Here is a 288,358-nt window from a genome sequence, read left to right on the forward strand (position 1 = left end):
GGGCTTACGAGTGCTTCCCTTATACCTGAGTGGACTAAAAGCGATTTCTAACGAATTATCGGACCAAATTGACGACCTCTTAATTAACGCAGACAAAACAAATCAAATCGTTAATAAAGGTCTCTTTGATGTGGACTCAACAACGATCGCTGGTTATGATAGACAACTACTAGATTTCAATACATTGATCACAAGAGTTCTCATTGTCCAATGCACTCCAATTAAAAAAAGGCATGAACGGTCTATGGTATTAACAGATACAAACAGTGTTCGCCTCAAAACGCGTGCAGCAGAAAGGAAATGGAGAAAGTTCTTCGATTTTTCAAAATACATGCCAAGAATCAAAAAGAAGTGGAAAGAAACAGACGCAATAATGCCCAAAAAGTTTTAGAAAAAAAAGACGTTCGACCAATGGACACTTCTTTGGCCTGTGGAAAAAAGCTGCTTCCCTGAAACATCATAAAACCATTAGAGACGATATTCAAAATATTATGTACCGGGCCAAAGCTTCACGTTTCTAAAAAGTTTGGCCATGCAGCAAAATTTTGGCATCTGACCGCCTATCACAATTTATAAAAGCAACTGTTCAAGATCTCAACCAGTTACATCCGAAAGAATAAGCTGAATAGCACGAAAACACTATCGGAGTCTTATCACTTTCTAGCAAAAAAAAATCGAAGACTTTAATTATTTGACCTAACATACGGCAGGAGTCCCCTTAAAAAAGTTCCATTCTTCTTTTGGATGTAACTGGTTTTCCGAGCATTTTTTAAAGGCAGTGTAATACACTGCAACCTATTAATTACGAACGAAAAAGATTCCGTATGAAACAAGATTAAAATAATGGGGTAGATCATGGATTCTGTAGATTGACTGTCAAAATACTTTCAACTTCGTGAATCAAAGTCACCATCTGAAAGCCATTAATGAACGTTGCGTTAACAGAATTTTCCTACTTACATCACAAACAACTGTTTTGACAAATTTTTGTGTCTAGCGAGTCAGGAGTTCAGTGAGAACGATTCACTTGTGAGAGCTTCATCCGCATGAGCATACACGTTATCCTGTTGATGGGCTGAGCGCAGGTTCATAAGAACAAGATTTTGAAAGTTGGAAAAAATGCGCACAAGGAAGTGGACTTTTTCTCCTAGCTAGAAAATGCGAAATCTGGTCACTAGTCGAGTTAAAGAGCGTTGATGAAAAACTAAAAGCAAACGCAGTCGCGTGATTAGAGGTTTAGAAAACGCTCTAAGTTGAGACTCCTGACTTCAAGCGAACATTCCAATAAAATTATCAAGTTTAGGCGTTCTACAGTGTCTAGACCAGCTCAAACCTGTTGTTGTTTGCTCCGTAATTCGGTTTGACGGGCTTTTGCCATGAATCACTAATCAGAGTTCAAAGGATGACATTTTTTAAAGGAAAAACATAACAACCTGAACCCTCTAATACTTGCATGCCGGCTTTCTGTCAGGAAAATTTGAGACATTTTTTGATAAAAACGGTTTGAAACACTAAATGAAAAACAGACCACGATTATCAACACCACCAAAAGCCTTTTTTGATCTTCATTTAAGTGCAGAAGAACACCGAGTAAGCTCAAAGAACAGATTAGCTGTAACTGTCTATAACGCGCGATAGAACCATAGATTTTGTTTTAAAAAACTGGAAACTCTTTGTAAGCTGGAATTCCATGCAAATGGTCTTACCGTTGAAAAATAATCATACAGAATGAAGGTTAAAAGGAAATCTTTGATAATAAAATGATGAATCGATATTAAAAACATAACCGACTAACGTCGGGCGAATTGTTCTCAAACGACCGGCGAGAGGTTGACTTCGTCAACAGCTAGCCACGGTTTAGTGTCCTCGGGGCGCTACCTCTTTATCCCGTTTCTGAATACGAAAGTCAAATGAGTCAGACGAAAAATCAGCCAAGCAAAAAAATCCATAAAAAACAAACAGGATTAATACATTTGCCACCCTTTGCTTTTGAGAGCAATTAACAATGGTTTCCTAAAAAGTGCCTGTTAGATCAATTATGATAAAAAAAACATTTCAACTATACCTCATTGATAATGAGGATCAGAGATGGTGACAAAACGCAACATATCAGCAGCTGAAATGCGGAATCAACAGAGAGAGAGAGAGAGAAAGTGATAAAACGTGAACGAGAAGGAGAAGGAAAGGAACCCCAACCGAAACAGAGAGAAGGAGACAGGAATATCTTCCATGATTGGATTCGACACTGCAACTTCAAGTTTTCTAGCTGTGTTAATAAATAAATTAAATAAAAGTTTTGAACTCCGCAATAAAAAAATCAAAATCATTTTTTGTCTTGAAAGTTCTGTCAAAAAACCCATTTCCAAGACGTTTCTTTGGCCAGTAATGGTGGTTAAACTCAGAAAAGGACAGACAAAAAACATTTAAAAAAACTGGAAAAAAATTTTCACGAAATCTTGCTAAAACTCAATATAATTAAGAACCATTTCATTGCCTCAAGGGACTATCCAGTATCACTGTTTCAAGCCTGAAATAGTTTCACTGGCTCATAAAGATCCGTAGGCTTGGAACATGAAAATTTTCTAAAAATAGAAGTAAAAAAAAACTGGAGTCATAAAAAATATTGATCACAATCCCATTAACTCTAGAAACTATGCAGCAGCTTATTATCATACCTTGCAGGAGGTCCCAGGGCCTCTGTTGCCGGAAAAAAACTCAAACATGAAGAAATTGCTAATATTTTTAAAGATTACTTAAATTCGTGATATCAAAATCTTGAAGAACATTCCATTACTTCTAAAAATTATGCAGTAACATATTATCAAACCCTAGAGGTAGTTCTGTTGCCCTTGAAGATGGAGAAACCTAAAAAATGACAAAAAAATATAAAAAAAACTTTAAAAAATTTAAAAAATTTTTTTTAAAAAATGCTAAACCTTGATATTAAAAAGTTGAAAATTAATCCAAGACCAAAAAAACTCCAATAACTTATTATCAAACACTAACGAAGGCTTTTTGACCCTTGAGGCTCACAATATCTGAATAATGACTATAAATGTTTAAAAACTGGACAAATTTGGCAAAAAATATGAAAAATATGCTAAAATTCGTGATGTTAAAATATTGCAAGACATTCCATTTAATCTTAAAAATATTCAGAAACCTATTTCCAAACCCTAGGGGAAGTTCTTTGGCTCTTAAGGCTGAAAAAAACGACCAAAAAAATTTCAAAATCTTGAAAAAAAGCAAGTTTTTAAGAAAAAAATTGCTAAAATTTTTGACATTAAAAATTTGAAAAACTATTCCATTACCATTAAAAAATTGTCAGTAACTTATTATCAAACCCCATAGGATGTTTTCTGACCCAGGATCTAGAAAGACCTGAATAAGGAAAAAAATGTCAAAAAATTTGAAAATGCACTTTTTGCCAAAAAATTGCTAAAATTCGTGATGTTAAAATGTTGAAACCGTTCCATTACCACTAGACTCAATGAAGTAACCTAACATCAAACTCTAGAGGAGGTTTCTTGGCACCTAGGGTTGATAAAAAACTAAAATGTAGAAAATTTTCAAAAAGCTTGAAAAAAATTGCAAAATAGTATAAATTTGCGATTTGAGCAAGCGGTTGTTCGTCAGTAGCTAGCCACGAGAGGGGGAGGGAGATGGAACCGGGGCTGACTGGGGGGTCAACACTGGGGTGGGGGCAACAGCGCGGTGGGGGAGGGGGGTGGGGGCAATAGGGGGTCAACAGTGGTGGTGGCTTCAACCTCTAAGAACCGCCCTTCACACGATTAGTATAAGTATGAGTCTCCAAAACAGTCTGAGCTGAAACAGAGCTGAAAGGCTCTAAGAGTACTATATGCCCGCTGGGCGCTTCCTGTTTATCCCGTTTTTGAGGACGAAAATTCAAAAGCGTCAGACGAAAAAGCGGTCAAGCGAAAAATTGCATTAAAAAAGACCGACAGGACTAACATAATTGCTACAAACTTCGTTTGAGAGAAATTATTCAAAGTTTTTGTCTCTTAACATTTACAAGGTAGCTGGTAGATTGCCAAAAATAGCCGCATTAGCTTTGCATATCTGCAATCCGAAAGAGACTTATAAACTTATAATTGAAACAAATTGTAGATCGCTGTAAACAGTTCTTGCTACTATGTTACTCTCAAATACATTTCAATCAGATTGACACAAACTCAGTTGATCCTATCTCCTTGAAATAAGATAAAATAATTTTGATAGCGCGGAAGTCATTTTCTGAGAGTAAGTAAGTCACGCGTAACCAAAATCTTCAAAAAAAGCAACAAACATTCTTCTCCACTAGGACTGAAAAATGACATCACAAACGCAATTCAGCTGAAATTGCATGAAAAGACGAAAGAAGACTTAGATTTCAGGTGATTGTGAAGTCATATGGTTGTAGCAAAAACCTTAAATAAGGAACAATAGAAAAGAAATAGCAGGACAAGCTTTGACACAATTCAATTAATGTTCATTGACTAAACAAAAAAATCAAGACCTAGTGTCGTGCAACAATCAAGTCAGAAGTAAAACTTGAAAAAACATTGACTTTTGTCCTTATCGCAACCAAAACGAGTTGGTTGTTCCCGCAACTTAAAACTGATATAAAAACTTACCAAACTAAACTGTCTAGAACAATGTAATTGAACCTTATCTACATTCTCTTACATTTTATGGTTTACCCCTCGTTCAAAGAACAAAACCTTCTTTCCCCAAAACAATTTTGAGGACAAAAGTCTCCCCTGTTACTGGCAAAAGTCTCTTAGGACACAAAAGAGACACAGTAAAGACACAGAAGAGACACAGTAAAGACACCGAAAAGACACAGAAAAGACACCGAAAAGACACAGAAAAGTCACAGAAAAGAAAAGACAAGCAATTTTTTCAGCGACGAAGCCAAGATTGGGTTACAGACGTTACCCAGCAGACGATTTTTTTTTGGAAATTGGGTTTCAGACGTCACCCCGACGAGAGGATCTAGTTTTTTTTACTGGTTTCAGACGTCACCAGCAGAAGTCCGCCCGAGGTCTCAGACGTTACCTCTGATGTCCTGTTCCCCGGTTAGAGCCATCCAAAATCTCTACTTTTTTCGACAAAAAGCCTTCAAAAAATTGATTTTGTCCCAAAACAAAAAAAACTTTTTGTTACTATAACACCTCGATTGATAAACCTTGACTAGTAATATTATTTTCAAAGCGAGTAAAGGCAATTTTCTAACTTTGAAAGAAAATTATGCGAAAAAACGCACAAAATTTAGAGAAATGTTCCTTAAATCAGAAAAATCGAAAAACATAAGTTAGCTTTCTGACTATATATCCATTTGAATTGCGGAAAAAACTATTAAACCACCCTTCGGAATTGGCTTTCGATCAAACAAAAAGCCACTTTTATCGATATATCATAACAGCATTATATAAAGTAGAAATGTCAGAAAAAAATTTTTGAATTCAGAAAATTCAAAAAACACAATTTAGTTTTCTGACTACATATCCGTTTGAATTGCGGAAAAAACTATTAAACCACTCTTTTGAATTGGTTTGTAATCAAGCAGAGAGCTATTTGCATCGATATATCCAATCAGTATTATATAAAGTAGAAATGTCAGAAAAAATTTTTTGAATTCAGAAAATTCAAAAAACACAATTTAGTTTTCTGACTACATATCCGTTTGAATTGCGGAAAAAACTATTAAACCACTCTTTTGAATTGGTTTGTAATCAAGCAGAAGGCTATTTGCATCGATATATCCAATCAGTATTATACAAATGAGAAATGTCAGAAAAAATTTTTTGAATTCAGAAAATTCAAAAAACACAATTTAGTTTTCTGACTACATATCCATTTGAATTGCGGAAAAAACTATTAAACCACCCTTCGGAATTGGCTTTCGATCAAACAAAAAGCCACTTTTATTGATATATCATATCAGCATTATATAAAGTGGAAATGTCAGAAAAAATTTTTTGAATTCAGAAAAATCAAAAAGCACAATTTAGCTTTCTGACTACATATCCGTTTCAATTGCGGAATAAACCCTTAAACTACTCTCCTGAATTAGTTTGTAATCAAACAGAAAGCCATTTTCATCGATTTATCCAATCAGTATCATATAAATGAGAAATGTCAGAAAAAATTTTTTGAAATCAGAAAATTCAAAAAACACAAGCTAATTTTCTGACTACATATTCATTTGAATTGCCGAATAAACCACTAAACAAACCCCTACAACAAGTCATTGTCATTCGGTTTGATGGTTTCACCTGTATATGGAAGTAAATAGAAAGTCATTAGGCGCCACAGCAAATATCAAAACTTTCATTTGACGAAAATAACTAGCTTTTTAATTTTTTTTGGAAAAAACTTCCAAAACTTGATTTTTTGCAGAAGTCCTCGGTCTCAGACGTTGCCGTCTGCGAAGTCCCTTTATCCCTATTGGTTTCAGACGTTACCATCAGCAGAAGAGGAGTTTTCGAAGAAAATTGGTTCCAGTAGTCACCAGAAAATTTGATGTCTCTTTTTTTTTTTCTACTTTCAATATTTTTGAAAAGCAGATCTCAGACGTTATCTGTGGGAGAAAGTTTTGAGAGTTTATTAGAGTCAATGCAATCTATAAATAACGAAAACAGAGTGAAAAACAGCAGACAAAGTCACACAGTTTTAAAGATAACGAAAAAGCTTTTGCAAAACCCGAAAAAAGACAATACACCAAAGAGTTCTAAAGATTTCCACAATATGATTCGTCTCTGCAAATTTCTAGCATTCAGTAGCCCTCCTGTAGCCCTTGTTGCCTAAACGCATCGCATTTTTACTAATTTCTTATCTTTAGCCGTCACAACAACAATAAACTCCTAGAAAAAGAACAGGTTTCAAAGTTATAAATTCGCAAAAACTGTGAGAGGTATTTATTAATCATAGTGTTTGGTTAGGGTTAGGGAGTTAAGACAAATTTTCTTGGGTAGTTTCATAAGCTTTCTGGTTGGTAATCTATTCCTATTTGAGGGAAACAGACGAGTGTTTTGAAGTTTTCAAGAAAAAGGAGTTTAATGTAACAATTATTTGAGTTCTGGTCTAATATTGGTTCAACTGCATAATTGTAGCAAAGCACAAGTTTCCTGTCAACTACAGTAGCCAGACACACTAGTTAAAACAGTTAAAGCCAGCTATTTAACCAAAACTTGTGTTAATTCAACAAAAAACAAGCAATTATTTAAGTCTGTTGAACGAAAGTCGATTAAAGCGCGCGAACGTTCGGAAAAGCTTTTAAGTTTTTTTTTAGCGCAAAAGGCAAGATTTAGCACACAAAACACATTCTAGGACATCACTTTTTGAGAAAATTTGCGTCGCCGGTCTTTTGAACAAGAAAAAACTAGGATCATTAGCATTCAAACCTTAGACAACTTTTTTTTTTTACATCAAAAATTTGCGTCGCTCCGGTTCTAAGCCGTTTTTCACCTTCAGTAACGAGCTTCTTCACCTACATCATCAACAATCAGCTACAACAAAGCAGCAGCCACCAATATGTCAAAGCAGAACAGCGCTGAATGTCAGTTTGCCATCAATATGTTCAAAGCGACAGAAATGTCAATGAAGAAACTGCTCGATCTCCTTGAGAAAACTGTGGAGCAGAAAAAGAGTTTCCGGTCATTGTCTTTGATGATCAACAAAATCAAAGGCCAGGAAACAGAGCTCAAGAAACTCTCAGAGGAAGTGATGAGACAGCAGCCACATCAGAGCACTGCATCATCAATATTGAATAGGCAAACGACACTAATAACTCGCCTCAATGAACTGGAACTGCAAGTTGATCTGTTGGACGACGATGGCCAGCTCAGTCAGTCTTCTAGTCGCATTAGAGATGATGTCAGCATGATCTCCAGCAGAAGAAACCTGTCTCGGCAATCAACACCTGCGCCCAGTGACGACAAGGAACGAATCCAGCATCAGCGCGACATAGAAGGAAAGCAGACCAGCAGTAACATCTTCAATCAGCCGCCTCCATTACCACCACGGCCAAGACAACCATCACTGTTTCTGCAAACATCTAATGAACCAGGACTTCAAATTCAACATGTGCTTGAAGCCCATCAAAGAAATCCTAAAAAGGAAGTTCATGAAAGTCTTCTAAAATCCAAAACTAAACTTGGAAACGAATTAAACGTTCCGAATCCTTTTCCCTGCTTTGACAAAGATATCAGCCAAAAATTCACATCTCCAACAAGATCAGGGAAACTTGAAATTGCCTCCAACCTGGTAAATAGAGATGTCTGCGATATTGAAACAGCTCAAATCAACTTGAGTGACAACTTTGACACGTCACAGAACCTTTTGCCTCCAATCCAAAATTTGAACCTTTCAGGTAATCACTCACTTTCAAACCCCTTCATTTTGGCAGATCCAACTATTCAATTACAAGCAGATGGTCTTTTTGCCCAAAACTCGGCATTGGAGAAAACCCTTAATTTAAAGTTGCCAAAGCGAAGAAACAATCAGGATTCATATGCCAACAGAAATCCTCAATATCATAATTTTCCCAATCTACAACAGAATGTTGGACCTTCTGAGGTTCAAATAGGAACAAATGGATACCTCGATAGTCAAGTGTTGAACTGTGATCTGCAAAAACTCTGCTTACCCACAGTGGCAAACAGAACCTCACATCTTCCAAGTACAACTGATAAAATAGTGGCAGAAAACAATTGCCTACAATCCAATCAATATATTAATCCTATAACTGGGGTACATTCCGCAAGTGTTCCTCCAATTACCGTACAACTGATGGAACAACAGCATCAAAATACCGTCTTAAATCCTGCAGCTCCTAATTTTCTGCCAAACCAGGTAGCTCCACAATCAAACGGAATTGCGGCTCCTCTGCAATTTCCACAACCTGTTAACAGTCAACACGGTTTTACCAGCACTTTCCCAGTTAACCAAAATGTGACACAACCCAGTCAGTTGTGTAACAACCAGCTTGTTCCTGACTCTCAAGTTCCATCGAACTGTCAAGCTCCATTAACTTCCACGATCCATGCCCCAATGTGCATTAATCAACACTCAAATCCTGCTGGACAAAATCAGTTGAGCCAGCCTTTAATTAACCAGAGTTTACTGCCCACTGTCAATCAACACATAAGCTCAGCATACTCGAACCCTAATGTAACACAGGAAAAAGGAAATGTTGATTTCAAGCATTCAATCAAATTGCCACCTTTGAAACTTCAGAATTTCAATGGTGATCCTATCCACTTTCACGAGTGGATCAATAATTTCAACACGATGATTCACAACAACCCTTCCATTACAGACACTCATCGTATAACTTACTTACAGAATTCTGTGAGTGGGAAAGCAAAAGACTTGATTCATGCTGCGATCCATCCTATTATCAGACAGCACTGAATGAACTAATCCGACATTTCGGTGATTGTACTATAGTTGTTAATGCGTTCATTAACCAGCTTGAAAACTGGCAAATGAACTTCCAAAACAAGCAAAGCTTCATTGCCTTTTCCTCATTTTTGAAAAGACTTGTGCAAGCCTTCCAATACCTTGGCTTTACAGCAGACCTCCAGTCTACAACACTCATTAAGAAAGCCAAAGAGAAAACGCCACATCATTTGGTTCTGAAATGGACAGAACATTGTCTCACCGAGCTCAACTCAGACCCAACTCTTGTGGATTTTCAACAGTGGTTGGGGCTCCAAGCTCAAATCTACGACAAAGTGAGTCGAGAAAGCAATCAAAGAACCATCAGTTCTCAAGCCTCAAAGTTTGTCAACTCGAACAACCCGCAAACCAAGCAATACAATGGCAATCTCTCAGTGTCAGTCAACAACGCATCAGCGGAAAACAGTAGAAAACAATGGAACTTTGGGCCTCAGCAAAAGCAACCGTCAATTTCACAAAACGTTCCGAACAAAACCTTTAACACAAAACGATCTTGTGAGAAGTGCAAACAAGAACACAGCATTGCCACATGCCCTGAGTATCAATTGTGCTCACCAAGTGATCGATACAACCTTGTCAGCCAAAATAATTTGTGTACAAACTGCTTGAGCAACAAACACCACAAACAATCGTGCCCATCGCAAAAACGATGTCAGGTTTGCAGTGGATTCCACCACACAACCCTTCATGATCCCGCCAAGCAAATCAAACGCCCTACAGCAGCTTTTTCTACTGAAGTTTTTTCTGGTAACAATCCAACAGCTTCGTCTAGTAGCAAAGCTTCAAGTCAAACTCCAAATACATCTTCTCAACAGAAAAGTCAAACAAACAAAGCCCCCAACAGCCGTTATGGCCAAACTTTCAACAACCAAAGCCAGCAAAACGTGCAACGACGTAATTTAAACGGCAATGCAATTAACCAATCGTTCAGCATTAACCAATGCTCAGAAACACCGAAGAATTGGTATGAGCAATTGCAGCTTATTCCAGTTTCATTCCTCAAGGGGAATAAAGCCTCCGATACCTACGCCCTCATAGACCCCGGTAGCCAATTCAGTTTTGTATTGGACGCCATAGCTGAATTTCTTGAGCTTCCCCGTGAAACACAACAGTCAGTACCACTACAATTTCTCAATACAGAGAACAGCATGTCCCTCTCAAAAATTGTTGAGCCAGTCACAATAACTCCATATAAGTCAACTGAAATATCGTTTGAACTCTCTCGAACGTTCAGCACCCCGTCTCTGAAGGTCGCAGCTGCAAAAACTTTTGAACTTAATCAAATTTGTGATGCCTTCAACAGTTTGCGCCACATACATTTCCCAAATATTGCCGATGGCAAAATCGGCGCCCTCCTCGGTGTTAACGCATTCGCATTCACCTACCCTACACATGTTATACCTGGCAATCAAAATCAACCGTTTGGTGTGAAAACTAAACTTGGTTGGACCCTCGCTGGTGAATATGAGAATTGTATCTCAGCCACCACTCAACAGCCCGCAACTCAGCAGAAGAAATTTATTTTCCATGTGTCAAGAAACAGATCAGATGAACCCGGACTTGACGAACTTGTTCAACAGTTCTGGAGTATTGAAGCTGATGGCATTCAGAAGGACCGTGAACAAGTTTACACAAAGCAAGAAGAACAGTTTCTTGATATTTTGAAGAACTCCATCAATCACAATGGTGAGAGATATGAAATCAAACTGCCTTGGAAATCAGAAATAAATTTGGAAAACAACTTCTATTCTGCACTGAACCAAGTCAAAAGCCTTAATACACGCCTTCAACGTAAACCTTTGTTGCAGGACAAATACAATGAGACTCTCTTGACAGACCTCGAGAAAAACTATGTCAAACCGGTGGAAATGCAAGATCCTCAACCAGACAGAATTTGGTACCTGCCACATCATCCTGTGGAAAATATCAATAAGCCCGGAAAAGTCCGCCGAGTTGCAAATGCCGCTTCAAAATTCCGCGGCCAATCGCTTAATTCAAACCTTCTTACAGGACCAGATCTCCTTAATAACCTTTTAGGTGTCCTGATGAGATTTCGAGAACATCCCGTTGCAGTTCTTGCGGACATCGAAGGCATGTTTATGCAAATCGCCATCCATCAGATTGATCAATCTGCTCTTCGATTTCTTTGGTTAGCAGACAATCAGATACAACAGTACCAATTTACCAGACTCATCTTTGGAGCAAATTGCTCACCTTCGTGCGCAATATACGTTCTTAACCATTGTGCCAAAGAAAACAGTCAACAATTCCCAGAAGCCCTCAAAGCCGTCAGAAAGCACTTTTACATGGATGACTACATCCAATCACATGCAACAGAACAAGACGCTTGTAAGGCAGTTTTTCAAACAAAAAATTGTCTGCAAACAGGTGGGTTTCGACCCACAAAATTTGTTTCAAACAGCTCTCTAATTCTAAACCAAATCCCTCCAGAAGACAAAGAGAACAAGACAGATATTGTTAGAGTTCTTGGTGTTAAATGGAATCTTGAGAAAGACTGCTTTTTTATGAAACCTCTCACTGATTTCCCAAAAGATGCCTCAGCATACACTCAACGTAAGATCTTTAGTCTTGTCTCCTCGATCTTCGACCCAATAGGAATAATGTCGCCATCAACGATCCGTTTCAAAATAGTTCTTCAAGAACTGTGGAAACTTGGGAAAAAATGGGACGATCAAATTGCCCCTCAAGTAGTTAAACCACTTCAAAAGAATTTGGATTTATACTTTTCTTCCCCAGAAGTGACATTGAACAGAACTCTGAATAAGAGTTGCCATTCACCAGAAAGTGAAAATGAAATCCATATATTTGTCGACGCCTCAGCTGTAGCAGTTGCAGCCGTTGCATACTTGAAAACAGTTCCTAACTCAGCCACTGATGTTGAAACTTGTTACCTAATAGGCAAATGCAAAGTTGCCCCAATTAAACAAATCAGCATACCCAAATTAGAGTTGGAAGCCGCAGTCATCGGAGTGCGCCTTCTTTCAACCATCATGAAAGAGTCATCATTTCACATTACTCGCTCTACACTCTGGACAGATAGTCAAGTAGTACTTGACTGGTTATCGACAACCAAGAAGCAACCTGTTTTTGTTGCGAATCGCCTCAAAGAAATCCTTGCATCAACTGATGCTTACCAATGGAAACACGTTGCCACCAAAGAAAATCCAGCTGACCACGGGACCCGTGGTCTCAACCCAGACGAAATTACAGCCAAGTGGCTAACAGCGCCAGCATTTCTTTCCACAAGACAGCTCAGCGCTGCTGAAAACTCTTCAAAGCATGTGTTAGCAACGCATGAAATTTCACGCAATTTGTCGGAGCAAATAATCGACCCGACACGGTTCTCAACTTGGAACAAGTTGCTCCTGACTTTAGCAACAGTCTTCAATTTGCTCTTTCGGATCAAAAAGCAAAGGCCTAAAGATCACCAGTATATAACAGAAGACGTCATTCTTGCAAGAAATCAGCTGATCAAAATTTCGCAGCAAAATTTCTTCTTCTCAACAATCCAAGCCCTGAAACGTGGTTCCAGGATAGATTCAAAGTGCAAAATCCGTTCGCTCAACCCAATGTTGGACAACAATGGAATCCTTCGGTCATGCGGAAGACTGCAATTTGCGCCAGATAACCTCGAAGTTGAGAAATTTCCGATTATACTGCACGCAAAGGACAAGATAGCGAGACTCTATATAGAGCATGCACATAACATTTGCGTTCACCAAGGAACAGAGCCAGTGAAAGCTTTTGTGCAGCAAAGATACCACATCATTGGACTCAGAAAAACACTTTTGAGTATAAAGTACAGATGTTTTCTCTGCAGACGATTTGCCGCTCAAAACATTCAACCCGTCATGGCTCCCCTCCCTGCCTGCCGTTTCCCGACAGACTCTACCCAGTATCCTTTCGCGAACAGCGGAGTCGACTTTTTTGGACCCTTTTATATAGAGGATGCCAAAGGACAGATTGAAAAACACTACGGCCTCATCTTCACTTGCCTGGTTACTAGGTGTGTCCATCTAGAAGCTTGTCCCGATCTCAACACTGACACTTTTTTAAACGCCTATCGACGTTTTGTAAGCCGCAGATGCCAGCCAACAACAATGCTCAGCGACAATGGCAAGACATTTATTGGTGCATCTGAGGAACTAAAAAGATCTGTGAAACGTCTCGACAACGACAAAATCTACAAAGCAATGGCAGCAACGAACACAACCTGGAAGTTCAATCCTCCCTATGGACCTCATTTTGGCGGTATTTGGGAGCGCTTGATCCAGACCGCGAAACGCACTCTATTGATCATTCTAGGCTCCAGAAGGCTGTCGCTTGATGTGTTCAGGACAATTTTGGTCGAGACCGAAGCTATATTGAACTCCAGACCACTAACGATCGTCGCTGACCTTCCAGAAAATGAAATGCCTCTCACGCCAAACCATTTTCTGATCAACAGACCGTTCAACTCTCTCCCACCAGGAAAGTTCGACAGCCAAGAACCCGCCAGTTTCAAGTCTTGGAAGAATGTGCAGCAAATGGTCAACCATTTCTGGAAACGACTCGTCAAGGAGTATCTTCCGACACTGTTAAAGAGGTCCAAATGGAGCGATAGTGACCAAACACCACTCAGAGTCAACGACATCGTTTGGATTCTGAAAGATATGACTCCACGTGGAATTTGGCCCCTTGGACGTATTCTTGAAGTCTATCCTGGACGAGATGGACAACACCGTGTGGTGAAGGTGAAAACGGCTTACGGCACGTACGTTCGTCCGGTCTCCGCCCTCGCACGTGTTTTGGCTGATTAGCCTATTTTTTCTTGACCTTTTTTCGAAACGGTTTTCTAGGCAACTTGGGTTACACGCTCTTCGACGATCTGGTCAAACGTCTGTGATGTGTTAGTTGGCCTCCTCTTTCCCCTGGAGCATGTCGTGCAACAATCAAGTCAGAAGTAAAACTTGAAAAAACATTGACTTTTGTCCTTATCGCAACCAAAACGAGTTGGTTGTTCCCGCAACTTAAAACTGATATAAAAACTTACCAAACTAAACTGTCTAGAACAATGTAATTGAACCTTATCTACATTCTCTTACACCTAGAATGGACTATGAATGGATTCGGAAAACCATTTGGAAAATAATCAAATCAAAAATTTAAAAAATATTAAAAAATCAATGTCAAAAGCCGCATCTGAAACAAAACCAGCAGCGGGAAAACAAATTTTTGTTTTTAAAAATCACGATTTCTTTTACTCTACTTAAATTAAAGCAAAAAAATTTCACTTTGCGAAATCACTGACTCCATTTTTTGTTTCGGCGTGGCCAAAATTATCACTTCAAATTTACTTCAAAAATCTTCAAAATGTGTAAACTGATCTCAACAAAGAACACAGCGCCCCAATACAATTCAAATTCTTTGAATTGTAAAAAACCAAGAGAAGGGCAATATCCTCAGCTATCGTTTTGCAGCTATAAAAAGAACTCTGAAGTTTGACGTATATTTGTATCACTGCGCCATTCCCAGTGCAATTTTCTGTCGTTTTGCCTGTCTTGTCGTTGTCATGTCAGCTTGATTTATCTACATATACAAAATGTACAGTTTTTTTTTTAATTTGAGAAGGTATGTTCCAAGATTTTTAGCCTATTTTTTTTCAGGAAGTATCGAAAATTGTACAAATGTCAACGCACAAAGCATAAATAAAATCCAAATTCATTCTCGAGCAATCAGAAATCATCCATTTGATGAAAAACTATAACGTAATTCAAAGTCTGCAAAGGCGAGGGGAAAAAGTGACACTTCATGCTGCGATCAGCGAGACCAATAGCATGGCTATCGCTTCGTTGCTATTAAACATCTGTAGTTTTCCAGTGGAATTATACTTCTCTCTCAGAGATCCAGTCAAAATAGGGGCAAATTGATTTTCTAATTGAAAAATGACCACGGAGAATTGGTTGAAATTGGGTGAAACTGGAGAAAGCGCCGACCGTCTATGTCTCACTTTCTCAAAATAAAGAATTACTGAAATTCTAGAAGAAAGCTTTGAAAAAATGCATGAGCTATTGTGAGGCGCCCTCAAAAAATTCAAAACTGTATAAACAAAAAATGAGAACACTTAAAATTTACTTGACTTTGAATGTAAATGAAAAACTTGAAACATAACCGACTAACGCCGCATGAATTGCTCTCGAACGACTAGTAGGAGCTCTAATCAATTGCACCGTGCTTGAGTCGGAGGGCGGGGGGGGGGGGGGCGGGGGCGGGGGTAGCCTGAATGGGACAAAATCACTAGGGGTCTTCAAACAGCGTCTCTAGAGGTTATTATAATAATAATAATAATAATAATAATAATAATAATAATAATAATAATAATAATGAATTTAACTAAACTTGGTTGCACCAAGCTTAGTACGTCCCTAACGGGGCTTGAATTTGGTTTCCCTCAAATACTGTCCATCCATATGGGTACAATTTGTAATTAAAATTCTTCTTAGCTAAATCAAATATATCACTATTAAGAATTAAAATGAAAAAATGACACCAATTTTGGCGCACTTATCATTTGGTTTAGTAAAAAAAATTGCCGCCAATTGAGTTCAGCTGCTTGAAATTGTGAATGAGAATGAATGAAAATTTTGCATAAAAAAGACAGACACATTTAAAGACAGACTTAATTCTTTCCGGTCTATCCGTTTCTGAGGAGGAAACTTCAAATCAATTGGACAAAAATTCAATCAAGCGCAAAATTGTATCAAAAGACCAACAAGATCCAGATAATTGCTAAAAGCTTTGTTTGAGAACAATTGAACAACTGAAGCAATCAAACTAAATTAAAGTTTTGGATCACATTGGTCCAACTTTATAGAACAATTGTACAATATCTACAAAATCAGTCAAACGAAAGGAACACAATTCACAACCCCACGCTCTTAAAAAATTTACATCTCAGATACAATACAAGTTACGCTTCTCTTTTGTCCTTAATCGGCTTCAACAATAGTATCATTTGTCCCGTTCAATTTCTCAAAATCTGTTGTCTCCCTATCAGATGAAGATTGATGCTGATCACCTTTACGCTGACCCAGCATGTCTTCAATGGTTTTGATTGCCTGTTGCGTTTTGAATAGAGCGTCTGTCACCGAAGCAAAGTCAAACTTCACATCCAGACCAGCCGAGTTCTCTTGAATAAATCTATCTACATCTTGCAACGCGTCATTGCTTTGTATAGAGCCTTCAGATTTGACTGTTTTCGACTCGTCACGTTTCAGAGACTTATCAGACTGCGTAAAACTCGTTGCAATTTCGGATTTATGATTTTGAACCTTTGTTATAGATCCCTTCTCAATGTCATTTGAAGGTCTTATTAAGTCTCGTTTTTGTTGAGCAACTGAGTCGAATTCTATCTGTAGCAGCGAGATGTCTGGTAACACTGTCTTCTCCTTTGCCACGGACTTAGTTATGTTAATAGATTCGTTTTCAGTTGCAAAAGCAGTTTTCAAACTGCCTTCCTCTCCCGACTCTTGGTTGGTTGAAGACAAATTCAGCTTTGGAACACCATTAAGGGAGGCAGTGAATGTTTCACTACAATCTTGAGTGACATTTTTCCCATCAGTATGGCTGCTCCCACCCGAGTTGCCTGTCATAATCGTATTTCTGGCACCCGGTGGCGACCTTGGGGGACTGCTGGTGCCATTTGGGCAGTCTGAAACAAAGAAATCTAAGAAACAAAATAAGTGAAACTCATTCAAATAATAATAATAATTCTGTCGTTTCTTAGACAATTAGCATCTAAAGGTTAGATGTAAATTGTGAATTTACTCACTTTTTTCTTCAATCGAGGCTGAGGGCGGTGGACTTTTTGGCCTTGAGATAAGTGACTCGTTTATTTGCGATTTATCTTTAAAACTGTGATCTGCAGAATCCTTATCTGCAAAATCTGAAGGAGGTGGAACCACGCATAGCTCACGCTCACACGTAGCAACTGCTTTCTCAGCTTTGATCTCGGCTCGCTGCAAATTGGAGGTCTTCTGGGCATCTGTCACTCTTTTCTCTGATTTCGCTGACAGATCAAGCATTCTGAGATTTTGTGGCGACTGGAATAGTTCCAAATCTTGGCGCGTCTTCTGGATAATTTTCTGTATCTCACTCTGTAATTCAGACTGTTTATAATTAGTCTCAGATTGCAGACTGTTCTTTTTCCTCCTGGCTACTCTACTGCTGTTTTCACTCAGTACAGGCTGAGCTTCACTGTCAGTTTCAGTTTTCTCGTTCAGGGATTCTTTCGGAGAAGCAAAAGTGTCAGATTGACCGGATGAGTTTTCGACTGTCTTTAACGACACTGAAGAGGCGTCATCTGATGATTGCATATTGTTTATTGCAGTATTCGCTGGTGTATTCGCATCACTAGCAACACCTGCATTCTCCGAAAGATAACCAGGTGTTTTGGTATTTGCTTCCCCATTGACACTAGGTGAACCCAATTTTCTAATTGGCGTGTCTGGCTGAGATTCCTTTGAATAGGACAAGCGCGAATCAAATTTTGATGATTTTTTGTTATAGATAGGAGTGAAAATTCGGGTATGTTTCGAATCAACTTGCGCTTCTTCGGATGAACAATCTGCCTTATGAGCATGAACGTCAGGATTTGTATGCATCTCGACTCTTTCAGAATCGAAGCGGGCTCTGAAAGAATCAATTTTCACATGACGCCCACTCGTAACGGGTGTCTCCAAACTGATTATTTTCTGCTCACCCGCATTTACTACGATTGGGGTACTTTTGGCACTTATTTGTTCAGCAAAATCTTCGATAGACTCAACATTCGGCAGTGACTTTTTATCGAGGATAGATGATGGAACATTTTCAGCTTCTGTGATGACAGTACACGATTCCTCGTCGTCCTTCAATGCAGGTCCGCCAATAGGCTCTGGTCTGCTTAAGGACAACTTCACTGTGTTGTCTTTAATGTCTGAAACATATTAAAATCTCACATTGTTTCACAAGGACACAAGTTGAAAAATAATCACTAGTGCTAATAGCGGTATTGCGAGCAAATAAACTTCAATTAACGAAAATACTCAAAGGCCAGCAAAACGAGTAAGATAAATTCCTTAAGATATCTTGGAATTGAGTCAAAAATGTACTTTTAGATGCAACTCCAAAAAATCTATAGGCAAATAGTATTGCAATGCAGGTAGTTTGATAGTTAACTTCATAAAATGGGTTCATAAAGAGAACTGGGGAAAGGAGATGACGATGGACAAAACCAAAAATAGTACCTACAAAAAATTCTCTGCATAATACTCAAATGCAACGTCTCAACCTTTCAAGCAGAGCCGGCAGATTGCCTGAAAATAGCCGCTGTTGACGTGCTCTACGGATATTGGGATTGAAACAGATAAAGAAAAAGAAATTGACAGAATTTTTTCCTAAGTTTCAAAAATGTTCTAATACGGCGTGCAGTTACAGTTAGGTTCTAAAACTATACTTAGTTCAGCTCCTAAACTGAAAGCTATTACGCTTAATACTAATGACAGCTAGCAATTGGTGTAATGAACTTTGATGACCTAATGCAATTTGACTTAAAGACCGGTCTTTATCGGTTTATCCAATTTATTTTGGTTTTGCTGTTTTGACAATGACCGTATTCATTACATTGAGTAATTCAATGCGTGAAACAATTTAAAATCCACTCAGTAGAAAAAGTGAGTGAGAATGGCCACGAGTCAAACGCGAAAAACATGACTTATGTAAAACGAAAAACGTGATCAAAAGGTAAAGCGAATTTAAAACATAGTCGGCAGATTGCCGGAATAGCTGCAAAAGAATAGAATATTGCGTGCCATATAATAGATATAGAAACAGATACAGATATAAATTTAAAAAGGTATCGTCGCGCTCAGAAAGCTATGTAAAAGGCGATAATTTAATGAAGCTTGTTAAAATTCATTGCGCAGAAGCCCTTTTTTTAAAGTGCAAAAAACTTTTATTGAGCGAGGTAAGTCACGTATGATCAAAATCTAATCAGGCAAATGATCTTAAAAACTTTGCCAGAGAGAGAGAGAGAGAGAGACAGAGAGAGAGAGAGGAGAGAGAGAGAGAGAGAGAGAGAATGAGAAATGACGCCACACGCGCAAAAGTCGTTAGTGAGGGGAAAAAGTCATTCAGAAAATTTGACTCTTTCAGCTTTGCTGTGCGAACAACGGAAAAATTAAAACGAAAAAGAGCGTCAGACGACGAAAAAAAACCAAGGACACCGCAATATAGCTCCGCTCAGCTGACAGCTGAAAAAACATAGCAGGACAAGTCCTGACATACAATTCAAATAATTTTCATTAACTAAATAAAAACTAGACCTAAAATGGCCAATGAGTGTATTAGAAAAATTTTTAAAAAAATCAGATCCAAAAAAATATGAAAAAACAGTAAAAAAAATAGATGACAAAATGCCGCATCTGAACAAAAAACCACCAGCGAGGAAGCGATTTATTGTTCAAACAAAATTTTCTCTCTACTTTAAAATTAGAACAAACAAAAATCACGCAGCAAAACCACTAGCTTTTTCACACCAATTCCGGTTTCGGCATGACCAAAATCATCACTCCAAATTGACTTTAACAATCATGAACAAATGTGAAAAGATCTTAAAAAGACAGCGACCCAATACAATTAAAATTTTTTGAGTTGTAAAAAAGAAAGCTCCAAAATAATACCCGTTGAGACGCTGACGGCTGTAATTAAATATATCTTCTAGTATACCGCTCAACCACCCAAAATTTGGCGGAGAACTATTGAACATCAATTTAAAAACGTAAAGAACAAAACCAGAAATTAAAATTCATATATATCAGTTACGTTAAAATTGGCATGTCTAGCTTTCCAGTTTTTTCTAAAATATTATTCGGAGAAAAAGATTATCACCTCTCCTGCTAGATCGGTCACTGAACCAAAACGCGGCGAGAATTTTTAGAAAACAATTAAAACTCCATGAGAAAAAATTACAGTTTATCTAATTTGTCTCAGTGAAAACGACTTTGAAGTGTCATCTTATAGTAGCAAAACAACAGAATAAATCGTAACTGAGAATAGACACCGAAAAAGTACAGCAAGAATCGTAAGGTCACACAACTCACGAAAAGCTATTAAAAACTGAGGAATACAAAAACTGCTAGAAAACTTATCGAGGATAGATGATGGAACATTTTCAGATTGTGTGATGACAGTACACGATTCCTCGTCGTCCTTCAATGCAGGTCCGCCAATAGGCTCTGGTCTGCTTAAGGACAACTTCACTGTGTTGTCTTTAATGTCTGAAACATATTAAAATCTCACATTGTTTCACAAGGACACAAGTTGAAAAATAATCACTAGTGCTAATAGCGGAATTGCGAGCAAATAAACTTCAATTAACGAAAATACTCAAAGGCCAGCAAAACGAGTAACGCCGATAAATTCCATAAGACATCTTGGAATTGAGTCAAAAATGTACTTTTAGATGCAACTCCAAAAAACTATAGGCAAATAGTATTGCAATGCGGGTAGTTTGACAGTTAACTTTATAAAATGGGTTCATAAAGAGAACTGGGGAAAGGAGATGACAAGGGACAAAACCAAAAACAGTACCTACAAAAAATTCTCTGCATAATACTCAAATGCAACGTCTCAAACTTTAAAGCATAGCCGGCAGATTGCCTGAAAATAGCCGCTGTTGACGTGCTCTACGGATATTGGGATTGAAACAGATAAAAAAGAAATTGACAGAATTTTTTCCGAAGTTCCAAAAATGTTCTAATACGGCGTGCAGTTTCAGTTAGGTTCTAAAACTATACTTAGTTCAGCTCCTAAACTGAAACCTATTAAGCTTAATACTAATGCCAGCTAGCAATTGGTGTAATGAACTTTGATGACCTAATGCAATTTGACTTAAAGACCGGTCTTTATCGGTTTATCCAATTTCTTTTGGTTTTGCTGTTTTGACAATGACCGTATTCATTACATTGAGTAATTCAATGCGTGAAACAATTTAAAATCCACTCAGTTGAAAAAGTGAGTGAGAATGGCCACGAGTCAAACGCGAAAAACATGACTTATGTAAAACGAAAAACGTGATCAAAAGGTAAAGCGAATTTAAAACATAGTCGGCAGATTGCCGGAATAGCTGCAAAAGAATGGAAAATTGCGTGCCATATAATAGAGATAGAAACAGATACACATATAATATGAAAAGGTATCGTCAAACTCAGAAAGCTATGTAAAAAGCGATAATTTATAGAAGCTTGTTAAAATTCATTGCGCAGAAGCCCTGTCTTTAGGGACCTTTATTACTCATATGAGTTCCTTTGACCTTAATTCAATTCAAATTAAACTCAAATTTTTAAAGTGCAAAAAACATTTTATTGAGCAAGGTAAGTCACGTATGATCAAAATCTAATCAGGCAAATGATCTTAAAAACTTTGCTAGAGAGAGAGAGAGAGGAGAGAGAGAGCGAGAGAGAAAATGAGAAATGACGCCACACGCGCAAAAATTGTTAGTGAGAGGAAGAAGTTATTCAGAAAATTTGACTCTTTCAGCTTTGCTGTGCGAACAACGGAAAAATTAAAACGAAAAAGAGCGTCAGACGACGAAACAAAAAAACCAAGGACACCGCAATATAGCTCCGCTCAGCTGACAGCTAAAAAACATAGCAGGACAAGTCCTGACATACAACTCAAATAATTTTCATTAACTAAATAAAAAACTAGACCTAGAATGGCCAATGAGTGGATTAGAAAAATTTTTAAAAAAAAATAAAATCAGATCCAAAAAAAATATAAAATAGTAAAAAAAAAATGATGACAAAATGCCGCATCTGAACGAAAAACCACCAGCGAGAAAGCGATTTTTTGTTCAAACAATATTTTCTCACTCTACTTAAAAATTAGAGCAAAGAAAAATTACGCAGCAAAACCACTAGCTTTTTCACTCCAATTCCGGTTTCGGCATGACCAAAATCATCACTCCAAATTGACTTCAACAATCATGAAAAAATGTGAAAAGATCTTAAAAAGACAGCGCCCCAATACAATTAAAATTTTTTGAGTTGCAAAAAAGAAAGCTCCTAGATAATATCCATTGAGACGCTGACGGCGATAATTAAATATATCTTCTAGAATACCACTCAACCACCCAATATTTGGCGGAGAACTATTGAACATCAATTAAAAAACGTAAAGAACAAAACCAGAAACTAAAATTTATACAATTCAGTTACGTGAAAATTGGCATGTCTAGCTTTCAAGTTTTCTCCAAACTATTATTCGGAGAAAAAGATTATCACCTCTCCTGCTAGATCGGTCACTGAACCAAAACGCGGCGAGAATTTTTAGAAAACAATTAAAACTCCATGAGAAAAAATTACAGTTTGTCTAAATTGTCTCAGTGAAAAGGGCTTTGAAAAGTCATCTTATAGTAGCAAAACAACAGAATAGCTCTTAACTGAGAATAGACACCGAAAAAGTACAGCAAGAATCGTAAGGTCACAAGAAATAGGCGAAAATCGGCAAAATTTTGTTCAAATTTAACCAATTTTCTGACCACCAAGAGTGCTAATGAAACTATTTGCAACCACACAGCTCCCTAAAAGCTATTAAAAACTGAGGAATACAAAAACTGCTAGAAAAACTGAATATAAATAAAAATGGTTTAAAAAAATCGCTGAAAATTGAAACAAAAAAAATAATGATGCACGTAATTAAATTTCTTTCTGGAAACTTTTTCACACCTACTATTCTCACTCTCTCAGAAAACGGTAGAAAATCTTTCTTTAATTTTTTCAGCCGTTTGACCTAACCACTTAGTTTTCACGTGCGGCGTTGACATTTACATCCTGTTTCAAATACACTCCAAAAAATTATCGATCAAAAAAGACACTCCACCAATACTACTAATCGAGTCGCAAAAAAAACCAGGCGCACTTCAAATATAGCTACGCTCAGCTTACAGTTGCGCAGCTATAATGAAAGCTACTCAACTTTAGACGGACACAAATAACTGTAAATACTGGGTAAAAACTGATTTGAAGAATGGCGTTAAAATCACTATAGGAGTTCAAAACGTTATAAATGATCAGAAACGACTCAACAAAAACGAGAAATAGACATAAGCTCTAAGATTAACTCTAGAAATCTATATTATATCCTGCTCGAACCATTTCAGTAGGAAAAAACTGGTCTCAAAATTTTGCTTGCTTAGGAAAGTTCTTGCGAACAGATAAGAAATTATCTATTCGCTCAATCTCAAAGCAACATGACCAGAAAAATCACTCTCTACTCTCTGCTATTCAGCTTTTTCAACAACTTAACTTTAAACTTGACCTAATTTCTTCCGTTTTTCACCAACTTGACAAATAATCGATAAACATAGCCGGCAGATTGTCGGAATAGCTGCGAAATAGACTTGCGTGCCGTAAAATACAGATGGAAAAAGGGATCTTTTCCGTTTGTGCCCCCCCAGTACGTTATGCTCCCCCAGTGACAGAGCACGTGTCATTACATAGTAAATCATTATGTAAAAATATTGCACGTGCGTCTGGGGGTTGCAAATAATATGCACCCACTAAGCTGGGGGGGCACAAACGGAAAAGATCCGGAAAAAGATACAGAAGTGAGTTGATAATAGTTATCGCCGCCGCCTACAAAACTTACAAGTTTATTTCAAAGGAGGTTGTTTTTGGGTGCAAAAAAATTTTCCCTGTCGCGCCTCGAACCGGCGATCTCCGGATTAACAGCCAGTCGGCTTAACCACTCGGCTGTCGGACCATACAATCTGTTTTCTTACAATCAACTTTGTTTTAGGAACAGATTCTGTTTCTGAATTACCGCAATTTAGGTCACGCAGAAAGCGTGAAATCAAGCGCGAAAAAGCCATTTAAGCAGTGACGAGACAGAATGTTCTAGAACAAATGTAAAACGAGAATGAAGCGTCAGACGACGAAACAAAAAACATAGCCGGAAGATTTCCGGAAGCGACTCGAAGCACCAAAACTTCACAAAAAGCTGAAGCCATTACCTTTTGTATTAAACCATTAACTCATTACCTCCCCGTGTCTGATCTAAATATCGGTGAAATTTAAACCACTGTCACCAAGAGAAAGAAAATGCAGCAAAATTTTATTATTGGAAACGTTTGGTAACGTTAAAAAAAGAAATTTTTAGTATGATCAAAAAACTGATAGCCTGACAAAGCTGACAGGGCTATCAATTGCCCTCAGATAATTAATGATTCTAATCTCAAGAAGATCGCGAAGGCAAACGGCAGATAAAAACTTTTCAAAAAAGAGAGGAATGTCAAAATATTCAAAAAGAGTGCTCAAACTTAAAAATCAGAGAACGACTACAATTAGATTTCCAATCACGTCAATTACGACAAAAATAATACATGATTTTTGCTTTTTGTATATATGTTAGACAACATGATTTCATACTAATTCAAAAATTAAATTAATCATAGAAAAACAAAAGCAACAGAATAATATTCAAACGCAAAAAATCGTCTAAAAACAATACCAAGCCCGGAAGAAAAATGCAATGAATAGTAATAACCAGAAATGTTGGAAAAGACATTCTAGCAAACTCCCAGTACTGCCTTATTTTGAATTAAATCAATTGCAAACCGAAGAAACCAAGATCTAAGAAAAAGCTGAATTCATTCAATTTTTTAACAACTGAAAAAATTAATATAACGAATATAAAAGTAGGTGCCAGGACAAAACTAGAACAATACAAACGATAATGTGAAGAATATGAACACAATGTTAGGAACACCGTAACAAAAAGACCAACTCTTGATTTTTGAAATTTAAAAATCAAATTTAAAAAAATCCAAGAAAAACGAGTACATTTCATTGATCAGCATTCGAGACATAGAAAAGACAACGAGTCATTCGAGACAAATATCCAACTTGCTGAACAGAATAAAACCAGAAAGAGCAGAATTCAGACATACGAAACAATGAAACATTTTGCAAAAAAGTGGTCAAAAAATATTTAAGACTGCATTTATGAAAAAAATTTATCTGTTTTTTCAAAAACTTAACTCCAAAAAATGATTGAATTTTTATTGAAAGAAAATAAAAGTCCCTCATGTTTCCCAAAATACTATTTCTAGTAATTGAAAGCAAAATACAAACAAAAAACTGAAAAAAATTGGCAAAAAACTACGAAAATCGGATTAGCAAATGTACAATTTTATGAAACAAAATTATATCGAGGTAGAAAGAGGCATTGAGTATATGAATTATCAAAGGGAAGTTGCCATATTAACTGATTTTTGACAAAAAAAACAGCTAAAAGATCCAAAAATGAAGAAATTAATAGAAAAGAAGCAAAAAATTAACTAAAAAATCAAGAAATATGTGCCAATTTCGCATTTGAAACGCAATTTCAGGCTATGCAAAATACTTTGCTATCAATTTTCGGGGTTTACATTTCAACATAGCATCGATTAAAAATTATTTCTACAAAAAAACCAAATTACAAGCAAAAAAACTAGGCCACTTAGACGAAAAAACGGCTAAAAACGGTTATCTATATGTGCCATTCAGTCAAAAACTACTTTTCAATGTCAAAAAGTCATTCACTAAACGCAGCGCATGATCAAAAAACTTCTCTCGCTCAGAAAAAATTAGTTCACACTGCAATTTTACTCGCTTTCGCTTTTAGGTCAAAACATCGTCTGAACGACTAGTACTTCCGGTAAAAAAAAAACCTTAAGAAAACCAATACTCCTCTTCGAGTCGTAATAAAAAAGACAGCTCCCAAAAACAATTCAAACTCTTTGAGTTGTAAAAAAAACCAACAGCACCGCAATATAGCTACGCTCAGCTTACAGCTTCGCAGCTATAACAAACACACATCTCAAATGCACTTCTTTGTACAAAATGGCGCGGCTGTTAATAACAGGGATCCAATTCTTTTTCAAAGATAAAGGATGCCGTAAAAAATAAAGTCTTGCTCCTCGTAAATTTAAACAAATTTAAACTAAGCTACCTTGAAACCAGCCATTATATTTCAAAAAACATGCATGAAAATTTCCTATAGATGATTTGAGTCAATTTTTCTCACTATCAAAGCAAAATTGATTACAACTTACAATTAAACCGTTTAATTTTATCAAGTTCCCACTGAACGAGGGTCTGTATCTGATTGGCACTAGTGAAGGAAGTTTCCCGGTCTTCCTCTGGACATTCGATCCACTGAATCCACTCCCCAGCTGCCAACAAGTACCTAAACAAAGTTAAACAAAACTCAATGCTAAAAATGGAAGAGTCACAATGAAAGATCACGTAACGGAGAATAAGAAACATAAACCGACTAATGTCGGAAGAATTGCTCTCAAACGACAGGCGAGGCAATTTAATTCATGGGCTGTAGCCTAGATAAGTTTTTCTTTATGGTGCAAAAATAGTTTCCCACGATGGGATTCGCACGACGGGCCTCCACATTCCCTCACCAGAAGCACTGCCCACTGGGCTATCAGTCCCTTCATTTTGCTATGCTGCAATCAATTTTTTTTAGCAACAAGCTTTACTTCGGAGTGATAGCAATAAAGATCACTCAAAATGAAGAACGAAAGCGTGAAAAAGTCACTTCAGAAGTCAAAGAATGTTCTAGAAGAAAAGCACAAAATGGTAAAATGGTCAAGCAAAAAATTTGCATTAAAAAACCAACACGTTTAAAATAATCGATATGAACTTCGTTCAAGAGCAATTAAACACAGTTGATTTTTTCAAAAGCTTAATTCTCAAAAAAAAATCGGCTGGCGTTAGAAAATCTACTGGCGTCTTCAACAGCTGATGGTCTCTTACAAAAGTTGAAGTCTAAAGACCCTTCATTAGGGTCCTCTAGAAGTCATTAATGGTGATTTGGCCTCTTTAAATAGAGCCATGAAAATTACTGCTCTCACTATTTAAGTCACAGTAAAAATAACCGGCTAACGTCGGAAGAATTGCTCTCCAACGACTGGCGGGAGCTCTAATCTATTGCAGCCTGCTTCAGTCCGGGGGAAATCAAAATAACTAAGGGGCTTCAAATGACGTCATTACAGGTTTTTAAATACCACTACAACAATAAAAACATACCCCTCAGATTGTCGGAAAATATCCACCGTTGATTCCCATAACCAAAATTGGGATTGAAAGAAGAGAAAAAAACTAATGAAAGAAAAGATTTTTGAACAAACAATTTTAAAGTGCGAACTATTTTGATGTCATTTTTGAGCTGAACATATTCCTGTTTCGCAGTCAGACGACACATGGGCTAGTATCAATACCAATAAGCATTAGAGATGGTAACTAAGAATAAATTCCAAGTAACGAGCATCTAAATTTGGGCTTTATGGGTTTATCCCGCTTCTATTTCTGATTTCGTTTTTGATACTACCTCAGTTCATTTTGAATTGCTTTGCTGAGCAACTGCTCTCTAAAGACACTATCAGAATGAGAGAAGAGTGAAACCAACCTAGAGAAGTCAAAAGATTTCACGCAAAATGTTGAACAAGCTGTGAACTAAGGTAAAGCAAAAAAATATTCCACGAAGTTAAAAAAAATAGGATCGCTATAATAGCCGGCTGAGAAGCTGAGGGCGGCTATTAAAAACATACCCGGCAGATTGCCGGAAAATAGCCGCCGTTGATTCCCATAACCCTATTGGGATTGAAAGAAAAGAAAATATCAACAAAAATTGATATTTGTATAAATATATTTTAAAGTGCGATTTATTTTGATGTCATTTCGTAATTGAACATACTCCTGTCTCTCAGAGAGAGGCTACAGGATCTAGTATCAATACAATTGATTACTATAGATAGTTATTAGATAGACTAAAACTTATGAGAACAAAGTTCAAGGACCGGGCATCTAAAAATGGGCTTTATCCCGTTTCCATTTCTGACTTTGATTTTTTTATACTGACTCTCTTCATTTTGAATTGCTTTGCTGAGCAGCTGCTGTTTAAAAGGACTTTGAGCAGAATGACAGAAGAGTGAAGCTAGCCTAGAGAAGTCAAAAAGATTTTACGCAAAATGTCGAAAAAGCGGCAAAATGGATAAAGCGAAAAAAAGTTCGACGAAGAAAAAAAAAAGGAGCGCTATAATAGCCGGCTGAGAAGATTAGGGCAGCTATTAAAAATAAAGTAAAAAATACACCAATTTCGACGCACTTTTCAATTAACTTTTAGCAGTGAACTGCCACCAATTGAGTTCAGCTGCTGACCCTTGTAAATGAGAAACTTAGATCACGCAAAACGAAAAAGTTAAGGGCGCAAAAGTCACTCTAAAAGCAAATCGGTCAAGTGAAAATTTTGCACAAAAAAGACCAACACGTTTGCAATAATTGTTTCAAACTTCGTTCGCGAGAAACCAATCAACATCAATTCGGCCATATTTAGTTGAAATAGTCAACATAGAACTATAATCAGTAACACAATTCATAGATGTTTTTGCCGCTAATTCTTAATTTCAAGATTATTTTGGAATATTTTGTCTCGGAATGTTTGGTTTGTTTGATGTAGAATAACTTTGTCAGCAGCCATCTTCGTAGCACGAGAAAGGTCTCGATGAAGCACGATGCTACAAATATTAGCTTTGTCATAATTGAAAGAGCAGGCATAAGCATGATCTATGGCGTAAACTCATTGGCCTATTTTACCTTGTAAATTGGGCAGGAGGGTTGTTGATATTGACAAACTGGTACGTGCCATCTTTCATAAGCATTCTTGCCAACCCAACGGGTAAATCAGCTGCTGAAGTACTACCAGACGAAAAGATGCTTGAGTTACTCCTGGATGTTTCGCCACCACTATTAGCCCTATCTGTCCCCTCAGTGTTCATCAGTTTCATGTCTAGAAACACTCCATCACAAAATGCAATTCTGATCCTCCGAGTACTGTATGCCCAAAATTCGCCGACTCCCTCTACTTGGGCCTGTTCAGTGACATAGGGTCCCAACAGTCGAGGCGTAGCAAGAGAAAAATTGTCATCAGGAGCAAGTGTGGGAGCAGTACTATCTGAACACCCACTTCTGGCGGTTTTGAAAAAGATTTCTGAATCTTCAAGGGCGCTTGCAGAGATTGTCTAGAATAAAAAAACAACGCTTACACTTAACTTAATTGTAGTACAGTAATAGCCAATAAGCATGGCTGAAGAGTTCAGTGATTTAGAAGACAGCAACGGATACAGAAGTTCATGGGGTTGGTGATACAACATATAATTATATAGGAACCATTTATTGGCCTTGAGAGGGTTCAGAATATCCTTACCTGACATTGATATGTTAAACGTTCAGTAACAGTGAGGGAAGCCAATTATGGTTTTGAAAAATTATCACAAAATTTAGCTCAAAACCGCCCCATTAGTCCAAGAAATGTCATCACGCAGTAATGTCTTCAAAGCGAGCGGCAAAAGAGCGGCTAAAAAATGCTCGTTTGAAATTTGCGATGAAAAATGAGGAATCCTGAAAAACAAATCAAAACAAACTTTAAAGAACTGCAGAAAAATAGGCATAGATATAGTAATGGATTTCGAGAACTCTTTGAAGAAAAACCCAATCAAAAATTAAAACATAACCACCTAACGTCGGATGAAAAGCTCTCAAAGGACTAGCAAGCGGTTGGATTCATCACTAGCTAGCTGTGGTTTATCGAGGCTAGCTAAATCTTAACTGAGAGGAAGAAACAGCAAAAAGGGTCCAATTAATGGAGGAGGATCTTGAGCAGAGCTGCGGATGATGTGTTTTTGTTCAAACACTTTTCATTACCTAGTTGAAAATTAGAAAGAACATTTTATATGCTACTAAACCACTCTTTTTCGATTCACCTCTCTTTTCGGCGTGACCGGCAAACAGAACGGGTCAAAAGTAAGATTAAGAACCGCCCTTCACATTATGAAAATTTTTCGAAAACAGTTTCTTTCAATCGCAGACTCGGAGACTAGTAAGGCTATATGAAAACTGCTCGGTCTCGTAATGCCCTCAGGTCGCTACCTGTTTACCCCACTTTTGAGGACAAAAAGTCCAATGGATCAGACAAAAAACCGGACAAAAAATTACATAAAAAGGACCACAGGACTAAAACAATTGACGTTACTGCACATTGCCGGAAAATAGCCGTTGTTGACGCGCTTGAAGCACGTCGGGATTGAAACAGAACAAAGGAACAAAAATTGACCGAAATTTTTTCTGTTTTTGTGTCAAAAAGTGCTCTAATTTTGCGTGCACTTTCAGTTAGATTGTAAAACTATGCTTGATTCGGGCTTCTAAACTGAAAGCTAGTAAGCTTATTACCAAACACTACGCTAGCAAACACTCTAATGAACTTTGATAACCTATTGCACTGAGACATAATGATCGGGCTTCATCGGTTTATCCCGTATCTTTTGATTCTGATGTTTTGAAATTGACAGTATTCACCAAATTGCGTAATTCAATGCGCAAAAGAAATCCTGAAAGAAATCCAATGTCTGAAAGAAAATATTTAAAATTCACTTAGTTGAAGCAGTGAGTGAAGTAAGTCGGAAATCAAACGTCAAAATCGTGACTTATTTAAAACAAAAAACGTGATAAAAAAGTAAAGCGAAAAAAAAGGAGAGCTCCTAAATAATAACCGCTGAGATGTTGACAGCGGCTATTAAAAACAAAAAACAACTTTCACTAAGCTATTAGAAGCGTCAGGACGAAGCTCCCATCAAAACAAAAAGAAGTGCAGCCAATGGAATTAACATATTAGCTGTAATGTTGCCAGAAAAAAGTTGCGATAGCTTTGTAGACCAGTATTCTCAAAATATTTAATGAAAATGCAACGTTTTTGCAAACTGTTCCGTTGTCTGTATCTTATTTAAATTTATGCTTTGTGAAATCGTCTACAAATTACTTACAACTTTAATATCTCTATTTGAACTCAAGTCCTCCAAATAAAGCAAAAGTTAATTTGAAAGTAAGGAAAAGTCAATTTGAGAATGAGGTAAATCAAGGGTAACAAAGACCTCTTAAGTTTAAACTATGACAATACGCACGCAATTCTAATAGCTATAAGCCTGTGTTGGGACAGTGAAAGTAGGTAACCGGTAGTAGTGAAAGAGTAGTCGTTACCTGTTTTTGAGGATGACAAGTCAAATGGATCAGCCCAAAAGTCAGCCAAAATCGCATAAAAAGGAGCACAAGGGGGATGGGAGTGAAATGGAGGAGGGAGAGGGATGTCAAGCGTTGAGGTGTGGGGGGAGTGGGTAGGGAGTGACTGCGAGTGTCAAAAGTAATATTAAGAACCACCCTTCATATCATGAAATTTTTTGAAAACTTTCAATCACATACTCGGAGACTAGTAAGGCTCTATGAAAACTGCTCGGTCACGTAATGCCCTCAGGTCGCTACCTGTTTACCCCGCTTTTGAGGACAAAAAGTCCAATGGATCAGACAAAAAACTGCATAAAAAGGACCACAAGACTAAAACAATTGATACAAACTTTGTTTCTGAGCATTAACAAGCTAGCGACATTTCTTTTTTACACCCGAATGATCCTAATTTTTTAAACTTTTTTTCATCCTGTATGACAAAAACTCTCCCGACAAAACAGTCGCAACACACCTCGTTTCACTAAAAAGCACTATGTAACCAATGATAGCCTCATCATCACTTCGCAGCTATTGATAAATCATTTTATCCAACAATCTTGACAAAAATTGACCGGAAGTACTGGAAAACTTTTGTATAGATAGCCAACTGAAACACTCAATCACTTCTGAAAGTGAAACATGATTCATGAAAACAACCGAACATTGGGCGAATTGCTCCCAAAAGACCGGTGAGAGGTTGGCTTCAGTAGTAGCCAGCTGCGGCTCTGATGGTAACTGTGTGGGGGGACTGACGTGGAGGCGGAGAGGGAGGTCAAGTATTGAGGTATGTGGGAGTGTGTAGGGAGTGACTGCCAGCGTCAAAAGTAAGATTGAGAACCGCCCTTGATACCATGAAATTTTCTTTAAAACAGTTTCTTTCAATCGCATACTCGGAGACTAATAAGGCTCTATAAAAACTGCTCGGTCACGTAATGCCCACAAGTCGCTACCTGTTTACCCCGCTTTTGAAGACAAAGTCAAATGGATCAGACAAAAAACCGGACAATGAATTGCATAAAAAGGACCACAGGACAAAAACAACTGATACAAACTTTGGTTCGAAGCATTAACAAACTAGCGACGCTTCCTTTTTACACCCCAATGATCCCAAACTTTTAACCTTTTCCATACTGTATCACAATAACTCTCCCGACAAAACAGTCGCAACTCACCTCGTTTCACTCGCATACTCGGACACTAATAAGGCTCTATGAAAACTGGTCGGCCACGTAATGCCCTCAAGTCGCTACCTGTTTACCCCGCTTTTGAGGACAAAAAGTCAAACGGATCAGACAAGAAACCGGACAAGGAATTGCATAAAAAGGACCACAGGACTAAAAAAAACTGATAAAGTTTGGTTCGGAGCATTAACAAACTAGCGACTCTTCCTTTTTACACCCCAATGATCCCAAACCTTTAACTTTTTCCATCCTGTATCACAATAACTCTCCCGAAAAAACAGTCGCAACTTACCTCGTTTCACCAAAAAGCACAATGTAACCAATGATAGCCTCATCATCACTTCGCAGCTATTGATAAATCATTTTGATCCAACAATCTTGACAAAAATTGATTGGGAGTACTGGAAAACTTTTGTATAGATAGCCAACTGAAACACAATCATTTCTGAAAGCGAACCTTGATTCAAGAAAACATAACCGACTAACGTTGGGCGAATTGCTGCCAAACGACCCGTGAGCGGTTGGCTTCAGTAATTATCAGCTGAGGCTCACTGATGTTTACTGTGTGGGGCGGACTCAAGTGGAGGGGGAGAGGGAGATCAAGCTTTGAGGTGTGGGGGGAGTTGGTAGGGGGTGACTGAGGGGGTCCAACTTTTAAAATTAATGACTGCCCTTCATACCATAAAACTTTCTTTTGAAACAATTTAGTTAAATCGAATACTCGGAGACCAGTAAGTTTTAAGGCTCTATGAGAGCTGCTCGGTCATGTGATGACATCCGATTGCTCCTTATTTTCCCCGTTTTTGGGGACGAAAAGTCAAATGGATCAGACAAAAAATCGGACAAAAATTGTTTACAAAGGACTAAAGGACTATTACAATTGTTACAATTTTGTTTAAGAGCATTAAAAAACTACGCTTGCCAATTTTGCTTTTTTTCAGCAGAGTGATCCCAATTTTTCCATCCTGTTTGACCATAACTTGACCCGCAAAACATCATCAAAAACATCTCGTTTCGTTAAAAACCACGATTTAACCAATGATAGCCTCCTCCATTGATTAATCATTTTGGTCCAACAATCTTGACAAAATTTGCTTGCAAGCCATACAAAACTAATGGAAAATTACTAACTGAGGGTATTAAACGATAAAGATTAAGAACCGCCCTTCATACCATTAACTTTTTTAAAAAAGTTTTGTTCAATCGCATACTCGGAGACTATTGAGGTGTAAAGCTCTGTGAAAGCTGCTCAGTCACGTAATGCCCTCTGGTAGCTACGTGTTTACCCCATTTTTGAGGAGGAAAACGTCTAATGGATCCGACAAAAATTGGACAAAATTGAGAAAAAAGGACCACATGACTATTACAATTGGTACAAACTTCGTATCAGAGCATTAAAAAAACCAACTACGCTTGAGACTTTTCCTTTTTTCAGCAGAATGATCCCAATTGTTTTTTTACCTTTTCAATCCTGTTTGACCATAACTCACCCCAAAAAACAGATAATCTAAAACACCTCGTTTCGTTAAAAAGAACGATGTAACCAATGATAACCTCATCATCACTTCGCAGCTACTGATTACTTATTTTTTGTCCAACAATCTCGACGAAATTTCGTTGCAAGACAAACAAAAGTACTGGAAAACTATTTTGTCTAGACAGCCACCTGAAACACTAAATCATTTCTGAAAACATAACCGACTTAACGTCGGAAGAATTGCTCTCGAACGACTAGTGGGAGCTCGAATGAATTGCAAACTGCTTCAGTCGGGGGGGGGGAGCCTAAATGGGAATAAGAAGTTCAATAGTGGACTTCAAATAACCACATTAGAGGTTAAGATTTACCACTATTAAGATTTAAAGTGAAAAATGGCACTAGTTTCGGCGCACTTTTCATTTGACTTTTAGTGTTAAATTGCCACCAATTGAGTTCACCTGCTTGAAATTGTGATTGAGAGAAATTTTTAGATCACGCGATACGCAAAAAGTCAAGGGCGTAAAAGTCACTCAAAAAGTGAAAACCGTCAAGCAAAAATTTTGCATAAATGAAAAGACGCACGCGTTTACAATAATTGCTATGAACTTCGTTCAAGATCAATTAAACGAACTTCGATTCATGAAAAAATAACCGACTAACATTGGGCGAATTAATTAATCCCAAACAACCGGTGAGCGGATGGCTTCAGTAGAAGCCAGCTGAGGCTCACTGATGATAACGGGAGGGGGGGGGGGGGGGGGGGGAGGTGAAGTGCAGGGGGAGAGGGAGGTCAAGCTTTGAGGTGTGGGGGGAGTGGGTAGGGGGTGACGGAGGGGGTCAAATTTTTAAGATTAATGACTGCCCTTCATACCACTTTCTTTAAAAACAGTTTTGTTAAATCGCATACTCGGAGACTAGTAAGGTTCAAGGCTCTATGAGAGCTGCTCGGTCACGGAATGCCCTCCGGTCGCTACCTGTTTATCCTGTTTTTGAGGACGAAAAGCCAAATGGATCCAGACAAAAAATTGGACAAAAAATTGCATAGGAAGGACCACAGGACTAATACAGTTGCTACAAACTTTTTTCAGAGCACTAAAAAACTATACAAACAGTAGTTTCATCAAACCCTACTCCACCCCTTTGAAACAAAAACGTTCGAGTCTTTCAAAGATTTCAGCTTGTTTCAAATTGGAATAGGTTACAAAAATTGCGTTTATTAATATTGGAATCGGTCACAAATTCAGTTGTTCAATTGGGCTATCAACGAATATTTCAGAGTGTAAATATATTCACCAGTTTTTAGTAATTATATTTTTAGTCAAGCGTTTCAAAAAAAACATACCCGGCAGATTGCCGGAAAATAGCCGCCGTTGATTCCAATAAGCATGATTGGGATTGAAATAATAGAAGATATTGAAAAAAAAAGATTTTTGTACAAAAACATTTTTTAAGTCCGATTTATTTTGATGGCATTTCGTAGTTGAACATACTTCTGTTTCTTAGAGAGAGGCTACAGGGTTAATATCAATACCAATAAGCATTAGAGATGGTAATTAAGACTTATAGGAACGACGTTCAAATAACGGGCATCTAAAATTGGGCTTTATGGGTTTATCCCGTTTATATTTCTGACTTCCATTTTTGTACTAACTCTGTTCATTTTGAGTTGCTTTGCTGAGCAACTGATGTTCAAAATCACTTTTAGCAGAATGAGAGAAGAGAGAAACTAGCCTAGAACAGTCAAAAAGATTTCACGCAAAATGTTGAAAAGGCGGCAAAATGAGGTAAAGCGAAAAATTTTTTTATTCGACGAAGTAAAAAAAAAACATAGCCGGAAGAATTCCGGAAACGACTCGAAGTAGAAATCTGACTATTCTCACTAATCAGATGCATCACCAGCATATTATCAATCGACAGACAGTGTAAGCAATTCACAAAGAAAAGACTGGAGAACTGGAAACTTTACAAAGGACCAAATCAAAAAATAATATTCTCTAAAAATCCAAACAAAATTCTCTACAAAAAGATAACATGCAGCTTCCCATCCATAACTCATAGAAATCAATTTTTTATATATTTGGCTAGATCAATCGCCCACCTAGTAATTGCAGAGAAACGTTATACAACAAACTTTAAAAAAGACTAAGAAAAACTCTTTAACGAATTAGAGATTTGTATAATTTGTTTAAATGAAAACTGCCCTGCTAAGTCTTCAAGTGCAAATTCATAGCATCGACACCTACAAAAATGCTCTTTATTGAGAAAGGTTACCAACAAAACCATTAAATTGGAAGAAATAGGCAATAAACTTAGAAAAAAGACAAAAAGTGGTCAAAATTTGCTCTGATTTACTCGATTTTCTTTAACAAACACAACTCTAAACTAATATCAATCAAAATGAGAGACATCCAAAAGAGCTACAACAACTGACTACCACTAGAAAATTCGCCAAATGCTATCAAAGGTTGAGGAAGAACAGAAACGACATTTAAAACCAAATTGAACAAATAAAAAACGAGAAAAAGTAAGGTACTTTTTAAATTTTACAAGAAAAAATAAAGCCAAATAAAGTTACTTTGAGCAAATAGAGCAATGAAATGCTCGGGAAAAAATGGGCAAGTCATCGCAAGCTAAAAAAAATTGTCTACCATTGAAAGAAAAACGAAAAAAGCCAAAAATTTAAAAAAGTGGTTAAAAAATTCCTAATTTTTCTGCTATTTTTCTTCAGAAAAAATGTTTTATAACAATAAAATTGTAATGGATTTGTAACCCCGATGATCCTTGAATAACGCGCTTCTATGCAAATTGCACTTAAAGCAGTAAAACAAAACAAAAGGCCAATATACTACAAAAAATTTCGTCGAAAAATCAGCAAAACTGATCAAAAACCTCCAAATTTGCATAAAACTCAAATTAACTACTTGAAACCTTCAATTCCTATCAGAACGAGCCCAAATCCAATACAATATCATAATCAAACATCACAAACAAGAAAAATTGCAAAAAAAACTGCTTTTAAAAGCCGCACGTGAACAAAAAAATTTCGCTCGCTCAGAGAAAATTTTTTCACACATCAATTTCTCGCTCTCTCAAAAACAGCGGTATGAACAAAAAACCACTCTCTTTTCGCTCCGCTCTTTACTTTTGTTCGGCAACCAAATCACTCCAAATTTTTTCACGCGTTTCATTTCCCGCTTCAAAATTCACTCCAATAAAATTGATTAAAAAAAAAGGACTTCTCCAATACTCCTCTTCGAGTCGTAAAAAATAGGAGCGCTTTAATAGCCGGCTGAGAAGATGAGGGCGGCTATTAATAATTTACATCTCGGGGAAAATACACAATACAGAAAGAAGCAGCCTGATTACCTTGACGCATGAATTTCCTATCTGTTGCTCTTTGCCATCAATTGACTGCAAGCTATTGACAGCAGCGAGCAGATCGAATGCCTGTCTGCCAATATGTCCCAAGTCATACATTTGTCCGGGTACTTTGGGAGGAGGATTGGACAAGGAAATTGTCACTGATTTGACCTAAGAGGAATATTCAATATTATCAGCTCTCTTTTGTGTCCAAGGATACATTCAGGGGCTATATACGCATGCAATGTTCGTCTAAAATAATGGACAATGATGTTTTGGAAAACTCAAAGCTTTTTGATAATCAAAATAAGTCCCAACCACCGGAAATCTCGTGGTTGTAGTTGACCCTTGCTGAATATCATAGCTTCATTCCCCTCTCGGGCTTCAATTTCTTAAATCAAAGCTACCTAACATTTTTTTAACTATTGCAGCTGTAAAACAAGGCGTTTGAAAAAAAGTGGTTGGGTTTCAATCATGAAATACACTAATAATTAATTGCATTAATCAAAAATTATTAACGTAAAATCGATAAATGACAAAAATGTTGGAAAAAACCGAAAAACCACATAACTTGAGAAAAACGGGCAGTACTTGAGCAAATAAACTTAACATAATAGTTGTAATAGTGCCAGAAAATAGCTGTGATAGCTTCGTATACCTGTAGTTTCAAATTAAATAAAAAGAATGCTACATGCAAACTTTTTAAAAAAGCAAGTCTTTTTGCAAATTAATTTGGTGTCTGTAACTTATTTTGACTCATGTAATGTGAAATTGTCTATTTCGCAGCAAACGTAAAAAATAGTAAAAAGATTTGCCTCAAGAGAGAATAAAAAAAACAACCATTACGGGCAGAACACTAATTTCACTCAATAACGAACATAGTCGGCAAATTGCCGGAAAATAGCCACCGTTGACCTGCTCGACGCACATTGGGATTGGAACAGAAAGAAAAAAAGATAGAAATTCAAAGAGTTTTTCTAAGTGTCATTTTTTTAGTTAAGACAAAAAAATATAAACTAGAAAGACAAAAATTATAAGTTCAAATCGATAATTTGCAATTTAAAGAGCAGGGCGAATAAAACTATAGGTCTTAGGAGAAAGTTAGAAAGAAACATGCTAGAATCTGGAGAAAACATACAATGTGAATAAAAAAATATTTCGCAATTTCTGAAAAATAAAAAAAACTAAATTGGAAACTAAAATGGAAATATAAAACAAAATAAAAAAAATTAAAGGTAAAAAAACATTGATTTTTTGTTATTAAGCAACCGAGGTTTAAGAAAATTTTATAGCCGTCTTCTTGTTTCAGTAAGAAGTGGAGACGGCTCAATTGCAAAACAGAAACAATTTGAAAAAAATGTTCAAAATATGCCAAAAGTTTTCATTCACTGAATTTTAAAGAAGTAGCGCCAAAACCAATCCAATTAGCAACAAAACGAAACCAAAAATACCGATGGTGCACCAAAAGAATTGTCATGGTCAATGAACTCAAAGTACCAACAAAGACGTTAGAGAGTTTGACAAAAACGGCCAAAATCGGATTAGTATGGGCACAATTTAAAAAACAAAAACACCTCACGTCAAAAAGAGGCATCCAATTCAGGAGTTATCAAAAAAGCGTTGACATTCTTAATTTGATTAAAAAAGTCCGATCAAAGAGCCAAAACTGAAGAAGTAATAAAAAGCCAAAAATTGACTAAAAAATTGAGTAATATGGGCCAAATTTTCAATTGAAAAGCATTATTTAGTTACTCAGAAACATTGTGGTATCGATTTCAGATGATTGCATATTCATGCTGAATCGATGAAAATATACTTCTACAAAAAAACCACGTTACAATAAAAACAATTTGGGTCAAATGGACGAAAACACGCCTAAAAACTGTCATCTATATGCGGCAATCTCTCAGCATGCGCATGAATAAAAAACTTCTCTCGCTCAGAAAAATTTAGTTCACACGGCAATTTTACTCACTTTCACTATTAGGTGAAAAGGCGGTCTGGTAATTTGGGTAAAAAAGGTCAAGAAAACCAATACTCCTCTTCGAGTCGTAAAAAAGACAGCGCCCCAATACAATCAAATTCTTTGAATTGTAAAAAATGAGAGCGCCTAAATAATAGCCGAGAAGCTGCTGAAGGCGGCTATTAAATATTAACAAAATGTTAAACCCGTTGGATAAAAATTGAAACTGTTAAACAGATTCAGATGTTATTCCCAAGAAAGCATACGGAGATGTCATTAATGAAACAAAGTTAGAAGCCGTCAAAAGTTTTTGAAAAATGTTGGGGGTCCTGAGCAGGCGCAACTACTGTGAAAATGGCCTAGTACTGGATCTACCTATAGATTCGATTATCAACTTCAGTTACATTCACAAAAAATCGAAAAAATTACCGCAAAATTACCGCACGTCAGAACAACGTTTCCTGTTTCATTTTTTTTTTCGTGGCTGCGTTAACTTTTTCCAGCAGAATGACAAAGAACACTTATTTTCACGCGTGAAAGTGGCAAATAAAATACTAACATTTTCAATGGACGATTTATAAGAGAAGTGAGTCAGGAATAGAGTTTTGGGGGGCTGACCATCACTACTGTTGCAGCTGCCAGTATTTTGAAAGGTCATCACTGATTGGTTAAAAGGCAAAGATGACATCATGAGATCTGAGTTAGATGAGGATTCGCTTCTCAACAGTGAACCATCTGGCAGATCTACTTCCACAATCGGCTCACTGAGTAATGAGTCGTCTCCAGGATAAATGATTCTGCGAAAAACACTAAGATTGAACTGATCGGAAAATAGCTGCGATCGATTCTCCAGACATCTATTGGGATCGAATCCACAAAATGAAATAAATTGGCTGCTGTCTTATTAGTCTAATTAGCATTAGGCCTGGTCACTAAGAAAATTAAAGTAGACTTGAAGTAAACACGCCTTATGCGTTTATTCCGTTTCTATTTTTGATGTCGTTTTTCGCCGCTCAATTCAGGTTGCTTTTGTTAGCCAACAGCTCGTCAATGCGCATTGAGAAGCAAAACAAAAACATAGCTGGCAGATTGCCAGAAACTAACCGCAATAGCTTCGTAGATCTGCAGTCTCAAAAAGATGGTAAAAGAAACAGACCAAAAAAGAAAAAAACTTTTTCAAAATGATGAGCTGTTGTAATTTAAAAATATGTTTAACTTATTGCTGATTCTATAAATAGATTCTAAGGGTATTTATAGATTCTACTAGCCGCTATAAATACCCTTCAGTTACAGTGACACACACTCATTTGATATTATCTTTTTGAATTAGAAGATTTAATACATAGTGGCAGATCGCCGGAAAATACCCGCCGTTGACGCGCTTGATGCATATCGGGATTGAAACAGAAAAAAGGAGATAAATTGACCAAAGTTTTTTTAGTTTTTTTTTCAGTGCCAAAAAGTGTTCTCATTTGGCGTGCAGTTTCAATTGGATTCTAAAACTATACTTAATTCAGCTTCTAAACTTAAAGCTAATAAGTTTGATACCAACGTCAGCTAGCAAACACTCTAATGAACTTTGATAACCTCAACGTCCTAATGACCGTGCTTTATCGGTTTATCAGCTCTTTTGATTTCGATCTTTTGACTATGACAGTATTTACCACATTGCGTAATTGAATGCGTGAAAGAATTTAAAATCCATTTAGTTGAAACAGTGCGTGAAGTAAGTCAGAAGTCAAACGTGAAAATCGTGACTCATGTAAAATGAAAAACGTGATCGAAAGTAAAGCGAATTAAAAAACATAGCAGGACAAGTCCAGACAAACATTTCAAAGAATTTTCACTCACAACGATATCTGAGTGAATTGGAAAACCATTTCCAAAAAATCAGATCAAAAAAATTAAAAACTGAAAATCAATGTCAAAATACCGCATGTGAAAAAAAAACGACTAGCCGAAAGGGAAATTTGGTTCAAACAAAAAAAAACTAGCCCTGGAATGAACATCAAAAAATCCGATCAGAAATCGAAAAAAAACAGTAAAAATAAAATTGCTACATGTGAAAAAAAATCCACCGGCGAGAAGGAGAAATTTTGCTCAAAGACTATTTTTTCAATCTACTATAAAAATAGACTAAAAATTGTACGCCGCAAAACCACTCGCTTTTTCGCTCCACTTCTTGTTTCGGCATGAGCAAAAATACCACTCCAATTTGACTTCAAAAATCATGAAAATGTGAACAGATCTAAAAAGACAGCGCCCCAATACAATTCACATTCTTTGATGTAAAAAGGAGAGAAAATAAATAATAACCCTTGAGAGGCAAAGAAAGCAAAGAAAAGTGAAGCAAAGAAAAGTCAATTTCAGAGTGAGGAAGTCATTTAAGAGAGAGGTAAGTCACGTGTGACCAAAAATTTAATCGTGAGAAAGAACAAAAACTCTATAGTAAGAGTGGAAAATGCCTTCAAGCACGCAATTTAGATGAGTTTGCAAGAACGAATGAACAAGAAGCAGATTTTAAGTGGTGATTGTGACGTCATCTGGTAGTGACAAAAACACGAAAAACAAATCTCAAAAGTTGAGAAACTGAACTGATCAAACAATACACAAAAAATAATCATTGCTAAAGCTCTTGAAGCGTTAACGACGAAGGCCCAAATTGACCCACTTAAACATTAAGATTATTAAACCGACTTGAAAGGCGTTCATTAGTAAGTGAAAATAGAAAAACTAAAATAGAAAATAGAAAATGACAAAAAGCACTACTAAAAAGAAATTGAAAAAGTTTCTAAATTTTTTTACATAACTATATACAAAAAATTGTCTATAGAATCTTGTCTAAGAAATTGTCCAGTAACCGATCTGCAAGACCTATCAGTTTCAATGGCCTTTGAAGATCGATAAGTCCTGATTATCACAAAAAATTTCAAAAATTTGAAAAGAATCGTGAATTTTATCGAAACGTTGCTCAATTTCGTGACATTGATATCTCCAGAAAACACTTCACTGCCAACAGAAACTATGGACGGTTACACGAATGCTAAATTTAAATCTATAAAAGCTTCGCTTTCCAATAAAAATTGATAATATCGGGAAAATTTGCAACTTTTTTAAAAAAAAGAGTTAAAAATCGTGATACAAAATTTTTGAAAAACATTCCATTGCCACAAGAAAAATGCATTTAACCTAGAGGAGGTTCCTTGGGGCTCGAAAAACTCAAAAAAAAATCAAAATTTGATATTTATAACAAGTTTTACCTAAAAATTGCAAAATTTTGTGATAAAAAATTTGAACAGCATTTCAATAACGCTAGCAACTCTGCCTTATCCTATTATCACACTCTATAGGAGGCTACCTGGCCCATGGGGCACTAATAACTCAAACATGACAGATAGATTTGAAAAAATGGCAAAAACTATATAAAAAACTCGTGATAATAACATGTGGAAAACCATTACATTGCCATTAAAAACCATTGATGGCTGTCCAAAAAGATGGTTTTAAGGAGGTTTGAGGCTCACGGGACTCGACTCCTCAAAGAGCTGGACCAGATGATCTTAGCACCGACGCTCTGGTCTTCATGACTTGGAATTCATTCCTCTAAAGGTCTGATGACTAAATACCTGAGGTTTCGGCGAAAGGGGTCGTGCACCCTGAAGACCAAATTTAATCCATAATAAACATTTATCCTACGCACAAGCCTTGAAATGTTCATTAGCCAAACGACATCGAGAACTACGACAAAAATAATTTAAAAAACGAAGATAGCAAATTTAAAAAAAGTTTCGTAAATTCGCAATATTAAGAAAAATTCAAAACCAATTTGTGTCCTTGTAATCTGTCCAGTAGCCCATGTTGAAGACCTTAAAATTTGTCATTGGCCCGTAACAACCAATTAACTGAGACAGTCGTAGAACAATTAAAAATGGGAAAATTAGCAAATTTTTATGAAATGTGGCTAAATTTTGTGATACATCTTCGGAGCTACTTCATTGTCTCCAGTGGCAATCCATTAAACCGAACTCAAGCTCTAAAACCTCAATGGATCATAAAGATTCATAAACTCGTAAAATGGCTTTGAGAAAAATTCAAAAATTATCAAAAAATTCTGAAATTCGAGATACAAAACCCTGAAAACAATTCCATTGCACAAACTATGCAAAGACCTAAAATCAAACTCTAGGTCTAATGTCAAACCTTAGGCCAAATTAAACCGTTGGCTTCGTGTGAGAAAGTGGCGGGATGCGTGAAGTCAGTAGGGGAGGGGATTGAAGAGGGGAGAGGGTCATAATCAAAGAACACGCTTCGCACTATTCAATTTATGTTTCCAAAACAGTTTTGTGCGGTTGTTACCTATTCATCTTCTTGCAATTGAAAGCTGTCATGGAAACTCTAGAACAAAAAAACAAAAGCAGACAGAGGACCAACAATCAGGTGGGGGGAGTAAGTCAACTGCTGAGCGGCAGATGGGTAGGCGGGATGCGGGCGAGGGTTGTAGGCGTGAATGTCTTCAGTTTAAAGTGAGAGGGAATATTATGGCACGATAGAAATTCACAATAATAAATTAAAACGACTGGCATATATAAATCGACATTAAAAACCGAAATTGTAAAATAAAATAACGCCGGACGAATATCACGCGAACGACTGGTAATGCTAGTTAAACTTTGATGGTGCAAAAATTCTGACAATCGGCTTCGAGCCCGCGTCTTCTCGTCTAATTGTCAAGGACATTGACCACTACGCTTCGCAAGAAATGTTCTGCATCGCGCACAATTTTATTTAGCGGGCGAATACAATAGTATTTGCCCGCGGTTTCATTTTTGCCACAGACTGTATTTCAGAGTGCGCACAATTCATATCACTCAAGACAGCAAAAAGTAAAGCGTGAAAAAAACTCGAGAAGTGATATCTAACGAGTGTGCTAGAAGAAAACGAAAGAACAACACGCAGCTTTGAAGTGGTGATTGTGACGTCATATGGTCCTGACAAAAAGAAGAAAAACAAATCTCAAAAGTTGGAGAAACTAAACTGATCAAACAAATTACACAAAAAACAATCACTGCTAAAAGTCTTGAAGCGTTAACGCTGAAGGCCCAATTTGACCCATTTAAACATTAAGATTATTAAACCGACTTGAAAGGCGTTCATTGGTAAGTGAAAATAGAAAAATTCGAAGAAAAATGACAAAAAGCACTAAAAAGAAATTGAAAAAGTTTCCAAAATTTTTTATATAACTATATTAAAAAAAGGTCTATAGAATCTTGTCTAAGGAATTGTCCAGTAACCGATCTGCAAGACCTATCAATTTCAATGGCCTTTGAAGATCGATAAGTCCTAATTATCACAAAAAATTTCAAAAATTTGAAAAGAATCGTGAATTTTATCGAAACGTTGCTCAATTTCGTGACATTAATATCTCCAGAAAACACTTCACTGCCAACAGAAACTATGGACGGTTACACGACTGCAAATTTTAAATCTGTAAAAGCTTCGCTTTCCAATAAAAATTGATAAACTCGGGAAAACTTGCAACTTTTTTTAAAAAAAGAGTTAAAAATCGTGATACAAAAATTTTGAAAAACATTCAATTGCCACAAGAAAAAATGCATTAAACCTAGAGGAGGTTACTTGGGGCTCGAAAAATATTTCAAAAACTTATAGCAAGTTTTATCAAAAAATTTCAAAATCTCGTGATATTAAAATGTTGAACAGCATTTCAATAACGCTAGAAATTCTGCCTTATCCCTTTGTAGAGGAGTCTACCTGGCTCATGGGGCAGGAATAACTCAAATATGACAGAAAAATTTGAAAAAATGGCTAGATTTATTTTTTTTTAAAAAATCAAAAATTCGTGATAATAACATGTGGAAAACCATTACATTGCCATTAAAAACCATTGATGGCTGTCCAAAAAGATGGTTTTAAGGAGGTTTGAGGCTCACGGGACTCGACTCCTCAAAGAGCTGGACCAGATGATCTTAGCACCGACGCTCTGGTCTTCATGACTTGGAATTCATTCCTCTAAAGGTCTGATGACTAAATACCTGAGGTTTCGGCGAAAGGGGTCGTGCACCCTGAAGACCAAATTTAATCCATAATAAACATTTATCCTACGCACAAGCCTTGAATTGTTCATTAGCCAAACGACATCGAGAACTATGACAAAAATAATTTAAAAAATGAAGATAGCAAATTTAAAAAAAGTTTCGTAAATTCGCAATATTAAGAAAAATTCAAAACCAATTTGTGTCCTTGTAATCTGTCCAGTAGCCCATGTTGAAGACCTTAAAATTTGTCATTGGCCCGTAACAACCAATTAACTCAGACAGTCGTAGAACAATTAAAAATTGGAAAATTAGCAAATTTTTATGAAATGTGGCTAAATTTTGTGATACATCTTCGGAACTACTTCATTGTCTCCAGTGGCAATCCATTTAACCGAACTCAAGCTTTAAAACCTCATTGGATCATAAAGATTCATAAACTCGTAAAATGGCTTTGAGAAAAATTCAAAAATTATCAAAAAATTCTGAAATTCGAGATACAAAACCCTGAAAATAATTCCATTGCACAAACTATGCAAAGACCTAAAATCAAACTCTAGGTCTAATGTCAAACCTTAGGCCAAAATAAACCGTTGGCTTCGTGTGAGAAAGTGGCGGGATGCGTGAAGTCAGTAGGGGAGGGGATTGAAGAGGGGAGAGGGTCATAATCAAAGAACACGCTTCGCACTATTCAATTTATGTTTCCAAAACAGTTTTGTGCGGTTGTTACCTATTCATCTTCTTGCAATTGAAAGCTGTCATGGAAACTCTAGGAGAACAAAAAAACAAAAGCAGACAGAGGACCAACAATCAGGTCGGGGGAGTAAGTCAACTGCTGAGCGGCAGATGGGTAGCCGGAATGCGGGCGAGGGTTGTAGGCGTGAATGTCTTCAGTTTAAAGTGAGAGGGAATATTATGGCACGATAGAAATTCACAATAATAAATTAAAACGACTGGTATATATAAATCGACATTAAAAACCGAAATTGTAAAATAAAATAACGCCGGACGAATATCACGCGAACGACTAGTAATGCTAGTTAAACTTTGATGGTGCAAAAATTCTGACAATCGGCTTTGAAGTGGTGATTGTGACGTCATATGGTCCTGACAAAAAGAAGAAAAACAAATCTCAAAAGTTGAAGAAACTAAACTGATCAAACAAATTACACAAAAAACAATCACTGCTAAAAGTCTTGAAGCGTTAACGCTGAAGGCCCAATTTGACCCATTTAAACATTAAGATTATTAAACCGACTTGAAAGGCGTTCATTGGTAAGTGAAAATAGAAAAATTCGAAGAAAAATGACAAAAAGCACTAAAAAGAAATTGAAAAAGTTTCCAAAATTTTTTATATAACTATATTAAAAAAATGTCTATAGAATCTTGTCTAAGGAATTGTCCAGTAACCGATCTGCAAGACCTATCAATTTCAATGGCCTTTGAAGATCGATAAGTCCTAATTATCACAAAAAATTTCAAAAATTTGAAGAATCGTGAATTTTATCGAAACGTTGCTCAATTTCGTGACATTAATATCTCCAGAAAACACTTCACTGCCAACAGAAACTATGGACGGTTACACGACTGCTAATTTTAAATCTATAAAAGCTTCGCTTTCCAATAAAAATTGATAAACTCGGGAAAATTTGCTTTTTTAAAAAAAGAGTTAAAAATCGTGATACAAAAATTCTGAAAAACATTCAATTGCCACAAGAAAAAATGCATTAAACCTAGAGGAGGTTACTTGGGGCTCGAAAAAAATTTCAAAAACTTATAGCAAGTTTTATCAAAAAATTTCAAAATCTCGTGATATTAAAATGTTGAACAGCATTTCATTAACGCTAGAAATTCTGCCTTATCCTATTGTAGAGGAGTCTACCTGGCTCATGGGGCAGGAATAACTCAAATATGACAGAAAAATTTGTAAAAATGGCTAGATTTATTTTTTTAAAAATCAAAAATTCGTGCTACTAACATGTGGAGAACCATCACATTGCCATTAAAAACCATCCGGTAACAAATTCTTAGTCAATAAAAACGAGCTCACGGATATCAGAATACTCAAAAAATAACAAAAATTTTTAAAAATTGAAAATTGCAAAAATTACACCTTTTGCTAATTGCATGTGAATTACCAAAAAATATACCTCAAAAACCAGTGATGAATGTTAGCTTGCACAAGACTACTAGGAGCTTAAGCAAAAGTCAATTAAAGTCTTGTTTTAGTAAAATATTATCAAACGGACACAAAAAAGAGAAAAACACCCCAAATTTGTGGTCAAAAACTTCAAAAAAGACCTTCTCACCTTGCAATTAGACGTTCTCAGCAACTTCAGTACGTTAAGCTCCTAAAAGTCTACCAAAACCAGCCCAACGCCTCTATTACAACTTCTTGCCCGCCTAGCGTTACCTGTTTATCCCGTTTTTAAAGCTAAAAGTGATCAGAAAAACGTGTGAAAACAATTGAAAAAACATAGCAGTGCAATCCTGAAGTACAATCCAAAGAACTGAAAACAAAATCGGAATTAAAATATCTGACCAGCAGACCAATTGATCAATGCCAGTCAAAAAGAAAAATTTGTCAATGGAGTGAGAAACTCAAATAATCAAACACACTAAACAAAAAGGTACTCATTGTTAAAACTCTTGAAGCTTTTACCGCGAAGGCAAAATTTAATCCCTTTAAAAATACCTATTTCGAAAATATGTTTAGCAACATTATTTGTCTCTGCAATCGGCCAAGTATTATATCTGCTAAAAGTGGAATCTTTTACTCTGTAGACCGGGGGACGTGGAAGCACAATGCTGAGGCAAAACCTAACGCAGGATGTAGATGTGATCCGTAACTTCCACGTGGTGCCCCCTAGTAACTACCGCTAGCTCAGTTAGTGGAAGTTAGCTAAGCGGATAGTCTCAGGATTGTGCTCTAAGTAAGCCACCTAGAGACCCAAAACAAATCTGCTGTGAATTCATTGTCAGTCCGATACTGAGATGAAGGAGTTGCATGAGCCTGAGATGGAGGAGTTGAGGCAGAGCTTGGAATAGCGCCCTTGAAAGAGGGGAGCCAAAGTGGCTGTTGGCAGGACCCCGTGAACAAAAGTGGCTCTTGTAGTCAAGTCCCGCCAACTTCAACTGTTGGAAATGTCTCCAATAAGCGAAAGATGGTCAAAGTTAACTGATTCGAAAACCAACAACGTAACGAAAGTGAAATCGAGACTAGTAGATGACGTTTTGATTGTTTAGTAGTGAAATGGCTAGACTCCAATTAAAGTCTCTTGCGAACTCTAATCGACCAAAAACCCTTGTTAGTAGGCAACGAACGCAGGGCTAGTATGGTTGAGATGTGAGGGAGCTTGAGAAGAATGATTCACTGTATTCACTGAAAGTTGATTAGTAGTGGAAGAGAAAACTGTGTGATCCCTGCGCACAATTAGTATCTGAAATGAAAGTCTTCTAGTAGGAAATACTGTGTATGGTCCAAACAAGATAGATGTAGTGGTAGTCACAGAAATAACATCACAGTAGTGTTGCTACTGTGATCGCACAGCTAAAGATAAAGAGTGACTACACTACATGTTTGGTCCAGACAACACATTCTCTGCTGTCCCGAAAGATGGTTTTAAGGAGGTTTGAGGCTCACGGGACTCGACTCCTCAAAGAGCTGGACCCCAGATGGTCTTAGCACCGATGCTCTGGTCTTCATGACTTGGAATTCATTCCTCTAAAGGTCTGATGACTAAATACCTGAGGCTTCGGCCAAAGGGGCGGTGCGCCCTGAAGACCAAATTTAATCCATAAAAAACATTTATCCTACGCACAAGCCTTGAAATGTTCATTGGCCAAACGACATCGAGAACTATGACAAAAAATTTAAAAAAAGATAGCAAATTTTGAAAAAAGTTTCGTGATTTCGCAATATTAAGAAAACTTCAAAACCAATTTGTGTTCTTGGATTCTGTCCAGTAGCCAATGTTCGAGACCTTAAAATGTGTCATTGGCCCGTAACAACTAACTAACTCTGAAAATCGTAGAAAAGTTAAACATACCCGGCAGATTGCCGGAAAATAGCCGCCGTTGATTCCAATCAGATGAATTACTCTCGAATGACAGGCGGGGGAATTCAATTTAGAGATGGTGTAGCTTACAAATGTTTTGTGTGTGCAGAAAAACGTCTAAGCCGCATGGACTCGACTCCTGGATGCCAGTCCAACATCTCTAGATGCTATTCAACCACTAAGCTACAATGGCGTTGATTCATTATCGCTTACAATTGCCTTTATATTAGCAACAAACTTTATTTTAGAAAGAGATAACGTATATCACTCAAAAAGTAAGAACTCAAGTGTAAAAAGGTCACTCATGAAGTCAAAGAATGTTTTAGGACATAAGTGCTAAAACTGTTAAGCAAAAATTTTGCATAAAAAAGACGAACATAAACATACCCGGCAGATTGCCGGAAAATCGCCGCCATTGCTTCCAATAAGCATGATTGGGATTGAAAGAATAGAAGATATTGAAAAAAAAAATTTTTGTACAAAAACATTTTTTAAGTCCGATTAATTTTGATGGCATTTCGTAGTTGAACATACTGCTGTTTCTTAGAGAGAGGCCACAGGGGCTATTATCAATACCAAAAAGCATAGGAGATGGTAACTAAGACTTATAGGAACGACGTTCAAATAGCGGGCATCTAAAATTGGGCTTTATGGGTTTATCCCGTTTCCATTTCTGACCTTAATTTTTTATACTGACTCTGTTCATTTTGAATTGCTTTGCTGAGCAACTGATGTTCAAATTCACTTCTAGCAGAATGAGAGAAGAGAGAAACTAGCCTAGAGAAGTCAAAAAGATTTCACGCAAAATGTCGAAAAAGCGGCAAAATGGTAAAGCGAAAAAAAGTTCGACGAATTAAAAAAAATAGGAGCGCTATAATAGACGGCTGAGAAGATGAGGGCGGCTATTAAAAATTGAAAACATTGCAAAAATTAATGAAATGTGGCTAAAATTCGTGATACATCTTCGGAACCATTCCATTGTCTCCAGATGCAATCCATTAAACCGAACTCAAGCTAAAAAGTTTCATTGGATCATAAAGATTGATAAACTCCTAAAATGGCTTTGAAAAAAATTCAAAAATTATCAAAAATTCTGAAATTCGAGATACAAAACCCTGAAAACAATTACATTGCACAAACTATGCAGTAACCTAATATTAAACTCTAGGCCTAATATCAAACCTTAGGCCAAAATACACCGTTCGCTTCATGTGGGGAAGGTAGGGGGATGCGTGAATTCATTGGGGAGGTGATTGAAGAGGGGAGAGGGTCATAATCAAAGAACCCGCTTCGCACTATTCAATTTATGTCTCCAAAACAGTTTTGTGTGGTCGTTACCTATTCATCTTCTTGCTTTTTAAAGCTGTCATGGAAACTCTTGGAGAACAAAAAATAAAAGAAGACAGAGGACCAATACAATCAGGTCGGGGGAGGTAAGTCAGCTGCTGAGGGGCAGGTGGGTAGGCAGGCTGCGGGCGAGGGTCATGTAGGCGGGAATGTCTTCAGTTTAAAGTGAGGAGGGAATATTATGGCAAGCTAGAAATTCACAATAATAAATTGAAACGACTGACATATATAAACCGATATTATAAACCGAATTGCAAAATAAAATAACGCCGGACGAATGGCACGCGAACGACTGGCAATGCTAGTTCAACTTTAATGGTGCAAAAACTTCTGACAATCCGCTTCGAGCCCGCGTCTTCTCGACTGATTGTCAGGGACATTACCACTACGCTTCGCGAGAAATGTACTGTATCGCCCACAATTTTATTCAGCGGGCGAATACAACAGAATTTGCCCGCGGTTTTATTTTAGCAACAGACTGTATTTCTGATTGCGCAAAATCTATACCAGTCAAAAAAGCAAAAAGTAAAGCGTGAAAAGAAACACTTGAGAAGTGATATCTAACCAATGTGCTAGAAGAAAACGGTTAACCAAAAACTTTGCATGAAAAAGAAAAAGTTTACAAAAATAGCTTAAAACCTCGTTCGAGAGCAAAGAATTAACTGTTGACCTTGAATTTTGGTAGAAATTAAGCTACTGTTAACATCCAATGGTCGAAATCAGAATTTAACTTTCTGAAACAAAAGTCAAAGTTCGAAAAGAAAAAAGATTCAGCAAGAGAAGACTTGCTTTAGCTAAACAATGCTAAATTTCTTGGAGTAAAAAAAAACAGCTTTTTGGCACGCCTAAGTAATGGCCGCTGAGAGGCTAACGGCGGCTATTAAACAGCACACACAATCTCCGGATTCACGATTCCTTTCCCATTTTTAGGTTTAACTTTAAAATTTCACTATGCTATCCCTTTCCAAAAGGCTACAATTTTTAAAAAATGACCTAAATCAAAAATCAAAGCTATGCTCTGGAACAACAAATTGGCGTTTTCTTCTTTTGCGTAGAGATGCGTCAACAAATATTGAAAATTTGACTTACGAAAAGAAAGCCGGCATCATATACGTATTCTCTGAATTTCTGAACTTCCCGAAATAAGATCAAGCAAACTTTTCTTTTCAGAAGAGATCCATCAGCAAAAAACTGAAAATTTGACTTAAGAAAAGAAAGCCTGCCTTATATATGTATTCCCTGAATATCTGAACATAAAGAAATAACGTCGGCAAATTGCTCTCAGACGAAATAAAAGTCTGAAACAAAAGTCGAAGTTCGAAAAGAAAAAAGCTTCAGCAGAACAAGACCTGCTTTACCTCAAAAAAGCTGTACAATGCCAAACTTCTTTGAGTAAAAGTAAGCTTTTTGGATTGTAAAGGGAAAACGCCGAAGTAATAGCCGTGGAGAGGCTAACAGCGGCTATTAAACAGCATACACAATCTCCCGGTTCACGATCCCTTTCCCACTTTTACGTTTACCTTTAAAATTTAACAGTGCTATTTCTTTCCAAAAGGCTATAATTTTTTTAAAAAATGACCTCAACCAAAAATCAAAATTATGCTCTGGAACAACAAATTGGCGTTTTCTTTTTTTGCGTAGAGATGCGTCAACAAATATTGAAAATTTGACTTAAGAAAAGAAAGCCGGCCTCATATACGTATTCCCTGAATTTCTGAACATCCCGAAATAAGATCAAGCGAGCTTTTCTTTTCGGAAGAGATCCGTCAACAAAAAACTGAAAATTTGACTTAAGAAAAAAAGCCGGCCTCATAAAAGTATTCTCTGAAATTCTGAACATAACGAAATAACGTCGGCGAATTGCTCTGACGAAACAAAAGTCTGAAACAAAAGTCAAAGTTCGAAAAGAAAAAAAGCTTCAGCAGAAGAAAACCTGCTTTACCTTAAAAAAGCTGTGCAATGCCAAATTTCTTTGAGTAAAAAAAGTAAGCTTTTTGGATGTAATAGCCGTGGAGAGGCTAACAGCGGCTATTAAACAGCATACACAATCTCCCGGTTCACGATCCCTTTCCCACTTTTACGTTTACCTTTAAAATTTAACAGTGCTATCCCTTTCCAAAAGGCTATAATTTTTTTAAAAAATGACCTCAACCAAAAATCAAAGTTATGCTCTGGAACAACAAATTGGCGTTTTCTTTTTCTGCGTAAATATGCGTCAACAAATATTGAAAATTTGACTTAAGAAAAGAAAGCCTGCCTTATATATGTATTCCCTGAATATCTGAACATAAAGAAATAACGTCGGCAAATTGCTCTCAGACGAAATAAAAGTCTGAAACAAAAGTCGAAGTTCGAAAAGAAAAGAGCTTCAGCAGAACAAGACCTGCTTTACCTCAAAAAAGCTGTACAATGCCAAACTTCTTTGAGTAAAAGTAAGCTTTTTGGATTGTAAAGGGAAAACGCCGAAGTAATAGCCGTGGAGAGGCTAACAGCGGCTATTAAACAGCATACACAATCTCCCGGTTCACGATCCCTTTCCCACTTTTACGTTTACCTTTAAAATTTAACAGTGCTATTTCTTTCCAAAAGGCTATAATTTTTTTAAAAAATGACCTCAACCAAAAATCAAAGTTATGCTCTGGAACAACAAATTGGCGTTTTCTTTTTTTGCGTAGAGATGCGTCAACAAATATTGAAAATTTGACTTAAGAAAAGAAAGCCGGCCTCATATACGTATTCCCTGAATTTCTGAACATCCCGAAATAAGATCAAGCGAGCTTTTCTTTTCGGAAGAGATCCGTCAACAAAAAACTGAAAATTTGACTTAAGAAAAAAAGCCGGCCTCATAAAAGTATTCTCTGAAATTCTGAACATAACGAAATAACGTCGGTGAATTGCTCTGACGAAACAAAAGTGTGAAACAAAAGTCAAAGTTCGAAAAGAAAAAAGCTTCAGCAGAAGAAAACCTGCTTTTTCTTAAAAAAGCTGTACAATGCCAAAATTCTTTGAGTAAAAAAGTAAGCTTTTTGGATTGTAAAGGGAAAACGCCGAAGTAATAGCCGTGGAGAGGCTAACAGCGGCTATTAAACAGCATACACAATCTCCCGGTTCACGATCCCTTTCCCACTTTTACGTTTACCTTTAAAATTTAACAGTGCTATCCCTTTCCAAAAGGCTATAATTTTTTTAAAAAATGACCTCAACCAAAAATCAAAGTTATGCTCTGGAACAACAAATTGGCGTTTTCTTTTTCTGCGTAAATATGCGTCAACAAATATTGAAAATTTGACTTAAGAAAAAAAAGCCGGCCTCATAAAAGTATTCTCTGAAATTCTGAACATAACGAAATAACGTCGGCGAATTGCTCTGACGAAACAAAAGTCTGAAACAAAAGTCAAAGTTCGAAAAGAAAAAAAGCTTCAGCAGAAGAAAACCTGCTTTACCTTAAAAAAGCTGTGCAATGCCAAATTTCTTTGAGTAAAAAAAGTAAGCTTTTTGGATGTAATAGCCGTGGAGAGGCTAACAGCGGCTATTAAACAGCATACACAATCTCCCGGTTCACGATCCCTTTCCCACTTTTACGTTTACCTTTAAAATTTAACAGTGCTATCCCTTTCCAAAAGGCTATACTTTTAAAATTGACCTAAATCAAACGTCAAAGCTATGCTCTGAAGCAAAAAATTGGCGTTTTTTCTTTTGCGTAGAGATGCGTCAACAAAAATTAAAAATTTGACTTAAAAGAAAGCCGGCCTCATATATGTTTTTCCTGAATTACTGAACATAACGAAATAACGTCAGTCGAATTGCTCTCAGACGACTGGCGAGCGGTTGGTTTTGTCATTAGCTAGTTACAGCTTAGGCAGATTAAAATTAGCTTAATTGAAAGTGCATGGCGTGAGAGCGGCGGGTGAGCACAAGAGGGTGGCGGGGGGGGGGGTCGAGCACGCTGCTATTTGGGTCAAGTTGCGCATGGGATGGGGATTGGGGATGATGTGGGGGTGAGTGGAGGGAGAAGGTCACACTCTAAGAACCGCCCTTCACACTATGAAACTATGTCCCCCATAACAGCTTTGTGCGAGTGTTTGAAGTCAAAAGAATTAGATGAAAAACTGGTCGCGCAAAAAATGAAATCGCATAAAAAGACCACGGGACTAATAAAATTGCTTAAACTTCGTTTGGGAGCAATTAAAAAACGTAGCTGGCAAATTGCAGCCATTGATCCGCTTGAAGCACATTGGGATTGAAAAAGAAAAGAAAATAAAAGATAAACTGATGGAAAATTTCCAAGCGTCAATGTGTTCTTATTTGGTGTATAAATTCTGCATATTCTGTTCAATTTTAAAATTACACTTGATTCACATTCTAAACTGAAGGCTAATTAACATAACGCTAACGCCAGCTAGCAATCTCATTAATGAACTTTCAAAACCTAATGCATTGTGACTTAATGACCGGGCGTTATATGTTTATCCCCTTTCTTTTGAATTTTCTATTTTGACTTTGACTGTATTCACTACATTATGTAATTCAATATATGAAAGAATAAATCCATTCAGTTGAAACAGTGAGGGAAAAAATTGCGCTAAATTAAAAGGTAGAGCGAATCAAAAAACCCAGCAGGACAAGTCCTGACATACAATCCAAAGAATTTTCATTGACTAAACAAAAAACTAGACCTTGAATGCGCTGTGACTTGATTGCAAAAACCATTTAGAAAATCCCAGCAAAAAATTTGAAACATACCCGGCAGATTGCCGGAAAATAGCCCCCGTTGATTCCAATAAGCACGATTGGGATTGAACGAATAGAAGATATTGAAAAAAAAAGATTTTTGTATAAAAAAATTTTTTATGTCCGATTTATTTTGATGACATTTCGTAGTTGAACATAACGTACTTCTGTTTCTTATAGAGAGGCTACAGGGGCTACTATCAACACCAATAAGCATAAGAGATGGTAACCAAGACTTATAGGAACGACGTTCAAATAGCGGGCATCTAGAATTGGGCTTTATGGTTTTACCCCGTTTCTATTTCTGACTTCAATTTTTTATACTGATTCTGTTCATTTTGAATTGCTTTGCTGAGCAACTGATGTTCAAATTCACTTTTAGCAGAATGAGAGAAGAGAGAAACTAGCCTACAGAAGTCAAAAAGATTTCACGCAAAATGTCGAAAAAGTGGCAAAATGGTAAAGCGAAAAAAAGTTCGACGAAGTAAAAAAAGATAGGAGCGCATTAATAGCCAGCTGAGAAGATGAGGGCGGCTATTAAAAACAGTAAAAAAGCGAAAATGTCACATGTGAACAAAAAAACCACCAGCGAGAAAGACAATTTTTGTTCATACACCGTTTTCTCACTCAACTTCAAAATAAGATTGAGACAATTTCACGCCGCAAAACAACTCGCCTTTTCGCTCTAAAAATCAGGAAAATGTGTGACCAGATCTTAAAAAGACAGCACCACAAACAATTCAAATTCTTTGAATCGTAAAAAGAGCGCCTAAATAATAACCGTTGAGAGGCTGACGGCGGAAAGCTGACGGCGGAAGTTGAAAGCTGACGGCGGAAGTTATTCTAGTCTTTGCCAGTCTACGGAGTTCGCCATCTATTGCCGTATTTCAGTCAAGGTATCCAATTGGAATAAAATGGTCCTAATTTTGAGGCTTTCGTTGATCACCTAATGTGCATTGGGAATCTGCAACATTACAAGGGTTTGTACAGCAACCTCCGTCTATCTATGAGTCCTCGCGTCTATTGGATTAATAGAGGACGATGACATACCTAAATATGAAATCTGGAATGACGAAAGCACTGATAGGATGACTGTCCCACAAAGCAGTACTCTCCCGAGACTCCATAAAACCTTTGATCTGTCTCCATGGGTGGAGGTATGCAGAGCAACAGCTGTCTGCCAGAACCCAATTATCGAAATCAGGATGAGAGATCACTGGCTGAGGAGAGATTCCAGAGCTAGCACCTGCATTACATCACGGATTAACTGCCCGCAACAGTATACTATATGACAATCACTATATGACAAGTATACTATATGACAAAGCGCAATCTCTCGTCACAAAAGCGCAATCTCTCGTCACAAAAGCGCAATCTCTTGTCAAAAGCGCAATCTCTCGTTTCGAACAGTTGACCTTGCTTTATTCATGTGTTCTTAAAGAAGAAAAAAGACAATTGAAACAGAAATTTAGCTTTTCTTTATCTCGTTCTTAATTCTTATAACTTTTATCTGATACTTTTAACAACTTTAATAGATCTTAATTATCAACATGATGAACCAAGAGGAGTTCAATTCGCATAATAAAAATGAACTATACCGAATTTATGTAGATTTATTTAAAAAAGTTGAAGAGAAAGACTCAATTATAAAAGAGTTTGTTATTTCAGCAAGTCAATTTTTGCTAAAAAAGCAGTCAAATGACGATCCAAAGGAATCAGGTAAAATCTCGAACCAATATAACCCCCCATCATTCAAGAGGTTCGTGTAAGACGTTTTGAGCCAAAAGAGGTTCCCACAAAAACACAAAATCTTGTTATTGGAAGCAGTCTGGTGAAAAATTTGGTCGGGGATAGTACTATACCAGAAGATATCTGCGTACATGATTATCGAGGCTCAACAACCTGTGAAAAAATTGAAGTTGTTAAACATCAAGAACGAAGTCGCTAATAGACTATGTTATATGCGAAAATTTTTTTAGTTCCCAGACACTAGACTCGATTCTAAAAAGTGATCACTTAGCCACGCTTCCTTTAATTGGTGAAACCGTTAAAAATAAAAAAGAAGCTATCAAAAAAATTGTGTTTGATAAAACAAACTACTCTAAAAATGCTTTTTCCCTAGATGTTGGAAAGATAAATTGGAGATCATTTTATTTATCAGAAAATCCTGAAATCATGTAGAAAAAATTTTGCTCGTCATTGGAAACGGTAATTAAAAAGCATGCTCCACAAAAGATCGTCTTCATACGCCATGACAAGCCTAAACTAACGCTACATCAACAATGGATATCAAAAAACACAGTAAAAAAGTTTGCAAAGACATCAAATAATAACATCAGAAATGTTTTGAAGCAGGAAAATGAAAAACATCTGCTAGATGTGTTTCAAAACTTAAAAAGTGCAAGAGAAAGGTGGAATTTTATCAATGAAATCAGAAACTGTGAAAAAACACAGTCAGAAATACCAAGACTCAAAAACAGTTTTGGAACGGTTTTGACCAAGGGAAATGATATTGCCAATCTTCTCAACTATAAATTTTCAGCGTTAGGTGAATATTTTGGCAAAAAAGAACAGTATCAATTTTGTAATAATCCGGCACGCCACAGTAACAAACTTATATTCAGGTATACGACAACCAAGGAGATATTTGATATACTCAACAATTTAAATGATAAAAAACCGTTGGGTCCATCACTCATTCCAGCTTGGGCTTTAAAAGATGCAAGAGAACACATAGCTGAACTTCTCTGTTTTTTGTTTAACCAATTCTTAACTGAACAACGCTTTCCTGACCACCGTAAGCGTGCCCACGTTTTGCCTCTCTTCAAGAAAGATGATCCTGAAGATCCGATAAATTATCGACCAATTTCGCTTACTGGAGCTCTAGCTAAAATTTTTTAAATCCTTGTTCGAGATCAATTATTAGCTTATTTAGAGAAGAATAAGTTGCTTGCAACAACACAGTTTGGATACAGAAAAAAAGTGTCAACTACAAATGCTTTTATATTGCACTGAAAAAATCAGATATGATCTCAATAAAAAAACATCGTCACAGGAGCTTTTTTAGACCTATCTAAAGCTTTTGATTCGATATCACATCCTACTCTTCTGCACAAAACTAAACTTTTAGGTTTTAGTGCACAAGCAATTACTATTCTAAAATCTTATCTAGAAAACCGTGTGCAAAAAGTCAAATTCTCGAAGTATGAATCAAATTGGATAGCACTTAACCGTGGAGTACCACAAGGTACTGTGCTAGGCCCACTGCTTTTCAACATATATGTAAATGATATGAAAGATGATACTGATGTGAATTCTAATATAATCCAGTACGCTGATAATACTTTTATCTTTTGCAGTGGAAAAGCAATTTATGAATCAAAGTTACATCTTGAAAAAAGTATTGCTAAACTCATTCACTTTTTCAGGAAAAATGAGTTAAATGTAAATGAAAGCAAAACCGAATTCATTATTTTTGGAGCCCCTAAAAGAAACAAAATCGAAGAAATAGTTGTTAACGGATGTACAGTTCTCGAGAAAAAAGTTGTGAAATACTTGGGAGTTCATATTGACTGTAATCTTTCTTTCGATGAAGAAATAAAAAATGTACTAAGAAAAATGGCTGTTGGCATAAAGGTCATTTACTCCATCAAAAATATATTTCCTGAAAAAACTAGATCTGTTTTACTGAACGCTCTTGTTTTAAGTCATCTGCATTACCCAATTGTTCTGTTCTCAGGTCTTAAAAAATCACTTCGAGTTACTCTAAATAAACAATTGAACTGGGGAATAAAGGCATGTTTAAATAGAACCAAATTTGACAGGACCACTGACCTCAAGATCAAACACAAAATCTTACCAGTAGAATACCTCATAAAGTATCGGAATATAATATATTTTATAAAGCTTCTAAAATCAGATTTACCAGCTTTCGATGAACTCAAGTTAGCCACCCTAAGTGCTAAAATGAATGACCGTACAAACAAGCTGTCATTTGGAGCAAACCAAAAACAAATATAATGCAAAACTGTTTTTCAAAAAAAGCAATTTACTGGTATAACGATTTGCCTCTCACCTTGAGGCGGAATATCCCTAAAACGCGGGCTCTCAAAACTACAATAAAAATCATTTCTGGAATGAGTTTCTAAAAGACCCAACGGTTTCCGAATTTAATTCTAATCTCAAATCTTTCAAGTTCAATCTTAATTTGATTTAATTTTGGGGCGTCTTTTAGTCTTCTATGAAATGTTAATTGGAGGATTAGCATTTTTTAAAATATTCTCTTTTCTCGAAAATGTTAATTGTAGAATTAGCATTTTAAAAAATTTTTCTCAATTATAATTCATCTCTCTTAATTTGTCGATATTTTAGCACATTGTAAATTTAATACAATTTTAAACTTTCACAATATGTGACGTTTGTTTCATTTATACTTCTTAACACTACATTGCCTTTAAACTATGTTCTGTATTTTATTGTTCATACTCAAAGGAATAAACAATTTTTTTCTTTACAATCGAATTGGACCAATTAAATTCTCAATTGCAGGATCACGAAAAAATTCACTTTTCTACAAAACAAACATAAACCGACTAACATCGGATGAATTACTCTCGAATGACAGGCGGGGGAAATTCAATTTAGAGATGCTGTAGCTTAGAAATGTTTTGTGTGTGCAGAAAAACGTCTAAGCCGCATGGACTCGACTCCTGGATGCCAGTCCAACATCTCTAGATGCTATTCAACCACTAAGCTACAATGGCGTTGATTCATTATCGCTTACAATTGCCTTTATATTAGCAACAAACTTTATTTTAGAAAGAGATAACGTATATCACTCAAAAAGTAAGAACTCAAGTGTAAAAAGGTCACTCATGAAGTCAAAGAATGTTTTAGGACATAGGTGCTAAAACTGTTAAGCAAAAATTTTGCATAAAAAAGATGAACATAAACATACCCGGCAGATTGCCGGAAAATAGCCGCCATTGCTTCCAATAAGCATGATTGGGATTGAAAGAATAGAAGATATTAAAAAAAGATTTCTGTACAAAAACATTTTTTAAGTTCGATTTATTTTGATGACATTTCGTAGTTGAACATAACGTACTTCTGAGAGAGGCTACAGGGGCTACTATCAATACCAATAAGCATTAGAGATGGTAACTAAGACTTATAGGAACGACGTTCAAATAGCGGGCATCTAAAATTGGGCTTTATGGGTTTATCCCGTTTCTACTTCTGACTTCAATTTTTTTATACTGACTCTGTTCATTTTGAAAAAAGATTTCACGCAAAATGTTGAAAAAGCGGCAAAATGAGGTAAAGCGAAACATTTTTTATTCGACGAAGTAAAAAAAATATGAGCGCTATAATAGCCGGCTGAGAAGATGAGGGCGGCTATTAATTACAATAAATGGATTGCGAAAATCATTTAGAAAAAAATCCGATCCATAGAAAAAAAATAAAAAAACAGTAAAAATTAAAGTGAAATTGCCGCATGTGAACAAAAAACCACTAGCTAGATTGCGAATTTTGTTCAAACACCGTTTTCTCACTCTACTTTAAATTTAGAGTGAAAACACTTTACGCCGCAAAATTACTGGCTTTTCCGCTCCACTTCCTTCGGCGTGACCAAAATCTACTCCAATTTGACTTCAAAAATCATGAAAATGTGTGAACAGATCTTAAAAAAACATAGCCGAAAGAATTCCGGACACGACTCGAAGGAGAAAATTGCCCATAATTTTGAGTACATAACTAGAACAACCATTGTGAACCCTGAACCTCCACAAACGCCATAAAAAAATTAAGGAAGAATAGAAACAGCATTCAAAAACAAATTGAATAAAAAAACAACTTAATGAGTTTTTTTAATAGTACAAGGAAACATAAAGCCGAGTAAAATTCCTTTCCAATTAGGGCAATGGAAAGCTCTTAAAACAATGGGCAAGTGATAATAAGCTAAGAAACTTGTCTAAGACTAAGAAAAAAGAAAAACTGCAAAAAAAAAAGAAAAATGGTTTAAAATTTCTCAAATTTTCTGTCAATTTCCCGAAGAAAAGAATGATTTACACCAATAAAACTTATTCAATTGGTAGCTGAATATTCCTTATGTAAAAAGCTTCTATTCAAATCCCACTTAAAGCATTAATACAAAAAAAAACAAACAGGCAAAAAATCATTAAATTTCGTCTGAAAATCAGCAAAACTGATCAAAACCCTCCAAATTAGCATTAAATTCAGAATTAACTATTTGAAACCTTCAAATCCTATCAAAACAAGCCAAAAACTAATACAATATTATAATCAAATCTCATAACCATCAAAAGTTGCAAAAAACTGCTTTTAAAAGCCGAACGTGAACAAAAAAATTTCGCTCGCTTAGAGAAAATTTTTTCACACATCAATTTCTCGCTCTCTCAAAAACAGCGGTATGAACAAACACCACTCTCTTTTTGCTCCGCTCTTAACTTTTGTTCAGCCCCAAAATCACTCCAAATTTTTTCATGCGTTTCATTTCCCGCTTCAAAAATCACTCCAATAAAATTGATTACAAAAAGGGACTTCTCCAATACTCCTCTTTGAGTCGTAAAGACAGCGCCCCAATACAATTCAAACTCTTTGAATTGTAAAAAACCTAGACAAGGCCAATAATAGCCCCAGCTATCTCTGTGCGGCTATTAAAAAGACCAACCACTGATGCAATGTCATCAAAACGTCATTTGTAGCCTGCTTCAGCCATAGCAAAAATTTACATAACAATGCAGCAAAGGTTTATTAGGCGATAATGAGAATTGAATAGGACTCACCGTTTATGAAGGAGTGGCGAGAGTAATGAACAATCAGACTAGTTGCCCCTCTCCAGCACTCAGGCACTGCCATCACAGAAAAGAACTGAGTTACCCACACATACTGATGCCAGTTCTTCTTTCCCGTCTCACCACTCCCATCCATAATATTACCTGCAAAACAAAGGTATCCAGCACAGCATTGCATAGATATGTAGCTAGAAACTAACTAGTTGCAACTACTCATGATAAAACTTGTTCGGCGTATAAAGTTGCCAGTCTATAAAGTTAATTGCCAGTCATATTTGTAAGCTATACAAGCAAAGCACTCAGAATATTGGCCCAGTTTAAGCTCTATCTACTAAAAACGAATGTATGAAATCCAAACATTGCGTATCAGTTCTTTCTGAAGTGCAATCCTTACGGAAAAGGGCAATAAATAACTGAACTTAAAGAGACCACACTAAAAATATATGAAACTAACAACATGAAATTTTCCCTAACCATAAACATCAGAAACGCCTCACTAACAACATTCAACAAAACATGGTTGCAAAGATTTATGCTTTCATTTTGTCCATATTAGAAACAAGGCGGCTCGGTAATGTGCGATCGCACATAAGGTTCCGACCCCGCTCATCCACAATTTTGGCATAATTGTCTACCAAATGAGGAACAGATGGAAAAACACAAAATTCAAGTATTTTTCAAAAAAAAAAAAACTGAAGTATGAACGAAAAGATAGCCTCCAAAGCAAATAACTCAGTGGAGTAAAAAATGATAAATTAGATTGATGAGATATGCCGATATTAAGAAAGCGAGCGAAGACGAACGGCAAAATCAAACAACAACAACAAACATTAATTACATCAAAAAAGTTATGTCCGTTTTAAAAAACAAAACTTAATAACAAACTCAATATAGCGTCAGATAAAACTGAAACAAAATAAACAAAATAACTTGTAATTCACCAGAAAAAGTGGTTATTCATCAGTTCATAATAAAGCTTGGTAACAATTAGACAAAAAAGAACAGAAACTTTAAAGTTAGAAAATTCGCTGAATTTTTTTAAAAAAACAATTAATTTCAAAGTAATGAAAACCATTAGAAATCAACTAAATTATCCCATAAGTTTACAGTTACCAATGCTTCTATAGAAGGGAATTAAGAACTCTTGGTATTCAATTTTTTATGCAGTTACAAAAAGAACAACAAATAGACAATAAACTAAAAATCAATTAAAACTTGCCAGAAAATGCTTTGGAAGCCGTAAAGCCAGACTTTGGCCCCAAAATATGTTCAATTGCACCTTCATCGAACACCGATAATGTATTATGTGGCCGCTCATTATTGAAAATAAGCAACAATTAGACAAAAAAGAAAAAAATTGCAAAATTATGTAATACTTGTTTTTTTCGAAAAAAATTTATTTCCAAAGACATAAAAGCCATTAAATACAATATGAAAAATTTGAATAGGTTCGTCCATTCTTCCAAAGGAAGCCCTTAAGACCTGCAATTATCCAGAATATGTCTTACGTCTACAAAAAGAACGTCAAATATTACAAAAATCAAAAATTTACTTTTTTTTGTGAAAAACTCGTGCGGAAGCCAATAAAGTCATAACGAATTCTCTTAAAAGATCACATTTTGTGACACCAATCCTTTTCGGCACCTTCCCCTGAAATGTATTATGTGACCTCTCATTATTAAAACTAGGTAACAATTAGACCAAAAAGAAGAAAAGCAAGATTATGTAATACTTGTTTTTATCGAAAAAAATTTATTTCCGAAGACATGAAAGCCATTAATTACAAAATGAAAAAATTGAATAGAATCGTTTAATCTTCAAAAAGAAGCCCTCGAGACCTTCATTTATCCAGAACAAATCTTACGTCCACAAAAAGAACGTCAAATATGACAAAAATCAAAAATTAATTTACTTTTTTTTTGTGAAAAACCAGTGTCGAAGCCAGTAAAGTCATAACGAATTCTTTAAAAACATTAGATTTTGTGACGCCAATCCCTTTTGACACCTTCCCCTGACAAAAATATTGTCATCTTTAACCTGTAATTAACGAGACCAGGTAACAAACAGACAATAAAAGGAACAGAAATGCGAAATTGAAATGTTTTTTTTTCATTTTGGAAAACAATTGTTTTCAAAGTCATGAAAGCCATTATCTATCTTCCAAGATCAGAACATTGGCTCATCTACTCTTCCAGGAAAAGCCAATCAAACCGGGTCATTGTACAGGAAATTTAATACGACTTAAAAGACAAAGTAAAAACGACAGTTAAAGACAAAATTAAAAAATTCAATTAATTTCTTCGAGAAAGTACTGTCGAAGCGGTAAAGAACCAGAATCTCTATCTTTAAGGATTTAAATATTATCAGCTGTGCGTTATTTTGAACGCGAAAAATGTGATATATGAACTGACAATAACGTGATAATTTGACAGAACTAGAAAACATGAAAAATGGGCAAATATCTAAAAATTAAAAAAATTGTGAAATCTACTAGTATCAAAACCAGAACACCATAACTTCAGGCGTAAAATTGCAATAAAGACTAAATTTGAATTCAGCAGAAAGAAGTAGCACTTTTTGATTCCTGACACTAAGCTACAAGTTGACAAAATTAAGAGAAAAAATGGAGGCAAAGTTCAATAAGCCATTTTTTATTTAAAAATCAAATATTTTAAAAGTCAAAACGACCATAAGCTTTCAAGCAATCAACTAGATAAATTAATTTCAAGCTAATTAGGAAGTCAATAGGACCTATCACTAGTGATCTTTGATTTGAAATGTTCTGTTATTTAATTAATATAAAAAAGATCGAATTTTTTTAATAAAAAACCGACTGATGACAATCCGAATTATTTTTGGATTGTAACGATCCAAGATTGGTACAGAACTAGTCCTGATAGTGTTGATTGTCTATTAGGAATATTTAATTTTTGGAATGTCATTGATTTAGATATTTTGTCTGTTAAAAAATCAAAAGTAAATGCTGCGTTTTTGATAATCAACGAATATAGTTAGCGAAAAACGTCAAAGTTTTATTTAGAGAGCACTCTCAACGGAAGTTGAAGTGGCATTAGCCCTTTTTTCAGTCTACAAAGATTGTATTAGTGGTGTTTGGGTGTGCACTTCCTGCAAATTTAATCAGAGTGGACTAAAGAAACTTATTTCGTGCTGTTTTTTAATGAAAAAGTCTGAACTTTGTGAATTATTTAGCCCGAATTTGTAACAAAAAAATTCAATGAAAATAGCCGACAATTTATTTTGTCTTTAAATGTAAAATCAACAACATTTTCTTGAAAAATTTTATTAAATTCAACCAAAATTTGCGAAATTTTAGTCAAAAATTCCGAAAAAAGGTGAATGAAATCAACGGAATTCACTGTATTTTCTCGAAAGTTTAAACCTCGATATCTCCATGTCAAAAACGAAAATCAAAAAAATCTTTTTAATTCCATATTCTACGCTGGACAAGCTTTCTAATGATACCAGTCTCAACTCTCTACGATGAATATATCGATCGGCCAAAATTGACTGAACAAAAAAAACCCATTTGAGTATATAGTTCCTCCCCCCTCAAGAGGGGTCGGAACAAAAAACGTTCTCATATCACTGATATCATACATGTTCTTTGAATGACTACAGTATTGTCAATCAGGGGTAGAAACTAGTTGAAGTAAAAGCTCTGCGAAGACAAAATTATTTACTCGATGAATATTAAACAATGCAAAATCTTAATCCTTTCCGGCGGGTGGGTTATTGCAACAGACTGACAAGCCTTGGATAGGAGTGGGTGGGGGGATTAACGACAAACCTGCCCACAATTAGAAATCAAATTATAAAAAAAATTCTATCAGAAGAGCAAAATTTTATTCAATTGATCTTACTTAATATTCCAGTACCACACTACCATCAAATCTACTATTGCCATACTTGTCAGTAATCTCTAACCTTTCACAAGAGTGATTTTTCATTATCAGAATTCCGATAACCGTGCTACCCATTCCAGTATTTCCAGATTGTATTGTACAGTTCATTAGAAGCAGAGGCGTCAAACGACCTCTTAGACCATTCCTGCAATAATATCTAATTAATCTAACGCAGCTGATTACTTTTCTGGCTTATTATATAGCGAGCACGAAAAAAGGTGAAAAGATCACATTCTTTCTCCTCTATCTATCTTCATCTGTCAGATAGATATTAGTTTCAAAAAATAGAAAAGATATTCTTCTTCTCCATCTGTCAGGAAAAAGATTAGTTTCAACAATTTTAAATAAACATACATGGCAGATTGCCAGAATAGCTGCGGAACAGATGTACGTGGTGTAGAAAATAGATGGCAGAAGATACAGAATTGAGTTGATGCAGTTGCCAAATGTTTTCAAAAAGTTTTCTTCAGAAAAATCAAATTCGTTAATTTAATTTGGTTGCCATGCTTTAATATTTGAGTGACCTTAATAGAGTTAGAAGTCACTTAGAGAGTGAGGTAAATCATTTATGATCAAAAAACAAACAATTATTACACAATTCAGCTTAAAACTAACCGCCGACACGACGTCACGCATATTGTGTGGCAAAATAGTGGCATAAACAGAAACAATTCCTCCTTTGAAATTCGCGGATTCCAAAAAAAGTAAACGCAAAAGAGCGTCAGACGACGAAACCGAAAAAACCAAGGTAACCGCAATATAACTACGCTCAACTTAAAGCTATAAAAACTACTTATACGTAATTGTCTTAAAATATTAAAAATTGCAATAAACAGCCTCGATCTGTTTGCGTAAACTGTTTGCGTTTTCAGAAGGAACAGTCTAGGGGTAACTTTTGGCAACTACAGTTAAATTTTGCAAATATAATTAAAACGTCCATCGTGTTCATTAATCATTGCGCACAGATTAAAAGATTCAAACTAATCATAGGGCAATAGTGTTTCTTGAAAACTTTATTCATGAGAAAATCTTGTGTTGCTGCATCCAGGTTTTAAGTGCACAAATTGGCGGCAAAAACTAACATAGCCGCTAAGAGATGCCAAATAGACATACTAGAGAGTTGCGGATGAAATCTATATTTCCTACCTGAAACAATCTATCGTTTCACTTTTTGAAGAAAGTCGAATTGCGTGCTTAATTTTGTCCACGATGGTTCAATATTAACAGAATTAATTCAAAATGAATACCTCATTGACCTTGTAATGTCTTCGAGAATGCTTAATTGACATGAATAGTGGCGTTAAAAATCATTTCGATAGTGAAGAAAGTGATTCGCAATTTTAAGCAAATGCAATTCAACGCTTTATAGTGTAATAAATGCGTTCAATTATCAGATGATTATATTGTACAGAAGTAGAGGCGTCAGACGACCTCTCAGACCATTCCTATAATAATATCTAGCTAATCAAACGCAGCTGATTGCTTTTTTTGCTTATTATATACGGAACAAGAGTAAAGCAGAAAAGATCACATTCTTTCTACTCCATCTATCTTCATCTGTCAGATAGAGATTAGTTTCAAAAAATAGAAAAGATATTCTTTCTCCTCCATCTATCTTCAATTGTCAGGAAAAAATTAGTTTCAACAACTTTAAATAAACATAGAGGGCAGATTGCCTGAATAGCTACGAAACAGACATACGTGGTGTAGAATACAGAAGGCAACAGGTACAGAATTGAGTTGATGCAGAGGCCAAACGATTTCAAAAAATTGTTTTCAGAAAAATCAAATTCGTTACTTTAATTTGGTTGCCTTGATTTATTAGAATTGATCAGTGTAAAAAAATATCTATATTCAACTTGATAGGGGTTAGAGTGACCTTAATAGAAATAAAAGTCACTTAGCGAGTGAGGTAAGACAGTTATGATCAAAAAACAAAAATTTATCACCCAATTCAGCTTAAAACTATTTGCCGACACGATGTCACGAATATTGTGTGGCAAAACTATGGCATAAACAAAAATAATTCCTATTTTGAAATTCACGGATTCAAAAAAGTAAACGCATAAGAGCGTCAGACGACGAAACCCAAAAACAAAAGTAATCGCAAAATAACTACGCTAAGTTTACAGCTATTAAAAACTTCTTAAACGTAATTGTCTTAAAACATCGAAAATTCCAATAAACAGCCTCGACCCCACGTAAAATATTTGCGTTTTCAGAAGGAAAAGTCTGAGCGTAACTTTTGGCAACTACAGTTAAATTTTGCAAATTTAATTAAAACGTCCATCGTGTTCATTAATCATTGGGCACAGATTAAAAGAATCAAGCTAATCAGGGGCAATAGTGTTTCTTGAAATCTTGTGTTGCTGCATCCAGGTTTTAAGTGCACAAATTGGCGGCGAAAACTAACATGGCCGCTAAGAGAAGCCTAATAGACCTAATATAGAGTTGCGGACCAAATCTATATTTCCAACCTGAAACAATCTACCGTTTCACTTTCTGAAGAAAGTTAAACTGGGTACTTATTTTTGTCCATGATGTTTTAACATTAACAGAATTACAAATGAATACCTCATTGAACTTGTCGAGAATGCTTAATTGACATCATTAGTGGCGTTAAAAATCATTTCGATAGGAAAGGAAGTGATTCGCAATTTTTAAGAAATGCAATTCAACGCTATATAGTGTAAGAAATGACGTCATGCGAAAAACAAAAATGAACATCGAAATAGTTCAATTCGATATTCAGATGTTTAATTCTGATAAAGACATAAAATAAAGATCTGGCAATCTTTTACACAAAAAACGTAACTGTAAAACGATGATAAAAACGATGCATTAAATTTGCGACATCGGAAAAACTATTGTCAAAATCTATGAAACAGATTTTAAAATTTTATTCATTTTAGAAAACAGGTGCATCCAATTTGTGTCTCATCTCAGCAAATAGATCAATAGCAAAACTCCCGAAAAAACACGAAAGCAGTTTTGAATAACGTTAAAAAGGAACGCTGGAAAAATTGACAACATTACCAAATTTTGACTCAATTTACTCAAGGTTCAGTAAGAAAAACAACTCCAAATTGATAGCAGTCTAATCATAAGAACATCCAAACCACGACAGGAAGGAGAGACCGTGTCAAGCGATGGGGGTAGGTTTGTGGGTACGTCTGGGGAGCACGAAATTGTCTCCTCAGAACAGTTTTGTGTTGCCGCATAATTTGATATCAATTTTGCTGTTAGTTATTTAAACTCAACAATAAAGTTAGGCTTGAGCACGAATTTTTAAAGTTGATCAAGCAGGAAGTCAGAATTTTATAATTTTTCATGCGTCCCACTTTTTTTTCAAGATCTTGCGTTTGCTATTATACTAGATTTTGAACATAATTAGACTGTCGGTCAATTTTTAAACTCTAAAGAAAAAAGCTTTTTTACACTCAAGCCCAATTCCGTCTCGAGAGAACAAGCATTCACTTTTCAAAGAAAATCAAAAGGGATAATTAAAAATAGGATACATTCTCAAAACACCAACTTCGACAAAGAGGGTTTTTGTAAGGGTCTATAAATGATTAAATATAAAGAAATAATTTCATAGTTGGCTCGTTTATGAAAAAACCACAAAGAGTGAAATTGAGAATGACCCAACAGAGCCTGCTGACATCCTCCGCCATCCCTTTGCTCCTACAATAGTAGCGAGGAATTCAAACGAATTGATTGATTGAGCGATTACTCAATTGTCGGACGAATAAGTATTCATTAGAAAATGGCCGAATTGCAATGTTACGATATATTTCAATTGAATTCTATCTTTGAGTTTTGATTAACAAGATTTGGGTCTAAGTAAGTTACAGTATAGTTCTGGCCCTCAGCTTTCAGCTCTAATTGAGTCAGGCTTCCCAGAACTATACACCAGCATATACTTAATGACTAGTAAGGCGTGGGGCTCTAAGAGAGTTGGTCAGCCACTTATGCCCTCCGGGCTTTACCTGTTTATACCTTCCTTGAGGATTAAAAGTCAAAATTACAAAAAATGACCCAGCGAAAAATCGCATTAAAAAAGACCACACGACTAATAAAATTGCTACAAATTTTGTTTGAGAGCAATTAATAACTGTCCTCACTCTCAGAAAGCACGAAAAAATATCACCCTGCCTCTCAACTTTTTGACTTTGCAGCAGATTGCCATAAGTACTTATTCACACCATTGTCACGTGGAGCATACATCTTGTTTAACTGGCGCCCGAACAACTTAAAAACATAGCAGGGACTGGAAGGTGTAGGCTTCAGACTACCAAAAAAATGAACCGACAACCAGCATAATGAAGCGATCCAACAACAGGCAGCAACAAACTGAATGCAACGTCTTGCATCACAATGAGAAAACCGAGAAACAAACAAGCCCAATCCGATAGCAAACTTTTGTTCACGATACGATTCTAAGGCCACTATTAAAATTTTAAATGTCTATTTGACTGTTGGTTGTAGATAGCTTCATAATAGTGAGAACTCAGATGAAAGACGGGGGGATTGGGTGGTAGTGGCGAAGAAAGGTTGCTCAAAATTGCCTTTTAAACCATGGATATATGCCTCCTTAAGCGTTCCTCATCAGATACTCTAAACTGCAAAGAGAAGCTCAGTAAAGCTCTGAGAGGGTTACTCAGACACTTAAAACTCCCATCTGGCTTTACCAGTTTAACCCGTTTCGTCTCAAACAACCCAATACTCAATCGTGCACAATACAGTCAGGCAAAAATAATCAATCGGTAAGAAAACAGCTAGGCAAAAATTTTGCTTAATAAAGACCCACAAGTTATCAATAATTGCTTCGAACTTCATTTGAGAGCAATTAAAAAACAGAAACACAAAAAATAGAATGTAGAAAACAACCAAAACCCAACAAAAACTTGGCTCTGAAAAAAATAGACCTGTGAGACCCTTACTTCTGACTTCGAAGGCAAAGGTCACGTTTATAAGTATTATTAGTGAGCCAGGCGTTTGAAATAAACTGCATATCAGACACGTAATTTTAAATGCCTAGTTGACAGTTGGTTGAAGATAGCCTCATAATAGTGAGAGCATGCTTAGAGAGCGCAGATGAAAGACGGGGGGGGGGGAAGTAGATTGGGTGGTAGAGGCGGAGAAAGGTTGTTCAAAATCGCCTTTCAAACTATGAATATATGCCTCCTCAAGCGTTCCTTATCTGATAACCTAAACTGTACAGAGAAGCTCAGCAAAGTGAGAGGGTTACTCAGACACTTGACACTCCCATGTGGCTTTACCAGTTTATCCCGTTTCTTTTCAAACCACCCAATAGTCAATCAAGCGCAAAGAGAGCAATCGAGCGCTTCATTTCAGAGCAATTAAAAACAGAAACACAAAAAATAGAACGCAGAAAACAACGAAAACCCAACAAAAAGTTGGCTCTGAAGAAAATAGAATGGTGAGACCTTTACCTCTGACTTCGAAGGCGCAGGTCACGTTTACTAGTATTACTACGCCAAGCGTTTGAAATAAACTGCATATCAGGACACGCAATTTGATATAAAAATTACTGAATTAGTCAATTCCAACACATAAAAGACTAAAGCTTCAAAGGCAAAGATAAAGGCACCAAAGTTTCTTTTAATGGAAACTGATTTGAAAAAAGATAGCAAATGCTCAAAAAGTAGAAACGTGAGAAAATTATTAGGTCTTCATATTTTGGGCGTAAAAGTGGAAAAAATCTTTATAAATGTCGGAAGAAATGAAACAACCTTCGATACAACAAACGTAACTACACCCAATATAACGGAAACTAGATCAACAACTAAAAATAACTTAAATAGGCAAAAGTGAACATCTATTGCTCTGCTTCAAAAAATTATGAAAAATTGGTATAACGAAATTTTCAAAGCTGACGCACTCCCCCAATTGTACACTTTTCCAGTCACTCACCTATACAAAACAACGCCAAAATTAGTGCCAAAACAACAGAAGGGATTGACAAAAATCGACCAACGTCAGAAATATTGCTCTCGAACGAAAGGCAGAACACTTTAAATGAGGGGACTGTAGCTTAGTTAAATTTTATGGGTGCGAGATTCCTACGAAAGAGGGGTTCAAACCAACAATTTCAAGAATACTAAACCACAGAACTAACCAATTCTTCCATATTTTAATGTCGTTGTTTGCAAAAGAATAATTTTTGAATAAAAGCAAATTAGGTCACGAAATCAAGTAAAACGCGAAAAAATTACTAAAATCACACAAAAATGAAAGAATTTTCTAGAAAAACGCGCAAGCAAAAAATTTGCATTAAAAGACAAATTTCATAAAAAATTGCTTCACACTTCGTTCAAGAGCAAGTAATCATTAAAATTAAGCTAAATATTGGGCGGTTGTGTATCAAAAAATCTATTCCATAAAAAATTGACTCATAACCTCCCTAGCTTAACACATCAAAACTGGTATTCAAATTGATGCACGTGAACGCAAAACACTCATAAATTAGATAAAAATGGTCACACTGCCTGAAACCAGTAAACAATTTACATGCCGCAAAACAACTTTTGTTTCATGTTCTGGCGAAATGAAAATCAACAATAAAAAAATTATAATACCGGAGCGATCGGTTTGAAAGAGAAAACAAGAAGACTCTGTAACGAACTCCAATAAAATTTGGTTTAAACCAAAACAAACTGACTAACGTCAGAAAAATTGTCCCCGAACAACAGGCGATAGAATTTAAATCAGAGGGTGTTTATTCTGAATAAGAATTTATGGGTTCAAAAAATAACGACCTGTGAGAGGATCGAACTCTCAATCTCCGGCATGCTAGACAAAAGCATGAAACACTCGGCTATCAGGGACTTATACTATCTAACTCACATTCGATTGGTTTCATTAACCGACTCAATTCTAAACAGGAACAACTCAGATAACGCAAAAATTAAGAAGAGCTCAAGCGCTAGAAGTTTACACAAAAAGTGAATTAGAGCCTGAATTGTTCCGGTCTACTTCACACACCAACTAGAAATACAGACAACAAACACAGCCGACTAGCGTCGGGCCAATTGCTTTCAGCGGACCGGCCAGTTGTTGGCATTGGTAGAAGCCAGCTGGGGCTTAGGGTTGTAAGCATTAGAAGTAGGTCAAGCGTGGGGGGAGTGGACTCAAGCGATGGGAGCAGGGTTAGGAGCGCCTTCAAAGATTAAGAACCGCCCTTCATCGCATGAAATTTTCTCCATAAAAGAGTTTCAGTGAATCGAATACTGAGGGCCTAGTAAAGCGTAAGGCGCTAAGAGAGCAACTTAATGCTCTCCGGACACCACCTGTTTATCCCGTATTGGGGACAAAAGGGCCAGACGAAAAATCGCATAAACAAGGCCACAGGACCAAAATAATTCGACAAACTGTTTGAGAGCAATTAATCATTCTCTACTTCAAATTTGATCAACCTGCCAAAATCGAATTTTCACGTGCTGCATCAATGTTGGCATCCGCATTAATGGGCACAAATTGTTATTAAAAAGAAGCGGAAAATATCGTTCTTGCGATTCGTGGGATATAAGGCGAAAGCAAATTTGGGATCCATTAGGCAAACATTTTAAACTAAGATTTGGTAGAAATCAGGCGAGTAACAATCGAAACACTTAAAACGGTCACTAGAAACCAATTGCCAATATAAAGTATTCAACTTACAAGAAACATGAAATTCAACTAACATGAAGTTAAGGTTGTTGAAACTATGAAACATTTAAGTTTTTAACTCCGTAATATGAGTAAAACACCTGACAGGGAAACTGACTACTTCATATTGCCAAGTGTGCTTTCAAGTGCCACACTTAAGTGTTTTAAGTATTGCTCGCCTAATTTCCACAACGTTAATGTTGAAAATTCCTCTGATGCTTATAACGTTTTTAAGCCTAATCAAACTTTAGCCAAATATTTTTGCACCCATTACTCCCCTTCGGGTCGTAACAAAAATAGATCAACTCAAGTTATTTAAGAGGACGATATCACATGCACTATTCTTCCTCAGTTCGTCAAAACATAACCAACTAACGTCGGGCCAATTGCTCTCAACTGACTGGCGAAACTCCTGAGAAACGCCGTTCACGTCATGAGTTAACGTCTCAGTGAATCCCATACTTAGAGTCTAGTAAAACGAAAGGCTCTAAGAGAACTTAATACCCACCGGGCGCTACCTGTTTACCCCGTCGGACGAAAAGTCAAAAATGTATGACAAAAAATTGGTCAAGCGAGAAGTCGCATAGAAAAGACCACAGGACTAATATAATTCCTTACTTTACCATTAGAAGAAATTAAAATCAACGCCTCTTAAAACGAGTCGTAAAAAGGCAACTGTCGCCATAACTCCAGTCTGGGTCGTAAAAACCTCGAACATCGAAATATAGCTACAATAAACTTACTGCCTCGCAGCTATTAGGAAAGGAAGCCATAGATCATTAAAAGTTGCAATAATCCCAAGTCTATTAATCTTCACACAAAAGACGGCCAGCATTATTTTGTATGACTACAGTTTAAACCCAATTTACTACCTGTATTCAAGACCAATACATTTACCTCTACAGCAACAATGATCCCTCAGACCAATTTGTGGCTGCATGAAAAAACATTTGGGTAACAGGTAACATAGGAAAGCAATAAGATTCTGCAGAGAGCAATTTGGGACTGATAGAACATGAAGTGAGAGTGAATAGTTACTAACTCTCATTCTGATTAGGTTCATCGGCTTCATTCAGTCGATCCAGGAGATTGATTCTCAAACTGCTCAAGCTCTCCTCTTTATTTGCCACACTTTTCAATCTCGGAGACACAGCAACATACTTCACACTGACATCTTCACTCTTTTTAAGCTGAGAAACACTGGATGAATTGCTTTTCGCTAATTCGGAAGAATTTGACCCGTTCTCAGACTTTGGCACAAGAAAGCGGACGTCTATTGATTGTCTGTGAGGTCGCAGAGTAATTCTGGCAACCTGAAATAGCTTGTTTGGACTAAAAAGCGAACAACTCAATACCAAAATATTGATGGAAAATTTGATATTGTACCGCTGGCTACTACCACTGCTTCGTGCTTCGTTGTCAGCTAACGCTACTTTGATTTCATCTTCTCACGTAATTATTTTTAACAACATAGCCGGCAGATTGCCGGAATAGCTGCGAAAGAATAGACCTGCGTGCCATATAACAGAGATAGAAACAGCTACAGATCTAAATTGAAAAAAAATCGACGCCGCTCAAAAAACTAGGTAAAAAACATTCAGCGATAAATTAATTAAGCTTGTTGAAATTCATTCCGCAGAAGCCTTTCATTAGGGACCTTTACTGCGCATATGAGTTCCTTTGACCTTAAACTAATTCAAATTAAACTTAAGTTTTAAAGTGCAAAAGTCATTTTATTGAGTGAGGTAAGTCACGTATGATCAAAATCTAATCACGCAAATAACCTAAAAACTTTTGCTAAAACGAGTGAGAAATGACGTAACGCGCGCAAATGCCGTTAGTGAGAGGAAGAAGTCACTTAGAAAATTTGACTTTTTCAGCTTTGCTGTGTGAAACGAAAAAAGAGCGTCAGACGACGAAACAAAAAAACATAACAGGACAAGTCCTGACGTACAATTCAAAGAATTTTCATTGACTAAACAGAAAACTAGACCAAGAACGGACTATGAATGGATTGGGAAAACCATTTCGAAAACAAATCCGATCCAAAAAATCGAAAACACCGTAAAAATCAGAGTGGAATTGCCGCATGTGAACAAAAAACCACTACCGAGAAATCGAATTTTTGTTGAAACACCATTTTCTCACTCTACTTTAAAATTAGAGCGAAAAAAATTCACGCAGCAAAACCACTCGCTTTTTCGCTCCACTTCCTGATTCGGCGTGACCAAAATCACTACTCCAATTTGACTTCAAAATCATGAAAATGTGTGAACAGATCTTAAAAAAAAGACAGCGCCCCAATACAATTCAAATTCTTTGAATTGTAAAAAACCAAGAGCACCACAATATAGCTACGCTCAGCTTACAGCTTCGCAGCTATAATAAATATCTTTGGATGTATATGGGAGACTGTAAATGAAAACTAGGCTAATTATGGATTATCAAACTCTGGGAACAAACTTCGTCAAATCCATTTTTGAAAGTGAAAGAGGGATATTTGTCGATGTATCGAGTTATTTATCCATTGAAACGATGCCCTCGATAACGAGTGCCGACAAACAGTAATAGACAATTATTTTTATTTCTCATCCATAAATATACTATCTATTTATAGATGGGAAATAAAAATAATTGTCTATTACTGCTTTTCGGCACCCTGAAATAGCTTGTTTGGACTAAAAAGCGAACAACTCAATACCAAAATATTGATGGAAAATTTGATATTGTACCGCTGGCTACTACCACTGCTTCGTGCTTCGTTGTCAGCTAACGCTACTTTGATTTCATCTTCTCACGTAATTATTTTTAACAACATAGCCGGCAGATTGCCGGAATAGCTGCGAAAGAATAGACCTGCGTGCCATATAACAGAGATAGAAACAGCTACAGATCTAAATTGAAAAAAAATCGACGCCGCTCAAAAAACTAGGTAAAAAACATTCAGCGATAAATTAATTAAGCTTGTTGAAATTCATTCCGCAGAAGCCTTTCATTAGGGACCTTTACTGCGCATATGAGTTCCTTTGACCTTAAACTAATTCAAATTAAACTTAAGTTTTAAAGTGCAAAAGTCATTTTATTGAGTGAGGTAAGTCACGTATGATCAAAATCTAATCACGCAAATAACCTAAAAACCTTTGCTAAAACGAGTGAGAAATGACGTAACGCGCGCAAATGCCGTTAGTGAGAGGAAGAAGTCACTTAGAAAATTTGACTTTTTCAGCTTTGCTGTGTGAAACGAAAAAAGAGCGTCAGACGACGAAACAAAAAAACATAACAGGACAAGTCCTGACGTACAATTCAAAGAATTTTCATTGACTAAACAGAAAACTAGACCAAGAACGGACTATGAATGGATTGGGAAAACCATTTCGAAAACAAATCCGATCCAAAAAATCGAAAACACCGTAAAAATCAGAGTGGAATTGCCGCATGTGAACAAAAAACCACTACCGAGAAATCGAATTTTTGTTGAAACACCATTTTCTCACTCTACTTTAAAATTAGAGCGAAAAAAATTCACGCCGCAAAACCACTCGCTTTTTCGCTCCACTTCCTGATTCGGCGTGACCAAAATCACTACTCCAATTTGACTTCAAAATCATGAAAATGTGAGAACAGATCTTAAAAAAAAGACAGCGCCCCAATACAATTCAAATTCTTTGAATTGTAAAAAACCAAGAGCACCACAATATAGCTACGCTCAGCTTACAGCTTCGCAGCTATAATAAATATCTTTGGATGTATATGGGAGACTGTAAATGAAAACTAGGCTAATTATGGATTATCAAACTCTGGGAACAAACTTCGTCAAATCCATTTTTGAAAGTGAAAGAGGGATATTTGTCGATGTATCGAGTTATTTATCCATTGAAACGATGCCCTCGATAACGAGTGCCGACAAACAGTAATAGACAATTATTTTTATTTCTCATCCATAAATATACTATCTATTTATAGATGGGAAATAAAAATAATTGTCTATTACTGCTTTTCGGCACTCATTATCGAGGACGTAGTTTTGCTCGATATAGTTAAATTTCGGTTACAAAATCAGTCTTTTTAATGACTGTCCAGGCTGCAAACCTTCTCAGTATCCCACAATGACAGGCTCCCATCACTGTTCCTGGCTATGTCCTCGTACTGCCAACTATACTGCTCTATTCTTTTGGGAAGTTTCTGAAACACAGCAACAATATTCATCAACTTTAAATTTACGATTTATTTAAAAATATTTAAAATTTCCCCAGTATCCCAGGAAGTGAACTCTGAGTCCGGTTCGTATTTCATTTGTCTGAATTTTCATTATTCAAAATTTTTACATCTCTTGATTTCTTTTCTTTAATTGTCGTTTATCTTCTGTCATTCAGTTTTTTTTATTTCTTTGCCATTGCCCAAATCGTTAGTTCGCGTATTCTGATATTAAAAACATCAGCTTGTGGTCTGATTATAACGAGTAATCTGATGTTAAAAATCTGCATGCTGGTCAAGTTGCAGCCTCGGAGTATTTTTGCAGCTTTAGAGTACTTCTAACCTTTCCATATAGACAAGCTTCCAAGGTGTTTTCGCTTGATCCCACCGAATTCTTCACGTCACCGTGACTGATATACAACTTATTGTCTCCACACTGTTTATTCCTCAGGTCAATCAACTCTCGAATTTTACGGCGACACAGGCTAGTGGGGAATTTAGTCTTGTACTCAATCTAAACACAAAAAACATCTTTTCAAAAATACAATCTGCCTTGAAGCGTATAATCATTTTTTTGAAAATCTACAGCTTGCATCCTGTCAAAATCTTTTCTTAATTACGACGCATAGGTATTCCCCAAAATTTCCGCCTTAGTAAAAATCGCGCAAAAAATAGGTACATAAAATGAACAGAAATTAGGAGACAAGCTTGATATTTTATTTTTCGCAAAAGGGATTACGCCATTTTTGCAAAATTGAGATACTTTAATATTGTAAAATAGGTGACAAGTCTTCTAGCACGTTTGCGCTCATTTTAGGAATCTATTTTTCGCAAAAAAATTATCTCTAATACGAAATTGAGCGTAATTAAAAGCGCGCTTTCGATCGTGCAAAAGTAATTTAAAGCTTCATTAATTGAGCATGCAAAAGTGATTTGAAGCTTTTAAAGTGATTTAAAGACAAAATTAATTACGCGACAAACTGAAATTGTTGAGAATTTTGGACTTTGTTGTTTTTATAAGGGAAGTCAATTCATATAAGATATACAACCTTTTCCTTTCCAGTACCAATTCAGCAGATACACTACCAGGACGGAATCTTTAAGATATCCCAAAGGGAATGACAACTCATAGGCAAACAAAGAACTACTTAAATTTTTTTATTAAAATAATAATACCTGAGTATCAAATAGAACTGCAATTGCAATGTTTGAGTTGAACTGTTAAAGGTTAAAAAATGACAACGGAAAATTGTATTTGAAACCATCTGCTTCTGAATTTATTTTTATGAGATTTAATTAGAGAGAGAGAGAGAGAGAGATATAGATAGATAGATAGATAGATAGATAGATATAGATAGATAGATAGATAGATAGATAGATAGATAGATAGATAGATAGATAGATAGATAGATAGATAGATAGATAGATAGATAGATAGATAGATAGATAGATAGATAGAGCAGAAATGATGAATTCTTCAGAAAAAAATATTAGACAACTGTAAAACCTGTAAACAGACGCAAAAATTAATTAGACTTAAAAACTAGTAAACAAGCTCAACAAAATGTTGAAAAAACAATAGAACCCTGCAAAACCTGTAAAAAGCCGCAAAAAGCGGTCGAGCAATGAAGGGATTTTTCAGAAAATAATGGACACCCAAAACAGACGCAGAATTGGGGGATTTTTCAAACAAAAAATGCTAGACGCCTGTAAACCTGTAAATAGACGCAAAAATATTGAACAAACTCAATTTAACAATTCATCTGCTGAATTCAAATTCAATTATTTATTAAATTAATTAAATCGAATTTAGCCAGAAAAAACACTTAATTCAAATATGACTTTTTTACCGAAATGAAAAAATCAGAGGATTGAATAAATTGCTACAGGACAAACCTTCGTTTTATAGACAGAAACATGTACCTATATGCAAGGTTTTTTTTATAAAATAGCCAATTCAACCATAGAGCTTAAAAAAATTTGAAACAGGGATTTTTCAGAATTTAGTTTTTTTGTCAAATTTTAATAAAATAATCTCCAAACAATGATGCTTGAAATCAAACAAAAGCCTGAAAAATAAAAAAAATAGTGAGGCGATGATCATGAATATCAGCTGATGCTATTTTCAGTTTCCATTACCCTTAACAGAAAAGATATTTCTCAGAAATTAATTTATTTGTCGATATTTCTGAAAAATCCCTAAAAAAGGCTGTGTGTGATGCCACTTAGATTTCCCGACCTTCGACTCACATCAAAGAAAAAAATTGCGATAAATTCGAGCCCAATATTGTATATTACTCTTCTGTTAACCAATTTTAATCACTTAATTGCTATCTATTAATAAACGCGCATTAAATTAGGCTTAATTGCAGATTATAGATACATTTGGAGCAAAAATTAGATATATTAAGTGCGAAATAGAGTTACCTTGCGATCGAAAGAGTAACAAATTCGCGGTTAAAATTTGGACACTTTTGCGAACACGGGTCGCGCAATTCCCTTCAATTTTGACTGTTTTTTGCAAAAGTATCATTTTTTCTCAATATTGTTGCATTTTCATTGTATTAACATAGAATAAACGAACAAGAGATACGCAGATCGGGCAAATTTGCCCGTGACAATTTGAGTATACCTCTGCGGCGTAATGTTTAGTTTCAAGCTCAATTCAAAAGCCATCATCAACTAGTTCATCAATAAGACAAAAAGATTGTCAGCAAACTTCTCGCAACAACAAAAAACGCACAGGATGCAACGTAAGCAAAAGAGGTTTCAGTTACTAAATAAACTATCAAAAAATCAATTTGAAGATCGTATCTGCTACAAACTATCCTTTGAACTGCGAAACAGTTGTTTTACATTAATTTTTTGATCGGGAAACAGTTGCGAAACAGTTCTTACGTCGAAACTGCGAAAGATTGTTTTACAGATTAGATTACGTACAAGCTGTACTAACTTTATGCAGTCCACATCCATACGGTGTGTCCCTGTGAGGTGGTAGTTGTAATAGAAACGAAGACGCGCAGGATGCGACATGCATGATGGAGCCATCGTCGAACTTAGCCTCCATTCCTCCCCCTCTGAATATGGTCACTGAAGCGCATCCTATCGTACGCAGGCCACTCGCAGTTGTTTCTACTGTGCTCATTTTACCTGCTTCTTTGTTTTCATTGCTCATTCTAACCTGAAAGGGGTTTACTTTTATCTACGAGTGCGCCTGGATTCATACCCCACTATTTTTCCAGTTAAATCATTCTACCTATATAGCACGACTATTAAATGTAGAATTAGTGCTAGCAAAAATCAATTAATATATCGCATTGAAAAAGGACTGCCGTCACTCTTCTAGCGTGCAGCCTGCTCAAGTCGGGGGTGTGGGCCGTGGGGGCGGTAAACGAGAGGAGGGGGACTCACTAAGGCGCTTTCAGTAGTAAACTTTAGTACTAAACTGCTGCAAATTCCCCGATTAACAATCCATTTCCCATTTTTAGGTTTTCATTCAAAATTTTGCAGTGCTAACCCTTTACAAAATGCAATGAAAGTTTTAAAATTGATCTAAATCAAAGCTATACGCTGGAGCAGCAAATTGACGTGTTTCGTCTGCGTACAGATGCGTCAACAAAACTTTGACTGAACAAAAAAGTCGGCCTCATATGTATTCCCTCAATTTCTGAACATAGCCGGCAGATTGCCAGAAAATAGCAGCACTTGACGCTCGGCGCACATTGGGCTTGAAACAGAAAAAACGAAGAGATAAAAATTGATAGACTTTTTGCCAACTTTGAAAAAGTGTTTTTATTCGGCGTGTAGATTCAGTTAGATTCAAAACATAACCGACTAAACATCGGAAGAATTGCTCTCGAACGACTAGTGGGAGCTCTAATCAATTGCAGCCTGCTTCAGTCGGGGGGTGGGGGAGGGGGGCCTAAATGGGACTAAGAAGCTCAATAGGCGTACTTTTCATTTTAGTTCACTTTGGGCGCACTTTTCATTTGACTTTTAGTATTAAATTGCCGCCAATTGAGTTCAACTGCTTGAAATTGTGATTGAGAGAGATTTTTAGATCACGTGAAACGCAAAAAGTCAAGGGCGTAAAGTCAAAACGGTCAAGCGAAAATTTTGCATAAAAAAGACACGCACGTTTACAATAATTGCTACGCGAGCAATTAAAAATATACTTAATTCAGCTTCTAAACTGAAAGCTATTAAGCTTAATAATGTCAACTAGCAACCGCTCTAATGAACTTTGATAACGTAATGCACTGTGATTTAATGACGGGATATATCGGTTTGTCCCGTTTCTTTTGTATTTGAAAGCGCTCTTTTGACTTTGACCGTATTCACATTGCGTAATTCAATGCGTGAAAGAAACTAAAATTCGTTCAATTGAAACAGCGAGTAATGTGAGCTACGAGTCAAATGTGACTTCTGTAAAACGGAAAACTTGATCAAAAGATTAAAATGAATTAAAGAACGAGAGCGCCTAAATAATAGCCGTTGAGAGGCCGACGGAGGCTTTTAAAATTTAATTGCCTAATGAAACTATAAAGATTGGTGGATGGGAGGTTACTTACATTAGATAGGGAGGAGGGATTGTTATAGAAAGAAAACTTCTCAAAATGACGTTTCTAACTTGAACATTACCAGCAGTTCCTAATTGCTATACATTAGCAACCAAGCGGCTGTTAAAAGTCCAATGTTCGAACACAGAAGCCAACTTTCTGAAACAGAAGTCACTGTTCGAAAATAATAAGTCATCGCTCAAGTCATGAAAAAATTGCTTCTGCTAAAAAGAACCTGTAGAATACCAATACTATTCATCGAGTCGTGAAAAGGCACGTTTTTATTAATTGCTTCACACTTCGTTCGAGAGCAACTAGGAGCTAACAAAAACAAATTAACACAACTGCTGAGAACAAATTTTGCTGAGACAAACATCTTTTTCAATTTTCAACATTTGCATACACGATTTAATTCTACATTGTTATTACATCAGTTTAAATTTATTTCCTCGGCTGCAGCAACATGCGGCTATGATAATGCCGTATCGTATCTTTCTTCCAACAAACTCTTGACACGAAAAAGTACACAAATTTCTATGCACCAGAATACCTCCAATGGGATTTCAAAATGAGTTGACAAGAGCAAGTAATCTATTCTGTTCCTCTTCGCGCTCCTCCTCACCTTTAGAGTCTCCCAGTTTAGAAGCGTACTCTGAAATATAAATATTGAACTCCTTAAGCATTAAGGAATGATTTCAAGGTTTCGAAATATTAAAAAAAATGCCGGTAATTTGATGCCTTAAGAAAAAGACGCAAATCAGGGGCAAGACTCTGAATACAGGAAATAACTGTAGCTTAAAAAATCGACTTATCCGCTAGGCAAATGCTTAGATTTATGCAATCCAAGTAAGCATTCAAACAGCACTTTGGTTGAAAAACAGCTCCGATTGAGGAACCCTTTAACTCCATGGGGATTGATAACGAATATTGGAACGGGATTTCTTTAAGTTAAATCTTTTGGTTATATTATATACTTAACTTGTTTGAAAAAAAGAAGAGCATGGAAACTGATAACCCTCTTGTTTCAAAACGCACAAGGAAAGCGTTTCAAAGCGCATTTAAGTCAGACTACATAATTATGCTCAATTAAGCTTCTAAATTAAACAGAGTTAAACATTGCCGGTGGATAACCGGCCAATAGTCGCAAAAAAGAATGCTGAAAACAGAAAATGTGTTCCGCAGAAAAATCCAAAATATAATATTCAATCATCCTTTTTAGTCAAATTTTCAACAGATTTTAAGAAGAACATCACGAAATAAATAGTGCTTTAACTTAGCGGAAAATTTTGTTCCTCTACAAAGATCATGAAAAAATAACAAAAATAAACACCCTGTCATTATCAATCTACTGAGGAAGTGAAGTCCGAGAAAGTTAACTCCAGATCAAAACCTTTCTGAAGGTACTAAATAACAAAATCGTTCTGAAATCAACTATACAAGCTTAAATCAGGGCGTGACCGTATTGCCGCATGTAAACATTTCTCCTGTAGAAAAAACCTTTTGCGCGAATAAAGAGGAGACAGGATTGTCGACAGCTGAAAAATATAGGATATAGGAACACTACGCCGAAAAACGTTTCATAAGAAAAACTCGTAGCATACAACTAATCTTCTTGAATTGTAGGAAAAACGACTAAGGCACAAATATTAATCAATACCCGTCTTTTTCATCAATTCCCGAATAGCACTTGTCAGAATATTTATCGCTAAGCAGTTGAAAAACTACTCCGAGACAAAGAGAAATCGTGATAGTAAAAATATAGCCGACATATTGCCGGAATAGCTGCGAAATAGACTTCCGTGTCGTAAAGTACAGATACAGAAATGAGTCAAAATAGTTATCTGCGCCTCTTAAAAGACTATTATATACTTAAGTTGTTTTAGAGTGCACAAATCGGTTCGTAGAATTAGGTTAAGTCACCAATGATAAAACTCTAGTCACGAAAGGCAGAGCAGTTTAATTCAAGAAGTGTATCATAGAAAACATGGGGTGCAAAAACTTTAGATGTTCAAACCCGTTAACGCTTGGATAGCAGACAGGGACCTTGGCCACCCAGTAATTCTGCTATTGCAAACCCAATTTAGATTTTTCAAAAAGCAAGAAATCAGGCGTGAAACAGCCACTTAAAAGTCGAACGAAAGAACTAGAACAAATGTAAAACAAAGTAGACTGTCAGATCCCAAAACAAAGAAGATCGAAAGAATCCGGAGCCGACTCAAAGCAACCATTTACTTAGGCCAAATACTGACTCTAAATAATTAAATTCCAAATTACACTAATCCTTTTGAAAAACAGTAATGGAGTAGAATTAATATGAAAAAGGCCAAATCTGATAACAAAAGCTGTGAAAATATCCGAGAAACTGTCTTCACAAGTTGCCACTACGAAAAAAACTGTTGACAAAAAGAACGTTCAATAAGATAATCTTTCAAACAATAAATGAACAACTGAGGAAAAACAAAATAAACCGAGGAAAAGGAAATAAAAGTTAAATCAATTTTTTTTCACAAAATCCTACAAAATGCTATTGCGGTAATGAACAAAAGGAGTTCGGAAAAACACTTCAAAAATCCTTCTGATAGATCAGTGGCCGATCTCACTCCTTTCGGAGATGTACTTAAGAGCGATGAAATCACCACAAAAAAACTGAAAAAACAAAGTGTATATTTTTTTCAGCAAAAACTCCCTTGTATAACCTTGAACCGCCACATATTGGTGGCATTACATGGAGAATGACTCTCGATTAAGTTTTGAAACATAACCAACTAACGTCGGGCGAATTGCTCTAATACAATCGGTTGTCTTCGGTAGTAGCGAGCTCGGCTAAGGAATGTTGCCATTAGCGCAGGGGTCAAGAGATGGGGGAAGAGGGGGTAGGGTTGAGAGGCCCTCAAGGGAGATGGGAAGTTGAAATCGTCAGGTTGAGGTTGGATGGGGGTCAATATATTACAATTAATAACCGCCCTTCACCGCATAAAATTGTCTCCTGAAAACAGTTTCGGTGAATCGCACACCTAGACTAGAAAAGCGTAAGGCCATAAGCGAGCTGCTCATCATCCACTTGATGCCCTCCTGGCGTTACCTGTTTATCAGGTTGTTTAGGAAGAAAAGTCAAATGGGCCAGTAGAAAAATCGGTCAACCGAAAAATTGCATAAAAAACCAAAGGACTAATATAATTGCTACAAACTTCTTTTGAGATCAATTAACCGGAAAAACTATTGCAGAAAGCTTAAAATCATCTTTAAAAGATAGGCCAAAAAGGAAACCGAAAAAACTAAAAAAAATAGGCCAACTAAATCATCTTAAGTTATCTAAGTCTAATATTTGCTTCAAATGGTTATAAATGTTTCGCAACGCACTATTGCTAGTTAGATATTTGAGACGAACACCTTTGATTGAAAAAGTTAACAGTTAAAACTAAAGATCATTTTGAAAACGCCGCACGTTCTAAACATCGCTCGCTTAGCGGTAATTTTGTTTTACACCTACCCGCTCTATCAGAATGATGCTTGAACAAAAACGACCCAAAATTCTTTATGCTTTTGACTTTTGTTCAGCAAATCAATCTAAACGCTTCTTTTCGCATGTGGCAGTTGACCTCTAAAAGACATCAACCATAAATAGGCGTCACCGACAAACTAAAATTCGAGTACCAAAAACCATGAGCACCGCAATATAGCCACACTCAGTTTACAGCTGCACAGCTTCAAAAAAATGGCATAATAACATGACTGTTTAATCGTCAACTAGCAGGCCCGCAAAAGCATCACCAGAAAATCATTTACAAGAATAGGTTTAAAATTGAGATTTTTTTTCGTACCAGCTCGGGCTGTAAGCCATGACCCTCGTTCAACAGCCAGAGGTATTGCGTTACGTTACCGATGTGTGTGGTTTAGTATATTACCCCAAGTAACACCAATTTTTTGAACGAAGACTTTGCGAAAGTGAGAAAAGAAAGTGAAAAGATATCGAGAAAAGAAAGTGAGAAAAGAAAGTGAGAAAAAAGTGAAAGAAATCGAGAAAAGAAAGTGAGAAAAAGAGAGAAAAAAAGTGAGAAAAGAAAGTGAGAAAAAAGTGAGAAAAAGAAAGAAAGAAAAGAAAGTGAGAAAAGAAATTGAGAAAAGAAAGTGAGAAGACAAAGTGAGAAGACAAAGTGGGAAAAGAAAATGAGAAAAGAAAATGAGAAAAGAAAGTAAGAAAAGAAATCGAGAAAAGATATTGAGTAAATAAAGTGAGAAAAGAAAGTGAGAAAAAAGTGAGAAAAGAAAGTGAGAAAAATTGAGCAAAGAAAGTGATAGAAGAAAGTGAGAAAAGAGGGTGAGAAAAGAAAGTGAGAAAAGACAGTGAGAAAAGAAAGTGAGAAACGAGAAAGAGAAAAGAAAGTGAGAAAAGAAAGTGAGAAAAGAAAGTGAGAAGAAAGTGAGAAAAGAAAGTTGAGAAAAGAAAGTGAGAAAAGAAAGTGAGAAAAGAAAGTGAGAAAAGAAAGTGAGAAAAGAAAGTGAGAAAAGAAACTGAGAAAAGAAACTGAGAAAAGAAAGAAAGAAAAAAAGTGAGAAAACAAATCGAGAAAAGAAAGTGAGAAAAGAAAGTGAGAAAAGAGAAAAAAAGTGAGAAAAGAAAGTGAGAAAAAAGTGAGAAAAAGAAAGTGAGAAAAGAAAGTGAGAAAAGAAATTGAGAAAAGAAAGTGAGAAGACAAAGTGAGAAGACAAAGTGGGAAAAGAAAATGAGAAAAGAACATGAGAAAAGAAAGTAAGAAAAGAAATCGAGAAAAGATATTGAGTAAATACAGTGAGAAAAGAAAGTGAGAAAAAAGTGAGAAAAGAAGGTGAGAAAAAATTGAGCAAAGAAAGTGATAGAAAAAAGTGAGAAAAGAGGGTGAGAAAAGAAAGTGAGAAAAGACAGTGAGAAAAGAAAGTGAGAAAAGAAAGTGAGAAAAGAAAGTGAGAAAAGAAAGTGAGAAAAAAGTGAGAAAAGAAAGTGAGAAAAATTGAACAAAGAAAGTGATAGAAGAAAGTGAGAAAAGAGGGTGAGAAAAGAAAGTGAGAAAAGACAGTGAGAAAAGAAAGTGAGAAACGAGAAAGAGAAAAGAAAGTGAGAAAAGAAAGTGAGAAAAGAAAGTGAGAAAAGAAAGTGAGAAAAGAAAGTTGAGAAAAGAAAGTGAGAAAAGAAAGTGAGAAAAGAAAGTGAGAAAAGAAAGTGAGAAAAGAAACTGAGAAAAGAAACTGAGAAAAGAAAGGAAGAAAAAAAGTGAGAAAACAAATCGAGAAAAGAAAGTGAGAAAAAGAGAGAAAAAAAGTGAGAAAAGAAAGTGAGAAAAAAGTGAGAAAAAGAAAGTGAGAAAAGAAAGTGAGAAAAGAAATTGAGAAAAGAAAGTGAGAAGACAAAGTGAGAAGACAAAGTGGGAAAAGAAAATGAGAAAAGAACATGAGAAAAGAAACTAAGAAAAGAAATCGAGAAAAGATATTGAGTAAATACAGTGAGAAAAGAAAGTGAGAAAAAAGTGAGAAAAGAAAGTGAGAAAAAATTGAGCAGAGAAAGTGATAGAAAAAAGTGAGAAAAGAGGGCGAGAAAAGAAAGTGAGAAAAAACAGTGAGAAAAGAAAGTGAGAAAAGAAAGTGAGAAGAAAGTGAGAAAAGAAAGTTGAGAAAAGAAAGTGAGAAAAGAAAGTGAGAAAAGAAAGTGAGAAAAGAAAGTGAGAAAAGAAAGTGAGAAAAGAAAGTGAGAAAAGAAAGTGAGAAAAGAAACTGAGAAAAGAAACTGACGAAAGGAAGAAAAAAGAGAAAACAAAGTGAGAGAAGAAAGTGAGAAAAGAAAGTGAGAAAAGAAACTGAGAAAAGAAAGGAAGGAAAAAAGAGAAGACAAAGTGAGAAAAGAAAGTGAGAAAAAAAGTGAGAAGACAAAGTGAAAAGAAAGTGAGAAAAGAAAGTGAGGAAAGTGAGAGAAGAAAGTGAGAAGACAAAGTGAGAAAAAAAAGTGAGAAAAGAAATTGAGAAAAAGAGAGAAAACAAGTGAGAAAAAAGTGAGAAAAAGAAAGTGAGAAAAGAAAGTGAGAAAAGAAATTGAGAAAAGGAAATGAGAAGACAAAGTGAGAAGACAAAGTGGGAAAAGAAAGTGAGAAAAGAAAGTGAGAAAAGAAAGTGAGAAAAGAAAGTGAGAAAAGAAAGTGAGAAAAGAAAGTGGGGAAAAAATCGAGAAAAGATATTAACAAAAGAAAGTGCGAAAAAAGTGAGAAAAGAAAGTGAGCAAAAATTGAGAAAAGAAAGTGAGAAAAGAAAGGGAGAAGACAAAGTGCGAAAAAGTGGGAAAAGAAAGTGAGAAAAGAAAGTGAAAAGATATCGAGAAAAGAAATCGAGAAAAGAAAGTGAGAAAAGAAAGTGAGAAAAAGAGAGAAAAAAAGTGAGAAAAGAAAGTGAGAAAAGAAAGTGAGAAAAAAAAGTGAGAAAAGAAATTGAGAAAAGAAAGTGAGAAGACAAAGTGAGAAGAAAGTGAGGAAAGTGAAAAAAGAAAGTGAGAGAACAAAGTGAAAAGAAAGTGAGAAAAGAAAGCGAGAAAAGAAATTGAAAAAAGAAAGTGAGAAAAGAAAGTGAGAAAAGAAAGAGAGAAAAGAAATTGAGAAAAGAAAGTGAAAAAAGAAGGGAAGGAAAAGTGAGAAGACAAAGTGTGAAAAGAAAGTGGGAAAAGAAAGCGAGAATAGAAAGTGAGAAAAGAAAGTGAGAAAAGAAACTGAGAAAAGAAAGGAAGGAAAAAAGAGAAGAAAAAGTGAGAAAAGAAAGTGAGAAAAGAAAGTGAGAAAAGAACGTGAGAAAAGAAAGTGAGAAAAGAAAGTGAGAAAAGAAACTGAGAAAAGAAAGGAAGGAAAAAAGAGAAGACAAAGTGAGAAAAGAAAGTGAGAAAAGAAAGTGAGAAAAGAAAGTGAGAAAAGAACGTGAGAAAAGAAAGTGAGGAAAGTGAGAAAAGAAAGTGAGAGAAGAAAGTGAAAAGAAAGTGAGAAAAGAAAGCGAGAAAAGAAATTGAGAAAAGAAAGTGAGAAAAGAAAGTGAAAAAAGAAGGGAAGGAAAAGTGAGAAGACAAAGTGTGAAAAGAAAGTGGGAAAAGAAAGTGGGAAAAGAAAGCGAGAAAAGAAAGTGAGAAAAGAAAGTGAGAAAAGAAACTGAGAAAAGAAAGGAAGGAAAAAAGAGAAGACAAAGTGAGAAAAGAAAGTGAGAAAAGAAAGTGAGAAAAGAACGTGAGAAAAGAACGTGAGAAAAGAACGTGAGAAAAGAAAGTGAGAAAAGAAAGTGAGAAAAGAAAGGAAGGAAAAAAGAGAAGACAAAATGAGAAAAGAAAGTGAGAAAAGAAAGTGAGAAAAGAAAGTGAGAAAAGAACGTGAGAAAAGAAAGTGAGGAAAGTGAGAAAAGAAAGTGAGAGAAGAAAGTGAAAAGAAAGTGAGAAAAGAAAGCGAGAAAAGAAAGTGAGAGAAGAAAGTGAAAAGAAAGTGAGAAAAGAAAGCGAGAAAAGAAATTGAGAAAAGAAAGTGAGAAAAGAAAGTGAGGAAAGTGAGAAAAGAAAATGAGAAAAGAACGTGAGAAAAGAAAGTGAGGAAAGTGAGAAAAGAAAGTGAGAGAAGAAAGTGAAAAGAAAGTGAGAAAAGAAAGCGAGAAAAGAAAGTGAGAAAAGAACGTGAGAAAAGAACGTGAGAAAAGAACGTGAGAAAAGAAAGTGAGAAAAGAAAGTGAGAAAAGAAAGGAAGGAAAAAAGAGAAGACAAAATGAGAAAAGAAAGTGAGAAAAGAAAGTGAGAAAAGAAAGTGAGAAAAGAACGTGAGAAAAGAAAGTGAGGAAAGTGAGAAAAGAAAGTGAGAGAAGAAAGTGAAAAGAAAGTGAGAAAAGAAAGCGAGAAAAGAAAGTGAGAGAAGAAAGTGAAAAGAAAGTGAGAAAAGAAAGCGAGAAAAGAAATTGAGAAAAGAAAGTGAGAAAAGAAAGTGAGGAAAGTGAGAAAAGAAAATGAGAAAAGAACGTGAGAAAAGAAAGTGAGGAAAGTGAGAAAAGAAAGTGAGAGAAGAAAGTGAAAAGAAAGTGAGAAAAGAAAGCGAGAAAAGAAATTGAGAAAAGAAAGTGAGAAAATAAAGTGAGAAAAGAAAGAGAGAAAAGAAATTGAGAAAAGAAAGTGAAAAAAGAAGGGAAGGAAAAGTGAGAAGACAAAGCGAAAAAAGAAAGTGAGAAAAGAAAGTGAGAAAACAAAGTAAGAAAAGAACGTGAGAGAAGAAATTGAAAAAAAGGAAAGGAAGGAAAAGTGAGAAGACAAAGTGAGAAGACAAAGTGAGAAAAGAAAGTGAGAAAAGAAAGTGAGAAAAGAAAGTGAGAAAAGAGAGAAAAGAAAGTGAGAAAAGAAAGTGGGAAAAGAAAGCGAGAAAAGAAAGAGAGAAAAGAAATTGAGAAAAGAAAGTGAAAAAAGAAAGGAAGGAAAAAAGAGAAGACAAAGTGAGAAAAGAAAGTGAGAAAAGAAAGAGAGAAAAGAAAGTGAGAAAAGAACGTGAGAAAATAGAGTGAGAAAAGAAAGTGAGAAAAGAAACTGAGAAAAGAGAGGAAGAAAAAAGAGAAGACAAAGTGAGAAAAGAAAGTGAGAAAAGAAAGTGAGAAAAAAAGTGAGAAAAGAACGTGAGGAAAGAAAGTGAGGAAAGTGAGAAAAGAAAGTGAGAGAAGAAAGTGAAAAGAAAGTGAGAAAAGAAAGCGAGAAAAGAAATTGAGAAAAGAAAGTGAGAAAAGAAAGAGAAAAGAAATTGAGAAAAGAAAGTGAAAAAAGAAGGGAAGGAAAAGTGAGAAGACAAAGTGTGAAAAGAAAGTGGGAAAAGAAAGTGAGAAGAAAGTGAGAAAAGAAAGTTGAGAAAAGAAATTGGGAAAAGAAAGCAAGAAAAGAAAGTGAGAAAAGAAAGTGAGAAAAGAAAGTGAGAAAAGAAAGTGAGAAGAAAGTGAGAAAAGAAAGTTGAGAAAAGAAATTGGGAAAAGAAAGCAAGAAAAGAAAGTGAGAAAAGAAAGTGAGAAAAGGAAGTGAGAAAAAAGTGAGGGTACCCGACACGGATTCGAACCCTCGCCCCTCAGAATAGCAGTCCAATACCTTACCAACTGCACTATAACGACTACAAGACACCGTTTCTCACAATTGCTTATATCGTATCAATAACATATTTCAGATTGAGAGCAATTGAAATCACAGAAAAATCAAAAAGTAAAGCGTGAAAAACTTAGTTGAAATCTAATAGTGTTCTGGAATAGCGCAGAATCTGTAAAGCTAAAACTTTGCAGACAAACACAGGTTTACAATAAGAACTTCAAACTTAGTTCGGGACCACTCAAGAAACACGTAGTACCCAGGACAGTAAATCCTCCCTCTGGGCGAGCATACTTTTAAGCCCACTTAGCCTCGTGGTAACTGCACCTGACTAACAGTCTTTTGTCCCGGGTTCGATTCTCACCCATCTACTTTGAGCCTTTTAGGTCATTGACCTCTCTCGATATGTTCGCTTAAACATGCTGCTCAATGCGGCTCTTAAACATGCGCTTCGAGAGGCCCCTTAAACATGCAAAAATTTTGTCCCACTTTAGAGCTCACGCGTTTAATATATAGGATTAATAGCACTAAAATCACGGCGTATGCATGTACTCTTCCCGGCAATCAGAATATACATTTGCAATACAAATTTACCTCTTACAACATCTCGTATTGTGTCTTTGTTTTGACCACGCAGTCGCAAACTGGTATGAACTTTCTCTGCTACCTGAAACGCGTGACAAAAATTTAAGTACTTACACAACCAAGCATTAAACACAATTGCCTTCATTCAACTTCACTTGCAATGACCGGAGATAACATACTGTGAGGTACGATTTACATCAATACAAAACACGGTGTTTATCACGACATACAAGGCAACAAAAAATTACATCAAAAATCAAAATTTGATGCTTATTCGAGTCACCTAGAACTCAAAAAAGCGTCAGCAAAACTTCCTAATTTCTAATAGATACCATTTCAGGACTCCAAGAGCTCGAGCTCCTGACTATATGGTCACATGGGTTACCTTTTTGTTGTAATTTGCTGCTTCCAATATGATGTAATCAATTAACTGCAGAGTGAAAAGGCCTGCATCTAGTCTTTCCAAGTAGAACTCATCCTCCAGCTCATCGTCAATGTCCTCTCCTATTTCCATCAGTTCCTAACTCACAGAATAATACATTTCAAGACAGATCACGATTGTTCAAACTTTTACAAAATCAAAATAACTTCAACATATAAAGGAAGATTGCCTTCTTGAAGAATCAGATAGGTAGAAATTTTTAACTATGTCACAAATTATGTTACCAATGTGTATAAGTTGTCAGTTGGCAATCTCGCTCAAAGCGTTTCAAAACTGATTTTCCTGTATTGCCAATTTTCCGTCCTGTCTTTAAATTGTTGCTGCCTTGATATAAATGTGTCTACATAGCTAATTTTGAACATAGTTTTTCTGTCTTTCAGGTAGTATTTAGGAACATACCCGGCAGATTGCCGGAAAATAGCCGCCGTTGATTCCCATAACTCTATTGGGATTGAAAGAAAAGAAAAAATCAACAAAATTGATTTTTGTATAAACACATTTTTACGTGCAATTTATTTTGATTTCATTTCGTAATTGAACATACTCCTGTCTCTCAGTGAGAGGCTACAGGGTCTAGTATACCAAATTTAATTCAATACCAATAAGCATTATAGAAAACTTATGAGAACAAAGTTCAAGTACCGGGCATCTAAAAATGGGCTTTATGGGTAAATCTCGTTTCTATTTCTAACTTTGATTTTTTATACTGACTCTCATCATTTTGAATTGCTTTGCTGAGCAGCTGCTGTTTAAAAGGACTTTGAGCAGAATGACAGAAGAGTGAAACTAGCCTAGAGAAGTCAAAAAGATTTCACGCAAAATGTCGGCAAAATGGGTAAAGCGAAGGAAAAATTTAAAGCGAAGAAACCTTCAATTGCTATCAAAACAAGCCCAAAACTAATACAATATTATAATCAAACCTCATAAACATCAAAAGCTGCAAAAAACTGCTTTTAAAAGCCGCACGTGAACAAAAAAAATCTCGCTCGCTTAGAGAAAATTTTTTCACACATCAATTTCTCGCTCTCTCAAAAACAGCGGTATGAAAAACATACCCGGCAGATTGCCGGAAAATAGCCGCCGTTGATTCCAATAAGCATGATTGGGATTGAAATAACAGAAGATATTGAAAAAAAAAGATTTTTGTACAAAAATATTTTACAAGTCCGCTTTATTTTGATGGCATTTCGCAGTTGAACATACTTCTGTTTCTTAGAGAGAGGCTACAGGGGCTACTATCAATAACAATAAGCATTAGAGAGAGGTAACTAATACTTATAGGACCGACGTTCAAATAGCGGGCATCTAAAATTGGGCTTTATGGGTTTATCCCGTTTCTATTTCTGACTTCAATTTTTTATACTGACTCTGTTCATTTTGAATTGCTTTGCTGAGCAACTGATGTTCAAAATCACTTTTAGCAGAATGAGAGAAGAGAGAAACTAGCCTAGAGAAGTCAAAAAGATTTCACGCAAAATGTTGAAAAGGCGGCAAAATGAGGTAAAGCGAAACATTTTTTTATTCGACGAAGTAAAAAAAAAAAATAGGAGCGCTATAATAGCCGGCTGAGAAGATGAGGGCGGCTATTAAAAACCACTCTCTTTTTGCTCCACTCTTCACTTTTGTTCAGCACCAAAATCACTCCAAATTTTTTCACGCGTTTCATTTCCCGCTTCAAAAATCACTCCAATAAAATCGATAAAAAAGGGACTTCTCCAATACTCCGCTTCGAGTCGTAAAAATAGGGGCACCATAATAGCCGGCTGAGAAGATGAGGGCGGCTATTAAAAGGAAAAACCACAAATTGTATTGTTGAGTATTTTTTCCAATGAAACATTACAGACTACATTCGGACGCATTCCTTTTAAAGGCCTGGAGCAAGGTTTCGTTTCAACAAGCGGGACAATTGTTCACGCACTCTAACATAAACGCACACAAAAATCAAGTACGGATGTAAATTAAAAGAATCACCCTTTTCTGAGCATCAATCTTTCGATCACAACCTCTGACTTTGAGATTGTATTTGAAATGCAACTCCATCAGCCTGTCAATTTTCTCAAAGTCCTTTTCAGTGAATTTGTTCATAAGCCTCACTCTCTGCTGCACTGCAGTGGGCTGATCAGTTGAACTGTTTAATGCTGCTGGGATATTTCTGATTAACCAGTAAATTATGGACAGAATGTGCTCTGAAACACAGAAACGCTTGCGAACATATGATCTCAATAAAATGAAGAGCAGCAAAATCTTTAAAAACTTCAGCTAGCTAGAAGAATTGTTGTAAACTTCGTTTGAGATCATTAAAAATATCGACAATTAGCCTCCATGGAAACCAGGAAATCCAGAACTCTGATCCAAATTCAAGATTACCGGAGATCTTAACTTCAATTCACCGCGCAGAGACCGCACAGAAAACTTAACGACAAATTTTAAGACAAATTTTAAAACATACCCGGCAGATTGCCGGAAAATAGCAGCCGTTGATTCCAATAAGCATGATTGGGATTGAACGAATAGAAGATATTGAAAAAAAAAGATTTTTGTACAAAAAATTTTTTTAAGTCCGATTTATTTTGATGGTATTTCGTAGTTGAACATACGTCTGTTTCTTAGAGAGAGGCTACAGGGGCTACTATCAACACCAATAAGCATTAGAGGTGGTAACTAAGACTTATAGGAACGACGTTCAAAAAGCGGGCATCTAAAATTGGGCTTTATGGGTTTATCCCGTTTCTATTTCTGACTTCAATTTTTTATACCGACTCTGTTCATTTTGAATTGCTTTGCTTAGCAACTGATGTTCAAATTCACTTTTAGCAGAATGAGAGAAGAGAGAAACTAGCCTAGAGAAGTCAAAAAGATTTCACGCAAAATGTCGAAAAAGCGGCAAAATGGTAAAGCGAAAAAAAGTTTGACGAAGTAAAAAAAAAATACGAGCGCAATAATAGCCGGCTGAGAAGATGAGGGCGGCTATTAAACATACCCGGCAGATCGCCGGAAAATAGCCGCCGTTGATTCCAATAAGCATGATTGGGATTGAACGAAATATTGAAAAAAAAAGATTTTTGTACAAAAAATTTTTTTAAGTCCGATTTATATTGATGGCATTTCGTAGTTGAGCATACTTCTGTTTCTTAGAGAGAGGCTACAGGGGCTACTATCAACACCAATAAGCATAAGAGATGGTAACTAAGACTTATAGGAACGACGTTCAAATAGCGGGCATCTAGAATTGGACTTTATGGGTTTATCCCGTTTCAATTTCTGACTTCAATTTTTTATACTGACTCTGTTCATTTTGAATTGCTTTGCTGAGCAACTGATGTTCAAATTCACTTTTAGCAGAATGAGAGAAGAGAGAAACTAGCCTACAGAAGTCAAAAAGATTTCAAGCAAAATGTCGAAAAAGCGGCAAAATGTTAAAGCGAAAAAAAAATCGACGAAGTAAAAAAACATAGCAGGACAAGTCCTGACGTACAATTCAAAGAATTTTCATTGACTAAACAGAAAACTAGACCTAGAACGGACAATGAATGGATTGGTAAAACCATTTAGAAAAAAAGCGGATCCAAAAAAAACGAAAAAACAGTAAAAATCAAAGTCAAATTGCCGCATGTGAACAAAAAACCACTAGCGAGAAAGCGAATTTTTGTTCAAACACCGTTTTCTCACTCTACTTTAAATTTGAAGCGGAAACAATTCACGCCGCAAAACCACTCGCTTTTTCGCTCCACTTCCTGTTTAGGCGTGACCAAAATCACTCCAATTTGACTGCAAAAAATCATAAAAATGTGTGAACAGATCTTAAAAAAAAGACAGCGCCCCAATACAATTCAAATTCTTTGAATTGTAAAAAAATAGGAGCGCAATAATAGCCGGCTGAGAAGATGAGGGCGGCTATTAAACATAACAAAACTTAACCAAATATCGCTAGTAGATTATATACAGCAAAAGATACACAATTCAGGTCCTGGAGTTGCTAATTCTATAATATCCATATAATACCCAATCATTATTTTTTAACAAACTCTGCTTTAATGTTTATCGAAATGCTTCATTACTAACAGCCCTCTAATATACGACACATTAACTCACCTTGAATGGTTTGAGAGTAACTCTACACTTACCCTAAGGTGAGGTGTAGTTATTTGATAAAAAAACATCGCGAAATTCAGCTATCAAATGACATCCAAGATATGAAGTCACGCAAAACATAGCAAAAGAGCAGTTAAACAGAAGCTAGAGCGGGTAAGAAAACCTCTCTTTTGGTGCTAAAATGAGAGTTAAATAACTAATAGTTACCTTTAACTCTAGTAATTCGAGAGTTAATACTTAAACTCTAGTGAGTAATTCAAGGGAAAAAACCATGAAAACCAATAGAACAGAAAATGTTAAAAAATCCAAATCTCAACGTCCAAAGTTGAACAACTTGAATCATTCAAAAACATAATTTAAAGGTTTTCCGAAAGACAAATAAGTGAGATGGATTGATCTGAAACAACGCTGGTCATTCAATTCTCACAAGGTACTTTGCTTAACCAGCGGATAGACTGTTGTGGTGGTACCTTTCGCACAGAGCTGCAATTCGCAGGTAAATTTTGGCGGGATACAGGCAATTATTGCCGTTTTTAACTGGTACCCTAGTTGCATTTGCATCATAATAATAAGAGATATATTAGTAGTAGTGTGTGACTGCCTATCCATCTACTACTGCAGTTGAAAATGTGGTTTACGTCATGTGGTGCTACATCACATTTGGGATAACGGTTGTCAACATTGTTACAGTTCCTACTCATGTAAGAGTTTAGCGGGGGGCAGTATCCAGTTCTCAGTTGTGCTAATCGGATACGTGCAATTCGAGGCAGCGTTTGCTCTTCTGCTACCTCCTAACAGCAAGCAACAGCCGTAAGACTCGACACAGGCTACGGAGGTCCAGTCTTCAAATAATAATAATAACCATCATAGACCACGTTAAGCACATTTTTAACTCATTAAAACCTGCTCTCTATTAAACATCCTTAACAAAAGAACCATAACCGGCAGATTGCCGGAAAATAGACGCCATAGACTACGCTTGTGGCCTTCAATGAATTCCCACTGTACTATTTCGGCCTTTGTTTCGGTATGCTGCAACCGAGTTTATATTAGCATTATTCGGTGTGGGGGCAATAGAGATCACTCAAAAATGAAGAACGAAAGCGTGAAAACGTCACTTGAGAAGTCAAAGAATGTTCTAGAAAAGCGCAAAAACATTCAAGCGAAAACTTTGCATTAAAAAACACCAACAAGTTTAAAATAATTGCTATGAACTTCGTTGAGGAGCAATTAATAAGATAGAGAGATCGACCACAAGTCTTTTAATATACCACAAGACTTTTTGGGTTAGATTCCGACTGTGAATTTTATGACACATACGGTCCATAAGAAAAAAACCCTAAAAGAGCCTTTTCTAAATTGATAATCGCAATCAAAAACTCAAGACTAATACAAAAAGAATTAGGGCATATAAGTTTGGCACTACTTGTTGCGCACCATTGATGCACACCATTAAAGATGGACAGCACTGATCTTTAACTAGTAAATGTTCATAAAATTTAAAGTTCCATAAGTGAGTTCAGAAGTCATTTTTTTCTGGTGAGGTAAGTCATGCAATTAACCTGAAAGCAGAAATGACGTCACGCACACAAATTCTAAATGAAAAGCAGTAGAAGTCACTGAAGTCAGTAAAAAAGTCAATTCCAAGAAATCATGTCGTAAGAATAATCGATGCAGACAACGAATTAAAAAACATAGCAGGACAAGTCCTGACGTACAATTCAAAGAATTTTCATTGACTAAACAGAAAAACCAGACCTAGAATGGACTAAGAGTGAATTGAGAAAACCATTTTTAAAAAAATCTGATAAAAAAAGAAAAAAAAACAGAAAATCAATGTGAAAATGCCGCATGTGAACAAAAAATTCACTAACGAGAAAAGAAAATTTAATTCACACAAAAAACTAGGCCTAGAATGAGGCTTTGAATGGCTTGGGAAAACCATTTAGAAAAAAAACTGATCCAAAAAATCGAAAAAAGAGTAAAAATCAAAGTGAAATTGCCGCATGTGAACAAAAAACCACTAGCGAGAAAGCGAATTTTTGTTCAAACACCATTTTCTCACTCTACTTTAAATTTAGAGCGAAAAAATTTCACACCGCAAAACCACTCGCTTTTTCGCTCCATTTCCTGTTTCGGCGTGACCAAAATCACTACTCCAATTTGACTTCAAAAATCATGAAAATGTGTGAACAGATCTTAAAGAAAAAAGACAGCGCCCCAATACAATTCAAATTCTTTGAATTGTAAAAAACATAGCACGACAAGGCCTGACTTACAATTTAAAAAATTTTTGATGACAAAACAAATAACAAGACCTAGAACGGACTATGGGTGAAACGGGAAGTCATTTTTTCCAAAAAATAAACTGAAAATCAATGTCAAAATGCCGCATGTGAAGAAAAAACCACTAGCGAGAAATGTAAATTTGGTTCAAACAAAAAACTAGGCCTAGAATGAACTATGAACGGATTGGGAAAAGTACTTAGAAAAAAAATCCGATCCAAAAAGTTGAAAAACCGTAAAAATTAAAGTGAAATTGCCGCATGTGAGCAAAAACCACTAGCTAGATTGCGAATTTTGTTCAAACACCGTTTTCTCACTCTACTTCAAAATTAAATTGAAAACACTTTACGCCGCAAAATTACTCGCTTTTCCGCTCCACTTCCTGTTTCGGCGTGACCAAAATCACTACTCCAATTTTACTTCAAAAATCATGAAAATGTGTGAACAGATCTTAAACATTAACCGACTAATGTACGAAGAATTGCTCTCGAACGACAGGGGGTAGAAAAACATTTGACCCCGTCGGGATGCGAACCACTGACCTCCCGCTCCACAACTGGATGCACTGACTACTCGGCTATCAAATCATTGTTTTTGCTATGCTGCAACCGACTTTATATTAGCAACAAGCTTTGCTTCGGAGTGACAGCAATAAAGATCACTCAAACATGAAGAACGAAAGCGTGAAAAAGTCACTTGCGAAGTCAAAGAATGTTCTAGAAGAAAAGCGCAGAATGGTCAAGCGAAAAATTTGCATAAAAAAGACCAACACGTTTACAATAATTGCTATGAACTTCGTTTAAGAGCAATTAAAAAGAGCGCCTCGATACAATTCAAATTCTTTGAATTGTAAAAAAACTACGATGTCCACAATAATAGCCGCTATCACTCCACGGCTATTAACAAATATCTCTATGTTTAAATTCTTTAATTGTAAAGAAATCGCACGTTAACTGTAGTCTTCGTGATCACTCACCTTCGCACTGTTCTGTTGTGTATCCACAACCTTTGGTGATGGAGGGTGGGCGCATAAACAGAGGAAATATGCTCCTCAGTCCCAGGATATCTACCCACTTGAGACAATTGTCAGCGCCCTCTGTCCCACTCAAAGCATAGTTCAACACCTTTAGAGCACCAAAACGTGATCTCTTCTTCTCTCTATAATTAAACTAATTATCAGAATTTGAAATTGTTCATTAAAACAAACGCGACTCATGGATCAGTCACTTATCTGTGTACAAAAATCTCCTTAGCAAAGACTTTTTTGCAAGAGATTGTAAAATTTAATAAGGAGCGGCCAAATGTAGCAAATGTAAATCAATCAATAGGCTTGTATGAGCTATGAAAAAAACATACCCGGCAGATTGCCGGAAAATAGCCGCCGTTGATTCCAATAAGCATGATTGGGATTGAACGAATAGAATATATTGAAAAAAAAAAAAGTTTTGTACAAAAATATTTTTTAAGTCCGATTTATTTTGATGGCATTTCGTAGTTGAACATACTTCTGTTTCTTAGAGAGATGCTACAGGGACTACTATCAATAACAATAAGCATTAGAGGTGGTAACTAAGACTTATAGGAACGACGTTCAAATAGCGGGCATCTAAAATTGGGCTTTATGGGTTTATCCCGTTTCTATTTCTGACTTCAATTTTTTATACTGACTCTGTTCATTTTGAATTGCTTTGCTGAGCAACTGATGCTCAAATTCACTTTTAGCAGAATGAGAGAAGAGAGAAACTAGCCTAGAGAAGTCAAAAAGATTTCACGCAAAATGTCGAAAAAGCGGCAAAATGGTAAAGCGAAAAAAAGTTTGACGAAGTAAAAAAACATAGCAGGACAAGTCCTGACGTAAAATTCAAAGAATTTTCATTGACAAAACAGAAAACCAGACCGAGAACAGACTATAAATGGATTGGAAAAACCATTTACAAAAAAATCCGATCCAAAAAATCGAAAAAACAGTAAAAATCAGAGTGAAATTGCCGCATGTGAACAAAAAACCACTACCGAGAAACCGAATTTTTGTTCAAACACCGTTTTCGCACTCTACTTTAAAATTAGAGCGAAAAAAATTCACGCCGCAAAACCACTCGCTTTTTCGCTCCACTTCCTGTTTAGGCGTGACCAAAATCACTACTCCAATTTGACTTCAAAAATCATGAAAATGTGTGAACAGATCTTAAAAAAAAAGACAGCGCCCCAATACAATTCAAATTCTTTGAATTGTAAAAAAATACGAGCGCAATAATAGCCGGCTGAGAAGATGAGGGCGGCTATTAAACGCAAAAAGTCGAAAAAGCGGCAAAATGGTAAATCGAAAAAAAGTTTGACGAAGTAAAAAAAAATACGAGCGCAATAATAGCCGGCTGAGAAGATGAGGGCGGCTATTAAATAGCGAGTTGAACATCATAATCAAAAAATTTTGTCCCTGGCGTCTAATCAGTGCAGTGAAACAAACACAATATACAACAGTACGTAAAAGGCAAAACCAGGTTTATTATCAACGTAATGACAATTATCGCGCAGTTATAAAAGACAATCATAGCGCCATATCACCGCCGAAGTATATAGAGCGCAGAGTAATCATTAGCGGAAAAGCACCTGAGGAGAAGATTCATCAACTGCAGTCCCTCTCCCTCTAAGAACTGACTCCTATTAGGGTCAGCACACATGAGTGCAGAGCAGAGACAGTCAAATGTGTTCTCCATGAACTCCGCATCCTCTGATGAGTTGGGGTCTCTCCTCTTGAACTGAGACAACTGTTGCAACAGAGTGTCGATACCGTCTGACTCGCCCAGCTGTCTCTTCACCTGTTTATTGAAAATTTCTCGAATTCACCTTTGTATCGCATGCCATTTATTTATCAATAATTGATTATCAATCAATCAAATTTTTGGTTAAAAAATTCAATGTCTCAATGTTTAATTACATTTTCATAATACGTAGCTAAACATACATTGTTTTTTAAAACAAGTAAATTGAAAATATAACACAGGGGTTAAATATTACAAGTTTAAAATATACAAAATTAGTACAATGTTAAAAATCAAAATTAGTGGTTCCCTTTTTTTAAAGGTAAAAATAACTTTTGAAGCCACCAACGTTCCTTTCCAACGGTACAAGTTTGAATTGTTGGAGCAGATGCTGTTTTAACGTGCGTTTAAACTGAGCGTGATCTGATAGTCCGGACTTCACGCGGAAGTTTATTCCATTTTTGGATGCCTCTTTTTTGTAATGATCGACTGCTCGACCTTAGGAGAATTAGCTGTTCAGTTCTGTTGTTTTTTCTTTCAGTTCTGTTGTTTTTTCTTAGCATAGCAGGAGAAACGCATAATCAAATTTCAAAAACTTTCCAAGGGAAGACAGAAAACTAGATCTGAAATGACCAGAAAAAGACGTTATATTTGACATAACGGTGAAAAAGTCAAATAGCCGCTCGAACATGAAATTTCTCAAAAGCTGCTTGGAAAAAGTATCTGAAAAATACGTCCTAAACAAACTCACTTCAATGAAATTATGTATGGGTCTTACTCTTTGTTCGAGAATTACTAATTTCAATTAACGTGACATTCATTAAAAATCGAACTCAAACATCGTTCTAGCACGAGCTAGAGTAAGAGGATCAGTGGCAAGCAAGAAAATAGAATCATTTGATTCACTATCTGATTTATCACAATTTCCCGAAACCAATAAACTCATCCGCAATCCATTTGCTTTTCTTTGATAGAAAAAGAAACTTGCAGCTACTGAACAGTGGCTTCTAAACTTTTAATTTCAGCAGATGGAGAAAGATGGCAAAGAGAAGACCGCCCTAACCAAAGAACTGAAATACTTTGAATTGTGAAAGTACAACCCACGAACGTCGGGCGAATTCCTCTCAAACGACTGGCGAGCTGTTGGCTTCGTCAGTAGCTAGCTGCGCGGCTTAGGGAGGCTAGCTTTAGCTTAATTGAAGGGTTTTGAGGTGAGCGCAGCGAGGGGGTCGGGGTGGGCTGATGGGGGGGGGGGGGGGGGACGCTGGGAGGGGCGTCTTTGGCTGCACGGGACCCTTACGGCTTGAATGATGTGCAGGGGTGGGGCTTTGGGGGTGAAGTGCGGGGCAGGGGGGGTTATTGTGGGGGGAGTCAATCTCTAAAAACCGCTCTTCAAATCGTAAGTACAAGTCTTCAAAACAGTTTCTGTAATCAACTTAGTTTAAAAATTGGGAGCAAATAGTAGTTGGAATAGGGAATAACATAGCCGATATATAGACGGCCTTGACATCCAGAATCCACAAGATCAAATATCAAAAACAAAAACTTTGAGACTAATTAATGCTTTCACAGTGAAAAAAAAGAGCACAAGAAGTCTTGAAGCGATCAAAACAGACATTTTTATTGTCACATGATTGTAATCAAACGAACACAAGATCCCGTGACAGTCCTGGTGATCACTCTTGTTGAATACAACACAATTGTAAACAAATAAAAACCGATTACACCAAAAAGTTGCAGCCAATTTATCAGCAAAATGAAATGAGCCGTTTCAAGGTTTCGAGACAGACAAGGATTGAAAAAAAGAATTTCAGTTTTTAAAATGTCCGAAAACAATCACGGTGGTTATTTCAACAAAAATATATCCTTGATGCATAATTGGCCACCTTTGCATCTGCTGGGAAACTATTTTAAATTATATTTCAACTAAAATTAGTGATTATTCAATATAAGTTTTACATCAAAATTATGTGATCGTAAAACAGCCAATCTGAAAGAGGTTCGAAATTTACAATGCGCATCAAGGTTTACAATGCGCATCAACAAAATTAAAATGCAAATTATTCAATAAAACAGGTAGAAAACTACAGAAAGACAAAAAAGGGGGCAACACTTTCATTAAACGTTACCAAATCTAATCAACAAAATCAAATGAAAAAATTGAGAAAAGAACAACTTATGCGTCAAATGAAACACCAAATATAGCCAGCAAATAGCCGAAAAATAGTTGCAGTTGACCCATACGTTGAGATTGAAACAGTAAGAGATGAGGAGGAAATGTGTCAAATAGAGAGTGGGCCAAAGATGTTCCAATTTGGTCTGCAGTTTCATTCGATTGATAACAATGGTGATTTAAGCCTCAAAATTCAGGACAATAAGCTTAATACAAATAAACGTTAGCAGTGTTAAAAAAATTTAATCACTTGGTGCACTAAATTTTCAAACATTACCTCTTAACGCCCGAACTGTATTGTTTTATTCCGCTTCTTTTAATTTCACAAACTTCATTTGGTAGCAATTAAAACATAAACATAACCGGCAGATTGCCGGAAAATAGCCGCCGTTGATTCCCATAACTCTATTGGGATTGAAAGAAAAGAAAAAATCAACAAAATTGATTTTTGTATAAACACATTTTTAAGTGCGATTTATTTTGATGTCATTTGGTAATTGAACATACTCCTGTCTCTGAGTGAGAGGCTACATGGTCTAGTATCAATACCAATAAGCATTATAGATAGTAACTAAAACTTATGAGAACAAAGTTCAAGTACCGGGCATCTAAAAATGGATTTTATGGGTTTATCCCGTTTCTATTTCTGACTTTGATTTTTTTATACTGACTCTCTTCATTTTGAATTGCTTTGCTGAGCAACTGCTGTTGAAAAGGACTTTAAGCAGCATGACAGAAGAGTGAAACTAGCCTAGAGAAGTCAAAAAGTCGTTTCACGCAAAATTTCGAAAAAGCGGGAAAATGGGTAAAGCGAAAAAAAGTTCGACGAAGTAAAAAAAAATTAGGAGCGCTATAATAGCCGGCTGAGAAAATGAGGGCGGCTACTAATAAAAGAGCAATATAGCTGCGCTATGATGACAGTTTCAAAGCCAAAAACGCATTAACTGCGCTTGCCCAGTAAAAAAAATTCCACGCCATGTACACACATTCTTCAATTTCATTCAGCAGTTTTAACTCCACATTTTTGTCATAAAAGTCATTTTCTGTTATTGAAATAAACCTCAACAATATGAACCAACAGAGCTTGCCGAAAGCCAGAACATAGCTTCGTACACATCAAGCCTCAAAAAACCAATAAATCGAAAACCAAAAAGTAATGATGTTGCGCTATCTTTACTTGATTTCGAATTATTTACTGCACGGCCGCCAATAAAAAACTTTTAATTACCTTGAGGTATTCTCAGATCACCTCAACTCATCCCATTAAAACAAGCCAAATCAATAAGAGGAAAGTCAATTTGAGAGTGACTTGTGTGACCAAAGAAATTCACGTGAATGAACGTTACATTAATACTAAAAAATGAAGTCTTTAGCGCAACTCAGTTGGCAAAACGTTGACAAAATGCATGAATGAAAAACAAAAGTTGATGTGAAACGCGCGAGACGTCAGAGATTGTAAAAAAACTCGACGAATTGAAATTTAGCCTGCAAAAATCCGGAAACAACTCGAGTCTCTATCAAAGCAAGCCCTTGGCAGAATTATCATCTAATCGACAAACTCGAGAAAGCAATAAAACGCGATCACAGATCAAAGAACAAAAAAGATATAGCCGAAAAACTGACATAAAAATAGAAAAAATCAACTGAATCTGCATATAAAACAAATACAAAAATTTCAGTATTTTTGCAGTATTTCTCTTTGAAAAACTGCTTTATACAATAAAACAGCAATATGAAAAAACCACCACAAATTTTCGCTCGAGGCTGTTCCTGATGCATATTCACTTCACCATTATTGCTCAAAAAGGTCAATAACAGCTACTGAACAGACAAAAACAAATCGATCGGAAATGAAATACCACTAACTACTCTAGAAAACTCTGACAAATTCAATTGGAATAAAGAATTGTTTTCCGTTATTCAGAAAATTCACAATTGAGAAGCACTTATTTACAAAAAACAAACTTGATGACAACAACGAAATCACTATTGGACTATGGACCCGGTCTCAAGTGTCTCAGAGAAAAAGAATGTCAACAATGGCGTGCAGCTAAGAAAGTGTATGGGTAGGTGAGGCGTATGCTTTAAGTTAGAAAACAATATTGTGAATAAAAACATAGCTGCCAGATTGCCAGAAAATAGCCGCAATAGATTTGTAGATCGGCAGTCTATCAGCTAATGAACAGATAAAAACAAATCGATCGGAAATGAAATACCCATAACTACTCTAGAAAACTCTGACAAATTCAATTGGAATAAAGAATTGTTTTCCGTAATTCAGAAAATTCACAATTGAGAAGCATTTATTTACAAAAAACATACTTAATGACAACAAAGAAATCACTATTGGACTATGGACCCGGTCTCAAGTGTCTCAGAGAAAAAGAATGTCAACAATGGCGTGCAGCTAAGAAAGTGTATGGGTAGGCGAGGCGTATGCTTTAAGTTAGAAAACAATACTGAGAATAAAAAACATAGCTGCCAGATTGCAAGAAAATAGCCGCAATAGATTTGTAGATCGGCAGTCTATCAGCTACTGAACAGATAAAAACAAATCGATCGGAAATGAAATACCACTAACTACTCTAGAAAACTCTGACAAATTCAATTGGAATAAAGAATTGTTTTCCGTAATTCAGAAAATTCACAATTGAGAAGCACTTATTTACAAAAAACATACTTAATGAAAACAAAGAAATCACTATTGGACTATGGACCCGGTCTCAAGTGTCTCAGAGAAAAAGAATGTCAACAATGGCGTGCAGCTAAGAAAGTGTATGGGTAGGTGAGGCGTATGCTTTAAGTTAGAAAACAATACTGTGAATAAAAAACATAGCTGCCAGATTGCCAGAAAATAGCCGCAATAGATTTGTAGATCGGCAGTCTATCAGCTACTGAACAGATAAAAACAAATCGATCGGAAATGAAATACCACTAACTACTCTAGAAAACTCTGCTAAATTCAATTGGAATAAAGAATTGTTTTCCGTAATTCAGAAAAAATTCACAATTGAGAAGCACTTATTTACAAAAAATACTTAATGACCACAAAGAAATCACTATTGGACTATGGACCCGGTCTCAAGTGTCTCAGAGAAAAAGAATGTCAACAATGGCGTGCAGCTAAGAAAGTGTATGGGTAGGTGAGGCGTATGCTTTAAGTTAGAAAACAATACTGTGAATAAAAAACACAGCTGCCAGATTGCAAGAAAATAGCCGCAATAGATTTGTAGATCGGCAGTCTATCAGCTACTGAACAGATAAAAACAAATCGATCGGAAATGAAATACCACTAACTACTCTAGAAAACTCTAACAAATTCAATTGGAATAAAGAATTGTTTTCCGTAATTCAGAAAATTCACAATTGAGAAGCACTTATTTACAAAAAACATACTTAATGAAAACAAAGAAATCACTATTGGACTGTGGACCCGGTCTCAAGTGTCTCAGAGAAAAAGAATGTCAACAATGGCGTGCAGCTAAGAAAGTGTATGGGTAGGTGAGGCGTATGCTTTAAGTTAGAAAACAATACTGTGAATAAAAAATATAGCTGGCAGATTGCCAGAAAATAGCCGCAATAGATTTGTAGATCGGCAGTCTAAAAGAAAACAATAAAAAAGACAGACCAAAAAAATTTGTCTTTTCATTGAAGGCTGATCTGTTATATTTTGAATAAAAATCTGTATAAGTTATTGCTGCCTCTATTAGCTTATCTCAAATAACCTTCATTTAGAGTGACACACACCCTTTTGACCTTATCTCTTTGAATTAAAGTAAATAAAAGTCAATTTCAAAGTGAGGAAGTCATTTTTGAGAGTGAGGTAAGTCAAGTGTGACCAAAAATTTAATGAACAAAAAAACTGGCTCCACTAAGAGCGAAAAATGACGTCACGCATGCAATTCAGTTAAATTGCATGAACGAATGAACAAAAAGTGGCTGTAACGTCATATGGTCGTAACAAAAATCATGACGACGAAATAAAAAACCAAGAGAAGGCCAATAATAGCCCCAGCTATCGCTGTACGGCTATTAAAAACCAACCGATGGACAAGATCACCCAAATTCGGTTGGTAGAGAGCCCACAGAAATCAATACCCCTCTTCGAGTCTTGCACACAACTGAAATTAAAGTTAAATAGCCCGGATAGTTTCATAGAAATGCAGTCTCAAAAAGATTTTTAATAAAAACAACAAAGAAATTCTTCTACCTTTTATCCATCGCTGAGATGTTCTACTTTGATTGCAAAGCTATCACATTTTGGTGCCTCTATTAGCTGCTCACATGTATTTAGATTGACATACATTTGTTGAACTTATCTCCTTGAATTTAAGGAAGGAAAAGTCATTTTGAAAATGACAAAAGTCATTTCTGAGAGTGAATATATCACATGTGACCCAAAAATAATCACGCAAATGAACATAAACTCGCTCCACTAAGAGTGAAAACTGACGTCACGTACGCAATTCAGTCGAAATTGAGTGAATGATTGAACAAAAAGCAGATTTGATCGTTACGTCATATGGTAGCAACAGAAATCTTGACGGCAAAATATACTGAACGGCAAAAGTAAGTTAACACTACCCACTTTTAAGAAGTAAAAACTATTTTTTTGCGAAAAATTACTCCATCTTATAATCAATTTTCGAAAACAGATTTTATGCCATCGATCCCCTACACTAATCTTTTTGTCTACTTTTGAAATTCATATAACACGCAACGTTCACTCAGAAGAAATCCCGATGTGAAGTTGATGAGCTAGATCCAAGTTTCACAGTAAAAAGAAAGTTGTCACATGATGTTATATGTTTTCCAGTTTGTTCAACAATGGCTAAGTTTGCACTGGTGTTAAATGTGAGAAAAGAGATGTGAACAAATTTGTGAAACTCTTACTGTGAAACTTGGATCTAGTTCATTTCATTAACTTTACGTTGGGATTTCTGGTATGTGAACGTTGCGTCTGAATTTCATAAGTAGACGAAAAGACTATTGTGAGGATCAGTGGTGGAAAAACTGTTTTCGAAATTTGATAAGATGAAGTAACATAGCGCCAAAATTTGAAATTTCACTTCGTAAAACCAGGGGCTGCTAACTTACTTTTGCCGTTCAGCAATAATATAGCATAGCAGGCAAGTCCTGACCTAAAATTCAAAGAATTTTCATTTGAAAAACAATACACTAGACCTGGAATGGACCAGAAAACAATTCAGAAAACCACAAAAACCTCGAAAAATTTACCAAACAATTGATGTAAAAAATCAAGAATTGTGGAAATCATTTTTCTGAACAAGTCAGATAAAAACTCGCCTTTAATTTATGCTGTACTTTTGATTCTCCAGTGCTCCGTTGACATGTCTGTTGGCAGTAATCTGCTGATATGGGGGAAGGGGTGAACTGGGTGGGGGAGTTACCTGTTTATCCCGATTTTGAGGTCGAAGAGTCAAAAGGGCCAGACGAAAAATCGGTCCCGCGAAAAATAGTATAAAAAGAGCGCCACGACTAATATAATTGCTACAAACTTTGTTTGAGAGCAAATAATTATTATACAACACTTACATCGTCACTGTTCTGTAGCAGTATTGCCAGTATCTCAGAAGCATAGCTCTTCACAGCCACGTCTCCACCAGACTTCATCTTGAGACGTCTGATGATCCAGGGCAAGAGCCCCTGGTTGGAAGCCACTTCAAAAGATAGGTCCGGCTTGAACTCCAGTATGTTCTCCACTATCCCAAGGGAGTTAAATATAGCTTGCGCCTCCTGAAACCTCATTTGAAAAGCACGTAACTCAATTAATATTGACCAGAATTTCCGTTCACATAAATAGAATAGACAACGCTTAGTGTTGGTACTTTAATAGAATAACGAAATCTGTTTTCTTCAATATCAAATGGAGATTGATATTGACAGGGTTACCAAAAACATGCATCAACTTAGTTTAAAAAATGGGAGAGAAAAGTGATTGGACAAGGGAATAACTTAGCCGAAAGATGGACGGACGGCCTTGACAACCGGTATCAAAAAATCAAACATTATAACCAAAAACTTAAGGCTAATGCTTTCATAGTAAAACAGCAGCACAAAAAGTCCTGAAGAAACCAAAAAGAAATATTTTCTTGTCAAATGATCGCAATCAAACTAATATAGGATTAATTGGCAGTCCTGGTGATCACTCTTGTTGAATACAAAACAATAAAAATAATATAAAACATATTAAATACATAACTTGCCAAAACGAAATGAGTCATTTCAAATAAGACCAGGAAAAAAACTTGACGGTTAAATTTTCCTCAGCAAAAATCGAGCATTAATCTAAAATTGGCAACCTTAGGAATTATTCAAAGTGAAGTTTTTTTCCTGGTCATAGAAACAATTTGCCTGGTTTCACTCATGACTTGACTTTCTGAGCTTATGAGTTTTCTAGTACATGTTGAATCAGCTTCTGAAAGAGCACTTAAATTTAACACATTGGCTTCTTAACAAAAAGGCATCAGATCACTATGCAAAATATTCAAGAAAAACAAATAGAAAAATACCAACATAACCGACTAAACGTCGGAAGAATTTCTCTCGAACGACTAGTGAAAGCTCTAATCAATTGCAACCTGCTTCAGTTGGGGGGTCTAAATGGGACTACAAAATCAATATTGGGCTTCAAATAACCTAATTAGAGGTTAGCATACACCACTATTAAGATTTAAAGTGAAAATGGCACCAGTTTCGGCGCATTTTTCATTTGACTTTTAGTATTAAATTGCCGCCAATTCAGTTCAGCTGCTTGAAATCGTGATTGAGAGAGAATTTGAGATCACGCGAAACGCAAAAAGTCAAGGGCGTAAGTCACTCGAAAAGTCAAAATTGTCAAGCAAAAATTTTGCATAAAAAAATACACACGTTTACAATAATTGCTATGAACTTCGTTCAAGAGCAATTAACACAAAAAGGGGCAAAACTTTCGTTAAACTTCATCAGATCTAAACAATAAAAACAAAACATAGCTGGCAAATTGCCAGAAGATAGCCGCAATAGCTTCGTAGATAAGCATTTTCAAAAAGACAGTAAAAGAAAGACAACAGTAAATTTCTCATTAAATGGTGAAATATATTCTGATTATCAATCTGTATAACTTATTGCTGCTTCTATTAGCTGCTCTTAAATAAGCTTCAATTAGAGTTACATACACTCACTTGACCTTATCTCTTTGAATTAAATTTTAAAAGTCAATTTCAGAGTGAGGAAGTCATTTTGAGAGTAAGGTAAGTCAAGCGTGACCAAAGATTTAATCACGCAAATGAACAAAAAAACTCGTTCCAATAAGAGTGGAAAATGACGTCACGCACGCAATTCAGCTGAAATTGCGTGAATGAATGAACAAAAAGCAGATTTGAAGTGGTTGTGACGTCATATGGTTGTATCGAAAATCGCGGCGACGAAATAAAAAAAAACAAGAGAAGGCCAATAATAGCCCCAGCTATCGCTGTGCGGCTATTAAAAAAGTCTGACTCAAAAAACTTGAAAAAAAGCAATTTTTTTAAAAAAACTGCTGATATTAAATTTTGATTAAAAAACCTTTTAACTTATTGCTGTTTCTATTAGCTGCTCTTAAATACTGTTCAATTGAAGTGATATAAACTCACTTGAATTATCTCTTAAAGTACAGAAAAATCAATTTTAGATTGAGGAAGCCATTTTTGAGAGTGAGGTAAGTCAAGGGTGACCACAGACTTTATCACTCAAATGAACGAAAAAACTAGCTCCACTAAGAGCGAAAAATGACGTAACGCACGAACTTCAGTTGAAATTGCATGAAAAAATAAAGAAAAAGAGGCTGTGACGTCATATGGCCGTAACAAAAATCTTGACGACGAAATGAAAAACATAGCAGGACAAGACCAAGAATTCAAAGAATAACTCAGAACTAATATACCTGACCAGCAGATCAATTGAACAACCGCAGCCAAAAAGAATATCAAATTGAGACACTAAAAAAATAAAACAAACTAAACAAAATATTCATTGCTAAAACTCTTGAAGCTTTTACCCCGAAGGCCAACAAATTTGATACAATTCAATAAACCCAAGAACTCACGCACAAGACTTGAAAGATATTTATTATCCACTAAAAGCAGATAAACTCGAGAAATATGACAAATGTTTAAAAAATGGCAAGTGCTAAAAATAAAGAAAGTTTCTAAATTTTGCTGATATAAAATGTTTAACATCAGGTTTTACAATCTAAACAAAATATTCATTGCTAAAACTCTTGAAAATTTTACCCCTAAGGCCAACAAACTTGTTACAATTCAATATACCCATGAACTCACGCACAAGACTTGAAAGATATTTATTATCCACTAAAGGCAGATAAAATCGAGAAATATGACAAATGTTTAAAAAAAAGGCAACTGCTAAAATTCAAGAAAGTTTCCAAATTTTGCGGATATAAAATTTTTAACCACCAGGTTTTGTCTGTGGAGTGCTGCAATGTGACCCATCTGCAAGACCTACAAACGTTTTGTTGGCCGGTAAAGATTGTTGAACTCAAAAAAAAAATCCGAAAACAATGGCTAATTTTAACTAAATCTTGCTAAAATTCGAAATTTTAACTATTTCAGTACCCCTTCACTGTCTCCAGATACTATCCAGTATCTATATTGCTAAACTCACAGAGTTTCATTCGCTCATAAATATCAATAAATTTGGAAAATGATTAATTTCAGAAAAATTGAAATTAAAATTTTATTGAAAAAATACTAAAACTCGTGTTATTCAAATATTGATAATCAATCCCTTTCCTCTAGCAACTATGCAGTAAATTATTATCAAACCGTAGAGGACATTACTGAAACCATGACGCCGGAGAACTCGCTGATGAAAACTTTCAAAAAATCTTGAAAAATTTCAAGTTTTCTTAAAAGAAAACTGCTGAAATTAATGACTTTAAAAAAATGAAAACCTGTGTTACTGCCACTAGAAGCTATGCAGTATTTTATTATCAAACCCTGGAGTAGGTTCGTTGGCCCTTCAGGTTGGAGAAACCTAATATGGAAAAATTCAAAAACAACGAAAAAAAAAATTGCAAAATTTATCAAAATATTGCTAAAAATTGTGATATTAAAATGATGAAAGCCATTCTAAGGCCAAAAAAATTTTAAGCGCCTTATTATCAAAAAAACGCAATAGGAGTTTTTCTGGCGCCTTGGGCTCGGAAAACCTAGATACTGACAATAAATTTTTAAAAATTTGAAAAGAATATGCGAGTTTTATCAAAAAACTGCTAAAATTCGCTATATTGATTAAAAAGATTAAGTGTTGAAAAACATCCTATCGCCACTAGAAGCTATGCAGTATTTTATTATCAAACCCTGGAGAAGGTTGACTGCCAGCTAGGGCTAAAAAAAGACAAAAACTTTCAAAAAACTTGTAAAAATTTGTATCATCTTGCGTGCTTATTTTCCAAAAGATATTGCTCTTAAAAAGGTCATGAAATATAATAATTTCTTGAAAAAGACCTTCATCAACTATTACAAACCTCGATTTTTAAATGGTCCAACAAAAAAAATGAAAAAGAAAAAAAAACGTGAAAAATTGCAACATTTTGGGCTCAAAAACTCCTAAAAATGACTTTTTAACCTTGAAATACGGCCTTCCCATTTGTTTCAACACTCTAAGCACTTGAAGGACTACAAAACGCGGCTAAGATCCTGTAATGAAACTTGATGCCCGCAGAGAATTACCGGTTTATCCCGTTTTGAAAGCTCAAACTCATGAAAAAGAGGTGTGAAAACAAAAATTCTTGAAAAAGAGAGAGCACCAATACAATCCAATTCTTGGATTGTAAAAAACCAAGAGAAGGCGCCAATAATAGCCCCAGCTATCGCTGTACGGCTATTAAAAAATAGAAGAGAACAACTGATGCGCCAAATGAAACACAAAGCATAGACAGCTGATTGCCGAAAAATAAGAGCCGTTGACCCCGCTGACATACGTTGAAATTGAAACAGAAAGAATAATGCAAAAAAATAGTGTCAAAAATGTTTTAATTTGATCTGAATTTTCATTAGATTTCATCGTAATATAATTTAGTGCACTAAATCTTTAAACATTAAGTCTTAGAGCCCGGACTAAATTGGTTTATCCGATTCCTCGGATAATCGGGTAAAAAGGGTAACGGAATTCTAAATTCTATGAGATAAGTCAGAAGTGGACCCTGAAAGCAGTGACTCATGAAAAGGGAAAACGTGATCGAACTGTAAAATTAATTGAAAAACAGCAGGACAAACCTGCATTACAATCCAACGAATTAAACAAAGTAAAATCTGACTGTCAGCTTCCAGAGAACAACTCCTAATAGTCAACATGCACATACCTAATCGGTTGACCGTTTAACACAACTATATTTAATTCAAAACTGAAGGCTATTAAGCTTGATACCAAATCAAGGCAGCAATTGCTTTAATGAACCAAATGCACTAAGACATAGTGACCGAGCTTCATCAGTCTATCCCGTTTTTTGTATTTCTCTTGACCGCATTCACTATATTTTCTGACGTGAATGAATTCGAGAATCAATACAAAACATAAACGGACAAATGTCGGAAGAATTGCTCTTGAACAATAGGCGAGGCAATTTAATTCATGGTCTTCAGTCTAGATTAAATTTTCTTTATGGGTGCAAAAAACTTTGCCCCCACCGTGATTCGAACCACTGACCTCTCGATCCATGACCACCAGCACTAACCTCTGCGATACGAGTCACTTTGTTTTGCTTTGCTGCCACCGATTTTATATTAGCAACTTCTTATAACTAGAGATCACTCAAAAATCATGAGCGAAAGCGTGAAAAAGTCACTTGAGAAGTCAAAGAATGTTATAGAAGAAAAGCGCAAAATTATCAAGCGACAAATTTGCATAAAAAAGACACACACGTTTACAAAAATTGCTATGAACTGCGTTCAAGAGCAATTAAAAACTTAATACTGATACTAGTTATCAGTACACTATATCAGGTATCTGTTAACTAAATTAATACACTAATTAATTGAACTTTATATCTCAATGCCTGGGTTTTATTCGTTGATACCGTTTCCTTTGATTTTGCTTTTCTGACAGGACCGTTTTCACTGGACTACTCAATTCAATAAGTGAAAAAAATTATTATGAGCTGAGATAGTGAGGTAAGTTGAAGTTGTGATTTAGGTAAAACAAAAAACTTCATCGAAAGGTAAAACGAAAAATTTAAAAGGGGAGAGCTTAGAAAATAGCCATTGAGAGGGCGACTGCTATTGAGAGGCCAGCGTCTGGCTATTGATACATTACAGAAGATGAATTAATTACCGTCGGATGAATAGCCCTCAAATAACAGACGGGGGGGTAAAATAATTTAGAGTGGGCATAGCTTAGATATGTTTTACGGGTACAACAAAAAATTCCCCACTGGGTTTTGAACCCGGTCCTCCAGGCTGGCAGCCTAACATCTCAACCACTCAGCCACAAAGCTTTTGCTTTACATTCGTTAAAGATCGGTTCACCAACAAACTCGATTCCAGAATGAGAGCAACTTAGATCACTCAAAAACTAAGAACTGAAGTGTAAAATTACACCAAAGTCAAAGAACGTTCTGAAATAAGCGCGTAAAAACGATCAAGCAAAAACTTTGCATGAAACAGACACACGCATTTACAATAATTGGTTTACACTTCGTTCGTGAGCAATAAAAAGATGCTTCAAATCTTTCAGATTTAAGATAAATTTTTAAACTGATTTTAAAAATGGTTTAAGTACCAAAAAAATAGTGAGTATAAAAAATGAGGAAACATTTTGAGCAGAATTTATTCACCTCTTCTCCTCTATTCATTCGAAAGCTCTTTATTCCTGAAAGGTGTTTAAGCAAAAAAATCACATGTGAAGTTCGAAAAGTATTAAACTGTTTTCGAGCATGCAAATTTCGGAATAAGTCATCTTGATTTCTTACACTTTAAAGGCATTTTACCTTAATTTTGCTTAATTAAAATTTTCTTGATTTTTAAATCCTCTATGAATAGAATCATTGCAAATGATTGATTGTAAAGCCGAAATTGAGGCAAGGACAAAATAAGTTTGTATTTGGTGTCTATACGAGCATTCACAACGTATACAAACATAACCGACTAACGTCGGGCTAATTGCTCTGAAAACACCGGCGAGCGGTTGGTTTTGTCAGTAGCTAACCACATTATAGTGAGGCTAGCTTTAGCTTAATTGAAGGGGCGTGAGGTGAGCACAGCGGGGGGGGGGGCAACGGTTGGGAGGGTGGTCAACCTAAGAACCGCCCTTCACACAATAAGTATAAGTCTCCAAAGCAGTTTCTGTGAATCGCATACTTGGTGACTAGTGAGCCGATAGCTCTTAGAGCACTTATTGCGCGCTGGGCGCAACCTGTTTATCCCGTTCTTGAGGACAAAAAAGTCAAATGGGTCAGACGCAAAATCGGCCAAGCAAAAAATCACATAAAAAATACCGACAGGAATAATATAACTGCTACAAACTTCCTTTGAGAGCGATTAACAAGGAATAGCAATTGCGATTATGACAAAAATAGCGCCAAATCAAGAGGCAAAATTAAGAAGAGTCCGAAGCAGCCCAGCACCTTATATTGTATTAAAAAATCCATCGGCAGAAAAAGATTATAACTTAGAATTATTACTGAAAACTGAAGATTGAACAGCTAAAAATACACGTGAGCAAAAAAATTCACGCTCAGCGCAATTTTAACTCACTTTTTTTTCGAAGTTTCAAAACTTATACGACTAACGTATTACGACATACGTACTCGGTAATAGGGGTGGCATTAGTTTAGCTCGCTTAAGCTAAGGAAGACTAGCTTCTTTGAGTACAAAGGCAGAAAAGAGGAAAGTGGGCGTCTAAAAATGTCATATTTGACATTCACATCATGAACATCCTCAGCATTAATTTCGAAGACACCTAACCTAAGCGACCAGCAAGCCTTAAGAGAACTAGTGATCTAATGTATTAGAGTGCTACCAATATCCTATCGACGAAAAGTTATATATCAAAAGCAAAATTTATTATTCTAACAATTGTATAAAAAGGACCAACAGGGCCCAATTAAAAACTTTGATTTAAAGCAACTAAGAACAGCCAATAACGCAAACATCCTCTTTTTTCTGCTTTTAAAACGGTTAGCACACTTGACAAACGTTTCAGATTTATTTCAATCCACAAACTTATCGAACTTACTCCTCGCAGAATTTGCATCACACTTTTTTCTACTCCCTAAGTCTGTATCGATTATTGCTCCACAATAGATAAAAGCATTGCACCACAAGAACACTTCTAAAAAACAACGATGACCCCATAATTGCCCTCGCTAAAAACACACGGCTAGTAAAAGAAAAACTGGAAACACTTTCAACGGTTTAAAGAACCAACATAAATCCTCCTCGGTTCATGAAAACAACAAAAAACATCAGACAGGGCCTGGCAGTAATAAGACCCTGAAAACTAACAGCTGTCTCCAAGCATTTGCTAATTTAGGCCCATATGAAGGTAACAACAGGAACGGTCGATTAATGGAGGCAAACAGACTATACCTCTTTCTGGTTGGCCTCATCTAGTCTCTCCATGTTTTGCACGAGGACAGAGACCACTCTGAATTCACTAAGCTCATCAACCAGTAATTGGGCTCCTTCTGTGGATTCATTAAGTGTGTCCACATCACTCAACTCATGCAACAGCTCTATCACAGCTACAGACATATCTAAACACAGTCTGCAGATTTTACAAGTTTCCAGAAAAGCAGTCTAGAACAGCCAGTAGCAAAATCAAGTTCGACAAGAAAATTCCTTGTCAATTTCCTGAACAATTCCTTAATAATTTCAGTTCACTGTTTCTAACAAATTGTTTTCAAGCAGGTTATGAGCATTAATGTAATTAATCAAGCTACAGCATGAACACAAACCACTTGTATGTCATCAAAAGGTCCTTGCGGTCCTAGTCGAATGATGCCAAGCAGCATCACTAAGCATAATAGGGGGACTAGAGCGTGAAAAGAGGCCAGAAAAAAACCAGGAAAGATCAGTATATTAAAGTGGAGACATCTCCGTTATTGAAAACATAGTTATCTCTGAAAGGTTATTCTGAAAACAATTTATCTCGTAATTTTTAATCCCTTAATTTTTCCACGTGAAAACAGGCTTGAATTTTAGTGAGAAATTTAGTCAATTTCAAATTCTAACACCTATTTTCAGGACCACTCAATTTGATGGTTTCTTGTAGCTGTCTCCATTTTGTTCTTTTTGCCTGAATAATTTATATCTTTTTCCGTTATTAGACCTTAAAAAAATGAACACTTGTTTGAAACTAGTCGTCATGTCTTTACAAAACCACCGCAAAAACTTTTTAATTCATCTAGCAAACTTAATCAAATGGAACAGCTAGCAGAGCGTTAAAATTGCGAAAAAAATGAAGTCAAAAATTTCAATGAATAATATTTGACTAGAAATAACATGGCAGAAAATTTTGAAGAACCCGGCACTTGATATCTTGAACTCGTCAAAATGTACAATATTAAAAAAATGCTTGCTGTCAAAAACTTTAGTGCACAGACATTAGACGTTGAATCACACTCGACAATAAATGTAAAAACTTGTGACACCATCAATATATCTCTAATCTCATAGTTCATCTCTTTTCTTTCAATTTTTTGGAAACTCACTAACTTTCACGCACAGAAAAAAACTCTGCTGACTCTATTTGAAAAAGGTCCTAGTTGAACCAAGTCATACTTCAGACATCGTCTTTTCATTATAAAAAAGTACGCTCATTCGTAGTTTCCTTGTTTTTTGTACGTTTCAGGGCCTGAAACGCACGAAAAATGCACGAAAGATAAAGTTCCCATAAAGTTTGGGAACGTTCCCAATCTTTATGTAAAAAAAGTGCATTCACTCGTGCTTCTTCCTTGCTTTTGTCGTGCGCTTCACTCCCTGAAACGCACGAAAAATGCAAGGAAAATACACAAGTGATGGCACTTTCTTTTACATGGTATAACTAAACTTTTGTTGGAAATTAGTCGTGTCTGTAAAAAACCATCGCAATACTTTTTTAATCTATCCAGCAAACTTTGTCAAATGGAACAGCTAGAAGAGCGTTAAAACTGCAAAAAAATGAAATCAAAAATTTCAATCAATAATATTTGACTAGAAATAAAATGGTAGAAAAATTTGAAGAACCCGGAACTTTATATCTTAGCTCATCAAAATGTGCAATAATAAAAATGCTTGCTGTCAAAAATTTAAGTGCGCAGCCATTAGATGATGAATCACACACCACATTAAATGTTAGTGACACCATCATTATATCTCTAATCTAATAGTTCATCTCTTTTCTTTCAATTTTTCGGGAAACCCTCGCTAATCTTCACGCACAGAAAAAAATTCCGCTAAATCCATTTAAAAAAGGTGCAATACCCAGAAAAAAGTTAGAAAAATGATTAGTACCATTTGAACCAATTCAGACATTCGTCTTTTCTCACTGTAAAAATGTACAACACATTTGTACATTTTCCTTGTTTTTTGTGCGCTTCAAGACCTGAAACGCACGAAAAATGCACGAAAGATTGCACTTTTTTACATAAATATTGGGATCGTTCCCCATCTTTATGTAAAAAAAGTACATTCATGCATTTTCCTTGCATTTCTCATGCCATTCAGGCACTGAAACGCAAAAAATGCACAAATGATTGTATTTGCGCTTTTTGCCTGAATTGTTTGATCTCTTTGCCTGAATAGTTTCTATATCTTTTTCCGTTATTGGACCATCAAAAAAATGATTTCGTAAGTTCTCATATATTTCGATTAGTTTTTCGAATATCTCGAAAATATCTAATGTTTTAACTGAGTATATCTTTTTATCACTGAAACTTTACACGGTATCACTAAACACTTGTTCGAAACTAGTCATCGTGTCTGTACAAAACCATCGCAATGTTTTTAATCTATCCAGCAAACTTTGTCAAATGGAACAGCTAGAAGAGCTTTTAAACTGTAAAGAAAAAATGAAAAAAAAATTCAATCAATACTATTTGACTAGAAATAATATGGTAGAAAATTTGGAAGAACCCGGAAAGTAATATCTTAACTCGTCATAATCAGCAATATTGAAACAAAAATGTTTGCTGCTAAAAATTTTCGTGCGCAGACTTTAGAGGTTGAATCACAATCTACATTAAATATTATTGCTAATGACACCATCAATATATCTGTAATCTCGTTTCTTCCAATTTGCTGGGTAACACTCGCTAAAATTTACGAGAAGAAAAATTTCTGCTGAACCCATTTAACAAAAGTCCAAAATCCTGAAAAAAATTTAAAAAACGATTAGAACCATTTGAACCAATTGACACTTCAGACATTGTCTTTTCTTACTGTAAAAATGTACAAACATTTGTACATTTTTCATGTTTTTTGTGCGTTTCAGTGCCTGAAAAGCACGAAAATGCACGAATGATTGTATTTTTTTACAAAGAATGGGAAAGTTCCCAATCTTTATGTAAAAAAAAGAGAGTACAAACATTCGAGCATTTTCCTTGCATTTTTCATCCTATTCAGGCACTGAAAAGCATAAAAAATGCAAGGAGATTACACAAATGTTTGCAATCTCCTTTGTGCAAGGAGATTGCAAAAAGGAGATTGCACTAATGTTTGATTGCACAAAAGTTTGCTCGCATTTTGCCTGAAAAGTTTTTTCTTTTTGCCTGAATAGTTCCTCTATCTTTTTCCATTATTAGACCATCAAAAAAATGACTTCGTAAGTTTTCATATTTTTCTATTAGTTTTTCGAATATCTCAGAAATATGTAATGTTTTAACTGAGTATATCTTTTCGTTATCTCTAAATAATAGACGGTATTACTAAAAAGTTGTTTGAAACTAGTCGACGTGTCTGTACAAAATCATCGCAATGTTTTTTAACCTATCCAGCAAATTTTGTCAAATGGATCAGCTAGTAGAGCGCTTAAAATGTAAAGAAAAAAAGAAATCAAAAACTTCAATCAATAAGATTTTACTAGAAATATCATGGTAGACCATTTTGAAGAACCCGGCAAGTAAAGTTAACCTCATTTCCTTCAAATTTTTGGGAAACCCTCGATAAAATTTACGCACAGAAAAAAATTCTGCTGAAACCATTTAACAAAAATCTAAAATCCTGAAAAAAATTTTAAAAAATGATTAGAACCATTTGAACCAATTGACACTTCAGACAGTCTTTTCTTACTGTAAAAATGTAAACATTTGTACATTTTCCATGTTTTTTCGTTTCTGGGCCTGAAAAGAACGAAAAATGCACGAACGATTGTACTTTTTTACACAAAGATTGTGAGCATTCCCAATCTTTGTAAAAAAAGTACAAACATTCATGCATTTTCCTTGCATTTTTCATGCAATTCAGGCACTGAAATGCAAAAAATGCACAAATTTTTGTATTTTGGGCTTTTTGCCAGAATAAATTGTTGTTTTTTGCCTGAAAAGTTTCTATATCTTTTTCCGTTATTAGACCATCAAACAAAATGATTTCGTAAGTTTTCATATTTTTCGATTAGTTTTTCGAATATCTCAAAAATTTGTAATGTTTTAACTGAGTATACCTTTTCGTTATCTCTAAATTTTAGACGGTATCACTAAAAACTTGTTTAAACTAGTCGACGTGTCTGTACAAAATCATCGCAATGTTTTTTAACCTATCCAGCAAATTTTGTCAAATGGAACAGCTAGTAGAGCGCTTAAACTGTAAAGAAAAAAAGAAATCAAAAACTTCAATCAATAAGATTTTACTAGAAATATCATGGTAGACCATTTTGAAGAACCCGGCAAGTAAATTTAATCTCATTTCCTTCAAATTTTAGGGAAACCCTCGATAAAATTTACGCACAGAAAAAAAATTCTGCTGAAACCATTTAACAAAACTCTAAAATCCTGAAAAAAAATTTTAAAAAATGATTAGAACCATTTGAACCAATTGACACTTCCGACAACCTTTTCTTACTGTAAAAATGTAAACATTTGTACATTTTTCATGTTTTTCGTTTCAGGGCCTGAAAAGAACGAAAAATGCACGAACGATTGTACTTTTTTATACAAAGATTGTGAACGTTCCCAATCTTTATGTAAAAAAGTACAAACATTCATGCATTTTCCTTGCATTTTTCATGCCATTCAGGCACTGAAATACAAAAAATGCATAAATGTTTGTATTTTGGGTTTTTTGCCAGAATAATTTGTTTTTTTTGCCTGAATAGTTTTTATATCTTTTTCCGTTATTAGACCATCAAACAAAATGATTTCGTAAGTTTTCATATTTTTGGATTAGTTTTTCGAATATCTCAAAAATATGTAATGTTTTAACTGAGTAAATCTTTTCGTTTTCTCTGAAATTTTACACAGTTTTACTAAACATTTGTTTGAAACTACTCGTCGTGTCTACAAAACCATCGCAATGTTTTTTAATCTATCCAGCAAACATTGTCAAATGGAACAACTAGTAGAGCGTTTAAACTGTAAAGAAAAAATGAAATCAAAAAGTTCAATCAATAATATTTGACTAGAAATAATATGGTAGAAAATTTTGAAGAACCCGGCAAGTAAACTTTATCTCATTTCTTTCAAATTGTTGGGAAACCCTCGCTAAAATTTATGCAAAGAAAAAAAATTCAGCAGAACCCGTTCAACAAAAGTCCAAAATCCTGAAAAAAAATTAAAAAATGAACCATTTGAACCAATTGACACTTCAGACAGTCTTTTCTTACTTGAAAATTGTCAAACATTTTGTACATTTTTCATGTTTTTTGTGCTTTTCAGGGCCTAGAAAATACGAAAAATGCACGAACGATTGTACCTTTTTACATAAAGATTGCGAAAGTTCCCAATCTTTATGTAAAGAAGTACAAACATTAGTGCATTTTCCTCGCATTTTTCATGCCATTCAGGCACTAAAACGCAAAAACGCACGGAAAATGCACAAATGATTGTATTTTGCGCTTTTTGTCTGAATAGTTTGTTCTTTTTGCCTGAATAGTTACTATGTCTTTTTCCCTTATTAGACCATCAAAAAAAAAGATTTCGAAAGTTTTCATATATTTCGATTAGTTTTTCGAAAATCTCAAAAATATGTAATGTTTTAACTGAGTATATCTTTCTGTTATTACTGAAACTTTACACGGTATTACTAAACACTTGTTTGAAACTAGTAAAGAACTGTAAAGAAAAAAAGAAATCAAAAACTTCAATCAATAAGATTTTACTAGAAATATCATGGTAGACCATTTTGAAGAACCCGGCAAGTAAATTTAATCTCATTTCCTTCAAATTTTTGGGAAAACCTCGATAAAATTTACGCACAGAAAAAAAATTCTGCTGAAACCATTTAACAAAACTCTAAAATCCTGAAAAAAAAATTTAAAAAATGATTAGAACCATTTGAACCAATTGACACTTCCGACAACCTTTTCTTACTGTAAAAATGTAAACATTTGTACATTTTTCATGTTTTTCGTTTCAGGGCCTGAAAAGAACGAAAAATGCACGAACGATTGTACTTTTTTACACAAAGATTGTGAACGTTCCCAATCTTCATGTAAAAAAGTACAAACATTCATGCATTTTCCTTGCATTTTTCATGCCATTCAGGCACTGAAATACAAAAAATGCATAAATGTTTGTATTTTGGGCTTTTTGCCAGAATAATTTGTTTTTTTTTGCCTGAATAGTTTCTATATCTTTTTCCGTTATTAGACCATCAAACAAAATGATTTCGTAAGTTTTCATATTTTTGGATTAGTTTTTTGAATATCTCAAAAATATGTAATGTGTTAACTGAGTAAATCTTTTCGTTTTCTCTGAAATTTTACACGGTTTTACTAAACATTTGTTTGAAACTACTCGTCGTGCCTACAAAACCATCGCAATGTTTTTTAATCTATCCAGCAAACATTGTCAAATGGAACAACTAGTAGAGCGTTTAAACTGTAAAGAAAAAATGAAATCAAAAAGTTCAATCAATAATATTTGACTAGAAATAATATGGTAGAAAATTTTGAAGAACCCGGCAAGTAAACTTTATCTCATTTCTTTCAAATTGTTGGGAAACCCTCGCTAAAATTTACGCAAAGAAAAAAAATTCAGCAGAACCCGTTCAACAAAAGTCCAAAATCCTGAAAAAAAATTAAAAAATGAACCATTTGAACCAATTGACACTTCAGACAGTCTTTTCTTACTTGAAAATTGTCAAACATTTTGTACATTTTTCATGTTTTTTGTGCTTTTCAGGGCCTAGAAAATACGAAAAATGCACGAACGATTGTACCTTTTTACATAAAGATTGCGAAAGTTCCCAATCTTTATGTAAAGAAGTACAAACATTAGTGCATTTTCCTCGCATTTTTCATGCGATTCAGGTACTAAAACGCAAAAACGCACGGAAAATGCACAAATGATTGTATTTTGCGCTTTTTGTCTGAATAGTTTGTTCTTTTTGCCTGAATAGTTACTATGTCTTTTTCCCTTATTAGACCATCAAAAAAAAATTTCGAAAGTTTTCATATATTTCGATTAGTTTTTCGAAAATCTCAAAAATATGTATTGTTTTAACTGAGTATATCTTTCTGTTATTACTGAAACTTTACACGGTATTACTAAACACTTGTTTGAAACTAGTCGTCGTGTCAAAAGAAAACCATCGCAATGTTTTTAATCTATCCAGCAAACTTTGTCAAATGGAACAGCCAGTAGAGCGTTTAAACTGTACAGAAAAAATGAAAAAAAAACTTCAAACAATAATATTTGACTAGAAAAAATAAGGTAGAAAATTTTGAAGAACCCGGCAAGTAATATCTTAACTCGTCATAATCAGCAAATTTGAAACAAAAATGTTTGCTGTCAAACATTTTAGTGCGCAGACTTTAGATGTTGAATCACAATCTACATTAAAGATTACTGCTAATGACACTATCAAAATATCTGTAATCTCAAAGTTAAATCTCATTTCGTCCAATTTGTTGGATAGCACTCGCTAAAATTTACGCGCAGAAAAAAATTTTGCTGAATCCATTTAACAAAAGTCCAAAATCCTGAAAAAAATTTAAAAAAAGATTAGAACCATTTGAACTATTGACACTTCAGACAGTCTTTTCTTACTGTAAAAATGTATAAACATTTGTACATTTTTCATGTTTTTTGTGCGTTTCAGGGCCTGAATAGCACGAAAATGCACAAATAATTGTTTTTTGGGCTCTTTTTTCTGAATTGTTTGATCTTTATGCCTGAATACTTTCTTTATCTTTTTCCGTTATTACCCGGTGCGTCGTTTCCCGGAAATCCCAACGAGATTCCCGAAAATCTTATCAAATCTTACAATTCTCAAATTTCCCGGCGGGAATCTTGCATAATCTTGTATTTCCCATTTTTCCCAGTAGGAAACTCGCTTAAAAAATTTTCCCGATTTTTCTCGCAAAAAAAACAAGATCCCACCGGGGGAAAAACGAGAAAAACAGGAAAAAAGTGGGGGGAAATGGGATTATTGATTTGCCATGTTGATGAACGCCCATGTGTCCTGTCTGGTGTTTCTTTGTTTAAAATTACATTTCAAATTGGACACTAAATGAACATTTGATAATCAAGGTAACAAGGGAGACAAAAACTATGTATAACTCACACTTTGGCTCATTCAAATTTTAGTTGTTTCATGTACTTGTCCAAAAGTCCATATGAAAAGAACCATGCATGCCAAAAATATCTCTGATCCACAATTTGACTAGCTCAGGTTGAGACAAGGCCCTGAAACAAAAAAAATTCTTCAGAATTTTCTTTGTTTTTGTTTATAAAGACAGCTTCCATTCTCAAAAGACTTATTTACAAGCCCGTTTCTGATTATCACGTAACTAGATTTCAGTTTTTGCAATTGATTAAGAGATTTCGATTGAACCACAGTCAAATTCGGTTTTTCCTGGTTAACTCGAAAGAAGCTGTTTGTAACAACTAAGTTGGGCTAATCAAAAACATTTGTCGTTTCAGTAGTTTCTCGTTGTTTATTACTTATTAATTATTTTTTAATTAAGTCTCATTTTTTGCTCTCAGCATTCATCCAAACCCATTGGAGGCTACTTTGTACAACGGTATGTTGGTACTAACGGCTTACAAGGACGCAATTTACTTGAAGCCATTTATTTTTTGTTGATTTCCAGTAATTTTGTTTGTCCACTTTGTAGCTTGTTTTTGAAATTTTTCAGAAAGCTGCGCAAGTTTTTTTTAACTAATTTTACTTTAAATTAGAGCTTCAGGTTTACTGCCATCGAACCATGTTTCTCCTATATAAATCCTTTCAAAGGGAACATGAAAAACCTCACGTCAAGATTACGGAGCAAGTTTATCGTTAATAAAAAGATGAAATTTTTGGTTATGTTGATCGGAGATGGTTTTTCTAAATTGAAATACTAAAATAGAATGCTAACTATGGATGATGAAAAATTGTATTCCCAAATACATCTGAAAAAATGACTAACAAGTTTTAACGACGAAGGCGCTCTTTTACTTTTAGGTTTTACTTCTCGCTTTTAGTCGATATAAAAAATTGATGTCATTGTTAACAAATTTATCTCACTACTTCAATTTTCTGTTGCTTTTTTGATTCGATACTGAAAAGAAGTTTTCTAGCTAATTGTCACAAATTCCATTCATCATGGGAATGAGTACAATAAAAACTTTGAATTTGAAATCAATTATTTCCGTTTTGGACATCCTTGGAAAATTTTACGGGAAACCGATTCATACCAATTGATACCTGCAACTGCAACTTGTGTTATTTAGGCAATAATTGGCGCTATGCCCAAAAAAACTGAGGGGAATAGATGTTTGCTAAGTATCACGTCCCATTTAATGTATTTTTACGCAATTTTACTTCACCTAATCTATGTAAAAATTTGATGTCACTGCTATCAAATTTATCTTACAACTTCAAAAATCTATTGCTTTCTGAAAACTATACTCAATTGAAGAGTTTGCGAACTAACTGCCACAATTCCCATTGATCAGTATCTGATATCAAAGGAGTGATTATAAGACTCCAGTTCCCTCTGTTTTTCAAGATATATTGAAACCAGTTCCCTCTGTTTTGGATCTACTGGTAAAATTTTCCGTGAAACAGATTCATAGTTTTTTCCGGCAAATTGTATTATTTAGTCATTAATTAGACCCATATTCATTAATACTGAGCGGGTTAAATGTTTTACGATCCATTTCATGTCTTTTTATACGATTTTGCGAGAATTTCCGTTATACTATATCTAGAATTTTTGAGATATTCTTCAATTGTTTGTCTATCTTTTTGACACTAATGAGCATAATTGATCACTCATTGGCACTCTTCGTACAAAACAAGCACAGTTTACTTGCGGAGCTTCCATTCTCAGATCAGACTGCTGAAAATAATCTTTCGGCCGTTAACTGAAGAATGTCACCTTATTTAGTCGTTACTTTGTAGTGATATAAGTTCTCTCCGTATTGAGCGTTATTGTTTCTTGTGTATTGTGAAATTTAGGCTTTGGCTGTTTCCGTTGAGGTATATGACTCTATTGTTTGTCGCATTTAAACAATTTTGCAAGTATCAAAACTGTAAATTACTGTTGTTGTTTTCTTTTTCAAAAAAACACACAAAAGAACCTCGCGTTTATGGCGAGGCTTGTGTTGTCTTCAACTGATGGTAAAGGTTTTTGTTGCGCATTAATTATCGAGTAGAATTGGATTGCGTCCAGAATATCGTCTTAATGGTAGTTTCTTTGGAAGTCGTTTTGCAAGATTTAGCGGCGAAAATGGTAACTTCCAAGATTTCAGTAATCGGAGTACGTTTCATGTGTTCGGCGATTTCTCCAAACTTATTGCGGCCAATCAGACGTGCAGACTTGCATTTTGTTTGTATTGAGTTCTTCTTGCTTGGTTTTTTTTTGTTGGTTTCTCAAACGCGCCCAATCAAAAACTCATGTGCAAATATAGCTTCCTGTAGTTGTTACCTATTTGGCTCATTTCTTGATTTAATGCGTATCTGAAGCAGTGCTATAAACTATGGAATAAAACAATTGTTTTTGTTTTGTCATTTGGGAAAAATTGGTCAGTAATTTTGCCCCCCGTTGAACAAATGAAGCAGCTGAACTCAGATCCCGAGGAGTCAGCAATACCAATGGCAATAATTTTAGCACATTTTTTTATGATGGTTTTTCAATTGTGTTGAATTCATTGTGTACTTTTCTTCAATCAATTCATGTTCAGGCGTGAGACCTTCACTATGAATTTTTCAGTGAACAGGTAACATCCAATCAAAGGTTTTTGTATTATTTTCAGTCAATCGGGAAAAATATATTAAAAAAGTGGTCATCGATCAATTCAAAAAGTTTTACTATGATTGAGTTGATATTGCCAGCTTCAGAAGTAGGGAATACGGTTTAGCGAGATAAAAGATTCAGTACAAAAATTTTTGAGTGATTTTAATGAACGAGCAGCGGAAATTTTATAGACTCCAAACGGTACTCTATGAACAATTGATCCCTAGATCAGAATTTTTTTAGAGGCAATAAGACAAAACTTGGCATATTTGGCCACAAATCAACAGCTTGGAGCCTATATTAAAGCAATAAAGCGACCAGTATTCTAATTGGTTTGGAGGAAATTGTTTTTTTGCGGAATAATTTTGTCCTGGAGCGTAAGAGTTGGGTTTTGCTTCATGTAGTCGATGATTTCTCTGAAACGATAGTCTCAAATTGGAGAAGCATATTCGCTTTTCTTGACAAACTTGTATTGCTTGCACTATCTAGCGGGCTTCTCAAATCAGCCTGGTCAAAAAGATATCCAGCGTATTTTTGAAAAATATATTGAGCTTTTTTTGGAGTGATGTAACCTTGCCTCTACTTTGCGTTATTGCTACATGCAAATTGTGTTATTCTTTGGTCGGGTCCATGGAACTGTCGAAACTGATAGTTTTTGACATTTCAACAATTTTCTATTTTTCGTGAAATCGTGAAATTCATGTTAGTGTTGTTTTTTTTTAACCAAACAAAACACCCTGGCCTTTATGGCGAGGTGGGAAATTTCTACCCACTTCGCGGTAGAGGTTTTCGGTGTCCAGTAACTTGCGGGTAGACTTGAATGGCGTCCAGAATGTCCTCCGAGGCACCGAACTGAGCCGTTTTGCCTGATTTTGCTTGATAAGTTGCTTGATAAGTTTTGCTTGATAAGTTCTGCTTGATAAGTTTTGCTTGAACCGTTTTGCTTGATAAGTTGGAACACTGGCCCAGACCGACCAATAACCCCGAAAGTTTTGTATCTTTTGCAGCGTTGCTTAGACAATTGGTTCAAACGTTTATACTTCACAATTTCACATCCGATCTTCAATCTTCAGCTGTCCTCAAGATTGCAAAAGATAAACTTGCGCCAAAAATGATAATTAGATGGAACGAATACGTCCTTAGGCAAGCTATTGTTCAAACTAATTTAATACATTTTAAGGACTGGATCGATTATTACGCAGAAGCTTGCGAAGATTTGTCAACATCACAAAGACCAACCAATCCAGAAAACAGTTCATCTAGAAGATCAAACAGACTCTTCCAACAGCAAAGTAACAAAAGATGTCCTCTATGTGGATACAGTCACAACCTAGGAAAATGCAACCAATTCCTCAAAAAAGATATTAACGAAAGACAACAAACATTAAGACAACTGAAAATTTGCCCAAATTGCCTCACCGAACACCCAAAAGGACAGTGTAACAGTCATTACCGATGTCGCATTGAAAACTGCAACGGATTTCATCATTCAACAATTCACAGAAACAACTTCAACAGTTCAGACATTTTCACCAAGTCAGCAACAGCAAAGCAACCAACAGCAACAATATCAACAACAAACACATAACCAGGTTCAAAACCATTCTGCAAACAATTATCACAACAATCGTGGTCAACAAAACAACGGACACCAAACACAGATAACCGCAAACAGATCACAGTTTCAACCACAGGGATTCAACTATGGAAGAGTGGTTGGTTACAATCATAACAACAACACAGGTAATGCTTTTGGTCAGAACAATAACACTAACCGTTTCAATCACAATACCAATCTCAACAACAACAATGGAAGCACCTTCAAAAGAAATTATAACAATCCGAAAAACTTCATGCTAATTACAAATTCACGACAACAGCACACCGGACGTCCTCATAATCAAACAGACACACAAAATCAAAGCCAAAGGCAACAAAACTTTAACAACAACAACAGCAACCCACGACCACAAAATCACACATGCAGCAACAACCAAATCAGTTTGTGGATACGACCTCAAGTTCAACTTCAAGCCATTCTAGTTATCCTTTACATAGAAGACGTATCGATAAAAACATATGCTCTTTTGGATAGCGGGAGCGACAACATACAAAATAGCAAACTCAATGGCAAAAGCACTCGGAATAAAAAACACAGATCACATTGCAGTACCAATTTCTTCACTTTACGGAGAACACATCATAACATCAACTGAAGTCCTTCTGGGAATTGGATCACTCAACAGCACCCGACCTCTTTTCAACCTACCGGTGTACGCCACGTCAGCATCTGACTTTCAAAGCCGAATGTACCCGTTGAGAAGTTGAACTCTATCTGCGACGACTACTATCATCTTAACAACATCACATTTCCACAAATACGAGATAACAGAATAGAAGTTTTAATCGGAGCGGATGCCTTCATAGCAACAGTACCACTCAAATTCACAACAGGAGCACCAGGAACCCCATACGGAGTCTTGACACAGCTTGGATGGACCGTTACAGGACCAATACCACAGAAATACAAGCCAAGCAGTAATAAAAAAGAAATCAATTACAACATCACGCTTTACAAAAGAATAAAAAACCCAGAACAGGATATAGAGAACGACATGCTTCAAATGTTTTGGACAATGGAGCGAAAAAACTTAGTGAGCGGAAAAAAGACACTGACAGCAAACGACAGGAAAGCTCTTGAAACACTAAAAAGGACATGTCACAACGGTTCTCGTTATGAGATTGGACTACCTTGGAAAGATGACACTAAGCTACCGAACAACTACTTTCTTGCTAAAGCACAATTACAGTCACTTGAAAACCGACTTCAACAGGAACCAGACCTATTTTGTCGTTACAACCAAACCATCGAAGCAGACATTGAAAAAGGATCTGTTGAAGAGACACATCGTCAACCCAACTTCATGAGTTCACAACTTTGGTATCTTGCGCACCACCCCGTTGAACATAAAATAAAAAAAAAGTAAGACGAGTCACAAATGCCGCTTCAGTATACAAAGGACATTCACTCAACAAAGCTCTTTTGACCGGACCAGATCTACTATGCAGCCTTGTTGGACTTCTTCTGAGATTTCGGCAGTACAAGGTTGCAGTAACCGGTGATATCGAAGCGATGTTCATGCAAGTTGCCATAAGAACAGAAGATCAAGACGCACTCAGATTTTTGTGGAACAAAGATGGAGAAGAAAAATTTTCAAGTACAAGAGACTAATATTCGGTGCAACTTGTTCCCCTTCATGTGCAATATACATACTCCACAGATGTGCAGAAGATAACAAATTAAGTAATCCTGAAGCCTACTCAGCCATATGAAAGAATTTCAACATGGATGATTACCTTCAAAGTTTTAGACAACCGAAACCGCAGCAATCACAACAACAGAAGTAAAGGATACGTTACAAAAAGTTGGCTTTAAGCTAACAAAATTTTTTAGTAACGACCCAAACACCGTCATGAAAATAACTGGAGAAAATGCAGACACAGCGATAGAGCAACGTATTTTAGGACAAAAGTGGAATGCCAAGGAAGATATTTTCATCTTCAAAAGACCAGACTTAAAACTGGATGTCAAAAGCATGCAACAACGTCAATTGCTGTCACTCGCCGCATCATTGTTTGATCCCCTTGGAATCATCACGCCGTTTTCCATTAGAGTACGATGCATTCTTCAATCAATAGTGAAACAAGGTAACAACTGGAATAATCAGATTCCAAGAGAGTTCCAACACGACTTACAGCAATGGGTCGACGAATATGAGCAGTAGCCAGCAATTTCTATTAGCAGATGTCTGATCCCCAACTCAGATGCTAAGCATGAACTTCACATATTTTGCGATGCATCAAGTAGAGCAATAGCAACGACAATATACATCAGATCAAGCAGCGCAGAAATAACAACTCAATATATTGTTAGCAAAGCAAGAGTTGCACCCATTAAAACAACAACCATCCCGAAGTTAGAACTAGAAGCAGCAGCTACGGGAGCAGAACTTGCTTCTTTTGTTCGAAGCGAAATGACAGCACACTTTGACAAAATTCAATTCTGGACTGACAGTATGGCCACATTAGGTTGGATTAAATCAACAAAACACCAAAAAGTTTTTGTAGCAAATAGAATTAAAAAAATTTTAGCAAACTCTAAGTCAGAACAATGGAATTTTGAACCCGGTAAAATCAACCCTGCAGATCACGGAACAAGAGGACTTTCTTTAACATACTTGAAAGAAAAATGGCTGTCAGCGCCAAAATTTCTCTTAGAAAATCCCGTTCCAAATTTTCAAAGAGACCAGCAATTTACAGCGACAAACGTTTTAGGTGCAGAAACTTCAAACACAGTTATTGACACTAATGATTTCTCTAGTTGCAATGAACATATGCGACGAACCGAAACAGTAATGAAAGCAGTCAATATCTTCCGAAAACAACCAGTCACCAACAGTTATGAAGACGCACGACGCCATCTATTAAGACAATCACAGCATAAAACTTTTTCTGATAGCATAAGATACCTTGAACGAGGAAAAGAACTAGATAAGCGGGACAAGTTATTGCAATTCACCCCCTTCCTGGACAAAGACAGTATAACACGAGCAAGAGGCAGATTACAGCATGCTAAAATACCCTGGAGCCAAAAACATCCAATTATACTTGACAGTAAGAATAGTATTACTAAACTAATAATTGAACAAGCCCACAACGACTGTAGACATCTTGGAACAGAGTTTGTCCGAGCACACCTGCAGCAAGATTTCATTATCATAGGACAAAGACGATTTTTGAAACAACTAAGCAAAACATGCTTCATTTGCCGACGAGGGAGAGCACAAAATATTACCCCCCTCATGGCCGACCTCCCCAGTTTCCGATTCACAGAAGCAGAAAAACAATATCCTTTTCTAAATGTTGGTATAGACTTTTTCGGACCCTTTTACGTCGAGCACCGAAATCGCAAATTGGAAAAACAATATTTATGTCTTTTCACCTGCCTTGTGACTAGAGCTGTGCATCTGAAAGTTTGTCAGACCTTGGACACAGATAGTTGCCTACTAGCCATAATAAGATCTGTATCGCGACGAGGGTATCCCGAACTAATCATTTCTGACAGTGGATCAAACTTCACTTCCGCAAAAAAGATGTTGGATCTGAGCAAAATCAGTATTGACAACGACTACATCAAGTCCCAGTTACAGCAGCAAAATATTACATGGAAAATGAATCCACCTCTAGCCCCTCACTTCGGCGGGATATGGGAGACTAATTCAGTCTGCCAAACGCACTTTGCTCATAATTTTAGGCAGCCAACGATTGAAAGCCGAAATTTTTCAGACAATTTCTTTAGCACCGTTGACATCATCCAGCCGAACATTTAGTAAAAAGGAGTTCTCTTACACACAAATATTACTGGATCATTTTTGGAAACGTTTGCAAAAGGAGTACACATCAGATCTTATCAGCCGACCAAAGTGGAGAACAGAATCAGAGCAATTGAAAGAAGGCGATTTAGTCTGGTTATTGCATGAGTTCACTCCGAGAGGTATTTGGCCAATGGGTCGAATTGCGAAATGCCACAATGGATTGGACGGACGAGCACGATCCTTGAAATCAAGACATCAACTGTTGTGCTGAACAGACCAGTAGTCAATTAGCTAAAGTTTTACACAATACCTGATACCATTAATTTTTAGATTTCAAACGACATATTGCCTTTAAATTTCCATAATCATTCTGTCGGAAGTCAGCGTATCAAATATTCAACTCACACAAGCTCAAACAATCGAGCACATGAAGAAGTAAAAACGCTGTGAAACTAAAAAACGAAAAGAGAATTTTAACTTCCCCAAGTCCTTAACTTTCCTAAAACTACACGGAATCCAGCTCAAAGTGTTTATTTGCCCTCACCAACAAGTCATCATTAAGTTTTCGTTATTTTGCCCTTATTTGCCAGTTCGACAAAAGCTAACGTCTCCGGAATCCAACCCACATAATTTTGTCAACAGCCTTCAGATCGACAGAGTATACACCTTCACATCAACAGAGTTTACAGTATATGCTGCCAACAATCTTCGATTAAACTTCAACTTTCACAGCCCCCATGAAGCCTAATAACTACTTTCACATATCCTTGTCATTCAACAACACTATTCCAACCACCACGCATCAAATTAAAACGCCGATGCAAACGTATGATCACCAACTTTCACCGACATATAGCCGGTGTATATGTGTCGCCCGGAAGAGTGTACAACAAGTTTACACATACACAGACACACACACACAAAGAGAGAGAGAGAGAGAGAGAAAGCCAAAAATGCCCTCAATTATGACAACAGATCATCTTTACAGCTTTGACATTACAAAACAATCTTGAAATTACAGATCAGCAAAAGAATAATATAAACTTGATTGTCGAAAATCTTAAATTGTAAAATACAACAAGAGTATTCAGTTTTAACTTCATGCACGCGGCCCGGAGTGTTCAAGCACAAGCTTGATTTCCTTAATTTGTTTTGATTGATTGATGACTTCTGATTTGTTTTGATTTGTAAAATTAACGGGTTTTATGTTTACCCACTTGTGCAACCTAGCAATTCATTGTAATCTGAAAATCTCTTGTGAATAAGTAGTAAACATTGGGTGAGCTTCATGTTTTTGATGATTTCTCCAAAACGACTCTACCAAATTGAGTTTGGTCGCGTTTTCTTGATGCTGAACCTCTCGTGATTGCAGTATTTGGTTGGTTTCTCAAATCGGCCTGGTCAAAAAGTTACTCATGTGCAAAGTTGCAAAAAGTCGATTTTTTGGGTGTTCATGGGTGACACAAATTTCGAGTCAACAAAAAAAATTGCGAGTTTGACACTAAATTATAGTGTTTTCGATTCCTCATTGTAAGGGGAGTACGCCCATATCTATTTGTCACCACCTTTTCAGAACTTCAGATGGTCAATTTTGATTCAAAATTTCGCTTTTTTAGTCATTTGGTACCGAACCTTATTTTGCTATAACTTTTTGTAGAGCGAACCGACTGACACCATTATTCGATATAATGTGTATCTCAAGCAGCTCTATGAATATTTGGCAGTAAACTTTCCCCAAAATTGACCCACTCAAGCACATGCACCCGGACTGCGGTGAGATGTCGAAGGGGGTAAATTTGATATCTTAGTCATCAAAATTAGTGTTCTGAATTCCTCGTCTTACGTAGATTCCAACTATATATGATTTATATAGCGTTTTCAGAAGTTTAGGTGGTGAATTTTGGATCTGGAAGGGGTGTTTGCACATTGTTCATTTGGTACGGTACCTCATTTTAGCTATAACTTGTAGAATGCACCGATTGAGTTCATTTTTTGATATGATGCCTCTCTGGAGCAGCACTACGAATGGTGCTAAGTGCGTTTTTTAGTTCAGTGGTTATGGAGAAATTGGCCAGTAAACTTGTCCCGATTTTGCCCCCCATGGACCAGATACACCATATCCGCAAGCCATTTACCAGTAGTAGTAGTAGTAGTAAAAACCATATATAATCATACTGTTTTGGAGAGCTGATTTAATGAGGAGTCTCCCCATATTAATTTCCATATGATTTTCTGTAGTTTACGGGGGAAACATGACCTGTACTTGGGGCATTTTGTCATTTGTTACGGTACCTTGTATGTTGAATAACTCCTTGCAGATTGAACCGATTTTTGATCTGTTTCTTGATTTGAACTCAACTTGAGCAGGGCTTCAATCCCTGTAAATGGAGTTCTGTTTCTTCCGGTAGTTCTTGAGAAATTGGCCAGGACATACGTCAATTTTGACAATTCCGCGTCAGGTACCCCTCAAGTTTCTAGTTGAGAAACGGTGAAAACTGCTGATTTAGGTTGCCCGAATAGGCCCGTTGAACCCCATTTGTAATGGGGAGACTGTCTATATATATTTTAAAGAGGGTTTATAGGGTTTTAGCAGGTCAATTTTGGGTCTGCAGATGACCCCCACAACCCCCTGATTATGGGCGTGTAATCAGGCAATAAACTTATAAAATGGTTTAAGATGGTCATCTCAGTTCTCATTAGGGTTCCCTTAGAGCCCATAGTTGATGGGGAAACTCTACTCTAGTTTCCAGGCATATTGGTTTGGGTGTATATCTCTCCCTCTGATTACTTATATATACTATTATTCTAAGGTGAGGGCGTTTCGCGCCATGAGGTGCACCTCCCCATTGTCCCGTTGAGACGCCGGCTAGTCGGCCCCCCAGCTGCGCGTTTGTGCACCTCATGTTGAGGATGTTGCTCTGCGGGCGAGTTTTGCGGGTGTCTTGTGTTTCTGTGTTTGTGTTCCTTTTCATGTTAGGCTAAGTCTCTGATTTTTTAGATCTTCTGTTTGGTTGCGTGTTGGCTGTTCTTCACTGCTGCCTTCGCTGTTGCTGCTCTTGGTGAGTAACCCTGCGTTTTTGTGTTTTTTCTAGCTGACCGTGAGTCAGCAACCGAGTACTGCTGGTCTGCTTTGCTTCGCAGAGTTGTTTCAGGTCAGAATGAACAGATTTGGAGAGAGCAGGACTTTGCTAGCCACAAGCTTGTTTTTTTCTCCTTCCTGTCACCTATGCTCTCTCTAGCCTTTGAAACATGTTGATGCTTTTTGGGTATTTTGACATCAATATTCAAGAATCGAAAGAATAATCGATTAAAAAAGAAAAACTTCACAAATTTCTCTATTCTAATATTTGAGATTACTAATGTTTTCTCATGGACCTAAACAAAAAATTTTTGTTGTTTTAAATTTCCCACGGGTCTGGTATTTAACCAGTTTAATATAATTCGATCGGAGCAAAAGATTTCAAATCTGTGAATAAAGAAATTTGTGAAAAATTTTTCTTGATTTCGTACTAAGACCAAATAGGTCTACTTTTTCTTCCTAAATAGAGGCCCTTCTTTGTTCATTTGTTTATGATGACCTTTTTCGACCCTCAGACATTACCGAACAGTTTTTTTTAACTCTGTCAGACGCCTTCTCTTCAAAAAAGAACCAGAGTTTTGCTGTATTTAGGCCAGTATAGGATATCTTCTCTTTTTGTCTCCAAAGTTATTTCTCGAAAAAGTTTTTTTTAGGTATTTTAGATTTTAGAAATTTTTGAATTCCACGTCTCCTCTACTGCCCTGGATTGTAATAAGAATCCGTAACGACGGTTAAACTGAGAGCACCCATCCCCAGGTATCAGGGGACGCCACCAAGTGTGAATTGTGATCAGCCACCACGGGTCGAAGTGGGACCACCAAGCCCAGGGTATCAGGCGAACTGCTCTCTACGCGTTATTTTTTTTCGAGTATATTTTATTACATTGGTTGTCAACAGTGGTCGTATTTTTAATACATACCTCGTAATCGTTTTAGATATCTTCTCAATCAAAAAAACTTGTGTTGCAATGAGCGCTTAAATTTTTTTTTTAGAAATCTAGATGTCATTGGTCGGTCGATACTGCGTTGGTGTATTCGGCCACTCGCATGTGATGAGACTAACATTACTCCGTAGTTGTGGTTGGAAAAGGCGGGGAACTTAAGTCGAATTGGAATGAGTACAGGAGTCAGCTGCAAAATTTTGATGTGTTGGTCATTAATATTGGAGGTAACGCTGTTTCCTCCAAAACTCTTTTTGAAGCTCCAAAGTGCACCATCACCGAGACGATGAGCCACATCAAAGAGTGCTACGAGTTTGCAAAAAGGCATAACAGTAGTTTTAACGGCGGACGTATTGCCTCGTCTAAGCAACTGGAGAGGCTCAGACTACCTGAATGGTAGTATGGAAAAAAGAATGAAGAAGCACCACAAAGTATTCGAAGGACCCCAATTTAAAGCCGCAAGATTTTGACCAAAGCGGTGCTCATCTTCTGACTTATGATGAGGTGTCAAGGATGATAGTAGACAATATTGAACGCTCTCTTTTGTCTTTTATGTAACTAGAGTTTTTGGTGTTAAATTTGTTGATTTTGTTGAATTTGGTGTCTTGAATTCATGTTCTCCCAATAAATTTTTATAATGAATTTTGGCAGCCGACTGTGTGGCTATCTTTTTGATCGATTAGTCTAGTTTATTTTGAGCAGCCAAATGTGAGGACTAAATTAGGTTTAAGCCTTGATAATCAGACCAATTGCGTGGTTTAGTGATTAAGGCCCGATCAATAAGCCGATTGTGTGACTTTTTGGTTTACTTGGAACAGACAAATATGGGCATAAATTAGGTTTAAAACCTTATAGTCGGGGAATTTTATGGTTTAGTGATTGGTCAGTTAATTTGAACAGCCAAATTGGTGGCTATTTTTCTTTCATGCCTGATCAAAAAGCCTATTATGGCTTCTTGATCGGATAGTTAGTTTAACTTGAACATTTAACTGTAGAGCTAAATTAGGCTTAATTAATAAGGCCGATTGTGTGGCTTTTTGATCGGCTTCTTGCAACAGTTGCGTTATTTAGAATTGGCTTACGTAATGTATGAAATAAAAGTACTCTCTAAGCCGATTGTGTGGCTGGGAGACTATGCTTTCAATTCTAAGTGACAGCCGATTGTGTAGTTATTCAGTTTTTGATTAATCAATAAGTCGATTGTGTGGCTTGGAGATGATGATTAAACTAGGATTCGAGCAACGCCCTGGGCTGCTTTTCCCGAATTAAAGTTTACTCTCTAAGCCGATTGTGTGGCTGGGAGACTATGCTTTCAATTCAAAAAGTGACAACCGATTGTGTGGCTGTTCATATTTTGATTAATCAATAAGCCGATTGTGTGGCCTGGAGATGATGATTAAACTAGGATTCGAGCAACGCCCTTTGCTGCTTTTCCCGAATGAGAGTGCACTCTCTAAGCCGATTGTGTGGCTGGGAGACTATGCTTTCAATTCAAAAAGTGACAGCCGAATGTGTGGCTGTTCAGTTTCTGATGAATCAATGAAACGATTCTGTGGCTTGATGAGGAATAAATTAGGATTCGAGCAATGCCCTGGTTTGCTTTTCAAAATTAAAACTGTACTCTCTAAGCTCATTGTGTGGATGGGAGACTATGCTTTCAATTCAAAAAGTTACAGCCGATTGTGTGGCTGTTCAGTTTTTGATTATTCAATAAGCCGGTTGTGTGGCTTGATGAGGGTTAAACTAGGATTCGAGCAACGCCCGGGGCTGCTTTTCCCGAATAGAAGTGTACTCTCTAAGCCGATTGTGTGGCTGGGAGACTATTCTTTCAATTCAAAAAGTGACAGTCGATTGTGTGGCTGTTCAGTTTTTGATTAATCAATAAGCCGGTTGTGTGGCTTGATGAGGATTATATTAGGATTCGAGCAATGCCCTGGTTTGCTTTCCCAAAAAGTGTACTCTCTAAGCCGATTGTGTGGCTGGGAGACTATGCTTTCATTTCAAAAAGTGACAGCCAATTGTGTGGCTGTTCAGTTTATGAATAATCAATAAGCCGGTTGTGTGGCTTGATGAGGATTAAATTAGGATTCGAGCAATGCCCCGGTTTGCTTTTCCAAAAAGTGTACTCTCTAAGCCGATTGTGTGGCTGGGAGACTATGCTTTCATTTCAAAAAGTGACAGCCGATTGTGTGGCTGTTCAGTTTTTGAATAATCACTAAGCCGATTGTGTCGCTTGATGAGGCTTAAACTAGGATTCGAGCAACGCCCTGGGCTGCTTTTCCCGAATAGAAGTGTACTCTCTAAGCCGATTGTGTGGCTGGGAGATAATGCTTTCAATTCAAAAAGTGACAGCCGATTTGTGTGGCTGTTCAGTTTTTGATCAATCAATAAGCCGATTGTTTGGCTTGATGAGGATTAAATTAGGATTCGAGCAATGCCCTGGTTTGCTTTTCCCGAATAGAAGTGTACTCTCTAAGCCGATTGTGTGGCTGGGAGACTATGTTTTCAATTCAAAAAGTGACAGCCGATTGTGTGGCTGTTCAGTTTTTGATCAATCAATAGGCCGATTGTTTGGCTTGATGAGGATTACATTTGGATTTAAGCAATGCACTGGTTTGCTTTTCTAAAAAGTGTACTCTCTAAGCCGATTGAGTGGCTGGGAGACTATGCTTTCACTTCAAAAAGTGACAGCCGATTGACTGGCTGTTCAGTTTTTGATCAATCAATAAGCGGGTTGTGCGGATTGATGAGGATTAAATTAGGATTCGAGCAATGCCCTGGTTTGCTTTTCTAAAAAGTGTACTCTCTAAGCCGATTGAGTGGCTGGGAGACTATGCTTTCACTTCAAAAAGTGACAGCCGATTGTGTGGCTGTTCAGTTTTTGATTAATCAATAAGCCGGTTGTGTGGTTTGATGAGGATTAAATTAGGATTCGAGCAATGCCCTGGTTTATTTTCCCAAAAAGTGTACTCTCTAAGCCGATTGTGTGGCTGGGAGACTATGCTTTCAGTTCAAAAAGTGACAGCCGATTGTGTGGCTGTTCAGTTTTTGATCAATCAATATGCCGGTTGTGTGGTTTGATGAGGATTAAATTAGGATTCGAGCAATGCCCTGATTTATTTTCCCAAAAAGTGTACTCTCTAAGCCGATTGTGTGGCTGGGAGACTATGCTTTCAGTTCAAAAAGTGACAGCCGATTGTGTGGCTGTTCAGTTTTTGATTAATCAATAAGACGGTTGTGTGGTTTGATGAGGGTTAAACTAGGATTCGAGCAACGCCCGGGGCTGCTTTTCCCGAATAGAAGTGTACTCTCTAAGCCGATTGTGTGGCTGGGAGACTATGCTTTCAATTCAAAAAGTGACAGCCGATTGTGTGGCTGTTCAGTTTTTGATTAATCAATAAGCCGGTTGTGTGGTTGGATGAGGATTAAATTAGGATTCGAGCAATGCCCTGGTTTATTTTCCCAAAAAGTGTACTCTCTAAGCCGATTGTGTGGCTGGGAGACTATGCTTTCAGTTCAAAAAGTGACAGCCGATTGTGTGGCTGTTCAGTTTTTGATCAATCAATAGGCCGATTTTTTGGCTTGATGAGGATTACATTTGAATTTAAGCAATGCCCTTGTTTGCTTTTACAAAAAGTGTACTCTCTAAGCCAATTGTGTGGCTGGGAGACTATGCTTTCACTTCAAAAAGTGACAGCCGATTGTGTGGCTGTTCAGTTTTTGAATAATCAATAAGCCGATTATGTGGCTTGATGAGGGTTAAACTAGGATTCGAGCAACGCCCTGGGCTGCTTTTCCCGAATAGATGTGTAATCTCTAAGCCGATTGTGTGACTGGGATACTATGCTTTCAATTCAAAAAGTGACAGCCGATAGTGTGGCTGTTCAGTTTTTGATTAATCAATAAGCCGGTTGTGTGGCTTGATGAGGATTAAATTAGGATTCGCGCAAAGCCCTGGTTTGCTTTCCCAAAAAGTGTACTCTCTAAGCCGATTGTGTGGCTGGGAGACTATGCTTTCATTTCAAAAAAAGACAGCCGATTGTGTGGCTGTTCACTTTTTGAATAATCAATAAGCCGGTTGTGTGGGTTGATGAGGATTAAATTAGGATTCGAGCAATGCCCTGGTTTGCTTTTCCAAAAAGTGTACTCTCTAAGCCGATTGGGTGGCTGGGAGACTATGCTTTCATTTCAAAAAGTGACAGCCGATCGTGTGACTGTTCAGTTTTTGAATAATCAATAAGCCGGTTGTGTGGCTTGATGATGATTAAATTAGGATTCGAGCAATGCCCTGGTTTGCTTTTCCAAAAAGTGTACTCTCTAAGCCGATTGTGTGGCTGGGAGACTATGCTTTCATTTCAAAAAGTGACAGCCGATTGTGTGGCTGTTCAGTTTTTGATCAATCAATAGGCCGATTTTTTGGCTTGATGAGGATTACATTTGGATTTAAGCAATGCCCTTGTTTGCTTTTACAAAAAAAGTGTACTCTCTATGCCGATTGTGTGGCTGAGAGACTATGCTTTCAATTCAAAAAGTGACAGCCGATTGTGTGGCTGTTCAGTTTTAGATTAATCAATAAGCCGGTTGTGTGGCTTGATGAGGATTAAATTAGGATTCGAGCAATGCCCTGGTTTGCTTTTCCAAAAAGTGTACTCTCTAAGCCGATTGTGTGGCTGGGAGACTATGCTTTCATTTCAAAAAGTGATAGCCGATTGTGTGGCTGTTCAGTTTTTGATCAATCAATAGGCCGATTTTTTCGCTTGATGAGGATTAAATTAGGATCCGAGCAATGCCCTGGTTTGCTTTTCCAAAAAGTGTACTCTCTAAGCCGATTGTGTGGCTGGGAGACTATGCTTTCATTTCAAAAAGTGACAGCGGATTGTGTGGCTGTTCAGTTTTTGAATAATCAATAAGCCGGTTGTGTGGCTTGATGAGGATTAAATTAGGATTCGAGCAATGCCCTGGTTTGCTTTTCCAGAAAGTGTACTCTCTAAGCCGATTGGGTGGCTGGGAGACTATGCTTTCATTTCAAAAAGTGACAGCCGATTGTGTGGCTGTTCAGTTTTTGATTAATCAATAAGCCGGTTGTGTGGCTTGATGAGGATTAAATTAGGATTCGAGCAATGCCCTGGTTTGCTTTTCCAAAAAGTGTACTCTCTAAGCCGATTGTGTGGCTGGGAGACTATGCTTTCATTTCAAAAAGTGACAGCCGATTGTGTGGCTGTTCAGTTTTTGAATAACCAATAAGCCGGTTGTGTGGCTTGATGAGGATTAAATTAGGATTCGAGCAATGCCCTGGTTTGCTTTTCCAAAAAGTGTACTCTCTAAGCCGATTGTGTGGCTGGGAGACTATGCTTTCATTTCAAAAAGTGACAGCCGATTGTGTGGCTATTTAGTTTTTGATCAATCAATAAGCCGGTTGTGTGGCTTGATGAGGATTAAATTAGGATTCGAGCAATGCCCTGGTTTGCTTTTCCAAAAAGTGTACTCTCTAAGCCGATTGGGTGGCTGGGAGACTATGCTTTCAATTCAAAAAAGGACAGCCGATTGTGTGGCTGTTCAGTTTTAGATTAATCAATAAGCCGGTTATGTGGCTTGATGAGGATTAAATTAGGATTCGAGCAATGCCCTGGTTTGCTTTTCCAAAAAGTGTACTCTCTAAGCCGATTGTGTGGCTGGGAGACTATGCTTTCATTTCAAAAAGTGATAGCCGATTGTGTGGCTGTTCAGTTTTTGATCAATCAATAGGCCGATTTTTTGGCTTGATGAGGATTAAATTAGGATTCGAGCAATGCCCTGGTTTGCTTTTCCAAAAAGTGTACCCTCTAAGCCGACTGTGTGGCTGGGAGACTATGCTTTCATTTCAAAAAGTGACAGCCGATTGTGTGGCTGTTCAGTTTTTGAATAACCAATAAGCCGGTTGTGTGGCTTGATGAGGATTAAATTAGGATTCGAGCAATGCCCTGGTTTGCTTTTCCAAAAAGTGTACTCTCTAAGCCGATTGTGTGGCTGGGAGACTATGCTTTCATTTCAAAAAGTGACAGCCGATTGTGTGGCTATTTAGTTTTTGATCAATCAATAAGCCGGTTGTGTGGCTTGATGAGGATTAAATTAGGATTCGAGCAATGCCCTGGTTTGCTTTTCCAAAAAGTGTACTCTCTAAGCCGATTGGGTGGCTGGGAGACTATGCTTTCAATTCAAAAAGTGACAGCCGATTGTGTGGCTGTTCAGTTTTAGATTAATCAATAAGCCGGTTATGTGGCTTGATGAGGATTAAATTAGGATTCGAGCAATGCCCTGGTTTGCTTTTCCAAAAAGTGTACTCTCTAAGCCGATTGTGTGGCTGGGAGACTATGCTTTCATTTCAAAAAGTGATAGCCGATTGTGTGGCTGTTCAGTTTTTGATCAATCAATAGGCCGATTTTTTGGCTTGATGAGGATTAAATTAGGATTCGAGCAATGCCCTGGTTTGCTTTTCCAAAAAGTGTACTCTCTAAGCCGATTGTGTGGCTGGGAGACTATGCTTTCATTTCAAAAAGTGACAGCGGATTGTGTGGCTGTTCAGTTTTTGAATAATCAATAAGCCGGTTGTGTGGCTTGATGAGGATTAAATTAGGATTCGAGCAATGCCCTGGTTTGCTTTTCCAGAAAGTGTACTCTCTAAACCGATTGGGTGGCTGGGAGACTATGCTTTCATTTCAAAAAGTGACAGCCGATTGTGTGGCTGTTCAGTTTTTGATTAATCAATAAGCCGGTTGTGTGGCTTGATGAGGATTAAATTAGGATTCGAGCAATGCCCTGGTTTGCTTTTCCAAAAAGTGTACTCTCTAAGCCGATTGTGTGGCTGGGAGACTATGCTTTCATTTCAAAAAGAGACAGCCGATTGTGTGGCTGTTCAGTTTTTGAATAACCAATAAGCCGGTTGTGTGGCTTGATGAGGATTAAATTAGGATTCGAGCAATGCCCTGGTTTGCTTTTCCAAAAAGTGTACTCTCTAAGCCGATTGTGTGGCTGGGAGACTATGCTTTCATTTCAAAAAGTGACAGCCGATTGTGTGGCTGTTCAGTTTTTGATCAATCAATAAGCCGGTTGTGTGGCTTGATGAGGATTAAATTAGGATTCGAGCAATGCCCTGGTTTGCTTTTCCAAAAAGTGTACTCTCTAAGCCGATTGGGTGGCTGGGAGACTATGCTTTCAATTCAAAAAGTGACAGCCGATTGTGTGGCTGTTCAGTTTTAGATTAATCAATAAGCCGGTTGTGTGGCTTGATGAGGATTAAATTAGGATTCGAGCAATGCCCTGGTTTGCTTTTCCAAAAAGTGTACTCTCTAAGCCGATTGTGTGGCTGGGAGACCATGCTTTCATTTCAAAAAGTGACAGCCGATTGTGTGGCTGTTCAGTTTTTGATCAATCAATAAGCCGGTTGTGTGGCTTGATGAGGATTAAATTAGGATTCGAGCAATGCCCTGGTTTGCTTTTCCAAAAAGTGTACTCTCTAAGCCGATTGTGTGGCTGGGAGACTATGCTTTCATTTCAAAAAGTGACAGCCGATTGTGTGGCTGTTCAGTTTTTGAATAACCAATAAGCCGGTTGTGTGGCTTGATGAGGATTAAATTAGGATTCGAGCAATGCCCTGGTTTGCTTTTCCAAAAAGTGTACTCTCTAAGCCGATTGTGTGGCTGGGAGCCTATGCTTTCATTTCAAAAAGTGACAGCCGATTGTGTGGCTGTTCAGTTTTTGATCAATCAATAAGCCGATTGTGTCGCTTGATGAGGATTAAATTAGGATTCGAGCAATGCCCTGGTTTGCTTTTCCAGAAAGTGTACTCTCTAAGCCGATTGGGTGGCTGGGAGACTATGCTTTCATTTCAAAAAGTGACAGCCGATTGTGTGGCTGTTCAGTTTTTGATTAATCAATAAGCCGGTTGTGTGGCTTGATGAGGATTAAATTAGGATTCGAGCAATGCCCTGGTTTGCTTTTCCAAAAAGTGTACTTTCTAAGCCGATTGTGTGGCTGGGAGACTATGCTTTCATTTCAAAAAGTGACAGCCGATTGTGTGGCTGTTCAGTTTTAGATTAATCAATAAGCCGGTTGTGTGGCTTGATGAGGATTAAATTAGGATTCGAGCAATGCCCTGGTTTGCTTTTCCAAAAAGTGTACTCTCTAAGCCGATTGTGTGGCTGGGAGACTATGCTTTCATTTCAAAAAGTGACAGCCGATTGTGTGGCTGTTCAGTTTTTGATCAATCAATAAGCCGGTTGTGTGGCTTGATGAGGATTAAATTAGGATTCGAGCAATGCCCTGGTTTGCTTTTCCAAAAAGTGTACTCTCTAAGCCGATTGTGTGGCTGGGAGACTATGCTTTCATTTCAAAAAGTGACAGCCGATTGTGTGGCTGTTCAGTTTTCGATCAATCAATAAGCCGGTTGTGTGGCTTGATGAGGATTAAATTAGGATTCGAGCAATGCCCTGGTTTGCTTTTCCAAAAAGTGTACTCTCTAAGCCGATTGGGTGGCTGGGAGACTATGCTTTCATTTCAAAAAGTGATAGCCGATTGTGTGGCTGTTCAGTTTTTGATCAATCAATAGGCCGATTTTTTGGCTTGATGAGGATTAAATTAGAATTCGAGCAATGCCCTGGTTTGCTTTTCCAAAAAGTGTACTCTCTAAGCCGATTGTGTAGCTGGGAGACTATGCTTTCATTTCAAAAAGTGACAGCGGATTGTGTGGCTGTTCAGTTTTTGAATAATCAATAAGCCGGTTGTGTGGCTTGATGAGGATTAAATTAGGATTCGAGCAATGCCCTGGTTTGCTTTTCCAAAAAGTGTACTCTCTAAGCCGATTGTGTGGCTGGGAGACTATGCTTTCATTTCAAAAAGTGACAGCCGATTGTGTGGCTGTTCAGTTTTTGATCAATCAATAAGCCGGTTGTGTGGCTTGATGAGGATTAAATTAGGATTCGAGCAATGCCCTGGTTTGCTTTTCCAAAAAGTGTACTCTCTAAGCCGATTGGGTGGCTGGGAGACTATGCTTTCAATTCAAAAAGTGACAGCCGATTGTGTGGCTGTTCAGTTTTAGATTAATCAATAAGCCGGTTGTGTGGCTTGATGAGGATTAAATTAGGATTCGAGCAATGCCCTGGTTTGCTTTTCCAAAAAGTGTACTCTCTAAGCCGATTGTGTGGCTGGGAGACTATGCTTTCATTTCAAAAAGTGACAGCCGATTGTGTGGCTGTTCAGTTTTTGATCAATCAATAAGCCGGTTGTGTGGCTTGATGAGGATTAAATTAGGATTCGAGCAATGACCTGGTTTGCTTTTCCAAAAAGTGTACTCTCTAAGCCGATTGTGTGGCTGGGAGACTATGCTTTCATTTCAAAAAGTGACAGCCGATTGTGTGGCTGTTCAGTTTTTGATCAATCAATAAGCCGGTTGTGTGGCTTGATGAGGATTAAATTAGGATTCGAGCAATGCCCTGGTTTGCTTTTCCAAAAAGTTTACTCTCTAAGCCGATTGGGTGGCTGGGAGACTATGCTTTCAATTCAAAAAGTGACAGCCGATTGTGTGGCTGTTCAGTTTTAGATTAATCAATAAGCCGGTTGTGTGGCTTGATGAGGATTAAATTAGGATTCGAGCAATGCCCTGGTTTGCTTTTCCAAAAAGTGTACTCTCTAAGCCGATTGTGTGGCTGGGAGACTATGCTTTCATTTCAAAAAGTGATAGCCGATTGTGTGGCTGTTCAGTTTTTGATCAATCAATAGGCCAATTTTTTGGCTTGATGAGGATTAAATTAGGATTCGAGCAATGCCCTGGTTTGCTTTTCCAAAAAGTGTACTCTCTAAGCCGATTGTGTGGCTGGGAGACTATGCTTTCATTTCAAAAAGTGACAGCGGATTGTGTGGCTGTTCAGTTTTTGAATAATCAATAAGCCGGTTGTGTGGCTTGATGAGGATTAAATTAGGATTCGAGCATTGCCCTGGTTTGCTTTTCCAAAAAGTGTACTCTCTAAGCCGATTGTGTGGCTGGGAGACTATGCTTTCATTTCAAAAAGTGACAGCCGATTGTGTGGCTGTTCAGTTTTTGATCAATCAATAAGCCGGTTGTGTGGCTTGATGAGGATTAAATTAGGATTCGAGCAATGCCCTGGTTTGCTTTTCCAAAAAGTGTACTCTCTAAGCCGATTGGGTGGCTGGGAGACTATGCTTTCAATTCAAAAAGTGACAGCCAATTGTGTGGCTGTTCAGTTTTAGATTAATCAATAAGCCGGTTGTGTGGCTTGATGAGGATTAAATTAGGATTCGAGCAATGCCCTGGTTTGCTTTTCCAAAAAGTGTACTCTCTAAGCCGATTGTGTGGCTGGGAGACTATGCTTTCATTTCAAAAAGTGACAGCCGATTGTGTGGCTGTTCAGTTTTTGATCAATCAATAAGCCGGTTGTGTGGCTTGATGAGGATTAAATTAGGATTCGAGCAATGCCCTGGTTTGCTTTTCCAAAAAGTGTACTCTCTAAGCCGATTGTGTGGCTGGGAGACTATGCTTTCATTTCAAAAAGTGACAGCCGATTGTGTGGCTGTTCAGTTTTTGATCAATCAATAAGCCGGTTGTGTGGCTTGATGAGGATTAAATTAGGATTCGAGCAATGCCCTGGTTTGCTTTTCCAAAAAGTGTACTCTCTAAGCCGATTGGGTGGCTGGTAGAATATGCTTTCATTTCAAAAAGTGACAGCCGATTGTGTGGCTGTTCAGTTTTTGATCAATCAATAGGCCGATTTTTTGGCTTGATGAGGATTACATTTGGATTTAAGCAATGCCCTCGTTTGCTTTTACAAAAAAGTGTACTCTCTATGCCGATTGTGTGGCTGAGAGACTATGCTTTCATTTCAAAAAGTGACGGCCGATTGTGTGGCTGTTCAGTTTTTGATCAATCAATAAGCGGGTTGTGCGGCTTGATGAGGATTAAATTAGGTTTCGAGCAATGCCCTGGTTTGCTTTTCCAAAAAGTGTACTCTCTAAGCCAATTGGGCGGCTGGGAGACTATGCTTTCAATTCAAAAAGTGACAGCCGATTGTGTGGCTGTTCAGTTTTAGATTAATCAATAAGCCGGTTGTGTGGCTTGATGAGGATTAAATTAGGATTCGAGCAATGCCCTGGTTTGCTTTTCCAAAAAGTGTACTCTCTAAGCCGATTGTGTGGCTGGGAGACTATGCTTTCATTTCAAAAAGTGACAGCCGATTGTGTGGCTGTTCAGTTTTTGATCAATCAATAAGCCGGTTGTGTGGCTTGATGAGGATTAAATTAGGATTCGAGCAATGCCCTGGTTTGCTTTTCCAAAAAGTGTACTCTCTAAGCCGATTGTGTGGCTGGGAGACTATGCTTTCATTTCAAAAAGTGACAGCCGATTGTGTGGCTGTTCAGTTTTTGATCAATCAATAAGCCGGTTGTGTGGCTTGATGAGGATTAAATTAGGATTCGAGCAATGCCCTGGTTTGCTTTTCCAAAAAGTGTACTCTCTAAGCCGATTAGGTGGCTGGGAGACTATGCTTTCATTTCAAAAAGTGACAGCCGATTGTGTGGCTGTTCAGTTTTTGAATAATCAATAAGCCGGTTGTGTGGCTTGATGAGGATTAAATTAGGATTCGAGCAATGCCCTGGTTTGCTTTTCCAAAAAGTGTACTCTCTAAGCCGATTGTGTGGCTGGTAGAATATGCTTTCATTTCAAAAAGTGACAGCCGATTGTGTGGCTGTTCAGTTTTTGATCAATCAATAGGCCGATTTTTTGGCTTGATGAGGATTACATTTGGATTTAAGCAATGCCCTCGTTTGCTTTTACAAAAAAAGTGTACTCTCTATGCCGATTGTGTGGCTGAGAGACTTTGCTTTCATTTCAAAAAGTGACGGCCGATTGTGTGGCTGTTCAGTTTTTGATCAATCAATAAGCGGGTTGTGCGGCTTGATGAGGATTAAATTAGGTTTCGAGCAATGCCCTGGTTTGCTTTTCCAAAAAGTGTACTCTCTAAGCCGATTGTGTGGCTGGTAGAATATGCTTTCATTTCAAAAAGTGACAGCCGATTGTGTGGCTGTTCAGTTTTTGATCAATCAATAGGCCGATTTTTTGGCTTGATGAGGATTACATTTGGATTTAAGCAATGCCCTCGTTTGCTTTTACAAAAAAAGTGTACTCTCTATGCCGATTGTGTGGCTGAGAGACTATGCTTTCATTTCAAAAAGTGACAGCCGATTGTGTGGCTGTTCAGTTTTTGAATAATCAATAAGCCGGTTGTGTGGCTTGATGAGGATTAAATTAGGATTCGAGCAATGCCCTGGTTTGCTTTTCCAAAAAGTGTACTCTCTAAGCCGATTGGGTGGCTGGGAGACTATGCTTTCAATTCAAAAAGTGACAGCCGATTGTGTGGCTGTTCAGTTTTAGATTAATCAATAAGCCGGTTGTGTGGCTTGATGAGGATTAAATTAGGATTCGAGCAATGCCCTGGTTTGCTTTTCCAAAAAGTGTACTCTCTAAGCCGATTGTGTGGCTGGGAGACTATGCTTTCATTTCAAAAAGTGACAGCCGATTGTGTGGCTGTTCAGTTTTTGATCAATCAATAAGCCGGTTGTGTGGCTTGATGAGGATTAAATTAGGATTCGAGCAATGCCCTGGTTTGCTTTTCCAAAAAGTGTACTCTCTAAGCCGATTGTGTGCCTGGGAGACTATGCTTTCATTTCAAAAAGTGACAGCCGATTGTGTGGCTGTTCAGTTTTTGATCAATCAATAAGCCGGTAGTGTGGCTTGATGAGGACTAAATTAGGATTCGAGCAATGCCCTGGTTTGCTTTTCCAAAAAGTGTACTCTCTAAGCCGATTGGGTGGCTGGGAGACTATGCTTTCAATTCAAAAGTGACAGCCGATTGTGTGGCTGTTCAGTTTTAGATTAATCAATAAGCCGGTTGTGTGGCTTGATGAGGATTAAATTAGGATTCGAGCAATGCCCTGGTTTGCTTTTCCAAAAAGTGTACTCTCTAAGCCGATTGTGTGGCTGGGAGACTATGCTTTCATTTCAAAAAGTGATAGCCGATTGTGTGGCTGTTCAGTTTTTGATCAATCAATAGGCCGATTTTTTGGCTTGATGAGGATTAAATTAGGATTCGAGCAATGCCCTGGTTTGCTTTTCCAAAAAGTGTACTCTCTAAGCCGATTGTGTGGCTGGGAGACTATGCTTTCATTTCAAAAAGTGACAGCGGATTGTGTGGCTGTTCAGTTTTTGAATAATCAATAAGCCGGTTGTGTGGCTTGATGAGGATTAAATTAGGATTCGAGCAATGCCCTGGTTTGCTTTTCCAGAAAGTGTACTCTCTAAGCCGATTGGGTGGCTGGGAGACTATGCTTTCATTTCAAAAAGTGACAGCCGATTGTGTGGCTGTTCAGTTTTTGATTAATCAATAAGCCGGTTGTGTGGCTTGATGAGGATTGAATTAGGATTCGAGCAATGCCCTGGTTTGCTTTTCCAAAAAGTGTACTCTCTAAGCAGATTGTGTGGCTGGGAGACTATGCTTTCATTTCAAAAAGTGACAGCCGATTGTGTGGCTGTTCAGTTTTTGAAAAACCAATAAGCCGGTTGTGTGGCTTGATGAGGATTAAATTAGGATTCGAGCAATGCCCTGGTTTGCTTTTCCAAAAAGTGTACTCTCTAAGCCGATTGTGTGGCTGGGAGACTATGCTTTCATTTCAAAAAGTGACAGCCGATTGTGTGGCTGTTCAGTTTTTGATCAATCAATAAGCCGGTTGTGTGGCTTGATGAGGATTAAATTAGGATTCGAGCAATGCCCTGGTTTGCTTTTCCAAAAAGTGTACTCTCTAAGCCGATTGGGTGGCTGGGAGACTATGCTTTCAATTCAAAAAGTGACAGCCGATTGTGTGGCTGTTCAGTTTTAGATTAATCAATAAGCCGGTTGTGTGGCTTGATGAGGATTAAATTAGGATTCGAGCAATGCCCTGGTTTGCTTTTCCAAAAAGTGTACTCTCTAAGCCGATTGTGTGGCTGGGAGACTATGCTTTCATTTCAAAAAGTGACAGCCGATTGTGTGGCTGTTCAGTTTTTGAAAAACCAATAAGCCGGTTGTGTGGCTTGATGAGGATTAAATTAGGATTCGAGCAATGCCCTGGTTTGCTTTTCCAAAAAGTGTACTCTCTAAGCCGATTGTGTGGCTGGGAGACTATGCTTTCATTTCAAAAAGTGACAGCCGATTGTGTGGCTGTTCAGTTTTTGATCAATCAATAAGCCGGTTGTGTGGCTTGATGAGGATTAAATTAGGTTTCGAGCAATGCCCTGGTTTGCTTTTCCAAAAAGTGTACTCTCTAAGCCGATTGGGCGGCTGGGAGACTATGCTTTCATTTCAAAAAGTGACAGCCGATTGTGTGGCTGTTCAGTTTTTGAATAATCAATAAGCCGGTTGTGTGGCTTGATGAGGATTAAATTAGGATTCGAGCAATGCCCTGGTTTGCTTTTCCAAAAAGTGTACTCTCTAAGCCGATTGTGTGGCTGGTAGAATATGCTTTCATTTCAAAAAGTGACAGCCGATTGTGTGGCTGTTTAGTTTTTGATCAATCAATAGGCCGTTTTTTTGGCTTGATGAGGATTACATTTGGATTTAAGCAATGCCCTCGTTTGCTTTTACAAAAAAAGTGTACTCTCTATGCCGATTGTGTGGCTGAGAGACTATGCTTTCATTTGAAAAAGTGACGGCCGATTGTGTGGCTGTTCAGTTTTTGATCAATCAATAAGCGGGTTGTGCGGCTTGATGAGGATTAAATTAGGATTCGAGCAATGCCCTGGTTTGCTTTTCCAAAAAGTGTACTCTCTAAGCCGATTGTGTGGCTGGTAGAATATGCTTTCATTTCAAAAAGTGACAGCCGATTGTGTGGCTGTTTAGTTTTTGATCAATCAATAGGCCGTTTTTTTGGCTTGATGAGGATTACATTTGGATTTAAGCAATGCCCTCGTTTGCTTTTACAAAAAAAGTGTACTCTCTATGCCGATTGTGTGGCTGAGAGACTATGCTTTCATTTGAAAAAGTGACGGCCGATTGTGTGGCTGTTCAGTTTTTGATCAATCAATAAGCGGGTTGTGCGGCTTGATGAGGATTAAATTAGGTTTCGAGCAATGCCCTGGTTTGCTTTTCCAAAAAGTGTACTCTCTAAGCCGATTCTGTGGCTGGGAGACTGCTTTCACTTCAAAAAGTGACAGCCGATTGTGTGGCTGTTCAGTTTTTGAATAATCAATAAGCCGATTGTGTGGCTTGATGAGGGTTAAACTAGGATTCGAGCAACGCCCTGGGCTGCTTTTCCCGAATAGAAGTGTACTCTCTAAGCCGATTGTGTGACTGGGAGACTATGCTTTCAATTCAAAAGTGACAGCCGATTGTGTGGCTGTTCAGTTTTTGATCAATCAATAAGCCGGTTGTGTGGCTTGATGAGGATTAAATTAGGATTCGAGCAATGACCTGGTTTGCTTTTCCAAAAAGTGTACTCTCTAAGCCGATTGTGTGGCTGGGAGACTATGCTTTCATTTCAAAAAGTGACAGCCGATTGTGTGGCTGTTCAGTTTTTGATCAATCAATAAGCCGGTTGTGTGGCTTGATGAGGATTAAATTAGGATTCGAGCAATGCCCTGGTTTGCTTTTCCAAAAAGTGTACTCTCTAAGCCGATTGTGTGGCTGGTAGAATATGCTTTCATTTCAAAAAGTGACAGCCGATTGTGTGGCTGTTTAGTTTTTGATCAATCAATAGGCCGTTTTTTTGGCTTGATGAGGATTACATTTGGATTTAAGCAATGCCCTCGTTTGCTTTTACAAAAAAAGTGTACTCTCTATGCCGATTGTGTGGCTGAGAGACTATGCTTTCATTTGAAAAAGTGACGGCCGATTGTGTGGCTGTTCAGTTTTTGATCAATCAATAAGCGGGTTGTGCGGCTTGATGAGGATTAAATTAGGTTTCGAGCAATGCCCTGGTTTGCTTTTCCAAAAAGTGTACTCTCTAAGCCGATTCTGTGGCTGGGAGACTGCTTTCACTTCAAAAAGTGACAGCCGATTGTGTGGCTGTTCAGTTTTTGAATAATCAATAAGCCGATTGTGTGGCTTGATGAGGGTTAAACTAGGATTCGAGCAACGCCCTGGGCTGCTTTTCCCGAATAGAAGTGTACTCTCTAAGCCGATTGTGTGACTGGGAGACTATGCTTTCAATTCAAAAACTGACAGCCGATTGTGTGGCTGTTCAGTTTTTGATTAATCAATAAGCCGGTTGTGTGGCTTTATGAGGATTAAATTAGGATTCGAGCAATGCCCTGGTTTGCTTTTCCAAAAAGTGTACTCTCCAAGCCGACTATGTGGCTGGGAGACTATGCTTTCATTTCAAAAAGTGACAGCCGATTGTGTGGCTGTTCAGTTGTTGATCAATCAATAGGCCGATTTTTTGGCATGATGAGGATTACATGTGGATTTAAGCAATGCCCTTGTTTGCTTTTACAAAATAAAAGTGTACTCTCTATGCCGACTGTGTGGCTGAGAGACTATGCTTTCAATTCAAAAAGTGACAGCCCATTGTGTGGCTGTTCAGATTTTGATCAATCAATAAGCGGGTTGTGCGGCTTGATGAGGATTAAATTAGGTTTCGAGCAATGCCCTGGTTTGCTTTTCCAAAACGTGTACTCTCTAAGCCGATTGTGTGGCTGGGAGACTATGCTTTCACTTCAAAAAGTGACAGCCGATTGTGTGGCTGTTCAGTTTTTGAATAATCAATAAGCCGATTGTGTGGCTTGATGAGGGTTAAACTAGGATTCGAGCAACGCCCTGGGCTGCTTTTCCCGAATAGAAGTGTACTCTCTAAGCCGATTGTGTGGCTGGGAGACTATGCTTTCAATTCAAAAACTGACAGCCGATTGTGGCTGTTCAGTTTTTGATTAATCAATAAGCCGGTTGTGTGGCTTGATAAGGATTAAATTAGGATTCGAGCAATGACCTGGTTTGCTTTTCCAAAAAGTGTACTCTCTAAGCCGACTGTGTGGCTGGGAGACTATGCTTTCATTTCAAAACGTGACAGCCGATTGTGTGCGGCTGTTCAGTTTTTGATCAATCAATGGGCCGATTTTTTGGCTTGATGAGGATTAAATTAGGATTCGAGCAATGCCCTGGTTTGCTTTTCCAAAAAGTGTACTCTCTAAGCCGATTGTGTGGCTGGGAGTCTATGCTTTCATTTCAAAAAGTGACAGCCGATTGTGTGGCTGTTCAGTTTTTGAATAATCAATAAGCCGGTTGTGTGGCTTGATGAGGATTAAATTAGGATTCGAGCAATGCCCTGGTTTGCTTTTCCAAAAAGTGTACTCTCTAAGCCGATTGGGTGGCTGGGAGACTATGCTTTCATTTCAAAAAGTGACAGCCGATTGTGTGGCTGTTCAGTTTTTGAATAATCAATAAGCCGGTTGTGTGGCTTGATGAGGATTAAATTAGGATTCGAGCAATGCCCTGGTTTATTTTTCCAAAAAGTGTACTCTCTAAGCCGATTGTGTGGCTAGGAGACTATGCTTTCATTTCAAAAAGTGACAGCCGATTGTGTGGCTGTTCAGTTTTTGATTAATCAATAAGCCGGTTGTGTGGCTTGATGAGGATTAAATAAGGATTCGAGCAATGCCCTGGTTTGCTTTTCCAAAAAGTGTACTCTCTAAGCCGATTGTGTGGCTGGGAGACTATGCTTTCATTTCAAAAAGTGACAGCCGATTGTGTGGCTGTTCAGTTTTTGAATAATCAACAAGCGGGTTGTGTGGCTTGATGAGGATTAAATTAGGATTCGAGCAATGCCCTGGTTTGCTTTTCCAAAAAAAGTACTCTCTAAGCCGATTGGGTGGCTGGGAGACTATGCTTTCATTTCAAAAAGTGACAGCCGATTGTGTGGCTGTTCAGTTTTTGAATAACCAATAAGCCGGTTGTGTGGCTTTATGAGGATTAAATTAGGATTCGAGCAAGGCCCTGGTTTGCTTTTCCAAAAAGTGTACTCTCTAAGCCGATTGTGTGGCTGGGAGACTATGCTTTCATTTCAAAAAGTGACAGCCGATTGTGTGGCTGTTCAGTTTTTGATCAATCAATAAGCCGGTTGTGTGGCTTGATGAGGATTAAATTAGGATTCGAGCAATGCCCTGGTTTGCTTTTCCAAAAAGTGTACTCTCTAAGCCGATTGGGTGGCTGGGAGACTATGCTTTCATTTCAAAAAGTGACAGCCGATTGTGTGGCTGTTCAGTTTTTGAATAATCAATGAGCCGGTTGTGTGGCTTGATGAGGATTAAATTAGGATTCGAGCAATGCCCTGGTTTGCTTTTCCAAAAAGTGTACTCTCTAAGCCGATTGTGTGGCTGGTAGAATATGCTTTCATTTCAAAAAGTGACAGCCGATTGTGTGGCTGTTCAGTTTTTGATCAATCAATAGGCCGATTTTTTGGCTTGATGAGGATTACATTTGGATTTAAGCAATGCCCTCGTTTGCTTTTACAAAAAAAAGTGTACTCTCTATGCCGATTGTGTGGCTGAGAGACTATGCTTTCATTTCAAAAAGTGACGGCCGATTGTGTGGCTGTTCAGTTTTTGATCAATCAAAAAGCGGGTTGTGCGGCTTGATGAAGATTAAATTAGGTTTCGAGCAATGCTCTGGTTTGCTTTTCCAAAAAGTGTACTCTCTAAGCCGATTGGGTGGCTGGAAGACTATGCTTTCATTTCAAAAAGTGACAGCCAATTGTGTGGCTGTTCAGTTTTAGATTAATCAATAAGCCGGTTGTGTGGCTTGATGAGGATTAAATTAGGATTCGAGCAATGCCCTGGTTTGCTTTTCCAAAAAGTGTACTCTCTAAGCCGATTGTGTGGCTGGGAGACTATGCTTTCATTTCAAAAAGTGACAGCCGATTGTGTGGCTGTTCAGTTTTTGATCAATCAATAAGCCGGTTGTGTGGCTTGATGAGGATTAAATTAGGATTCGAGCAATGCCCTGGTTTGCTTTTCCAAAAAGTGTACTCTCTAAGCCGATTGTGTGGCTGGGAGACTATGCTTTCATTTCAAAAAGTGACAGCCGATTGTGTGGCTGTTCAGTTTTTGATCAATCAATAAGCCGGTTGTGTGGCTTGATGAGGATTAAATTAGGATTCGAGCAATGCCCTGGTTTGCTTTTCCAAAAAGTGTACTCTCTAAGCCGATTGGGTGGCTGGGAGACTATGCTTTCATTTCAAAAAGTGACAGCCGATTGTGTGGCTGTTCAGTTTTTGAATAATCAATGAGCCGGTTGTGTGGCTTGATGAGGATTAAATTAGGATTCGAGCAATGCCCTGGTTTGCTTTTCCAAAAAGTGTACTCTCTAAGCCGATTGTGTGGCTGGTAGAATATGCTTTCATTTCAAAAAGTGACAGCCGATTGTGTGGCTGTTCAGTTTTTGATCAATCAATAGGCCGATTTTTTGGCTTGATGAGGATTACATTTGGATTTAAGCAATGCCCTCGTTTGCTTTTACAAAAAAAGTGTACTCTCTATGCCGATTGTGTGGCTGAGAGACTATGCTTTCATTTCAAAAAGTGACGGCCGATTGTGTGGCTGTTCAGTTTTTGATCAATCAAAAAGCGGGTTGTGCGGCTTGATGAAGATTAAATTAGGTTTCGAGCAATGCCCTGGTTTGCTTTTCCAAAAAGTGTACTCTCTAAGCCGATTGGGTGGCTGGAAGACTATGCTTTCATTTCAAAAAGTGACAGCCGATTGTGTGGCTGTTCAGTTTTTGAATAATCAATAAGCCGGTTGTGTGGCTTGATGAGGATTAAATTAGGATTCGAGCAATGCCCTGGTTTGCTTTTCCAAAAAGTGTACTCTCTAAGCCGATTGTGTGGCTGAGAGACTATGCTTTCATTTCAAAAAGTGACGGCCGATTGTGTGGCTGTTCAGTTTTTGATCAATCAAAAAGCGGGTTGTGCGGCTTGATGAAGATTAAATTAGGTTTCGAGCAATGCCCTGGTTTGCTTTTCCAAAAAGTGTACTCTCTATGCCGATTGTGTGGCTGAGAGACTATGCTTTCATTTCAAAAAGTGACGGCCGATTGTGTGGCTGTTCAGTTTTTGATCAATCAAAAAGCGGGTTGTGCGGCTTGATGAAGATTAAATTAGGTTTCGAGCAATGCCCTGGTTTGCTTTTCCAAAAAGTGTACTCTCTAAGCCGATTGGGTGGCTGGAAGACTATGCTTTCATTTCAAAAAGTGACAGCCGATTGTGTGGCTGTTCAGTTTTTGAATAATCAATAAGCCGGTTGTGTGGCTTGATGAGGATTAAATTAGGATTCGAGCAATGCCCTGGTTTGCTTTTCCAAAAAGTGTACTCTCTAAGCCGATTGTGTGGCTGGTAGAATATGCTTTCATTTCAAAAAGTGACAGCCGATTGTGTGGCTGTTCAGTTTTTGATCAATCAATAGGCCGATTTTTTGGCTTGATGAGGATTACATTTGGATTTAAGCAATGCCCTCGCTTGCTTTTACAAAAAAAAGTGTACTCTCTATGCCGATTGTGTGGCTGAGAGACTACGCTTTCATTTCAAAAAGTGACGGCCGATTGTGTGGCTGTTCAGTTTTTGATCAATCAATAAGCGGGTTGTGCGGCTTGATGAGGATTAAATTAGGTTTCGAGCAATGCCCTGGTTTGCTTTTCCAAAAAGTGTACTCTCTAAGCCGATTGGGTGGCTGGGAGACTATGCTTTCAATTCAAAAACTGACAGCCGATTGTGGCTGTTCAGTTTTTGATTAATCAATAAGCCGGTTGTGTGGCTTGATAAGGATTAAATTAGGATTCGAGCAATGCCCTGGTTTGCTTTTCCAAAAAGTGTACTCTCTAAGCCGACTGTGTGGCTGGGAGACTATGCTTTCATTTCAAAACGTGACAGCCGATTGTGTGTGGCTGTAGAGTTTTTGATCAATCAATGGGCCGATTTTTGGCTTGATGAGGATTAAATTAGGATTCGAGCAATGCCCTGGTTTGCTTTTCCAAAAAGTGTACTCTCTAAGCCGATTGTGTGGCTGGGAGACTATGCTTTCATTTCAAAAAGTGACAGCTGATTGTGTGGCTGTTCAGTTTTTGAAAAATCAATAAGCCGTTTGTGTGGCTTGATGAGTATTAAATTAGGATTCGAGCAATGCCCTGGTTTGCTTTTCCAAAAAGTGTACTCTCTAAGCCGATTGGGTGGCTGGGAGACTATGCTTTCATTTCAAAAAGTGACAGCCGATTGTGTGGCTGTTCAGTTTTTGAATAATCAATAAGCCGGTTGTGTGGCTTGATGAGGATTAAATTAGGATTCGAGCAATGCCCTGGTTTATTTTTCCAAAAAGTGTACTCTCTAAGCCGATTGTGTGGCTAGGAGACTATGCTTTCATTTCAAAAAGTGACAGCCGATTGTGTGGCTGTTCAGTTTTTGATTAATCAATAAGCCGGTTGTGTGGCTTGATGAGGATTAAATTAGGATTCGAGCAATGCCCTGGTTTGCTTTTCCAAAAAGTACTCTCTAAGCCGATTGTGTGGCTGGGAGACTATGCTTTCATTTCAAAAAGTGACAGCCGATTGTGTGGCTGTTCAGTTTTTGAATAATCAATAAGCCGGTTGTGTGGCTTGATGAGGATTAAATTAGGATTCGAGCAATGCCCTGGTTTGCTTTTCCAAAAAAAGTACTCTCTAAGCCGATTGGGTGGCTGGGAGACTATGCTTTCATTTCAAAAAGTGACAGCCGATTGTGTGGCTGTTCAGTTTTTGAATAACCAATAAGCCGGTTGTGTGGCTTGATGAGGATTAAATTAGGATTCGAGCAATGCCCTGGTTTGCTTTTCCAAAAAGTGTACTCTCTAAGCCGATTGTGTGGCTGGGACACTATGCTTTCATTTCAAAAAGTGACAGCCGATTGTGTGGCTGTTCAGTTTTTGATCAATCAATAAGCCGGTTGTGTGGCTTGATGAGGATTAAATTAGGATTCGAGCAATGCCCTGGTTTGCTTTTCCAAAAAGTGTACTCTCTAAGCCGATTGGGTGGCTGGGAGACTATGCTTTCATTTCAAAAAGTGACAGCCGATTGTGTGGCTGTTCAGTTTTTGAATAATCAATGAGCCGGTTGTGTGGCTTGATGAGGATTAAATTAGGATTCGAGGAATGCCCTGGTTTGCTTTTCCAAAAAGTGTACTCTCTAAGCCGATTGTGTGGCTGGTAGAATATGCTTTCATTTCAAAAAGTGACAGCCGATTGTGTGGCTGTTCAGTTTTTGATCAATCATCAGGCCGATTTTTTGGCTTGATGAGGATTACATTTGGATTTAAGCAATGCCCTCGTTTGCTTTTACAAAAAAAAGTGTACTCTCTATGCCGATTGTGTGGCTGAGAGACTATGCTTTCATTTCAAAAAGTGACGGCCGATTGTGTGGCTGTTCAGTTTTTGATCAATAAAAAAGCGGGTTGTGCGGCTTGATGAGGATTAAATTAGGTTTCGAGCAATGCCCTGGTTTGCTTTTCCAAAAAGTGTACTCTCTAAGCCGATTGGGTGGCTGGGAGACTATGCTTTCATTTCAAAAAGTGACAGCCGATTGTGTGGCTGTTCGGTTTTTGAATAATCAATAAGCCGGTTGTGTGGCTTGATGAGGATTAAATTAGGATTCGAGGAATGCCCTGGTTTGCTTTTCCAAAAAGTGTACTCTCTAAGCCGATTGTGTGGCTGGTAGAATATGCTTTCATTTCAAAAAGTGACAGCCGATTGTGTGGCTGTTCAGTTTTTGATCAATCATCAGGCCGATTTTTTGGCTTGATGAGGATTACATTTGGATTTAAGCAATGCCCTCGTTTGCTTTTACAAAAAAAAGTGTACTCTCTATGCCGATTGTGTGGCTGAGAGACTATGCTTTCATTTCAAAAAGTGACGGCCGATTGTGTGGCTGTTCAGTTTTTGATCAATAAAAAAGCGGGTTGTGCGGCTTGATGAGGATTAAATTAGGTTTCGAGCAATGCCCTGGTTTGCTTTTCCAAAAAGTGTACTCTCTAAGCCGATTGGGTGGCTGGGAGACTATGCTTTCATTTCAAAAAGTGACAGCCGATTGTGTGGCTGTTCGGTTTTTGAATAATCAATAAGCCGGTTGTGTGGCTTGATGAGGATTAAATTAGGATTCGAGCAATGCCCTGGTTTGCTTTTCCAAAAAGTGTACTCTCTAAGCCGATTGTGTGGCTGGTAGAATATGCTTTCATTTCAAAAAGTGACAGCCGATTGTGTGGCTGTTCAGTTTTTGATCAATAAATAGGCCGATTTTTTGGCTTGGTGAGGATTACATTTGGATTTAAGCAATGCCCTCGTTTGCTTTTACAAAAAAAGTGTACTCTCTATGCCGATTGTGTGGCTGAGAGACTACGCTTTCATTTGAAAAAGTGACGGCCAATTGTGTGGCTGTTCAGTTTTTGATCAATCAATAAGCGGGTTGTGCGGCTTGATGAGGATTAAATTAGGTTTCGAGCAATGCCCTGGTTTGCTTTTCCAAAAAGTGTACTCTCTAAGCCGATTGTGTGGCTGGGAGACTATGCTTTCACTTCAAAAAGTGACAGCCGATTGTGTGGCTGTTCAGTTTTTGAATAATCAATAAGCCGATTGTGTGGCTTGATGAGGGTTAAACTAGGATTCGAGCAACGCCCTGGGCTGCTTTTCCCGAATAGAAGTGTACTCTCTAAGCCGATTGTGTGACTGGGAGACTATGCTTTCAATTCAAAAACTGACAGCCGATTGTGTGGCTGTTCAGTTTCTGATTAATCAATAAGCCGGTTGTGTGGCTTTATGAGGATTAAATTAGGATTCGAGCAATGCCCTGGTTTGCTTTTCCAAAAAGTGTACTCTCCAAGCCGACTGTGTGGCTGGGAGACTATGCTTTCATTTCAAAAAGTGACAGCCGATTGTGTGGCTGTTCAGTTTTTGATCAATCAATAGGCCGATTTTTTGGCTTGATGAGGATTACATTTGGATTTAAGCAATGCCTTCGTTTGCTTTTCGAAAAAGTGTACTCTCTAAGCCGATTGTGTGGCTGGGAGACTATGCTTTCATTTCAAAAAGTGACAGCTGATTGTGTGGCTGTTCAGTTTTTGAAAAATCAATCAGCCGGTTGTGTGGCTTTATGAGGATTAAATTAGGATTCGAGCAATGCCCTGGTTTGCTTTTCCAAAAAGTGTACTCTCTAAGCCGACTGTGTGGCTGGGAGACTATGCTTTCATTTCAAAACGTGACAGCCGATTGTGTGTGGCCGTTCAGTTTTTGATCAATCAATGGGCCGATTTTTTGGCTTGATGAGGATTAAATTAGGATTAGAGCAATGCCCTGGTTTGCTTTTCCTAAAAGTGTACTCTCTAAGCCGATTGTGTGGCTGGGAGACTATGCTTTCATTTCAAAAAGTGACAGCTGATTGTGTGGCTGTTCAGTTTTTGAAAAATCAATAAACCGGTTGTGTGGCTTGATGAGGATTAAATTAGGATTCGAGCAATGCCCTGGTTTGCTTTTCCAAAAAGTGTACTGTCTAAGCCGATTGGGTGGCTGGGAGACTATGCTTTCATTTCAAAAAGTGACAGCCGATTGTGTGGCTGTTCAGTTTTTGAATAATCAATAAGCCGGTTGTGTGGCTTGATGAGGATTAAATTAGGATTCGAACAATGCCCTGGTTTATTTTTCCAAAAAGTGTACTCTCTAAGCCGATTGTGTGGCTAGGAGACTATGCTTTCATTTCAAAAAGTGACAGCCGATTGTGTGGCTGTTCAGTTTTTGATTAATCAATAAGCCGGTTGTGTGGCTTGATGAGGATTAAATTAGGATTCGAGCAATGCCCTGGTTTGCTTTTCCAAAAAGTGTACTTTCTAAGCCGATTGTGTGGCTGGGAGACTACTTTCATTTCAAAAAGTGACAGCCGATTGTGTGGCTGTTCAGTTTTTGAATAATCAATAAGCCGGTTGTGTGGCTTGATGAGGATTAAATTAGGATTCGAGCAATGCCTTGGTTTGCTTTTCCAAAAAAAGTACTCTCTAAGCCGATTGTGTGGCTGGGAGACTATGCTTTCATTTCAAAAAGTGACAGCCGATTGCGTGGCTGTTCAGTTTTTGATCAATCAATAAGCCGGTTGTGTGGCTTGATGAGGATTAAATTAGGATTCGAGCAATGCCCTGGTTTGCTTTTCCAAAAAGTGTACTCTCTAAGCCGATTGGGTGGCTGGGAGACTATGCCTTCATTTCAAAAAGTGACAGTCGATAGTGTGGCTGTTCAGTTTTTGAATAATCAATGAGCCGGTTGTGTGGCTTGATGAGGATTAAATTAGGATTCGAGCAATGCCCTGGTTTGCTTTTCCAAAAAGTGTACTCTCTAAGCCGATTGTGTGGCTGGTAGAATACGCTTTCATTTCAAAAAGTGACAGCCGATTGTGTGGCTGTTCAGTTTTTGATCAATCAATGGGCCGATTTTTTGGCTTGATGAGGATTACATTTGGATTTAAGCAATGCCCTCGTTTGCTTTTACAAAAAAAAGTGTACTCTCTATGCCGATTGTGTGGCTGAGAGACTATGCTTTCATTTCAAAAAGTGACGGCCGATTGTGTGGCTGTTCAGTTTTTGATCAATCAATAAGCGGGTTGTGCGGCTTGATGAGGATTAAATTAGGTTTCGAGCAATGCCCTGGTTTGCTTTTCCAAAAAGTGTACTCTCTAAGCCGATTCTGTGGCTGGGAGACTGCTTTCACTTCAAAAAGTGACAGCCGATTGTGTGGCTGTTCAGTTTTTGAATAATCAATAAGCCGGTTGTGTGGCTTGATGAGGATTAAATTAGGATTCGAGCAATGCCTTGGTTTGCTTTTCCAAAAAAAGTACTCTCTAAGCCGATTGGGTGGCTGGGAGACTATGCTTTCATTTCAAAAAGTGACAGCCGATTGTGTGGCTGTTCAGTTTTTGAATAACCAATAAGCCGGTTGTGTGGCTTGATGAGGATTAAATTAGGATTCGAGCAATGCCCTGGTTTGCTTTTCCAAAAAGTGTACTCTCTAAGCTGATTGTGTGGCTGGGAGACTATGCTTTCATTTCAAAAAGTGACAGCCGATTGCGTGGCTGTTCAGTTTTTGATCAATCAATAAGCCGGTTGTGTGGCTTGATGAGGATTAAATTAGGATTCGAGCAATGCCCTGGTTTGCTTTTCCAAAAAGTGTACTCTCTAAGCCGATTGGGTGGCTGGGAGACTATGCCTTCATTTCAAAAAGTGACAGTCGATAGTGTGGCTGTTCAGTTTTTGAATAATCAATGAGCCGGTTGTGTGGCTTGATGAGGATTAAATTAGGATTCGAGCAATGCCCTGGTTTGCTTTTCCAAAAAGTGTACTCTCTAAGCCGATTGTGTGGCTGGTAGAATACGCTTTCATTTCAAAAAGTGACAGCCGATTGTGTGGCTGTTCAGTTTTTGATCAATCAATGGGCCGATTTTTTGGCTTGATGAGGATTACATTTGGATTTAAGCAATGCCCTCGTTTGCTTTTACAAAAAAAAGTGTACTCTCTATGCCGATTGTGTGGCTGAGAGACTATGCTTTCATTTCAAAAAGTGACGGCCGATTGTGTGGCTGTTCAGTTTTTGATCAATCAATAAGCGGGTTGTGCGGCTTGATGAGGATTAAATTAGGTTTCGAGCAATGCCCTGGTTTGCTTTTCCAAAAAGTGTACTCTCTAAGCCGATTGGGTGGCTGGGAGACTATGCTTTCATTTCAAAAAGTGACAGCCGATTGTGTGGCTGTTCGGTTTTTGAATAATCAATAAGCGGGTTGTGCGGCTTGATGAGGATTAAATTAGGTTTCGAGCAATGCCCTGGTTTGCTTTTCCAAAAAGTGTACTCTCTAAGCCGATTGTGTGGCTGGGAGACTATGCTTTCACTTCAAAAAGTGACAGCCGATTGTGTGGCTGTTCAGTTTTTGAATAATCAATAAGCCGATTGTGTGGCTTGATGAGGGTTAAACTAGGATTCGAGCAACGCCCTGGGCTGCTTTTCCCGAATAGAAGTGTACTCTCTAAGCCGATTGTGTGACTGGGAGACTATGCTTTCAATTCAAAAACTGACAGCCGATTGTGTGGCTGTTCAGTTTCTGATTAATCAATAAGCCGGTTGTGTGGCTTTATGAGGATTAAATTAGGATTCGAGCAATGCCCTGGTTTGCTATTCCAAAAAGTGTACTCTCCAAGCCGACTGTCTGGCTGGGAGACTATGCTTTCATTTCAAAAAGTGACAGCCGATTGTGTGGCTGTTCAGTTTTTGATCAATCAATAGGCCGATTTTTGGCTTGATTAGGATTACATGTGGATTTAAGCAATGCCCTTGTTTGCTTTTACAAAATAAAAGTGTACTCTCTATGCCGACTGTGTGGCTGAGAGACTATGCTTTCAATTCAAAAAGTGACAGCCGATTGTGTGGCTGTTCGGTTTTTGAATAATCAATAAGCGGGTTGTGCGGCTTGATGAGGATTAAATTAGGTTTCGAGCAATGCCCTGGTTTGCTTTTCCAAAAAGTGTACTCTCTAAGCCGATTGTGTGGCTGGGAGACTATGCTTTCACTTCAAAAAGTGACAGCCGATTGTGTGGCTGTTCAGTTTTTGAATAATCAATAAGCCGATTGTGTGGCTTGATGAGGGTTAAACTAGGATTCGAGCAACGCCCTGGGCTGCTTTTCCCGAATAGAAGTGTACTCTCTAAGCCGATTGTGTGACTGGGAGACTATGCTTTCAATTCAAAAACTGACAGCCGATTGTGTGGCTGTTCAGTTTCTGATTAATCAATAAGCCGGTTGTGTGGCTTTATGAGGATTAAATTAGGATTCGAGCAATGCCCTGGTTTGCTATTCCAAAAAGTGTACTCTCCAAGCCGACTGTCTGGCTGGGAGACTATGCTTTCATTTCAAAAAGTGACAGCCGATTGTGTGGCTGTTCAGTTTTTGATCAATCAATAGGCCGATTTTTGGCTTGATGAGGATTACATGTGGATTTAAGCAATGCCCTTGTTTGCTTTTACAAAATAAAAGTGTACTCTCTATGCCGACTGTGTGGCTGAGAGACTATGCTTTCAATTCAAAAAGTGACAGCCCATTGTGTGGCTGTTCAGATTTTGATCAATCAATAAGCGGGTTGTGCGGCTTGATGAGGATTAAATTAGGTTTCGAGCAATGCCCTGGTTTGCTTTTCCAAAAAGTGTACTCTCTAAGCCGATTGTGTGGCTGGGAGACTATGCTTTCGCTTCAAAAAGTGACAGCCGATTGTGTGGCTGTTCAGTTTTTGAATAATCAATAAGCCGATTGTGTGGCTTGATGAGGGTTAAACTAGGATTCGAGCAACGCCCTGGGCTGCTTTTCCCGAATAGAAGTGTACTCTCTAAGCCGATTGTGTGGCTGGGAGACTATGCTTTCAATTCAAAAACTGACAGCCGATTGTGGCTGTTCAGTTTTTGATTAATCAATAAGCCGGTTGTGTGGTTTGATAAGGATTAAATTAGGATTCGAGCAATGCCCTGGTTTGCTTTTCCAAAAAGTGTAACCTCTAAGCCGACTGTGTGGCTGGGAGACTATGCTTTCACTTCAAAAAGTGACAGCCGATTGTGTGGCTGCTCAGTTTTTGAATAATCAATAAGCCGTTTGTGTGGCTTGATGAAGGTTAAACTAGGATTCGAGCAACGCCCTGGGCTGCTTTTCCCGAATAGAAGTGTAATCTCTAAGCCGATTGTGTGACTGGGAGACTATGCTTTCAAATCAAAAAGTGACAGCCGATTGTGTGGTTGTTCAGTTTTTGATTAATCAATAAGCCGGTTGTGTGGCTTGATGAGGATTAAATTAGGATTCGAGCAATGCCCTGGTTTGCTTTTCCAGAAAGTGTACTCTCTAAGCCGATTGTGTGGCTGGGAGACTATGCTTTCATTTCAAAAAATGACAGCCGATTGTTCGAGCAACGCCCTGGGATGCTTTTCCCGAATAGAAGTGTACTCTCTCTCCGCCGATTGTGTTGCTGGGAGACTCTGCTTTCAATTCAAAAAGTGACAGCCGATTGTGTAGCTGTTCAGTTTTTGAATAATCAATAAGCCGGTTGTCTGGCCTGATGAGGATTAAATTAGGATTCGAGCAATGCCCTGGTTTGCTTTTCCAAAAAGTGTACTCTCTAAGCCGATTGTGTGGCTGGGAGACTATGCTTTCATTTCAAAAGTGACAGCCGATTGTGTGGCTGTTCAGTTTTTGAATAATCAATAAGCCGGTTGTGTGGCTTGATGAGGATTAAATTAGGATTCGAGCAATGCCCTGGTTTGCTTTTCCAAAAAGTGTACCCTCTAAGCCGACTGTGTGGCTGGGAGACTATGCTTTCACTTCAAAAAGTGACAGCCGATTGTGTGGCTGCTCAGTTTTTGAATAATCAATAAGCCGTTTGTGTGGCTTGATGAAGGTTAAACTAGGATTCGAGCAACGCCCTGGGCTGCTTTTCCCGAATAGAAGTGTAATCTCTAAGCCGATTGTGTGACTGGGAGACTATGCTTTCAAATCAAAAAGTGACAGCCGATTGTGTGGTTGTTCAGTTTTTGATTAATCAATAAGCCGGTTGTGTGGCTTGATGAGGATTAAATTAGGATTCGAGCAATGCCCTGGTTTGCTTTTCCAGAAAGTGTACTCTCTAAGCCGATTGTGTGGCTGGGAGACTATGCTTTCATTTCAAAAAATGACAGCCGATTGTTCGAGCAACGCCCTGGGCTGCTTTTCCCGAATAGAAGTGTACTCTCTCTCCGCCGATTGTGTTGCTGGGAGACTCTGCTTTCAATTCAAAAAGTGACAGCCGATTGTGTAGCTGTTCAGTTTTTGAATAATCAATAAGCCGGTTGTCTGGCCTGATGAAGATTAAATTAGGATTCGAGCAATGCCCTGGTTTGCTTTTCCAAAAAGTGTACTCTCTAAGCCGATTGTGTGGCTGGGAGACTATGCTTTCATTTCAAAAGTGACAGCCGATTGTGTGGCTGTTCAGTTTTTGAATAATCAATAAGCCGGTTGTGTGGCTTGATGAGGATTAAATTAGGATTCGAGCAATGCCCTGGTTTGCTTTTCCAAAAAGTGTACTCTCTAAGTCGATTGTGTGGCTGGGAAACTATGCTTTCATTTCAAAAAGTGACAGCCGATTGTGTGGCTGTTCAGTTTTTGAATAATCAATAAGCCGATTGTGTGGCTTGATGAGGATTAAATTAGGATTCGAGCAATGCCTTGGTTTGCTTTTCCAAAAAGTGTACTCTCTATGCCGATTGTGTGGCTGAGAGACTATGGTTTCAATTCAAAAAGTGACAGCCGATTGTGTGGCTGTTCAGTTTTTGATCAATCAATAAGTCGATTGTGTGGCTTTGAGATGAAGATTAAACTAGGATTCGAGTAAGGCCCTGGTTTGCTTTTCCCGAAATGAAGTGTACTCTCTAAGCCGATTGTGTGGCTGGGAGACTATGCTTTCAATTCAAAAAGTGACAGCCGATTTTGTGGCTGTTCAGTTTTTGATCAATCAATAGGCCGATTGTTTGGCTTGATGAGGATTACATTTGGATTTGAGCAATGCCCATGTTTGCTTTTACAAAATAAAAGTGTACTCTCTATGCCGATTGTGTGGCTGAGAGACTATGGTTTCAATTCAAAAAGTGACAGCCGATTGTGTGGCTGTTCAGTTTTTGATCAATCAATAAGTCGATTGTGTGGCTTGGAGATGAAGATTAAACTAGGATTCGAGCAACGCCCTGGGCTGCTTTTCCCGAATGAAAGTTTACTCTCTAAGCCGATTGTGTGGCTGGGAGACTGCTTTCAATTCAAAAAGTGACAGCCGATTGTGTGGCTGTTCAGTTTTTGATCAATCAAAAAGCCGATTGTTTGGCTTGATGAGGATTACATTTGGATTTGAGCAATGCCCTGGTTTGCTTTTACAAAATAAAAGTGTACTCTCTATGCCGATTGTGTGGCTGAGAGACTATGCTTTCAATTCAAAAAGTGACAGCCGATTGTGTGGCTGTTCAGTTTTTGATCAATCAATAAGTCGATTGTGTGGCTTGGAGATGAAGATTAAACTAGGATTCAAGCAACGCCCTGGGCTGCTTTTCCCGAATGAAAGTTTACTCTCTAAGCCGATTGTGTGGCTGGGAGACTGCTTTCAATTCAAAAAGTGACAGCCGATTGTGTGGCTGTTCAGTTTTTGATCAATCAATAAGCCGATTGTTTGGCTTGATGAGGATTACGTTTGGATTTGAGCAATGCCCTGGTTTGCTTTTACAAAATAAAAGTGTACTCTCTATGCCGATTGTGTGGCTGAGAGACTATGCTTTCAATTCAAAAAGTGACAGCCAATTGTGTGGTTGTTCAGTTTTTGATTAATCAATAAGTCGATTGTGTGGCTTGGAGATGAAGATTAAACTAGGATTCGAGCAACGCCCTGGGCTGCTTTTCCCGAATGAAAGTTTACTCTCTAAGCCGATTGTGTGGCTGGGAGACTGCTTTCAATTCAAAAAGTGACAGCCGATTGTGTGGCTGTTCAGTTTTTGATCAATCAATAAGCCGATTGTTTGGCCTGATGAGGATTACATTTGCATTTGAGCAATGCCCTGGTTTGCTTTTACAAAATAAAAGTGTACTCTCTATGCCGATTGTGTGGCTGAGAGACTATGCTTTCAATTCAAAAAGTGACATCTGGTTGTGTGGCTGTTCAGTTTTTGATTAATCAATAAGCGGGTTGTGCGGCTTGATGAGGATTAAATTAGGATTCGAGCAATGCCCTGGTTTGCTTTTCCCGAATAGAAGTGTACTCTCTAAGCCGATTGTGTGGCTGGAAGACTATGCTTTCAATTCAAAAAGTGACAGCCGATTGTTTGGCTGTTTAGTTTTTGATCAATCAATAGGCCGATTGTTTGGCTTGATGAGGATTACATTTGGATTTGAGCAATGCCCTGGTTTGCTTTTACAAAATAAAAGTGTACTCTCTACGCCGATTGTGTGGCTGAGAGACTATGCTTTCAATTCAAAAAGTGACAGCCGATTGTGTGGTTGTTGTTTTTGATTAATCAATAAGTCGATTGTGTGGCTTGGAGATGAAGATTAAACTAGGATTCGAGCAACGCCCTGGGCTGCTTTTCCCGAATGAAAGTTTACTCTCTAAGCCGATTGTGTGGCTGGGAGACTGCTTTCAATTCAAAAAGTGACAGCCGATTGTGTGGCTGTTCAGTTTTTGATCAATCAATAAGCGGGTTGTGCGGCTTGATGAGGATTAAATTAGGATTCGAGCAATGCCCTGGTTTGCTTTTCCCGAATAAAGTGTACTCTCTAAGCCGATTGTGTGGCTGGAAGACTATGCTTTCAATTCAAAAAGTGACAGCCGATTGTTTGGCTGTTTAGTTTTTGATCAATCAATAGGCCGATTGTTTGGCTTGATGAGGATTGCATTTGGATTTGAGCAATGCCCTGGTTTGCTTTTACAAAATAAAAGTGTACTCTCTATGCCGATTGTGTGGCTGAGAGACTATGCTTTCAATTCAAAAAGTGACAGCCGATTGTGTGGCTGTTCAGTTTTTGATCAATCAATAGGCCGATTGTTTGGCTTGATGAGGATTACATTTGGATTTGAGCAATGCCCTGGTTTGCTTTTACAAAATAAATGTGTACTCTCTATGCCGATTGTGTGGCTGAGAGACTATGCTTTCAATTCAAAAAGTGACAGCCGATTGTGTGACTGTTCAATTTTTGAATCATTAATTGGCCGATTAGTTGGCTTGATTAGTGTTAAACTAGGATTCGAGCAACGCCCTGAGCTGCTTTTCCCGAATAGAAGTGTACTCTCTAAGCCGATTGTGTTGCTGGGAGACTCTGCTTTCAATTCAAAAAAAGACAGCCGATTGTGTAGCTGTTCAGTTTTTGAATAATCAATAAGCCGGTTGTGTGGCTTGATGAGGATTAAATTAGGATTCGAGCAATGCCCTGGTTTGCTTTTCCAAAAAGTGTACTCTCTAAGCCGATTGTGTGGCTGGGAGACTATGCTTTCATTTCAAAAGTGACAGCCGATTGTGTGGCTGTTCAGTTTTTGAATAATCAATAAGCCGGTTGTGTGGCTTGATGAGGATTAAATAAGGATTCGAGCAATGCCCTGGTTTGCTTTTCCAAAAAGTGTACTCTCTAAGCCGATTGTGTGGCTGGGAGACTATGCTTTCATTTCAAAAAGTGACAGCCGATTGTGTGGCTGTTCAGTTTTTGAATAATCAATAAGCCGATTGTGTGGCTTGATGAGAATTCAATTAGGATTCGAGCAATGCCTTGGTTTGCTTTTCCAAAAAGTGTACTCTCTAAGCCGATTGTGTGGCTGGGAGACTCTGCTTTCAATTCAAAAAGTGACAGCCGATTGTGTGGCTGTTCAGTTTTTGATCAATCAATAAGCCGATTGTTTGGCTTGATGAGGATTAAATTAGGATTCGAGTAATGCCCTGGTTTGCTTTTACAAAATAAAAGTGTACTCTCTATGCCGACTGTGTGGCTGAGAGACTATGGTTTCAATTCAAAAAGTGACAGCCGATTGTGTGGTTGTTCAGTTTTTGATCAATCAATAAGTCGATTGTGTGGCTTGGAGATGAAGATTAAACTAGGATTCGAGCAAAGCCCTGGGCTGCTTTTCCCGAATGAAAGTTTACTCTCTAAGCCGATTGTGTGGCTGGGAGACTGCTTTCAATTCAAAAAGTGACAGCCGATTGTGTGGCTGTTCAGTTTTTGATCAATCAATAAGCCGATTGTTTGGCTTGATGAGGATTACATTTGGATTTGAGCAATGCCCTGGTTTGCTTTTACAAAATAAAAGTGTACTCTCTATGCCGATTGTGTGGCTGAGAGACTATGCTTTCAATTCAAAAAGTGACAGCCGATTGTGTGGCTGTTCAGTTTTTGATCAATCAATAAGTCGATTGTGTGGCTTGGAGATGAAGATTAAACTAGGATTCGAGCAACGCCCTGGGCTGCTTTTCCCGAATGAAAGTTTACTCTCTAAGCCCATTGTGTGGCTGGGAGACTGCTTTCAATTCAAAAAGTGACAGCCGATTGTGTGGCTGTTCAGTTTTTGATCAATCAATAAGCCGATTGTTTGGCTTGATGAGGATTACGTTTGGATTTGAGCAATGCCCTGGTTTGCTTTTACAAAATAAAAGTGTACTCTCTATGCCCATTGTGTGGCTGAGAGACTATGCTTTCAATTCAAAAAGTGACCGCCGATTGTGTGGTTGTTCAGTTTTTGATTAATCAATAAGTCGATTGTGTGGCTTGGAGATGAAGATTAAACTAGGATTCGAGCAACGCCCTGGGCTGCTTTTCCCGAATGAAAGTTTACTCTCTAAGCCGATTGTGTGGCTGGGAGACTGCTTTCAATTCAAAAAGTGACAGCCGATTGTGTGGCTGTTCAGTTTTTGATCAATCAATAAGCCGATTGTTTGGCTTGATGAGGATTACATTTGGATTTGAGCAATGCCCTGGTTTGCTTTTACAAAATAAAAGTGTACTCTCTATGCCGATTGTGTGGCTGAGACTATGCTTTCAATTCAAAAAGTGACATCTGGTTGTGTGGCTGTTCAGTTTTTGATTAATCAATAAGCGGGTTGTGCGGCTTGATGAGGATTAAATTAGGATTCGAGCAATGCCCTGGTTTGCTTTTCCCGAATAGAAGTGTACTCTCTAAGCCGATTGTGTGGCTGGAAGACTATGCTTTCAATTCAAAAAGTGACAGCCGATTGTTTGGCTGTTTAGTTTTTGATCAATCAATAGGCCGATTGTTTGGCTTGATGAGGAGTACATTTGGATTTGAGCAATGCCCTGGTTTGCTTTTACAAAATTAAAGTGTACTCTCTATGCCGATTGTGTGGCTGAGAGACTATGCTTTCAATTCAAAAAGTGACAGCCGATTGTGTGGCTGTTCAGTTTTTGATCAATCAATAGGCCGATTGTTTGGCTTGATGAGGATTACATTTGGATTTGAGCAATGCCCTGGTTTGCTTTTACAAAATAAAATTGTACTCTCTATGCCGATTGTGTGGCTGAGAGACTATGCTTTCAATTCAAAAAGTGACAGCCGATTGTGTGGCTGTTCAGTTTTTGATCAATCAATAGGCCGATTGTTTGGCTTGATGAGGATTACATTTGGATTTAAGCAATGCCCTGGTTTGCTTTTACAAAATAAAAGTGTATTCTCTATGCCGATTGTATGGCTGAGAGACTATGCTTTCAATTCAAAAAGTGACAGCCGATTGTGTGGCTGTTCATATTTCGATTAATCAATAAGCCGATTGTGTGGCCTGGAGATGATGATGAAACTAGGATTCGAGAAACGCCCTGGGCTGCTTTTCCCGAATGAGAGTGTACTCTCTAAGCCGATGCTGTGGCTTGGAGACTATGTTTTCTATTCAAAAAGTGACAGCCGATTGTGTGACTGTTCAATTTTTGAATCATTAATTGGCCGATTAGTTGGCTTGAAACTGATTGGATGAAATTAAGTGTTGAGCGAGTCTGTTGTTACTTGTTGATTCCATTTCAGACTCTAGAGGAATCCAAATGTAGTTCAACAGTAAGCTACACTTGGGAGAATTTTTGAGATGTGTCCTTAGTGTTAAGTTTTTTTGAAAAGCCGATCGCGTGATGCGGGGATAAGATAATTAGGTTAGATCATTAGGAGGGGATATGAACTGTGTTTTACTTGTTGGCTGCGTTTTCGAACCCATTTCTTAATCGTGCTGTTGCATCCAATTTCAAAAATGTCAAATTTTTTTTTTCACAAACGTGTTTTTTGCTTTTCAACGCAGAGTGGCTTTTCCTAGTTTTGTGAACTTTTAATAGAATAAGTCATTTATCCTACGCAACATGACACAAGGATTTTTGTTCTAGATATTAAAATGAGTAAATCATCCGACGAGCTGCTGATTGATATCGCAAACGCTTGCCAGGACTTGAAAAAGGCAAAAAAGAAGTCTGAATTAGAGAGTCGGAGACTCCAGGCAGCTGTCGCCAGTTTGAAAAGCAAGCGGCCACAAAGCGGGCCAATTTTCAGCAACGGGTCGTCCACCACCGACGTTCCTGAGACACCTTCTGTTGCTTCTGAGGAAAGAGTTACGGAAGATTTTAACGCCAACAGTGATGAAGAGCTGCTCAGTTTAGGTGGCTGTTCTCCTGGAGCGTACGGCATTCGGCTTGCCGAGAAGTTCTTCGGCACAGAAGAGTTGAAGACGGCTATTTTCAGCCCAAGAAAGACAACAAAAAGAACTTATGCATGGGCCGAAGGTTGATCGATTGAAACGTCTAGTAAATAAAAAAATTCCCTAGCCGTTATGAGGAGGCGCGCAGGGCTATCAATCAGCACTGTCGAGATCTTTGCAAACCCATATCGCAACCCATCACAAATTTGAATTCGGTGAAACTGTTGCTTTTTAACGCGTGCTTTGTGGGCTTTTTGTAATGTTTATCTATGTTCTGAAAATTGCATTAATCACGTAATCGTTTTTCTTGTTTCTGAGTAAAGTGAGTTCACCGGTTTCGTTTTTCAATGCTTGCGCGCTTTTGTTTGATCCCCGACTTTTTATGTTTTCGTTACACTTTGAAATTTTGCCGTTCTTGTAATTTAAGTTTATTTGCAGATCATTTATGCCTCGAGAATATATTCGAAAAACCAAAACAGCCAATAGCTAGTACGATCGGGCAACATCAGTTTATCTTGTGAAGCACGGTCATTATCGTATACCACCTGTAGCCCATTCGACAAGTGTGCCTGATGCAACAATCCGGCGACATAGCGAAAGGAAAAGATTGGAAGGGAAAATTTGTTTTTTTTTTGTAAACGAAAGAAAACGATATGGAAGAAGAGATCAATAATTGGCCGGACCTCCAGAAAAGGCAATTGAAACAAATTCTTGGGTACGTTTATTCACAGGCACTAACGCTAAAATCGAACACTCCATCAAATTGGAGAACCAACCAAAAAGCAGGAGTGGAATGGTGGCATGGGTTCTACCAGCGAAAGAAATTGAATTTATCGTTCCCTGCATTGAACTGCACAGGCTGCAAGCAGAGCATCAAAAAGAAGAAAGAAGACTTTTATGCTGCACCAAGTGTAATTCCTTCTGCTGCAGTGAATGCGTTATGATATGTCAAAATAATGCCCTTTGTACGTTGTGCTACGCAGGTGTTCTACTTTGAACTTCTTGAATGAGGTGACGCTGTTTCAGTTCTTCCAAATTCTAACACTTTTTTTATTACTGTAACGAAAAACTCTGCTAAACATTTTCCTCAGTTGACATGTTGATGATAGTTCTTTTTTGGGTTCTAGTTCTTTGGGTTAGATGCTTTTTTAGTTCTAGTCCATCCCTACAGTTCTTTCGTTCGGTGCATAGGTATATATATTGTGCTGCAGCACTTTTCACTCGTTAAATTGATCAGATGTTAATTTTTCTACTCATTTATGTTAAAGAATTTCTTGAATTCAAAAGAACACCCCGCTCAATACACTCTTACGATTGAAATTTTTCCCAGACTCATTTTTTAAACAGAGGCTATGGTGCCAAGGTTCTACTTTGAGGTTCTTGAATGAAATGACGGTGTTTCAATTCTCAATTCTGACCTTTATCTATATTACTGTAACAATTAACTCTGCATTTTATCTGCTAACAAAATCAAGTTCGCAATTTCTCTGCATTTATTCATAAAATTTACCTTTTTGAGAGTTTGGAACGTCGATATTGTCTAAAGCGTTATATTGGAACATTCCGATTACTTAACTACTCATATATTGTCATTGTACTTTTGTTTTTTTAGTTGATAATGTTTACCACCGTTGTGTCAAAACTGACTGACAGCCAGAGGACAAAATCAGTGCGGCAAAATAAGAAGACTCTGGAAGCTGCTAATCAAAATAAGTTCTTCCATTTCTTCTTTTCGTACGATCCAAAATTTCACAAGATCGATCTTTCAAATTCTCTCTGGCCTCCACTTACGACCCTCGAAGAAAAACTGAAGTTTGTAGGACCTGAAAATATTGGAGAAACTATCCCACTCTTCTTTGACAAAGTACCTTGTGAAGCAAAGTATGTTGCTTGTACTGACGAGCTCTCAACTTCGTTTGTGGCTCGGGAAATGGAGAAAAAAATTGAGAAGACAAAGGAGTCCTCGGGGAAGAACATTAGTTTTTCAGAAATCCAGAAAGCTGCTTGTTCACAACAATGGTCTCAAGAACAACAGAAGTCAAAAAAGCTGTCAGATGTTTTTGGGAAGACGAGCAAGAGTGTGAATGTGAGAAAATTATGTAAGCGCACTTTGCGAGATGACCTGAACAACACTACGCTGCAGCGGGCTACCATTCTGGATAGTGAAAACGACGGAAATGAAAAGGAGAATGAACGGGAAGTGGTTTGATTAAGTCAAAAATCGGTGGTGAGAAGGTTCTGCCTCAGCACGCTGATGCTACCGAAAAATCTGAGCGAACGGAGCTGGACCAGCCGCCAGTAGTTCATTCTGACGGCTCTTGCTGAATTTTTTAGGAGAACGAAGAAGACGTTGCCGTTGATGCGAGAGAAAATCAAGAGCCGCAGCTGAATGACCTGCCGACATCAGCTTCCGATCTGAACAAAGTTCTGAAAGACGTACATGGCGCCTTGAGAGATTGTGTTGAAGCTTTAAACACGCAGAGACAAGAATCGCGAACGTTGAGAAAGTTAATAGAAAATGGTTCCGGCATATTGCTGAGAATTGCACTCCATGTGAGAAGATTCTGGTAAATGGTGAACTCATGAACGACTTACCCGGCGAGACTCCGAAGAAATATGGAATCAATCTGTTCAAAAACTGCTTCGACTTGGAAGAGTGCTGTAATGGTCTAGCTCAGCCGATTGCCTCGAGCAAAGCCGCCTTATATGCAGAAAGAATGGGCAAAATACAACTGCTTGTGGAGATGAGATTTCCTGGGCGCTGGTTTGATGCTCGAAAGTCGATCAACGGGTGCGTGCGCGACTCACGAAAAAAGTGAACAAATTGAGTAAAAACGAGGCGACGAAACCAATAGAAGAGCCAAGCGAACGAAACGTGACCAATTACCAGCATGAAGAAGCTTAATAGTTAAATAATACTCACGCAAATCAACAAATTGAGCACAAAACATTTGTGACAATATTGATCATGTCGATTTCTATGAATTCGTTTGTTCTGATTGTATGTTTTATTTTTGTTCTTTTTGTCTGGCATAAAATTCTGCAATTCAATGCATATGTAACTTTCAAACTCAAATGCTTCTCTTTTACGTTCAATGCAACAGATTCTAAAAGAATGGTGAAATAATATTCACGTAATTTGAGCAAAAAATACGTTTATTCCAATATTGATGCTGTCATTTTCTATCAAAATTTCATCAATTGACGTTCTATAATTTTCTTGACGCTTGTTTTACGTCTCTTACCTGCTAACATCATAAATTTTAGTCAATTTGACGGCTTTCATGTTTTTGCTTCTATCATGCTCCTTTTCTATGTCAAGTTCTTGTTCGTCTGACTTATATTTCTGCAGATCAATGCATTTGTAACTTTTAATTTCAAATGCTTTTCGTTTGAGTTCACTGCAACAGATGCTAAAAGAATGGTAAATAAAATTCACGCAATATTAACAAAAAATACATTTATTCCAATATTGATGCTGTCATTTTCTATCAAAACTTCATCGATTGACGTTCTATAAGTTTCTCTTTGGGGCTTGCTTTACGTCTTTTACCTGCTAACACCATTAATGTTAGTCATTTTGACGGCTTTAATTTATTTGCTTCTATCATGCTCCTTTTCTATTTCGAGTTCCTGTTAGTCTGACTTAAATTTCTGCAGTTCAATGCATATGTAACATTCAAATTCAAATGCATCTCTTTTGCGTTCTATGCAACAGATGCTAAAAGAACGGTGAAATAATATTCATGCAATTTGAGCAAAAAATACATTCCAATATTAATGCTGTCATTTTCTATCAAAATTTCATGAAATGACGTTCTACAATTTTCTTCTTGGGGCTTGTTTTACGTTTTTTACCTGCTAACATCATCAATGCTAGTCATTTCGACGGCTTTAATGTTTTTGCTTCTATCATGCTCCTTTTCTATGTCGAGTTCTTGTTCGTCTGACTTCAATTTCTGCAGTTCAATGCATAAGTAACTTTCAAAATCAAATGCTTCTCTTTTGCGTTCACTGCAACGAATGCTAAAAGAATGGTGAAATAATATTCACGCAATTTGAGCAAAAAATACATTTATTCCAATATTGATGCTGTCATTTTCTATCAATTCACAAGTTTCTTGTTTGTTTTGAATGTATCAAACAGAAAATTAATAGGCTCATCCGCTCCCCGACCCAATCCCACGCTTGATGTATTTTCCTTCTTCAGTCAAGCTTTATCGAGACGAAGATGTCATAAAGCGCTCGTCATGAAATTTTTTAATTCAATCTTTGTAAATGGCCACGTGTTCCTGGATTGATCTGGCAAATATTGATTCTCTACTTACCTCAGCGCATATTGATACAAACGGTATCATCTCGCATAAAATTGGTCCAACCTTATTAGAAGTTGCGAGTTTCAACAATCTTCGTCAGGAAATGGGAGGGTCGTACGCAGAATCTTTGGAATGATCCGAAATAAAACCACTAAAAGACAATTTTGCTAGTGAGACAGAGCACAAAAGTTTTGGTGTTTTTTTAAGGTTCAGCTTTAAGAAAAACGATATTCTACCAGGCCTTGTTGGTTTTTTGGCGCCTATGCCTGATAGCGAAATCCTTTCCGGCTACAACGATGTGGCAGTGTTCAGACATCATACTGGTTCTAAGATAATGCTGGGACCAGTTGCTTTCATTAACTCTTTGTGTCGAGAGAACTGTTGTTATGCTAGCAATTCGAAAAGAACAAAAGTCAATATTCGTGCAACCAAAACATCTGGAATTCAACCCGAGATGAAATTAAAGTTTTATACGGTGGTGAATATTTTGGACCAAACAGAATGCATTGCAAATGTCCGCACAAAGAGCTGCATGGTAGTTCAGAACTTTTGAGGTAGTGGACTCGGTCAGGGAGAATACGAGTTGAGAATGAAGTTTGCGTTCGAAGCGCTACCTCTCCTTCATTAGCTACAGATTGCAACTCTGACTCAAGACTGACAAAGAGACGCCAAAATTTTGGAGTCAAATATAACAAAATTCGAAATAGTGGAGACACATATAAGCAAGGTAGAAGTAGTGCAGCCACATATAAGTCTAGGAGTGTGAATAAAGTGCGTTATAGAGTTAATTATAAACAAGTCTCGTCCAGTGCTAGCTCCTCATCTGCATTTAGTGAGACTGAAAGTGAGGCGGTAGGTTTACAAAATGACTGGCGTCCGTTGCAATCAGGACCCTGCGAACAGGCTTCCAGTGACGAGTACAGTTACAGCGCGAGTCAGTTTGATCTAGAAGCTGATAGCCACTTTTGTTCCACTCCCTTGCAAATTAACGGTGTGTCGGATTCTGAGGTAGAAGTTCCAGTTCATGGACAGGAGGATAGTATAACGGAATCTGGTCCACTTAGTGGAAGTGACGAAACGGTTTGCGAGGGATCCCGCTGCTCTGTTGACAGCTTTACTTCGCAATTCCTCGCAATTAAGGATACTTGTGCTCTTTCGGAAAGGGGCATGATATCTGTGCTCGATTTATTCAAAAGTGTTTTGCCTCCTAGCCATAACTTGCCGACACTCTATTCAATAAAATGCTCTGAACGTGAAACCAAAAGTGTTGTTAAATTTCTGCAGAGTAACGAAGGAGATATGATTCATCTTTGTATCAAAACGCAGCTTAATCGTCTTTTGAATAATAACAAAGACATTGTGCTATACCAGAAATGGCAGATGCAGAAGGATCTAACATTGCCTCTGGAGTCTAATGATATCACACTCTTTTTTGTTTTGTCCTCTGATGGCGTGTCACCGTTTAATTCTGCGATGCTTTCGATATATCCAGTCTGGCTAATGCTACTTAATCTACCAGCTCGACGAAGAGTTTCAATCAGAAACCCGATAATGGCATCTCTTTACGGTGGAGCAACCACGCCAGATTGTGCTGCTCTTATGGAAAATCTAAACATTTTTTTGCTAACTTTGAGGGACTTGCCTGTTTCTCGTATAAATTATTCTATCAAGGTGCTGGTGAAATACGTAGTAGTTGATGCAGTCCTGAGGGCGCCCCTTATTAATCAAATTCAGTTTAATGGTTACTACGGCTGCACCCATTGTTTTATCAAAGGACAACAGGCGCGATCCAAAAACACTGATTTATCCGTACACTATAAAGCTGGACCCTTTACGTACGTCAGAAACTCGAAAAAGGGCTCCCAACTTTCGTCCGAAGCATATCAAACAAATTTGTGGTCTAAGAGATGAATCGGCTATCGAAAATTTGGTCCCCTTGCATTCCTGGACTCCAAAAAGAAAACGTTAATATTGCTGGATCCCTGTTAGACTTGTTTCGTGAAGTATTACTTTTTTTCTACGGAGAAACCTGCCAAACGCTCAACATGCACTCTTTGAGCCATCTATGCACGCAAGTGAATTCATGTGGCTCACTGTCATCTCTTTCCTACATGCCTTTTGAGTCTGCCAATTATCGTTTGAGAAGAGCAATAAGTACAAATTCCAGGAAAGCCACAATGTTGGCCGTGAGACGACATTAAAGGCGCTTCTTCAACAAAATCCCCTGGGAACCTGTTGCAAGTGTTTCTATTAGAAGACTAACTCTGAAAAATGAAAAAGAAATTGCCGTCAAAAAGGGGGGTCATTCGATGTACTCCTCACAGCTCGGACTTTTTCTTGGAACTCAAATAACTTTTATTGCCACAATGACATGCAACTGGCTGACCACTGGATCTTGTGTCCATGTTTTATTATATAAGGATAATGGAGTGGATAATTTAGGTCAGCTCCATGCAATCCACGTTGACGTACCGCAAAGGTCGGCGTCCGTGCAGATAAAGCGTCTCAAAATAGCGTCGACGTTGGAAGACAAAATGTTGGAACTCTTGGACGGAAAAGAACCACAAAGTGTCGAGGAAGCAGGTGTTTATATTAAACTAGAAGATAGTTTGGAGGTGGTAGGATATACAACAGTCTTAAGTCAAAGAACAAAGAAAATTTGAAGAAAAAAATTAACTTGAGAAATTAGGAAAATTTAGTCTACTTTCGGTGTAGTACAAGTACGCATACAAACGAAAATCGTTGTTTCATGCAACGAAAACAAGTTATCCGAACGCAAAATAATAGCCCAGGCTTAAAGACCTCCTAAACATCTCTATTATTGACTAAGAAATGGACTGAAGACAAAAAATTGTGTATAAAATCTATTTTTTTCGTCAAATTGCACAGAGACAAATTTTAAGAGGATGAACCGTACAGACATGATACTTTAATGATACTGTGGTGCCAGGGTACCTATCTCCAAATGGAGATAACAAACTGACAACCAAGTTTCCTAAAGGTAGTATTTATAAACACTGATAAACTATATGATATTATATATATACTCTTGTTAAGTGCAGTACTTGAAAATAGTGAAGCTATATTACTTTCGGTTTATCTGTATGTTACTGCATTCGCATTGCAGTATGTTATGAAAGTGTTAACGTTGATCTGACAGGTGTTTGTCTAGCACTATACATAGCGCAAATGCGCAACAATGCAAAAGTGCAGTTCTGCCTTTTCGTATGCTTGAAATAGTAATACTCGTTCCAAGTGAAATTAACGAATTCAACGTTACTGTGTTTTTTCACTCACCACATGGCGCAGTCAGTATTAAAATCTCCAATAGGAGTCCCGCTATTTTGGGAAACAGGAGCGAACCCAAAACAAGAGTGGGCACAATGGTTTTCGACATTCAAATTAGCCGTAATGGCAAAGGAGAACCTAAAGGTGGAAAAATTGCTGAGGACTAAACCAACCCCAGCTGATTTATTTTAACCGGCAATGCCAAGTCTGGAGGACCCAAGACCAAACGAATCAGAAGAAGAATCGAGAAAAAGAGACATTAGAAACCAAAGAAGAAAAATTGACTGGGAAAATGAGTGTAAAACCATAGAATTTAGAGGACCATATGTGGACAGATATCCGTGGGACGAAGCTGACGCCAAAATCAAGAGTTTACTATACCTATCAATTGGACAAGAAGGAAAACGACAATATCACGAAAACAATCCACACACGAAAATAGACACATGTAGCACATACGAATTTGCACACGAACTAGCAGTCACATTCACGAAACCCAGAAACACAACATACGACAGATTCCAAATAATAAACGCACGACAAGAGCCACACGAATCCCTAGAAACATTTTACAGCAGACTCAGAGAACTAGGAGCAAAAGCAGCATTTGGAGCAGTAGAACAAGACCTAGTAAAAGACTTCATCGGCAAAATGAACAACACAGCCATTCAAATGGAACTCCTCTCGGAGATGAGAACAACCGCACAAGCACTCAACTACGCACTGGCAAGAGAACGTGGACAACAAAATCAAAAAGAAATATTGAGAGGAAACAACTCCAATTGGAACACAACAGTAGCACACTTATCAGCACGCAAAACAAAACAAAACTAGCATTACTACCCACACCACAAAACACAAAACAATACCCACAATGCTGGAGATGTGGAGGTTCATTCACACCCAATGACAACAACAACTGTCCAGCAAAAATATCACAATGCAACATCTGTAAAAAACCAGTAAACTTCGCGAAAATGTGTCGATCACAACTACCTCCACTTCCAAAGAACAGAGGACAATACCAACAACGACAAAACCAACAAACAAGGAATGTCAAGAATATCAACGAAGAAGAGGAAGAAACAATAGCACCACCACTAGAAAAAGAAGAGGATCAAGAATCAATCGACCCAGAACAAACAATGTATATAACAGAACTCAAGGAAGATTGGAAAAAGATCAATCTGATAGAGAATTCAAAGAAACAAAAAATTTCGAACTAAACAACATGACTCCAAATGGAGAAATCATAATTCAAACAACTCTAAACAAGAATAACGAGCTGAACTGGCTAGCTGATACAGGATCCTCACGGAGTTTCATTGACATCAACACAGCAAATGAATTGATCCAAAACAACAAAAACATGAGTCTAGAATCATACAAAGGACAGATGAAATTCAAATGTTTCAATAACCAAGACATCCCCATTATAGGATAAATCCAAATGGAACTACACTCAGGATCTTGGACAGCCAAGAACTGCAACATATTGGTGGTAAAACACAGATCACAAGACCTCATGGGCAGAGATGTGCTATCAAAACTTGGACTAACACTAACGCAACAGCAAACAGAAGGTAAGAAAGTTTTCAATATCAACAAAAATATAATCGAACAGAATATAAAGAAATGGATTTTTAAAAAATATCCACATCTCTATACAAGATTAGGTAGAAGCAAAAATCACATTGCGAAATCCATCATGAAAAAAAAACGCCAACACAACACAAAGGACGAAGAGTACCATTACATCTAGTGGAAAAAGTAGAACACGAATTAAAAAAATTAATAGAAGATAAACAAATCATCCGTCTGGAGAAATGCTCAGACGACCTTTTCATAAGCCCAGTGGTAATAACAGTCCAAAACGACAAGTCGATAAAAATAGCACTAGACTCAAAACAACTAAATAAAGCAATACACAAAAACAAATATCAAATGCAAAGCATTGATCATCTCACAGACTCTCTCGCAATGCAAATAGCATCAAACAAAAACAAGGAGGGTCCATGGTGGTTCAGTAAGATTGATTTAAAATACGCTTACAGCCAAATACCACTCGACAATAGTATTGCCAAACATTGCAACTTCAATATACTTGGAGGTAAAGCAACCGGAACTTACAGATTCATCAACGGATTCTACGGCCTAACCGAAATGCCGGCAACCTTTCAAAAAACCATAGATAAATCCTTAGAAGGATGCAAAAATTACTTCGCATTTCTAGATGACATTCTCATTGCAACAAAAGGAAAAGTAAAAGAACACGAAGAAACACTAGATATAATCCTAGATAGGTTAAACAAAGAAGGTTAGGCAATTAGCCTACAAAAATGTGAATTCGCCAAACAAAAAATTGAATGGCTCGGATTCAAAATAACTCCACAAGGAGTAACACCGATGATCACAAAAACAGGAGCACTACAAAAATTAGACACACCGAAAACGCTTAAACAACTCAGATCGTTCATGGGTAGCATTCACGATCTAAATAAATTCATCCCAAACCTAGCTGAAATTTCAGAACCACTACGTCCACTGTTAAAAAAGGAAAACGTATTGGCTTCGAACAAATTAAAATGGGAAGACAAACATACAAAAACTTTCGAAAACATCGAATCGCAGATAGCAAAAATAGTAGAAGACAAACACTTCGATGTCGATAAGGAAACACGAGTTAAATGCGATGCGAGCAAATTAGGTTTAGGCGCAACATTAGAACAAAAAACGGAAAACATATGGCACACAATCGCATTCGCAAGCCGATTTTTAAATACAGTCGAGCAAAGATATAGTACGAATGAATTAGAATTACTAGCAGTAGTCTGGTCATTGGAACATTTTAAACACTATCTTCAAGGTTCGGAGTTCACACTCCAAACGGATCATCAAGCATTATTAACAGCATTAAAAGAAAACAGAGGAAACAAAACCTACCAAAGTAGGTTAACACGCTGGGTTGACTATTACCATTTAACTTCAACATAGAACACATACCAGGCAAACAGATGGGATTTGCAGATTATTTTAGCCGCAATCCAAATGGAATTGCAATCCAACCGTCCGAAGAAGACACACATTTCGTAATAAACCAAATAAACGACTTCAAATTCACACTAATTAAGAACACATTACGTAACAACACATAATAGACTTAACAACAATGACGTCACGAATCGTTCTCTGCACAAGCAAACAACAACACACGCTTTTTGCCATTCTAGCCCTAGAAAACAGTCCCTAAATTTAACACACAACTTAAACACACAAATTCTCCATACGGACAAAATTAATTCAATTAAACTACAGCCTAATTCAAATAATTCGTTATACAAACCCCTTAAAATTTTTACACAAATCTCTACAAATTATCAATCTACAAATCAATTTACAAACGTTATAACTAGAAATAGATCACAAGTAGATACATTCAATAGACCAGTCGTTAGAAGACACAGAGCGCCGAACAAGAAGAGGACAATCCCGCAAAACATGGAAAACCAAACAACAAGACCACCCCTAGTAACAATAAGTACCCAAACGGAGGACAGTGATAACATCGGAAGAGGGCGCGAACCAATCCAACCCGAAGTCCATCCACAAATATTCCCCCTCAGCAGTAACAGTGAAAGAATGCCAGACTAGCGAAAACATTTATCCCGTGTATTCGGAGAAGAATTCATGGCGGAGGCAACGAAACAAGATCGCACGCTCACACCAATCATCAAAATGATAAAAGACAAGGACTGGGAAGCACTAAGAAAATTGAACAAGTATTTTTATTCGTTACGAAAGGACCTCGCCGTCACAAACTCCGGCTGTATGCTTTATGATAATAAACTGGTTATACCAAGGAACCTAACACAATTCGTAATGTCGATCTTAAAACCTTTACTGTCGAAACAAAACTTAGGAAAACTCCCCACGCTGGAAGAACCAAATGAAGAACTCCAAATGGATTTTGCAGGCCCCATCCCCTTTAGAAACCATGTAGATAACTCTTACATTCTTGTAACAGTTGACAGATACTCTAGATTTCCGACCGCACAAGTATACAAAAATTGCGACACATCAACCGCAATAGAATATTTAGAGGAATACTGTAAATTCCACGGCATACCCCGCTCACTAAGGTGAGGTCAAGCACAAGCATTTAAATCAAGAGACTTCAACGTACACTGTAAGGACAACAACATAAAACTAATCTTAGCTCCAGCTGGAGATCACAGAGCAACCGGCATGGTCGAACGCTTAATTCAAACTATAAAACGAAAACTAGGTGTAATGGCTATGGATCCGCTCTGGTCATCAGAAGATATAACAACAATTGTATCAAATATAATTCAAAACATCAGACTCATTCCAAATAGAATAACAAAAATAACATCGTTCGAAGCACATTGTGGCAGAAAACCAAACACCGCACTATCAAACATAGTCACAAAACCAACCAAACACAACTTGTCATATAAAAACATAAAAAAATTCGCTTCAGATCGCAAACTACTCAAAGAACCAGTCTTGTCACCTGCAACCATATGGGACATGGAGCAGGATTCGGAACCCGAATTGAACATCCAATATAGGGAAGAAGCAAAGAAAGAAGCAAAATCTGGAAACAACATCCCCTCCGAAAGCGACGACTCCGAGAATGCGCCGCTGCTTAGCCCCACGCGCACCCCGGGTAAGATTACACCATCAAAACTTGAGATCACATTCGGAGATAAAACATCAACACTAATATATGGTAGAAAACAAATAGCACGAAAAACTATAGCACGCAAAGCATCAGAACCACGCGGAACATTAAAATCACAATGGAACATAATCGAAAACGGCACAATCACAAACTACTCACCACACACAATCACACTTAACACCGATAACAGAAAAAATACAGTTATTAGAAAAAACGACCTAGCAATAGTGACACAACCACTTACCTCACAACAAAGACAACTATCACCACCAAAAAGATTAATACATATGGTAGCATGCAAATCACTAAGAGAATACAATAATAACAAAGAAAAGATAAAAACAATTCTGTTTAGAAGAAAAGAGACAAATGAAACAAAGGCAACAACAAATGACCCAAGGACCAAGTTTTTCAGCAACCAATACTCCAGGCGGAGAAAACAACTTGTATAGTCACGAACAAATGGTATCCATCGCCAAGAAAAATCAAAAAGCACAACAGCAGAAACGAAGAAACAACCAAAGACGGGAAGCAACGGTGAAGAAACAACAACCAAGAAAACAACACGAGAAACAACAACTATCACCACGTAGAAACAGAAAACACACTATGCCTCAAAAAGACACATCAGAAAAACGCCGGAAAACGAAAGGGTAAACAAAACCCAAACGACACATTCCCTGCAAAATCCCGTGCAGCAGCACTCCAACAATCAAAGATCCACATGGAGAAGCAACAAAACAGATCTTTCATAAAGATAGACGAAAAGGAATTGCTAAAGTCACCAACTGTCGAAGTCATTACACTTTTCTGATTCAACACAGCAGCCCCATAAAGGTATTCACGTCAGACAATAAATACGACTTCATGGTGACGTCGCCAAACAGCCCCGAAATACCCCCAAAATTTGTGTCAACGATATCGACACCAAAGATGGATAAAGCAGTCCAAAAGATACACAAACTGAAATCAACACCAACATTAAGTAGTTCACCAATACTGAACATAGCAATTCCAGATGGAATTACAACGCAGGAGAATCGAGAACAATGCGGATGGAAAGAGACTGAAAAAGCAAATGAGTTAGCGTCAACATCTAATGCCAGAACACAAAACGAAAACGAACAAACAAGGTCTAACGAATATAAGGAAGCAGAAAACTATCGTAATGAAGAACATTACATAGCAGAAACATCCCCGCGGAAGAGCTCGATTTCGGACATCAAGCCCGAGGATTTTTATGAGGAAGAATTACACAAGTGAAATTGCTCGCGGTGGCTGGGGGAGTGTGGTACCAGGGTACCTATCTCCAAATGGAGATAACAAACTGACAACCAAGTTTCCTAAAAGTAGTATTTATAAACACTGATAAACTATATGATATTACATATGTACTCTTAATAAAGTGTAGTACTTGAATATAGTGAAGCTATATTACTTTCGGTTTATCTGTATGTTACTGAATTCGCATCGCAGTATGTTATGAAAGTGTTAACGTTGATCTGACAGGTATCTGTCTAGCACTATACATAGCGCAAATGCGCAACAATGCAAAAGTGCAGTTCTGCCTTTTCGTATGCTTGAAATAGTAATACTCGTTCCAAGTGGAATTGACGAATTCATCGTTACTGTGTTTTTTCACTCACCACAGATACAATTGCCAATAAATTCAATAAAACAATATATAGGAAAAATAGTCGCAAGACACAAAATAGGTAAAATAATTTTAAAAAAACCTTCAAATTAATCACCAAAAAGAAACAACATACAGACCGAAAAAACAAAAGTCCAAAATCAAAACTAAAACCGCAATAATATTTGTGGAAGGAAAATATCAGTCAAAACGGCATTTCAAGCAAAATGTCAGTGCCGCACCGCACCAAGAGAAACGCTAAAATCATGTTTTAACCACTGATATAAGCAGAGCTGCCTAAAAAATGGTCTGACGAAAATGATACTGATACATGCTAGAAGGCGGTTAATAAGGACAGAAACAAAATCACATGATAAAACTAAATACTAGTACTTGATTTCCGAAATTTAAAATTCAATTAGAACAAAAAATGAAGCACAAGAACAATACATTTTTTTATTTAGCATCAAAATCTATAGCTATTGTTCTCTGTAGATCAAAATGTAGAAACATAATTCAAAGATTGCAAACAATAAAATATTTTCCGACAAAGTTGTCAAAATTTTGCAGAATCTCAAGGCTGAACGCCACAAAACAAGTCAATCAATAGTGAAGGAAGAGATCCCAGACAGTGCATAAAAAGACCTTGTCTAGTAATTAAATCCACTAAAACAAAACTCACACGAAAACAAAGTCCAAATCGGGCAAGCAGGTGAACAGTTCTATAAAACAAAAATGAAGAGGCCTTATAAATAGTCATTCAATTCATAAGATCTCCACGGTAAATTGTCATACGTACTGATTTTCGAATAATTTGAACATCCGCTTCAAGATCCAAAATTGAAGAAATTAACTTAGAAAAGCTTAAAATAATTTTTTAAAAAAAGAAAAATGTGCTCATTTAGAACTTAAAATGCACTACTAGACACTCAAAAACACTGATATCAATTTCAGAGATTTTCGAATTCATAAAGCTGCAATTAAACATAAACTGACTTAATTCGGAAAAATTGTTCTCAAATGACAGGCGGGCCAATATAATTCAGGGGTAGGGCCTAGAAACAATTTTTATGAGCGCGAACACTACAGACTAAGGTCGGATACAAACCCTGACCAAATGAGTCCCATTCTGTCAACCCAACAGAGGCATTAACCCTTCGGCTATCCAGACCTTGCCATCGTCACTCTAACTATTGGTTTTTTTTGAATAGTGAGAGCTATTGAAATCACTGGAAGAACCAAATGAAGAACTCCAAATGGATTTTGCAGGCCCCATCCCCTTTAGAAACCATGTAGATAACTCTTACATTCTTGTAACAGTTGACAGATACTCTAGATTTCCGACCGCACAAGTATACAAAATTGCGACACATCAACCGCAATAGAATATTTAGAGGAATACTGTAAATTCCACGGCATACCCCGCTCACTAAGGTGCGGTCAAGCACAAGCATTTAAATCAAGAGACTTCAACGTACACTGTAAGGACAACAACATAAAACTAATCTTAGCTCCAGCTGGAGATCACAGAGCAACCGGCATGGTCGAACGCTTAATTCAAACTATAAAACGAAAACTAGGTGTAATGGCTATAGATCCGCTCTGGTCATCAGAAGATATAACAACAATTGTATCAAATATAATTCAAAACATCAGACTCATTCCAAATAGAATAACAAAAATAACATCGTTCGAAGCACATTGTGGCAGAAAACCAAACACCGCACTATCAAACATAGTCACAAAACCAACCAAACACAACTTGTCATATAAAAACATAAAAAAATTCGCTTCAGATCGCAAACTACTCAAAGAACCAGTCTTGTCACCTGCAACCATATGGGACATGGAGCAGGATTCGGAACCCGAATTGAACATCCAATATAGGGAAGAAGCAAAGAAAGAAGCAAAATCTGGAAACAACATCCCCTCCGAAAGCGACGACTCCGAGAATGCGCCGCTGCTTAGCCCCACGCGCACCCCGGGTAAGATTACACCATCAAAACTTGAGATCACATTCGGAGATAAAACATCAACACTAATATATGGTAGAAAACAAATAGCACGAAAAACTATAGCACGCAAAGCATCAGAACCACGCGGAACATTAAAATCACAATGGAACATAATCGAAAACGGCACAATCACAAACTACTCACCACACACAATCACACTTAACACCGATAACAGAAAAAATACAGTTATTAGAAAAAACGACCTAGCAATAGTGACACAACCACTTACCTCACAACAAAGACAACTATCACCACCAAAAAGATTAATACATATGGTAGCATGAAATCACTAAGAGAATACAATAATAACAAAGAAAAGATAAAAACAATTCTGTTTAGAAGAAAAGAGACAAATGAAACAAAGGCAACAACAAATGACCCAAGGACCAAGTTTTTCAGCAACCAATACTCCAGGCGGAGAAAACAACTTGTATAGTCACGAACAAATGGTATCCATCGCCAAGAAAAATCAAAAAGCACAACAGCAAAAACGAAGAAACAACCAAAGACGGGAAGCAACGGTGAAGAAACAACAACCAAGAAAACAACACGAGAAACAACAACTATCACCACGTAGAAACAGAAAACACACTATGCCTCAAAAAGACACATCAGAAAAACGCCGGAAAACGAAAGGGTAAACAAAACCCAAACGACACATTCCCTGCAAAATCCCGTGCAGCAGCACTCCAACAATCAAAGATCCACATGGAGAAGCAACAAAACAGATCTTTCATAAAGATAGACGAAAAGGAATTGCTAAAGTCACCAAATGTCGAAGTCATTACACTTTTCTGATTCAACACAGAGCAGCCCCATAAAGGTATTCACGTCAGACAATAAAAACGACTTCATGGTGACGTCGCCAAACAGCCCCGAAATACCCCCAAAATTTGTGTCAACGATATCGACACCAAAGATGGATAAAGCAGTCCAAAAGATACACAAACTGAAATCAACACCAACATTAAGTAGTTCACCAATACTGAACATAGCAATTCCAGATGGAATTACAACGCAGGAGAATCGAGAACAATGCGGATGGAAAGAGACTGAAAAAGCAAATGAGTTAGCGTCAACATCTAATGCCAAAACACAAAACGAAAACGAACAAACAAGGTCTAACGAATATAAGGAAGCAGAAAACTATCGTAATGAAGAACATTACATAGCAGAAACGTCCCCGCGGAAGAGCTCGATTTCGGACATCAAGCCCGAGGATTTTTATGAGGAAGAATTACACAAGTGAAATTCCTCGCGGTGGCTGGGGGAGTGTGGTACCAGGGTACCTATCTCCAAATGGAGATAACAAACTGACAACCAAGTTTCCTAAAAGTAGTATTTATAAACACTGATAAACTATATGATATTACATATGTACTCTTAATAAAGTGTAGTACTTGAATATAGTGAAGCTATATTACTTTCGGTTTATCTGTATGTTACTGAATTCGCATCGCAGTATGTTATGAAAGTGTTAACGTTGATCTGACAGGTATCTCTCTAGCACTATACATAGCGCAAATGCGCAACAATGCAAAAGTGCAGTTCTGCCTTTTCGTATGCTTGAAATAGTAATACTCGTTCCAAGTGGAATTGACGAATTCATCGTTACTGTGTTTTTTCACTCACCACAGATACAATTGCCAATAAATTCAATAAAACAATATATAGGAAAAATAGTCGCAAGACACAAAATAGGTAAAATAATTTTAAAAAAACCTTCAAATTAATCACCAAAAAGAAACAACATACAGACCGAAAAAACAAAAGTCCAAAATCAAAACTAAAACCGCAATAATATTTGTGGAAGGAAAATATCAGTCAAAACGGCATTTCAAGCAAAATGTCAGTGCCGCACCGCACCAAGAGAAACGCTAAAATCATGTTTTAACCACTGATGTAAGCAGAGCTGCCTAAAAATTGGTCCGACGAAAATGATACTGATACATGCTAGAAGGCGGTTAATAAGGACAGAAACAAAATCACATGATAAAACTAAACACTAGTACTTGATTTCCGAAATTTAAAAATCAATTAGAACAAAAAATGAAGCACAAGAACAATACATTTTTTTATTTAGCATCAAAATCTATAGCTATTGTTCTCTGTAGATCAAAATGTAGAAACATAATTCAAAGATTGCAAACAATAAAATATTTTCCGACAAAGTTGTCAAAATTTTGCAAAATCTCAAGGCTGAACGCCACAAAACAAGTCAATCAATAGTGAAGGAAGAGATCCCAGACAGTGCATAAAAAGACCTTGTCTAGTAATTAAATCCACTAAAACAAAACTCACACGAAAACAAAGTCCAAATCGGGCAAGCAGGTGAACAGTTCTATAAAACAAAAATGAAGAGGCCTTATAAATAGTCATTCAATTCATAAGATCTCCACGGTAAATTGTTATACGTACTGATTTTCGAATAATTTGAACATCCGCTTCAAGATCCAAAACTGAAGAAATTAACTTAGAAAAGCTTAAAATAATTTTTTTTAAAAAAATGTGCTCATTTAGAACTTAAAATGCACTACTAGACACTCAAAAACACTGATATCAATTTCAGAGATTTTCGAATTCATAAAGCTGCAATTAAACATAAACTGACTTAATTCGGAAAAATTGTTCTCAAATGACAGGCGGGCCAATATAATTCAGGGGTAGGGCCTAGAAACAATTTTTATGAGCGCGAACACTACAGACTAAGGTCGGATACAAACCCTGACCAAATGAGTCCCATTCTGTCAACCCAACAGAGGCATTAACCCTTCGGCTATCCAGACCTTGCCATCGTCACTCTAACTATTGGTTTTTTTTGAATAGTGAGAGCTATTGAAATCACTCAAAAATCAAAAAGAGCCTGAAAAAGTTGAAGATTATTTGAGATGAAAAGCGCAAAGGTCAAGCAACAAATTTGCAAAAAAAGATCCACGTGTTTATAATAATAATAGTTTCTTTCGAGAGCAAATAAAAATTATTTTTATAAAATAACTACAATATAAGCGGAAAAACTGGGCACATTGGACAAAAAACAACGGCCAAAATGGTTATCTAAACGCGGCATTCTATAAAAAACAGTTTTCATAGTCTAAAAGTCAATCACTGATCGAGGCGCATGATCAAAAAACTTCTCTCGCTCAGTAAAAAATTAGTTCAAACGCCAATTTTACTATTTCGCTTTAGGTCAAAACGCCTTCTGAACATTAATGCATAAATGGGTTCCTTTGACATTAAAATAATTAAAAAAAATCGCAAAGGGTTGCATGAGTCATTTCATTGAGTGAGGTTAGTCACGTATGATCAAAATCTAATCACGCAAATGAGCTAAAAACGTTAGCTAAAGGGAGCGAGAATTGAATTCACGCGCGCAAATGTCGTTAGTGAGAGGAAGAAGTCATTCAGAAAAATTGACTTTTTCAGCTTTGATGTGTGAAAAAGTGTACAAGGAAAAAGAGCGTCAGACGAAACAAAAACATAGCCGGAACAATTCCAGAAACAAATCAAAGTCATATTCTTCAAAGAACTGGCTTTTAAAATAGCTAAAATCCATGCAGATGCCTGATTGCCGAGAAAACAACAGTCTTAAGTTGTCTAAGTCAAAGAACAAAAATAATTGAAAAAATTAACTTGAGAAATTAGGAAAATTTAGTCTGCTTTCGGTGTAGTACAAGTACGCATACAAACGAAAATCGTTGTTTCATGCAACGAAAACAAGTTATCCGAACGCAAAATATTAGCCCAGGCTTAATGAGCTCAAACCTCTCTATTATTGACTAAGAAATGGGCTCAAGACAAAAAATTGTGTATAAAATCTTTTTTTTTTTCGTAAAATTGCAGAGACAATTTTTAGGAAAATAAAATTTTTATCCTTTAAATTAAATAGACCGTACAGGTATGATACTTTAATTCAATTACCAATAAATTCAATAAAACAATATACAGGAAAAATTATCGCAAGACACAAAATAGGTAAAATAATTAAAAACATTCAAATTAATCACCAAGAAACAACATATAGACAAAAACAAACGTCCAGAATCAAAACTAAAACCCAAAACAAAACTGAGGAAGGTAACTATCAGTCAAAATGTTTAAACGGCATTTCAAGCAAACTGTCAGTGCCGCACCACACTAAGAAAAAGGCTAAAATCATGTTTTAACCACTGATATAAGCCGAGCTGCCTAAAAATGGTCTCACGAAAATGATACTGATACATGCTAGAAGGCCTTAATAAGGACAGAAACAAAATCACATGATAAAATTAAATACTAGTACCTGATTTCTGAAATTTAAAAATCAATTAGAACAAAAAATGAAGCAGAAAAACAATACATTTACTTATTTAGCATCCAAATCTATAGCTATTCTTCTCTGTAGATTAAAATGGAGAAATATAATTCAAAGATTGCAAACAATAAAAAAATTTGCGACACAGTTGTCAAAATTTTTCAGAATCTCAAAGACTGAACGCCACAAAACTATTCAATCAATAGTGAAAGAAAAAAAAGATCCCAGACATTGCATAAAAAAGACCTTGTCTTTAAATCCACTGAAACAAAACACACGAAAACACAGTCAAAATCGGGCGAGCAGGTGTACAGTTGAGTAAAATAAAAAATGAAGAGGCCTTATAAAGAGTCATTCAATGCATAAAATTTCAAAGGTAAATTGCCCTATGTACTGATTTTCGAAAAATTTGAAAACATCCGCTTCAAGATCCAAAACTGAAGAAATTAACTTAGAAAAGCTTAAAAATTTAAAAAATAGGAAAAATGTGCTCATTTAGAACTTAAAATACATTACTAGACACTCAAAAACACTGTGGTATCAATTTCAGAGATTTTTGTATTAAAAAAGCTGCAATTAAACAAACTGACTGAAGTCGAAAAAATTGTTCTCAAATGACAGGCGGGCCAATATAATTCAAGGGTAGGGCCTAGAAACAATTTTTATGAGCGCGAACACTACAGACTAAGGTCGGGTTCGAACTCTGACCTAATGAGTCCCATTCTGTCAACCCGACAGAGGCAATAACCCGTCGGCCATCCGGACCTTGCAATCGTCACTCTAATTATTGATTTTTCTTGAATAGTGAGAGCTATTGAAATCACTCAAAATCAAAAAAAGCCTGAAAAAGTCAAAAAAAATTCTAGACGAAAAGCGCAAAAGGTCAAGCAAAAAACTTGCAAAAAAGATCCACAAGTTTATAATAATAGTTTCTCATTCGAGAGCGATTAAAAATTATTTTTACATAAAACTAAAATATAAGCGGAAAAACTGGGCCCATTGAAAAAACAACGGCTAAAAATGGTTATCTAAACGCGGCATTCCATAAAAAAAAGTCAAAGTCTTTAAGTCAATCACTGATCGGAGCGCATGATCAAAAACTTCTCTCGCTCAGTAAAAAATTAGTTCACTCGGCAATTTTACTCTTTCGCTTTAGGTCGAAACGCCTTCTGAACGAATAGTATTTCGGGTTAAAAAACAGTCGGAAGAATTCCGGAAACAATTCGAAGTCCTATCCACCAAAAGACCTGGCTTTTCAAATATCCATGGTCTCCATTCAGAACGCATCAATGCAGTGAAATAATATTAAGCAACAATATTAAGTAAAAAAACAATTGGCAAGACAACTAAACCTTAAAGTTTAGGAATGTGACTGAATTTCCATGTAGTACACATACAAAAGAATTACGTTGTTTCATGCAATGAAAACAAGTTATCCAAACTCAAAATATCAGCCCAGGCTTAATGAGCTCAAACATCTCTATTTTTGAAGAAAAAGAGTAAAAAATGAAAAAAGAGTAAAAAATGAGAAAAAATTTCAGGCATGAAGCTTCAATTCAAAACCAATAAATTCAATGGAAAGATTCAATGGGCTTAAAATCGCAAATAAGTTGAAAAATTTTCAAACTAATCGCCAAAAAGACAAGAAACAGGATATACAGCCAAAAATAAACCGTTCAAAATCGAAGCTAAAACCCCAATACTACTCGTAAAAGGTAATTATCATTCAATATATATAAACGGCATTTCAAGCAAATTCTCGGCGCTGCACTATGTCAAATGAAATTAATTGCAAACAAAAAAATCTAAGAAAAAGGCTAAAATCATTATTTTTAACAACTGATACAGCCGAGCTGATAAAAACTATAGGTCTCAGGAAAATGATAAATTGATACATGGTAGAAAGCGGAGAATAAGGACAGAAACAATAGCACATGAGAACAAAAAGACTTTTTCTTGATAGTTAAAGTTATCAATCAAATTAAAAAATATATGAAAAAAAAAAACGAATTTCGTTATTCAGCATAAAAATACACCTATTCTCCTGCACAGATTAAAATGTAAAAAATTAGTTCAAAGATCGGAAAAAAGTTATCAAAATTACACTTATGAAAAATACTAAACGCAAAAAAATCATTCGATTATCATTGAACGTAAATTAGGTTCCCTGAGTTTACATAAACACTTTTCCTGGGGATTAAATCCCAAAAAGCAAACAAAAAACAGAAAATTGGAAACTGCCAAAATCGTGCAAGCAAGTATAAAAAACAAAAATACTTCAAGTTATAAATAATAAAGATGCATTCAAGTCATAAAATGTCAAAATTAAATAGCCATATGCACAGATTGTTAAAAATCCGCTTTAAGATCCAAAAATGAAGCAATTAACTTAAACATAACCGACTAAACGTCGGAATTGCTCTCGAACGACTCGTGGGAGCCCTAAAGAATTGCAGCCTGCTTCAGTCAGGGGGGGGGAGGAGGGAGCTTAAATGGGACTAAAAAGTTCAATAGTGGGCTTCAAATAACCACATTAGAGGTTAACCTATACCAGCATTAAGATTTCAAAGTAAAAAATGCCACCAGTTTCGGCGCACTTTTTATTTGACTTTTAGTATTAAATTGCCGCCAATCCAGTTCAGCTGCTTGAAATTGTGATTGAGAGAGAATTTTAGATCACGCGAAACGCAAAAAGTCGTAAAAGGGCGTAAAAGTCACTCGAAAAGTCAAAATTGTCAAGCGAAAATTTTGCATAAAAAAGACAAACACGTTTACAATAACTGCTATTAACTTCGTTCAAGAGCAATTAAAAAAAGCCAAAAATGAAATTAAAAAGTGTGAAATATGTGCTATTTAAAACACATTTTCAGACTCATTTTCAGACACATTTTCAAAAAAAATTGTGGTATCAATTTCTGAAGTTCGCACATTAGTACAGCTTCTATTAAAAACAATTTCTACAAAAACTAATTTATAAACAAAATATTGGGCCATTTGGACAAACGGCTATGAACGGTTATCTATATGCGGAATTCTGTAAAAAAAAACACTTTTCAAAGTCGAAAAGTCATTCACTGATCTGAGCGCATGATCAACTCTCGCTCAGAAAAATTAGTTCACACGGCAATTTTACTTTTCGAGTCGTAAAAGCCTTGAGACAACCAATAATCCTCTCCAAGTCGTAAAAAACTAAGAGCACCGCAATATAGCTCCACTCAGCTTACAACTTCGCAGCTGTAAACATATGATGAGCCATTCACAGACAGAGATAAGTGAAGTGATACCTGTGTTATCGTGATTGACGAGGGTGATGATGGTTTTGAGAGCACCGGTTTCCGTGGCGAGCAGCAGCGGGTATATCTCGGGCTGTGTCGCTATTGCCCTCATCTCCACTATCTCGTCATGCAACTCCAACTCCGTCTGCATAAATCTAATCAGGAGCAAAAGCTCACATTTCATCATCACGTGCAATTATAGAGGTGAGCGGAGGTCATTTACCGATACCTTTTAGTGGGTGTTAAGAGCCAGAAAAAATTTATCGCAATTTTAACGTGAAGGTCATTATTTAGAAACAAATCAGGCAGATGGCAGAGAAAATAATATCGCTTCCTCCTCTTGAGCTCAAAGGGGGTTGAAAAAGGATAAGGAATAAAAACTATTCAAGGCGTTTTTACAGCATGTACCCAATAAGCTCAAAAGAACAAGCAGTTATACGAGTATTGTACTCTATTACCAATAATCACTACACCTAATAAACTTTATAAATGTACATCGGAAGAAGTTGATTCTAAGGTCAGATTTTTTCAACTAAGCGTTAAACTTCTGGCATTACTTTTCTGGGTTGTCGGGAAACTTAATTCTGGCCTCTTGGTTGCGACTGACTTTTTTCTGGAATGAGAGAATTGTCTTCTTCATTGAGGCGATATCCACAGACACCACTTGCTCTACTTCACCATCTGAAACCGAGCAGTCAAACGTCTTTCAACATTTGTTAGGTTTCTCAACTAAATTTAGCACATATTTAAACACAAAGAACTTGGCTGTATGAACGCAGGCTCAATGACGACCTGAATTTTGTGATTCTAGTCTCAAAATTTATGAAGAAATTCTGAAACAAAAACAGTTGTAAAAACATCACGCAGAGCAACTTGAATATCCAAGCATGCGAAAACACTCAAGAGCAATAACCTCAGCATAATCGAGGGAACTTTAAAATTTTTAATAACTAATCAAAAATAATAATGTTTTATTGACATAACTGCAAGGCATTAGGAAACGGGGATCATTTCTATTTGCCCCCCCCCCCCCCCCCCCCCCCCAGGTTGAGTGGCTGCATATTATTTCCACCCCCCAAACGCACGTGCAAAATTTTACTATGTAATCGTCATTACTATGTAAACCGATAATTTCTTGAGAAACGACACAAAAAATGCACAACATAGTTGGAAGATTGCCAGAAAAAAGCCGCAATAGCTTCGTAGATCGGCAGTCTCAAAAAGATTAAAAAAGAAAAAGACCAAAAAAAATTTATAAAACGCTGTGATATTATGTTTCGCTTAAGTACCTGAATAACTTGATGCTACTTCTAATAGCTAATTTCAAATAACCTTCAATTAGAGGGACAAACACTCAATTGACCCTATCTCTTTGAACTAAAGTAAAAAAAACTCAATTTCAGAGTGAGGAAGTCACTTTTGAGAGCGAGGTAAGTCACGTGTGACTAAAAACTTACTCACGCCAATGAACAAAAAAGCTCCCACCACTTAAAGAGAAAAGTAACATCACTCACGCAATTTAGTTAAAATTGCATGAGCGAATGAACAAAAAGCAGATTGCAGATTAGAAGTGATTCCGACGTCATATGGTCGTAACAAAAATCTTGACGAAAGAAAAAAAACGAAGGTCAATAATAGCCTCAGCTATCGCTTCGCTGCCATTGAAAAGTATCTACACATTTTCAATACAAAAGGTTTCAAGTGATTACATTGGCACCAATAGTTATATAAAGAAAGATTCAAATCGATACAATTAACCATCTTCAGAAAGCGTTTATAATCTGCAAAAAGTTATATAAAGGGGCAAACGAAACAAAAACAGAAATTTAAATGAAATAACTGAACATCTTACAAAACTTTGCTCAAATGCCCTGAGAATTGTTTTGAATCCGCTGAATTCGGGGAAACACACATATTTCGAAAATTGTAATCTCAACAAATAGTAAATCAAATTGATTTCCAGGGCTAGATCAGTTTATTGCATTTCGTTGATTCACATCACCAAAGATTTCAATATACGTAAAAACATAACATAACAGAAGAAGTAATAACGAGCAGGGCGTACGAGGCAATCAAAAACTCAAGGACACACGAGGCAATCAATATCAGAGATTTTTGCAAAAAATCAAAAGTACTTACCCGACTGTTTAAACTTAGAGCAATTCATCAGTAGAATTACAACTGAATTATTATTGTACACGTGGTATATATCCACGATTCCTCAATGTACTTTACTTGACGATTCATGGATAATTTTTTTGCATGAAAATTTTTATAGTTGGTAAATTTATGTTTTACAAAATTAATAGTTCACAAATGCTCTATGATTTAAAGTACTTGAAGTAATCATTATGAAAAAGCAGATGTCAATAATCGTTGGTATATAAACTAAGTCAACATGACGAAGAGTCTAAAAGGGATATAAGTGCGCGTGAGATAACAGCAAAGATTTACAAAGGACCATCACTGCCCTGAAATAAGAAACTAAGAAGAAAACCCACACGACTTAGGAACTGCCTCACAGATCAATTGAAACACTAAGTTGACTTTATTGAAGTTTTCTTGATTTAAAACTTAAAAACTTCCACAAAAATTGCTAACTTGATACACCTAGTCTTAATTCAAACTTAATTGGAATGAGTTTTTATCTTGAGATAGTTCCCACCACAGTTGGAACATCTCAAGGTAGCTCAAAGTAGATAAAACGATTCGAAAACAACTCAAAACAGGCAATAAAAATTTGCATTACTCTCCACTGAAATAGCGTTTTTGTTGTTGTAGCTGTCGCACACAGCTGCAATTCGCAGGTAATTTTGGCGGGATACAGGAGCTTATTGCCGTTTTTAACTGGCACCCTAGTTGAATTTGTATCCTAATAATAGGTATGTGTGACTACCTATCCACAACTTGATTGTGGTGCGGCAAACTTTCTGCATCTACGCTATGGTGAATGACAAGCGGTCCCCGGATTAGGGGACCAGGAGGGGTATCGTCAATATCAGGTGAAAGGGGCAAGGAAGGCGTATTATTCTGTGCAGTGTGGTCGTGTAGGACTGATAGTATTAAGTCCAGCCATTTGGCTACATCTACTGGCCTTTCCCATAGGTCAATCACTTTCAGGTCTGTGGAGCTCTTACTGCAGTTCTAAATGTGGTTTAGCTGGGGCAGTATCCAGTTCTCAGTTGTGCTAATCGGATACGTGCAATTCGTAGCAGCGTTTCTTCATCTGCTACCTTTGGATGAGGTATGCCAAGTTGCTTGCTGTCTTTGTTCAACTGAATATGGACCGTGTGTCGGTGGATACTTTTGAGCGCAATTTTATATTCTTTGCGAATTAATTGCCCTTTGTTGTTTGTGCGTTGTTCCACGCGGTCCCTAAAAGCATCATTTAGGGTCGCTCATGGGACGAAAACTGGTTGAAGATGTTCTTTTATGCTCAGCATAAAAGCTCTGATAAATGCCGGCTAGAAATTGCTCTGCTAACATTTATGGCTGGGCTATGACAGGCAGCATGTCACCCTAATTGTGTAAGTCCTGAGGGACTTTTTAACACGGCCAGTAATTGTGCGAAGAGCAATGTTTTGTTGCGTTTGCAGGTGGTTCCAGTTTGTATTGCTGATTGTGGAAGCCTAAATGGGAGCACCGCAGTTCAGGACGCTCCGACCGATAGCTTTGTAAGTCACTTAGAGTGTCTCTTTTGTGCAGCCCCAGTCGCTACCAGCGATCTTTTCCAGTATGTTATTGCGCTTTTGTAATTTCTCTTTGGTGCTTCTTACATGTTCTCCAAAAGAGCAATAATATCGAAGGTAACACCCAGTACTTTGACTTTGGACTTTACTGGTATTGGCGAATTGTTTATAGTGAGGTGTGGGTCAAATCTGGCCTCCTTGCTCCAGGTTGTTAACACAGTTGCACTTGAACACAGACTGCGAGAAATACCATTGTAAACAATTTGGCCGCTTCAAATGACAAATTAGATAAAAAAGAACAACTCTATTTAAATATTTAAAATCACCTTGTGACACTATTTTACTATAGTTTTGCGAAGCATAGTGATAATCAAAACGCTTCAAAGAATGTTTTAATGGCTTAATCACACACAGCCATAAAGTCAACCTGCCAATATTTCATACTGGTGATCTTCTGTATTTTTCCACACAGTGTCGTAATGTCAACCTGCCACAAAGAAAGGCCCAGTTGATTCGCATAAACCGTTTTTTCTTGAATCCTACAAACGACTCACCTCCGCCAATGACCTCTGATTCAGCTGCCTGTAACATTTTCAGTTTCTCCTCGTCCGTGAGTTGGTCAAATGGAAGATCCTTCCTGCTCCTCTCTATTTCCTGTAACTTGCGTCTCACCTTTGCAGCTGGCACGGCCGCAGCTCCTTCCTCGTCCTCATCTGGGGCACCACGCTTGAATTCAGGCTTGAAATGCAATATGTCACCCACATTCATAATACTATATCTGAAACACGTCATCATCCAGCCCATTCAAAGAGAGATTGAGTGGTGTAAAGCATGAGCAACTAAAGGCTATTTATTAAAGCGAGATTGAAAACGCCATACTTGTTGAAAAAAAAGGTCTTTCCCATTATAGCACCCCAGATTAGTGGTCAGATAACCTACACCCCCCCCCCCCTGCAATCATGGTAAATATACCATAATAGGGGGGGGGGGGGGCTATAATTTCATGGGGGGGGGGGGGGGGGGGAGGAGGAGGAGGCTATAATGGAAAGACCCAAAAAAAACCAATCGCATCTATTCTTCCAAAAACGGATATTTGTTTTTAAAAGGCTAATGAAATCAAAAATTTCGTTCGCATGTATTTGGGAGAACGGTATTGGCAATAATTACAAGAATGTAATCGCTTGTATCACGGGATCTATTCCATTTTTGCCTCAGTGACTTTCATGCCCCGGATCTATTCTGTCCCCCCCCCCCCCCCCCTCCCAGTGTTTTTTATGACCCCCAATTACAAATTATATGTTGTTATATAGCACATTACTATGTAAAAAAAATAGCACGTTGGGGGTCATAAAAAATTTATGCTCACTAAGCTGGGGGGGGGGGGGGGGACAGAATAAATCCCATGCTCCCAATAATAATTTATGTGTTGTTATATGGCACGATTGCATGTAAAAAATGCCGTTTGGGGGTCATATTCCCACTCATGTGAGGGGCCGAAACAGAATAGATCCCTATAACATCGTGCGATGTAGCACTGCAATTTGCACTGGAGATCTATATGCTATAAGCTCCGCTCTATGCCCACAAGCTGAGGGAGGGATGGGGGACGAAAAGGTAACATCCAATTTTGATTCTCTTCTATTAGAGCGTAGGGGCAATTCCAACGTCACAGAGAACCGTAGAAGGAACAAAAGACATTCTGACTTTGTTTGATCGCACGTGCATTGTTGGCTCACTTTCTATAAATCAGTTTTCAAATCTTCAGCTCAATAAGTCCGCATAATCAAATAGGTAAAAATTTGTGCATCTATTCTGTTTGCCCCCCCCCCCCCGCCCCAGCTTAGTGAGCATAAATTTTTTATGACCCCAGGCGCACGTGCTATTTTTTTACATAGTAACTGGGGGTCATAGAAACACTGGGGGGCCGAAACAGAATAGATCCAAATTTGTACTTCAGTATTAATCAATCATTATAGAGGACACTACTGAACTATGTCGGTGGACAATGGGAAGCAGACATTACGATTCAACACTGACACACCGAACAATGTAGTCACGTACGAGAGGAGCGAACAAGAGTCAATAACAGGTGCCAAAGGTCAGCAGTATGTAAGATATCAGCTCACGCTATAATGTTGCAATTTATTCGGTTTTGGTCCAAATAATTTAGTGAACGTGCCATTTTGACTGACAAAGTCACATATATTACAACATAAGGGTCTTTCCCCCATTATAACAACCCCACCTCAGCTTAGTGGTCTGTCTTATAATGTGTAGCCTCTCCAATCACGGTAAACACCATTATGGGAACAAGAATTTCATTGGGGGTTAGAATCGGAAAAATTCCAGCATAAACTAAGGCATAATTTGCCGCTAAGGTCATTAACAACTATAGGAGCAGAATAGATCCAAATGTCGGGGGTTTCCTCCAATACCCCCTCTCCTCCGAAAAATACCGTAAATCTACAATAATTTTAGTATGTGGAGCAGACTCGGAAAGGCAAATGCCCCCCCCCCCCGCTTAGTGGGTGCATCTTATTTGCACCCCTGGACGCACGTGCAATATTTTCTCGTAATGATTTGCTATGTAATGGCACGTACTGGGTGTGCATAACGTACTTGGGGCACAAACGGAAAAGATCCTAAAATGGAAGTGTATTGATAATCAGTTCTTATCAACACAGACTTAGACGGGGAAGTATACGTAAGCATCAAGCACCTCAAAGAAAAATCCCAAATTGACTCCAAAAATACAAACATTGACCCATCGACAATTGTAGGGTGGGGGTTCACCTGAAGCGTAAAACACTTGCAACACTACACTTGAGTCGACTGTTTGCTTTAATAAAACACCTTTTATGTTATGTGGATGGTTTCAGCAATGCAGACACACCACCACAATACACTAACTAACTAAGCTGTTCTATATATTGTAATTATCTAAACACTTCTAACATCTTCTGTAGTATGAAAAAGAGAATAACATTAGGTGACAGTGGTGGTGGTGGAGATTGTGTGAACAAGGATGACCAGAGATGCAACTATTGGCCGTGTCATGATGACGATGTATTCAGTGATATGGATGCATGCAGTGGATGTGAATGTTCAAACTGCCTGTACAGAGGTCGATGCAGTCATTCAGGTTATCACACAATTCCCAATAACACAATTGAAAATTTTCAAATCAAGATAGTTGGTTCTGTCAAATAACAGCAACCACCACCCCCCCCCCCCCCCAATGTTTGCAGATTTGCAACACGCTGGTACACCTGCTAAATTAGTACACAATGAGCAAGCCAATTACAGATCAGCAAAATGTATTCTTAAGGAGGGTACCTTTGGAAGATGTGTATTTAAGTATGTATTCTTAAGGTACCAGAACCTCTGTGCATGCATCAGAAACTTACACCCAAAAAAAATCTTAAAAATTTTTACAATAACTTGTTTCAACAGAATCCTGATGCGGCGTCGTATGAAAACGTTTACTGGAAAATTTCAATTTTATTCAATGAATACTCGATGATTTAATTCACGGGTATTTAAATTCGTATGACATACACACTAACACTACTTATATCAAGTATTTTGTTTCGCGATGTTCACGAACTTAAAACGCTCGATAAATTATTTGATTTTTTTAATCTTCAAAAATGTAAATTTAAAGTTAAAACCACAACAAAAACGTTTGGTTAAACATTTACATTTTCAAAATCGCCTCGTAAATATATGAATAGTTTGGTCTTGATACTTCAGTAGAAAAAATTCCTAAAGCCTCTTACTTGTCCATGTATTGGAACACGTTCATGCAGTTTGACCATTTCACTGCTTAGTTTATCCTTAAATTTATTTTCAGTTTTTTTTAGGATTTCAATTGGTAAATTATTCCAATTCCTAGAACAATTTCTCATCAGTTACCTGTCACTCCATTTAAATTGGCACTTATTCTTTGGAAAAAACTTGACAGTTCTGGAGTTTTTGGTGACTCGTACTTTCCAAAAAATCCCGAATGAGGAGTTTTTGGTTTCTCGACTGCTCTCTTTATATTGCGAGAGGAGGTCAAAAAATTTAAGAAGACAAACTTGTTTTTAATGAAAAGCTCTGATGTAAAATTTTGTCTTTAAATAATAGATCTCTTGCGCTGTCAAACTTTTTGCGCAGGTGGCACACTTTTATTCCCCAGTTTATTTGTCTACTAACTCTCTGAAGTGACATAACCGACAACGATTGGAAAAAATGCACTGAAATTGAGTTAGGACAAAACAAATGATTTAAAAAGACTAATTCTTGCTTTTAATGGTAGATGATGTCTTACTAAGTAAATTGACCTAATAGCAATTGCCAATTTTGTTAACGTTTTGTTTAGCTGTATGTCAAAATTTAGATTGTTATTAATTATTATACCTAAATAACGACAACTTGTTGGCTCTATGAAAATTCCATTATAGTGCAATTGTTCAATTTTTGATTCACCATTTATTAAAAAACCATAATTTCTGTTTAATCTCGGTTTAAAGTTAGCATATTCTACCTCATATAAGTGTCAGCACTCTTAAATAGATTGTTAATTTAGCAAAAGAGATTTTCATCGGATTTGGATTGACAAATAATGCATGCGTCATCTGCAAACTGTAAAACGTCCTCTTTTTTTCATTTTTCTGGGAAAAGAGATTGGTATTGCGTAAATTTTTAGTCATTCGACATTGCCTGTTAGATTGTACACTACCCTTGAATAGTGAGATGCACTGACACCTCGAATATTCATTTTTGACAGTGAGCGATGCAGCAGGCGACAGAACAATAGGACGATATGCACAACACCAGCACAACACGCCAGGTGGTAAAATTCTTTTGAGTATGAACAAACTGCAGAAGCATTTGAGCAGAATGGGATCTTTTGATGCTCAAGAGTGGCTGGAGAAGAACAAACGCTTCAATAGGAACGGCAGCTACAGAATATTCAACAAGAGTGAAGTGAGTTGAAGAGACTGTTCTATTATTTTCTATATTACAGAAAATAATGTCCGAACCAAAGATGCTAACCCAACCGACTAACCTCGGGCAAACTTCTCTCAAATGGCCAAAAAATGCCTTTGCACCACGATGTTAGGTTTTCTCAGCAGCTTCGGTGAACTATATACTCATGGACTAGCAGAGCTCTAATAGAGCTGATCGGTGACCTAATGATCTCCGGGCTTTAACTGTTTATCCCGTTTTTGAGGACGAAAAGTTAAAAGGGTCAGTCGAAAATTCGGTCAAGCAAAAAATCGCATGAAGGGCAGCAGGACTAGTATAATTGCTACAAACTTCATTCGACAGCAATCAAACATGCAGATAGGTTGTTGATGCCCCAGAAAAAAGAACTGGAAAATACAAAAAAAAAAAACAAAGAAAAAGTTAAGTTTATTCACAGATAGAGTCACAAGTGGAATGTTACTCAAGACATATTGATATTTAAAGGCAGGGGCAGTTGCAGATAAGCGTATTATGATCAGCGTTGCAATCGAATTTATTATTGTCCTTAAAATATAAAAACACTAAATAACATTTATTAAGTTTAAAAACAGCTCTGCGGTGTCTTAATAATGAAAATGACGGCATGATTTTTAGGTAAAGCAGAAGAAGCTGGCAGTGGAGCATTTCAAAACCACCTACCAACTGGAGTTTCGGGACTACGGGGAGATTGTGAGGAAGGCAACTAGGGCAGCCCAAAAAAGCAGTAGAAAGAACAATGGTGGCCACAACAGCACTCGTGCTGGTGGTGACGAGAATCAGAGACAGCGAAGTCGAAGCCAGAGCAACGGGACGATGGAGATCGACGCATCAGAAGATCAAGTAATTGACCACTCTTTTGACAGAATGTCACAGTCTATTTCCAGTGTCCAAGGAGTACCCGCAGCAGGTACGTGCCACACCCGCTCGCTAAATAATTTCGGTATACAATTTAAAACTACAATTGTAATAAAAATTGTTTAGGAAAACCTTCAGATAGACCGATACAGCCACGCAAGGAACCAGATTGTATCTGCTGCTGTGACGCATATCCTTATCCTCACCCAAACCATGAGTTCAATTTACAGCACAGTACCAAAAACAGTGTCAGTGCAATTAAAAAAAGCAAACGACAAACAAGATCATTACCAAAGCACGTTGAGCTCACTGGCTGTTACCCTGGAGGAATCCCGGGAAACGGTTTGTACATAAATTTCATTCATTTGATTACAACAATTTGTCACAAGTCACCTCATACCCCCTCGCATGGTAAAATAATTACACTACTTTCATATAAACTTAACCGACTGCCACCGGGTGCATTGGCCTCCAGAGTTCAGTAGGGGTATGGAGTGTGGACTGGGGAAGAGTTTTCATTGGTTAAGTGAGTGGGGTAGCAGGGTGGATAAACCTTTAAAAATCGCTCTTCACACTGTACACTAAGAGCTTAGTAAAAACTCTAAAGAGATGCTCAGCGACTCATCGAACACTCTGGAACAAAAACAGGAAAACAAAATTTGCATAAAAATCACACACGTCACTACATGTGACAATGTTCATTAGAAACCGTACCAATCGTCGTAGATTTTTCCGGACGTGAATAGACAACATCAACTAACTTGTTGTTAATAAATTTTGGATACACACTACGCTTAATTTAGTGATGTTCACTTAAAAATTATCTTTCAGAGCCTGAATTATTATTGGTTGTTCGATAGCACATTACAAAGTTCTACCCTATCACAGTAAAAAAAACGGGGTTAAAAACCATTTCCCTATATAGCGTCGGTTCTCAATTTTCAGCACTCACACAATTTAGAGAACACATTTTTAACGACAACGTAGAAGATGGAGCAGTGCAACTAGCATCATTTTTATATTATTTCGACTTAACAAGTTGAAAACTATCTTTAAAAAGTTCTCAGAGATTTTGAAGTCAACCTGATCACTCAAGGCCTGAGATTTGCGCTTTGCTAGCTAAGTGAATACCTATGTGAGACAAGGCATGAGTAAAACCTTAGGCAATAAATACATTATACAATACGTATAATAGGATCTTATAGATATGATCAGATAGCAGATAAAACTTGATTTTTTGAAAGCAACTACCAAAAATTTTACTGAAAGCTGTTATGCAATCAAATTTAGATTTGATCATAAACAATTAAAGAAAATTGCATATTTATGCCAACATTTTTTCAAAATGGGGGAAAATGTATGCGAGCCAGGTTGTTTCATCAGCCAATCTTTATTTTTTGTTTACGTATCCTAGAGAAAAAAGAGGGACACCACTTTGTAGACCTTAGAGACTAGTTTTGATTTTTCTGAAAAACCAATTTTGTTGATGAATGGAAAAGGCGAGTTGCTTAGGACATTGAAAGGAAAAGTTTTGGGGGTGGAGGATGATAAAACTATATTGATCATATATAAAACGAATGAAACAGCAGTTTTTTTACACTTTTCGTCAACTCCTCTTCTTAGGTCACACTATACTTTTATCGTTTTCTATTTCAACAGAATTTTGATTTAACCAAAGCCGAAAAGCTTATAGGAAATGGGAATCGAAAAGACATGGGATTAGGACATAGGAATCGAAAACAGACGATCATATAAAGAAAAAAAAACAATTTCCTTTAAGTTTGAGGACAAAATAAAGTTTCAGAACATTGTTGCCTTATAATTAGTTCCTCTCATTTTAATTGCTAGAAACCGTACCCTAAGGATCAACTGTGCTGCTCCGTATGTACAAGAAATCTATGGAAAACAGGTAAAACTATAAACTACTGAAATGGTAATTTCTCTGGCCTCTCGGTCAAACAAATTTATGTGAAAGTTGGGGCCTCTGTATCAGAAACCATTCGCTTCAGTGGCAAAGGCATGGGAATATTATTATATCTTCTTTTTTTTGTTAAAAGAAAGATCGAATGTTTTAAATTGTTTCAGGCACTTGTTTTTTTTATAAAATCTGTGGCCACTATCGCTCGACCTCATGTCCACCTCCCTTAATTGATTTGAAAAGTAGTTTAATTAAAAGGTCACAAAAGAGACCAAATATGCGATATTTCAGACGAGGAAAACAGAAAACATTCTGTTGAGAAAAGAAAAGTGGATTATTTCTATATTATACATGTTGATTAATCCTGATGCTAAAGGTATATTTAGGATTTTAGCACTCCTTTGGAGTCTAGCTGACCACCCAAATGACTCAGCAGAATTAATGTGCAAATTTGAAAACGATCAGCGATTAAACAGAAAAAACTCAAATCTGGAAAAAAATTAAGTAGAAAAGCAAACAATTGCGCAAACTGAAACTATACCTTTTAAGTCATCTGAACTTTAACTCTCTCTCTCATATTATTTGTTAATACGAAATAAAAGGAAAGAAATGGTTCTTCAAGGAGATTCAAAAACGTAACAGGAAGGTCAACCACTTGTAGAGAGAGCGAAAAACATTCTTTTCAAAATTTTCACTGCAAAGTTAAATTGACTTCGATGTTTATGCAGCTTCAATATTTTCAAGTAACAGTCCAATTTAATGGAAACTTAAATTTAAAGAAAGTTTAAAGAAAATTTAAAGAAAAAAATTTAAAGAAGTTTTTTATTTACTTTCACTTCAAAAAAAAAACAGGTAAAAATTATTGGTTGAGTTACAAAGAAGTTTTTACTACATTACTGTAACATACTGGCTTAAATCCAGTCCACCAGTAAAATGAGACCCTATGCGACTATGATTAGTAAAGTTGATCATATATGGGGAATTTGTTAAAAAAAACAGAATTAGTCAATTCAGAAACAAAAATAAGGAAGAAAATTATCTTTGCCAATATTGCAACCGACCTCTCAATTTATGCTTGGTTGACTTTAAAAATTACTTGTTTCTGTTGACTCAAAATTCATTGAATCATCAAAAAACAGAATCCCTTTCCTGAAAGAAAACAGAAATACAAAACTTTTATTTCAACAAGTATTTCAACATGAAAAATGTAACAAAATTTTAAATTCATACTAATTCGTCAAGTAACTATTGAATAGATGCTTAAGTTGTTCAACAAACAGTTGTTCCGACTAAACATCAAATGTAATGGAAATAACTTTCAACAGAGTTCTTACCAAAAGGAAAAAACTTGGCATAACCAATAGCTCCAATTTTTGATGATCGCTTGATTTTCTTTTTCTTTCTGCAAAAAATTTGCAACTGCATGTTGGGTCTAACCATTTGGTGAATATTCTCATCAGTGGGGCATATTTTAAATGAGATACAATTTAGACGAGAAAACAATCAGTCATTTATTTGTTTGCTACTTCCAGTGTGATCGGTTCACTTTTATTTTTCAAATTAATGTCGGTGTTCGTTAAAAAAATTACTTTCCGACTGATTGCTCTTTCTGACCGCCATTTTTCAGAGGAGCTGCTCTATTTTCCAAAATAATTGACAATGCATGTAATTTAATTTCTTAAAATCATATCGAAATGAGGATTGTGATTTTCTTCAGTTTTCATACAAGAAAAATTGTAATCAGGGTAGCTCCAAAAACTACTTTAAATTGAATTTTGCAAAACTGATAGTCGAGAGAGCTTTTCCTCTCAAAATAAAAGAAAACAGTTTCTCAAATTTGAGCCTAATGTTGTAAAATTCTGTGCTACGCACAGTCCCGCACGAGCCGTCTGTTTAAATACGATGTAACGGCGACAAAAACATCAATCTTCGTAATATTTTCTGGCTATGAGCTGACAATTAGCTCACTCATTTGAATCAGATTACAGGACATGTATTTTTCAATTCCATCTACGGGGAAAACAAATGCGTACATCATCGATCCACTCAAAGCCAGGTTAAAACCCCAAAATTGATCAAATTTCTCTATTTGACAGAAGATCAAAAGCAATACTACTTTGAATCACTTATCATGACGACTTACTTATCCGTATAAAAACTTCTAAGTTTTTTCTGTCTATCAGTAGATATTCTGGACCGAGCAGAGTACAGCAGACAAATCGATGCAGATATCAATGCGAATGTAGCTGTTGCTCGTGAAGAAAATAATGAGGGCAAACATTTGACAGCTCCAGTTCAAGCTAATATCTCAGACCCCTCTGTTCAAATTCCCAACGGTCTCACTCGCGCCAGAGAATATTTACAATCAGCAAACGGACAGAAACAGATCAACAATGTGCAATACTACACAGGGGAGTCACAGGGGTCATTTTTACGTAAACAGATACCTTCAGCACCCGCTTTCATTCACACAAATGACCGCGGCCTAAGCTACGCAAGTCCAACAAATCCCCATGGAGGTATTCACACAAGTCGCTGGACTTCAGACTTCAATGAAGCTCTTCCCATTAATAACAAACAACCAGTTGGAAGGGCTCCTATTCAGGTTCTATTTATGTGGCACTCCACTAATCCTCATGTTGATTATTCCAAGACGTGATAATTAGATGTTTCTAGAAAATCGAAAACAATACATTTTATAGATTCACGTGCATCATGAACAATGCGAAAACAGTGAAGACCATAGAAAGGTTCCCGTACTTGTCATTTGGAAGGCAAAACTTGCAAAATTTTCAATTTTAATTTTAAGAACCCGAGTCGGAAACAGAAGTTAACCTTGCAAGATTTTTTGGTCTCGTCTAGGGAAGTTATTTCGAATGAAGGTGATGACAGTCCATTTTCTCAGAGACGGGAAATTATTCCTCAATGAATTTTATCTATTGAAGATAATTAGAACAAATTTCTGAACATTTTTTGTTTAGGGTCTTCGATGGGCAGACCCAGTAAATCTAGTTGAGCGCAACTTTGAGCCCAAGACTGCAATATCCTGGACCTATCCAGTCAAGAAGCGCCAGAACACACAGCCGCATCGCAAGTCGAGTCACGTAGAGGTCGTGTATATGCAACCTTCGGTTAGGGTTGAAAATCACATCGCGCAGCCACTGACTGGGTTCAATTCAACCACATACGAAGATAAAAGCTCATTATACTTGAACACATCAAATTCACTTGAACTTTCACAACCTCAGGCTAATAATGCGGCGAAAAATCGATCATCAAGGGGCCAGGTAAGACGATACCACAATCTTATTTCAACAGGGATGATTTCTATCATTAGCTGATTTTATTGCACTCAGTCCATGCGCACACTTTTTTGTTACACTAAGTCTTGTAAATAGACCTCTTTACCAATTGCAAGTTCAGAGTCACTAGCTAGAGGCCTGCTTAACAGGCGGATTTTTAGATCAAATAAATTCTAGATTTTTTACCAAGACATTACCGTTGAATTGTGTGACATTTAAAGAACAAACTTGACCATTTGTAAACTCGTTAAGGTGAATTTGGCAGATTTGTTTGATCGATTTCAATTCCATTAGTGAATTTCTGTGTTGAGAACAAACAGTTAACTAATTTAGACTAATTGTTGTAATAAACTTAAGAGTTGCTGTTAAGTGGAAAGAAGCCATCTCGGCATTCATCACATCTGATTGCTGCCATTACCCATCGATCCCCGTACTCATATCCCCATAATCGCGCGCCAAGTCGGACAAGCACATTCATAGTGTTTTTTGAAACAATACTTTTTAGAACAATACTAACAACAAAAAAGACCTCACTATCTATTTCCTCTCACAAGCCAGCTATCGTCCAGAACAATGTTCAGTAATTGGTCAAACGGATTTTCCATAATAATAGTTATCTGAAAAAGCGTAGTCACCGTTGAAATTGAAAACATTTTAATTTTAAAGTGGCCACATAAAAGGCAATTATTAACCTATGCCGAAAAGAGCAGGCATATTTTTTGTTATCAGGTTAAAAAGAAAAAACCAAACAAAAGTTTCCAATAATTCCTCAACCCCTTTTCGTTTTGGGTTCTTCGAAAGTTTTGTTTAGCTTAATATCTTAGAAGACCTGATAGTCATCTATTGTACTACCCCTCAAGTTGGTAACTAAGATATAATCATGTGAATCGAACGTGAACACGGCAACCGGATTAAGAGCAAATGACACGCAGGCAAAAATCTTATAAACAAGGAAACGAAGATTCTAATGGCCGAGAATCCCAAAAATAATTCAAGTACAATACCCAGTACCATCTCCTCATTTCATTATTATGACTTCAAGCGAATGACAAGCAATTGCCAAGTGTGTTTGATTCCATTTTTGTATTGCAACCTAGACATAAATTTATACAATGAAGATTTCTTTAAGTGGACAGACTGCGAAATAGTCCCCGCCTCACAGGTACAACAGAATGTCTTAATCCAATTCAAAACCAAACGACAACTGACGAGACAAAGACGAGAATTAACAGCAGCAGCCATAAGTGTAGCCCCTACGGTATTATTTTGAGGAGGCCTTTTCTTTGGACACGACGGATGTAGACTCACAGAAGTCTCTGTAGCAGGAATTTCTGTCGCAAACCTAGCAATACATGCTCTTATAATACGAACAAGGAGGCTCTTTAATGTGCGTTTGCACATGATTTTCCGACCGAGCTCATCTACATTTTTGACTTAATTGTCAACCAAATGAAGCGATAACAAAAATAGATGTTTGAGTTTGAAAAAATTGTTACCAAACCTAACTACTTATTGAATTACATAATGTCATGCCTTATTACAGCGCTCACGAGATCTCCCATTGAAAAGACGACGAGAAAAAAATCAGATGAAACCTTAACTACAAAAATTTAGCCTTTTCTATCTGTACAGCAGATGGATGTTTCCCTTAATGATACTAGGTAACAATTCGAAAAACAGAAAAGAGGTTAAAATCAAAAATCAATCATTATTTTTTAAACCAAATAATTTCAAAAGTCTAAAAAATCTTTAGCTTATAACAAAATGATTCCTGATAAATTTACTAAGAAGTCAGTATGAAACCAATGAAAGCTGTCTTTGGTTAGACTAAGCCACAGGAACGGACTAAACACGCAGAAAATCTCAAAAAATTACGAGCAATTTGCAAAAACACAAATTATTGAAGCAATTTTGAAGCCATTAAAATCATTAGCCATTATCTGAACATTATGTACTTTTATGTCAGTTTTCATATATACTAATTCAGCTAAAATTAAACTGAAAGAATCAATAAGATCATTTGGGACACATTTGAAAACCACTCGGATCCGTTATTACCTGAATGTGCTAAAAGAAGAGAAAAAGAAACACAAATACACGCACAAAAATTTTTAGGAAAACGCATCTTGTCCACCAAATAAAACGTCAGTTGCGACATAATATCAACTTTGCAAAATCTTTTAAAATGTATAATATCGTAAACTTAAATACTATTCGCTATAAACTGACTGCTTCGGGAACATCATTCATTTAATCGGCAATTACAAGTTTTTGAGACCGGTCAGCATTTTACGGCTACCTAAAGAGTTAAAAAAAGGAAAAACAGCAAAATCAAAAAACAATTAAGCGACAAAAGAGTCAAAGCCTTTAAAGAATGAACTTTTCAGTAAATTTTTTCTATTCTCAGTTAATTTTTAAACAGCAATAGGATTGTTTTCATTGTTACAAAATGACTTGAAAAACAACAAATTTAAACAAATATATTAAAACCAAGAAGTTTTTTTAGAAAACCACTAGTATCAAAGCCATTAAATTCAAAAGCCTTCAATGAAATTGAATTATAACTCTTAGTTCTTCCTCGATGGGAGGGCAATGATATTTTTCATTCATAGGTCATCGATAACTCATCACAATATTTCGTATGGCAATGAAGAATACATTAGGACCACGAAATTCCCAAGAAAATCCATGGTATCAACGTCATAAAACTCAATATCTTTCAACGGAAGCCATTAAATACGCCTAGATGTGACGAAAAGAATATTTTGCATTCAAAAGTTATCAATAAGACATTACAACAAGTCATTGATTATGAAAATAGCAACAAATACAGGGAAAATCCAATAATTCAGTTGAAAAGTGCGAGAACGCGTCGAAGCCATTTAAACCATAAGCTTTTCTCTGAAAACTTTTTCTACGATCAATTGAACGTCTTCTATGAGCCAAAGGGAACTATCAATATTAGGACAATGTAATAGAATTTCGAAAGGAACCGAAATTACGAAAAAAAGTATAAATTTATTTAAAAAATTGAAATCTTGTGGCATTGAATCGTATAGCCAATATTTAAAAAATAAAACCGCCAACTACATAAACTTTTATTGAAGTACAAAGGAAACTGGTTCTGTCATTACTGAGACTTACTTGTTCACGAAAAAAAGCTTACGATTAATTTATGTTCAAAAAAATTTCTAAAAAATATTTTTTAAGTCTTAATAGCCTTCAAAGTTGAAAGCTTTCAACGGAAGTCAAAAAATAAGCTCAATTACGCCTCCATGTGAGGATAAAGATGTTAGTCATGCATAGGTAAGCAATAAGACATCACAATATGTCTTATGACTATGAAAAAAACAAATACAGGCAAAAACCAAAAATTCAGTAGAAAAGTGCAAGAAGAAAGTGTTGAAGACATTTAAACTAAGCTTTTTTCTCTGAAAACTTATCTATGATCCATTGAAGGTCTTCGTTAAAACAATGGGAGCCATCAATATTAGGATAACAGAATAAGATTTCAAATGGTGAAACGAAATGTCCAAAAATTAAAAAAAAAATTGAAATCTTGCGGCATCGAAGTCATATAACTAATAGTTAGAATATAAAACCGCTAAAGAGATTAATTTTGGTTGCAGTAGGAAGAAGGGTGGTCCTGTAATTACTGAGAGTGACTTACAGTTCAAAATAAGTTTATTATAAGTTAAAACTTAAAAAAAATCGAAGATTTATTTTCAAAGTCTTAACAGCCATTAGCTGTCCACTCAAAGCACTAGATAGGTTCACTTAATGCTAATTACGCAAACTATTTCACTTTAAGTCAACGATTTTATGCCATAGGATTCCAAAATTTAGTAAAAACTCGAAAAAATTGAAAATCAAAATTTCATTTAAAATTACGAAAACTGAGATACGAATCCAAATAAAGCATGAGCGATTCCTTGGAAGCGAATTTTTTGTTTATTGGGCTTCATTTGATTGTAAATGAGGTTTGCCATTAACGGAACCTCGATATGAAAAGTGACTAGTATCTAGATGACTTGAAAAAACATAGAAAATATGCAAAATTTTCTAAAAAAAGCCCTCAAAAAGAATTTGATTTTTTTAAAGTAGACTTCCCTATGAGACAAGAACTAGTCTTTCTATTGCCTTTGGACTATTAGGAACAGAAAACTGACGTGAAATGTAATCGTGACATGAAATGTAATTTTGAAATAAAATTTTCATAGAAAGAATGTTAATTCAAGAAAACTTACGGTAAAAGTGGACAAAAGTGAACCGAATATCCCGTGTTCACATGAAACTTTCAACCTCGATAACTCCTCGAAAAAAAATCAATAAAATTTTTAATTTCAAAATTCTACGCTGGATGAGCTTTTTAATGATACCACTCAAATTTCTCTACGATGAAAATGTCGATAGGCCAAAGTTGTCTGAACAAAAAAAACCCAATTGAGTATAAGCACAACGAAATTTTTATTTTCATAGTCAATAAGTAGTTACAAAGTGTAAGTAAAAAACGAGCTAACCCGATCTTAAAATTGAAATTGGAAAAAAAAACAGTTATAATATGAAGTTTTTGAAAACATGAGCATGCTTCTAAACTCGGGAAATCTTACATACTCACGACATCAAATCAGCGTCAGCCACAATGCCAAATCAGCGTTGTTGAACTTCACTGATTCAAATAATGACGCGAGGAGCTAGCCAAACCCAATTTAAACGACAACTAATGTCTTCGATGTCGAGGGAACTATTAAAACAGATCCTTAGAACAGTAGCCTAACACAAGCCGCATCAGCAGACAGACTTTCAAGAGCCATTCTAATACCACAAAGTCGGATCTACTATCGAAAACTTGTATGTAAATGTACTAGTTGTTTGACAACCATAGTGTGGAAAACATAAGGGGACTTAATTAAAATCAGAAGCGGTCTAATAAGTTTTGACCAAACACCAGCGGCAAAGTCAATGTAAAGCTAAAAGACCCGCTTGCTCAACTCGTCAGTGTCTGGTTTGCAGTATCCGAGATTGTAACTTCTAATCTCAAGGACATTCTCAGTAAGCGAAGAACTCTAACCCGCAGCGTCTTTAGACACACTGCACAAAATCGCGATTCCAATTCCAGCGCAGATGCGATAATTGAAGCGCACACTTTGAGAGTTACAGATTTTGATTGAATACACATTTTTTTCATTTATATTTATTGATTTGTTCAACGAACTTGTCCTCTTGCAAACTCGTCGAAGAACATTCTGCTGTCGCGCGAGAAAATTATGCGACATTTATATGATGAGTCTAATGCGCTCACATTTGCATGCAAAGTCACAGCAGCATCTCATTTCGCTATTATGTAATCTCTTATGATATACGGAAGAATTCAGAAGCTGCAAAAGGGGGTTCACTTTAAAGAATTCTGCTTTACTAGACTTGCACGCGTGAATCTTCATCGCCATACTTTCCCAACCGCAAGAGTATTATTTGAGTACATGGGATGAGCAGAGCCTGTTGAGAGATCTGTTTCGGAGGAAAAACTCCATAGCGATTCTGATGTGACTTAAAAATTATAAGGCCAAATACGTGCATTTTAGCCATGTTTTCTAAACTCGAAACTCTGTTTCCAAACTCCAAATCGCAAAAAGTAATGAAACTTCCCAAAATTTTTAACCAGCAACTACTGAACAGCTTCACAGCCCAAAATTTTGTTTAAAGAATTGTCCTAATTGCCGATGAAAACAATATTCACAAGATTAACAAACAAGGCATTAAGAAATCCTTTAAAAAATTAGTTATAAAAATGACTAAATAACGACAAATGTAACGTGATATGCTTTCGAAAAAAACTATCATCCTAAATTTCGCTTTGACAACAATTGATCAGAGAAAACGAACAATGTAAGTAACCATGTAAGTCACTTTACACAGAAAATTGACATAGGCAGAACATCAAAAAAATTTGAGGCAAACTGGCAGAACATCGAAAAAATTTGAGGCAATCTTTCACAGTTTTGCGGTGTTGCATAACAAGACAGGAATCAATCCATTTCTTTCTATAATTCACTCGCAAAATCTCTAATCGGGTATGTTTTATTAGTATACGGCAATACATCTTAAAGGTTTTCAAATGACATATTGATGAGTCAATGAAAAACAATTCGACCTTTTTCTTCCTGAGCAAATCAGATTCGTTATTTCTTATATTAACCATTTATTCAGAATATTAACCAGAATATTAACCATTTATGAGCTTTTGCAGACAAAAATTTTTCTCGCAACATTTAGGCAAGTGTTTAATAGCTCCGCTAACAAGACACTGCTTGTAAAGTGTCTTGGAAATGGGCGGCTAAATCGCAGCTCTAAAATCAAGCTGCCGTCAAGTATTCCATCTGCTTCAAGCTGGACGAGATAATCACTTCAACGACAATTAGTGTTGCAAATGACTTTCCTTTCTCAATTATTTTGCAAACAAGTATATAATCGATTGTTGCGAACTTGATACTTCATGAGCGTAGCGTGAAAATTTTTAGTTAAATCTAACTTAATTCTCTCTAGTTTACCACTTCATGAAATGTACTTCACTTTGGTGAACCCACCTGGCAGTTTTAGATGAAGTATCAGATTTACTGATGCTGGTTAATTTCAATTCCATTTTTAAAAAATCAGACTTCCATTTAATTGTAGTAAACACCGAAAGCAGGTTGTCCCAGAAAAAGAGCCCTTCTAACTCATCAAGACACTATAAAGCGCTCTAAATTACCACAAGCCTCTCAGTTAGCGTCAAAATGGTCAAGAGGCCAACAAAATGGTTCCATCGTACTTGAGCCTAGTGAAGCTAAAGGACGAAAAAAATTAGCTCAAACCAAAAACCACAAGTTAATAATTTTTTTCTCTTGCTCAGTCTATTTATCAACTCTATTTTTCCGCTAATTTTTTTAGAACAAAACTGTTCGCGCAGATGTGAAAAATGACATTTCTTGATATCACAAACTTATCTTGATCCTATTGAGGTAAAGAAGATCTAAACAATTGAAGAATCGTCAAAAAACAATATAATCAATTAAATTTAGGAAAGCATTCTAACTTTTTCGTTGATATAAATGAATATTAAATTTTGAAATGAATCATATTTTTGCCTTCTTTTGGTAATTGAAGTAATTTCGGTAATTTAGCCTTCTTTTGGTAATTTAGCCTAATTGTTGTGATAAACTTATTAAATAGCCTTGCTATTTCTTAAGTTTATCACGAGACTGTCTTTCAGATTCTTGTGAATGTTACAATAAATGGTTCTCTTGCTCGGAGCCAGTTGTCTATTGAGAGCTCTACAGAAGTCACCAGGCTGCATTGGGGAAAATCAAGCTTTCGCAAGGAAATCACTGAGCTTCAATCATAACTCCCGAGACAAATGTTCAACTACTGTTAGATAGAGGTATTCTCCAGCACAGGTCAGATGTGGTTATTTGGCATGACGTGATTAGTAATTCAATCACACCTCACCACTCAAATAGCAACACTGCTTTGAGTAAAGAAGAATTATTTCATGCTCTCAAAAGATTTGATTGCAATGTAGTAGGTATTGTTTATTCGCAAAGAAAAGGAACTCCAGACATTTTTGACGAATTGTGTAACTTAAAAGTTGGGCGAGTTATTAACGGAAGGAGACATTTGCTACCGAAATTCAAACAGAAACAGAAATGGTATGAAAACCAGCTAGCTGAAGTCCATCCTCACGTTTCGATAGAACTTAATTTTATTAATATCATATTGCGAGAAAAAGCAAATTTGCACAAGTTGACCTTGAAAAATAGATCGAAAACTCGAAAACGCAAGAGCAGACCAAGGAAAAACAAAGCGAAAAAGAACAAGAAAAAGAAAAAGAAGCCCAAAAAAACTTGCCAAGATTGATCGTGGAATTTTTAAACTAATATCTCTTTATTTATTGTTTTGTCTTATTGTTAACTAGCTCTTTGTCAAAGGCCAGTTGTATACTTGTAAGCTTACGGTACACGTTTTCTTTTCTTTCAGCATGGGAGGATCTCTAGCCGTCTCTGAGTCCAGCGGGCTTGAGGCAGTCCGGGGAACCACCTGAGGTGAAAGACTTTTTTTCATAGGACTAAGCTTAATTAAAATCCAGAAGTCTCATTTTACCTTATTGTTGAAATCGAGCTTCAGCTTTGTTCAACTATAAATTATATTAAAAAAATTAAGTAGTAACTTTGCAGCAGAATTCTAAACTCCAACCGATTTTTTTTCTCCTCAAAATAAAACCGTTTATTCCTCCTTTATCATGTCCGATTCCAATCCAGACAGCAGTCCGCTGAATGGTGTCAGTAACAATGCATCTGAAGAGCTACAGAAAGAGGTTCCACAATTGAAGTTTTTGGGACTCACACCATTGGCAAGCATTCAACAAGAAAGTAAACCCACTCCAAGTCAGAAGAAGCCGCTCTTGGCACTAAGTCCAGCAGGAGAAACAGAAGAGAAGCAAGAGCTACAAAATACAATCCAAGAAGGGATCAAAGAAGCAATCAACAATATTTTTCCTAGCCTCATAGACAAACTAAAAACTGACTTAAAGACGACAATTAACGAAATAGTTGAAGAGAAGTTTCAAAAATTCGTTGAAGAAAGTAAAACAGTGTGGCGAAGAGTAATAGATGAAAGGATTGCCGAACTGGAAACAATGCTGACACAGACCAGCGAGAGAATGATAGCTTCCAAAATCTCAGAGATGACCACTGATATCCACCGTAAAACTGACGAAAAGCTTGCGAGGTTTATCACTGAAATTGGAACAACCACCAACTCGGAGGACACTGTGACAGATCTCAAGATGCTCTCTCAAACAGAGCTTCTAGAAACGTACAATCGTCGTGATAATGTTAAAGTTTTTGGACTTTCTGAAACAATCGATGAAAGTGGAAACACGGAGACTAATGCTCAAACAGCGCAAGCGTTCTTGGATGTAACAGCTGACCTAAATGTTAACGTTGATGCTACTGACATATCAATTGCTCATCGACTTCCTTCTCGATACAAGAACAGACCAATCATCGTAAAATTTACTAGACGCATCAAGAAAATCGAAGTTCTCAAAAACAAACGTGCCTTAGAAGAAAGCCCCTCTTTCTGCAATGTTACAATACTTGAAGATGCAAGTAAACCCAGGCTTAATTTTCTCAAATTAATGAAAGGTGACGAACGGATCTCGTCATCGTTCATACGTGATGGGGTCATACACTACAGGTGGATGGACGGAAAGATGTACAGAATCAACAACTTATTTGAAGGTGGTTTGTTCCTCAATTATTCTTTAATCAACATCCAACAGTGCTTCAAGCCACCTCAAAATCCAGATACAGAACGGACGAATCAGCCCTTTCGTGAAACGTAAAAAGAAAGAAGAGGTATTTAACGAAACTGAAATTAACACGCAAAGGAAAGATTTAATAATTTTTCATCTCAATGTAAGATCATTAAAAAAACACCTACTAGATCTTGAATCTCTTATTTTTAGCTTAGATAAGCTGCCTCACATTATCTGCCTAACTGAAACCTGGTTGTGTGACGATGATGAAATAAAACAATATCTGTTACCGGGTTTCAGATCCCATATACAGAAGAGTAGAACATCCAGGGGAGGTGGTGTAATGATTCAAACCACAAGTTCATGCAAAATTCTGAAAGAAAAATCAATAAACTTTGAAGAGTCTGTCTTTGCTGAAATAGAATTCTCTGGGGCAAAACTAAATCTTGCGGTGATTTATAACAAACCTAGGGAAAACAAAATGAAATTTGTTGATAATCTTAATACTTTTCTAGAAGCCAACCAATCCCCTTCATTTCCTTTAATCATATGTGGTGATTTTAACATTGATACATTACAAGAGAATGCTTTGTCAAAAAAATATCTGAATTGTATATCATCTAATGGTTATGAAATTTTTGCAAAATCAGCAACCAGGGAAACGGATACCAGTTCCACTTGTCTCGATCATTTCGTGTATCAAAATATTAATCTGTTAAACTGTGAAATTCTAAAAAATCAAACTTTCAGACCACGATCCAATTATTCTAACATGCGGAATTTGTTTGGAACCTGAAGGTAAAACTACGTTTCGAAACACAGCTTTTCTGAAAAATCCGAGCACTGTAGAAAACTACGTAGAAACTCTCCGGGTGGAAATATCGGAGTGTAGTGGAAAATTGCTGAGTGCTACAACTTGCTCAGAAGCTTTCAATGTTTTTAATGAAACTTTTCTTAAAGTCACTGATAGATTTGCCCCAATCTGCAATTTCCCACCCAAGAAAAATCTGCTGCCAAAATGGCTCAATAAATCTTTGCTTAAAATCAGGTCAAAACGGAACCGAGCACATAGAAAGTGGAAGAAAGACTGCCATAACCAAGCTAAGCTTCAAGAATTTAAAAAGTGGCGTTTGACTTTTGAAAAAGAATGCAAAAAATCAAAAAAGCAGTACTATCAAAATAAGTTTCAAGCTTGCCAAACAGACTCGAGGACAACGTACAAACTTCTGAATGACATCAACGGAAAATCCAAAACGTTTAATGATCCCCCGCTTTTGAACACTTGTAGACAAAATTATAAGCTCCCATCAATTAAAAACAATGCAGATGTCTTTAATAAATTCTTTGCAAACGTTGGTGAAGGACTTAGCAATCATTTAACTGCCGCACATGATGTTGATATCCCAAATTGCGTTCACTCCATGTTCTTTTTCCCAACAACAAAGCGTGAAGTTGAATCCGTTTACCGAAGCTTACAAAATAAGTCCTCCTCGGGAGATGACCTAATATGTAACAGTATTGTAAAAGCCTCAATGCCAGCCACCTTAAATGTAATTACAAATTTGATTAACCGGTCATTCAACGAAGGCCTTTTTCCAGATAGCCTGAAAACAGCCAAGATCGTTCCTTTATTTAAAGATGGCTCAAAATCGGAGGAAAATAACTATCGCCCAAATTCACTACTCATAATTTGGAGCAAAATTTTTGAGAAAGTAGTTTTTAATAGAGTATATGGCTATTTCGAAAAACTAGGAATTCTCTCAAAGTATCAATTCGGTTTTCGAGACAAGCATAGCACGATTGATGCGCTCGTAGAACTTAGCGAAAAAATTCGTCACTCTGGAAAAGAGAACGCTATTAATTCGTTCTTTTTGGACTTGAAGAAAGCTTTCGATACTATAAATCATAATCTACTGCTAAAAAAACTGGAAAGATATGGTATCAGGGGGAAATGCTTAATGTGGTTTGAATCGTATTTAAGAAATAGGAGACAAAGAGTTTTTTTAAACAATGTGTCATCTGATTGGGAAATTTCAAACTGTGGGGTACCACAAGGTTCAATTCTGGGACCTCTACTCTTTCTAATATATATTAACGATCTCCCTCAAAATTGTAATCTTAATGTCCTGCTGTTTGCTGACGACACTAATATTACATCCATAGGAAACAGCCGTGCTGAAATTAGTCTCGAACTTGCGAATGCAGATGTCTTTAATAAATTCTTTGCAAACGTTGGTGAAGGACTTCGCAATCAGTTAACTGCCGCACATGATGTTGATATCCCAAATTGCGTTCACTCCATGTTCTTTTTCCCAACAACAAAGCGTGAAGTTGAATCCGTTTACCGAAGCTTACAAAATAAGTCGTCCTCGGGAGATGACCTAATATGTAACAGTATTGTAAAAGCCTCAATGCCAGCCACCTTAAATGTAATTACAAATTTGATTAACCGGTCATTCAACGAAGGCCTTTTTCCAGATAGCCTGAAAACAGCCAAGATCGTTCCTTTATTTAAAGATGGCTCAAAATCGGAGGAAAATAACTATCGCCCAATTTCACTACTCATAATTTGGAGCAAAATTTTTGAGAAAGTAGTTTTTAATAGAGTATATGGCTATTTCGAAAAACTAGGAATTCTCTCAAAGTATCAATTCGGTTTTCGAGACAAGCATAGCACGATTGATGCGCTCGTAGAACTTAGCGAAAAAATTCGTCACTCTGGAAAAGAGAACGCTATTAATTCGTTCTTTTTGGACTTGAAGAAAGCTTTCGATACTATAAATCATAATCTACTGCTAAAAAAACTGGAAAGATATGGTATCAGGGGGAAATGCTTAATGTGGTTTGAATCGTATTTAAGAAATAGGAGACAAAGAGTTTTTTTAAACAATGTGTCATCTGATTGGGAAATTTCAAACTGTGGGGTACCACAAGGTTCAATTCTGGGACCTCTACTCTTTCTAATATATATTAACGATCTCCCTCAAAATTGTAATCTTAATGTCCTGCTGTTTGCTGACGACACTAATATTACATCCATAGGAAACAGCCGTGCTGAAATTAGTCTCGAACTTGCGAATGCAGATGTCTTTAATAAATTCTTTGCAAACGTTGGTGAAGGACTTCGCAATCATTTAACTGCCGCACATGATGTTGATATCCCAAATTGCGTTCACTCCATGTTCTTTTTCCCAACAACAAAGCGTGAAGTTGAATCCGTTTACCGAAGCTTACAAAATAAGTCGTCCTCGGGAGATGACCTAATATGTAACAGTATTGTAAAAGCCTCAATGCCAGCCACCTTAAATGTAATTACAAATTTGATTAACCGGTCATTCAACGAAGGCCTTTTTCCAGATAGCCTGAAAACAGCCAAGATCGTTCCTTTATTTAAAGATGGCTCAAAATCGGAGGAAAATAACTATCGCCCAATTTCACTACTCATAATTTGGAGCAAAATTTTTGAGAAAGTAGTTTTTAATAGAGTATATGGCTATTTCGAAAAACTAGGAATTCTCTCAAAGTATCAATTCGGTTTTCGAGACAAGCATAGCACGATTGATGCGCTCGTAGAACTTAGCGAAAAAATTCGTCACTCTGGAAAAGAGAACGCTATTAATTCGTTCTTTTTGGACTTGAAGAAAGCTTTCGATACTATAAATCATAATCTACTGCTAAAAAAACTGGAAAGATATGGTATCAGGGGGAAATGCTTAATGTGGTTTGAATCGTATTTAAGAAATAGGAGACAAAGAGTTTTTTTAAACAATGTGTCATCTGATTGGGAAATTTCAAACTGTGGGGTACCACAAGGTTCAATTCTGGGACCTCTACTCTTTCTAATATATATTAACGATCTCCCTCAAAATTGTAATCTTAATGTCCTGCTGTTTGCTGACGACACTAATATTACATCCATAGGAAACAGCCGTGCTGAAATTAGTCTCGAACTTGCGAATGCAGATGTCTTTAATAAATTCTTTGCAAACGTTGGTGAAGGACTTCGCAATCATTTAACTGCCGCACATGATGTTGATATCCCAAATTGCGTTCACTCCATGTTCTTTTTCCCAACAACAAAGCGTGAAGTTGAATCCGTTTACCGAAGCTTACAAAATAAGTCGTCCTCGGGAGATGACCTAATATGTAACAGTATTGTAAAAGCCTCAATGCCAGCCACCTTAAATGTAATTACAAATTTGATTAACCGGTCATTCAACGAAGGCCTTTTTCCAGATAGCCTGAAAACAGCCAAGATCGTTCCTTTATTTAAAGATGGCTCAAAATCGGAGGAAAATAACTATCGCCCAATTTCACTACTCATAATTTGGAGCAAAATTTTTGAGAAAGTAGTTTTTAATAGAGTATATGGCTATTTCGAAAAACTAGGAATTCTCTCAAAGTATCAATTCGGTTTTCGAGACAAGCATAGCACGATTGATGCGCTCGTAGAACTTAGCGAAAAAATTCGTCACTCTGGAAAAGAGAACGCTATTAATTCGTTCTTTTTGGACTTGAAGAAAGCTTTCGATACTATAAATCATAATCTACTGCTAAAAAAACTGGAAAGATATGGTATCAGGGGAAATGCTTAATGTGGTTTGAATCGTATTTAAGAAATAGGAGACAAAGAGTTTTTTTAAACAATGTGTCATCTGATTGGGAAATTTCAAACTGTGGGGTACCACAAGGTTCAATTCTGGGACCTCTACTCTTTCTAATATATATTAACGATCTCCCTCAAAATTGTAATCTTAATGTCCTGCTGTTTGCTGACGACACTAATATTACATCCATAGGAAACAGCCGTGCTGAAATTAGTCTCGAACTTGCGAATGCAGATGTCTTTAATAAATTCTTTGCAAACGTTGGTGAAGGACTTCGCAATCATTTAACTGCCGCACATGATGTTGATATCCCAAATTGCGTTCACTCCATGTTCTTTTTCCCAACAACAAAGCGTGAAGTTGAATCCGTTTACCGAAGCTTACAAAATAAGTCGTCCTCGGGAGATGACCTAATATGTAACAGTATTGTAAAAGCCTCAATGCCAGCCACCTTAAATGTAATTACAAATTTGATTAACCGATCATTCAACGAAGGCCTTTTTCCAGATAGCCTGAAAACAGCCAAGATCGTTCCTTTATTTAAAGATGGCCCAAAATCGGAGGAAAATAACTATCGCGCAATTTCACTACTCATAATTTGGAGCAAAATTTTTGAGAAAGTAGTTTTTAATAGAGTATATGGCTATTTCGAAAAACTAGGAATTCTCTCAAAGTATCAATTCGGTTTTCGAGACAAGCATAGCACGATTGATGCGCTCGTAGAACTTAGCGAAAAAATTCGTCACTCTGGAAAAGAGAACGCTATTAATTCGTTCTTTTTGGACTTGAAGAAAGCTTTCGATACTATAAATCATAATCGACTGCTAAAAAAACTGGAAAGATATGGTATCAGGGGGAAATGCTTAATGTGGTTTGAATCGTATTTAAGAAATAGGAGACAAAGAGTTTTTTTAAACAATGTGTCATCTGATTGGGAAATTTCAAACTGTGGGGTACCACAAGGTTCAATTCTGGGACCTCTACTCTTTCTAATATATATTAACGATCTCCCTCAAAATTGTAATCTTAATGTCCTGCTGTTTGCTGACGACACTAATATTACATCCATAGGAAACAGCCGTGCTGAAATTAGTCTCGAACTTGCGAATGCAGATGTCTTTAATAAATTCTTTGCAAACGTTGGTGAAGGACTTCGCAATCATTTAACTGCCGCACATGATGTTGATATCCCAAATTGCGTTCACTCCATGTTCTTTTTCCCAACAACAAAGCGTGAAGTTGAATCCGTTTACCGAAGCTTACAAAATAAGTCGTCCTCGGGAGATGACCTAATATGTAACAGTATTGTAAAAGCCTCAATGCCAGCCACCTTAAATGTAATTACAAATTTGATTAACCGGTCATTCAACGAAGGCCTTTTTCCAGATAGCCTGAAAACAGCCAAGATCGTTCCTTTATTTAAAGATGGCTCAAAATCGGAGGAAAATAACTATCTCCCAATTTCACTACTCATAATTTGGAGCAAAATTTTTGAGAAAGTAGTTTTTAATAGAGTATATGGCTATTTCGAAAAACTAGGAATTCTCTCAAAGTATCAATTCGGTTTTCGAGACAAGCATAGCACGATTGATGCGCTCGTAGAACTTACCGAAAAAATTCGTCATTCTGGAAAAGAGAACGCTATTAATTCGTTCTTTTTGGACTTGAAGAAAGCTTTCGATACTATAAATCATAATCTACTGCTAAAAAAACTGGAAAGATATGGTATCAGGGGGAAATGCTTAATGTGGTTTGAATCGTATTTAAGAAATAGGAGACAAAGAGTTTTTTTAAACAATGTGTCATCTGATTGGGAAATTTCAAACTGTGGGGTACCACAAGGTTCAATTCTGGGACCTCTACTCTTTCTAATATATATTAACGATCTCCCTCAAAATTGTAATCTTAATGTCCTGCTGTTTGCTGACGACACTAATATTACATCCATAGGAAACAGCCGTGCTGAAATTAGTCTCGAACTTGCGAAGATAAATAACTGGTTGAAATCAAATAAACTGGTACTTAACCTTGAAAAGACTATCTTAATGAAAATGCTGGTTGCTGGTTCCAAAATAGATTCAAGTGAATATCTGTTTGATGATCAAGTTGTCCAAACTCACTCTATGTGCAAGTATCTTGGTGTTAGAATTGATGCAAAGCTTTCCTTTATTAGCCATATTGAGCGTGTAAAGAAAAAACTAAGCAAGCAATGTGGAATTGTATTTAAAATGAGACATTTTGTTCCTAGATTGCAACTCATAAGCTATTATTCGAGCAACGTGATTCCCATTATTCAATATGGCGTTCTTGTATATGGTTGCTGCAGCTACTCTTCTTTACTACCATTGTTTATGTTGCAGAAAAAGGTGTTAAAGTTTATATCCTTTCGACGACAATCAGACAGTTGCAGTGATTTGTTTCTTAAACATGGATTTCTCTCAGTCTACGAGCTACATATTTACGAGCTCCTTAAATTTGTTCTTAAATCGATTTGCAATTTTCATTCTGAGAATTATTGTAACGAAATGTTTCAATTTAGTAAAAAAAGGAGGAATACGAGGCAATCCGAGCTAAGATTACTCAATATACCTTGCTGCAAGAGAAAACTTGAGAAATTTTCGATCAAATATCGTGCTGCTAAACTGTATAATAAGCTCAGGGAATTAAATCTGCTACCTGGAAACGTAGAAAAAAGTACGCGTGATGAATTAAAAAATATATACCATAAGTTAAAGGATTCTTACCTTATTAACAACCAAGAGCTACTAAATTATATGTTTGAAATGTAGTAAAATTGAAAATGTTAATGTTTCTGAGTTAAATATGGGGATTGCTGCAATAGAGAATCAGCAAGATTCCGTGCAAGTCCACTTGTGTCATGATAAATATATCCAATGGTTGCATATATTCAGTCATGTCCAAGAAATAAATTCTTTTTTTTTCTTTTTTTTGAAAATTTTTTTCATAACCTCGGAAACTTTTTTGGTCTGTATTAATAAAATAGAACAATCTGCGGCAACAAAAACTTTAATTGCATTTTCCAAGATTCAAAGATTCCTTTACAGAAATAACGTATGTACGTCAGTTTAGTGTTACATTGCTGTAAGAGAAACAAAACATACGTAAACATACTATATTTAACGTATCACCTGTAAGTAACACTCAGGTAACAAGATCTCATTAATTTTTAAAGCAAAATTAGACTAAGAATTCGCCTTTTTGAATAATCGTTCTTTCTATGTCAAAACTGACATCCATTTTCTTTCTATGGATGTTTTCCGTTTGTGCGCCCTCCCGCTTAGTGGGTGCATATTATTTGCACGCCCCAGACGACTGTGCCATATTTTACATACTGATTAATTGTATAATGGCAAATGTTCTGTAACGATGGTGCATAAAATGCATAACGTAATGGGGGTGGGGCACAAACAGAAATGATCCCTTTCCATATATGCATGTTATAACCAACTTGATTTCTGACTTTTGAAAAAGGAGCAGAAGGAACGACAACACCCAGTCAGATATAGAAGTCATTCATCAAAAGCAGCACTGACAGAAGAACTTACAAAATCTCAGCGTATTTCACAGTTTCTTGAAGACGTCAGTCGGCAGCTCCCAATTACAACAGCCAGCATGAAAACATCCAATCCAAGTACACACAGACCTCACGCAACTGAAAGCAGCGTTTCTGCAACTGGTCAACCATCCGATGATGCAAAAGGTGAACCTCTATCTTTATCCCAATTATTTTTTGTGTTTTTTAACGGTCAGTATAGAATGATAAATATTTTATAGCGTTAATAACGCCGTGTAATGCCCGAAAACACGTGGGGCTAGCCATTTCAATTGAATATAAGCTTGTAAGGGAAAAGAGAAACATTATTCAGGGAAAAAGATACGGTTCAATAAAAGGTTTATCAAAGTATCCAACATACGAGCGAACACCCACGCGATCTCTCGATAACGAGTATCAAATAATGGTAGTGAGAGAACCAAGGCCACGAGAGATGTTGAGAAGCCCCACAAAAAACCAATTGGTCAAATCATTCACCGACATGAATTACCGCACATCACCCAATACACTTCCACCAAAAAGTGCGAGCCACTACAGATCTCCCAAGAGTAGTTCATCAGTTATAACCATTCCTGCCTCCAGCACACCTCGACTATCGGAAAAAACGCGCAGTATTATGGCAAAGTACAATGGCAGTGAACACGCATACAGCGATGGTCAAGCGCTTTTCCACTTTCCTTAGGCATTTTTAGATAGTCGTGAACAGGTCACCGTCAGAATTTAGCACATAATATACTTAATATCAATGGTAAGTTAGCATCCTAGTTTTACCAATTGAATGAAATTTCAATTCTTGACGCAATATTACTCCAACTTTAATAGAAATTTGAAAACTATTCCTAATCATCGGTCTCGAACACTAGTGCTCTCGCCTTTTTTAAAAAATAAAATAGAGATAATACACAATGGCAAATTTCCAGAAATCTGATCTTAAATCTTAAATCAAATTTTGATCATTTCTTTTTCGAGAACTGATCACAATTCGATGTAATATTACGTCGAAAATTGAATTTCGACTTCTACAAATTAAGGAGTGCACTTTTGACGTTCAGTATAGCATCGAAAACAAATTCTCGCTCAGAAAGTGGGCACCTCTTCAGTATGTTCTACGACTCCCCCCCCCCTTTAATAAGGTGTAATATATTGTAATTACGAGTACGCGTGTGGGTGCAAATAATATGAACACTAACTAGGGTGGGTACATTTACGAAAAACAGAGCAGAGCATAGAATACCAAATCAAGTGTAGTTGACAAAGCGCCTGGAGTGACAAAATTTTAAAGCGTTAACAGACCACATGATTTGCTTGTTTAATAAGATGGGACGGATTAGTGAGAGGATATAGCAAATAATACACAATGATAATACACAATAAGCTCCGATCAATTCACGCCCAAAAAGTGGGAAAATGATGAACAATTTATAAGGCCAACCAACGCTTCAATCCTCGTTGCACCGACTAATTGGAGGTCCTCACGTCAACAATTCAGCATCGACTTCTAACATTGTGACGATAGAGGAGTTTACCCAGAAACGAAGCAGCAATGTGTCAGCAGCCACTCAGGCAATGATTAAAGATGTTAAGGCTAAAAGTGAGAGACTAGCATCACGACTGCTCGGAGACTCTGGACAAGACAACAAAGGTGTGTCGACGTGTACTAATAATAAACACCAGGCTGAGAAAGAATCTACCGAATGTGTTGACGACAAAATACATGATGAAAGCTCTCATTAGTAAAAAAAAAAATTATCAATTTTCCACTTCACAATATTCTATCATATTGTATTGGTTCTATTCTGCATCGGACAACATTTTTTTCCACAAAACTGTCAAAGACAAAAGTGATGCTTAGATAAGCAGATCTATTATATTCACTCAATCAAATTCTATCAAGAGCTCGGAGATTTGAACATAAAAGCTAACACAATTAAGTCAAAATTCGGATCTTTACCGTTTGCCCCCCACCCCTCGCAGGGGACGCTATGCACCCCCAGTTTCAGAGCACGTGCCACTACATAGTAAATCATCATTTTAAAATATAACACGTGCTTCTCGGGAGTGGGGGTGCAAATAATACGGATCCGTGTAACATGTGTTTCATGCAATCCGGCAAAGTTTCTGCAAAATTTGGAAGAAAGCATTGGCAATTTAATCGACGATTAGCTATTTCAAAACATGCCAGTATATGATATCCCAAGCCATAATGTCACAAAAGCAGAACACTAGAGCTTTCGCCAAACTCTGGCAGTCCAATACGAACATCAACACTGTCCCAACTTCTGCTGAAGTTTCTAGCGAACATCTCACAAGCCAATCAAATCACAAAAATGCACAGGATTTGGGTCATGAATCACATCCGAAATCTAATAGGAAAGGAGAAAAGGGCACTCGAGATGGGCGTGGTGAAAGCATTGGTGGGAATGGAGATGCCAGGTCATTCCAGAAGGAGAGAGGCCCACATATCACGCAAAAATCTCCAGGTTAAAAACCTATAACTTATACAAAATTTCTCAATTAATGCTAATAGTCAGATTACAGGCATTGTTACTTTCCACTGCTACATGCATTGTTATCCAGCACGGTAATAATATAATGAACAAATTTAGGACACGTTTACAGATTTACACATTTAAGATTCCTTTTTCTCATTGATCCCAAATCACCGATTCAGAAAATGATGATAGTAATAATAATAATAAGCACAACGCTTTTCTAAACAATTTCTAACTTTTACAGCCACAGAGGCCTTTTCTTGAGTATAGCAATTAAAAATCTGTTTTCAGTGGATGAAATTCCAACTAAAGATTCAACTCAAGAGCAGTCAAACGTAATAGCAGCTGAGGATACCAAAATAGAATCATGGTCTAAGCTCTTCACAGACACGTGGTCTAAAATTCCGCAGAGTAGACAGAGCGACGAAAAGGACAGAATAGAGCTAGAATCTCTCATGGAACGACTCAATTCCATGAGCACTGAACTGAATTCCATCAACCAGCAGCTCAAAAAGGACGTCCTTCAGATTCCAAAGGCACTTAAAGTTAAGCCATGAAGTAGTTTAATAACAGAGGAGATAGCATCGACTGGTTCACAAACAATACAATAATCTTGCCTAAATTATGATTTTAAGTATTATTGCAGACAAAATATAAATAACAACTAAGAGACCAATCAATTTTTCCTAAAACTAACAAACCGCAAATGCAAGCGTTGGGTGGGTGGGTGGTGGTGGTGGTGGGGGGGGGGATTGGGGGCTGGGGCAAGCGAGGTGGAAGTGGACGAGGGGAATGTGCTGAGGGGTGAGAGAGAGGGGGGTGACTGAGAAGGGGTTAAACTTTCAAGATTAAGAACCGCCCTACACACCATTATATAGTCTTTAAAAACAGTTTCGGCCAAACGCATACTTAGAGACTTAACTCAGAGAGCTGCTAGGCCACTTAACGTCCTCCGCGCGCTACCTGCTTATTCCGCTTTTGAGGACCAAAAGCCAAAAGGGTAAGACAAAAAAATGGTCAACCATAAAAGAGACACAGGACTAATTTAATTTCGAGAAGTTGCTTGGTGATATGAGTTTGCACGTAATGTTCTGACACCTCCCATCCGTAAATTCTTGAAACAAACACAGAGATACTGTTAAAGATTTGACTGAGGAGCTAACAAAAAAAATAAATTTTTGAATGTTTAACGACAAAATAGTTGATCTTTATTGGCTGACAACATACTGATACATCTAATAACTTTGAAGCTCCGCGGTAAATTTCTCATCAAACGAGAGAGTCTTGAGAAAAAATAACAGCTTGATATTAACTAAACTGACGAAGTTCTTTTTATGAGCATCAGCTCAAGACGATTTGTTCTTAATTGCTCTATGATTCACAGTTTTAAGCAGCTGAAGTCAACTGCTAAAAAATCAAATGGCACATGAAGCAAAGTAAATTGCACTAAAAACTTCTTTCACTAAAAATATTTATTAGTGGTCTATAATAAATTATCAAAATGTAATTTAAAGATTCGTCCCCTCTCCCGCGAATAAGCAGGCTACGAGAGCATTTCATTACACCTTAGCTGGTATGTTAATATTATTTCAAAAACTTTTATCCCCCGTCAGATCTGTAAACAAACTTTGAAGCAACAAAAAGCAGCTGAAAACCAGATCAACAAGGGGTTTCGGTAAGGTGCATTCGCACATATTGCTCTGACCCCGCTCATCCACATTTTGGCTTAATTGTCTACCAAATGAGGATGCGATAGAAAACTTTAAAAAATTTGGGTATTTTTCGAGAAAGATCCCTCAGTGAATAAAAAAAATTGCCGCTTTAGAAGGCCGGGGAAATTTGCCATTATCAAGAATACGAGACAAGACGAACAACAAAATCAAATAACAAACATTAATAACATCCAAAACTCGATGTCCATCTGTAGAAAAGCTTAATAAAAAGGTCAAGTAGCGGCAGATAATACTTACACTAAACAAAATAACAAGTTCATTGTTCTTCACTAGAGAAGAATTTGAACCAGTCCTTAATGAGATTCGGTAACAAGTGGACAAAAAACAAATATTTTTTTGAAAGCAATTGGTTGGAAAATAATGAAAACACATAGATATGACCTGAAATAATTAAATAGGTTTGTAAAACGACCATTTATAACTCCGTAAGATAACACATTGAGACCATTATTAAGATTTTTCTCATACGACTAAAAAAACCAACAAGGACAGACAAAACAAAATCTCAAAACAATTTTGCGAGAAAACGGTGTCGCAGACGTTAAAACCATATTCTATTCCCTAAGAAAAATAAAAGTTTGGTTTGCATTTTTTGAAAACCAATAAAGTGATATGTGACCATTCATTGATGAGACTAGTTAACAAGTAGACAGGAAAAGAACAAAGTTATGAACAACCTTTTGTAGTTTTCGAAAACAATTAAATTAAAGGTCATGAAAATGATAAGCTATAGATTGAAGTAAAAACTTAGGTTTAATTATTCTCCTAAACGAAACCATTGAAAACTTTTTTGATTAGAAATTTCTTACAATTACAAAAAGAACGTCAAATACAGGCGAAAACAAAAAATCAATTGTTTTTCGGAAAATTAGTTTGGAAGCCATTAAAACCATATTGAATTCACTAAAGTCATTAAATACGTTAAACATTGCCTTCTTTTTATGCCCGCAACGTGATATGTGACCTGTAATTAAACTGACTAGGTAACAAATAGATAGAAAATAACAGAAGATGCAGAGTTAAGAACTACTTTTTCTTGAAACAATTTTGTTTTAAGGTCACCAAAACAATAAGCAATAAATTGAAATTATAAAACAGGTTTAATTAATCCTTCAAATGAAACAGTTGAGATCTCTCAATTATCAGAAAATGTCATACGTTAAAAGATAACATCAAATTGAAAAAATTGATGACTAAGTTGCATAAAGACAAACGAAAACAGCAAAGCTAAAAAAATTGATTTCTTTGATACGGAACAAAAATGGAACTTTAAAACCATTAGCTGTCATTTGCTGGCATTGTATACTTTTACTGACAAATTGAGTGATTATACTTCCATACAACGCAAATGAAGTGTTTCATTAACAAGACTACTTTTTATGACCCCAAAAAACGACAAAAACAGGCAAAACCAAGAATATCAATTAAAATGGTGAGAAAGGTCAAAACCATTTAAAACGAATTTTTCAAAGAAACTTATGTATATGTTCAACTGAGCCTTTTTCAACAGTAAATGGATTGGAACATCGTATATTTCAACTCGTGGAGTTAAACCACGCAAAGGAAACCAGCGAGACCTTTTCAGTAATCAGATCAAGTCTCACGACCTCAAAAAGATAAATCAATACAGGCAAACCGAAAAAATTCAACAGAAAAGTGTCAGAAGATAGTATCAACCAAAAGTTATTCGCTTAAAACGTTACATGCGTTCAATTGAGCGTTTTTTCAAAGCCATTAGCACATCTCAATGGTCGGGTAAGGAAGCACGAAGGTGACTACAAAACGAAGCAAAATTATGAACAAACGTCCAAATACCCAAAAAAACTGACAAAAGTCGGGCGAACTGCTCTCAAGCGACCGGCGAGCTGTTGGCTTTGTCAGTAGCTAGCTACAATTTAGTGAGGCTAGCGTTAGCTTGAATCGCCTCTGCAGCTTTTAGTTTTCTAGCCTTGTAAGTAAATAAATCAAATGAAAAAACTGATATTTTAAAATTTGCAATATTGCAAAAAATAAAAAAAGCTTCTAGTTTTCGCAGTGAAAATGTTCAAAAGTATTTTCTGTCTCTGGAGTTAATTCAGGCCACCAATCTGCAAGACTAGAAAAGCTTCGGGGGACAGTAATGATCGTTAAACTCAAGAAAAGGACAAAAATATTCAAAAAAATTGAAAACAATTGCAAATTTTGGCAAAATGAACAAAATCTTGGCAAAAATTCAAGATATTAAAATCTTCAAAACCATTTCATTGTCTTAAGAGACTAGCCAGTATCCCTATTTCAAGCTTTAAAAAGTTTCACTGGCTCAAAGATCCATAAATTTGGAACAGGACAACAATTTTCCAAAAATTTGAAAATTAAAATCTTCCAAAAAATTGCTAGTGCTGGAGTCATTAAAACATTGATAGCTAGTCAATTAACTCTATAAATTATTCGACAGCTTATCACCAAACCTTGATTGAGGACCCTAGGACCCTGGCGACGGAAAAATCAGAAAGTTCAAAAAGATTCAAAAAAATTTGAAAACATTGCAAATATTTTTTAAAATGGCTGCTATTAAAATCTTGATAAAAATCTATTACATCTAGAAGCTAAGCAACACTTATAATCAAACACTAGAGGAGATTATGTGGCTCTTGAGGATGGTGAAACCTAAAAACGAACAAAAATTTTCAAAAACATCTGAAAAAAATTCAAGTTTTATCGCAAAAAAAATTGTCATATTAAAAAATGAAAGCTACTCCATAGCAAACAAAATTTTTTCAGTATCTAATTATCAAACCCCTAACGACGTTTTCTGGCCCCTGTGCATGGAAAGACGTGAATAATAAAAAAATAACAAAATTTTCAAAAAGCTAGGAAAAAATTGTGAAAATTAGTATAAAATTGTGAAAATTAGTATAAAATTTCAGCTGTTTCAACTCAAACTGTTTTGTAGACCTATCCTTATGTTGTGAAGAGCGCTTCTTATAGGTTGACGACACCCCCCCCACTGTTGAACCCCCCCCCCCCCCCTATTGCTTCCACCCTCACACCTCCTACCTCCCCCCTATTCTATTGCCTCCACCCCACTTTCGCCCACCCCGTTTCCTCCCCATCAACCCCCGGTGAATCTCCCCGTGGCTACGTTCGAACAACCGAACGCTAAAAACGGGGGGTGCACCGAGGGCTGAAGGGGAGGAAGGGGGTGGGCAACAGTGAGGTGGGGGGGGTGTAACAGCGCGGTGCAGGGGCAATAGGGGGGGGCAATAGCGGGGGTGTCCTCAACCTATAAGAACCGCCCTTCACAACATAAGTATAGGTCTCCAAAACAGTTTGAGCTGAAAGGCTCTAAGAGCACTTAATGCCCACTGGGCGCTACCTGTTTATCCCGTTTTTGAAGACGAAAAGTCAAAAGCATCAGACGAAAAATCGGTCAAGCGAAAAATTGCATAAGAAAGACCGACAGGACTAATATAATTGCTACAAACTTCGTTTGCCATCAATCAATTATGAGAACTCAAAGTCAACAATGAGATACAAAAGTCATAGAGGTTAAATCTAAAACGACAAACCGATGAGTATATTTGTAAGCAAAAACTAGATGAAGTCTCTTATTAATGGGACCGACGAAGAGTTCCACGGAATTGAGCTTAAAATTTGAATAAAGTTCAAAATCTGTTGTTTTTTTGAAAATTTTTTTAATAGTGATAACAGCCATTAGGTACCAGTTCTAGGCATTAGATACTTTCACTGAATTCTTTTTAGCAAGCCAATTGCACTTTCATTTTACGAGACTATGTCATAGTACTACAGAAAGTGTAACAAAAGCTGTCCACTGAAAAAAAAATATACGATTCATTGCATCTCACTTGAACGTAAATTAGAATTTTGATTAATGAAAACTTGATCAACATAGACTGTCTGTAATTGACATAAAAAACCAACAATGGGAAAAACATTTCAAAGAAAGGATTGTAAACAGTTTTGATTGAAAACAAACAAAACTTTTTTATCACTGATCAAATATAAAAAACAATTTTTCCATTTTTAACCATAAAATAAGAAAAATTGGTACAAAAACTCAGCAAAATGATACCAAAATTGAACGAATATGACGCTAAAAGTGAACACAAAATCACGTCAAATATCACATGTTCACAAAAAATTTACACCTTGACAACTCGAAAAAAAATGAAATTGAGAAAAATCTTTTTAATTTCCAATTCCAACGCTTGAAGGGCTTTCTTACGATACCACATACAATTCTCTACGAATATTCGGCGAACATACATCAATATAATATTAATATACATCGAGCGGCGAAAATTGACTGAACGAAAAAAAAAACGTTTGAGTATATAGTTCCTCCCCCATTAAGCGGGGTCGCAACACAAATCAAGTCAAACATGGGAAAGTCACTTGAGAAGTGAAATCGAAATAATCGAAAGCGAAAATTCTGCAGATAAAAAACACGCAGATGATAAACTCACTTTTTTGTTGACAATTTTGAAAAATAGGTAAAAGACTCTATTAGTCATAAAATATGCTTCTGATTAATTGATCAATTTCCCTGATCAGATAACGACTTCGGTAAAGACTCAGGTAAAGACTTGCTTTTTCTACTGCCGAAAAGTCTAGAAGCAAACCAAATTTTGTGCATGTGGAAATAATACAACATGATCGACGGGAAAAATGCTTCAAATTTTATTTCCGTCTGTTCATGGCACTTGAGTTTCAAGGAATAGACAGAAAGAATATTAAAAGAACACGAAAGTCGAAGTTAGAAGCAGTATTATTGGTGCGGTTGTAGCTGCTAAACAGAACTGCTTAGTTCGGCTTGTTATCATTGTGGTATTTCTGTTCGACATCCTCATCGGGTCACCTAGTCACCAAAACATTAGAAACCTTCAGTCTTTCCACAAGTGACTGTGGCGCAGCGACCTTTCAGCATCCACACAGTGGACGGGCGACATGTGATCCCCGGCCAGGGGACCAAAGGTGCCTCGTCACACTCAAGAGGGGCAAAAAAGGCGAATTACTCTGGGTAGTGCCGTCGTTTTTAACATCTTATAAGTCCAGGCAGTTCACGACGTCAAATGATTGCTCCAACAGGTCACTGACTTCAAGGTCGTTTTCTCCAAAAGGTCGCCCACCTCTAGGTTGTTTCTTAGGTCGTTTTTGAAATCACAACAAAATTTAACAAATTAGAGAAATTCATTGTTCAGACCCACTTTAGTGGGGGGAGCAACTATATACTCAAACGGTTTTTTTTCAGTCAATTTTGGCCGATCGATATATTCATCGTAGAGAGCTGTGCGTGGAATTAGAAAGACCATCCAGCGCAAAATACGGAAGATTTCTTTGATTTTCGCTTTTTTTCGAAGTTTAACTTTGCTTTCTTCGACTTAACGAAGTTTAAATCTTTGTGAATAATAGACGGATTTCCGGTTTTTCACATTATCAGGAATTTTTGCCTATAATTTTCTGTTTTTTTAGGAAATTTTGTTTAAAATTGCCGGAAAGGAACACCTTAAATTTGCCGACATAATTCGCTTAACCTCAAGAGAGGGCTAGTTCACTTCTCAGCTATCTTTGAAAGTTGTCTGGATGTGAAATTTTGCCGTTTTTAGCTAATATAACTCGAGAATTATACAAACAGCATCATTTTTCTTTGATATAAGAACTTTTTTGTCAAATCATTTATATCCATTACACTGGGAACCATTGCGCAGTTCTTAATGAACGAATAATAATAGCAAGGCCAGTTTTAATCTGATCGTGGAATTCTGAAATCCAAAGTCATCCAGATTGTAATCAGTTGCTGTCTTTTTTTTCTAAAAGAAATTATCGCCTTTTTTACGTTCATTACAGAACAGAATAATTCATATCAAGACTCTCTATTGACAGGTCCAATAGGCTTCATAAACTATCGCCAGTTAATATCTTTTATAATTAAAGCTCATTGATTTGACTTTTAATATCATTTTTTTTTCAAAATGAACAATGGATTATAGAGATTTGTCACAATTTTCCCCTGATTTTGGTCAAGTTGCAGCTTAGTGTCCTCAGAGACAGAATGCATCTTCCTTCTAATTAATTAAATTTTAATCTCTCTGGCGGCTTTACGCTTTAAGTAATTGTGTTCTAGCATCGATACTAGTTTCATAAGTACATTTGCCCATTTTTTAGGTTCTTTCTTCTGGTTATGTCAAATTACCTAATTAATGATAAGTCAATTATCACTTTATTGCTGCTCAAAAATTTGCAAATTTGGAAACATAGCTTTTTAAGGAAGAGGTTATGGTTCTAAAACTTTTCTAAAAGACTGTTTTCTGACACATTAATATTTTTTTTTCAATTTTGTCTTTAATTGATTTTCTCCTGGTATTCGTATGAGAATTTTTTAAAAAGAGGTCTCAGTGGCTCGTTAAGGAGTAGCATATGAGTCTATTTAGTGACTTCAGTTGCTAGCTGATGGTTTACATAACTTAAAAGATGATTTTTTCAAGAAATGTAAAAGAATTTTTTGTTTTTCATCTGTTCTGTTTGTCTATTTCATACCTAGTCTGGTTAACCACAAGTCACATGCCACCATTTGGCGTCATAATTTGGAGGTGCAATGCGAGATATCTATTTAGTGAAATGATTACGGTTTGAATAGCTTCGACAGCAGTTTTTCGCAAAATTGTTTTTCCCTTTATTTTTGTCTGTATTTGACGATATTTTTGTTGACGTATGACATTTTCTGATTAATGACAGGTCTCAGGGGCTTTCTTGGACTTAAAAACGCACATGTTCAAAAATTTTAATTTATTGCTGATATGTTTTAACGACTTTGTAATGGTTTAATAAAAGCATATTGTCTATTTGTTAACTAATCTCAGTGATAACAAGTGAACAAGAAAAGTTAAAAACAACGTTCATTTTTTCCAAAACAATTTAATGGTCATGAAAATCATTAGCTATAAATTGCAATAAAAAAGTTGCATTTGTCAGCTAAACAAAGCCATTGAGACCTTTTGTCATAAGAATGTCCTTTGTTTTCAAAAAAAGTCAGAAAAAAATTAATTTTTTATTCGGAAAACCAGTGTCGAAGCCGTTAACACCAAAATTAATTCTTTGAAAACGTTAGATATGTTAATAATTCGCACTCCTTCAATTCCAGCGACGTGATATCCTATGCGACGTGAAAACGCCCTCCTTCTAGGCCAGCCACGTGATATTACGTTCTGGCATAGAAGGAGGGCGAATATTAACATATCTAACAATTTAAATGAATTAATTTTGGTGTTAACGGCTCCAACACTAAATTTCAGAAAAAAATTATCTTTTTGTCTGTATTTGACGTTTTCTTTGTGAACACAGGACATACTCTTATCACAAAAGGTCTCAACGGCTTCGTTTAGCTGAATAAACAACCTTTTTTATTGCAATTTACAGCTAAGGATTTCCATAACCATTAAATTATTTGTTTTCGAAAAAAATGAACGTTGTTATTAACTTCTCTTTTCTAGTCTACTTGTCACCTAGTCTCAATAATGAGTGGTCACATATCACTTTATTGGCGTTCAAAATACTGGCAACCTAACATTCTTATTCTTAGAAAAAACATGTTATAACGGCTTCGACAGTTTCCTTGCAAAAATTAAATCAGTTTTTTTTCTGTAACAGTTGTCTTGTTTGAAGTCGTATGAGAAAAACCTTAAAAAAGGCAGGTCCGATTGACTTATCTCATGGAGTTATAAACGATTGTTTTACAATTTTCAATTCTTAGAAACCATTGTTTTCACAAAAATATGAGCGTAATTTTTAAGTTAGCCACTTTTGTTTTTTGTCTATTTGTTAATGAATTCCATTAAGGGCTGTTCGATAATTTTTCAATTGATGAACATTAAACTGTTTATTTTGTTTAGATTAGGTTCTATCTGGCGCCATTCAGACTTTGCTATTAAGTTTTTCTACAAATAGTCATCCAAGTTTTGGATGTTATTAATTTTTGTTACCGTTGTTTAATTTTATTGTTTGTTTTGTCTCGCATTCTTCCAAATGGCTAATCTCTTCGGCCCTCTAAAGCGGCATTTTTTAGTCATTCATGCATCAGTTATTTTTGAAAAATACTTGAATTGTTGAAAGTTTTCTATCTCTTCATCATTTGGTAGACAGTTATGTGGACGAGTGGGGTCGCAACATTATGTGCAAACGCACATTACCGAGCCTCCTTGTTATTCTCTCGAATCAAATAGAACTATTTTTGTCTGACTTAGTTAAAACTTATTTTTCACTCATTAATTTAACTCAGAAGCAATATTCGTATGGCCCATTGCGTTAACAAAAAAATCGAACTAGAATTTTATAGGACCTTAAGCAACGAATATTTTTTCTTTCAATTTTTTGGACAAGGTATTTACAAGGTTTGAGTTGCCAATGACTAATTTCAAACAAATTTTTAAATTATTGAGAAATCAAATTTTAACTTTTGCCTGCTCGTAAAAAGTTTAACTTTTTAGCAAGGTATTTGAACGATGCTGTCCAATTACAGCGAGGATTTCAAAGCTTTTCCTATATTTTTTCCAGATAAAAAAGTTTCTTTTAACGACTCGCAGCGGGTCTTTTAACGACTTTAAATGCATGCAACGGGTCGAATGAAGTCTTTTTTGAGATCATCGCAAAATTTAACAGAATTTAACAAAATATTTAATAGAAAAAAGCAATTTTTTGTTCATTAATTTTGCTCTAATTTTAAGCAGATGTATCATCTTTTAAATCAGAAGTCGGGAAAAAGAAAAAAACTCATTTCAAAACAGGTTTGTCAACTTAAAACTTATCACCAACACAATCTAAATCAATCATCTGGACAACAATGTTGCCAGCATGATACATGCAGTAGCAAGACTCACTTACTTGCACACCTTTTAGCTGGCCAACTGGTACTTTAGGGACAAACTGAGCATCTAGCAGTGAATACTCTAGATAGTCAAGTGCCCATCTCAATGTAACATGCTGATCTTTATCAAACAAATTAATAAACAAGACCAGCGTCTATAATACTACCGAAACAAAGAACAGCTGTGTCAATTTTTCGCTTCTTTTTCTTTCGAAACCAATTTTTACTTCGCCAAAAATCAGTAACTTTCGCTAACTTAAAAAATCTTCACAGATTGTTTTGAGAAACCCACAAACGAATGATTTGAGACGAGTGCTATTTATCATTTAGACAGAAAAATGCAGCGCTATTTATCTTTTTGTCATTGTGAAAAGGTATCGAAACGCTTGTTAAAATACAAGGCCTTGATTTACCGCTTAAACCATGAAGAAACAAAACCAATCTGTCTGCATACTCATCAGATAGTCATTCCAAATTCAAATCCGGAGATAGTCGTAACAAATTTGTCACAACAACCATGAATTACTATACTAATCCAAAAATTCTGACCACGATAATTCGTAGCTGCAAAACTATTGCTCATGGAAAATTGCCCTATATCATAGTTTTGGACTGTTCCGTTGAGCCACAGTTTTTGGCCCAAATGATAAGACCGATAATCTCCGGGAAGTAACAAAGAATGACTACTAGTAGCTTCTAGTTTCATTCTGCAGTCATGGCCTGAAAATCTACCTCAAAAAGTGCACAAGTGCCGCAATCCTTTTACTTCGAGATCATCATTTATTGCCACTGATATCGCTGTTGACTACTTTTCTGTAGAAAACTTAATAATAGCAGTGTTCGGGCAAGCAAGCCAGCGCTAAAGGCAAGGTAGAAGAAATTAGCAGATAAGAATCCGTATTAATTCTTAGAGATTTAGTCTAGTTGCTCTCACTTTCCACTTGAAACATTACGTAATTATTGAGACATGTTAATTTGGTTGATACAGTAGTACTAAAACGTTAGTCTAGATGCATGTGTGTGTTGTGCGTGAGTGGGGCGACCTCGGCTGACTGAACATTTTAACACGTAGACAAATGCGGATCAGAAGAGATTTTGAGGAAAGCTGCACTAAAATTCAATAAAAGTCGCTTTTATATTTCTCTAAATTAATTCTTCTAAATCCAAAAACAATCTACATTAGCGAGCAGCTGGGAAAAAGAGAACAACAAAAGTATTTAAAAGCAAGAAAAATGAGCATTTATTTATCCTTTCTAGGGAAAATATTGTTCATTTATTTGGGATAAGTACTTATTACTTCCATTATTCCTCACAAATAACAGCCAAGCAAAGCAAAGACTCTTTTGTGTTTAAACAACTGACAGATCGCAAGATTGACTGGGGATTGTGAAGTTAACTGTTATTATTTATAACTACAAAACCTGGAATAACTACAGTAGTAGTAGTCATAGAGAAGAATTAATAATATAAATTCAGCTGTTTGATAGCTGGGCACAAAAAATTTAATATTTCCGTTTATTAAAAGATCGCAGCGGCTCAGTTAGCAGCGGACAGAGAGAACAGGAATATTTTAGTCAGAGAAATATTATCCCAGCAAAATTTGGGAAAAGAAGTGGCAGGGATATAAATTCAATAAAATCAGCCAAGGTGAAAGTTGTGCAAACAATCGGGAATTTATTGAAGCGTCCATTAATTGACTAAATGGATAAGTGAACAATTTATTAAATCCACGATCATCTTTTTGTGCGTAAGTTATAACTCTAAAGACAACAAGCCGATCATTGTCAGTGAATCGAAGGAAAATCAGAGAGCCAAGTATCGTCACGATTATCATCCCAATAATTCACGCATGGAAGGGCATTTAATTGAATATTAAATTTGTATTCATTTAAAACTCAACAACCAATCATTCTAGATCCATTTTCCAAAAACCACTCCGTCATTGCAACATACTTTTTCAATATTACATCAGCATTTTTTCAAGCAAAATTTATAAATCTCAAAAAGAATTTTTGAAACAATGTCGGAAAATTCGAGGAACTTGGACGAATTAGCACTTGATCTGAGCGGTTACCGTGAGAAGCAGCCTCAAATGAACATAACAGTGAGCACCCCAGTTGCTATCTCCAAAAGTGAATCAACGCTCAAAACAGAACCCGAGTGCGATACAAACCCAAAGCATACTGTGAACGGATCTTCTGTCTATGAAGAGGACCTGTATGTTGGAGTGGCCAACTTCGAATCCCGAAATCCCGCATGGGAGCTGAATGTTCACATTGGAGATGTGTTCACGCGGTTAAGGCCAAATCATTTGGTTCCAAAACACGCAGAGGCAAACTTTGTTCTGGTTCAAAGCGTAAGTTTTATCACAACTCTAAACTTTTCCTGTCTTTGATTAAAAAGCGAAATACCAAAGATACAAGATCAGAGCAAAACATTTTTTAAACTTTTGATTAGAAGCCGCTGTTTTGTAAAAACAAATTTTCAGTGTTCAGTAATTTGAGACCAAATTTAATTCCGTTAATCGCTAACAGATAAAATTTCAAACAATTGCCACTCTTTTTATAACCCTAAATAAAACCCAAAATAACCGACGGAATGTTGCATTTAAGATGAAAAATAAAGGACAACCTAACTCAAACGATCAAGAGAAAGTGGGATACATTCCACGAGAAGTGCTTGTCAAGGTACCAGTCCATGCAAAGAAGAAACACCACGCCACGTTCAAACAGACAAAAGCTCCCAAAAAAGAGACTTCCAACCCCACACATGTTCCAGCTGCCAAATCCACTCTCACGAACAATTCAAATTCGACCAAAACCGAGTTCAAAGCATCGGGTTAGCATTTTTTCATTTTTCTGGAAATTAACAGTCCGAACACCACGACAGATATGTTTATTTTCTAACACGCTGCCCCAGATTATTAGTTTCTTCTCAATAAAATTTTTTGGACATTTGATATCTGTAGTAATATTGTGATACATAATCGAGTCTCTCCTACCTACATTATTTAGATTTTTCATATTCATATTGGTGCAAGTTTTGGGTCGGGGGATAAGCAATAAATATACTCAGATGTTTTTCAGATATTCTTTCCGACTTCCTTCCCACTTCATCGCAAGTCACAAAAAAGGAAACGTCTACGAAAAAGTCATTTATTCCAACCAGTGACGCAATTCCAACCAGTCCACATACAACTGGTCCAAACCCATCGCAAACCGTGAACCCGATGCCAATCTATAACCCTCTGCTGCCTGGCAATATTCATCACCCACAAATAACCAACGATCAGTTGAGCTCAAGTAACAACGTACCAGTGACAGGGTACCTTCCGCTTCTGATGTCTTGGGTGAAAAACCTGCCCCAATTCCAGGCCATGGCGGCTGCAGCAGTAATGCACAGATACAATTTAATGCAATTACAGGGAACTAATTCCGGCGTCATCAGCGAACATGAGCATCCGGTACGTTTTCCCGTTCCTATTGAGGCTACAGTCGGAAATGGAAACGCATTTCGACCATGGCAAGATCTGGCCACCACTGCTCGGATAGGGGAAATTCACCAGCCTATGGACCTGAATGTTGCTCTTGCTTGCAATGCAGATCTAAAGGGAGGTAAGAGATGTCACTTTGAATTCGCCATTAGTTCAAGCTCACTTCGATGTTTAATAACGTAGTCCCGCCACACGGAACAAAGCTCTTCATAAAAAGTGAAGAATCTGAGCATAAAGCTTCTATAAATTGCTTCGGGAAGCCTTAGAATTCGCAATGAAAATTATCTTAAATTTGAGTGCACGATCGAAGTGTAATTGTCTCTCTCTACAGAGTTTCTAATAAGATATCTGCACCAGTGTACTCTTTCCAAATGCAATTTAATTCAATTACTTAGATGCAGAGGATAAAACTCTCACTTCGAGTGGAAAGGGAAAGTTCTCAAATGGCGGTTGGAGGGCAAAGATGGACTTGGTGAGAGATCAGAGGAATCAGCTAAAGAGACACGGCAGAGGTCGTCCACCCTACAGATATGTTGAGGTAGGTCTCCTTACCAATGTAACTACGATGCTATTAAAGAGACTCCCAGCTGTAGAAAGCGACCATTATCCTTATTTTACAGGAATAATATACACCGCTGCAAACTCTGGCAAGATTTTGTCATGATCTTGAAAGACCAACATCCGGTCTCAACTATCCAGACAACAACAACTTCAAATATGCCTAGCACATGAATTGCATTTAAAAAATATTAGTTTTACGATGTACTCGAGAACGTAACTCAGAATCGTTTGCAAGCTTTTCAGTTGAAATTTTCAATCGCTGTTTGTAAAAGTCAAAATACCCGCAGGGTTCTCACTTCATAATATGCTTGTCCAACAGATGATAAATCTACGTCCTGTTTTCAGCTGGTAGTGGGCATGGGGGTGTTTGAGCACGGTCGCTTCAAAAAGCTCACAGTGAGGAACAAGTGTGGCATCGGAGGGAAAGAGGCCATTATTGTGAGATGCTCTGCTGTCGCACAAGAGATAGAGTCCGCAGCCATCCAAAGACACAAGTTCAACAACAAACTCATACAAAGTCAGTACCACAACATTCACTCACTTCACAAATACTGCATGTAAACTGACACTTTCTTCCAAGTGCTCAAGAAGTTTTTTTACAGACAAAATGATAGAATCTTGCAGCAAGTCTGCACTTGTGACCATTTTAAATTGAACACCTGTGGTGTGAACATGTTACCCCGCATTAAAGACCTAATTGGATTGGTCAATCACTCAAAACGCCCTTTGCAAACATATTATTCCAAAAAATGGAACAAAGAGCGATTATGAGGGCGTTCGCAGCCCTGGATAAGTGCTTGATGAAAAAAAAATTTTACAATCATCCCTCTTTGTTAAGATAAAGAACACTCGAATTCCAAAGACATATATATTTACCACGCCAATGGGAGTGTAGATGCTCAACATGCTCATGTGAAAATATTTGTTCTTATGACTTTCAACGAAGTTTCAGGATCCTAATGATTGGATGTTTTCAGATGTGGAGTTCACCCTGGTGTACCCCGATGGTACCCCTGTGAAGTATCTTCCTGGTACAACGGAACCCTTTGCCCTCAAGAGGTACAAGGAGATGCGCAATGACTCCTGGATCAGATTACGGCTGTTCCTGTGTCCCACCAAACAACTACTCGCCGCTCAAGACCTTATCTCTTCCACCAGCACAAAAAACAGGTTTATTGCTCTTGAATACTTTAAATATTCAATAATTCAATCATTCTAACTGTTCTCACCATCCCAAAATGACTAAAAATTCTAAATATTTCTACATTCAATTTTTTACCACCTTCAACATTTCCATTTACTTTTCAAAATCAAGGTTTTGATTTTCGACGCTATTTTTTGATATCCCAGTTTATAGCCACTGCATTGAATATACGATTAAAACTCAACAAAACTGCTTTTGCTGAACCACGCTTTTATCAAATGTGAGTGATTTGCAATAGCGAGGCTGAGCTTTAATAGTAATAATTTATGGTCATCCGTCCTCTCTGAGCCCTGCGTTCCGCCATTTTCCTCTTGTTTACAAATGTTTTGGAAATAATTGCTTTCTTAACAGCGGATCTTTGGCCCAAAACCATACACAGCGCAACCCAAATTGTGAGCCTACAATGATGAGCAACTTCACCAACGAAAAAACCGCCATCCAGAATCCAAGCTTTCACGGTACTAATCTATCATCTACAGTCAGTAACGTGCAACAAATGTGTGGAGTTGATAATAACGACCAAGTGATAGCCGAAATGCAATTATCACCAGTAAATGACGATGTTGTGAACAGACAAACGCCAATACCAATCGATACCCATCCACAGAACAATACAGTTAATCGGAAAATCTGAGAAAAGTCAATTTTTAATTCCTCAACCAAATAATTTTGTACCAAATATATTTTTTAAAATTCAATGCTGTGTTTATGCATGCAATTGACTATATAAAATTGACTTGGATTTTAAAATTTATTTTTTAAACATTCGAATATCAATTTTTTGACTGCATTATCAAAAATTAAACAAAACTTTTATATATTTCAATATAATTTTTTAATACAATTCAGCCCCAGAAGCAGCTGCATGTAACAAACTTAAAGTCTATAACACTCAGAAGCAGAAGTGCAATTTACTTGACGCATCAAGTTTTAACACAGCACCCGAAAAGAAAAACACAAACATCTTCCATAATTCATATGGGACAATAAAATCAACGTCGTCCTAATCTTTATCAAAGGTTATAAGATGAGCTGTATTTTTCCACGATTACTAAGTTATTTGACAAACTATGGCAAATAACGTAGCTCAATTATTAATCACAATCAATGTTTCTACAAGCACGTACAATTTTATCACTTCACTAGAAACAAACTGACAAAGTAGCTGCCTCCTTGGTTAGGTTGCAAACTGTGTTTTAAGGATAAGACTAAATTTCTTCGCTAGAAAACAAAAAGGATGAGTAAGAAGGGTGAGCGGAAAATTATCGAAGTCTCAGTGACAATATAGAAAATTTATTTAGGATTTCGCCTAATTATGAGGCAGTTCACTTCGATTGGACTGACAAAACTCGCAGCGATCAAAAAATTTATATGACAATGTATATAACCTTTACCATGTATTTGACTCTTTGTACTATGATATAGGAGCTATATTTGAGTCTTTGTACCACACTTAATTAACTATGATAGAGCATCAAGTCCAGGGTTGGAGGCGCACATCTCCCAAAACAGAACTCATTGTTGGATATTTTACAGTAAGAACAACATTATCTAATCAATTTTCTTAAAACCACCAATCAGGAAAAAATGAACACCAAGACAACGGATGCAAAAACAACAAACGCGTGATTTATTTTCTTTGAAGTACTAGTTTTATTTCTTAAAAAACTGAGCTAAAATACATTTATGTTTTTGACCATCGATTGACACCCTACAACTCAACAAGATTTCCACCAGTAATACAAATGAGCAAAATTTTGTTCTGCAAAAGTTAGACAGTAAAAGCGAAATCAGGTCGTCTCCCCTCGTCACAATAGTCTTCCCACTTGAGCAACTATATTCAAACATTATAGTTAATTCTGTCAGTACAAGCCAACTTACTTCTGTCAGTGAAAGCCAAAAAAGAACTCACATTAGATTCGAGACAAAATCTTTATGTTGAAAAGTGTGAAATAAAGTTATTGACAACTTTAACGACTTACTTTATATAAGTAAAATTTGGTAAAGTTCGAAAGTCATTTTCTAAGATCAGTGAATACCTTAAAGGATGCATCAACGTAAATGACATTCCACGAGCTTCCCTTGCCATTACGTGATCTTCGTGATGAGCATAACTCTTCCCTCATTAACTAAGTTAAAATATAATCTGATTCCGACACTGTTGACACCATTCCTGCTTGGCGCTCATCACAGAGGACTTCTTATCATCAGCATTGTGGCCGTCCCATTAAAATCACGGTAAAATTAAAATCCAAGAGATTAGAACGCAAAACTAACGAATTGGAGGCCTATTTCGTGAGATGTCTGCAAGTATTATCATACTTCCTTCAGCATTCTCAAGAACAAAAAACGTCCTCGCTGCGTCGGACATAAGATTGTGTTGCCGAGCAGAAATTATGGTCATGTGCAATGAAAGGGGGATTTCCCGAAGACCAAATCGGCAAGAAGATTTCTCCAGGCCGCGAATTTTTCTCCAAATCAAGTTCAGTTCACTCAGATAATAAATTTACAGTTGCGCAAAATAATATTGCCCGACAAGCTATGGCGTGCTCCATGAATTTGCCCAATACCCCATTTTACCAATTCGGAAACTTTCTTCCGTTATACGATAGCGGAAGACCTATCCTGTACTTCAAAACTGTTTCAACATTTGACAGAAGGTGAAGACCAAGAATCAGATTGGGCGCAGCAGAGATCCAAGCACCCGAATAAGGTAAAGCGAGAGTAAGCAAAATCGTTCCCTATCACACGTTTAGTTTCTAAGTAATTGAAGCTGAAATTGCCTAATAAATGTCTTCTTGAATATTGCTCTTGAGTATATTGCGTTATTTGCGAAATGTCCAGTCGTTCGACTGTCAACTTGAAAATAGCCCTTCATCTCCTTTTAACCAGTTTCACGAGATACAGAGCCAACATCAGCCACCCTTAATTGGTCAAGCTCACTTCTATTTCCGAAAGCCAATTTAGCTTTTTGGTAGACATGCCTGCTGCCAAACTTTGTGCGGTATAACAGAGCCCAAGATATTATGAATGCTTCTCTGCATATTATCAAACTCGAAAACTTCACCCGATTCTTTAGAAGGATTGTAATAGCGCGAGTAGTGCACCATCGTTGCACGCACCAAGACAAATTATACGAATTTCAAGTATACAGGTTTGTCAACATAAACATAGCCCGCACATTGCCAAAAAATAGCCACCGTTGACGTGCTAGACGCACATCGGAATTGAAACAGAAAAAGAAGAGACAGAAATTGACAAAAAATTTACGTTTCAAAAATTGTTCTAATTCAGGGAGCAGTTTCAGTAAGATTCTAAACCTAAACTTATTTCAGCTTCTAAACTGAAGGATAGTCAGCTTAATACTATTATCAGCTAGCAATCGCTCTAATGAAATTTGATAACCTATTTCAAAAAAGACTTAATGATCGGGCTTTATCGGTTTACCCGTTTCTTTTGATTTTGTCCTTTTTAACAATTTAAAATCCATTCAGTTGAAACAGTGAGTGAGGAAAGTCAGAAGTGAAACGTGAAAAAACGTGACTTATGAAAAACGAAAAACTTGATCAAAAGGTAAGGCCAATTAAAAAAACATAGCAGGACGTACAAGTCCTGACGTACAATTCAAAGAGTTTTCATTGACTAAACAGAAAACTAGAACTAGAAGGGACTATGAATGGATTGGGAAAACCATTTAAAAATCCAATCCAAAAAATTGAAAAAAAACAGTAAAATTCAAAGTGAAATTGCCGCATGTGAACAAAAACTACTATCGAGAAAGCAAATTTTTGTTCAAACACTTTTTTCTCACTCTAAAATTAGAGCAAAAAATTTTCACGCCGCAAAACAACTCGCTTTTTCGCTCTACCTCCTGTTTCGGCGTGACCAAAATCATTACTCCAATTTGACTTCAAAAATCATGAAAATGAGTGACCAGATCTTAATAAAAAGACAGCGCCCCAATGCAATTCAAATTCTTTGAATGGTAAAAAACATAGCAGGACAAGTGCTGGCGTATAATTCACATAATTCTCATTGACAAAATCACTGCTCCAATTTGACTTCAAAATTCATGAAAATGAGAACAGATCTTAAAACATAGCTGGCAGATTGCCAGAAAATAGCCGCAATTGCTTCGTAGATCTGCAGTCCCAAAAAAACAGTAAAAAAGAGACCAAAAAACTCGTCATTTCATTGAAGGCTGATATGTTATATTTTGATTAAAAATCAGTATAAATTTTTGCTGCCTCTATTAGCTGCTCTCAAATTACCTTCATTTAGAGTGACATAGCAGGACAAACATAGCAGGACAAGTCCTGACGTACAATTCAAAGAATTTTCATTGACTAAACATAAAACTAGACCTAGAACGGACCATGAATGGCTTGGGAAAACCATTCAGAAAAAAATCGTATCCAAAAACTTGAAAAAACGGAAAAATCAAAGTGAAATTGCCGCATGTGAAAAAAAAAACCACTAGCGAGAAAGCGAATTTTTGTTCAAACACCGTTTTCTCATTCCACTTTAAATTTAGAGCAAAAAAATTCACGCCACAAAACCACTAGCTTTTTCGCTGTACTTCCTGTTTAGGCGTGACCGAAATCATTAATCCAATTTCATGACTTCAAAAATCATGAAAATGTGTGAACAGATCTTAAAAAAAAGCATAGCCGTAAGAATTCCGGAAGCGAATCGAAGTAGAAATTTGCCCATACTTATAACTAAGCAACTAGAACAACCATTGTGAAACCTGAAATTCCACAAACGCCATTAAAAATTCAGGGAAAAATAGAAACGGCATTAAAAAAAATTGAATAAAACTTAATGGGTTTTTTTATTTTAAATAGTATAAGGAAACATAAAGCCGAGTACAACTCCTTTGCAATTAGGGCAAAGAAAAGCTCGCAAAACAATAGGCAAGTCATAGTAGGCTAAGAAACTTGTCTAAGAAACTAGGCTAAAAAAGTAGGCTAAGAAACTAAAAAAAAGAAAAAACAGCAAAAGAAAAATGGTTTAAAACTTTTCAAATTTTCTGTCAATTTTCCTAAGAAAAAATGATTTTTCACCAATAAAACTTTAGTCAATTGGTATCTAAATATTCCTTGAGTAACAAGCTTCTAGTCAAATCCCACTTAAAGCATTAAAACAAAAAAAACAGGCAACAAATCATTAAATTTCGTCTAAAAATCAGCAAAACTGATCAAAAACCTCCAAATTAGCATTAAACTTAAATTAACTACTTGAAACCTTCAATTCCTATCAAAACGAGCCTAAGATTAATATAATATCATAATCAAACCTCATAACCATCAAAAGTTGCAAAAAACTGCTTTTAAAAGCCGCACGTGAACATAAAAATTTCGCTCGCTTAGAGGAAATTTTTTCACACATCAATTTCTCGCTCTCTCAAAAACAGCGGTATGAACAAAAACCACTCTCTTTTTGCTCCGCTCTTCACTTTTGTTCAGCACCAAAATCACTCCAAATTTTTTCACGCGTTTCATTTCCCGCTTCAAAAATCACTCCAATAAATTGATTAAAAAAGGACTTCTCCAATACTCCTCTTCGAGTCGTAAAAAGACTGCGCCCCAATACAATTCAAATTCTTTGAATTGCAAAAAACCAAGAGAAGGCCAATAATAGCCCCAGCTATCGCTGTGCGGCTATTAAAAAGAGGGCCCCAATACAATTCAAATTCTTTGAATTGTAAAAATTCTTTGAATTGTAAAAAAAAAGGAGAGCGCCTAAATGATAGCCGTTTGAGAGGCTGACGGTGGCTATTAAAAAAGTTACCCAAAAATCATCCATATATCACTACAGAACTTGGGAGATCCAATTACAGCGCCAAAACCCTTCAAGGCATCACCTACTGTTTGTTCTAACCCTACTATCTTTTTCCTTCAAATGCTCGGGTGACCATCGCTCACATGCTCTGTGCCAACTATGATATAGACATACAAGTGCCAATAGTGACATTCAAGGCAGCTTGGCGTCAGTTTCGTTGACGATAGGCCCAGTGCTTTATAGTCACAAAAATTTCAAATGATCCTCTTCGAGATAATGCCGGAGAAAACCAATATTTAACTTTTCATTCCCATTAACACGCAGACACTCTAAACAGTTCGAATTCCCAGTACTCTTAGTAAAATCTATCTAAATATGACCCATGAAAAAAAGATGACGTTGCTATCCACCATAAAACGAACATTAGCAAACTGGGGAATGCAAATGAGGTCAACAAATGAGAGATGTCGAAAAAACAACAGTTCCAACTATCACTTTCTGACAGTCAGTAATTAACCCTTGTCTTGACAACATTTGCAGATGTCGAAAAAATAGCCTAATAATCTGCTTCTTTTAAAAGGAAAAGAATGAGGAGCGAACAGTTCTGTTTCAAACTAAACATCAAGTTTCAATTCAAAAGCAAATCAACATCAAAAGAGTACGTATTATGTATAACAACAGAACAGCAAACAACGCAAAACGGGATAGCATAATTATGTAATAGTATTCACCGACAGCTCAGACAAAAAAGAGAAAAATTGAATTACTCTTCTCCGTGTTTTCACATTGAGGTGCAAAGGAGGCAGTTGAACTGATGTTGCCCACAATCACCATCACCTCACTGTTCCTCTGGATCTCCCTCTTCGTTGTCATACTGAAAGAATACCACCAATATGAAAAACATAACCGACTAAAGACGGGCAAATTGCTCTCAAACCACCGGCAAGCGGTTGGCTGCGTCAGTAGCTAGCCACGATTTAGTGAGGCTAGCTTTAGCTTGATGCGACTCTGCAACTTTTAGTTTTCTAGCCTTGTTAGAAAATAAATCAAATAGAAAAACATAGTTTCCAAATTTCGCAGTTAAAAAAAACGTTCAATACCATTTTTGTCTCTGGAGTTCTGTCAAGTAACCCCTCTGCAAGACCTAAAAAGCTTCGTTGGCCACTAATGATCGTTAAACGCAGAAAAGGACAATATAAACATTTTGAAAACAATAGCAAATCCTGACAAAATCTCGCTAAGATTCAAGGTATTAAAATCTTCAAAACCATCTCCTTGTCTCAAGAGACTTTACAGTATTTCATTAAATTTTATCAAAATTAAATTAAATTATCAAAAAATGCTAAAACTCGCGTCATTAAAATATTGATAACCTTTCCATTAACTCTAGAAACTATGCAACCCCTTATTATCAAAACTTGGAGGAGGTCCCTAAGACCCTGGTGCCGGAAAAAAACTTTAAAAAAAATCAAAAAATTCAAAAAACTTGAAAAAATTGCAAATAATTTTAAAAAATTGCTTAAATTCGTGATATTAAAAAGTTAAAAACATTCCATTAAATCTAAAAACTAAATAGTAAACTATTGACAAACGCTAGAGGAGGCCTTTGAGGCTGGAGAAACCTGAAAAAAAAACTTTCCAAAAAACAAGTTTCCACTACCACTAGAAACAATGCAGTAACCTATTATCAAACACTAGAGGAGGTTGCTTGACTAGTAGGGCTGATAAAACTGACAATAACTTTCAAAAAGCTTGAAAAAAAAGTGGAGGATCAACAGTGGGGGTATCTTCAACCTGAGAACCGCCATTCACAACATAAGTAAAAGTCTCCAAAACAGTTTCAGCTGAAACAGAGCTGAAAGTCTCTAAGAGCACTTAATGCCTGCTGGGCGCTACCTGTTTATCCCATTTTTGAGGACAAAAATTCAAATGGGTCAGACGAAAAATCAGTCAAGCGAAAAATCGCATTAAAAAAAGACCGACAGGACTAATATAATTGCTATAAACTTCGTTTGAGAGCAATTAATAATGGAGAGACTGAAAACGACATCTCGTCAACACACTCGAACAAACCACTAAACGAAAATTCGGCGTTTCACTAACAAGGGGAACAACCTCCACAGTTCTAGTTCAAAAAAAATTGAAAACAGAAACGGATGTGCAAGAATAAGATTTAACTATTATAACATTTTCTTTAAGATGATTAGCATCGGTACGACATTGAATTTCATTTTTACAGCAGCAACAGAAAAATTCTGAACTGCAGAAAAAGAAACAAGGAGCCCCAGGCAATTCTGTCCATGGCAGAGAATTTCAAACAAATTTCAGAACTGTCAAAAATGTATTAATTACTCTGAGAACAAGGTTCTTTTGTCAATCGAACTCTATCATCCTTAAAAGATACAGGCATTTCTATTGAAGCAGTTTTCTATAGCCATTTTTTCGAGAAACTGGGTTACGAACTTTAGACTGAGTTAATTCCGGATGTACAAAATATCTAAATATGCTTTTGCCTATTCATTGTTAAATTTTCTTCCAATATAAAATTTTGGTTAATATTGGTAATTTGCGGTTAATAAATACGCCAACAGTAACATTGACAACCACACAAAATAGTGCAAGTTTACTGCAAAAATTAGTCCCGAGAAACAAAGTTAAAAAAAAAATTTGGTTGCAAGATTAGCTTAGTTTGAACCAAAACAAAAAGAACAAGTCCGGGGGGGGGGCTAAATGGGACAAAGAAGTTCTAAAGTGGGCTTCAAATAACCACATTAGAGGTTAACATATACCACTATTAAGATTTAAAGTAAAAAAATGACAAGAGTTTCGGCGCACTTTTCATTTGACTTTTAGTATTAAATTGCCGCCAATTGAGTTCAGCTGCTTGAAATTGTGATTGAGAGAGAATTTTAGATCACGCGAAATGCAAAAAGTCAAGGGCGCAAAGTCACTCGAAAAGTCAAAATTGTCAAGCGAAAATTTTGCATAAAAAAAGACACACACGTTTACAACAATTGCTATGAACTACGTTCAAGAGCAATTAATAACATCGTCTGCAGTTTGTGCAAAAATATATATGCATTTATATTCTCGACTCGCGGTTAAAACTGACAAGAGCAAAAACGCTAAATACATCAATGCAAACGTCAGCCGAAAAATTAAAGCTGGCGCGCCGTGTTCGTTGAGCTTAGAACCACAACCAAATAACACTCGCTCTAATGAACACACACCAAGCGACGAGAAAAGAAACAGTCAAGTGTTTATCATGTATTTTTATCCGACTTTCCTTCTGGACCCTCCAGTTATTTACATATTGCGTAAACTTGTACGCGTTTTGGTATGAAGAGATTTGGAATTCTTTGCCTCGGCAGAAAAAACTGATCTAGATGGCGATTGAACTTAGGGTGAGAAAACTAATCTAGATGGCGATTGAATTTAGGACGAGAAAAAGTGAAATGGATGTAGAGTGAATTTATCAGAACTTTTGCCGGCATTCAAATGTGGAGGAAACTCCTATAGTGAAAAGAAATTAAAGCTCTGACATTATAAACATAACAAAAATGTTCAGTAAAAATTTTCATGTTTATTTAGTTGATTGGGAAGCACAGAAAATCTGAAAGTTTGAGCTTCTCAAATTTCGAGTTTCCATTAACTTTATACCAAATTTTTTGGGATTTAATTTTGAAACTTATGGAAAAACAGACTTCACGGAGCTTTACAGGATCCACTCCCCTAATTTAATTTTCACGCCCAAAGAATCTTGGGCACAGGCCCTACGAAAAACCAAATTGAAGAGCGAGCACTGTTTTGATGCAAAAATTTTGTATATAAGTTAGAGGACGGCAAACTCATTTGCGTACATTCAGAGCTGTGCACTGAGTTGGTCGAAAACTCAACGCATATATCGTTTCTACAGGCAAAATGTCGAACAACCTGATGGTTGGAGAAAATTGGCATTAAGAAACGCAATTTAACCTCACTTTTCTTTCACGTTGTTGTTGTTGTAGCTGTCAATCCGAGCTGCAATTTGAAGGTAATTCTGGCGGTATACCGGCACTTATTGTGTTTTTTTACTGGTACCTTAGTTGCATTTGTATCATAAAAAATAGATATATTTGTAGTAGTGGAGGGCGACTTGCATGTGGTGCGTTGACCCTTGTGCATCTACGCCGTGGTGAATGACATGTGGTCCCGGGTTAAGGGGGACCAGGAGGGGCATCGTCAACATCAGGGGAAAGGGGCAAGGAAGGCAGATTATTCTGTGCAGTGTGGTCGTGTAGGGCTGATGGCATTAAGTCCAACCATTTGGTTACCTCTACTGGTATTTCCCACAGGTCAACCAATTTCAGGTCCGTAGTGTTCTTACCGCAGTTGAAAAATTGGTTCACAGTTGTGCTAATCGGATACGTGCAATTCGTGGCAGCGTTTGTTCTGCTATCTCTGGTGGAGGTGTGCCAAGTTGCCTGCTGTCTTTGTTCAACTGAGTATGGACCGTGTGTCGGTGTATACTTTTGAGCGCATTCTTGTATTCTTTGCAATTTAATTGCTCTTTATTTGTTTGTGGGTTGTTTCACGCGGTCCCTACAAGTATCATTAAGTGTCGGTCTCATCAGACGAAAACTGGTTGAAGAGGTTTTTCATTATCAGCACGATACCTCTGGTAACTGCCGGCTAGCAATTGCACTGCTAACAGTTTTGTGCGAGCTTTAACAGGCAGCACTTGAACCTCATTGTGTAAGTCAATGGTGTCAGATCTTTTTACGCAGCCAGTAATTGTGCGAAGAGCAATGTTTTATCGTTTGTATTGCTGATTGTAGAAGCCAAATGGGAGCACCGTAGTTCAAGACGCTCCGATCGATAACTTTGTAAGTCACTGAGAGCGTCTCTTTTGTGTAGCCCCAGTCACTACCAGCAATCTGTATGTTTGTCTTCCGGTAGTTTCGAGTTCCATAAAGGGCTATGAGCACTGAAATCACCGACAAAAATGCAGTCATCTAATTCAGTTAGTTTACTGATTGATGTTTTGTAACCTGCATCACAGCTAGACAAAGGTGGTATGTAGGCGTTCACTTGTTTGATGTTATTACCACTTGCGCATAGTTCTATGTCTTGGAACAATTGTGTCCTTAATGATAAAAGCTCTTTTCTTTCACGTCTCAGGAAACTTTGATTTTTATCATTTTCGTCCATGATGGTGTAGAAATTTCCCCTCCAGTAACTATACATTGAATTTCAGGTCCACAATCAGAACTCCGTCTTGAGAGTGCAAGTAAAACTTCACGGTGAAACTTGATGAAACACACTATTTTTATTATCCCACACAAGAAATTCCTTCAAAATTGGCCTGAATCTCAATGAAATGCTGTGCAGAGAAAAATTTTCAAGCGAAGAATAGATGTGAACTTATTTCTCCGTTATTTATCTTCGTGTTACAGCCTTCGGGGCTATCCATTATAACATTATCGGCTACATAAATCACGAAAACATGACCAAATGATACCATTCGAGAGGATTTAAATTGGCAGATTCGAATCTGTAAAGAAAGTTGATTACCAGAAAAAATACAAAAATGGACTGACGAATAATGCAGTAAAAAACAAACTTTTGAGAATAAGGCACAAAAAAAAGACACACACGTTTACAACAATTGCTATGAACTACGTTCAAGAGCAATTAATAACATCGTCTGCAGTTTGTGCAAAAATATATATGCATTTATATTCTCGACTCGCGGTTAAAACTGACAAGAGCAAAAACGCTAAATACATCAATGCAAACGTCAGCCGAAAAATTAAAGCTGGCGCGCCGTGTTCGTTGAGCTTAGAATCACAACCAAATAACACTCGCTCTAATGAACACACACCAAGCGACGAGAAAAGAAACAGTCAAGTGTTTCTCATGTATTTTTATCCAACTTTCCTTCTTGACCCTCCAGTTATTTACATATTGCGTAAACTTGTACGCGTTTTGGTATGAAGAGATTTGGAATTCATCAATCTTTGCCTCGGCAGAAAAAACTGATCTAGATGGCGATTGAACTTAGGGTGAGAAAACTAATCTAGATGGCGATTGAATTTAGGACGAGAAAAAGTGAAATGGATGTAGAGTGAATTTAGGAGAACTTTTGCCGGCATTCAAATGTGGAGGAAACTCCTATAGTGAAAAGAAATTAAAGCTCTGACATTATAAACATAACAAAAATGTTCAGTAAAAATTTTCATGTTTATTTAGTTGATTGGGAAGCACAGAAAATCTGAAAGTTTGAGCTTCTCAAATTTCGAGTTTCCATTAACTTTATACCAAATTTTTTGGGATTTAATTTTGAAACTTATGGAAAAACAGACTTCACGGAGCTTTACAGGATCCACTCCCCTAATTTAATTTTCACGCCCAAAGAATCTTGGGCACAGGCCCTACGAAAAACCAAATTGAAGAGCGAGCACTGTTTTGATGCAAAAATTTTGTATATAAGTTAGAGGACGGCAAACTCATTTGCGTACATTCAGAGCTGTGCACTGAGTTTGTCGAAAACTCAACGCGTATATCGTTTCTACAGGCAAAATGTCGAACAACCTGATGGTTGGAGAAAATTGGCATTAAGAAACGCAATTTAACCTCACTTTTCTTTCACGTTGTTGTTGTTGTAGCTGTCAATCCGAGCTCCAATTTGAAGGTAATTCTGGCGGTATACCGGCACTTATTGTGTTTTTTTTACTGGTACCTTAGTTGCATTTGTATCATAAAAAATAGATATATTTGTAGTAGTGGAGGGCGACTTGCATGTGGTGCGTTGACCCTTGTGCATCTACGCCGTGGTGAATGACATGTGGTCCCGGGTTAAGGGGGACCAGGAGGGGCATCGTCAACATCAGGGGAAAGGGGCAAGGAAGGCAGATTATTCTGTGCAGTGTGGTCGTGTAGGGCTGATGGCATTAAGTCCAACCATTTGGTTACCTCTACTGGTATTTCCCACAGGTCAATCAATTTCAGGTCCGTAGTGTTCTTACTGCAGTTGAAAAATTGGTTCACAGTTGTGCTAATCGGATACGTGCAATTCGTGGCAGCGTTTGTTCTGCTATCTCTGGTGGAGGTGTGCCAAGTTGCCTGCTGTCTTTGTTCAACTGAGTATGGACCGTGTGTCGGTGTATACTTTTGAGCGCATTCTTGTATTCTTTGCAATTTAATTGCTCTTTATTTGTTTGTGGGTTGTTTCACGCGGTCCCTACAAGTATCATTAAGTGTCGGTCTCATCAGACGAAAACTGGTTGAAGAGGTTTTTCATTATCAGCACGATACCTCTGGTAACTGCCGGCTAGCAATTGCACTGCTAACAGTTTTGTGCGAGCTTTAACAGGCAGCACTTGAACCTCATTGTGTAAGTCAATGGTGTCAGATCTTTTTACGCAGCCAGTAATTGTGCGAAGAGCAATGTTTTATCGTTTGTATTGCTGATTGTAGAAGCCAAATGGGAGCACCGTAGTTCAAGACGCTCCGATCGATAACTTTGTAAGTCACTGAGAGCGTCTCTTTTGTGTAGCCCCAGTCACTACCAGCAATCTGTATGTTTGTCTTCCGGTAGTTTCGAGTTCCATAAAGGGCTATGAGCACTGAAATCACCGACAAAAATGCAGTCATCTAATTCAGTTAGTTTACTGATTGATGTTTTGTAACCTGCATCACAGCTAGACAAAGGTGGTATGTAGGCGTTCACTTGTTTGATGTTATTACCACTTGCGCATAGTTCTATGTCTTGGAACAATTGTGTCCTTAATGATAAAAGCTCTTTTCTTTCACGTCTCAGGAAACTTTGATTTTTATCATTTTCGTCCATGATGGTGTAGAAATTTCCCCTACAGTAACTATACATTGAATTTCAGGTCCACAATCAGAACTCCGTCTTGAGAGTGCAAGTAAAACTTCACGGTGAAACTTGATGAAACACACTATTTTTATTATCCCACACAAGAAATTCCTTCAAAATTGGCCTGAATCTCAATGAAATGCTGTGCAGAGAAAAATTTTCAAGCGAAGAATAGATGTGAACTTATTTCTCCGTTATTTATCTTCGTGTTACAGCCTTCGGGGCTATCCATTATAACATTATCGGCTACATAAATCACGAAAACATGACCAAATGATACCATTCGAGAGGATTTAAATTGGCAGATTCGAATCAGTAAAGAAAGTTGATTACCAGAAAAAATACAAACATAACCAACTAACGTCGGGCGAATTGCTCTCAAACGACCGGCGAGCGGTTGGCTTGGTCAGTAGCTAGCCACGGGGGGGGGGTGCACCGGGGGCTGATGGGGGCAGCACTGGGTGGGGGGGGGGCAAAAGCGCGGTGGGGGGGGGGGTGGAGCCAATAGTGGGGGTGGGGGGTCAACAAAGGGGGGGGGGGTGTCAACCTCTAAGAACCGCCCCTCACACCATAAGTATAAGTATTAGTCTCCAAGACCGTTTGAGCTGAAACAGACCTGAAAGGCTCTAAGAGCACTTAATGCCCGCTGGGCGCTACCTGTTTATCCCGTTTTTGAGGACGAAAAGTCAAAAGCGTCAGACGAAAAATTGGTCAAGCGAAAAATCGCATAAAAAAAAGACCGACAGGACTAATATAATTGCTACAAACTTCGTTTGAGAGCAATTAAAAATGGACTGACGAATAATGCAGTAAAAAACAAACTTTTGAGAATAAGGCACAAATAGTTTTTCTTAAACTTTTGAATTAATTAAACATTTCATTTACGAGGTGGAGTTCTAAAACGTTTATGCTTACCTCATCATCATAATCTTCACCATCCTCGTCATCGTCATCTTCATCGACAGGAGGAGCTAAGTAGTAATTGAGTGGATTTGGCCAAATGTCCTCTTTTATGAATTCGCCTAGATCCAGTCCATACTCTGAGTCCTCACTTAGCAGCCAGGAAAAGAAAGCTGCATCATCATCGCCATCACCTCCATCCTCCTTAGATTTCTCCACAAAATTTTTTCCTATAACCGCATTTCTCTATTTACTTCTCCAGAAAAGTTTAAATATTTGAAACTGAAGCTCGTTTCAAATCAAAATGAGCAGCAGCTCCTTTGAAATTTTTACTCGACTTTGATTCTTTATTGTAGAAACTTTCACATTATTTTGGAACTTCGCTCTTATATCTGTAAATATAAGCGAACGACGCGTGAATTTCTCTCAAACGACTGGCGGATGGTTGACTCCGTTAGTAGCTAGCTACGGTTTAGAGAGGTTAGCTTTATCTTCATTCAAGGCGCGTGGTTGAGCGCGGCTGTGGGGGGCGGCACAAGGGGGTGTCAAACCCCCTTCACACCTTGACTTTGTCTCCAAAACCGTTTCGGTGAAAATCATGCTGGAAAGTACTTGTAACGCGTAAGATTATAAGAGCTTCTCAGCTCATTAAACTCCGGGCTTTACCTGTTTTTGAGGAAGAAAAGTTGAACGGTAAAGACGAAATTCGGTAAAGCGGAATTTCGAATTAAAAAGAACAAGGACTAATATAATATCGAATATAATATCGAAGGACTAATATATAACGAAAATTCGTTGGAAAGCAAAAAAATTATGCGTTTTGTCCCACTTTGCTTAAATTCAACGGACGCATAGACCTAAAAACTGCGGACACAATCTTTGTAAGCTCCAAAAAGTTTTCCTTCCTAATTTTCCTTCTTTTTCCTCAGAGTTTTTTGCAATTAAAATTTTGCCGGTTTTTTTAAACTGGCTAATAATACAAAATTTTATTTTTTATAACATTGGAATTTTTCTTTGCGGAAATACCTGATATGCCCAAATTTCACAAAAAAAACTGAATGACACACAGCAATAGCAAGACTAGTTTTGGTCTCATCATGAATCTTCACTATCAACAATTATTCGGATTGTATTCGGGCGATATATTTTTTCGAAAAATCTTTGCAACTTTAATTTTTTACGTTAATTACAGACCAGACATATTTCCAAAAACGGCTCACTTAATGACAGACCCTATCTATTAACCAATGACAACCAATCAACAACCTTCTCATAAACTTTAAATGAATTCTTGTGTTTTGTCTGCATTTGTTCATTTTTTGCGGTTTCAAATTTGATCTCAATTATTAAGGGGCCTTAATAATTGAGATCAAATTTGAAACCGCAAAAACCTTTGCCTCCTAAATTGGTGAAAAAGAGCTTATGTAAGGTTTTCAATAGATACCTAACGGCTCCTACCATAAATCTTTACCAGAAACAACCAGTGAATTTTTGAACTTCCCACATTCAAATCTTGTTTAAGCCAACATTTATACAAATTTTATTATTGTTGGATATTGACCCATTTTTTAGGTACTTTTTTGATGACTTGTCGAATTATTATAATACTGACAAGTCCCATTCGCGTTGAAAGACAGCAAACAGAACATAATGTTCCTAATATTAATTCTTAGTGCACATTCGTTAATCGGCTTCCACAATTCTTCGCTGAATTTAATTTTTCCCCCTACTTTTATTGATTTTTGGAGTCGTATGCCTTATTCTGGTTGAAGACAGGTTTCCTTTTGAGGTGTAAATTATTCTGTTTAACTTTTTCAGTATACGGTTTTGATGAGAGAAATCATTTGTTTTTCAATATGAACGGTTTTTTTAACTCCTCCCGTTCTGTTCTTTTGTGAAATTACACAACAGTCTCAATAAAGACCATCTTTACATATACAAACTGCTGAAATTCTAACTGTAACTCCAGATTTTCAAAGCTTTTGAATCCATGAATTACAAAGGCACAGCAGGACAATTCTAGAATTACAATCCAAAGAAATGAATTAACTAATTACCAGACAATTAATATTTTTACGGCAACATCAATCTAAAAGAGTCAGCAAAGTCCCTGACCTTATATGATAAATGAAAAAAAAAACAAAAACAAAGATTTTAAAAGAACTTCCACGATTTACTGTTTTATATATCACTAAAAATAGCAACAATTAAAGAACACATTGACTCTATGAGTCCTTACAATTAGTACATAAAAACAATTTTATGGAAATCAATGACAGCTCTGAAGACCATGACGCCAAATTAGGAGATCCTCATAACTATAAGCCAAAACCCTTAACTACAGCATATCACAAAACTTTGCAAGTCATGAAAAAAACCTTTTAGCAGTCTTAATGGCCGAAACGGGATAATACATTTACAAATGAAGATTCACAAAATCACTTAAACTTTTCCAAAGCAAAGAATATGTCAGTGAACAAACATAACCGACTAACGTCGGGCGAATTGCTCTCAAACGACCGGCGAGCGGTTGGCTTCGTCAGTAGCTAGCCACGGGGGGGGGGGGATGCACCGGGGGCTGATGTGGGGCAACACTGCGTGGGGGTGGGGGAAAAGCGCGGTGGGGGTGGAGGGTCAACGGGGGGGGGGGGGGGGGTGTCTCAACCTCCAAGAACCGCCCTTCACACCATAAGTATAAGTCTGCAAAACAGTTTGAGCTGAAACAAAGCTGAAAGGCTCTAAGGGCACTTAATGCCCACTGTGTGCTACCTGTTTATCCCGTTTTTGAGGACGAAAAGTCAAAAGCGTCAGACGAAAAATCGGTCAAGCAAAAAATTGCAGAAAAAAAGACCGACAGGACTAATATAATTGCTACAAATTTCGGTTGAGAGCAAATAAAAACATCAGCTAAAAGTAGAAGCCAAAAAATTGAAAAAAATACGCTACACTCGAAGGCCAACAACAATTTATTGCTATTTGTGAGATGAGGTGAGCAGGCCACAAAAAAAAAATAAGCCAAAAAATATTTATTTTTCAAAAAGGTGTCAAAAACGGTTGCTTTCAACTCAAGTAACTAATTAGATTCAGCTATTAAACTGCTAAAACACATAGGTAATCAGTACAAATACAAACAAAACTCTTAAAATCGGGACAATTTTTTGAGATCAAATAATGTCAAATCATGTCACAATAATGACTACCTGATAAGGGGCTAAAATCTTAAAACCTGATACGGGGCTAAAAATGTCACAAAAATGACAATATGATAAGGGTCTAAAAATCTAAAACAAAAAGGTGCTATTCAAAAACATGTAATAATAGAAGTCAAGAGAAAAAAAGCTGAAAAAGTAGTCAAATTGCCACACGTAAACAACATCCCTCGCTTTCAAAACTCAAAAAAACTAAAATTTGGTCAAATACCAACTTCTTACTACACTTTAAATGTACTTGGCAAAAACCCGTTTCAAGCCTTCTCGCTCTTTCAGTAGACCAATAAAATCCAAATAGTTTGGATTGTAAAAAAAAACAACACAAAGGTCGAGGAACAAAATTAAGAGCCTAGTAACGCGGCTCTTAGTTTTTTTCTCAGTTATTAATGCCCTCGGCTAAACCAGTTCATCCTGTCTCAAGCCGAAACACCAGAAAAATTCGTTGGACGAAAAACTGTTTATAGGAAAAAATGAAAAGAACCTCAGGACTAATATAATTGCATAACCTTCGTTTGAGAGCAATTAAAAATGAACATTTTTTTAAAATCGAGTTTTCTATACAGTCTCCAAAACTTTAAACATACCCGGCAGATTTCCGGAAAATAGCCGCCGTTGATTCCCATAACTCTATTGGGATTGAAAGAAAAATCAACAAAAATTGATTTTTGTATAAAAACATCTTTAAGTGCGATTTATTTTGATGTCATTTCATAATTGAGCATACTCCTGTCTCTCAGTGAGAGGCTACAGGGTCTAGTATCAATACCAATAAGCATTATAGATAGTAACTAAAACTTATGAGAACAAAGTTCAAGTACCGGGCATCTAAAAATGGGCTTTATGGGTTTATCCCGTTTCTATTTCTGACTGTGATTTTTTTATACTGACTCTCTTCATTTTGAATTGCTTTGCTGAGCAGCTGCTGTTAAAAAGGACATTGAGCAGAATGACAGAAGATTGAAACTAGCCTAGAGAAGTCAAAAATATTTCACGCAAAATGTCGAAAAAGCGGCAAAATGGGTAAAGCGAAAAAAAAGTTCGACGAAGTAAAAACATAGCAGGACAAGTCCTGACGTACAATTCAAAGAATTTTCATTGACTAAACAGAAAACTAGACCTAGAACGCACTATGAATGGATTGGGAAAACCATTTAGAAAAAAATCCGATCCAAAAAATAAAAAAAAACAGTTAAAATCAAAGTGAAATTGCCGCATGTGAACAAAAAACCACTAGCGAGAAAGCGATTTTTTGTTAAAACACCGTTTTCTCACTCTACTTTAAATTTAGAGCGAAAAAATTTCACTCCGCAAAACCGATCGCTTTTTCGCTCCACTTCCTGTTTCGGCGTGACCAAAATCACTACTCCAATTTGACTTCAGAAATCATGAAAATGTGTGAACAGATCTTAAAAAAAGACAGCGCCCCAATACAATTCAAATTCTTTGAATTGTAAAAAATTAGGAGCGCTATAATAGCCGGCTGAGATGAGGGCGGCTATTAAAACGGAGTTCCTTGCAAGCCAATGACCACCCGTTCTCATCCAACATTAATTATCCGATGAGTTAAGTTCGAAGACACCGTACGCATGATCCGTTCTGGGGCCACTTTGAGAACAATGCAAGTTACATTATTACATTAATTTTATGGACAACAGCCAACCACTAATACTTGCAAAATGCAAATTTTTAGTACTTTGTAAGTGCAAAAAAGTAATCGAGGGTGACATCGGTAATATAGTTATCAGTTCGTCCTAACAGCAATGTGTTTCCGAAATAAAGTTAAAACAAAATAAGAGAGTAAAAAAAATTTACACTCAAACCAGATGTCGATTAATTACGAAAAAAATACTCCAGGTGTTTGGCGGTAAAAAAGCTTACTTCTACCTTAGACGTTTATCCAAATAAACCGATGTCCTGATGCTTCATAAGTTTTTTGCTTTTGTGGCACGTTATTGAGTAATACAAACTGGATTTTTTAAAAGATTTCAAATTGCTATCAAAATACCTTTCAAAACTGAATGTCCAAATTTTGAATTACTTTTTTAAACTAACCTTCTTTCCAGTCAATTTTTGTGCACGTTGAAGCAATCTTTCCACCTTCCAGCACGGAGACAACCTTTTCAATGCTCTCATTTGTGAAAAACGGATTCTTTTTGCTGTCGAATACTAACTGCATTTTGTAACCAGTTTTTATATCTTCATTCTCAGTCACAAATATATTCAACAGATGTTGCAAACATTCGCTTTCATCATCAACAATACTGGGTCCCAGCTGTGGGTGATTCGTTAACACACGGTGCCAAAAACCCTAAATAAATCAACTTCGTTTGGAAGCAAACACTCCACGATCATGTCCTTAAATTGAAATAATTTTATGAAGTATATCTGATTGCGGTAGTCAATATTCGAAAGAACCAAGAACCAACTTCGTCAATGCTATTGAATGGCAAAAATTTAAAGTTAAAGACAAAATAATATAAAAAAACAAATCGTTAAATTTTGGCGTTCAGTATTAGACTTTTTATGCAAGCCCGTGAGAAACATCGTTTCATAGTAACCAAAGTTGACCGAATTAGATTCCGTACAATAGCGTCTTCTGAAGGCTTTCCAGATTTATAACATAACTCATTAAATTTGAATGAGCGACATGCATTCTGTTGCGGCCTGCTTTGACTATATGAAATATGTTCATCAAAAGGCTTCAAATGATGTTATTACACCTTTATATTGCCCCAAAATAAAATAAATTGAAATGAATCAATAATACAGTCCTCAGTTGCCTTTAACCAATAAACTGTCGCCAAAAATCCAGCTGCGCTAAAATAAAAATGACAGCTATTTAAATAAAAAAAATAGAAGGAAAACTTCAAATGGATCACGAAGATATCTTGCTTAGAAAAGACGCGATTCAAAAAATTAATCAAATTATTCAAGAGCATATTAAAAACAAAAACTTGTATCAATGTATTTAAATTACGCTTGATTCTTCCGACCCCACCTTAGTATGTGGGGGATTTGGCCTATCGATATATTCATCGTCTTTAGTGATATCATTAGAAAGACCGTCAATCGCAAAGTTGTAAATTAAATACGCTTTATCTGAATTTTTTGCCTATGCGGCTCAATTCATAAATGACTCAAGTTATTGTTGCCATTTCCAGTACTGTAGATGTTTGACGATATGGCTATTAACAGATTCTTCAGAACACAAGAAGATCAAGAAACTTGAAGATCCCTTCAATGTGGTAACGAATGCCGGTTCTAAAATCTGTTTTTGGAGCGCTTTTCTATTCGTTGCACAATACAGCGTATTCTGCACCATGTATTTGTCAAAAATTTCGCAAAAAGATTCTGCTGTGAACCAATAGTTTCTTGGTTCTGAAAACTTGATTCTGAAAACAACTCTGAAGCATAATTGACAGACCATCAGAGGGCATTAAACAAAAAAGTTATCAGGAAATTAGATATTTTGTGTGTAACAGTTATAAGAACTGGACGACAAACATTCAAGACGATCTGCTTGATCGCTAAGTATACAGTAAAGACGGTTCTTCATCACATAATTGTTTGTCAGAAAGTCTTTTCCTGCTACTTGCTTATTTCGAGATTGATTTCTTTCGTCTAAGACAGATAAATATGGAAAAACTACAAAAATTTACATTGATAAGGAAGTTCAACTTGTTACCTAACACCTTAACTAACAGTCCTATGATCTTCAATTAATTTTTTTGGTTCTTAGTCTTCTCGATCTCACAGAATACGTGTAAAAAGTGATCACATCGTCACTTTGCTCAAGTTTCTTCCACTTACAGTTCTTGACATATATCCAGCAGGGAACGAACAGAGGCAGCTTCTTCTTCAATACTTGTCGAACTGGTTGACTTGTTTGTCTTTAAGGTTCCTTGAATCTGATATCAAGTACTATCGCTATCACGACCGATCAAATTTGTCAGCAAATAAAGCGTTTTGAAAAATTTTTGATTTTCGTGAGAACCTTGGTGGCTAAGAGCAACGACGGACTTAAACCGAAATGTTTAAACTCCGTCAATGTAACGTCAGCAGTATTAGCTAACATAAGGTACTAATGCTGACACATTTAATTTCAAATATCAGCCTATTGATAGAACGATTCTGCGTCTTTTGTTAAGGGTTTATTTTAGCTACTCGGCTGGCGCAACCGCTTGTTTCCGGACCAACCAATAGTGTTCAAATACCATCGACTAATTCACTACCCGACATTCCTCGAAAAATCAGGACTTTTCATTTATCAATGTGTTGAAATACGAAAGCAAAGATCAATTATTTGGCAACTGGCTCATATTTTTTGAAACTTGAAAAACATTTGATATCACTGCTAACACAAAAAAACTATCATTGATCGCCAACGATTACAGCAGTATGAATATTGGCGCTCACCTCCGGAACTCCAAGTTTAGTTGAGGCCTGAAAAATGTGTATACTCGTGTTGCTTGTGATGATTTCAAAAAAACATCAAGAAACTTAGAAGTTTTCTTTATTAAAGTTTCAAAGAACGAAAGAAGAACTTACCTGACGAACTTTATTGCTGTGTCGATAAGAAATGGCCGCAAAACTAAACTCAATTCTAATTTCGTTTTGGCGCTATCATTATCTTATTGACCTATCAATCATATGTCAGAAGTAAATTCTCCCAACAATAGAAACCTGATTTTAACATCCACCGACCTCCAACTAATGAACTCGATTGTACCCAAGCCATATATGATTCTCACGAAATATTGATGAAAAAAGAAAATCACCTCCGGGATTCGGAGTTAAGATCTATTCACATGCCAATCATGTAAAATATTTTTAGTTAATCTAAATTTTTTCTGTATATTTTCGCATAGATAACTACTATAAATACAAGCTAATTTTTGTATATTTTCAGTTCAAAATTCAATTTAAAATTCAAACTTATTGAGTTCTTTGACCCGTGTTATCGACCACGACAATGGTGTCCACACCAGCTGCAGACAGACAAATTTTGGATCTACAGAATGCAGAATCAGCTACTGCGTGGATTATGTCTTTTGTGGCGAAATGTCGCGCAGAGAAGAAAGAGGACAAGGTCAACAACGACGGTACTGTACAGGACCTACAGGTAACCAATCTCTTCCTTAGTATGTGCGGGCAAGATGCAATTATTAAACTTAGGAGCCTAATGAGTCCTAGGAATTTGATAGACACTCCGTATAAAGATATCAGATTGGCGATTCAAAACTATATTTCCCCTAAAGAGAGTAGTAACGGCAGAAAGGGCTAAATTTCTGTTCGCTATAAAAGATGTAGGGGAGTCAGACGACGACTTCCTAGCACGTCTTAGAGAAGAAGCACGCAATTGTAACTTCGAAAAACTGAAAACAGCAGCCAACCCCGAAGAGGAAATGGTAAAAATAAAGTTTATCTCAACTATGCAGTAACAACTTATCAAACCTTAGAGGAACTTCCGTGGCCCATGAGATAAGAGAAACCTAAAGAATGACAAAAAATTTCAAATTTAAAAAAAATGTTATATTTTAAAAATTTCTAAAATTTGTAGATATTAAAAAGTTGAAAATTAATTCATGGCCAACAAAAATTTTACAGTAACCTATTATCAAACCCTTGCTGAGGTTTTCTGACCCTTGAGGCTCAGAAAATCTGAATGACTATAAAAGTCGAAAAATTGAAAAGGGCAAAAATTGTCCAAAAAATGCTAAAATTTGTGATGTTAAAATCTTCTAAGCTATTCCATTAAATCTAGAAATTATACAGCAACTTACTATCAAACCCTAAAGGAGTTTCTTTGGCTCTTGAGGCTGAAAAAAAATAAAAAATAAAAAACTTAAAAAATTTATCTAAAAAAATTGAAAAGCCATATTTATCAAAAAATTGATAAAATTTGTGACATTAAAAATTTGAAAAACTATTCCAAGGCCATCAAAATTTGTCAATAACTTATTATCAAACCCATTAGGAGGTTTTCTGGCCCCTGGGTCTGGAAAAACCTGAATAAGGAAAAAATGTCAAAAAAATTGAAAAAAATTTCACGTTTTGTCAAAAAATGCTAAAAATCGTGTTAAAATGTTGCAACAATTCCATTACCACTAAAAACTTTGCAGTAAACAATTATTGAAACCTAGAGGCGGCACCTTAACGCCTAGGGCTAATAAAAATCAAAAAAGTTTTCATAAAGCGGTTGTTCGCCAGTAGCTAGAAATGGGGGGGGGGGGTTGCATCGAGGGCTCATGGCGGGTGGGGCAACAGTGGGGTGGGGTTAACAGTGTGCGGGGGGTGGGGTAAATAGTGGGGGGGGGGGGGGGGGTCAACAGTGGAGGGGTCTTCAACCTCTAAGAACCGAACCGCCCTTCACACGATAGGTAAAAGTCTCCAAAACAGTTTGAGCTGAAAGGCTCCAGGAGCACTTAATGCCCGCTGGGCGCTACCTGTTTATCCCGTTTTTGGGGACAAAAAGTCAAAAGCGTCAGACGAAAAATCGGTCAAGCGAAAAATCGCATAAAATAAAAGACCGACAGGACTAATACAATTGCTACAATCTTCGTTGGAGAGCAATTAAAAATATTCAAAAGGAATTCAAATGTAGGTTACGCAAAGAGTTTCGGCCACAAAACTGATATATTGAAAACATTGTAATCGTAATCGCAGGACGTTTTGTTCATAAAAATGACTAAATTCAACAAAGGACTCGTAACTGGCTTTATAGTTCCGACTGAAAATTGCCAACGCCAAATTAATTGGTCTTCTTTCTAGAAAATAGTGGTTCCGTCATACTTTTTGCCTGGTGCAAAATGAATATGGAACTTGCAATTTGGAGATGAAGCGAGAACTCGTCGATATATGTCAACCGAACACCAAAACTTTGAAGCTGAGAACCTGATTATTTGTTTTCATTATGATACTTTACATTTAAGATAGATTTATCGTTTTCCTTTTAGTAAGAATTTAGAGGCCTAAAAGGTTAAAATTTCTCTGATGCAAAACCAACAAATGTCTTTCGGTGTTCCGGAACCTTTCTTAAAAAACAATTTTGAAAACAAAAATCATGAACGCACGATTTTTCACGTGAAAAGTGACATACGAGAAAATAGCATATTACGTATTTCTTCGAGCAAAATTACAGGAATCTCTCGGGTTAACCTTCACGGACTTTCATGTGATTCACGCAAATTCTCGTGTATTTTCTCATGTAAAGGCAAAATTTTTCGAGTGAGTCTATATGATGTTTTAGTTTTTCAAAATATTTCTTAGAAATTTTCCACGAGAAAAATTGGGCAAATTTTTATGTGAACTTACACGATTTTTCCGTGTAAAGCACAAGTGCACTGCATAGCGCCTTAATGCATTCGGGCTTCACCAGGGATTAGCATAACTGCAATTAACTGTTTTGGGAAGAAACAATAAATTGTTAATAATTGATTTCAAACAATCGGTCAAAAAACAATGTTTTTTCATGCACAAAGCCCAACCAGAAAATAGCCGCAATAGATTCGTAGATCGGCAGTCTAAAAAAACAGTAAAAAAGACAGACCAAAAAATTCGTCTTTTCATTGAGGACTGATCTGTTATATTTTGATTAAAAATCTGTATAAGTTATTGCTGCCTCTATTAGCTGATCTCTAATAACCTTCATTTAGAGTGGCACTGACCCATTTGACCTTATCTCTTTGAATTAAAGTAAATAAAAGTCAATTTCATGAGGGAGTGAGGAAGTCATTTTTGAGAGTGAGGTGTCAAGTATGACCAAAAATTTAATCACGCGCATGAACAAAAAAACTCGCTCCACTAAAATCAAAAAATGACGTCACACATGCAATTCAGTTGAAATTGCATGAAGAGATGAACAAAAAGTGACTGTGATATCATATGGTCGTAACAAAAATCATGACGACGAAATAAAAAACATAGCCGGAAGAATTCCGGAAGCGACTCAAAGCGTCAAAAATTCACTAACAATACCGTAATGGCAGCGGAAGCCACTACCTTTTGTATTAAACCACTAACTCACTACCTCTCGAGGTCTGCTCTAAAAATTTGTGAAACTTAAACCACTGTCAACAAGAGAAACAAAATGCAGCAAAATTTTATAGTGAAAACGTTTGGTAACGTTAAAAAATCCAAAATAATTAAGGTGGTCAAAAACCTGATGGTCTGAAAAAGCTGACAAGGTTTTCAATAGCCATCAAATAATTCATGATTCTAATCTGAAAAAGATCGCGAAAGCAAACAGCAGATAATGATCTTAGAAACTAAGTTAAATCTTTTCAAAAAAGAAAGCTCAAATTAAAGAATCAAAAAACACCTATAATTAGACTTCTAATCACTGCGATTAAGACAAAAAACAACACACACCTGTTCCTTGTTGTACATATGCTAGACAACATGACTTCATACTAAATCAAAAATAAAATTGATCATAGAAAAGACATAAGCAGCAGAAGAATCTTCAAAGGCAAAAAATCGTTTAAATTAATACCAAGGCCGGAAGAAAGCTGCAGTAAATAGTCATAAGTGGACTCTTTGGAAAAAGTTTGCTATCAAACTCTCAGTACTGCCTTATGTTGAAAGAAATCAATTGCAAACAAAAGAAATGACGAAAATTAAGAAAAAGCTGAAATCATTCATTTTTTACAACTCAATATAAAAATCAAAATACCGAAAAAAAGTAGGTGCCAGCACAAAGCTAGAAAGATGCTGACTAGAATGTGAAGAATATGGGCACAATATAAGGAACACCGTAACAAAAAGACTCTTGATTTTTGAAAGTTAAAAAACAAATTTTAAAAATTCAAGAAAAACGAATACATTTCATTGTTCAGCATTCAAGACATAGAAATGATAACTAGTCATCCGATACTAAGATCTATTGTCGTGATAAGAACAAAAAATAGGAAAAAGTAAAATTCATAAATTTGCTACATTGAAACATTTTGCAAAAAAATGGTCAAAGAACTTTAAGTTAAGACTGCATTTATGAATAAAGATTTAACCGTTTTTTTCAAAACTTAACGCCAAAAAATAATTTAGACCAATGATTTTATTAAGACCAAAATAAGGTCCCTCATGTTGCACAAAAAAACTAATTCTAGCAATTAAAACCAAAATACAAAGAAAAAACTGACGAAAATCGGAAAAAAAACTACCAAAATCGGATTAGCATATGTACAATTTGATGAAACAAAATTACATCGAGGTAGAAAGAGGCGTTGAATATAGGAATTATCAAAGAGAAATTGCCATATTAACTGATTATTGACAAAAAGACGATTAAAAGATCCAAAAATGGAGAAATTAATAGAAAAAAGCCAAAATTAACTAAAAAAAATCAAGAATTATGTGCCAATTTTTAACTTGAAACGCATTTTCAGGCTCTGCAAAACACTGTGGCATCAATTTACGAGGTTAAGATTTCAATATAGTATCGAATAAAGTTTATTTCTACAAGAAACCAAATTAAAACAAAAAAATTGGGCCACTTAGACGAAAAAACGGCTAAAAACGGCTATCTATAAGTGCAATTCAGTCAAAAACTACTTTTCAAAGTCAAATTATTCACTAAACGCAGCGCACAGCGCATGATCAAAAAACTTCTATCGCTTAGCGAAAATCTGTTCACCAAGACAGCTTTTCTCGCTTTTAGGTCAACATGCCGCGTTAACAAATCTATTTCCTGTAAAAAAAACATAGCAGGCCTAGAATGAGCTGTGAATGGATTGGAAAAACCATTTAGAAAAAAATCAGAGTGAAATTGTGAACAAAAAACTACTAGCGAGAAAGCGAATTTATGTTCAAACACCGTTTTCTCACTCTACTCTAAATTTAGAGCTAAAAAATTTTACACCGCAAAGCCACTCGCTTTTTCGCACCATTTCCTGTTTCGGCGTGACCAAAATCACTATTCCAATATGACTTCAAAAATCATGAAAATGTGTGAGCAGATCTTTAAAAAAAACATAGCCGGAAGAATTCAGGAAACGACTCGAAGTGAAAATCCGTTTAAAAGCCATCCAACTACTCATCAGACAAAACGTGGCTCCACTAATTTATGATTATCTTGAAGCAAAACCATAAAACTAAATATTTAAAACAAGAAATTCAAATCTGTTAAAATATGATTAAAAAATCTGATCAAATTTTGTCATAAACTGAGATCCCGAAAAAACTATCTCTGCCAAAATTACTTAATCAAAACAACTAGTACCTAATAAAACCACTTATAAGAGTCTTTTTAAAATACCTGAAGCCAAATAATGAAAAAGCTCTTACAACTTGCACTAAAGAAAATGGAAAACGTTAATAAGCTTTTTAATTTTACAAAAAGTATATAAATCCAAAGAAAAATTCCTTTCACCCAATAGGGCATCCAAATAATCGCAAAACAATAGGCAACCCATAATAGGCTAAGAAACATGTCTAAAAAACAGAAAAAAATACGAAAAACTGCAAAAAATTAAAAATAGTTCAAATTTTCGGCATTTTTTGTCATATTTCTTAAAAAAAATGATTCATTTCCACAAAACTGTAACCAATTGTTATCTATAAAATGCACAATTCATAGGTGTCTTTTCAATACCCATTTGAGGCAGTAAAACAAAATCGTCAAAAAATCGCAAAAATTAGCCCAAAAATCAGCAAAATACATAAAAAACCTCCAAATTAGCAGAAAACTGATATGAATTTCCAGAAACCGTCAAACCACTGCCAAATCCCCCCTAAAATTAAAGTAAAATCATAACAAAACCTCAAAACCAAAAAAATGAGAAAAAAAACTGCTTTAAAATGCCGCACGTGAACAAAAAATTTCGCTCGCTTAGAATTTTTTTCACACCTCAATTTCTCGCTCTCTAGAAAACAGCGATATGAACAAAAAACACTCTCTTTTCGCTCCGCTCTTCACTTTTGTTCAGCACCAAAATCACTCCAAATTTTTTCACGCGTTTCATTTCCCGCTTCAAAATTCACCCCAATAAAATTGATTTAAAAAAGGACTTCTCCAATACTCCTCTTCGAGTCGTAAAAAGACAGCGCCTCAATACAATTCAAATTCTTTGAATTGTAAAAAACCGAGAGAAAACCAATACTCCTCTTCGAGTCGTAAAAAAAACCAAGAGAAGGCCAATAATAGCCCCAGCTATCGCTGTGCGGCTATTAATCACTACTTTTTTGCTTATTTCTCAAACCTTTCAATCACAGAAATCTCAAGTGCAACGATTACTGTTTTCATCTAGATTGCTAGTTCCCATATTACTAAACCTCTATAATTCGAAAACGCTGAGATCACCCGAAAACATTTCATTTAAAGGAAAGAGGGTTTTTTCTTTTGTTTCCAAAGTTTCTCTCCAATTAAACACTCGACTTTACCGTTTTATTAAGGACGAACACAGTGGAAATCGCTCAAAGGAAAAAACACTCAACGGAAAAATCGCATAAAAAAGGCAAGCAAGACTTCAGGACCGATATAATAGCAGCGAGTGTCCGGTGTTACGCGTGGAGGGGTGGCGTGGTGGGAAGTGAAGTTGCACGGGTGAATTGGTGGCACACTCTAAGAACCGCCTTTCACACCATGTATCTTTAGTGAGCTGTTGTTGTTGGGTTTTTCAACCAAGGTTGAGGGGATCTTTCCAAATAGTTGATTTAGATTGCTTGTATTTCACTGCAGTTCTGAAAGTCGCGCACCAACTGTCAGGTGCACGGGTTGCCAAATCAGACAAATTTATTAATGGATCGATACATTGTGGATATTATCCTCTTCTTTAGGCCATATTTAGGCAAATTCATTCCACATTAGGCGAATTCATTTCCAACCGTTTACGGTGCTGAAAACTCTAACTGCAAATTCACCTCTAATTCGTTCAGTCCTGATCTTTTTCCAGCTGAACACGTTTGTTCGTCCCTGGTTTCCGATTATTTGCGTTAGGTGTACCTGGAGCTCCGTTTTTATCTTCTTTCATTAAAGTGGACAGAATCAGGAGGTCATTCATCTGCATGAACATTGGTAGCGGTATCAGATTTAGTAATTGCAGGTTTGTCTCATATTCACTGTTTCCTGTTCAGTTCAGATCAGCACAGAAGGATCCGTACATTCACACAGATAGTATCAAAGATTTTTAAAGCTCTAAGAAAACTTAATACCCTCCGGTCATTACCTGTTATCCCATTTTGAGGATTATCTCCACTTGTTAGTTATTTTTGTGACTGGGCCGTCTTTACACTGTCTGGAGGGGAATGGCTTGGAGTGCAGCATCCGGCTAAGTGCTACTCATCATCCCTTATTTTCCGACCTACATCCATCGTTGCCGGATGGTGTACACGGTCCCTTTTTATAATCCCATTTTGAGGACGAAAAGTCATGTGGTCAGACGAAAAGTTGGTAAAACGAAAAATCACATTAAAAGAACATCAGGACGAATAGAATTGCTATAAACTTGGTTTCAAAACGCGTATTACTCATTGCTCTGCAATCTCATGACAATGTACGAACCGTGCTTATCGCCCAGGAGTCGTAAAGAAAGGAGGCGGATTTTAACTTTATGGAAAAGTAAATGAAGTGGCGCTTACGGGTATTAGAAGAAAACTTTCGGCACGCTTCTTGTACAGGGGATCTCTTTGCTTATTGTACTTGGATTCAATCTTCAGAATTTCCTCACTCGCTTGATCGTTTAGACCTTCCAAAGCGTTCTGAGTAGCGTCGATGTTTTCTAAATATTATTTTGGGTTTTGAGAAAGTCTTTTTTAATAATTTGCCAAGCATCTAACCTATTGCCAATTGCATATCCTCCTCCTTTTGAAATGCGGTTTTTCCGTTTGTTGCTCCCTTTGCTTCCGACATATTGCCACTAAAGTGAAAACTTAACTCTCCTTACAATTAAAAAACAAGCTCTTAAACTCATTGACTTTAACTGAGACTTCAAATCCATTGACTTCACACTTATTATTATTATGGCTTTCACAAACTTTGGGCCAGCTCCCGTAAATTTTACAAAATAAGGTCATTTTGTCAGTTCATTCTGAGTTTTCACTGGTGTTGGACAGCCATCGCATTAACAGTTGAAGGTCGAGATTCATGTATCTGAATCAGGATTTTTTCCGTCTGCGCCCGCGGTACGTTATGTACCCCTCACCCCGATATAGAGCACGTGTCATCACAATAAATCATTATATTAAAAAATGGCTCGTGCTTCTGGGAGGTGCAAATAAAATGCACCCACTAAGCTGGGGGTGGGGGCACAACCGGAATCATTATAATGATCGTAGACGTAACACAATTTTAAATGATAAAAATTCATCCTGACATTAGTAAAAAAAAAACAAAGCATCAGATGCGAAACATTTAGGACAGCCTCCCTTCCTCTACAATGGTTCCTATTGACATTGTGGTTCCTCTACAATGCTTCTACAGCGGGGAGCCGGCGCATGGAGCGTGCGCCACGGAGGCAGAGTATAGAGCTACGCAAGAGCGCTAAATTTATTTTTGTCCTTATGTACGTGATCACGTCCGAAAATGAATCTTTTTTCTAATCGCTGATCCTGGAAGCCTCTCTCTGTTATGACTTCCGATGCTGGAGGACCAGCTCCTTCAGTACATGAGAACATTAACGGACAGACAGCTTTCTCGACTTCGACTATCCTTTGCTCGTATTTCAGCTTCTTGGTAGACTTGTGATATTTGTATAAATCCGGTGTGCTTCTTGGGCAACTCTTAGCATACAGGTCGGGGCAGGTTTTCTGGTTGACAGGCGTTGCCTCTGGGACCAGCTCCATCGTGCCAATCCACATCTCAAATGATTGTGTTGAGGTCAGCATATAGAATGTCTAGTCTTCTTTAAAATATGTTTAGACTGGGACTGAACAAAAACTCTAGCAGATTGTTCCACTCTTCAGCCGCTTGCATAGTGAAGCAGTTGTCAAAAAAAGCCAAAATCGAAATCACCTTTTTTCTGGTTTCCTCTAGAAGTTCTGGCGTTAGGTTAAAAAAGTCTCTCTTGCATTACTATCAAAAAACTGGTTTGTTAGCTTGTACATTTCTATCTTGGTGCCGCTTTTCGTCGGTAAGCAAAGGTTGGGAGATTCAGTACCCGTAGTTTCTATTAATAGGCCAATTTTTTCAATGAGTTGGATAATTTCGTGGCTCACCTTTGACAATTTTGTTCATGTTTACATGTTCGATCAAGTTTACATGTTCTCATGTGCAGGTACCAAACTTGGTTGCAATATTCAAGATGTTCTCGAATGACCAACTTGCAAAATCTACTGAAAATCTCTACTGTGATGTTGCAGAATTATTTCTGATGACAGGAGGGCAATGATACCATTGGCTGTTTTAACCCTGCCGACGATAAAAAAAATTTTATGCTGAAACCACTAGATTCGAAGAACCCATAAGCTTTGAAATCTAGTCGAGCGTCGTCATCACTAGCGGTACTTCAATTTGCGAAGGTTTCAAATAGCGAAATCTGAAGACAGGGCTCTATTTCGACATAATTGCGGACTTCGTTCAGCTAATTGGCAAAAGTGTCTCAGATGTCGTTGTTACTGATGAGCGTATAGCCACAATTTGGACAATGAAGAGAAAGCGCTATGTCGTGTTGCTCGGATGAAACACTGCCTGTTGCAAGCTTTTTGTTCACCATCTGAAACACTACACCCATATATATAAATCATTATATGAAACATGTGATTACGATACAACATAGGGTACTCAATTCTCATTACAATGACCCCACACACTTTGAAATACAACGTAGACATCTAAAAACTTCGGTCTCTTTCTCAGTCGTCCAGATCGTTCCTCTTGCAATTCATGCTTTGCTATTGGATTATAAGCTTTTTTGGGCGCTTCGGGCACTTCACCAGTAGAAACATCGACATTCTCCAACATCTGGACTGTAATGGTTTCGTTTTGAGAGTTTGATATGCACTTCGTTTCCTCCGAAACAACAGCTTGCTGCAAATTCAATCCAGTGTCCGAATAACATTTGGAAGACGAAGCTATATTTCGACAAAAACCTGTGCTTTCCTGTCCACTGGGATATTGGCCTTGAACAACAATCTCGCTAATAACTTCTGTTTTTTACAGTTTCCACAAGAGGATCAGAATTGCTTCGTGTAGATTTTCCCAGATACGATGTATTGCCCTTATACAGCCAATTTGGGAAACTAAATTTTCCACTGTCTTTCCGTGGGAAATGCAAAAATCGCCAGTGAGGGGTTTTATTTTGTTCTGGTGCAAAGTAGCCCTCTAATGATAGAAAGTGCCTACCAAAGAACAGCTTCCCAGTGGTTCTGCGGTATCTTCATGGAATCCAGAATGCAGCTAAGAGCCTTCTAGATAACTCACTTGTAACGTTTGTGTTGTTCATTACCTTGAGTATAATACGGTGATGAACGGAAGTTGGAAATTTCCCTTTCTGAGCAGAAAACATGGAACTCCTGCGACTCAAGTTTTCCTTCCATGATCATAGTCGATGAACCATTGTTTGCTAAGTTTATCAAATAAATGCGAGATGCATATAATAATAGTCTTTGCTGTAATATCCTTGATGGGGAAGGAAAACGGAAATTGACTGAATTCGTTTCTAATATTAGACAAATAGAAGTTATGTGATTTGAATGACGGAAAATTGTGACCAACATGACAATGGATATCCTTTTCAACGGTTTTAAGGCCTTATCAACATGACCAGACCGGCTCGGCTTGTGAAATTTGGATTTTAATTGCTGACAGGTGTCACATGTGACAATAGCTTGCTTAACGAACTCAAGAGTGTTCGGTAAGGTTCTTAGAATTGTTCTACTGCCAATATCTGGTCATCCCAGGATGAGCTAATTCATCGTGAAGGGAAAAACATTTATTCAACATCTACCATAAAATTTTGACCGCCTGATCTTCCGGCGAAGCCAACCTAAGACCAAAGGTCACGGTGGAAGCAATGCTTTGTTGATAGTCTAACAATCAGAGAGACATTTATCAGATCTTACTAGGTGCGGGAGTCTTTACTACTGTCTCAAGAGCAACTACTTTCGACAACGCAATTGGTATTCTGGATACTCAATTCAAGAAGCGTTTGAGATTTAAATATGCCAGACATCAAGTCCTCTTGTGCAAGCAGCGAGGTCATGAGTTTGAAACAGCGTTTTTACAGCAAATACGGATTCTCGTTGAGTACTGTGGATGAACAGAACTTCCCGTGCAGCAACAAAAGCCATACTCCTTCGCGACGTTTTAGTATCTGCTCTTAAATCTGATGCAAGACGTGTTTGACAGTTGGAGTCGGTGCACTCGGAAGCTTCGCGTGAGAATTGCATTTCTCTCGTTAATTCAATCGAAATATCTGCTGATTTCTTCCAATCTTTCTATGCCCCCTACACTCCGCCATCTACGTCTAGGGCACCTGTTGAAAATGTCGCTGCTATCAATAAAAGCACAACTCAACCTACTAAGGCTTTGAATCGTAAATCTAGATTTTGTGTTGTTTATGAAAATTCAAGGACTAAATACCCAGCGCAGTAAGTGTCTGAAAGGCGGCAAACAAGGGCACTGGGCAGCAGCATGTCAGTCAACTGTTGCAAGTATCGTCTCAGATGACGACGAGCAAGTAGCTTTTAAACTATGCAGTGTGAAGAAAGCGAATGAGGTGGCAAGCCCTCCCAATGGATTCTACAGACAAGTTTTTATCGGCGAAAACTGCTCTTTTCCCCTTGGACTGCTTATTGATACCGGCTCCACACTCGCTTATAACGGCTGATTTGTGTGAGCAGTTGCAATTGCCAATCCAGCCAATGAAGTTGAAATCTCTTCCTGCAAACGCAGAAGACCTTCCAGTTCTTGGAATTTGTAGTGTTTTGGTGAGCATGAAGAACTTTAATTATGTTTCCTTCACAGTGGTTAGTTACCTAATTTAAAGCGCAATCATTGGCCTGGATGTAATCTCACAACATGAGACAGTCTTAATTGTATTTCTTGGAAAGAAGACTCCGTTGGACACTTCTAATTTAGCTGCCACGGCTGATAATAACGAGTTTAGACCAATGGTTTTTGAACCAACGAATAATTTTTCCGACAAAATTTATAAAGGTAAGCCTACCGCAACGAAGTCCAGACACTCAAACAATGAAGATCTTGGGTATATACAGAATGCAAATTTGGATCTGATAAAGAATGGAATAGTCCGTTATTCAACATCTCCATGGTGACCTCAGCCGTTTGCTTCAAAGGCTAAAAACGATTCATAGTAATCGACTAATCCATCACAGTCACTTTATTTACCATTATTGATGCGTACTCGTTTCCGATTATGGAAAAACTGCCAAACAAAGCTTATGAGAATCATTTTTTCTCAAAGATTGACCTAAAGAGCACTTATCATCAGGTACCACTGAAAAAAAAAGAAGATGAGGAGTTCATAGCTCTTGAAGTTGGCGGAAATCATTACAAATTTAATGTTCTCCTTTTTGAGTTAACTAACGTGGTACCTGCGTTTCAGAGATTTATACATAATTTTGGTAGACAAAACACGCTTGAAAGGACGTACCATTGCCTTGAAAATGTAATTACTTGGGGAGGATCCAATAAAGAGAATGACCCGAACGTTAAAGCCTTTCTTATTGCTGCAGAAAAAAAGGAACCATTTGAAATATGGACAAATTAGAAATTTATAATCTAGGCCATATCGTCTCAGCATGTTCTAAGCGGCTGGTCCCAGAGAGACTGAAGGCCCTGAGGGAGTATCTTGTTCCAGGCAACTTAAAAGAATTGGACTTTTTGCGTATATTGCAAAGTGAGTCCCGCAATACTCATGCAGAATTCAGCTATTCTTAGAAGATCAAAAACAACGAGCTTTTCCGTTGAGTTCCACGGTTATTTCTCGTATCAACAATGTGAAGTCGCAGATTGCTGATGCTTGTTTAACCTTGCCCCCGCAAACGCTGATCATTTGCTTCTGGAAACCAACGCCTCGTGGTAAGCCATTGTTATCATCATTAACCCAAAATAGAATAAGAAAAGCATATTTTTGTTAAGATTATCACAACAGGAACAGGATTATTCTGCTGAAAACATGGAAGCCTTCGCCATCTTCCAGAAAGTTTCCAGAAAGAAACAGACATTTTAGGTTATTATGGAGACCGATCAAAAAATTATCGACGTTTTAAAATTCTGGACACTGATGGTTCTTTTCTGTGAGTTCGATATGCTTTTTGATAAGTCTTTAGTTTGATTGCAGAAGTCAGTCTCCGAATTATTTAAAAGGAGTTACAATACGGTAACTTTGAAGTACAAATTCGGCCAGATTCAGAAAAAAATTTGAATAAAATTGTCGTGTTGCTCAGAGGGAACACCGCTTATTGCTAGCCTATAATCATTATCTGAAACCAAAATCCAAAAATGTAGATCATTATATGGAAAATGTGATTACGATAAAACTTAAGGTACTCAATTATCTTTACACGATGCGTTAAAAAATACTCCATAAGCGCATTTTGATGGCAATTTCACGGGTTCCCTCCCATATCTAAGGGCAATTCAAACTCTAAACTCATCCTTGGTTAAACCAAAACGATATTTTTTCAAAGTAGGTTTTTTTTAACCAGCTTGATGATCTCTTTTCCATAGCCAAATCTAAAGAATCAGCCACTTTTTCATTGATTGCCAACGTTTTCGCTCGAGCCTGTTCTTGCTTTCTTGATTTTCTGATTTTCTTAAGATGTTTTTTCTGACAGAACTCCTCGTCTACAACCTTATAATTCTGTAACGGCTCTCAAATCAGAAAAGAAGTTTCGAATTCGTTTGCCCTGTCTCTCGATAGAAGAATATCTTAGGCTTAAGCCACTGTCTTTGTGGCTTAATTGAAGAGATTGAAGAGATTAAGCCACATTGAAGAGATAAGAATTGTCTCAATTATTTTTTCTAGTTCCCTCAGCAGACTGTCCCAGTTTGGAGCAGTCCTCGAATTGAAAATCATTTTATGTTGCAGTCCAATTTTAGAGGATTTGTACACATTCTGAAGGGACGCCTTACTATGTTTGGCGAGGCTCCTAAGCATGTTAGAGTATTTCAGTGACTGTTCCTTCACAAAATCGTTCTAGCCTTTTATCAGAACAAATAATTGAAACCAAAACAAGGTAATATAGAGTGCTGCAAGTTCTGGGAAAGCTTCACCTGTTCAGGTTAAAGGTTCATTTTTCCGAAAATGTTGCAGTTTTTCTCTCTCCTTAAATTTTTGTTTCATTAGTTTTAACTAAACGTTTGACAAGAAATAATAAAAGTTTTACTTAGTTTTCAAGGCAATTTTTTGGTACTGCAGTACTTTATCCCCAATCTTCGAGCTATATTTTTTAGTTATCCAAACATAAACACGCCAATGTTTGCATTTTTCCGCGTTTTTTAAAAAAAAATGTCATTCTTGAAATTTTTGAGTCTAAAAAGTCATTGAACATCCTCTGGTTTAGATGTATGTTACTGCATAGTTTCCATTGACTATGAAACTGTTAAAATCGTTTTCAAGGTTCTAATATAGCAAGTTTTATTAAATTTTTGATAAAATTCGCGAATTTTCTCAAATTTTCCAAATTTATTTTTAGTTTATCAATCTTTGATTTCCAATGAATTGTTTAGGGCTTGTAGTTGGATAACTGGGAAATTCAGGAAGACAACAAAACATTCTAAAGACATTAATATTACAAATCTTAGCAAACTGTACAAGATCTTGTTTTTAAAGTTTGTTTTGAAAAATGTAGTCAGAAACTCTGTTATATGTCAAAAAAACTCGTACAAAATCCCCAGATAAAAACTAGGAGTTGTTTGTAAAGCATGTTAAATTTCGGTTTTAATTTGATGACTTACATCAATTGAGGTTTGAATTGCATTTTTTGGAAATTTTCCACAAGAAATCTTTGAGAGGAAACTTTTTATGTCGCCATTTTCATTAAAATTTGAACTGATTAAGGAACAGATATTATGTTGATGCAGAGGCTCAGCGTTAGTTGTTTTTTGTGCTAAACAGGAGCTTTGCTTCTGCATAAAAGAAACTGTTTTACTCGGAAAGTTTCATGGCTAAAAACACATTTAAAAATAATTTTTTTTGTGTGTTGCTGCTATTTAAATTTAAAAAGTAGAATCTTTAGCCCCTTTACTTCGTGCTTGATAAGATTTACATAGTTTCCTAAGAAAATTGAATAAGATTGCATATTGAGATCAGGACAGATTTCTGATTGATGGTTTTTTAAATTCCAATCTTTAGTTGCAAGTTTGGTTATTAGACCTAGAAATATAAACTTTTTTCAATTTTGGTTCAATCTCATTCTGATCTGGGGCTGGTTTTGATGTTTTGATTCCCTCTTTTTTGTGAACATCAATTATAATTTTTTGCGTTATTCTTATATCTGTGTTCTTTTTGGACTCGTTTCACTGTACGAGTAATAGTTGAGCTGCTTTCTGATCGTGAATATGGTTGTTAAAAATCGAATTTTTATTGTATTGACAAGTACTGATAGCAATAAAAATCAACCATTTGCTCTGAATATAAATTTCCCAACTTGTTTTGAACTTGTTTGACTTGATAAAAGTGTATTGAATGATTGCCAATAAAATGTTATATCAAGCGAAACAATGATGAGTAAATGTTGCAAAGGAATATATTGACCTTAATTGGAAATGTATTATTTTCCTATCTTTCTATCAGTTGTATCGACCATCCACAGCAGCATACATAGTTTTGCGCACTCATCAGTAACATTTATGAGAAAAGCTTAGCTGACGGAAGACAAAATATTGATGATCGTGGATCAACAATCTTGAGGCTAGCTCATGGCTTTTTTTCATGTTCGCGTTTTTCATAATTTCGTGTTATTCATTTGTTGACCACTAAAATTTGTTTGATGTGCGTCACGTGCTGATTAGAAAATTAAAATAGAATTTATTTTTAGTTCAAGTTTTAGATCAACTACTATTTTGAATCAAATTGCTCTTAACATAAAATACACTGATGTTTACGTTACCCCGCAGATACTAATTTGTAAAACACTTTGTCCTGACACTTTCTTTCAGAAGAATTCTCAAACACAAGCAAGCAGTTTTCTCAATCTAAAATGAGATCAAAAGACAGAAGTTTTCAAATATTGTATGTACCAACTGTGCAAGAGGGAAGAGAAAACCGAAATGTTGACTTTGATCTTTTAAAATGCAATAAACAGAAATAGGTAATGCATAGTAGATATTCCGTTTCATTGGAGGCCCATTGTTTATTTCAGTTGTCACTCTAGTGCTTACAGTGATGCAAGTTTTGGAAGGTTTTACATGCCAAAGTTAAAATTTCATTCACCTCAAAATTTCGGATATTTTTAAGTTTTTTAGTCAACTTTTGAGTTTTTGCTTTTTTAGTCTTAAATAGACAATTGTCAAAAACAGGTAGAGGTTTTTAAGGCCATTTTTTGTACTGTTTTAACTTATGTCCGTTCTATGAGCTATTTTTTTCTGGTAATCCAAACATAAAAAAGCAAATTGATACTTATTTTTCCAATTGTTTTCACATTTTTGAAGCTGTCATTTTTTTTGCAGTTTTTGAGACTAAAAGGCCAGTGAACATTGTTTTGTCAACTACTGATAGCAATAAAAACCAACAATTTGCTCTGAATATAAATTACCCAACTTGTTTTGAGCTTGTTTGATTTGATGAAAGTGTTTTGAATGACTCCTCATAAAATGTTATATCAAGCGGAACATTTTTCTAAATCGTCCTTCATGATAAAAGCTTCAAGAATTTTAGCGATCGCTATTTTTATTCTCTGAACATGGGAGACTTCGTCTGTTAGGCTAGCAATGTTCAATTGACCTGATGGTCAAGTACAGTAGTTTTATTTTTTTTTATTCAATTTTTCTTGATTTGTCCTGCTTTTATATTTTTCATTTTTCAGGAAAAAAAACTGATGGCTCGATAGCTCGAAGGGTCGCTATAACTTCCATCTTACAATGGTAAACCTCTAAACTGCTAGGAAAAACTCAAGTTCATTTGCTTATCTCTTTTGCAAACGGAAATTACTAGGAGAGTTAAGGAACTGGACTCCTCTAGAAAAGGCGGAATCTTGGCGTGAGGAGTTTTTTTGCT

At 36.9% G+C, this 288,358-nt stretch overlaps 5 protein-coding genes across 8 annotated transcripts; 2 read left to right on the forward strand and 3 right to left on the reverse strand.

The window, feature by feature from the left end:
* Positions 1-16,286: 16,286 nt before the first annotated feature.
* On the reverse strand, positions 16,287-81,567 carry LOC142345774 (uncharacterized). Its single transcript, XM_075398142.1, has 13 exons — positions 81,340-81,567; positions 78,730-78,900; positions 78,282-78,374; positions 75,235-75,505; positions 62,590-62,742; positions 56,831-57,026; positions 40,154-40,391; positions 37,638-37,802; positions 29,157-29,581; positions 26,603-26,736; positions 20,607-20,783; positions 17,297-18,442; positions 16,287-17,176 (listed from the first exon to the last, which is right to left on the reverse strand). The coding sequence occupies exons 1-13, from the start codon at positions 81,559-81,561 to the stop codon at positions 16,455-16,457; spliced, it is 4,113 nt and encodes a 1,370-aa protein (XP_075254257.1). The 5' UTR covers positions 81,562-81,567; the 3' UTR covers positions 16,287-16,454.
* A 1,637-nt stretch (positions 81,568-83,204) lies between these two features.
* LOC142341564 (beta-catenin-like protein 1) lies at positions 83,205-213,299 on the reverse strand. Its single transcript, XM_075392606.1, has 12 exons — positions 213,185-213,299; positions 202,155-202,378; positions 198,469-198,592; positions 197,921-198,066; positions 117,960-118,126; positions 109,927-110,127; positions 102,046-102,254; positions 100,415-100,596; positions 95,032-95,246; positions 93,004-93,138; positions 92,628-92,700; positions 83,205-83,597 (listed from the first exon to the last, which is right to left on the reverse strand). Exons 2-12 carry the CDS (start codon positions 202,366-202,368, stop codon positions 83,509-83,511), a joined length of 1,755 nt encoding a protein of 584 aa, XP_075248721.1. The 5' UTR covers positions 202,369-202,378; positions 213,185-213,299; the 3' UTR covers positions 83,205-83,508.
* LOC142341545 (uncharacterized) lies at positions 203,090-233,340 on the forward strand. Of its 4 annotated transcripts, none has more exons than XM_075392574.1 (13): positions 203,090-203,391; positions 203,577-203,698; positions 204,590-204,742; positions 206,372-206,571; positions 207,208-207,499; positions 207,574-207,789; positions 211,552-211,970; positions 212,347-212,652; positions 230,062-230,290; positions 230,482-230,799; positions 231,570-231,862; positions 232,392-232,623; positions 232,927-233,340. In XM_075392574.1, the coding sequence occupies exons 2-13, from the start codon at positions 203,593-203,595 to the stop codon at positions 233,190-233,192; spliced, it is 3,030 nt and encodes a 1,009-aa protein (XP_075248689.1). In that variant the 5' UTR covers positions 203,090-203,391; positions 203,577-203,592; the 3' UTR covers positions 233,193-233,340. The 4 variants fall into 4 exon arrangements, with proteins under 4 accessions (XP_075248689.1, XP_075248681.1, XP_075248698.1 ...); XM_075392566.1 differs by having other exon boundaries at positions 203,217-203,391; positions 211,549-211,970; XM_075392583.1 differs by lacking the exon at positions 203,090-203,391 and having other exon boundaries at positions 203,590-203,709; positions 211,549-211,970.
* A 10,837-nt stretch (positions 233,341-244,177) lies between these two features.
* LOC142341570 (uncharacterized) lies at positions 244,178-249,257 on the forward strand. The gene is made up of 7 exons (XM_075392618.1): positions 244,178-245,584; positions 245,841-246,066; positions 246,315-246,842; positions 247,117-247,259; positions 247,628-247,799; positions 248,260-248,452; positions 248,838-249,257. The coding sequence occupies exons 1-7, from the start codon at positions 245,249-245,251 to the stop codon at positions 249,118-249,120; spliced, it is 1,881 nt and encodes a 626-aa protein (XP_075248733.1). The 5' UTR covers positions 244,178-245,248; the 3' UTR covers positions 249,121-249,257.
* A 5,601-nt stretch (positions 249,258-254,858) lies between these two features.
* On the reverse strand, positions 254,859-280,459 carry LOC142341578 (protein SET-like). The gene is made up of 6 exons (XM_075392631.1): positions 280,392-280,459; positions 279,015-279,094; positions 278,817-278,956; positions 268,293-268,548; positions 263,047-263,261; positions 254,859-255,144 (listed from the first exon to the last, which is right to left on the reverse strand). Exons 1-6 carry the CDS (start codon positions 280,442-280,444, stop codon positions 255,109-255,111), a joined length of 780 nt encoding a protein of 259 aa, XP_075248746.1. The 5' UTR covers positions 280,445-280,459; the 3' UTR covers positions 254,859-255,108.
* Between the last annotated feature and the right edge of the window lie 7,899 nt (positions 280,460-288,358).

This window comes from Convolutriloba macropyga, chromosome 1 (assembly GCF_964194025.1).
Source record: "Convolutriloba macropyga chromosome 1, txConMacr16.3, whole genome shotgun sequence".
NCBI lineage: Eukaryota > Metazoa > Xenacoelomorpha > Acoela > Convolutidae > Convolutriloba > Convolutriloba macropyga.

Bases quoted from the DNA above. Each gene is read 5' to 3' on its own strand.
- LOC142345774 (XM_075398142.1), bottom strand. From the start codon at position 81,561: ATGAGCAATGAAAACAAAGAAGCAGGTAAAATGAGCACAGTAGAAACA. The intron at 57,027-62,589 runs GTGAGTCCTATT...GATGTAATGCAG, and splicing joins TCGCCACTCCTTCATAAACG to GTGCTAGCTCTGGAATCTCT. The intron at 18,443-20,606 runs GTGAGTTGTGTG...AATATGTTTCAG, and splicing joins TCAGTTTTTAATAGCTTTTC to ACATTAAAGACAACACAGTG.
- LOC142341564 (XM_075392606.1), bottom strand. From the start codon at position 202,368: ATGAATGTGGGTGACATATTGCATTTCAAGCCTGAATTCAAGCGTGGT. The intron at 95,247-100,414 runs GTGAGTGATCAC...TCTGTGTTTCAG, and splicing joins CACAACAGAACAGTGCGAAG to AGCACATTCTGTCCATAATT. The intron at 92,701-93,003 runs GTAACCCATGTG...CACGCGTTTCAG, and splicing joins CAGCAAATTACAACAAAAAG to GTAGCAGAGAAAGTTCATAC.
- LOC142341545 (XM_075392566.1), top strand. From the start codon at position 203,593: ATGTCGGTGGACAATGGGAAGCAGACATTACGATTCAACACTGACACA. The intron at 207,500-207,573 runs GTACGTGCCACA...AAAATTGTTTAG, and splicing joins CCAAGGAGTACCCGCAGCAG to GAAAACCTTCAGATAGACCG. The intron at 212,653-230,061 runs GTAAGACGATAC...CTTTTGAAAAAG, and splicing joins ATCGATCATCAAGGGGCCAG to GAGCAGAAGGAACGACAACA.
- LOC142341570 (XM_075392618.1), top strand. From the start codon at position 245,249: ATGTCGGAAAATTCGAGGAACTTGGACGAATTAGCACTTGATCTGAGC. The intron at 246,067-246,314 runs GTTAGCATTTTT...GATGTTTTTCAG, and splicing joins AACCGAGTTCAAAGCATCGG to ATATTCTTTCCGACTTCCTT. The intron at 247,800-248,259 runs GTCAGTACCACA...GGATGTTTTCAG, and splicing joins CAACAACAAACTCATACAAA to ATGTGGAGTTCACCCTGGTG.
- LOC142341578 (XM_075392631.1), bottom strand. From the start codon at position 280,444: ATGAGAACATGTAAACTTGATCGAACATGTAAACATGAACAAAATTGT. The intron at 278,957-279,014 runs GTTAGATGCTTG...AATAATATTTAG, and splicing joins GGATATGCAATTGGCAATAG to AAAACATCGACGCTACTCAG. The intron at 255,145-263,046 runs GTAAGCATAAAC...GTATTCTTTCAG, and splicing joins GTGAAGATTATGATGATGAG to TATGACAACGAAGAGGGAGA.